General features: G+C 40.8%; 1 protein-coding gene and 1 long non-coding RNA gene across 15 annotated transcripts; one reads left to right on the top strand and one right to left on the bottom strand.

Annotated features, from left to right (window-relative positions):
* Positions 1-79,043: 79,043 nt before the first annotated feature.
* Positions 79,044-257,859, top strand: ercc6l2 (excision repair cross-complementation group 6-like 2). 10 transcript variants are annotated; one of them, XR_011354661.1, is made up of 25 exons: positions 79,044-79,159; positions 82,638-82,726; positions 82,852-83,273; positions 85,549-85,668; positions 93,127-93,320; positions 96,952-97,113; positions 97,919-98,126; positions 100,533-100,673; positions 103,452-103,568; positions 109,711-109,830; positions 120,626-120,697; positions 134,982-135,127; positions 135,249-135,344; positions 136,771-136,870; positions 142,841-142,993; positions 154,740-154,820; positions 181,810-182,965; positions 184,928-185,082; positions 186,721-186,791; positions 206,083-206,145; positions 219,104-219,332; positions 249,241-249,336; positions 251,588-251,670; positions 253,736-253,916; positions 257,763-257,859. XR_011354661.1 is itself a non-coding variant. In XM_069929317.1 (21 exons), exons 2-20 carry the CDS (start codon positions 82,678-82,680, stop codon positions 206,108-206,110), a joined length of 3,591 nt encoding a protein of 1,196 aa, XP_069785418.1. In that variant the 5' UTR covers positions 79,044-79,159; positions 82,638-82,677; the 3' UTR covers positions 206,111-206,145; positions 230,765-230,844. The 10 variants fall into 10 exon arrangements, 4 of the variants coding, with proteins under 4 accessions (XP_069785418.1, XP_069785390.1, XP_069785380.1 ...); XR_011354660.1 differs by lacking the exon at positions 219,104-219,332; XR_011354668.1 differs by lacking the exons at positions 206,083-206,145; positions 219,104-219,332.
* On the bottom strand, positions 190,108-199,666 carry LOC138759235 (uncharacterized). Of its 5 annotated transcripts, none has more exons than XR_011354673.1 (3): positions 199,597-199,666; positions 191,291-195,178; positions 190,108-190,776 (listed from the first exon to the last, which is right to left on the bottom strand). It is a non-coding gene; the product is annotated as an uncharacterized lncRNA (long non-coding RNA). The 5 variants fall into 5 exon arrangements; XR_011354669.1 differs by lacking the exon at positions 199,597-199,666 and adding an exon at positions 199,114-199,590; XR_011354672.1 differs by lacking the exon at positions 199,597-199,666 and adding an exon at positions 199,025-199,104.
* Positions 257,860-288,358: the final 30,499 nt, after the last annotated feature.

Here is a 288,358-nt window from a genome sequence, read left to right as displayed (position 1 = left end):
GACAGGTCCTTCATGGCTTTCTCAGACTAGAAGCCCCTGACTTTCGCCTTGGCAACGGTATCTTCCTAGTTTCATCCCAGTTTCTGGAAGTGATATTATTCAAATGAGCCTGTGTGCCACCTCTTTCCAGGCTTATTGGATTGTAACTTATAAGATACTCCTGTGGGTTTTGGGACCAGCTTCTCTTTCTCATTTTGAACTCTTTCGATGGGACATCAGGAAAGGCAATGTGAATATGTGGGCCAGATCTGGATCTTATCACAGGCTTCAGAATAAGGTGAGTCACAGGATAGATATTAAGAGATATATTTCTCTTTTAAGTAGCTGCCAGATAGCCTGCTGAATATTACATTGTCCAAGTGACAGGGATGCACATGTCCCAGCATCACAGGAAGGGTAATTTATCATTGAAAATAAAGTTAATTCAAATAATGTTCGTCCTGTTAATATGAACATTTGCTGCATTCCTCATTTCCCAGAACCCTCTGCCAGAATGATATGTGGCTTAGGTTCAAATCAACTTCAAGCTTACAAAATATTATTTGGATTGCAATTAATTGCAAATAGTTTCCAGTTGGTTTGAGGCAATCACTTATATTCAAGATCCTGTAAACATTCTTAAAACAGTTCAAATTTTGCTCAAATTGTTTAAGATGTCATCAAGACCATTTAAATGAGATAAAAGCCTATATTTTATTGCCAGACATTTCTTGTCTTATATTTATAACTCGTCAGTCAAAATTAAACAAAACTTATTTCCACTGGTATGACAAAAATGCCTTCACTTGGGCAATTTCTTCTAATGTTCTTGGGCGAGCCAAATTGTGGTCTTTCTACATTCACTTTTCTATTCATTGTTATGAATTTAAGTAGTACGACCAGCAAAAGTAGAAAGACCAATCGTCTCGATGTTGAACTCAACTCAGCTATGAATTTGTCATTCATGAATTATCTAATTGACTTCCACTTGCTTTGAACTGCAGATAAATGGTGTGGTGTTCAATTTGTTTATCTACCATAGGTCATAGGATATCACAAGGTCAAATTTTAATGGACTCCACACTTTAGTTCTTCTTCAAACATGGTAAAAGGTCATTATTATTTATAAATACCATGTTATAAATTTCTTTTCCCAACTCTCTTAAGAATGATATTAAATTCATTTAGTTAAAAATGGAATGTGGTACAGCAATTGAAGTTGCTTAACAATTTATTTAATGAATTCCTTAAGAGCTTTGCACAATCCTTTTATACATTTGCAAATGATAATTGTAATAGCTTTTGATTTATTTTTTAAAGATGGTTTATAGATAACACCTCCTTTGTTAATTCACATCCATGTCATAATAGAACCTTGCAGTAAATTGGCCTTTGACTATATCTGGCTTTGAAGCCCAACAAATTTTGCATTTTTATCTCAAGTGGATGAATACCCTATGAATTGAATAAATACAAACGAAAGGGTGATTCAGTAAAACCACATTCATTGTTAGTCATGTTTTGGCTTGCAGCTAATTGTCCTCTATTCTTGTCTGACTTTTGCAGTGGTGAGCTCAGTTAAGACCATAAGATGTTGGAGCAGAATTAGGCTATTCAGCCCATCGAGTGCTCTGCCATTCAAATTATGGCTGTTCGACCTGCTGAGTTTCTCCAGCATTGTGTTTTAGATAACTACTTCACACTGTGCAATGAGAAAGGAAGAGCATTGTAATGAAATTCAAACCAGGAGTAAACATCTCTAGTGACTTGTCCTGATTTACCTTTATCACCATAGAGGTCAAGAAAGCACATCTCTACTTCTTCAACGGCCAGAAGAAATTTGACATGTCACCTGCAGCCCTGGACAACTTCTACAGATGCACCACGTCAGGTCAGGTACTGCTTCATTCAAGACTGTGAGAAAATGCATGGGCTGTGAATTCAGCTCAGATGATCACACAAAACCTACCTCCCCTCTATTGACTACATTTATAGCTTTCACTGCCTTAGAAAAGTTGCCAATATATCATCCTACTCTGGCCACACTCTCTTCACCCTCTTCATCAGGAGTGTGAGATCACGCATCACTAGAGCTACAAATTCAGTTCATATGTTAAAGAATTATGTTCTGGAACTTAATAGCACAATGGGTTAAATACTTCATCAATCAGTTTGTGAATTACTTTAAAGTAAAAGGACTGCAGGGAAATTGAACCACTTGTTATTTCAGCTCCAGAATTAAAACTCACAAGATCCCAAATTGATATGATCAATGTCTTGTTCCTGCTGGATATAATAACTTCAGTGAACATGCAAGTTATGGTATTTTCTAAAAGTTTAATTTGAAAACTCAGACTTCTAACACAACCAACATTTGTTGACCCATACACACTCAACCAATCATCAGTCTATGTCACAAGGTCAGGAACAAGGAGTCTGCAGATGCTGGAGAACTACAGCAATGCATAAAAATGCTGGAGGGGCTCAGTGTCCATTGGAAGCAATAGGCAACTGACATTTCAGACCTGAGCCCTTAGCACAGAAAAACAGACCATTCGACTCATCTGGTCTGTGCCGACCAATAAAACTAGCTAGTCCCACTGACCTACTCTCCTCCCATAACCCTCCAGACCTCTCCTATCCATGTATTTATCCAATTTATTTTTAAAACTCAAGATTGAATTTGCATTCACTACCTCAGATGGCAGCTCATTCCACACTCCTTCCACTCTCTGAGTGAAAAACTTCCCCTAATATTCCCTTTATACCTCTCCCCTTTCAGTCTAAAGCTATAACCTCTCATATTTATCTTCCCAAATCTAAGTGGAAACATCCTACTCACATCTACTCTGTCCATACCCTTCATAATCTTATAAACCTCTATCAAGTCTCCCCTCATATAGTCCTAACCTGTTTAATCTTTCCTGCTAAGTGAACTCCTGAAGACCAGGCAACATCTTAGTAAATCTTCTCTGCTCTCTTTCAATCTTATTGATATCTTTCCTGCTGCTGGGTGACCAGAACTGCACACAATATTCTAAGTGTGATCTCACCAATGACTTGAATAACTTCAACATAACATCCCAACTTCTATACTCAATTCTTTCATTTATAAAGGTTAAGATGCCATAAAGTTTTCTCTACAATCCATTCACATGCGACGACACCTTCAGGAAACAATGTATACGTATTCCCAGATCCCTTTTCTCCTCCACGTTCCTCAATGGCCTACCATTTACTGTGTACGTCCTACCCTGATTCGCTCTTCCAAAGTGCAACGTCATATAACTACTTAGAGTGTGGAAACAGGCCATGTCGGCCCTTCGAGTCCACGCCGGTTCACTTGAACAACTTCACTAGCTCCCCCCTTCCACTCTCTGCCCATAACCCTCCAACCCCCACACACCCGTGTACACATCCAACCTTTTCTTAAATGACAGAAAGGACCCTGCCGCAGCTATCTCATTTGGAAGATCATTCCATCTGCCGCCGCTCGCTGAGTGAAAAAGCATCCTCTAATATTTCTCCTAAAGTTTTTCCCCCTTACCCTTAACATGCCCTCTTGTTCCAACCTCCCCTGACCTCAGGGGAAAGAGTCTACTCATGTCTATCTATTCCTCTCATAATTTTAAATACCTCTATCAAATCCCCTCTCATCCGTCTATGTTCCAATGAATAAAGTCCCAGTCTCCTTAATCTTTCTCTAGGCAACATTCTTGTAAATCTTCTCTGCACCCTTTCCACCTTATCTATAATTTGGAGACCAGAAATGAACACAATACTCCAAACCTGGCCTCACCAATGTCTTAAACAGACGCAGCATCACTTCCCAGCTCCTATACTCTATACTATGATTTATGAAGGCCAACATACCATATGTCTTCTTAACCACCCTGTCTACATGGGAATCCACCTTCTACTCTGTACCATAACCCCCAGGTCCCTGTGTTCCTCTGCGTACCTCAATGCCCTCTCCTTAACTGCATATGTCCTATTTTGGTTATTTTTTTCTGAAATGCAGCACCTCGCACATGTCTACATTAAATTCCATCTGCCATCTTTCAGCCCACTCTTCCAAACAAAACAAATCCTTCTGTAATCCAAGAAAACTTTCCTCACTATCCACCATTCCCCCTATTTTTGTATCGTCTGCATACTTGCTTACTCAGTTAACTACACCTTCCTCCAAATCATTAATATAAATGATAAACAACAAGGAACCCAGCACTGATCCCTGAGGCACCCTGCTTGTCACAGGCTTCCAACCTGACAGACAGTTGCCCACCATGACTCTCTGCTGTCTATCTTCCAGCCATCGCTGAACCCATGTTACTATTTGTCTATTAATCCCTAGTGACTGAACCTTCCTTATTAACCTTACTAAAATCCAAATAAATCACATCAACCACCCTACCTTCACCCACATTTTTTGTCATCTCCTCAAAAAACTCAACAAGGTTCATCAAACATGGCTTTCCATTTACAAACCCCTGCTAGGTGCCCCTAATCAATCCCTACCTATCCAGATATGTGTATATACTATCTCAAAGAATACCCTCCATAACTTTCTCCACCACCGAAGTTAAACTTACTGGCCAATAATTACTTGACCTGCACTTTTTGCCTTTTTTAAACAACACCTCACACTTGTCTGCATTAAATTCCATCACCCATTTACTGGCCCAATTTCCCAGCTGGTCCAGATCCCTCTGCAAGTTTTGAAACTCTTCCTCACAGTCACGATGCCTCCTATCTTTGTGTCATCAGTAAACTTGCTGATCCAATTCACCATGTTATCATCTGTCATTTATATAGATAACAAACAATAATGATCCCAACACAGATCCCTGAGGCAAACCACTCGACATGGACCTCCAGTCTGAGAAGCAACCATCCACCACCACTACCTGTTTTCTTCCACCAAGCCAAATTTCAAATCCAGTTTGCAACCTCTCTATGTATATCTAGTGTCCTAACCTTCTGAACCAATGTCTCATGTGGAACTTTGTCAAAGACCTTATTAAACTGCATATAAACAACATCCATGGCCTTTCCCTCATCAACCTTCCTGGTAACTTCCTCAAAAAACTCTACCAGATTTGTTAAACATGACCTACCATGCATAAGTCCATGCTGACTGACCTTAATCATCTTATGATGGTCCAAATAACCATATATCCTGTCTCTCAGAAGTCCTTCAAATAATTTACATACTACTGATGTCAGGCTCACTGGCCTATAATTGCCTGGTTTACTCTTGAAGCCCTTTTTAAACAATGGGACAATGTGAGCCACCCTCCAATCCTCCAGCACCTCCCCTGTGTCTAAGGACATTTCGAATATATCCTGCAGGGGCCCTGAAATTTCAGCACTTGTCTCCCTCAAGGTGCAGGGAATATCATATCCAGCCCAGGGGATTTGTCTACCTTTATTCATTGCAAGGCACCAAGCACCTGCTTCTCCTTAAACTCCAAATGTTCCATGTCACTTCTATTTGTTTCCCTTCCATCCTTATTCACTATGCCAGTTTTCTGTCCAAATACCAATGCAAAAAAAAATGTTTTAAGATCTCCCCCATTTCGTGAGGCTCCTCACATTGTTGACCACTCTAATTTTCTAGAGGTCCAATTTTGTCCCTTATTATCCTTTTGCTTGAATATATTTGTTAAAACCCTTTGGATTTTCCTTCACATTATCTGCCAAAGCACCGCCATGTCTTCCTAATTTCCTTCTTAAGCATTCTCTTACATTTTCTATACTCTGCAAGTAGCTCATTCCTTTCCTTGTTGCCTATACCACATATATAGCCCCCTCCTTTTATTAACCAGCTCTCCAATATCCCTTGAAAACCAAGGTTCCCTATGTCTGCTATCTTTGCCCTTATTCCTGGTAGGAACATGCAATCTCTGTACTCTCAAAATTTCATCCTTGAAGGCTTACACCTGCTGGATGCATCCTTTCCAGAAAATAACTTATTCTAAGAGACTCTACCGATATCCTTCCTCATTTCTTCAAAATTGGCATTTTTCCAATTCAGAACCTCAACTCAAGAACCAGACCTATCCTTCTCCATAATTAGCTTGAAACTAATGATATTATTGTCACTGGACCCAAAATGCTCACCTACACATACTTTTGCCACATTACCTGCCTGGCTCCCTAAAAGAAGATCAAGTATTGCATCTTCTCTTGTTGATACCTCTACATTGATGTAGAAAATTTTCCTGTACACATTTAACAAACTCCATTCCATCCAGTCCTTTTACCGCATATTGCGCTATATCACAATGGAACCCCCAAATTCCATGCATTTCCATTAAAAAAATAATAATTCTTGTTTAGAGCCTCATTAAATAACTTATGGGAGTCAATACAGACATATTGTTTGATATTCTCATATCCAAATGCTGGTGACTTCTGAAGGTTTATCTTGATTAGTGAGCATGGCCAAACCTTCACAAGCTTATTGGTGACCATCTGTCAGTCATTTTATCTCTTATAATAGATTTTAACAACTTCCATATAACTCATATTATAAAAAATAAGGCACAGGTTGACATTATTTTGCCAGTGTTGCTTTGCTGACTCTTTGAAAGACATATTGAATTAATATTGTTCACCCTGCATCTGTAAGTAACATCCTCCTGCGGAGGGTGTAAGTTAATGGGGTGTAAATTGGGCAGCACAGATTCATGCCTGATACCATGCTGAATGTCTAAATTTTAAAAAATATCTTGGTCTTGAAGATTCCTCGTGATTCTTCCAGGAAAGTCAAAGAATGGAGAATATCCAGTTGATAACTTTAACACTAAACAATGAGAAACAGCTCAGTGAACTCTTATATAGTTATGTTTTTAAATTGCCAATTTAATCTTAATCTATTACATTCAGGTATTATGGATTTTTTTTAAGCATTAAGCTTTTATACTAAGAGAAGGCACACAGAAGGAAGCTATCTATAATCCTCAAATATAAGCCAAGTTTAGTTATATATGGACAGATACTGGCTCTTCATCTGACAGAAACACAGCAGGAAGACTCTGTAAGTTATGGGGACACACATTTCGGAATAGTCCCATCTATTGTTATTTTCCCAATGGTCTCTGATTGAGCCAGGGATGAGGGTACATTTATGGAAATCAGAATCCTAATGCTTTTTCTGGCCCAAGAAGTTCCTGGCAACTCTGTCTCTGCTCTATAGAGTTGCTTGATCTTCTAACCTCTCTGGCAAGCTGTTCTGTACTCATTGTTTGCTTCTTTGAATGTCCAGTTTTCAGAATGGGCCTGGGTCTCATGCCAGAGACATTGGGCAGATGGCGTTTGCATCTTGATTGCATGCAAAACCATTAACTGCCCCTAAAATACCCTATTTTCATCTTGAACATTTTCCTGAGGATACACAGGGTTCTGCCCTTCCCCTCAGGATATTCATCGATCTGCAGCCAAGGTTATGGTCACTAAGCAGGAAATCAACAGTGTTTAAATATATAGGTCAGAAGGGAATAATTATTAAGATTTCATTAAAGACTTCTAGTTGGATAAAATCATATTTTGTTTAATTTTTGCCCAATCATACTTTAATTCCTTGGCTGATGGAACATATATTCAAACTGTGCACATTAATCACACTGGACATTGTGTCATGTAACAGCAACTTAATTGTCATAGGACCTGAACTTTCTCTAAACTAAACAGTATTGTCAACAGGATTGTGCACACTAAATGCTAAAGTCAGGGTTTATAGATAACATGTTAATACTTTGAGAAAATAGAGATTTGATAAAATACCACTCATGAATAGAAATCTGTGTATGCTTTGGTTCAAAATCGAATAGTGTGTGTAAAATATCTATTACATAAAATGTCATTTTCTCAGATGTAGATCACTGAACCAGTGCAATTCATATTAATATTGAAACCACATTGAAATATGCTAAAAAGCAATTGATTCAACAAAGTTTACTTATTGCTTTTTCATAATACATACTTAAAATCACAGAGTCATGCAGTTGTAGAGCACAAAAACAACCTCATTATGCCTTTTCCAACCTTTATGAGCATCTTAACCCATTTGCCCATATTAGTTAGACCTGACCCTTGCATTAGCGTGAGTTTTCTTATTTCACAACAAAATGTGTAATATTCCTGAACATTAGTATGTTGCCCTCTAGTCAACATTTTCTCACATTCAGCTAATGTTAAGATGCTTAGTGATACCAGAAGTGTGGGCCCTTTTCCATCCCATAAAGCAATACAGGTACACAATCCTTTATCTGGACATCTAAAATACAAAAAGCTCCAAAAACTGGCATTTTTTTCCTGGTGCTGGTACAACGGAGGGAGAGAGAGAGAGAGAGAGAGAGAGAGAGATACAGCAGCGCAATTAGGTTGGGCAGTGGGAGGGGGGGGTGGGGAGAGATGGCAGCACGATTCGGGGTGGGCGAGGGGGAGAGATACGCCAGTTTGACTGGAAGGGGGTGGATACGGCAGCACAATTCAGGGGGGCTTAAATCTGGGGCAGCTGGCTTTTGTTCTGAAATCCGGGAAAATCCAAAATTCGGAACACACTGTCCTCCAAGGGTTCCGGATAAAGGATTGTGTACCTGTACTATTAATTTATATTCTACTCTTTCCAAGCAAAATTAGATAGACAAATAAATGATGTACAACAGTGTTGCTGAATATATGGCTCTCCAAATTCTATAATGCAGAAATGGTCTCCTTCCAATATCTATAATCTTCCCCACAACCTCTCCCTTCCAGTGATGTCATTCAGAGTCTGACTCTCTGATTCAGACTCAGCCCTATAACAAAGTAACATTTAAAACAAATGACTGTTTTTTATTTGCATGAAACCACAAGAAACACATTCCAACAAAATTTGATATAGCAAAGGTAAAAATACAAAACTGTCTCCTCAGACCTTCATAAAGTTATGGAAAAATGTGAAAAGGTATCCAAACAAAAGTGGGGGGGGGGGGGGAGGTGTGGTCGCAATGGCAGGAGGTGATATGTAGAGAAGGTAGGGAGGGGACAGCAGTGCTCAAGGGGAGGAGGGATGGCTAGTTGAATAGAGTTGGAAGGGGGAGGAGAAGTGGGGGAAGAGGATAGCAAGTTAGCAGAAACCGAAGAAGTCGATGTTCAGAAGATCAGGACTGGATGACAGAAATATCTGCCTTCTTTCACAAATGTGGCTTCCCCTCCACCATCATCAACTCAGCCCTCACCCACATCTCCTCCATTTCTGGCTCATCTTCCCTTATCCCCTCTGCCTCCAGATGTAACAAACGTGGAATCCCCCTTATCCTCACCTACCAACCCACCAGCCTCTGCATCCAACACATGATCCTCTGGAATTTCCGACACTTTCAACAGGATCCCACTACCAGACATATCTTCCCCTCTCCTCCCCTTTCTGCCTTCCGTAGGGACCGCTCCCTCTGTGACTCCTTCATGCACTCATCCCTTCCACCAATCAGCCCCCCGCCCCCAACTGTGGCTACAGGAGGTGCAACACTTATGCCCACACTTCCTCTCTCACCATGGTCCAGGGCCCCAAACAGACCTCTTAAGTGAAGCAACACTAAACTTGTGTATCCTCACGATTGATTTACTGCATTTAGTACTCCCTTTGTGGCCATCTCTACATCGAAGTAATGAGGTGCTGACTGGGAGATTGCTTCACTGAGCACCTTCGCTGCATCCACATCAGTGGCAGAGACCTTCCAGTAGCAAACATTTCAGTTCTGTGTCGCACTCTCACACTCATATGTCGGTCCATGGCCTCGTGTACTATCTTCCCAAGCCAACCTGATTTTTCGTCTGGGCACTCTCCAGCTAGATGGGATTAAAATAGACTTTTCTGGTTTCTGCTAACCTGCTCTCCTTTTCCCCCTCCTACCTTCCCCCCTTCCATTCCCCTTTCCAGTTCTCCTACCCCCTTCCCTCTCTATTCACCTAGCCATCCCTCCTCCCTTTTCTTGCTGCTGTCCTTTCCCTTCCTTCTCCACCTATCTCTTCCTGCCCTTGTGACTATCCCTCTCCCTTACTCTTGTTTGGACACCAGCCAACATTTTTCCATACTTTGATGAAGGGCTCAAGCCTGAAATGTCGGTTGTATGTATTTGCCTTTACTACATAAAGGACACTGTTTGGCCAGCTGAGTTTCTCCAGCATTTTATGTTTTTACTTCAACCATGGTGTCTACAGATTTTTGTGTTTTACTTCAAACAAAATTTGATCGTGAGCTAAGTTAGAAGATATTAAAACAGATAATCAAAGACTCATTCATAAAAATAGAAAATCAAAAATATTTTCATTGGCTGATCTCTGGATATTACTAATGTCCTCGACCTCAACTCCTACTACCTTCCCAACATGCCCATATCTCATGAACATGCTTTGCTTCCTCTGACTTTAACCTTTTAGACAACCCCTGCTTCTCTCCTAACACTTTTAGTAGCAGTACACTGCCCTCAGGCTTTGCACCCTGACATTCTCTCCATAAACTCAGGCCTCAGTATGGTTTTTCTCTTCTAAAATTTAATTTAAGCCCATTTCTTTGAACCCTCCAATGTTCAGTGTCACAATTCATGTTCTCTCTTTCAGAAGAGCTACATAGTCGACGCTGTTGAATGGAAATTGATACGGTGGATAATAAGCACCAAAAAGAACTGCACGTTGAACCTGGTTGCCAGAGGGAAAATGAGCAAAAACCATCCTGATTTCATTAGATGTCAGAAAAAATCTGACAAGCTGTGCAAACCAACAGGATGTCCTGAGACTCGCCATTGAGATTTATTAAATTTGATTAGTCACCAAGGAAGACTATGGTCAAGTTGGAGAGAAACTAAGCAGGAAGGGTACCGATATGGCTGGTAGGGCAAACTCTGATTAGTTTAAACTAATATCCTCAAAATGGGCTCATATTATTCATTTTAACTTCGAAATAAATCTATACGCTTTTCAGCTATCCATCTAAAAAAAATGTACCTTGTGAATTTCAGGAATGTGCAAACACAAATCAGCAAATTGGAGGAACAACACCTTGTATTCTAGGATAATGATCTCCAACCAGATGGCATCAATATCCACCACCAATTTCCATTAGCCTCCTCCTCCATTTTCTCTGTTTCCCTCATCCCCCTCAGGTCATTCCAAAGGACGGCACGGTCATAGGTTATATATACAGCATGTTTAAAAAATTTTTTAAAAAATAAATGCAATTGCAAAAACAACAAATGGACACTGTATATGATAATGTATGGCAATCTATGACCATGTTCTCCTTTGGAATGGCCACTCTATCCCTCTGTCTGCCTTCCTCCTGCTCCCCACTCCTTCCCTTCCTTCTCCTGTTGGAGCCTTCTCCCCCATCACTTCCCAGTACTTTCTCTTCTACCTTCCCACCTTTATATACCTTCTGTCTTACCTGTTAGTCTGTGTTTCTCCCCCTATCTGTCTCCCCCACCTTTTTTATTCACTGACTGCCTGATTTTCAACATTCCAGAAAAAGGGCTAAGCCCAGAACATTGATGGCCTGTTCATTTCTATGGATGCTGTATAGCCAAATGAGTTGCTCCAGCATTTTTGTGTACTGACCTCAGCATCTACAGATTTTCTTATTTATCTCACATCTGTTGGATTTACACTGTTGTTCTGAAAATAAATATTTCTCTGTCTGAATTCTATCTACAAAACAAGTGAAGTAATGTTGCATTAGCAGTCCTTTATGTTGGACCAACTATCAAAATTAATGTTATCTAAATTATCAAGGGCCCTCACCTTCCAATTAATGAACCCAGGAGCATTCCATAGGGTCACCCCACCAAAGGAAATATACCATTTGGAATTTGCAGCTTGATAATTTGAAAATATCTAACACCAAATCATCATGTAAAATGCACTGATTCTAATAGAAAATTTCTTCCAATTTTAACAAGAAAATAATTAGTAATTCAACAATTTGTACTTCATTAAAAAAACCCTAACATTGAAGCACAACATTCTTTCTGTAGCTTTCATCACAGAGACTGTGCCCTTTATGCAATTTCCACACTGAATGATGTTGTGACCACACAGAGTAACTGGTCATTTCCTAACATGGTACCACCAGATAGTATATATGCCATATCCATTACATGAACATCTTGAGTAAGGGTGAGTAATGGGAATAGGTGTAAAGTTTGCAATGTATAAAATTACACAAAGCCATCATTAAACCTGAAGTTTTTCCAGTATTTTTGATCATTAAGCTATCTCTGAATAGTAGTCTCATTAATTTCAGTACCAACAGAAAAGACAGATGTAGTGGTAACTGCTACCAGATGTTCTCATTTCACAATAGAATCATTCCAATGTAATTGTGTCTGTAGTTGGAAATTTATTTAATTTGGTAATGATAATATAAACATTTTTCCCCTTCTACATTTCCTTGCATTTGTATTAAGCAGTTACCAGTTGTGCTGTTGGCCATTTGCTGTCTTATAATGAATATTTATTTATTATGTACTCACAAACTCACAAGTCTGGAGGGCATTCTTTGCTTAAGAGTTGAGGAACTAATTATATTAGACAGTGACAGATAACTTTGGAATAGTAATTTTACAAAGTCGAGGAGTTGAATTTAATATTTGACAAACAGGATTCTATTGAACCTTCATGTTGAATTATCATAATAATCATTGCACTCACAATATAACACAAGAGGCTTATGAAATATTGGGAATGTATGTACCCCAATAAGAAAGAGCTGTGCTTTCCATGTCTTCATTGTTAGTGTTGAACAAGGTGTTGCTTGTCAAGTAATAGGCATCACATTCATTGACATTCATTGGACTTTCTTCCAGGGAAGGTAGGACCTGTACCGTGGGATGGTTTGCGTCTGAACTGGAGGGGGACTAACATATTTGCGGTAAGGTTTGACAGTGTTGCTCTGGGGGTTTAAACTAATTTGGAAGTGGGATAGGAACTAGAATTTGAAGGCAGAGAATAGAAAGGTTAATATAATGTGTAGTGAGTTTGTGAGGAAGGACAGGCAGTGGAGGAAGAATAAATATAGCCAGTTGGAGGGTTTGAAATGTGTTTATTTCAATCTAAGAAGTATTAGGAATAAGGGAGATGAACTTAGAGCGTGGATTAGTAGGTGAAATTACAATGTGACCATTGCAAAGATATGGCTGATGCAAGGATAAGATTGGTTGGTTCAAGTACTGGGATTCAGATGTTTTAAAAGGGATGTGATGGGAGGTAAAAGACGGGCGGGGGGAGTAACAATGCTAATCAGGAATGGTATCACAGCTGCAGAAAGGGAGGACATTGTGGAGGAATTGTCCATTGAGTCAGTGTAGAAGGAAATCAGAAACAGGAAGGGAGCGATCACTGTATTGGGAGTATTCAACAGGCTCCCAAATAGGTCTTGGGATACTGAGGAACAAATAAGTAGGCAAATTTTGGAATCGGGCAGAAATAACAAGGATGTTGTTATGGGAGACTTCAATTTCCCAAATATTGACTGGCACCTCTTTACTGCATATATCAGGCAGAATTTATCATATGTCCAAGAAGGATTCCTGACACAGTGTGTGAACAAGCTGACTACGGGAGAGGTCATGCTGGATCTAGTACTAGTAGGGGACCATTTCAGTGAGAGTGACCACCGCTCCCCGACTCAGAGTATTGCTATGGACAAGGATAGGAAAAGACAAAATGGTAAAGTGTTTAATTGGGAAGGGCTAATTACGGTAGGCAAGAACTGGGGATAGTAAATTGGTAACAAGTGTCAGGAAAAGCACCAAAGTAATGTGGAAAATGTTTAGGGTCCACTTGTTCAAGGTTCTGGATAGGTTTGTCCCAATGAGACAGGGAAAAGATGGTAGGATTAAGGGAACCGTGGTTGAAAATAAAGGTGAAATAGTTAAGAAGGAATAATATAGAACTGTTAGGAAGCAAAGGTGAGGAAAGGTTCATAAGTATTATATGGTAGCCTGAAAGAAACTTAAGAAAAGACTTATAGCTAGAAGGGGCTCGAGAAGGTTTTGGTCAGTAGGATTACGAAAACCCTAAGGCATTCTATGCATAAGTGAAGAATAGAAAGTTGTGATAGTACAGTTCTATCACCAATGTGTATATGTACAGATTGTAGTGTAGGATGACAAGAAAAGTGCAGAGAACAAAACAAAGGACTCTACATCACCTTTGTTGACCTCACCAAAGCCTTCGACACCGTGAGCAGGAAAGGGCTTTGGCAAATACTAGAGCGCATCGGATGTCCCCCAAAGTTCCTCAACATGATTATCCAACTGCACGAAAACCAACAAGGTCGGGTCAGATACAGCAATGAGCTCTCTGAACCCTTCTCCATTAACAATGGCGTGAAGCAAGGCTGTGTTCTCGCACCAACCCTCTTTTCAATCTTCTTCAGCATGATGCTGAACCAAGCCATGAAAGACCCCAACAATGAAGACGCTGTTTACATCCGGTACCGCACGGATGGCAGTCTCTTCAATCTGAGGCGCCTGCAAGCTCACACCAAGACACAAGAGAAACTTGTCCGTGAACTACTCTTTGCAGACGATGCCGCTTTAGTTGCCCATTCAGAGCCAGCTCTTCAGCGCTTGACGTCCTGCTTTGCGGAAACTGCCAAAATGTTTGGCCTGGAAGTCAGCCTGAAGAAAACTGAGGTCCTCCATCAACCAGCTCCCCACCATGACTACCAGCCCCCCCACATCTCCATCGGGCACACAAAACTCAAAACGGTCAACCAGTTTACCTATCTCGGCTGCACCATTTCATCAGATGCAAGGATCGACAATGAGATAGACAACAGACTCGCCAAGGCAAATAGCGCCTTTGGAAGACTACACAAAAGAGTCTGGAAAAACAACCAACTGAAAAACCTCACAAAGATAAGCGTATACAGATCCGTTGTCTTACCCACACTCCTGTTCGGCTCCGAATCATGGGTCCTCTACCGGCATCACCTACGGCTCCTAGAACGCGTCCACCAGCGTTGTCTCCGCTCCATCCTCAACATCCATTGGAGCGCTTTCATCCCTAACGTCGAAGTACTTGAGATGGCAGAGGTCGACAGCATCGAGTCCACGCTGCTGAAGATCCAGCTGCGCTGGATGGGTCACGTCTCCAGAATGGAGGACCATCGCCTTCCCAAGATCGTGTTATATGGCGAGCTCTCCACTGGCCACCGTGACAGAGGTGCACCAAAGAAAAGGTACAAGGACTGCCTAAAGAAATCTCTTGGTGCCTGCCACATTGACCACCACCAGTGGGCTGATATCGCCTCAAACCGTGCATCTTGGCGCCTCACAGTTTGGCGGGCAGCAACCTCCTTTGAAGAAGACCGCAGAGCCCACCTCACTGACAAAAGGCAAAGGAGGAAAAACCCAACACCCAACCCCAACCAACCAATTTTCCCCTGCAGCCGCTGCAACCGTGTCTGCCTGTCCCGCATCGGACTTGTCAGCCACAAACGAGCCTGCAGCTGACGTGGACTTTTACCCCCTCCATAAATCTTCGTCCGTGAAGCCAAGCCAAAGAAAGAAGTGTAGGATGACTGTGATTGGCTGAGAGTGTAGCCACACCTACTGGCAGGTCTTAAAGGATTCCTCCTAGCCAGACCAGGTCATTCTGGAATGGTCGACCTACTTGTGGTATGCTCCAGTCTTTTAGTTAATAAAAGCCTTGGTTTGGATCAACAAGTCTTTGGTTCTTTCGACGCGCACTACAATTTTATTAAGTAAAAAAATTTTGAAGGTATGGAGTGTATGCTACGGCTGGAATGTCTCGACATCGACCCACAGTCAGCTACAGCCTCGAATAACTTTAAGCACTGGGTGAGATGCTTTGAAACATACTTACAGCTCTTTGATCCTGCTGTGATAGAGGACAACCATCGACTACTAATATTGATGACTATATTGATGACTATGGTGTCCCCGAGAGTCTACCAGAGTGTCCAGGACGCGACCACTTACGCCACAGCCATGAAGGTGCTGAAAGGGCTCTATGAGCGACTAGTGAACAGGGTCTATGCTCGGTACAAACTTGCCACAAGGAGGCAACAGCCTGGTGAGTCCTGTAAAGCTTCTATTCAGGCACTAAGGGCAATGGGCAGGGACTGTGCCTGCAAAGGCAGAACTGCTGCGGGGACCACAGACGATCTAATTCGGGATGCTTATGTGGCTGGGGTTTGATCGAATGAGGTGAGGCAGCGCCTGCTAGAGCATGGGGGAGAAAACCTAGAGGACATGATCCGAATTGCAAAGACGATGGAGGCTGCGGTCTTAAGTATGGACATGTACTCTCGGGGCTGGACCCCACACTCTGATGTGAGTAGGATGCCCTCCATAGTTTCTCCACCCTCCGAATTGCTCCGCCAGCATTTTTCGCAAATCTCTCCACTGGCTGGAAGCCTGTGGCCACCAAAAGCCGGCAATATAGTTATGAAAACAGGAAATTTATCACAAGTGAAGTGTGCAGGCTGCTGAATGAGGGCACTATCGAACCTAGCTCGAGTTCATGGAGGGCCCAGGTAGTGGTTGTTAAAAATGGGGAGAACCCATGGATGGTGGTTGACTACAGCCAGACAATCAACTGCTTCACGCTCCTGGACGCGTACCCCCTTCTACGGATCACGGATGTGGTGAATCAGATTGCCGAATACCGTGTATTTTCCACCATTGACTTACGTTCGGCCTATCATCAGCTCCTGATCCACCGAGAAGACCGACCTTTCACGGCCTTCAAAGTGAACAGGCTGTTGTATTAATTCCTCAGGGTACCCTTTGGGGTCACAAATGGCATCGCGTTCTTCCAGCAGGAAATGGACCGGATGGTGGACCAGAATGGGCTGACTGCTACTTTCCCGTATCTGGACAATGTCACCATCTGCGGCCATGACACGGAGGATCATGATGCCAACCTTGAGAAATATTTTCAGACTGCAACTCGGCTGAACCTGACCTACAATTTCGACAAGTGTGTCTTCTGGACTACTCGGCTCACAATTTTGGGTTGTGTGGTGGAGAACGGGATGGTTATGCCAGACCCTGATCGCATGTGTCCCCTCATGGACTTGCCTCCCCCCCCCCCCACCCCACACACCCAGAAGGCACTCAAACGCTGCCTGGGCTTTTTCTCTTACTATGCCCAATGGGTTCCACACTATGCTGACAGGGCACGGCCACTCATCAAGATCACCTCCTTCCCCCTGTCAACCGAAGCCAGAGCGGCCTTCAACCGCATCAAATTGGACATCACTGCTGCAATGCTGCATGCCATCGATGAGTCCATTCGCTTCCAAGTCAAAAGCAATGCATCTGACTTTGCACTGGCAGCCACTTTGAACCAGGCCGTCCGGCCGGAAGCCTTCTTCTCCAGAAACCTCCAGGGTCCTGAGAGACGACACTCCGCTGTCAAGAGAGAGGCCCAGGCCATAGTCGAAGCAGTACATCGTTGGAGACACTACCTCACTGGCAGGCACTTTATGCTGCTGACCGACCAACGCGCGATCTCCTTCATGCTTAGCAATATCCAGCGAGGTAAGATCAAGAATGACAAAATCGCCAGGTGAAGAATTGACCTCTCCACCTTTAATTATGACATACTGTATCGGCCAGATAAACTCAACAACCCACCAGATGCGCTCACCAGGGGCACTTGTGCCAACATACAACTGGACAGGCTGCAGAAACTCCACGAGCAGCTCTGTCACCCAGGGGTCACTAGGTTCGCGCACTTTGTCAAAGCTCGCAACCTGCCCTATACTGTCGAGGAGATTCGCTCCATGACCCGAGCCTGCCCAGTGTGCGTTGAGAGCAAGCCCCACTTCTTCCGTCCGGAGAACACCCACGTCATCAAAGCCACCTGTCCCTTTAAGCATCTCAGCATAGACTTCAAAAGGCCCCTACCGTCGACCAATCGTAACACCTACATCCTTACGGCCATCGACGAGTACTCCCGCATCCTGTTCGCTGTGCCCTGCTCAGACATGACTGCTTCCTCAGTTATAGAGGCCCTGCACAGCATCTTCGCCATCTTCGGGTACTCAATTACATCCACAGTGACAGGGGTTCCTCGTTTATGAGTGCAGTGCTGCGGTCGTACCTTCTGGAGCATGGTATTGCTTCAAGCAGGACCACCAGCTATAACCCATGCAGTAATGGGCAAGTCAAAAGAGAGAATGCCACTGCCTGGAAAGTGGTTACGCCTGCCCTCCGGTCCAAAGGACTCCCCACCTCTCGCAGGCAGGATATGCTCACTAGTGCCCTACACTCCATCCGCTCTCCTCCTATGCACCATGACCAATGCCACCCCCATGAAAGGATGTTCTCTTTTCCGAGGAAATCCGAGTCAGGTACGACCACACTGGCATGGCTCATGGTTCCTGGTCCAGTCCTTTTATTATGCCATGTCCGGTACTCTAAGAATGACCCCTTGGTTGACCGAGTAACTCTGCTCCATGCGAACCCCCATTATGCCTATGTTGAATACCCAGATGGACGGGAGGACAATGTCTCGGTAAGGGACCTAGCCCAAGCCGGATCAGGTACAGCAATGTCTTTAACCCAACCTCCCCCTATTCCTTCTCCCTCAGGTCACATGCTTGAACAGAGGGACCAGCACCACCCCATCAGCTCAGGCCAGACTGTCAACAACGCCTCTGGGGAATTGAGCGAAGCAGTGGGCGCACCATACTGGCCTGCTGGCAACCCCAATCCCGGTGCCACAGCGGTCGTGCCGGATGGTCAGGCCCCCTGACTGGTACAGCCTCTAACTTTCATCCACCCTGGGGTCGGTTCTCAAAGAAGGGGTGAATGTGATAATACAGATTCTATCACCAATGTGTATATGTACATATGTACAGATGGTAGTGTAGGATGACTGTGATTGGCTGAGAGTGTAGCCACACCTACTGGCAGGTCTTAAAGGATTGCTCCTAGCCAGACCAGGTCATTCTGGACTGGTCGACTACTTGTGATATGCTCCAGTCTTTTAGTTAATAAAAGCCTTGGTTTGGATCAACAAGTCTTTGGTTCTTTCGACGCACACTACAAAGGTTGACTGGAATGAGGGGAGGCCCACTTAAGGATAAAAGAGGCAACATATGTCTGGAGGCTGAGGAGGGAGGGGAGGACCTAAATTAATACTTTGCTTCAGTGTTTACCACAGAGAGGTACCTTGGTCAATGTGAGGTCAGCATAGAACAAGCTTATGTGCTGGAGCTTGAGAAGAAGAGCTGGATCTTCTTAAAAACATTATAATTGATAAGTCCCCAGGTGGGATGAGATATAAAAGTGAAAACACAATGCTGGAGAAACTCAGCAGGTCAAACAGCGTACTTTATATAGCAAAGATAAAGATATATATCCAATGATTTAGGTCGCGATATACCCCAGATTACCACAGGAAGTAAGGGAAGAGATTGCTGGGGCTTTGTCAATTATCTTTGAGTCCTCTTTCACCACTGAAGAGGTACTAGAGGATTGGAGAATAACAAATGTGATCCCATATTTAAAAAAGGTAATCAGGGAAATTCTGGGAATTATACACCAGTGGCTATACATCAGTGGCAGAAAACTGTTGCTGAAGATTGTTAGGATTTACAAACATTTAGAGAAGTGTAGACTTCTCAGGAATAGTCAACATGGCTTTGTGAGGGTCAAGTCATGCCTCATGAGCCTAATTATGTTTTTTGAGGAAGGAATAAAATAAATTGATGAAGGTAGGGTGGTAGATGTGGTGTATATGGACTTTAGTAAGGCTCCATTGTAGACTATTCAGAAAATCATGAAGCATGGTTCATGCATAGCTCCTTGGATTCAGAATTAGCTTGCTTGCAGAAAGCAGTGGATAGCAGTAGATGGAATGTATTCTGCCTGGAAGTCAGAGACTAGAAAAGTACTATAAAGATCTATTCTGAGACCCCTGGTCTTCGTGATTTTTTTATGAATGGTCTGGACAAAGAAGTGGAAGGATGGATCTGTAAGTTTGCAAATGACACAAATGTTGGAGATCTTGTGGATAGTGTAGAAGGCTGGTATAGGTTACAACAGGATATACACAGGATTCAGAGTTGGGCAGAAAAGTGGCAGATGGAGTTCAATCTGGATAAGTGTGAAGAGATGCATTTTGGAATGTTAAACTTGAAGGAAGAGAACATGGTTAATGGCAGGATTTTTATCAGTGTGAAAGAACAGAGAGACATTAAGGTCCATATCCATTGATTCTCTGAAGCTTGCCACACAGGTTGATAGAGTAGTTAAAATGCCAAATGGTCTGCTGGCTTCGTTAGTCAGGGGATTGAGCTCAAGAGTCATGAGGTAATGTTGCATCTTTATAAAACTCTGGTTGGATTACACTTACAATATTGTGTTCAGTTCTGATTCCATCAATGCAAGAAGGATATGGAAGCTATGGAGAGGGTGCAGAGGAGATTTACCAGGATGTTGCCTGGATTGGAGGACAAGATTAACAGATTCAGGGCTTTTCTTTTTTGTGTGAAGAAGGATGAAAGGTGACTTGATAGAGGTCTACAAGATTATAAGAAGCATGGATAGAATGGACAGACAGCATTTTTATCTGGAGTGAAATAGCAAACACCAGAGGGCCTCTATACAAGGTGTGGGGATGAAAGTTCAGAGGAGACATCAGGGGTAAGTTTTTTTCACAGAGAGTAGTGGGTGCTTGGAATGCCTTGTTGGGCGTGGTGGTGAAGGCTAGCACAATAGGGATATTTTAAAAACTGTTAGACAGCCACATGGATACAAAAGAAATAGAGGATTATGCGTGTAAGGTAGAGAAGGTTTAGTTTGTTGAGTGGGTTTCTATTGGTCAGCATCATATTCTGAAGGGCCTGTACTGTTTTATAATGTTCTATTTTCTACCTCTACAAGTTCCTTTCAAAAAAGGTCTGTCTTTTACTGACTATCCTCCACTAGCTTACAAAGTGATAATGACTGAAATTTGCAAAAGAAATTAATGTTAAAAATAACTATGAAAGTTAGACTTCATGATTGAAATCAAAAATAATGTGACCAGCTCCACAATTCAATTGAGATACAGCACCATGGTATAAATTGGCACCCAAACTCTAGATGCAGATTTCAGAAGTTACATTTACTGTCAGAGTACATACATGACATCACATACAACCTTGAGATTCTATTTCCTGCGGCACGGCAGAATTACCTCTTATTGGTGGTGCAAAAAAAAATGGACTCAATGTACACATGTAAAGAAATAAAAAAATGTAATCAAACTGACTGTGCAATACAGAGAGAGAGAAAAAAATCAATAAAGTGCAAAGTGAGAGTCCTTAAATATATCTCCAATTGAGTTTGTTGTTGAGGAGTCTGATGTTGGAGGGATAGCAGCTGTTCCTGAACCTAGTGGTGTGAGTCTTGTCAAGTCAAGTTGATTGTTCAACTACAACCTAACACACAACCAGACATTAACACACATTCAGACAAACAATACATATGCAGGACAAGTATAAATAAATATTGTTTTGTACATTGGGGAATCTCAGATGGTTAATGTGAGCAATTCCTTTGTTTGTTCAGTATTCTTACTGTCTGTGGAAAGAAGCTGTTCCTCAGCCGTGTAGTGCTGGCCCTGATACCCAATGGAAGCAGCTAAAAGATGCTGAGAGCAGGGTGGAAGGAGTCCTCAATAATTTTGCACGCCCCCTTCAGACAACATTTCTGGTAGATGATGTCAATGGGAGGGAGGGAGACTCCAATGATCCTCTCTGCCACTCTTATAGTCCTGTGGATTTATCTCCGATCCATTTCTATGCAGCAACCATACCACACTGTGATGCAGCCAGACAGGATGTTCTTGATAGAGCTCCTATAGAAAGCTGACATAATCCCTGTTGGTAGCCTTGTCCATTTCTGTCTTCTTAGGAGGTGAAGTTGCTTTTGCACTTTCCTGACAAGTGAGGAAATGTTAAGTATCCTTGATAGGTCACTAGTTAAGTAGACTCCAAGGAACTTAGTGCTCTCTATTACAGAGTTGTTGATGTGTAGTGGAGGGTTGTCATTCCTGGTCCTCTTGAAGTCCACAATCATCTCCTTCATCTTGTTCACGTTGTGACTCAGGTTGTTACTCTGACACCATTTCATGAGATTTTCCACCTCTTCTCTGTAGTGTGACTCATCATTGTTGCTGATCAGACCAACTACTGTTATGCAGCTACTGAAACTACAGTGAGGACAGCTTCTCCACCAGCCTCTGGGGCACCTATACCTCTTTCCCGAAGGCAACAGCGAGAACATATGCTGGGTGGTGGGATCCTTGGTGATTGCCGCTGCTCTCTAACAGCAGCGTTCCCTGTAGATGTTCTCGATGGTGGGGAGAGTTTTGCTTGTGATGTCCTGAGCTGTATTCACTAGCTTTTGCAGGGCTATATGCTCAGGGGTATTGGTCCCCCAATATCAGACTGCGATGCAGTCAGTCAGCACACTTTCCACCCCAAATCTATAGAAATTTGCCAGGGTTTCCAATGTCATTATCAAACCTCCGCAAACTCTTGAGGAAGTATGGGTGCTGACGTGCTTTCTTCACAATGCCATTTGTGTGTTAGGAAAAGGAAAGATCCTCTGAAATTGTGACTCCCAAGAAGTTCAATTTGCTCTAAATTCTACTTCTGATCCCTCAATGATCCCTACTTTAAGTCAACAATCAGCCCCTTGGTTTTAGTGACATTAAGTGTGAGGTTGTTGTTGGTGTATTATTCAGACAAGCTTTTAATCTCCTTCCTGTATGCTGACTCATCACCCCTTTTTAAACAATTATCATGGTTTTGTCAGTGAATTTGTAGATTGTGTTCTTGTCGTATTGAGCCACACAGTCATAGGTGTATAGTAAGTCGGGCAGGGTCTAAGAAAGCTTCTCTATGGTGCTCCAGTGTTGATGGAGATTGTGGAGGTGATGTTCTTGCCAATCCTCAATGATTGTGGTCTGGAGGAGAGGAAATCCAGGATCCAATTACACAGTGGGGTGTTGATGCCCAGGATTTGGAGTTTGCTGACCAATTTTGAGTAGATGTTGAAATGTAATTGATAAAAAGCATCCTGATGTATATATCTTTGCTGATCAGGTGTTGCAGGGCTTTGTATAGAGCCAGTAAGATGGCATCCACCATAGGCAAATTGGACAGATCCATGTTGTCACTTACAGGAAAGATCCCTGGGAAAATAATCTCGCTAAACACAGGAGACAATGGAGTGAATACCTCAAGCCATATATAGAATTTTATGTGCAAAATAAATCAGAGGAAATTAAAATAATCTCTGAGACCCAAGGATCTGGAGCACTTTGTGTCAAAGTAGCTCAACATATGCACACAATTTAGGGTGTGGCATTGAATTTGTGCCTCTGTCTCAGAGGTGAAAGTGCTGCATAACTGATAATGGAACATAGCCAAGATATCAACATTTTCAGTGGACGAATGGTTATTGGTCTATGACTTCCCAATCTGTTATTGGAGCAGGTGAGATATAGTGTGGTCTAGGCTTCCAGGCACTGCCCTCTAACTGATGGCCTTGAACAGGAATGATGGAGGTTCCACTCCATAAGCAATTGCTCAATGATAATGGAGGATGCAGAAGTGGATTGAGTTTCAGCATTGTGGGGAAATTTGCAACACTTTCACCATAATCCTGTCAAAATGATCCAATAGCCTAAGGAAAAGATAAGAGGTTGTTTGGATCAATAGGCTATTAGGATCAATGTAATCTTCTTCAAACTGTGAAAATGTAGAAATGACTGATTCCACAACATTAGGCCTCCACAGTAATTGGCTGGATCATTTAATCAATTGACCACACATTTTGTAAAATCACTAGTCTTCACTCACCCATAATCTCTGAGCCCTTCAGATGCTTTTGAGATGCGCTGCCATGATATGTCCTGAGATGTACTGAAGAAAATACCACCATTAGTTGAAAATATATAAAATTTGTTCATAGTTCTATGCATCCTGCAAACAATTCAGATGCATTTTAATTTAATCTGCACTTACTTTAGATGGAGCGTAATATATCAATAATATCAGTAAATAAGTTGTTCAACAGAATTTTCATAACTGAAATGCTGACTGAGGTTTGATCTAGCTCAAAGTAGCATAAATACAGCTATTTAACGGTCTCTGTAAAATCATTTCTGGTATTTCTTTTAAGTAATTGGAGTTATTCCACTTCATTACTACAAAATCCCAGGAGGTAGCCAACAATCTGTGTTTAAATAGTCATTTTACTTGTTAGTTGCTCCCACCAGGTGATGTAATTTTAAAGAAAAGTAAGAATGAATGAAATATGAACCTCTCAGAAGCCCAAGGTGAAGCTGCTGAGGTAGAGTACATTTCAGTTTCATGCTTCCTGTTGAGTGAGAGGACAGCCAATATCTCCATTAATTATAGCATGAAACGAGTTTCTCTTGCATCTCACAAAATGAACTGGCAGTATAATGTTGCACTATTGTTTCAGATGTATTTAATATATATTTGCATACCTACCTTTTGGTGCAGTTCTGTGGGGTAAGGTAAAGCTAAAACAGATGCATTCATATTTTATGAAATCAGTGACATTCGTAAACCTGGAACCCACTTGAAAAGTCACCAATCAACATGGAATTGATGGAACTAAGACATATTTCTTTTATGGGAAAGAACTAATGATTTGTGAATTGAGTGTGAATGAAGATTTTGCATGTCCAGTTCAAAATGGGGTAGAAAAGTGAAAGGAAGAGCAAAGTTCTGAAGCTCATTCTTCTTGAATGAATATAGATAGAATCATGTATAAGCAGATTTCTTCATTGCAAGACTTTTAACTGTTTCTGATAAAACTGATGCAATTCTAACATTTCCAGAGAATGCTGAATAAAATGGGAAGAGGAAAGGTAGCCGAGTTTATTGATAGGCCAGGCATTTAGAAATAGGAAAGAAAAGAGATTGTGACTGAAGTAAATAAGAAGCTGTAACAAAGTAAAATCAACAAAGATGATCCAATAATGACAATAAGTTTATTGTCAAACATGTAAGAACAATGTACACCTGTACCAAAAGTCTTGCTGTATCCAAACAGGTTTTAAAAAAAAATAATGGCAATACTATATATATTAAATATCTGCAGCATGTTTACATCCGGTACCGCACGGATGGCAGTCTCTTCAATCTGAGGCGCCTGCAAGCTCACACCAAGACACAAGAGAAACTTGTCCGTGAACTACTCTTTGCAGACGATGCCGCTTTAGTTGCCCATTCAGAGCCAGCTCTTCAGCGCTTGACGTCCTGCTTTGCGGAAACTGCCAAAATGTTTGGCCTGGAAGTCAGCCTGAAGAAAACTGAGGTCCTCCATCAGCCAGCTCCCCACCATGACTACCAGCCCCCCCACATCTCCATCGGGCACACAAAACTCAAAACGGTCAACCAGTTTACCTATCTCGGCTGCACAATTTCATCAGATGCAAGGATCGACAATGAGATAGACAACAGACTCGCCAAGGCAAATAGCGCCTTTGGAAGACTACACAAAAGAGTCTGGAAAAACAACCAACTGAAAAACCTCACAAAGATAAGCGTATACAGAGCCGTTGTCATACCCACACTCCTGTTCGGCTCCGAATCATGGGTCCTCTACCGGCACCACCTACGGCTCCTAGAACGCTTCCACCAGCATTGTCTCCGCTCCATCCTCAACATCCATTGGAGCACTTTCATCCCTAACATCGAAGTACTCGAGATGGCAGAGGTCGACAGCATCGAGTCCACGCTGCTGAAGATCCAGCTGCGCTGGATGGGTCACGTCTCCAGAATGGAGGACCATCGCCTTCCCAAGATCGTGTTATATGGCGAGCTCTCCACTGGCCACCGTGACAGAGGTGCACCAAAGAAAAGGTACAAGGACTGCCTAAAGAAATCTCTTGGTGCCTGCCACATTGACCACCGCCAGTGGGCTGATAACGCCTCAAACCGTGCATCTTGGCGCCTCACAGTTTGGCGGGCAGCAACCTCCTTTGAAGAAGACCGCAGAGCCCACCTCACTGACAAAAGGCAAAGGAGGAAAAACCCAACACCCAACCCCAACCAACCAATTTTCCCCTGCAACCGCTGCAACCGTGTCTGCCTGTCCCGCATCGGACTTGTCAGCCACAAACGAGCCTGCAGCTGACGTGGACTTTTTACCCCCTCCATAAATCTTCGTCCGCGAAGCCAAGCCAAAGAAAAGAAAAAGAAATATCTGCAGCATGAAAAGAGATAATAAATATAAAAGATAGATGGATAACAAATATTCACAGTTGCAGGTAGTTTAAAGGGAAAAATATTCATGCTATGAAATTTTCATTGGAAAAGAACTGCAGAGAGAGTTTTTGAATACTTTTAAGGTAGAGCTTTATAGGTACTTGAATTTAGGAATCAAGAGATAAGAAAGGGCATGGTAGAGTGATATTGAGGCCAAGGGTTTATCAGACATGACCTTATTGAATGGTGGAGCAGATTCAGGGAACAACTGGCTGACTCTTGCAGTTTCTTATGTTCTTATATTTTTATGTTAATGGAACAGATGATTTACCCCAACTAAAAAGTCTAATGTACTAGGGTCTGAAGGAAATTACTTAAACCAAGCAACAGAAGCAAATTATTGAGGTCCCTGAACTCAGCTAACTAATTTATCAAGAGACCTCTTGATGCATTGTGTTAGGAATTCTGAAGACTGGGATTCAGTGTTAGCTTTTGGTCGACACTCTTAGGGATCAACAATAATCTACAGTCTCTTGTGTGTCTCCAACATATTTAGGGAACTGTGAATAAAACTGCTGGGAAAGGTGAAACACGTCGGAAAAAAGAACAAATTAAAATGTTGCAATATACAGTACAACTACGATTATCCAAAATCGGATTATCTGAAATCCTGTTGTCAAAAATTATTTTGGATCTGGAAATGACATCTGTTCGGCTCCAAAAATTTTTTTGGATAATTGAGGCAGAAATCCTCATTTATCTGAAAATATTTGAAGCTAAAAATGACATCATTTCACCTCCAAAAAAACTTGGATAAATGAGGAAATCTGAAACATTCAGAAATCCTCAGTTATCTGAACTTTTTTTCAGAGCTGAACTGATGAGACAGTTTTTTAAAAATTTGGAATTTTGGAAAAACCTCGAGTAGAATTTCAAGTTTTGGTGTTAGATTTATCTTATTTTGTTCACGTTAGTCTTGGTGAAAATTAAACATTATTTTATGCTTAAAAAGCCTTCCCTTGTTTGTTGTTGTTTAAACTCTGTTACAAGTGATTTGCTGTTGTTACTGGGCTGTTTTTAAAAAATGACCAGTTATCTGAAAATACCATTTATCCGAAATAGGCCCAGCCCTGACCATTTCGGATAATCGGAGTTGTACTGTACTAACATTTAAACACATTAAATACAGCAAGTAAACACTGCCTCATAATCTGAATATTATGAGGGCATTTCTCACAGCAAGAACCCAGCATAAGATTGTATTAGTTGTAATTTACAGAGTTGAATATGAACTTGTGTCTGTCCATTTCATGAAAAGTTTAATATCATTCCTTCAAACTGAAACCTAAAAGTGAATATTTTTTTTTATCATTGGTTTGATTCCCACTACCGATGAGTTTGCAATAACACTGATCCATTCATAACAAGAGATTTTTTTCTTTGTTAAAACAGGGGGCACAGGATTTTCATATACACATGCTAATTTTGCTAATATAAAAAAACAGTAATTTGTAATGATTAATTTGTTATTACAACTGATAACCTGCAGTGTGTGAGAATTATTTGCTTATGCAAACTTTTAACATTTATTTTTATGATTACACATGTGCTTTGAGCCAGGTTATTTCAGTTAGCCTTCATTCAGCCAAGCACATTCATCTAATTAACTCGAAGTAAAAATGCCTCCCATGAGTTATGGCTTCGTTTATTCTATCTAAACACCATCTGTCATCGACAGAGGAAAGCTGACATCTGTCCAGACAGATAACTTCTCATATATTGTTTTGATTGGAGATTTAAACTAAATTTCTACTTTGCCTCAATTTAGCATTATTTACGGTATCATAAAGTATAAACATGGCACATGTCTGCTGAATTCTATGATCAAAGTGCAACAGTACAGGCCTTAATTATTTCCCCTTGAAATCGCAAATGTGCTTGTCTTTAAAGATCAGGAAAGCAAGTTTCTATTGTTTAATTCCTGTATATCTGATGTAAAGGCCAAGATGAGGAGAGAGAGGACCAGAAAAGATGGAAGAGACAATAAAGGGAAGCGGTCAGTCAGGATAAGGGTTTGAAAAAGAGGATCTTGCATTTACATTGTCCTGGCTATGACTTTAAGCACGTCACAAAGTGCTTTACAGCTGATGAATTATATTTGAAACATTATTACTTTTAAAGTAGTGAAGCACAGGATCAAATTCATGGAATATTTCACAAACTCTAATGTGATAACTGTATTAAAGTCTTTTGTTTGCGATATGGAAGTTGGTCAAGATGACAGAGAAACAATCTTTTGGAGGGAAAATAAATCCTAGTTCAGGATTTATTTCAAAAGATAGCATTTCCAACAGGACAAGCACTCTCTCAATGTCACATTTGAATGTCAACGAAATTTACAAATACAATATTGCAATGGGCTTGGTCAATGGTCCTTGCAAGGGTGCAACCACTGAACCAGATTTTCCATTTAAAAGTCAGCAGGTTCTGCTCACATCTACTAAATTTACCCACAAAACAGGTAAAACACCCTGGACTCCTGATTGTAGATGCAAGTCATCCCTTCTACTCTGCTGTTTGACCATGCACCCATGGTGCACCCTGTGTTTGTGGGGATGCATCTATTTAAACAGTTGTTCGATTCTATTCATCCAAGTACATGCCAAAAAATGCCCTTTTAAATACAGCTTCCAGTCATATCAGTCAGTTTGTTAAGCAAATACCTTGTTAAGGTATACTCAGTTGTTGGGCTGACTTTATGGCCAGCCCAGTTGAAGGGACTCAATTGGCAAATAAATTCCATTTATTCAAGAGGAGCCTATCTATTTATAACAGGAGCATTTGTTTCTGATCTAGCTCTGGAATTAAATTTACAATTAGTAGGTTATTATTAGGTCAGACAAGATCTAAGTTAAAATGGTTACATCAACCCTGTATGTAATAAAGAGTTCAAAGGATTTAAAGGTTTTTGCATTAGTTACATACAAGTAGAAAAATTTCAAAAATTGTGATGGCCATTATGCAAGTATTAGATTAGGTTACACTTCCAAGCCGAGACCACCCATAAATTGGTGGAGCAACACCTAATATTCCATCTGGGCACTCTCCAACCAGATAGTATTGACATCGACTTCTCTGGTTTCCGATAGGCCACTCCCCTGTCTCCCTCTCTTCCACAACCTTCTGTGTCCTTTTCTCTAGCTCTCCACCCCTTCCCTCTCCATTCAGAGAGCAATCCTCTTCCCCATCATTTCTCAGCTTATTTCTTTTGTGCACGCAACCATGTCCACTTTTGATCTCTGGCCTGTGAGTCTGTCCTCTTCCCACTGCCCCTCCCCCCACCATTTTATTCAGGTGCCTGCCTGCCTTTTGCTCATACACTGATGAAGGTATGCTTTGCTTCACAACCAGGGTTGGATGGAGATGTCTGAGCCCTTCTCAAAGCATGATACTGCCTTCAGGACAGGGGAGAGGATGGCACTAAGATCAGCCAGGGCCAAACTCTCTCATGCAATACGGAAGGCAAAGCAGGGATACAAGCAGAAGATCTACAGACAGCTGTGCGACACCAACAACACAATGAGCATGTGGCAAAGGATCAAGACTATAACGGGTCACAAGTCAACCTTGCGAATTAAGGACAGACACCTCTCTTCTGGACAGACTTATCATCTTCTATACCCAGTTTGATGAGAAGAACAGGTTGATGCCAAAGAAAGCTCCATGTCCCCTTGATGAATGGGCCCCCTGCATAGTGACTGCCAAGGTGAGGAGAACTGTATCCAAGGTGAACCCACACAAGGTGGCAGGATTGGACAACATACTTGATCGGTTACTGAAGGACTGCGCAGACCAATTAATGGAGGTCTTCACAGATATCTTCAACACCTCACTACAGCAGTCCATTGTTCCTGTAGGGTTGAAAACAGCCACCATCATCAAGGTACCCAAGAGGGTGACAATAACAGGCCTAAATAACTACTGCCCCGTGGCATAGACCTCCACCATTATGAAATGCTTCGAGTGTCTGGTGATGGAACGCATCAAAGCACACCTCCCAGAAATGCTGGACCATTTCATCTAGCCTATAGAAGAAGCTGTTCCACAGACCATGCTATAGCTTTGTTGCTTCACTCTGTCCTGGCCCACCTGAAGAATGATGCCTCATATGCCAGGCTGCTTTTCATTGACTTCAGGTCAGTAATTAATATGATCACACCCCAGAGGCTGGTGGAAATGCTATCCTCACTGGGACTCAATATCCCTCTCTGTAACTGGATCCTGGACTTCCTCTCAAATTTAAATGTAAATTATAAATTTATAAATTTAAATTTAGACATACAGCACGGTAACAGGCCATTTCGGTCCATGAGTCTGTGCCACCCCATTTACACCCAATTAACCTATACCCCCGGTACGTTTTGAAACCCATGCAAACACAGAGAGAACGTACAAACTCCTTACAAACAGTGCGGGATTCAAACCCCAGTCCAAATTGCTGGCGCTGTAAAGGCATTGAACTAACTTCTACGCTAACCATACTGCCCCAGACAGAAAGACCACAATCCTCTGGGTCGTAAGATAAATATTGAGCACCATCACTTCAGAGCTATGTGCTCAGTCCACTCCTATTCACGGTACTGACCCACGACTGTATCGCCAGATCCAGCTCCAACAAGTTTGCATTTGACACGATGGTAGTTGGCCTCATCAGCAATGACGATGAGTCACACTACAGAGAAGAGGTGGAAAATCTCATGAAATGGTGCAAGAGTAACAAACAGAGTGTCAACATAGACAAGATGAAGGTGGACTTAAGGAGGACCAGGAATAACCATCCTCCACTACACATCAACAACCCTGTAGTAGAGAGAGTGGAGAGCACAAAGTTCTTTGGAGTTCACTTAATGGCGACCTATTGTGGACACTCAACATCTCTTCACTTGTCAGGAAGGTGCGCGACTGACTGCACTTCCTGAGAAGGCTGAAGCAGTTACGACTACCAGCCACCATTCTATAAGAATTCTATTGAGAGAGTCCGGGCCAGTTACATCACAGTGAGGTACGGTTTCTGCAAAGAAATGGATTGAAGGTCAATCCACAGGACCATAAGTGTGGCAGAGAGGATCATTGGAGTCTCCCCCCCCCCCCCCATTCCAATTGATGTGATCTACCGGTATCATTAGCTGAAGATCATTGAGGACCCCTTCCACCTGCACACGGAATCTACAGCTGCTCCCATTGGGGAAGAGATACAGGAGATTCAGAGCCAGCACCACCAGGCTGAGAAACAGCTACTTCTCATGGGCAGTGAGAATGCTGAACAACTAAAGGAACTGCTCACATTAACCATCTGAGACTCTGATATTCATGAAACGATATTAATTTATTTGTATAGATTAAATATTTGTCCTGCATATGTATTGTTGGTCTGTTTGTGTGTTATGTTTGGTTGCATGTCTACATGTTTTGCACTGAAACCGGAGAACACTGTTTGGTCGGGTTGTACAATCAGATGACAATAAACTTGACTTGAAGGGCTGAGGCCTGAAACATTTGTTATGTATATTTATCACTGTTACATAAAGTTACATAAATGTTTGGCCTGGAAGTCAGCCTGAAGAAAATTGAGGTCCTCTATCAGCCAGCTCCCTACCATGACTACCAGCCCCCCCCACATCTCCATCGGGCACACTGAACTCAAAAGGGTCAACCAGTTTACCTATCACGGCTGCACCATTTCATCGGATGCAAGGATCGACAACAAAATAGACAACAGAATCGCCGAGGCAAATAAAGCCTTTGGAAGACTACACAAAAGAGTCTGGAAAAACAACCAACTGAAAAACCTCACAAAGATTAGCATATACAGAGCCGTTGAAATACCCACACTCCTGTTCGGCTCCGAATCATGGGTCCTCTACCGGCATCACCTACGACTCCTAGAACGCTTCCACCAGCGTTGTCTCCTCTCCATCCTCAACATTCATTGGAGTAACTTCATCACCAACATCGAAGTACTCGAGATGGCAGAGGCTGACAGCATCGAATCCACGCTGCTGAAGATCCAACTGCGCTAGGTAGGTCACGTCTCCAGAATGGACGACCATTGCCTTCCCAAGATCATGTTATATGGCGAGCTCTCCACTGGCCACTGAGACAGAGGTGCACCAAAGAAGAGGTACAAGGACTGCCTAAAGAAATCTCTTGGTGCCTGCCACATTGACCACCGCCAGTGGGCTGATATCGCCTCAAACCGTGCATCTTGGCGTCTCACAGTTCGGCGGGCAGCAACCTCCTTTGAAGAAGACCGCAGAGCCCACCTCACTGACAAAAGACAAAGGAGGAAAAACCCAACACCCAACCCCAACCAACCAATTTTCCCTTGCAACCACTGCAACTGTGTCTGCCTGTCCCACATCGGACTTGTCAGCCACAAACGAGCCTGCAGCTGACATGGACATTTACCCCTCCATAAATTTTCGTCTGCGAAGCCAAGCCAAAGACATAAAGAACACTGAGTTTCTCCAGCATTTTTGTGTAAACTACAATTACATAATCTGCAGATTTTCTTGTTTAACTTTATTAGATTAGATTGTAGCCTGCTGTACCACAGTGGCATAGCATTCTGCAACTGATGTAGTATGACGCTCAAAGTCATGGTTAAAAGAGCATGCACGAGTTCACATCATCATTACTTATCAGATTCTTTGGAAAAACTTCTTTAAAAATCGACTTTGTAGTCCAAATCTCATTACGTTTTCAAATCATTTATGTAGCAGTAGCTGTAATTGAACATTCTGATAAGCTTTTATCCTCTAGGAATTAAAGTCTTCGGTACATCCTGTTTATGAACTGAGAATATGTGTGAAACAAAGTGAATAATTTTTATTCAATTACTTATCAGGAATCTGCCAATTTAAATTATGTGAAAGGAGTTAACGGGGAGAATATGTAGTAAGGAATTGATTCATTTTTATTTCATCAAATGTGTAATTAAGTCGTGGGTGGATGTTTTGTGCAGTGATAATAAATACCAATGATTTTTTTTTAAATTATATTGTTGCAAAAATAGAATTCAGAAATAAATTAACATCTAAAATGTGATAATGAGCTACTACACAAACACCTATTTTGTTTTAATTTCACATATTATGTTCTAAACCCCCAATTATAAAAATGGGATCACATATGTAACAACCATCACAGCTGTTGCCTCTTCAATTGCCACGCGAAAATCTACTGAATGCTCTTTATCAACATAAACATGACTGATATCAAAAATTGTTTTCTTTCAGTTGTTCCACAAAATGTTGAAGACAAATATTACACATTTTAACTGTCAAAAAAGATTACTGATGATTAAAAACACGAGGAAGATTTTAAAAAAAACAGCCTACAGGAATCCATTATAACAGGTGAGGGAGAAACCAACATTTAATAATAAATATTGGAAAGGAAATAGCCTCAGATGGTTAATGGAAGTGAAAGTTCATAAGTCATTACGCTCAATGCAGTAGACTATGCCAAAGGTCTGGATTGTGTGTTCATCGAAGAGAAAGGAATTAGTCAGGTAATTAAAGACCATCTAGCCAACATACTGTAAGTAATGGGAAGACGCTGAGAGAATATAATATTAGTGCTCACTTAGAAATATATGGGCTAATCAGGGAAAGTCAACACTGAATTGTAAAAACTAAGTCATGCTTGACGAACTTAATCAAATGTTTGTTAAAATGACTGAATGTATAGACAAAAAGAATGTGGTGGATCTAGAGTTTCAAAAAATGTGAGTAAGTGCCATGTAACAGATGTCACAAAGATTAACATTCACAGTATTGCTCATGAAATGGTAATGGTATAGAAGGAAGTATGGCTTTAGTTAAAAATAGCATCAGAAAAATTAATAATATCAGATGTGCAAAGAAGCCATAATGGGATCTGTCACAATCCCTGTTTACATGTATTGCTCTGACATTGACATGCAGCAGTGGTGCACTAAATCCAGCTCAGTGGATGGGTCAATTGTTGCACCACAGTTCTTGCAGCTTTATTGTGGTCTTACCTGGTGATTTGCCATATAATTACTGTAACCACAGGTTTGCCAACAATTCAAGGAAATCTCCGGATCCAACTACCTTAATGGCAGTCAATGGCCTATGATGTCATCAAAGGAAGTCCTTAGGGACCAGGTGAAATACTGGGACAGGCTTTAGCTGATGACCCAAGGAAAGACTGGACCTCTCCAGCTCTCTGTCTGGGACCATAGGGCCTACCCGATGACAAATATGGGCTGTCTGGCTGACCTGGCACAGTTTTTGGTCAGTGCCTGGCCCCAGACTAGAGACGGGAGTTCTGAGAATCATGAACCATGTTAAAATCATGGACTCACACATGAGAGAAACATACCCTTCAGCCAGCCCACTATGTCTGTGATGACATTAAAATCATATCTACACCAATCCCATTGATGAACCCATAGGTTCTGTGGCATGGTATTTCAGGAGGGCTTTGAAATACTATTATGAGAGTTCCTATCTTTAATACCTCCTCTGACAGTGTGTTCCAGACTTCTACAACCCTTTGAATGTAAAAGATCTTTTTCAAATATGCTCCAAATTTCCTTAAATCTATCTCCTCTGATTATGGACACCTCTTCTGCAGCAAAAAGCTCCTCACTATCCACAGTATATATATATGTTTATCATTTGTACACCTCACATTCCCCTTCAAACTTCTTTGCTGTAAAGAAAACAAACCCAGTCTATCTACACACTCTAATCTGAAAGACACCATCACTGCAATATTCTGGTGAATCTCCTGAGCACCCTCTCCAATTCAGCCACATCCTTCTAACACTGCCTAATTAAAGTTTTAGATACAGAAGAAGTCTAAAAATTGGGATGCCAGAAATCCAGACCACCCGAGAATCCGGACTTTTCAAAAACTATCAAACTTTTAAAACTTAGTGAGCTTTTGTGTGCATGAGGGCATGCGTGCATGGATAAGTGCCACAAGTGCACAGCAGCCACAAGAGACCACGCTTAATACAGGTAATCTTATCACAGATTAATGTATTTGTATACTGTACTTTTGTTTTACAATATTCATTTTTAACTACAATTTCAAGCATTTCATGCTCTTTTTTGTAGAGAAAAAAAGTATGTTTTTTTTTCTCTACAAAAAAGAGCATGAAATGCTTGAAATTGTAGTTAAAAATGAATATTGTAAAACAAAAGTCTATGTTGACTTTATTTTCCTTTAAAACTGCTCACTGCTCTACACATTATACACCCATGACTGTGTGGCCAGGCACGATTCCAATGCAGTGGCGGATTAATTATTAGGCTAACTAGATTGAAGCCTAAAGGCCCGGAGGGTAAGGGGCTTCAGCCTACTCAATAAACTTGTAAAAGCACAAATATGGCCCCTTGTAACTGTGCCAGCTTGTTAAAAGAATATGCATTAACCCCAGGCAGCACAGGACAGGGGTTTGAATCCCGTGCTGTCTGTAAGGAGTTTGTACATCCTCCCTATGTCTGCATGGTGCTCCACAAGGATTTCTCCGATATTTATTTGTTAAACCTGTCAGATTGCAAGATACCCCCAAACTGCACCTGCCACTGGCCCGTCTTTACCTGGATGCACTGGGTGTTTAGATTTTCAGAAACACATTTGCGGTACATTTCATTATAATAATACCAGTGTGTCTGTGAATCCATAGGCCCACGAACAACTGGCAACTTGTGCTCACTGCCTCCTGCCCCCATGACTGCTGGGTGAAACCATGCAAAATCCATAAGCTATGGCTCTGCTCGGGCCCAGACCGGGACCCTGCCACATTCCTCTTTCCCTGCAGCCTCATTGCATTTGAACCGGTGCCGGCCAGGCAGGGGCGTAACAATGGAGTGAGTGGGGAACGGCGAACGCTGCCTTTCCAGCCTGGCTGCGCCCTTGACCTCATGACCTATTCCTGCAGTTCAAAAACAGGTGCCATTGATCTGCCCTGCCATCTCCTTGTGTGTGCTCTTTGCTGATTGGCCTTGGAGAGCATGTTGTGCATGTGTGAATCACGTGAACATGGTGCGAAAAAAATTCGATGTTCGAACAGTAAATCGGAGAGGGAGGGGGAGCCCGGGAGGTGAGATCTGTAAGTAAAATGTTTGTTTTACTTAAAAACTGAATTAATTTGCAAATTGTGTCACACAGTTCAAGTATGTCAAGGGGAGAGTTCAGAGTGAGTGTCTGGAGCTCCTAAGTCTTGACTCTGAAGCCTTCCTTGTCCCTTCGACCTACTGATATGTTCCAGACGAGACCAAAGCAACCTGTGTAATATGAAGCATTGAGGATGCTTTTGCCTCCCCGGCATTAAATCGTACTTTTCAGGAATAAATTGTATTTTGCAGCTGTTTTCATGTATTGCAATTTTTCAAAAATGTATTAAGTGCAATGATAATGCTTGTGTGTTACATATCTGCTACAATTTGAAAGCACCTCCATAATAACTGTGAACGATGACCATATGGAAGAGTTTATGCATGTATTGAGGCTCCGGTGCCATCACAGCTGGACGTGGATTGCCACTCACACACCCCCTACCCCAACCCTGCTCAGCCTGCTCAGCGCCCCCTCCCCATCTCCCTGCTCAACCTGTCAGCACCCCCTACCCCTGCACTCAGCCCTGGCCTAGGGCGCAAAATATTCTGACGCCATCCTTGGCTGGAGCAGCTCCAAAGCAGCCTGATGAGATGCCAGAATGGCCCAGAGAGGTGCCAGAGCGGCACTCCACCCCTGATGGAGACATTAAATTTGAGACCGGAATCGAAAACGTAATAAAATGTGTAGTTGCTTCGGCAAAGCTAGTGCTGCGGGTGGGTGGGTGGCCATAGCCCGCGAATGCCCCCCATGATGCTGACCATGGGGTCCTTACTAAAGTTCAGCCTAGGGGCCGGTGGTAGTTAATCTGCCACTGTTCCAATGCTATCTACAAGTTTGCCAATGACACCACAGTTGTCAGCAGAATCACAAATAGCAATGAGGAAGTGGACAGGAGGGAGATAGATCAGCTCATGGAGTGGTATCACACCAATATCCTTGCGCTCAACATTAGCAAAACTAAGGAGATGATTGTGGATTTCAGGAGGAAGTCAGGAAAACATGAATCAGTCCTCATTGAGGGCTCAGCGGTGGAAAGGATCAAGAACTTCAAATTCCTGTGTCAACATCTCCGAGGATCTGTCCTGGAGCCTACATGTCGATGCAATCATGAAGAAGACTTATATTTTGTGAGGTGTTTGAGGAGATTTGGTATGTCACGAAAGACTCTCGAAAACTTCTACAGGTGTACCGTGGAGAGCATTCTGGCTGGTTGCATCATTGTCTGCTATGGAGGCACCAAATCTCAGAACAAGAAAAAACTCCAGAGGGTTGTTAGCTTGGCCTGCCACATCACAGGCACCAGACTTCACTCCATCGAGGACATCTTCATGAGACGGCGTCCTAAAAAAGCAGCCTCTATCCGCAAACCCCCCCACCTCCCAGGCCATTCCCTCTTCACTCTGCTACCTTTGGGGAAAAGTTACAGGAGCCTAAAGACGAGCACCCAGCAGCACAAGGGCAGCTTCTTCCCCTCTGCCAACAGATTCCTGAATAATCAAGAACCAAAAACACTGCCTTACTTTTTGTGCACTACCATTTTTATTTCTTTTTATATATTACTGTGTAAGATGGTTTGCATTTGATGCTGCCATAAAACACTGAACTTTATTGACTTGTTCATGACAATAAATTCTGATTTTGATAAATAAACATTCTGCATTTGCTAAAGAATAACCTATCAAAATTTACCTGTTAATTTCTTCTTCATTCCTCCTTATATTTGAATTTTAAAAGTACTGCCTAAGCATCCAGAAAATCCAAAAATCCAGACTTACCCAATCACCAAGCAGTCCAGATTTTAGGACTTCTACTGCAGTTGTACCATAATCTACTCTTAGATTCGAGGTCAAGGTTAATCCTGCTTAACCATTATCTACCTAGGCTGTTGTTTTTAGGAAATATATACACCAGGCTCCTCTGTTCTTCAACACTTTTGAGAGCCCTGCCATTCATGTGTATATCCTAGCCTCATTAGACTTCTCAAAAGGTAACACCTCACATTTTTTCAGGATGAAGTTCCTCGTTCCTCTCTGTGCATCTTACCAACAATATCATTCTGGGTCAAACAGTACTCTAAAACCCTATCAACAACACTGTCATTTCTTTTGTAGATTTATAGCATACTTTGACAACTTGTTATAAAGTGCTGCAAAAAGTAAATGTTAGTTGAATAGAGAAGCCAAACACAGGAGGGACACCTAAAGGGTGCAATAATATAAATCAGGTGAGGATAAATCAGGATTTGACAGCCTTTTTAAATCTCTCTTGATTTTTATTTCTATTGGAACGACTGTACCAATTGCTAGAGCAAACTGTAAAAATCCCTTGCAGTGTTATTTTACTCGTAGTTCTTGTATGAGATAAGTATGCTTGGCTCACAAGAAGAAAGGATTTTGGGTAAAGTAATCATGTATTTTAAGGGTATCCATTAATTTTTTTTTCACAGTGATAAAAAAAAATACATTTTTGTTGTTTTTAAAAACATTTTTTCCAAAAGTAATTCTGTGAGTATCTTCCAATCCATTAGCTTTCCCTGTGAGTTAGTAATTAAACTATGATCATTCATCTTTACGATTCAGGGAAAATAGATGAACTTCAAATCACTTTAGCTGCAGAATAAGACAGTTGTTATTCTCTGCTTCCTACAAAGTTATTAACTTGTTCTCATTCTATCATCAATTTTGAGAGGAGAGGAAGATAGGGTTCAATGAGAAATTTCTGTCAGTGCTCAATACTATTGGTTGAAGCCCCACTCTGAAGACATCAACAGAAATAAATTGAGGCTAAAACTCCAGTATAGGATGAAGAGAGCACTAAGCTGCCAGAAATGTTGTCTTTCAGGTTGGACCTTTAAGCAAAGGCTGCATCTCATCTTCAAGATGAGAAAAAATGCTAAGGCACTTTTTTTAAAGAAAGAGCACCCAAATTGTTCTCTATACACTGGCTATGTGTTAACCCTCAACCAATGTGACTTAAGTCGATTATTGTTTTACTGCTTTATGAGGGTCTTTTCTTTTTGTGTACATTGCAACAGGACTGTGGTGTATGTCCGCCAAGCTGCCTGTCTCCCCTCTGGCGAGCTTTGCTGTACTAACATTGGCTGTGCATTATCTCTACCGTTAAGGACACTCCCCTTGGATATAACTGTATATGTACCTATTGTCTTTCATTATTGTACCATGAGTTTCTGCTAATAAAAGCCATGATTAAATTTTTGACCACATCATCTTTGTCTACTTCATCAACAGGCACTTCAAAGACATTATAACTACTTGCTAATTGGTTGTAGATACATTTAGTGATATATTTGGGGTGGTACAGTTAGCAGGGCAGCATGGTTGGTGTAGCGGTTAGCGCAAAACCTTTACAGTATCAGTAACTGGGATTTGGGTTCAGGTTTTGCATTGGTTGTAAGGAGTTTTCACATTGACCCTGTGTCTGTGTGGGTTTTCCCCAGGGCTCCAGTTTCCTCCCACCCTCCAAAAGGCACCAGGGGTTGTCGGTCAATTAGGTGGCATGGACTCATGGGCCGAAAGGGCATGTTACTATTGTTGTATACCTAAATTTAAATTTAAAAATTTTAAATAAAATAAAAATGTAAGTACTTATGCTTAAGAAATGTAATATAGAAGTACAATCTGTTTCCTTTTGATATCCTTGGTAATTGAACATATCTTCATGCAATCTTAGGGCCATGATAAATCTTCATATGGATGTGACACATTACCATAGATACAGAAAAAAGGCAATCAGCGACGTTCTGTTGAGAATGAAAAACTGGCCAGCAACAGAAGAGTTGGAGGCACGGAGGGAGACCAGGTTGGGAAAGTGGGTTGTGGGGGCAGGAGAGAATCAAAAGGGGAGAAGGTGAGTGAACAGGTAAATAACTAACAAAGAAATGTGGCATTAAGAAGAGAGAGCGAACAGGAAGACTGAGGAGGTCAGTTAAAGGAGGGAGGATAGATGTAGGGAAACAGAGGGGGTCAGTTCAGGAATCAATGTGGGGAAGGGCAAGGATCATGGCAGGGGAAAAAGGTATGAGCAATATCATACGCGTTTTTGTGTGAGTCTGCACACAAGCGTATGGATCTACAGTTGAAGTCTGAAAATCTGGACTGCTCAGGAACTGGGTACATCTGGAATTCTGGATTTTCTAGATTCTTTGGACAGTAATTTTAAAATTCAGATTTAAGGAAGAATAAATAAGAGATGATCAGGTAAATTTTGGTCGTTTAATTCATTAGCAAATACATCATGTTTCATTTATCAGAATGAGTAGTTTTAAAGAAAAATAAAGTTAACAAGTGTGGTTATTTGTTGCCGCTGCGCATCTGTGGCACTTATGCATGCAATAAAAGCCCGCTAAATTTAAAAAAGTTTGAGAGTTTATGAAAAGTCCAGATTCTCATGTTGTCCAGATTTCTAGCATCGGAATTTTGGACTTCTGATGTTCCAATCATCTTAAGCCTCCATGCCATTGGATCAAGGTTTTACTCACCTTACTTGAAAAGATTTCACATGCAGGCATCATTCTTGATCCTGAGATACTGCCTGAGAAGAAAAATAAGAAACATCCACTCTAATATCTCGAGTTTCAGTAAAACAAAATTCCACAAACATTTCTGCTTATTACACAAGCTAGTTCAAATGCAGCCAAGAGATGCTCATCAAACCTTCACTAAAAAGAAATGAAAAGCATTGTTATAGAATATAGATTCTGGCTGACATGCTAATTTTGTCTTAGCAACTAAACAAAAGATCTCTGTAGAGAGAGAGTATATAATGAGCCACAGCTCATGTGTAAATATGTTTTTAATGTTTCCATTCCACTGCAGTACAAAAGGAAGCATCTGAATTCAGGTCAGCACAGCACATCATTTCAGTTCAATGAATAGAATCAATTTTTGTCAACGGTCGTTCTTTAAAAATTTATCTCCATGGGAAGTGGGTCCAGAAAAATTACTTATTTAATGTGATGTATATTCTTCATTCTTAAACTTATTTCATTTGATTTATTTGTTGTTTCAACCAATTACACTTTTCAGCAAAATTAAATATATAATTATATTAAATCTTAGACAGACAGACAGACATATATACCACACGGTAACAGGCCTTTTCAACCCATGAGCTTGTGCCGCCCAATTAAACCCAATTGACCTACGTCTTAACGTGGGTGGGAGGAAATCGGAGCACCTGGAGGAAATTCACGCAGACACGGGGAGAACATACAAACTCCTTACAAAGAGCGGGATTTGCACCCTGGTCTCCATTGCTGGCGCTGGAACAGTGTCATGCTAACAGCTACACTAACCATTCAGCCAAATATATAATATAATTAAATATGTGTGTGCAATTTTTAAAAAGACAGGCAAAGATTATACGATACAATTAGGTACATCAGTACATTCTTGGTAACAAAAAAATACTCTATGCTTTTTCTCCTAAAACACCACTTTCATGCATTCAGTGCAAAGGAGCTGAGGCAGATTTGGCACTGTAGAGAGATGTTCCCAAAAAGGTCAAATTATCTGTTGGCAACATGTCCCAGACATTAATAAATGCTTGATTTAATTTTTCTCAGAAAGCTACTGTAATTCAAGATTCATCTCATCATATTAAAGATAAAATATATTTTTGCATTACATATAACAAATCTAGAAAATGAATTCTTAGTTTATAAACAAGATGTTAACAATGTCAACCAAGGTATTAATTATGAAACAAACTGTAGTCTATTCAAATGAAAGCAACTGCAAACAAAATTTCTGATTAATATTATGCAATGAAAACTACTGCTGAATCACAAAATTATGTAGCTGCCCCTGTTGCCTTAAGACTTTTCAGTTGAAAATGAGTTATTTTCAATTAGAATGTGAATGATAATGTTTTGCAGGATGTTTTTGAACATTAATTTTTGTTGACCAATAAAGAAAAATGAACTTAATTGATGCTGGCATCTTCCTGCCCATCCTTCTCATTTTACCATTGACCATTGATTTCTATCCCATTCTGAGCTCCAAGTCACTGCCCTAATTCTCCGAACTACCAGACTACACCACACTTGTCAATATTGGCAATCATTCAAAATTGTCAAAACTCATAAATTCCTCCAGAATCACTGCTGATCCTTTCTGTCACGTGTACATGAAATGCACAATGAAGCACTACACCTCAGTCATTCTTCTAGCACTGAATTGGGATCACAAAATGTAATACTGAGATGTGGCTTTAACTAATTACATCTTGCTGAAGCTACTTTTAACAATTTTTTTAAACTATTGGAGTAAATCTTGATATCTGTTAAGGGACTTTTCCTTGGGAATGATTTAGAATGGCATTTGAGATAGGTTTGTAGCTGTAACCACAGAGAACTCCTCGCAAACTACAAATCTTATTTTAAGTCAAATGAGTTTTCTGCAAGTGAAAAGCTGTGGAAATTAACCAGTTACTTTTATTACACAGGTGCCGTCAAAGGGTAACCAATGCTGGTACAGATAAAACACGAACCAACATATATCTCTTAGGAAGTGGTACAGTATTAGTTAATTAATCTTAAAGCACTGCAGATACATTTTGCAAACAATACATTTTCTTCACTGGAGGTTAATGAGATATCTCACTTTTTAAGATTTTGTTTGAAAGTCACTAGGAATCCAGGAAGTGGAGAATATGGAGAAAAAAGCCTTAGCCATTTTGCATGTCGTTCAATTGGGAATGGTCAGCTACACAAGTACTAAAATATTGATAAGACGTAAGAAAATTATAGCAATAGAAATAATGATTTGGAAGCCTATTTGAATATTTTCATCAGAAGTGTAAATAGCCAGGAACCTGAGAAGAATACAGAGCATCCAAAATCCAATTATTAAAAAGCAGTCATCTAATTTAGAACTTCAAATATGAATTAAATGAAGCATTCAATGAGTCACCCATGTCCAGATGTGAGGAATATATAGAAAACCACCACTCTCCTTTTGAATAACTTGGCATGTGCAACTTTGAATCCATTTCATGACATAATTTAATTAATGTTTGTAGTGTGATTTCTTTATTTAAAGAAAGGGTAGCAAATTATATATATTCATTAGGTCTTTCTTCAATCTCATGTAAAGTACCAGAAAAATGATCACTGATGCAATGATTGTATTCCCCTTAAACTGAACTATTTGGTAAAATTCCAATCAGATCCCAGACTCATGTCTGGCTCAGAAATCTGCTTGAATATATAATAAGAAAGCTCTCTACATATGATTTCACCAGAACTTTCTTCCTGAATTTCAGTGGTAAATGTTATTGTGTACAATGAAAAAAAAAGCACTGGTCTAAATCTAAAGTTATTTTAAAAGCACACCCAATACTTTTAAAGGATTTAATTAAATACATGTATTTCCATGTTATTTAACTAATTCATGTCAAGCTTTGAGTCGACTTCATTATTTTATTTATGATCACATATACCAGTGGAAATAGTCAATATGTACTTTTATTTCATGTCCAGATTGAGAAATGAAGGGAAATTCTTGGGAAGGATATAATTATCTCAGCAATTATTTAACAGTGTTTAACTATAGTTCATCAATAATGCTAATTGTAATATAAAGCAGGTCCAAAATCTGGTACTACAGAACAAATAAATAATCCCATACTTTCCTTTCATTTATCATTTATTTAAGTATCACATATCATAGTAATGTATCCTTATTGATGCCTCGTAACAGTGAACTAAGGCAGTTTACCAATGGGCCTCCAGAAACTTTAGACCATGAAAAATCCACAAGTTACACATTCCAATACTTTGGTGCTATTGTTGAGCCACCGGGAGGATATTTTTGGATAGATTTTTTACAAAGTAGGGGAATTAAGGGATATGGGAAAAAGGCAGGTAGGTGGAGATGAGCCTATCATCAGATCACCCATGATCTCATTGAATGGCGGAGCAGGCTCGACGGGCTGGATGGCCTACTTCTGCTCCTATTTCTTATGTTCTTACATTACAAATATCTGTCCCATTTGGACCAAATTATTTTAAAAGGTCATGAAAATAGGTATTTGTGTCTCCTGTCATGAATAATCTTCAAAAAAATACTTTTCAAAGACATATGTAAAAATTTTCAAAAGCTCAATCATACAGTCGTTTCACAAAATTATGCTCCACTAAGTGATTCCTGAGATTCCTGATAGTAGGTTGGCTGTGCCAAAGAGAACTTCATGGCAGGTTGGAGCAGCATATAATGGCCTGGCTCTTCATCTTGATGCTAACACTAATAGCAACATGAGGTTGTGGCAGAGGATGGAGAGGTGATCTTAAGCAACCATGATCTTGATACAAGTTGTCATCAGGAGATTATAAAAATCACAGATGCTTCAGGCCATCATTTGTACTTGGATCACATTGATATATTGGAAGTCAGACCTGATGTTTAAAATGTAGCTGTCGAGATCTTCGAAGCCAATCTTCTTCACTATTTTCAAACTGTTCCCTAAGTTTGAGGCCAGGAAACCCTTGTTACAAGGCGTGGATCCAAATACTCACATCATCACTCTTCATCCCAAGCAGAGCTGATTGTTGAAGCAAAAATATGGAAATGATGGAAATTTGAATCAAAAACAGAACATCTGTAAATTTTTGGCAGATCAGGCAACATCCATGGAGAGAGAAACTCCGTTAATGCTCTAGATCAATTCTGTTATCATTCTGTCCTGGAATAGATTTAAGAAACATATACGGCTCCTGAGAACATTGATGCTGGGTCTTTCTCTGACTGTTTCAACTTTTTGTGTTCATTTTGGAACTGAATAGTGGTAAAGCTCTTGGAATTTGACATGGAAGCTCATGGAACAAACATCATAGGGATATAAAGAGGATGTGGCTCAGGCTAGACACTAAAAATGAAAATTTAAAAAATATAAATAACTCAAAATTGAAATTCATTCTAGGCCTTATAATCATATTTCAATAAACAACATTTCCTATTACTTCTTATTACTGTTTATGTGGGTACCGGTAATTAGAAGGCTAAAATTTGTCCTCACATATGCAGAATATTGTGTATTATCTAAATGGTGCACTGCAAGTTTAATTTTAATATTCTTTGGCTTGGCTTCGCGGACGAAGATTTATGGAGGGGGTAAAAAGTCCACGTCAGCTGCAGGCTCGTTTGTGGCTGACCAGTCCGATGCGGGACAGGCAGACACGATTGCAGCGGTTGCAAGGGAAAATTGGTTGGTTGGGGTTGGGTGTTGGGTTTTTCCTCCTTTGCCTTTTGTCAGTGAGGTGGGCTCTGCGGTCTTCTTCAAAGGAGGCTGCTGCCCGCCAAACTGTGAGGCGCCAAGATGCACGGTTTGAGGCGTTATCAGCCCACTGGCGGTGGTCAATGTGGCAGGCACCAAGAGATTTCTTTAGGCAGTCCTTGTACCTTTTCTTTGGTGCACCTCTGTCACGGTGGCCAGTGGAGAGCTCACCATATAATACGATCTTGGGAAGGCGATGGTCCTCCATTCTGGAGACGTGACCCATCCAGCGCAGCTGGATCTTCAGCAGCGTGGACTCGATGCTGTCGACCTCTGCCATCTCGAGTACCTCGACGTTAGGGGTGTGAGCGCTCCAATGGATGTTGAGGATGGAGCGGAGACAACGCTGGTGGAAGCGTTCTAGGAGCCGTAGGTGGTGCCGGTAGAGGACCCATGATTCGGAGCCGAACAGGAGTGTGGGTATGACAACGGCTCTGTATACGCTTATCTTTGTGAGGTTTTTCAGTTGGTTGTTTTTCCAGACTCTTTTGTGTAGTCTTCCAAAGGCGCTATTTGCCTTGGCGAGTCTGTTGTCTATCTCATTGTCGATCCTTGCATCTGATGAAATGGTGCAGCCGAGATAGGTAAACTGGTTGACCGTTTTGAGTTTTGTGTGCCCGATGGAGATGTGGGGGGGCTGGTAGTCATGGTGGGGAGCTGGCTGATGGAGGACCTCAGTTTTCTTCAGGCTGACTTCCAGGCCAAACATTTTGGCAGTTTCCGCAAAGCAGGACGTCAAGCGCTGAAGAGCTGGCTCTGAATGGGCAACTAAAATTTTAATATACTTCCATGCAAAAGACCTGTGGATAAAGTGTCACCATTGATCAGAAGTTCTTGTAAGAGCAGTGTTATAGCAACATGTCAGAAAGTGGGTATACTGCAAAGCTTTTCCATCATATACAAGGGCACAACAACACTCAAGAAGTTCATCTCCATCTGGGACAAAGTAGCTCAATGGAATTAGCACTGTTAATATTCATTTCATTCACTACTACATACAGTGACTCCAATACTATCATTTTTTATCTTTACGTTTAGATCTTTTTCCCACTTTTGTTTGGGTTTATAGCTTATTTCATCATTTTCTTTCTCTTGCAGCTTAATGTACATGTTTTTTATAAATCTTTTAATTATCATTGTGTCTGTAATCACATATTCAAAGCTGCTTCTTTCTGGTAATCTCAGTCTGCTTCCCAATTTGTCCTCTAAGTAGGTTTTCAGTTGGTGGTATGCAAACATTGTGCCGTGAGTTATTCCATATTTGTACTTCATTTGTTCAAATGATAATAAATTATTTCCCAAAAAACAATTTTCTATTCTTTTAATCCTTTTTCTCTCCCATTATCTAAAGGAAAGGTTATCTATTGTGAAAGGGATTAGTTGAATTTGCGTCAATAATAATTTTGGTAGTTGGTAATTTGTTTTTTTTCCTTTCTACACGAATCTTCTTCCAAATGTTGAGCAGATGGTGCGGTATTGGTGAACTTCTATATTGCACCAGTTTTTCATCCCACTTATAAAGTATATGTTCTAATACCTTCTCCCCTATTTTATCTAGCTCTATCCTCTGCCATCCTGTCCTGATGCAGGCCTGACCAGCACTGCTCGTCGACTATTGTGCCCAAGTCTGACTCCCACCTTTACTTTGCCTTATGTAAGCCCAGCTTCGGATCATCACTTTGGAATAGAAGAGTCATCATCCAAATAAACCTATGTGTATTCCACTTTCGAATTAGAATTTCCATGTCGCTACACACGGGTAGGGCCATAGATGGTCCAAAATTATCCCTTAAGAAAGATCTTACTGAAGAGAACAGATGCAAGTTTTATCCGACAAATCATACTTTTCCTCAGCTGTTCAAATTACATGATCTGCCCCCATTCATCCTCGATACACCTGATCCCCTTCTGGCACCAGATGTCCAGGATCTTATTTCCAGAGTCATAGGGTATTAATCTGTTCTGGGTCAAGAGCATTTTAGGAGATAACCCCTCCTTTAGTCCGATACATTGATTTTTTTTTGTCATGCTTGAATTGTATGTTTTAATATGGGGTTATCTGTTTCCCTTGATATCAATTTAATGTCACACTTAAATATCAACTCTCCTGCTATCTTTTCTCCTACCATGTGTAGTCCAATTTGTGCCCAGGAAGGGGTACCACCTCCCGCACAGAGAGAAGCAGTAAACCTCAACTGGGCCGCCCAATAATATTTTTTAAAGTCTGGTCATTTCAGACCTCCAAAATCGTAACCCCAAGTCAATTTTTCCATGGAAACCCTAGCCACCTTACCGTTCCACAAGAACTTCCTGATACATCAGTTGAGTGCCTTAAAGAAGCTTTGGGGCAGTAGGATGGTCAAGGACTGAAATAAATATTGTAGTCTTGGCATCATTTTTACTTTAACACAATTAACCCTGTCCACCAAAGTTATAGGCAGGGTTTTCCTTCTATCCAAATCCTCTTCAATCTTCCAAAGCAAAGGGAGATAATTGAGTTTATTTAAATTCTAATCCTTATCTACTTTTAACCCCAAATATTTAATGCCTTCTTGCAGCCACTTAAATTTGCTCTCTTGTTGGTATTGTTTGTAATCCCCCCTTTGTCAAGAGCATGAATTCACTTTTATCCAAATTTACCTTGTACCCAGAGATCTTGCCATAATCTTCCATAGTGGCCCTTAGCCGGGCCAACGATCCCATCAGGTTAGTCAAATATACTAGTACATCATTCGCAAATAAATTGATTTTGTGCAGATGGCTGCCCTCCAAATAAAGCTTAAACAAGCTAAAGGAACTAAAATCAACACATCAGACAAAAGAAAAACCAAGAAATACCCCTAGATACCTCTCTCACCTTCTCTTCTTCCTCCTAGCCTTCCCCTTCCCTTCTTGGCAACCATTCCCACACTTCCCCACTATTATGGAGTTTGCCTATTGCACCCATCTACCTCTTACTCTGTGTCTTCCCCTTCTCAGAGCTCCCCATATTAATTATTTATTTAACTTTAACATTAATATCTTTAACAATAAAACATTCCCTTCGATATTCTTATCATTTATAGTATATAAAACTCATTATTCCATTAATTTGTTCCCCACTTATATTTACATTTAATCCAGAAAGGATGCCAGGATTTTAACATATCTCAATGCCTTGCTATTGTCCATGAAAAATTTTTTCCCCCCTCCTGGCCTTAGTATTTTTAAAGTTGCAGGGTGAAGGAGGGTGAACTCTATCCCGTTTTATTAAAAAAATTTTTGACTAGGTCAAATTCCTTTCTTCGCCTTAATAGCACAGCACAAATATCCAGTGAAAAGAGGATGTTTTTCCCCTCATTTTCTGCTGTTTCCTCTTTCTGCCACCCATAAAATTCACTCCCTGTGCTGGTAGTGAAGGAGACTGACCAGGACAGAGAGGGGTCTTGAATCTGGGTCTAGATGGGGAGAGAAGGAGGAAGTGAGAGACTGGTGATCTCTTTCTATTAACAGATTACCCCAAATTTGGTCCATTCCCAGCACTTCTGGGATCCATTTTTTAAAGAATCCCACCAGGTCTCACCCCTCGGCACCCCCTTCACCCCCACTATATATTGCTTCTCCTGCTATAATTCTCTAAAGAGTCCATTTCTTCCCATATATTTTCTTTCTCTCACATACACATTCATCTCACTATCCCTCCTCTTCTGTCTCTCTTTCACTCTATTAATTCTCTCCTCTGTCACCATCACCCTTTTGGTTAAATTATCCAGCCTTTCCTTAATTACATTCTGGCCCACCACCAATGTTTTTAACATTTTAATGGTGTTTTTTTTGCATTTGTTGGAGCCCTAGTTGTAGGCTCCACTCCCTCTGTCTCCAAATCCCCATGCCTTTCTTTTCTCACAATCTTTCTTCTCTGTTCCTTTTCTTTCTCCTCTTCTTCTATTTCTTCCTCCTCCTCATCAGATGTTGTCAGGCTAGTGCTGTCCATGCCTCCTGACCTCTCCTCTCTCCACCAGGTTCCAACACCTCCCCAGTTGCATTTCTCCCACTGCCCACCAGGCCCAACACCTTGTCCATCTGAGGATGCTTCAGCTGTGGTCTCCTCCCAGCACTCGCGTGGATCCTCCTTACCCGGTAAGTGCCTATTCCCTCTGCTGGTCCTTGGCTTCCCTTTCATCGCCACCTCCACAGACCCTGATCATTCCTGTCATCTACGGACCTCCGCCAATATCATTCTTTGTGCCTGCTGGCGCTCCCACCACTTCAGTCATGGTCTTCCCCTGGCCCCATCATTATCCAATCCTTTCAGGGCCATCCTCACTCACCCTTCTGGGTGAACCTTCCTCCTGTGGGGTGTTCTATGGCTTGGATGTCGTTGCTGCTGCCGTCAACATTCTTGTAAGTCCAAGGTTGGCCTCTCCACCAGGCGGTGAGCCTTTTCCTCCTTCCAATCTTTCTTGGTTTGCAGTCTTCATTCTTTTTCCCATCTTTTTCTTTTCCTTCTCAATCTTTCTCATGTTCATATTTCCTCGTTATCTTCTGTCTTTTTGAGTTAGTTTTTTTCCCAAAGATCTTCCTCTATCTGTTCTTTATTATCTTTTCTTCAGGGAGCTCTCAGATCTCCTTACAACCTCTCCACTGCTATCTTGGAACTCCCCTTTTAATTGTTAATTTTTAATTTAGACGTACAGTGGGATAACAGGCCATTTCAGCCACTGGTCTATGCTGCCCAATTAACCTTACACCTCTGGTACGTACTCGTGGGTGAAATGCTGTCTAAATTAAAATTTAAAAGGTTGGCCCCCCCCTTTAACCTGGGACTAAAAGCAGTCCTTTAAATGTATTTACTGAACAATTAAAACGTGGGACTAATTTGTTGTTAAAATGTTATCTCACCTGAATTTGGGAGATGTATTTATTTTTATTTTATATTTATTTAGACATACAGCATGATAAAAAGCCCTTCCAGCCCATGACCCTGTACTCTCCAAATACCGCAATTAACCAACAACCCTTGTACATTTTGAAAGGTGGGAGGATACCGAAGCGCCCAGAGGAAACCCACGACGACACAGGAAGAATGTTCAAATTCCTGACAGACATACTGGGTTCAAACCTGGGTCACACGTGATGTAATAGCATTGCACTCTACTTAATATCACTTAAAAGTCCACATTTATCTGCATTGTGATAGTTTGGATTTACATTTACTAATTGTTGCGAATAACTACTTCATAAATATTTTTCTGATTTTAAAATAAATCCTCCAAACAGGTTTCAAGACCATATAAAAGTAGACGAGTGGTTTAGGTTTTGGTAATGAACCTGCATGAGCTTCTGCTCTTGTTAAACATTTTATTGTAACTCATTTCTTCATTTATCTTGCTTGTCAAATTAATACCTTAGCTACTGAAGTATTTGTAAAACATAATCCTTCATATACTCCTTTGAAATAAGCTCGTTTGAGACTTTAGAGAGGGTGCAACAGTCTGGAGGTCTTCCTTCTCTCTTGCCTGTTCATATTCATAAATGCAGTCACGGATCACCTACAAAGCTTCTTTCTATGATATACAAATTTCAATCTTCCTAAATTGCCGTACTGAAATATTTAATTTACCACAGAAGTTTGACATTGTCACAGTAAAATGTACACCTAGAATAATAGTTGGGCAATACTATGCTTTTGTGAATGCTGCAATGGTTCAAATATGAAATGTTCTTTTTTTTCTGAGATTCTCCTCTTTAATGACAAATTCTTTGGAGTTGTGTAAGAGTTCATCGTATTCCTTTTATTCGTATTTTACAATGACTGGTATTTGAATTCAATTCTGCAAAGAATTCTGCACAAGGTTTGTTAGAAGTTTTCTGAAAAAGGTTCATAGAAATATAAAAATATTGCCAAAAATAAAGAAGGCTACAATCAACTTTACTGTTTTGAATAAGGTTCTCTGCATTTAAAGCATATAAGTGTATCAATGTAGCGACTGCTACACATAGAAAACACCACTAGACTCGGTGGAGTTTCCAGTAGAACTGTTTATTTGAATTTCGCGCATACCCCTTTAAGGCCAACAGGAGTTCCGCCCGCGCAGCGGTGACGTCATCACGTGGCCCGGGGCGCAAGCAGTGGCCTAAGCCACGAGGCAGAGAGTAAGCCCTGACGGCGCCATCTTCTGCAGCTGCCCCACCAGTGTGGCGGTACAAACGGGCCCCCAGTTCGCTTACAGAGATGTGCGCCGCCACAATCAGTCCAATTCCTGCTTTGCATCTAATGAAGCATAAAGCAATCAGAAAATCAGCTCTTCTAGTACACATCCAACATTTAAATACAGTGAGAGTTTGTGACACTGCTACCATTTCAGGCCATCCTTAGCAACCCATTTTCTTCACTGGATCTCTTGTAATTTAAATTACTTTAAATATATGACTGCTGGCTTTTGACTCTTTTTCTAAGTGAAACAAGTCCTTACTATTTACCTTATCCATGCCCCTCATAATTTTATGCACACCGATTGACTCCCCTTACACTCCTTAGTTCCAAAGAAAACAAATAAAGCTTATCCAATCCTTCCTCATCATTACAATTTTCCAGAGCTGGCAACATCCTCGTGAATCTGCTCTGCACTTTTTCCAGTGGAATCACATCAATCTCGCAAACAGAATTGTTCGTTAGTACTCAAACCATGCCACATATTTTGCATACAGTTCTAGTATCAGCTCTTTTCAGTTTATTTTCAAAGCTGATGATAAACAGTAACATCCTCACTTATTCCTAGGAATTCCTGGGCCATAACTGGTCAAAGTAGAGAAGGAGCATTCCGATTCAAAGAGAACCACATATCTGAGTTTAGGGTGCACACATAAGTACAGTGGAAGGAGCATGTGCCACCCCTCAGTCCATCAAGTCACTTACATCCTTTACCATATGAGGAGGCTCTGCAAGTCCCAAATTAACTTTGAGACTCGTTGGTTAGGAGAGCAGATAGGAGGTTTTGTGAATCTTGAGGCTCCCAGATTATATGTTGCCTCCCTTGTGCCAGGGTCAGTGACATCTCTGATCAGGTCAACAGCATTCTGGAAGGGGAGGGTGAGTATCCAAATGTCGTGGTCCACATGAGGACCAATAACATAGATAGGAGTAGGGATGAGATGCTGAAGAGAGAGTATAGGGATTTAGGAAAGAAGTTAAAAAGCAGGACCCATTTTCTTCACTGGATCTCTTGTAATTTAAATTACTTTAAATATATGACTGCTGGCTTTTGACTTGGGATTGTTGCCTGTGCCATGTGCCAGAAAGGGTTGGAAAAGGAAGTTGAGGCAGATAAATGCATGACTGAAAAGTTTGTGCAGGGGGAAGAGATTCAGGTTTGTGGATTACTGGGATCTCTTTTGGGGAAGGTCTGACCTATACAAAAAGGATGGGCTGCATCTGAACTGGAGAGGGACCAATATCCTGCCAGACATGTTTGCTAAAGCTGTTGAGGAGAGTTTAAATTAGTTTGATGGGGGGTGGGAATCAGAATGTGAGAGCAAAGATTAGGGTAGAAGGTCAAAAGCATGAAGCCATGTGTTCCGAGTTTGTGAGGAAGGACAGGAGGGGGACAAAACAAAACATAAATGTAGCCAGTTAGAGGTGATGAAATGTTTCTATTTCAACACTAGGAGTATTAAGAATAAAGGGGATGAACCGAGAGCATGGAACTATGATGTTGTGGCCATTACAGAAACTTGGCTGGAGGAAGGGCAGGATTGGCTGATACAGGTACTAGGGTTTAGGTGTTTTAAAAAGAATAGGATGAGAGGTGGGGGGTGGAAGTAGCATTACTGGTCAGGGATGGTAACACAATATAGAAAAGGAGGACACTGCAGAGGATGTGGTAGAAGTCAGAAATAGGAAGGGAGCTATCATTCTGCTGGGAATAGTCCATAGGCCCCCAAATAGCCCTTGGGACACCAAGGAGAAGATAAGAAGGCAAATTTTAGAATAGTGCAGGAAATACAGGATGGTAGTTATGGGTGATTTCACTTTACCTAATATTGACTGGCACCTCCTGACTACAAGAGGGATGCAAGGGGATGAATTTGTCTGGTGTGTTCAAAAAGGATTCCTGACACAGTACACGGACCAGCCAATGAGGTAATGAACCTGGTCAGGTGGCAGATCTCTCAGTGGGGGAGCATTTTGGTGAGAGTGACCACAACTCCCTTAGCTTCACCATAAAAACAGACAAAATAGGCAAGTGCTAATTGGGGAAGGATTAATTACAAAGGGATGAGGGAGAAACTAGCAAGAGTAAATTGGAAACAATTGTTCAAAGATGAATGCACAGAAGTAATGTGGAGGAAGTTTAGGGATCACTTGTTGAGGATAGGTTTGTCCCATTGCGACAATTAAAAGATGGTAGGAAAAGGGAACCGTGGCTCACAAAGCAGGTGAGGCAACAAGTCAAAAGGAAGAAGGAAGTATATGTTAGAAATAGGAAGCAGGAAACAGGAAGGGCTCATGAGAAGTATATAGTGGCCAGGAAGGAGCTTAAGAAAGAAGAGCTCAAAGGGAGCATGAGAAGGCCTTGGCATGTATGATTAAGGAGAACCCCAAGGCACTCTATTGTGCATGTGAAGAACAGGTGGGGTCACTAAAGGATAAGGGGGCAGCATGTGCCTGGAGGCAGAGGCTGTTGGGGAGGTCCTAAATGACTACTTTGCTTAAGTATTCACAAGAGAAAAGGACCTTGATCAGGGTGTGATTGGAATAGAACAGGCTTATGTGCTGGACAATGTGGAGATTAAGGAAGTGGAAATGTTGGATCTTCTTAAAAACATCATGATTGATAAGTCCCCAGGGTCAGATGCCATATACCCCAGGCTGCTATGAGAAATGAGAGAAGAGATAGCTGGGGCAGTAGCTATGATCTTTGAATCCTCTTTGGCTGCAGCGGAGGTGCCAGAGGATTGGAGAATGGCAAATGCAGTCGCCTTGTATAAAAAAGGTAATAGGGAGAAATTTACAATGCCCACGAACTCCTGCAGGTCCTCCAGTGTTGTCGGTCTGGCGAAGCGTCGTGTAGCATCCACTTTGTCTGGTAAAGGGGTGACGCCATCTGTGGTAATTTTGTGGCCTAGAAATTCTATTTCTATGAGGCTGATTTGGCACTTGTCTGGGTTAATGGTGAGGCTGAACTGTGCAAAGCAAGTAAAAAGCTGGTGGAGATGCATCATGTGTTCCTCAGGCGAGTTGCGGGCTAGCAAAATCTCATCAAGGTAGATGAAGAGAAAGACAAATCTCTGCCGACTGTATCCATGAGGAAACAGAAACATTACCCCAGGAAATGTCTGCGCTGCATTTTTTAAACCAAATAGCATGTGTAAGAATTTGAACAGGCCGAAAGGGGTGACAATAGCCATTTTTTTGACATCATCCGGGTGCATGGGGATCTGGTGATATCTTCTGATTAGGTCGACTGGAGAAAAGCTTGGTACCATGGAGGTTCACTGCAAAACACTGGATATGGGGAATTGGATAGCGGTCTGGCGTCATTGCTTCATTGAGACATGTGTAATCACCACAGGGTCTCCAACTGCTGTTGGACTTGGCCACCAAGTGGAGGGGTGAGGCCAATAGGCTTCAGAATGATGGAAGATATCGAGCTTCTCCATGCGCCTAAAGTCTTTTTTGGCAAGGTTGAGTTGGTCTGAGGCCAGGCAGCGGGCCTGTAAATGCAATGATGGGCCAGTGGTGCCAATATGGTGTTGGACACCATGCTTAGGCATGGCTGCCGTGAACTGGGGGCGCAGAATGGAGGGAAATTCTGTGAGGAGGCGGTTGTACTAGGTGTGTTGGGTTTCCATGGAAGCAAGTTGGGAAGAGCGCTTGTTGTGCAGGTCGCTGAAGTCTCCGCCAGCCAGAAGGAGCTTGACCTCATGTCGTGAGAGGCTGTACGTATTAATGAGGAGGTTTTTCAGACCCATGTATTTACCTTGCTCTGGCAGTACCTGAATGAGGGGCACTGTGTGGAAAATCTCAACATGGACTAGTCATCTACCCTGGAGGAAAACAAGTAGGGAGTGAGCATGGGGGAAATCCGTGCCTAGCAGAGGTTTGTCCACTGAAGTGAGCATGAAGGACCATTGGAATGTGGTGTCACCAAAATGTACAGGAATTCACCTTTTCCCAAAGTTTCTGATGGCGGTGTTATTGGCAGCATGCAGGAAGGGCCATGGGGCACATGCGTGTCTCGAGTGGCGTAGGGGATATGGCACTTATCTCTGCCCCCATGTCCTGCAGCTTGAGATGCTGTCCCAGACATGGAGAAGGCTATTCAGTCAGCCAGCCACTGAAGCCATTAACGACAGCTGGCCCCACTGTTTCCCAGGAACCAACATGGCTGGCGGCACCAGCTTGCAGATGCCCCCCAACATTGGTGGTAAAATCACCATTTGGGATCGGACCTCTCTGTTTTCTGGCGGGGTGAGGCCTGCTCACATGGTGGACTGAATTTGGGCATTGTCCTTGGTGATGGCCGCATGACATGGTTGACTGGGTCTATGGCTTCACGCTTGGAACAGTAGAGAAACATCCGCTCATGCCGCAACCTTGTGCAGGTCGCTGAAGTCTCCGCCAGCCAGAAGGAGCTTGACCGCTCCCTCATGTCGTGAGAGGCTGTACGTATTAATGAGGAGGTTTTTCAGACCCATGTATTTACCTTGCTCTGGCAGTACCTGAATGAGGTCATTGACTCGTGAGGCAGCTTCCTGGTCGGGCCAGCTGACGACGTAGAGTATCTTGTCGAATCGGAGGTTATCTGTTTGATCTTGAACTGTGCCTCCACTTGGCCAAACCAAGGGCGGGGCCTGTTCGTCCAGAAAGTTGGCAGCTTCAACGCAATGGTGCCGACAGCTGCTTGTTCCATTGTGTCGAGTCTTTGGGATGTGGAGACTCTTTGGGGTCACCAATGTAGTGGGTTGTGAGTGAGCGCAGCGACGAGACTGAGACAATAGGCTCTGAGCTCTGGTATCACAACTGCTTTATTTTGAATTCCACGCTGCAGCCTTTAAGCCTGTCCTCAGTCCCGCCCCTAATGTCATGGTGCCTGCATCCCAATGATGCAAGCGTGTACATGACCTTCTGGTCTGGACCGGAAGAGATGGTCCCGCGACACAATCCTTGCCGCAGCTTCCCCACTGACCGTATGTGACAAGCAGGGCTGGTTCGCTGATGTAAACATGTGCGTTGCCTCAATATGCCATTAAAAATTAAAAATACTATTTTCCTAAAGAAATGGGGACCTTTTATGGATGATTATCATAATCTAAAGTTTTAGGGTTGTTAAAATCTGCGATGCTGTGCTATTTCCAGGTTGTTGCCACTTGATACCCACATGTTAGTTTTTTTTCCCAACCTTGTATAGTGGTAGGGGTTTTGAATTAATGGGGGAGGGGCTTTTTCTTGTAATTTGCATTTCAATATATAATTGTATTGTTTAATTTTTGTATTATTGTAAACTTAGAACTTAGAATTTAGAACATTAGTCCACACATTGCCATCTATGGGCTATCAGTAGATCCATTTTGGCAGCATTATGCATTCTAACTCCCATGCAATTTGTTCTCTTCTTACTGAATTGTTTATAAATCACTCCTTTTAAAAACAAAAAATTGTTGATATTTGTCCTTTCTAACCATAAGGACGTGGGAACTGACATAATTTGCTAAAGGAATGAAAGATATAAACTGAACCAGGGAATGAGATCAACAAAAGCTTCGCTGGATATGGAACAAATCTTTCCTACTGATTGATACGACATTATGCTTAATGATTATTTTTAAAATCACAAATGAACCTGGATAGATGAATATACTTGATTTTAAGCTGTAGCTTACTTATAGTTGTCAAGCAAGACAAATTTATTGTTGGGATTTATCACTATAAACCAACAATCCAAGAGCAACTTGCAAAAAAAATTGTACTAATTTTTTATGCTTTTTTCAAAGTTTTCATTTAAACTCAACTTCATGTTATCAAAGTTATCTGTCATGAACCAGCCAAACTAAATGGTTCATTTTGATATAACCTTTTCAAAACAGAACTCTTTGACAAAATGTTCCTTGGCAATGGTGCAATTTAATATAAATGAAATGGGTTTAATAATAAAAATAATGATAATTGAGTCCATGAGTTCTCAGTTTAAAATACTTTTAAATATTTTATATCAAATAATCAGTTTCCAAAGTTATATTCTAAAGATGTTAAAACATGCCCATTAATGCTCAGAAGAACAATTTAAAGAGGCTACTTAAATCCTTCCAAACTTGTGGAAACTAGGGATAACAATTAAGTCAGATTGTCCAATTTTATTGGTGGCATCAGCTTTCAGTCCAATATTTATTTTCAACAGTACAGAGGATTGTGAAAATCATTTTACAATGAATATCATTTGCTCCAGAAATTGCTCAATCTTTTGTGCGGTTTTAGCTAATTTTGGGGAAATGGTGCTGAAATTCTAGGCACAAAATTTCTCTCACAGAATCACTTACCCTATATGTCAATGACTGTAATGTGATGTGGTGTATAAGAGGACAATTTCTACCAGTAATTTTATTTTACTTTATTGAACCAGATATGGCGAGAACACTCCCCACTGAGGAGGAGAAGCAGAGAAAATGACCCTACAGGACAATGATCACGCAGGAGACCAGCGAGGGGCTCAGCAGCTGAAGGACCCACAAAGGCTGTAGGCAATTGCCAACTTGCAGTCAAAAGACACACACAGGGTAAGGATTGCTGGAGATTGTCTCATGGGAACCAGATATCAGAAATGAGATTCAAAATGGTGCTGAGGGCAAGAAGGGTCCCCAAAGGGTCTCGAGCACTGATCCTATTGGAGGTTTGAATCTGGACCTCGGATTGCTAATGGTTCAAATTGGTGTCTGTGCGGCTACAGGAGCACTAGAGGGGAACCCATGGACACTTAGTGTCTCTGAAGGGGCTATCTTTTGCTTCTCTTTCTCCTATTGTTAGAGGCACCAGGCAAAGCGCATGGTGATTCAATGTTTGCCTTATGGCAGACAAAAGTTGAAGTATATGATGTATATTACATTTTTTATGTATTATAACGAGAAAATAAAAAGAATCTTTGACCCTTTAAACCCATCAGGAACAAAGGCACCTATCAGACTCTAGACTCAGAATGCAGACAACTTATCCAACATCTGTTGTAGGAAGAATAAAAAATACATACAAGGATTTGTGCAAATCCATCTTGAGGAAATGAAACATCTCCACTCGAGTCTGGACTCTCTGGCCTAGGACTGCACAAAATGGAAAAGGGGCATATGGCAATGTGCTAAGAACATGGGTCTGCATCAGGAGCACACAGATACCTTGTGTCAGGGGCAGAAGGAGCATCCACATGCCTGCACTGTCTGGCATAATCTGCTCCATTTCTGGAAGAGTCTGTTCCCAGATCGGCCTCATTAGATATCACTGAAATCACAAAACTGGAATGGAAGCAGATTATCTTTGGTTCCAATGGACAATTTGAGAATAAGATGCGGAAGAGTCTCCTCCTTTTAGCAATAATCCAATAATTTTGTGTCCATGTTTACTGAAAGCCATTATATTTTAAAAATTAATTTCTCAATTTTTGTGCAACTTGAATTGATATTCTACAGCTCACTGATCCAGCTGTACTTAGTTCAGCAGATCAGGGTGTATGTCTGTGTCTAGAGGGAAAAGGTATGCACTTAGTATAATGCTAACAGTAAAATATTTGCTGATTTTAAAAAAAATATTTATTATTATAATATCAGGAGCACAGAGAGATTTTGTTCAATATGCATTTAAAATTTTTCTGTAGACAGCTGTGCAAAAGTGAAACTATTAATGCACCAACAGACCCAAAGAAAATGATCATTTTGCAAATAAGGCAATTTCCTTGTGTTAAAAGGGAAACAATGACTAGTGAATAAAAACAGCCTTTTTAAAGGGAAGCAGTTATATTAACATAGCCAACAAACCTCTTCTTGTATAGCCAGTAAATAATCAGAAAAGCAAAATATATTCAATAGATGGTCTGCATTGACAAGGTGCATCTTTTGTATTTGTGCAACACCTTTGTGGTAATCCTTTTTAATTCTTATATTTCTGAAATAACCCCATTGCGGTTAATTTTGATATAGACCCCCTCTAGTGTTGTTGTGACTGATAGCAGTCATTTACCACTTGTAACTTTTAATATTCAGAATACAGAAGTTACCACACAGCAATTCTTTTAAAAGAGATATCACAAACAAGTTAAGCAAGGAAGACTGCAGACAATGGATTGAGTGAAATACACAAACATGCTGGAGAAACTCAGCAGGTCAGGCAGCATCCCTAAGTAGTAAAAGCTTACCAACGTTTGGGGTTTGGGCCCTTTGTTAATTGCGATCAGGCGAGGTTTTCCTCGTATATTGTATAAACACAACATAGATGCTGGAAAATATGGAAATTTCATGTTGGGTTGATGATTGCAGGCTATGCAGTTATTGTATATTTTCTGCACTTCCTATATTATCACAGCCAAAAATGATTCCAAAGGGTACCTCCTAACTGTGAATCAGTACGTGTTTAACAAATAAATGAAAAAGGCAGCTGAGATAAACACCAAAAGAAATATCAAACGGGAACAGATCCAAACTTAATCATTCTCAAACACCTGAACATGTTGAACTTAGACACTGAACTCTAGCTGCCTTATCTTTATGAAATTAATGGAAAGCCATTTTCAGACATGTCAATCCCAGTTATTCCTCCTAACCCATTTAAAGGACAAGAATAAACTCCAGAGGGTTGTTAATTCGGCTTACGACATCACAGGCTTCACTCCATCAAGGACATTTACATATAACCATATAACCGTTTACAGCACGGAAACAGGCCATGTCGGCCCTTCAAGTCCGTACTGGTTCACTTGAACAACTCCACTAGCTCCTCCGCAAACTCCTGAGGAAGTAGAGGCGTCTTAAAAAAAGGCAGCCTTTCTCCTCAAAGACCCCACCACTCCCCTGGCCTTGGCCTCTTCACTCTGCTACCATTGGGAAAAAGGTACAGGAGCCTAAAGATGAGCACTCAACGACACAAGAATAGCTTCTTCCCCACTGCCATCTGATTCCTGAATAATCAATGACCAATGGACACTGCCTTACTTTTCATGCTCTATTATTTTTACTTTATTATAGTAATGTCATAAGGTTTGTTATAATATGAACGTTTGCACTATGAATGCTACTGAAAAACACCAAATTTCATGAAAATAAATTCTGATTCATGATAACTGTTGTTATGGTGGCCAATGAATGCTTTGTTGCCATTTCAAAGGAATGTACAGTCAGATGTTGAATAGGAGAACTAAAACAAATTAATTCCAGTTCAAGTACACAAAACAATAATGCTTGCATCTTCCTTTCGAAAAGTATTAGAAACAGAGAATTAGCAAACCTATTGTGTATATTTTAAATCAAATAATTTATTAAATTCTGTTTCACTCACTATACCCTAACTTGAGATTATTGCTTACTCCATGTGAACTTCTTCAGTTTGCGCTTTTCTTAATGCATGGTTAAAAAAATTTGAAATAACTAGATTTGGATATAATAGAGAAAGCAAGTAAAGATTTTTTTCCAAATGTAAAACATTTTACAATTTGTTATTTAAATACTGTGACGATTCTTACAAATCCTCTGGATGAAAACTAAGTTTAAGTCGCTGTTCTCTTGGGGATGTGTTCTATGAGTATATACCTTGCATTTTAAACTTTTCTCTAATTGTGTTCAATCTTGTGTTACCACCTAATTAGCTGAAGAGCCTTCAGTATTCGCATCACCTAGAAATGAATAGAATTCAATTTGATTTAAAGCCAAAAGGGATTTAGAAGAGAAAATGGCAAAACCTACAACAATTGGACAAAACAAACAACAGCTAAATTACTGATAACACAGGGTCCTGTGTCAAAGCTAGAAATACTTTTTCTTCATCCATACATCAATAATTTGCCTTTGGCTTGCTGTGTTTTAAGCTAAAAGCAACAATGTAATATTTAAGAATGTAATAGTCATTAAGACTTTCCTGTTGTTAATTGTCTCTACTTGAAAAGGTCTAGGAGAATAGAACTAATTTCAAAATATTTGTTCCTATAAAAGTAATCTCTTGCCTGACATGTCAATAGATTATGAAAAGAAATATATATGCATACACCACAGAGATCTTGTAAAGTTTAATATATTCAAGTGGAAAACCGACAACTTAATATTTAATGAGTTGTGTGATAATGTCCAAAGTTAAACTATCTAATTTTTATGTGGATGTATCTCCTTGTTGTGATAAGTGCAACAATGGAGATGCTTCATTAATTCATATCTTTTGGATATGCGAGAGTCTTTAAAAATATTGGAACAAAGTATTTCAAACTTTAACAGCATTTTTTAAAGTTAATTTTAAACCTAATCCCTTAACTGCTTTATTTGGTATTGTTGGAGAGAGCGACATAACATTAACAACATCTGAGCTACATGTACAGATATTAGCTTTTATTTTCTTATGACTAGGCAGACGGTGTTGATCAGATGGAAGGATGTTACCCCACCTAATCATGCTCAATGGCTATATGATGTCACGTCATGTTTAAATTTAGAGAAGATTAGATGCTCAATTTCTGATTTGAATGTTAATTTCTTTGAATTACTTTTATAATCTTTGATTTATTAGGAAGGTAGAAATGATGCCTAGTGAGGTAATTTATCACTCTAATAAGAGTTCTGTCTTTTTTCTTTGGCCAAACGGCTTCTTTCTTGGTAGTGGGTTTAAATTTTCCTTTTTTTAAATATAATAAAATAATAAAATATCAATTCAATATAATCTGTTTGCTTAATATGTGGAGTACCTTGGATGAAATTATATGATTTAAGTGTAATGCATTCTTTTGAATTTTAACATATACCCATAAGTACTCTGTATTTTTGGATGTAAAATTTCAATGTTAATAATTAATATTGAAAAAAATTGTGTGATACATAAAGTAAATCTTTAATATACTTTAACCTTAAGATATTTACCTCCAAAGCACTTAATGTTAATTTTATGAAGTACAAAGTAGAGAAATCACAGTGGTAGTGAATGGAATTAGTAATTCACTGCAGTAACTAATTAACAGAATTATTATTACAGTTACCCAGTAGAGATGAAAAGAAAAACTTCCGAGTACAAGAAACCTGACACCTTCAGCAAGCTGGAAAATATATACAGCACAATTCACTCAACAAGCCATTATTGCAATATTTGAAAGCCCTGAAGGGCAATATTTGGAATAAACTGTGACAGTCAAACAAAGCAGTTCCAATTCAAATGTGAAACATCAGGAAGTGAGTTTATGGTATGTACAAAGAGCAATCAATATACAGAGCAGACCACTAAGCATGCTTTTGGAGGGAAAAAAAGTGAAATGATTGAAAATAGCTAATTACAATAATGATGGGTTGGTTGGTTCTTTTTGAATGGATGGAATAGAATAGATAAACCTTATTTGCATCTATCAGAAAAAAATCACATTTCAACTAAATGTTTTTCAGAATCATGATGAAATTTATTGTTTTTTTGCTTACAAACTTATTTTTTTAAGTCAATTGATCTGAATGCCAAGGAATTGGAGCAAAATGGAATAAAAATGTTTTCTTAGGATCAAAGCAAATCAGACTTATCTAAGATCTTGTCATGACAATTCTGGTTCAAAATTTGTCCTGTCTAACCTCAAATTACATTAAACACTTTACATTGCTGATCAACTAGCTCTGTTTTCAGCAGGCACATTTTCTGTTCATTAACAGTTTTATTTGGGTTCGTCCAAGCACCCATTGTTAATTCACATTCACCCACCCTGAAATTGGCCTGAGCTGGGAAATGACCAATGTGAAGCCAAGATGTTTGACATATCTTGATCACTCACAGGGGTGCAGACTCTGGGTCTGTGGATGAGAGTGGAGGATAATTGTAGATACACAGACGTTATGTGCTCAAGGATTAGCAGCCAACATAATGCTGACATTATGAACTCAAGACTGTAACTGTACATTTCCAAGAGGGTACTCATTATGTAAATAAGATATATTGGAAACGTGGGAGTTTTACAGTATTCTGCAAGCATTTTAAAAAGTTATTTTTTTCTGTCATTGGTGGTCAGGTTTAATTCCAGCTTTATGCCAATGTGAATTACAAGAAACAGAAGCTGGATACTGATTTTTAAGAATGGCCCAGCGAGCCAAATTAGTATCATTTACCACACTTGGCAATGATGCCTCCAGTCAGTGTTCTGTTGGAGTGCACCTGTAGAAGTTTGATAGAATATTTGACAACGTGACAAATCTCCTTATATCTTCAATTTTAAGGATTTTTTTAGTATAAAGTAGAGGCATTGTTCATTCTTCATCTTTGGTCAGAAACACCAGGGCTGTCAACACCTAATAAAATTAGAATAATCAAATGTATCAATCTACAGATGACAAGATGATTGTAAAAGTGGGGCCAAAAGAATTTTGACCCCATTATGTAATATTATATTTGCACTCTCATCAGGTCAAATTTGGCTTCAGGCTGAGATGTAGCATGAGCAGCAATTTGCCTTAGTGATTAAGAAAAGGTTAAGTACATGAGAAACAGCAAAGTCCAAAGATATCAACACATCTAGCTGCAGTCCTGGAGAGTTCCTGCTTCTGGCCAGTTTCTTCTAGCATAATCACAATACCATCTACCAAAATGGAAATTGTTCAGGTATATTTTTTACTACATGAGTTCCAGTCTGGAACTTTATAACTATATCAGACCATTGTCATATGTCAACAAAGTTACAGAAGGAGTCATTACCAATGCCATCAACAGCACTGAGCCACCTATAAACTACATACTAATTCCCAGTTTGTCCTCTATCAGACCCAATTAGCTTTGGACTTTATTTCAGACAAAAGAGATTAATTATAGAGGTGAGCCAAGGGTGATTGGCCTTTGCACTAACACAGCATTTGACTGATTGATGTTAATGGGAATCATGTGAGAAACATTCCATTCATGCTTTGGATAAAGAAAGAGGATTATAGCATTAGAGGCAAATCTCTTCAGCCCAGAAACTTGAAGCAGTGACTCAGGCCCAACCACCTTCAAATGTGCAATGACAATTTTTCTCAAGCATAATATTTCAGTAACAATTGATTCTCAACCTTCCCTTCCCACTCACATACCACCTTAAGCAATCCCTTACTAATCACAGAGCACCGAAGGCACAGGAATTACTTAAAGTGATATGTGAGTGGGAAGAAAAAGGTTGAGAATCAATGGTCCAGATTATCATTGTCAAGAGACTTATATGGACAAACCGAATAAGTAATTACTTGATGTCCCATCAATAACTCCAAAAGACTAGAAGTTATGTAAAACTGATAAGCTTTTATTCACAATAGAATGGAGGTACATTCATGCTGGTCGACTGTCCTGAACTAGGGAGGGGTCTGTGGGACAGTCATCTTTATTCAAGAGTCTGTGGGAGAAGCCACAGGTACAGTTGGCCAAAGGGGTGTGTCCAGCTAAACTTACATATAGTGGTTTACCACATTCACCCCTTGTTTTAGAAAGAGTCCTGTGGGGTGAAGTGAATTACGTGTTATTACAAATTAAGTCTTTCAGGTGGTCTACTAATGTGGCCGCCATGTACTAGCTGTGGCTGTGGCACAGCTGTTGAGTCTTAGACAGTCTGGAATGCCTGTATGTAGTCGTTGGTGTCAGCTTGATGGTTGTGTGGTGACGAGTCTGTCATGCCATCCGCTAGGGCTGGGATAACACGCCATGGCCCTGGTGCATCATGGGTATCGATAGGTGAAGGGGGTGAGGGGTGATCGGTATTGGTCACTAGGTCCCTAACAAAGACTGTGCCCTCGTGCCCAATGGGGTATGGCACATAGGCATATTGGAGGTTGATGTGGAGGAGATGGACCCTTTCAACCAGTGGGTCAGACTTATGGCTCTTCACATGCTTTTGGAATAGGCTTGGCCTTTGGGATGTCAGCCATACTGGCAGCATGGTCCCTGAAGCAGACTTCCAAGGAAAGGAAAACATTCTTTCATGTGAAGTGACATTGGTGGCTGTACATAAGAGTGTACTGATTAAGTGGAGCACCTCTGGGAGGACATCTTGCCAGTAGGAGAATGGAAGGACTCTAGACCACAGGGCTAGGAGGGTGGCCTTCCAGATGGTGGTGCTTTCCCTTTCTACTTGCCCGTTCCCTCTGGGGCTGTAACTGGTGGTCCAGCTTGTGGTAATGCCTCTGGCCAGCAGGTATTGACACAGCTTGTCACTCATAAAAGAGGACCCCCGGTCACTATGGATATAACAGGGGTACTCAAACAGGGTGAAGAGATTGTGTAGGGCCTTGATGACAGTGGCTGTTGTTATATCCGAGCAGGGGATGGTGAATGGGAAATGTGAGAACTCATCAATGACATTGAGGAAGTACACGTTGCGGTCAGAGGAGGGTAGGGGTCCTTTGAATTCAATGCCCACGCATTCAAAGGGGTGGGTGGCCTTTATCAGGAGCGCTCTGTCTGGTTGATATGTGTGGTTTGCACTCCTCACAGACTTGGCAGTTTCTGGTCATAGTCCTGATCTCCTCAATGGAGAAAGGCAGATCGTAGGCTTTGATAAAGTGGAAGAACCTGATGACCCTGCAGTGGCAGATGTGGTAGTGAAGGGATTGTAATTGGTCAATTTGTGTACTGGCATATGTTCTGTGAGATAGAGCATCTGGGGGCTCATTGAGTTTCCCGGGCTGGTACAAGATATCATACTCGTAGATGGAGTTTGATTCTCCACCTCAATAGCTTATCATTTTTAATTTTACCTCTCTGTTGATTGTTGAACATGAAAGCAACTGCACGTTGGAAATTCACTACTGGTGTGATGTTCTAGGACTGGCTCCTCCCCTGACTCTGCCCCCACATATCCTGATGTAAACCCTGGATCCCCACCAAAACCTGAGTACAGTCCAAAGACCATGTGCGCTATTCTTTCTGAATAAAAACATGTTGTACTCTCTTTGGTATTGAGTGCTCTCAGTCACACTACAATTTTATTCAGTAAGATAAAGGATGGAAGCCCTGTTGAACCCCACGATGCTCTTCATCGGCCCTCCGTACCCAGAGGCCCCGGAACAATTCATGTACTGGCTGGAGTGCTTCCAAATGTACCTGTCGGCCACACAAAGGGTCTACTCAACAGATGAGCTCAAGAGGTCGTCACTCCTCTCCCAAGTCATGCCTAAAGGATTCCTGATCATCAGGGACTGTACAACTTGCACAGTGGCAGTCGAAAAGCTGAAGGCTTACTACATGAGGCCCTAGATTGTCGACCTAGCAAGGCAACAGCTCTCGTAACAGAAGCAGCGGCCTTGTGAGTCCATTGACTATTTTGTCCTTATCCTAATGAGTACTCGCAAGGAATTGCAGGTATGAGGACGGCACGGCCCAAGAACGGAAAGGTTAGCAGGTCCGGGGTACTCTTGACACTGGCGTGTGGTCCAAGTACAATAAGGCAGCGGTTGCTGGAGCAAGGCAGTGGGGCACTGTCTGACAACATAATGATGGCCAAGTGGTTTGAGATGGCCCAACTAGGATCTAATAATTTGGAAGGCATCGGGAGCACCCTCCAGGAGGATCTGGTCCCCGGAGCGGCTCCACACGCTATAGTTGCCCTGACAGCGGTGGCCTCCGGAACCAAGGGATGCTTCTTCTGTGGTCGGCAGCAGTACCCAAGAACTCGATGTCCTGTTAAAGACTCCACCTGCTCCTGTTGTGGTAAAAAGGGGCACTGGTTGAAGGTCTACAGGGTGAGAGGGAGCACTGAGAGGTCCAACGTGTGCGCGTCCCCCGACAGTCCAACTGAGGCGAGCCCGAAACCCAAACCCACAGTCTCCCAGTGCCAGTGTTGTATGCCATGGCCTTCCTGTGGGGCCACACAGGAAACCTCAGCGTTTCGAAACTGGCACCATCTTCATCAGAAGAGGGAGGGCGGCCATCTTGCTGCACCGCATGGTCCTTGCCATCTTACCTGCATGAGGATCCAAAAGGGGGAGCAACTCCAGCGAGGGGAACGATGGCATCTCCAGAGTCCTGGCTGCAGTGGTGTTGGATCAGGAGATACCATACTAACTGAACAATTCTACAGTGAAAATGGGGGTTAATGGGCACAAACTGGTGTTTATTTGACTCTGGTTTGACTGAGAGCTTCATAGATGCAGAGACAGTCCAAAGTCTCAAAGTGTATCCCGCTAATTATCGTATTTATTTAGAATTCCATATGCAGTCTGTAAATATGGTTCATTTATCGTTACAGGAGGGGGAATTCTTTAAGTTCAAACTGTATGTACTTAAGAATTTGTGTGCGCCGGTTCTGTTGGGTCTTGACTTCTTATGTCATATTAAAAATTTAACTCTGGAGTATTCTGGTCCTCTCCCTCACATTATGGTTCAGAAAAGAAGGTCCCAAAACTCTGATTCTCTTGTTGTCTCACCACACTGGATATAGATCCACCTCCTCTGTTCCCTAATCTAAGTACTGATTGCAGACCAATTGCTACAAAAAGCTTGGGCTACAGCACAGAGGACCGGGAATTCATCAAGGCTGAGACACAGCAACTGCTCGATGAGAACATTATCGTGCACAATACCAACCCATGGAGAGCGCAGGTGGTATTTGGGGAAGTTCAGGCTAGTAATTGACTATAGCCAAACTATTAATCATTTTACACTCCTGGATGCATACCCACTCCCTTGTATTTCGGACATGGTGAACGAAATTGTGCAGTATAAAGTTTATTTGACTATCGACCTTAAAGCTCCTTACCACCAGTTGCTAATCTGTTCCGAGGACCATCCCTACACCACTTTTGAGTCTAACGGAGACTCTATCAGTTCTGGAGGGTTCCTTTTGGTATCACAAATGAAGTCTCAATCTTCCAGAAACAGATGGAATAAATGGTGGTCAAATTTAAGTTGAAGGCCACCTTCCCCTACCTTGAAAACATTACCATTTGTGGCCACCCTCTGGAGGACCATGACGCCAACCTCCAGAATTTCTTCCACGCAGCTAAGGCCCAGAATCTCACTTATAACATCAGTAAGTGTGTGTTCAGGGCTAAACGCCTAGCCATCTTCAGCTATGTGGTGGAGAATGGTATCATCGGCTCCAACTGGATGCACCCCCTGTTAGAACTCCCAATCCCGAGGAGCATGAAAACTTTGAGGTGGTGCTTGGGCTTGTTCTCATATTATACCCAGAGGGTGCCCCAATACACAGACAAGGTTCATCCCCTCTTAAAAACTATTTCCTTCCCACTGTCAGCTGAAGCTCAAACGGCTTTCAACTACGTCAGAAGCCATATTGTGAAGGCCACCATGCATGTGGTGGACAAGAATGTACCTTTCCAGGTGGAAAGTGATGCTTCAGACGTAGCCCTAGCTGCCACTCTTAATCAGACGGGTAGGCCAATTGCATTTTTTTTCCAGGACCCTACAAGGTCACAAGCTTCGGAATCCATCAGTGGAGAAAGAGGCATTGTGGAAGTCATCAATCACTGGAGGCATGACCTGCTGGGCAGTAAATTCACACTCCTCACAGACCAGTGATTGGCGGCCTTTATGCTCAACAATACAAAATGTGGTAAAATTAAAAATGAGAAAAATTGTTCGGTGGAAGATCGAACTCTCCACCTACAACTACGACATAGTTACCAACCTGATTCCTTCAATGAGCCTCCAGATGCCCTGTCCAGAGGAAGCTGTGCCTCTGCACACATCAGCCAGTTATGGTCACTGGACAATGACCTCTGCCACCCAGGCATTACTCAAATGGCTCACTTTGTCAAGCCACCCAATTTACCCGACTTGATTGAGGATATCAGGGAAATGACCATGTTTTGCCAGGTCTGCGCTGAGTGCAAGCCGCACTTCTACCGCCCCAGCAAAGCAACCTGATAAAGGCAGCCTGGCCCTTTGAATGACTCAGTGTCTATCTCAAGGGACTCCTCCCCTCCATGAATGGGAATGTGTACACCATCGGCCTACTACAGGAGGCAACCTCTGTACCCGCAGAAGTGTAAGGGGACAGGACAACACCTGGCTGGCTGTCAATCAGTCGGCCTGAATGGATCAAGCCCCATCCGGTCGCGTGTCAATCACCCTCCGGGATATAAGCCTGCGCCAGCCTCCCGAGGCCTCACTCAGAGTTGTCTTTGTGGGATTAAAGCCTGTTGTACAGTCTTTACCTTGTGTGTGTCTGATTCTGTCTAACAGCGCACCAAATGTACTTTTTCACAGTCATTGACGAGTACTCTCGTTTCCTGTTTGTAATTCCCTGCCCAGACACGTCCACGCAGTCTGTCATAAAAGACCTAAACTCCATTTTCACCCTGTTCCATAGTGATCGGGGGTCATTTATGAGCGAGGAGCTATGTCAGTTCTTGCTGGTAAGTGGCACCGCATCCAGCAGGATGACCTGCCTCAATGCCCAGGGCAACGAACAGGATGAGAAAGAGAACGCTACGGTGGAAAGCCATAAAATTGGCTCTCCAATCCAAAAGACTTCCAGACTCATGCTGGAAGGATGTCCTACCCATGGCACTCCACTCCATTAGGTTGCTAGTCTGCACTGCGACCAATGCGACTCCTCATGAGCTGACGTTTTTGTTCAAGAGAAAGTCTACATCAGGGACCACCCTCCTGGCTTGGCTTACAGCACCAGGACCAGTGCTGCTTTGAAAGCATGTGAGGAGGAGCAAAACTGACCCCTGTTTGAGAAAGTGCACTTACTCCATGCCAACCCCACTTACGTCTACCCAGATGGCAGGGAGAACACTGACTCAATCAGGGACCTGGCACCTGCCAGAACTGAGGGTCCACCACCCCAAAGGAGTCAGGACCTACTCAGAGTTCCCTGAAGAACACCAAGGGGCTCAGGTGAGACATCTCAGGAAGTGGTTCCAGCCACCCCTCAACCAGAGCCGGACCACCCATGGCCCAAGGTCCTGGAACCACAGGAGGATTAGGAAGTCCAGAGCCCGCCTACACTATGGCGATCTGCCTGCACCTCCAGAACTTCTGACAAGTTGAATTTGTAAATATTGTAAATAATTTTTGATTATTCTATGTTTTCTGCTTCACCCGCAGGCTTCATTCTGAAGGAAAGGGTGAATGTAGTGAACTGGAAATTCACTACTGGTGTGATGTTCTAAGAACTGGCTCCTCCCCCATCTCCGCCCCTACACATCCTGATTATAATCCCTGGATCCCTGCCAAAACACTAGTTCAGTGCAAAGACCATGTGTGCTATTCTTACTGAATAAAAGCATGTTGTACTCTCTCTGGCCTTGAGTGTGCTCAGTTGCGCTACAGTTGATCAGTCAGCGAGATAGTGTCTCCAGTGCCATTCTGCCTCAACAATGGCTTAGGCCTCCTTCTTAATAGAGGAATGTCAAATTTCAGGGCCCTGGAGGGTGTGGGAAAAGAAGGCTACTGGTCTCCCCTCCTAGTTAAGGGTGGCAGCCAGAGTGAAGTCAGATGCATCGCTCTCCACCTGGAACGGGGTGGATTGATCCACATCGTGAATCGTGGCCTTGGCAATGTCTGCCTTGATGCGGCTGAAGGCTGCACAGGCCTCTGATATCAAGGGAAAGGAGGTAGATTTGTGGAGCAGGCCTTGTCCACAAAATTAGGGATCCACTAAGCATGATAGGAAAGAAACCCAAGCACCTTTTCAGGGCTTTGAGGCTGTGGGGTAAGGGGAGTTCCAAAAGCAGGCCTATGCAATCGGGGTTGGGGCCAATGACTCCATTCTCCACGACACAGCCAAGGGTGACAAGGCGGGTTGTGCAAAAGACACATTTAGCCTTATTATATGCACAATTAAGGAGTTTGGCTGTCTGCATGAATTTTTGGAGGTTGGCGTCATGGTCCTGAAGGTTGTGGTCGCAGATGGTGACATTATCCAGATACAGGAATGTGGCCTGTGAGAGATGAGAAAAACTGATATTGCAATATGAACATGAAGAAAATAAAATAGATACTAAGTAAATGAATGAAGCCAATACAACCAACATGAGACATGGATATTCTTCTTTGGCTTGGCTTCGCGGATGAAGATTTATGGAGGGGGTAAAAGCCCACGTCAGCTGCAGGCTCGATTGTGGCTGACAAGTCCGATGCGGGACAGGCAGACATGGTTGCAGCGGTTGCAGGGGAAAATTGGTTGGTTGGGAATGGGTGTTGGGTTTTTCCTCCTTTGTCTTTTGTCAGTGAGGTGGGCTCTGCGGTCTTCTTCAAAGGAGGTTGCTGCCCGCCGAACTGTGAGGTGCCAAGATGCACGGTTTGAGGCGATATCAGCCCACTGGCGGAGGTCAATGTGGCAGGCACCAAGAGATTTCTTTAGGCAGTCCTTGTACCTCTTCTTTGGTGCACCTCTGTCACGGTGGCCAGTGGAGAGCTCGCCATATAACACGATCTTGGGAAGACGATGGTCCTCCATTCTGGAGATGTGACCCACCCAGCGCAGCTGGATCTTCAGCAGCGTGGACTCGATGCTGTCGACCTCTGCCATCTCGAGTACTTCGATGTTAGGGATGAAGTCACTTCAATGAATTTTGAGGATGGAGCGGAGACAATGCTGGTGGAAGCGCTCTAGGAGCCATAGGTGATGCCGGTAGAGGACCCATGATTCGGAGCCGAACAGGAGTGAGGGTATGACAACGGCTCTGTATACGCTAATCTTTGTGAGGTTTTTCAGTTGGTTGTTTTTCCAGACTCTTTTGTGTAGTCTTCCAAAAGCGCTATTTGCCTTGGCGAGTCTGTTGTCTATCTCGTTGTCAATCCTTGCATCTGATGAAATGGTGCAGCCGAGATAGGTAAACTGGTTGACCGTTTTGAGTTTTGTGTGCCCGATGGAGATGTGGGGGGGCTGGTAGTCATGGTGGGGAGCTGGCTGATGGAGGACCTCCGTTTTCTTCAGGCTGACTTCCAGGCCAAACATTTTGGCAGTTTCCGCAAAACAGGACGTCAAGCGCTGAAGAGCTGGCTCTGAATGGGCAACTAAAGCGGCATCGTCTGCAAAGAGTAGTTCACGGACAAGTTTCTCTTGTGTCTTGGTGTGAGCTTGCAGGCGCCTCAGATTGAAGAGACTGCCATCCGTGCGGTACCGGATGTAAACAGCGTCTTCATTGTTGAGGTCTTTCATGGCTTGGTTCAGCATCATGCTGAAGAAGATTGAAAAGAGGGTTGGTGCGAGAACACAGCCTTGCTTCACGCCATTGTTAATGGAGAAGGGTTCAGAGAGCTCATTGCTGTATCTGACCCGACCTTGTTGGTTTTCGTGCAGTTGGATAATCATGTTGAGGAACTTTGGGGGGCATCCGATGCGCTCTAGTATTTGCCAAAGCCATTTCCTGCTCACGGTGTTGAAGGCTTTGGGGGGCATCCGATGCGCTCTAGTATTTGCCAAAGCCCTTTCCTGCTCACGGTGTCGAAGGCTTTGGTGAGGAAGCTGACACTGTCTGAGTAAGATAAGAATCTCCTAGAGCTGCAAGCTGAATGAAGGAGATAAGGACAGACAATTGAGAATAGAAGTAGAGTTAGTCTGAACGAGATAAGGGTCGCCAAGACCCAGATAGAATTATTAGCAAATTATACATATATAATTAGTAAGCCATACACAGATTTTTCAGGTATGCATATTTAACTAGTAAACCCTAGACAAGATTAACGAACCCTGCATATGAAGGGACTGTAGCCCTGAGAGTCGGGAAGGTGTGAATGGGGACAAGGGAAAGGTTGTGAATAAGGACAATGGGAATAATGGCATGAGAAGACACCGACACGATACCCCCTGGTCCTCCAAGTATACTGAAACTGCACGTAGGCAGGAAGGATTGCCTCTGCCAAACCCATCCAGGGGGCAGAAGAATGTCAGGGGGAGGGTATTCTGATACTGAAATTTACTGTATAAAAGTTGGGTGAGCCCCAGTGTATGTGTGTATTCCCAGGGTAAGGGGAAGCACCCAACTTTGCATTGTTGTTGTAATAAATGTTCTTTGTTCTCAATATTTGTCTCGAGCAATACCAAAGAAAAGGTACAAGGACTGCCTAAAGAAATCTCTTGGTGCCTGCCACATTGACCATCGCCAGTGGGCTGATATCGCCTCAAACCGTGCATCTTGGCGCCTCACAGTTTGGTGGGCAGCAACTTCCTTTGAAGAAGACCGCAGAGCCCACCTCACTGACAAAAGGCAAAGGAGGAAAAACCCAACACCCAACCCCAACCAACCAATTTTCCCCTGCAGCCGCTGCAACCGTGTCTGCCTGTCCCGCATCGGACTTGTCAGCCACAAACGAGCCTGCAGCTGACGTGGACTTTTACCCCCTCCATAAATCTTCGTCCGCGAAGCCAAGCCAAAGAAGACTTCTGTTTCTAACAGGCCTGAAGTTCATACTAGTGTACCATTTCATCCATCTCCTGCTGGAAGACTGAAACCCTATTGGTATCGCTGAAGGGAAACCTCAGTAAATGGTAGAGATTGCTATCTATCTCGAAACCTGTGTTTTGTCAGTCCTCTGGGTGAATAGGGAGCTCGTGGTATGCTGACTTTAGATCAATGGTAGAGAATACCTGATATTGAGCGATTTGGTTTATCATATTAATATGCGGGGAAGAGGGTAAGCGTCCAGCTGCGTAAACTGATAATGGTCTGACTGTAGTCAATGACCATTCTGTTTTTCTTCCCATTCTTTACTACCAGCACTTGGGCTCTCCATGGGCTGGTGCTGGCTTCAATGATCTCATCACTGAGTAGCCACTGCACCTCCGGCTTAATACAGGCCCTATCCCTGGCACTGTACCATCTACTTTGGCTGGCAATGGGATTACAGTCAGAGGTGAGATTGGTGAACAACGGTGGAGGGGTGATCTTGAGAGTTGAGAGCCCGCAGGTCGTGCTCAGTGGACAATCTTTGGGTTGCTGGCCGGAAACAGTGGGGGAAGAACCTGGGGAGTTTGTATAGGTGAAGCGCAGTGGTCACATTTTTAAGGTGGCATTGAAAGTCCAGTCCCAGTAGCAGAGCAGCTCAGAGCTGTGACATCACCAGGAGTTTAAAGCCTTTGTAGTCTGTGCCCCACATGGTCAGAGTCACTACTCAGTACCCAAGAACATCAGCAGTATGGGATTTTGAGGCCAAAGAGGCTTACTGGCCTTGCCACAAGGGAATAACACTGCACTTTGTCAGTGTGGATGATCCCACTATCAAACAGACAGCTTGTCACTTGGCCATTTACCTGGCTGTCCATCATTGATCTGGCGAGTTGGTGCAGGCTACCTTGATCCAGCGTGATGGGGGCCAGTACTGAATCACTGTCTGTAGATACGGTGGAGTGTTCAGGTGTGGGGTCCCAAGATGGCAGCGTCGAAGATGGCATCCAAGATGGTGAACCTAATGGCTTGCACGTGGTGCTGCAGGATTTTTAAAATGGCGGCGTCCAAGATAGAAGTCCACACAGCCTACATGCAGCATTGCTGGGTTGGGGTGACTTGGACTTACACACCTTTGCATAATGTCCTTTCTTCCCACAGTTAGAGCAAAATGCGTCTTTTGCTAGGTGATATTTCCTTGAGTGCTTGTTCAGGCAGCAGAAGTAACACTTCGGGTGCTCGTGGAGCACAGCAGCCATGGTCAGGTTGTTGGCGGGACATGGCAGTGGCGACATTCCACAGATTTGCGGCCTTCCCACATCCCAAGATGGAGGATCCCGGAACAACCACGAGACGGCCGAATTGTCAGGTGAGTAGGCTTCCATATTCTGGAGGGCTACCTCTAGTGTGCCTGCCAGTTCGACTGCCCTCTGCAAGTTTATCTCACCTTACTCCAACAGTCTCTACCAGATGCCATTGGATCTGATGCTGGTGACATAAGTGTCTCTGATCAGGTCCTCCGTGTTCACCGTGGCCATCAGGCCCTTGCAGTTGCAGGCCTGTCCGAGAGCTCGCAGGGGCCAGGGGTACTCAGCCCTCGATTTCCTGGATCAGTTTTCGGGTAGCCAGGAGGTGTTTTGCGTAGACCCCATTTACCTTCCTCAGGTACGACTCAGCATCCCTGATCATTGAATATACTAGGGGCCCGACCCAGAAATGTAGTACCTGCAGCTTATCATTCTCTGATTGAATGATGGCGGATGATGCCTGCAGGAATGCTTCAAAGTTGTTGGAGGCTTCAGGTGATTGCAGGTTGATTTCCAACTTCTCTGGTTTAGGATCTGCTCTATTATCAAAATCTATTGCTATAAAATTGATGCACCATCAATAATTCCAAAAGACTAGAAGTTATATAAAACTGACAGGGTTTTATTCACAATAGGATAGAGGCACATCCATGCTGGTCGACTCTCCTGAACTGGGATGGGGACTGTGGGACAATCACTGTGGAAGGGGCCACAGGTACAGTCGGACAAAGGGGGGGTGTCCAGACAGCTAGAGATACATAAAGTGGTTTACCACATGACCTAACTAGGTCATAGGATGGGTATTTATAATGAGTAACCATCTAAAACAATTCCATCAACTGACTATGTTAGGAGTCAGATAGAATTGCCTTAACTGTGACTTAACTTTAAAAATGAAGCCAATATGTTTAAAAATAAAGCCAATAGGGCAGCACGATTAGTGAAGCATTTAGTGCAATGCTGTTACCATACCAGTGATCGGGACTGGGGTTCAAATCCCGCACTGTCTCTAAGGAGTTGCTATGTTCTCCCATTGTCTGCGTGGATTTTCTCCGGGAGCTCTAGTTTCCTTCCACCATTCGAAGTGTACAGGGGGTTGTAGGTTAATTAGGTAATAATTGGGCAGCATGGGCTCGTGGGTCGAAATGGCCTGTTATTATACTGCATGTCTAAATTTTAAAAAACTAGATTAAACTAAATAAATTAAATTTCACACCAGTTGTTTTTCTGACCTTCAATTTGAGGTGACAAAACATTCATCATGTGTCATACACATCCACTAGAATACTTTAAATAATTTCTTAAAATTATAGTAAGGATGTGGAAGCTATGGAGAGGGTGCAGATGAGATTTGCCAGAATGTTACCTGGATTGGAAAATAAACCTTATGAGGTAAGGTTAGCAGAGCTGGGACTTTTCTCTCGAGAGAGAAGGATGAGAGGAGACTTAATAGAGGTTTACAAGATTCTAGGAGGCATAGATAGGGTGGATGGCCAGTGTCTTTTCCCTTGTGCAGGAATAGCAAGCACTAGAGGATGTTTTCTTTTCTTTGGCTTGGCTTCGCGGATGAAGATTTATGGAGGGGTAAATGTCCACGTCAGCTGCAGGCTCGTTTGTGGCTGACAAGTCCAATGCGGGACAGGCAGACACGGTTGCAGCGGTTGCAGGGGAAAATTGGTGGGTTGGGGTTGGGTGTTGGGTTTTTCCTCCTTTGTCTTTTGTCAGTGAGGTGGGCTCTGCGGTCTTCTTCAAAGGAGGTTGCTGCCCGCCGAACTGTGAGGCGCCAAGATGCACGGTTTGAGGCGAGATCAGCCCACTGGCGGTGGTCAATGTGACAGGCACCAAGAGATTTCTTTAGGCAGTCCTTGTACCTCTTCTTTGGTGCACCTCTGACACGATGGCCAGTGGAGAGCTTGCCATATAACACGATCTTGGGGATGTATGTACAAAGTGAAAGGAGGGAAGTTTAAGGGAGACATCAGGAGAATTATTTTTAATGAGACAGAGAATTGTGGGTGCTGGGAATGCCTTCCCAGGGGTGGTGGTGGAGGCTGAAACATTAGGGTCATTTAACAGACTCTTAGTCCAGTCAAACACTACTGGCAAGAGAGGGCCATTCTGAGTGTGCACAATGGACTATTCCTGCGTGGTATTAGATATGTTACTTAGAATAAGGTACTCGAGAAAATACATGAGGGCCACCGGGAGTTATAAAATGCTGAGCAAGTGACAAACAAACACTGTGGTGGCCAGGTCTGAGTAATCAAATAAGTGAGATTGTCTTGAGGTGCAGAGCGTGCATCCAGAAAGGACAAACATAAGAGAACCACTGAACTGAGTAAAAAAGGCAAAAACTTGGTGCAAACTTGTTCACTCTTGGAGAGAACACATACTTATTAGGTAGACTATTTCTTTAGATTCATAGAAATAGCACAACTCAGCCTGACACAAACTACTGATGTAATTGTTCATTTCAAATCGATTTTTGTACGTCATAACGTTCCAGAGATGTTAGTAAGTGACAATGGTCCACAATTCTCTGGACAAAACATGAAAGCCTTAGCAGTGGATTATGGGTTCAAGCATGTCACCAGTAGCCCTAAGCATCCACAAAGTAATGGCAAGGCAGAGTGAGCAGTACAAACAGAAAGCAAAAGACCCTTATCATGCAATATTGGCGTACAGAGCCACACCGCTGAGCAACGGCTACAGTCCAGCCCAATTGCTAATGGGATGTCACCTTCGCACGACTCTACCAACCATTGCAGAGAGGTTGCAGCTGGAATTCCTAGGCCTGCTACAATTCCAGAACAAGGAGATGGAGAAGAGGTGTAAGAATGCAAAGTTGTATAATGAGAGACACAGAATGAGCGATCTGGAAAAGCTGGTACCAGGAGATAAGGTGTGGATCTCCGATGCAAGACAGCAAGGTACAGTAACTTCCATGCACCACAGCCCATGGTCGTACGTGGTTAGCGGTCCACAAGGGACACCGAGACGGAATCGCCAGCATCTCGTTCCCATTTCAGAGTCTCCAAATGAAAAGCAACAAGAGCACAGGCCAGAAATGGACTCTCCTGCAAAGGCAGATCCAGAGACTCTGCCAACTGAAACACAGAGTTTGCCTGGCATAATAAGAACTAGGTCAGGACAAGAAGTAAGGAGACTGCACGGACTGAATCTGTAGATTCACTTTTAAAAACTAATTGATGTAAGTCACTGAGTGAATATGTGCAACAGATGTAATTTGTGCGACATTTGTCTTGGGTGTTTGATCTTTTTGTTCTAGGGTGATTATGATTAATTCTTCCAGCAGACCAAAGTCGGGGTAATTCAGATTCATACAAGCTCTTTTGAGTTCAGACTCGGTGCCTTGAACTGAAATCTGCAATATTTCGGCGGCTCCATTAAAACAGCCCGGGCCCGCTCAAGGGCCACGCGCCTTCTCGAACCCCAGACACATCCTCACGTCACGACGAGCCGCCGGTGCAACCAATGAGCGGCAACCCTGAGGTCACGTGCGCAACCCGGCCGACCCGATCACATGGAGGTGAGGATTTCAGAAACACTTCCAGGTCGAAGCCGGGAGGCATCTCATGGGGAGGGCTTGAATGATTTAAAGAGGGGACGATTACAACGTAACATACTGTCGGTGAGTGAACCGGCTGGCGTATTCCTTCACGTGGTAGGGCTGTAAACTCTTGACCTGTTCAGATTCATGGCTGTCGGCTCACGGGGGAAGTCAGACTGATCGGGGCTTGCTCATTTATATTGTGCCCTTGCATCATTGCTCCCTTCGTGGATGGGAGGGAGGTTTGCAGTGAATCCCACCTATATATGCATCTGTTCAAATTGGTTTTAATTGATTTTTTTATTAGTTAAGAACCTTTTATTCATTTGCTTTTATCTCCTTTTTTGTGGCAATGAGAACTTCTCTTTTCAATTTGCCTAAAACATCCTGCAATATTTAATCAACATTGATCACTTGGCAAGCACATAATGCCTATTATGTTATATCCATTTGTGTTATTAATTCATTGATCTTGTTTCAAATGCTGTTTTTAGCTTAAAAAGGCCTTCAGTTTTGCCTTTTAATAATTTTTCCATTCTGTGATCCTAATTGGAAGGGAGCGTGTTTAATGTGATTATCAGTACCCAGTTTACTTTTGCTTTGTCTCTAAATTTCCCTCACCAGAGTACTTTCCCATACCTTCCTCCATCCATCCTAAATGATTTGCACTGAGGAAAAAAAATTGTATCGATAAAGGAGTTTTTTTTAAAAAAAACATACTCACCAAAATCTTAATAACTGGTTGAAGAATTTATTTCTGTATTTTATTTTTGAGTGTTGCAATAAGTAGCAAAGGTGCTGAATCTGACAACCGGGTATTCTGTTTTTAGCCATACTATTGAAAGGGAAATTTTGGTTACTTCGCTTTTTTTTTAAAAAGAAACCTTTTGAGCTTTTATTGTGTCCTAAGAGAGAAGACGTGCCCTTTGGTTCAATGTCTCCTAATATTGAATAGTGATGAAACATTAGATAAATTGTATTTCAAAGCAAAGAAAAACTGAGAAAGCTGAAAATCTGAAATTAAAATAGAAATTGCTCGAAATATTCAGCATATCAAGCAGCATCTGTGGAAACAGAAATGTACAAAAGTGCTCCAAAAACTCAGCAACATAGCTATTTATCAAAATAGCTTTAGCAGTGGCAAGGAAGTCAAATGCACGTTTAGGTATGGAAAGATGGAATATAGAAATTCAAAATTGGATACCTTTGGAGAAAATTTTCATATGATTTGAGAAATAAATATTCAAATTTTGTACAAATTTGGAACCTTTATAAGTAAAATTTAGGGATAAATGTATTTCTGGCCTCATAAGACCAATCTTCTTCCCTAAAGATGCTTAATATAAATATTGTAGGATCCCAGAGTGTGAGCTGATTCTTTATGGAATCCAGATTAATATCTTATTTTCTTTATATTTTTTCTTTATATAATTATTTTATATAGCTATATATCATTTTTTATTATTATAACTTTTATAGTGGGAAGGGTGGGTGGGGAGGGGTTAATACCATGTAATCATTGCAATTTTAAATTTATATATTGGTCACTTGACTGTACAATATATAATTACATGAATGGAAAATTTTAAATAAAATAATCAAAAAAGTGCAGCATCATCAGAAGCATAGATACATAACCAATATTTCAGGCCTGAGTCCCTCATCGAGGTCTGAGCAGAAAACGGGTGGTCACCCTGAATGAAAAGGTAGGAGGGGGAAGAAAGTGCAGGGGGAGGTGCACAGGCCAACAGGCAAGAGGTCATAGGTGAATAAGGGTGGGAGGGCAGAAGAGAAAAAAAAGCTGAGAAGTGATGCGGGACGGTATAGGTTTTTGAATTAACAGGGTATGCGTTGGGCAACTGGAGGAAAAGAAACAGGGATATGGAAAAAGAGACAAGGGAGTGGCCTAACAGAAAACGGAGAAGTTGATGTTTATGTCATCTAGTTGGAGAGTGTCCAGACAGAATATTAGATGTTGTTCCTCCAATTTGCGGGTGGCCTCAGTTTGGTAGTGCATGAAGTGTCTTCTCCAACACTTTTGTGTATGCACTAGAATCACATTGTCTGCAAACTTTCCTCTTTAACTCGAGACAGAAATTTAGTTCATATTTCAGGTCAATGACCTTTCCCTGTTGCAAACTTTCCTTTCACTTCCTTCTGTAACTTGAGACATGCTTGATTTCTCACTTTCTTTTGCTGATGAAGGATCATTGAATTATTAGTTGCTTCTCTTTCCGTAAATGTTTCTGGACCTCCTTGGGAAGCTATCTACAGACATCTATAAACCCATAAATTCCCAGTTACCTCATCTATACTTCTTCTTACCCTGTCGGCTGTAAAGATTCTATTTCTTTCTCTCAATTTCTCAATTCCTCCATCTCTGCTGTATCTGGTTCTAGGATGAGGCCTTCCATTCCAGGACACTTGAGATGTGCTCCTCCTTCAGAAAACGTTTCCCCTAAACTCCCATTAACTCAGCCCTCACCCACATATCCTCTATTTCCCACATCTACCCTGGCCTCGTCCTCACCCCCACCCAGATGTAACAGGGCTCCCTACCAGTCTACCAGTCTCCAACATATTCTCTGCAATTTCCACCAGTTACAACAGGATCCCACCACCAGACACATCTTCGCCTCCCCTCTGGTTTCTGCAGGGATTACTCCCTCTGTGACTTCCTCATTTGCTCATCTATTCCGACCAATTGCTCCTGCCCCTATTTACACGGGTCCCAAACAGTTTTAAGAGAAGCAACACTTGTGAATCTAATGCTCCTGATATGGCCTCCTCCAAAATGGGGAGAATGGACGTAAACTGGGAGATTGCTTTGTTGAGTATCTTTGCTCTGTCCGCAGCAATAGCAAGGACTTCCCAGTGGACAACTATTTTAATTCTTACACCGTTGCCACACTGACATGTCTATACATGGTTTCATGTATTTCCAGAATGAGGCCACCTGTTGATTGGAAGAACAGCACCAAATATTCTATCTTGGCAGTTTCCGAACAGACCTCCAATTTCTATTAAACCCACTTCCCCATTTGTCTCTTTCTCTACCCCTCTGTCTTCTTTCCTTCAATTCTTCACGCCTTTCCCTTTTCCTATCAGTTATCTTTTTTAGCCCTCTGGCCTCTTCCCTTATCGCTTCTCAGCTCCTTTCTCTTCTACCCTCCCATCTATTGCCTCTTTCTTACCTGTTAACCTGTGTTCCTTCCCCTTCTTTACAACTCCCCTCATCTTTTTATTCAGGCATCTACCTGCTTTTCCTGAACCCTGACGAAGGGTTCAGGCTCGAAACGTGGATTGCCTTTTATTTCCTATGGATGTTGTATGACCTGCAGTGTTTCTCCAGCCATTTTGTGTTGCATTCAACTTCAGCATCTGCAGATTTTCTTCTTTAACTTCTGAGTACTTCCACAGTTTTCTGTTTTCATGATAATTTGTTGGAATTTGTATGTAATTGCTGAAAAGGTCATGGTAAAGAGAGCAAATAGGATCTTAAATTGCAAAGCCAAAGAATTACAGATTATTAAAATTTGTTTCCTAATTTATTTTTCAGAAGCTTTTGAGAATAATGCACTGAAAGGTTTTTCTCACAAATGGAGCAAAATGCTTCAGACTTGGATAATAACATCAATACCAGAACAGGTAAATATGTCCTTATTATGCAAATAATTTTGTTTTCATTCTGCATTTGACTTGTTCTAAGAGCCATTACCAAATAGTGGAATTTTTTTTCTTTTAGTCACTTGTGGATTATTTTTTGATTCCAGAAAACTGGTTTATTGGTGATCTTGTCCTTGCACCGGTTTCTGGAGATGGGAAATTGTTAGAAGCCACAATAAAGTCGATTTCTACAGATGAAAATGGAGAAACGGTAGCTGTTTTAAGATTTTCCAGTTACAATGAAGAGATTGTGCCAATAACCAGACTACAAAAGAAATGTAAAAGTGAACGTTGGAAGGGTTTTATATTTGATGATGAAGATTTGGAGAAGCCTTTCTTCAATGACCAAAAGACATCAGGGCCCAAGATCTCTTTGAAATTGTCTGAGGGAGGTGTGTGTGTTCCACATACAATTCACCGATATCTGCGAGACTACCAAAAAGATGGGATACAGTTCATCTGCAAACATTACTTTCATGGCAATGGATGTATCCTTGGTGATGACATGGGACTTGGAAAGACTGTGCAGGTACAGTATTGGCTCTAGAACCCACAGTAGATCAGGTTACCATTGGGTGGTTTGCTTGCTTTGGCTTTCTTTATTACATACCTGGGAGGGTATCTTTGCTCCAAAAGCAAACTGACAGCATTACAATTTCTGAAAAATGCATTTGGGGGAAAAAGAAATTTTCACCACAATGAAAGAAGACTATGCCATGATTCAATTGCTAAGCAGGTTAAATTACATTATTATGACTTGGATGATTGTATAGTATAAGAACTCACAGCATAGGACATGACTATTCAAAGTAATGTCTCCATCTGAAATCTCCCATCTGAGAGATCGCTGCACTTAGTCTGCCCGAGCAAAAAAAAATATATATATTTATATATATATTTTGTTAATGATTCTGCAAGGATTCCCAGAACAAATGCTGAATGCTGGCAATCTTTTTAAGGTGCTTGATAGTAAAATAGAACTCGCTTCCTGTTTCCCACCCACCAGTGTTGTACATACACTATCAATTTCACTCAAAAGTTGATATCATTAATGGAGGGAAGTTGCAGTACCATGATTGTATGTTGCTATGAACATAGTGAAAGCAGCATTGAAAAGATTTCTAAAGGGATTGATAGAAGAGGACATCGCACAGTTAATTGAAAATAAGACCTTTGGGGATAAGACAAAGCATAAAGGGGAAAGAACAAGAGTCCAAACAGTGCAGTTCTAGTCTACACAAGAAAGAAAAATACTGGAGTAAAACATGAAAGTTTGCAGACACATGGTTGAAGTAAAAACAGAATACTGGAGAAACTCAGCAGGTTAAATGGTGTGCTTTATGTAGCCCATCAACCTTGGTTATGCATCTTTATTTTTGCTAGTTAAAGTACACAAAGGTCAATACTGGATCTAATGTAACCAGGCAAGTGGAGAGAATGTCAGTTGTAGAGATTTTAGGATCCACAAAATTTTGATCATGAATTGAGGAAATGGCCATTTTAATATGATAAAACAAGGCCTGGCAAAGGAGGACTTGAAGGTACATGGGTGAGCAGTGGGATGCACCTAAATGACACATTGAGAATTCAGGATCAAGGGATGGGAATGGAAGCGGGGTGGGATGGGAATGGAAGCGGGGTGGGATGGGAATAGAGGCGGGGTGGGATGGGGATGGAGGCGGGGTGGGATGGGGATGGAGGCGGGGTGGGATGGGGATGGAGGCGGGGTGGGATGGGGATGGAGGCGGGGTGGGATGGGGATGGAGGCGGGGTGGGATGGGGATGGAGGCGGGGTGGGATGGGGATGGAGGCGGGGTGGGATGGGGATGGAGGCGGGGTGGGATGGGGATGGAGGCGGGGTGGGATGGGGATGGAGGCGGGGTGGGATGGGGGTGGAGGCGGGGTGGGATGGGGGTGGAGGCGGGGTGGGGTGGGAGTGGAGGCGGGGTGGGGTGGGGGTGGAGGCGGGGTGGGGTGGGGGTGGAGGCGGGGTGGGATGGGGATGGAGGCGGGGTGGGATGGGGATGGAGGCGGGGTGGGATGGGGGTGGAGGCGGGGTGGGATGGGGGTGGAGGCGGGGTGGGGTGGGAGTGGAGGCGGGGTGGGGTGGGGGTGGAGGCGGGGTGGGGTGGGGGTGGAGGCGGGGTGGGGTGGGGGTGGGGTGGGGGTGGAGGCGGGGTGGGGTGGGGGTGGGGTGGGGGTGGAGGCGGGGTGGGGGTGGAGGCGGGGTGGGGTCGGGGTGGGGGCGGGGTGGGGGTGGGGGCGGGGTGGGGGTGGGGGCGGGGTGGGGGTGGGGGCGGGGATGGGAATACTTAATATCCAAATCCTTCACAAAGTTTATGCTCTAAAATTGCCAATGGAGATTGATTTTTGAAGCTAATTAGTGCACATTTGCCTTCTTTTGCTTGCAGATTGTGAAAAATCAATGATGTGGTCTTTACTCTCTACATACAGATCTATTTAATTACATTAAAAGCTACTTGTCCAGACAGAATGGTATTGGATCTACTCCAGTGCCTGTAATTCTGAGATATTGACTGAATGACTATCTTTAATATACCACCAATAATATTTGTTTTCTGAAGCATTTTTATCTGAAATTTAAATAATTGAGAAGTGGTGGTTGTCACTAACATTAAACACAATCACCAATATTTAACTTTTGTGAAAACACGTTTAGTCTGTTTAAATTTTATTTTACCTGCTAAATTTTATTTTACCAGTTTAAATAATGATTTGAATTTAGATTTTTCTTTATTTAAAATGGAAAAAACCCTGTTCAATTTCTTGTTTTTATCTCATAGGTTATTTCCTTTCTAGCAGCTGTACTTCATAAAACTGGGACCCGAGAGGATATTGAAAATAACATGCCTGAGTTTGTACTGAAGACTATGAGGAAGGAATCTAAGGCTCTCAATGATAAAGTAATTCTTTATAACCTATTATCTTATTGCACTCTCACTTGTCAAGAAGTCATTGTGGAAAATGAAAGCTCCTGGTGTAGCAGATAACATATTGGCATGGATAGAAGATTGGCAGGAAACAGAAAAAAATGGGACATTTTCTGGTTGGCAAGCTTTAATGAGTGGCATGTCACAGTGATCAGTGCTGGGCTCAGCTTTTTACAATTTACGCACACAATTTTGATGAAGCCATCTAAGATATCCTTGCTAATTTTGCTGACAACACAAAAATGGATAGGAAATTGTAAAGAAGGCATAGAAAGGCTAGAAAGGGAGTGGGCAAAGATCTTACAAATGGAGTATAATGTGGGGGAATTTGACACTTTTTGGGAGGAAAATGAAAAAAGATATTCTGGTCAGAGATTGCAGAGCTTTGGGATACAGAGGGATCATGTCCTCAAGCATGATTCACAAAAGGGCTATTGTACAGGTATAATAAATAATTAGGAAAGCTAACAAATGTTATTACTTATTTCTAGGACTATTAAATGTAGAAGTAGGAAGTTTATGTTTCTGTTATATAGGGCATGAGGCCACATTTGGACTGTGCAGTATTAAACTCCCTATTGAAGAAAGGATGTTTAATGCATTGAAGGCTGTTCAGAGAAGGCATATTGGTCCAATACTTGGAATAGGCAGGTTGTCTTGTGAGGAAGAGATGCAGAGGCTAGGTTCAGATCTGCTGGAGTTTAGAAGAATGAGAGGAGACTTGAGTATCTTGAAGGGAATTGAAAAGATAAGATGTGGAGAAGATGTTTCCTATTGTAGGTGTATCTCAAACTAAGATTCATAAATCAGACAATTGTGAGTCTTTTGATTTCCCTCAAAGAGTAGTAGAAGTGGAGACTTCAAGTATTTTTAAGATGGGTTTATGATTTTCCAGAAGGTGAATGCAGATTTGGGCTTATTAAATGGTGTTGCAGGCTTGAAAGGACAGTTGTCCACCACCACCACCTCATTAATTTATTCATGTGTAATGTGTTTATGTTTGATACTGGAAAGTTCTTAATTAAACCTAAAAAGAAGTTGCCATTAATTGTAATTTTTTAAATATTTTCTTCTAAAAATTTTGCTGCACTATTTCCTTTACATTGTTTAAGCATTTTAAAGCAATTGACATTTAATTTTACTCATCTTGCTTATGCTCTGTGTGTATGTCTTCAATTATTGTCTTAAATATTAGTTTGTGTCCGCAATAATATTAAATCAATTCATGAAGTTTAGTTCAAGTCAAGTGTGATTTCTTCTTTTCAAATAAACTGAGTTGTTTGAAAAATAAAAGATGCAGGGACCGTTAAATTTGGAACTTTTAGCCATGGATCCTATATCCTGAAAGTAAAGGATGTAATTAATCCTAACAAAAAATTGTGATTAAATATATCATGTGGATAATTCACCTTATCAAACCTGAACCAGCTCTCTGAGGAGCTAAACAATTAATTCTATTTCCTAATTTTTTTATATAGTCATAAAATTTTTCTGTAAAATCCATTTATCTGCTTTTAATAGTTATTGGGGAAATCTGCTTCCATCACAGAACAGAACAGTACAACAAGTTCTATGCTGACCGTGATAACTATACATCTGCCTGTACTTCTTCAGTTCTTGCATTTTCAAGTGTCTAAGTGGCTCTTAAACAATGTTGTCATATCTGCTTCCATCAACTCCCCTGGCACATTGTAGGCAACTAATGCTCTGTGTTTTTAAAGAAAAACTTGACTTGGAAATCTTCATTAAGCTATCCCCCTCTCACCTTAAAGTTGTGTTCTGTGATATTTGACATTTCCAGCCTGGAAAAAAAGTCTCTATCTACCCTATCTATTCTTTTCATAATTTTAGATACTTCTGTTGGGTTGCCCCTCGGCCTTAAACACTCCAGAGAACACAGTCCAAGTTTTTCTAACCTTGTATAGCTTTTAATCTCTAATTCAGCAACATTATGGTGGACCTCTGCAGAAGTGTGACATTTGGCACCATTATTTTAGTTTAATTTAGACAAACAACCTGTGCTGCTACTGGTTCTGTATGTCTAAACATACAGAATGGTAGTGTGACCAATTGACCTATTAATCCTGTACTTCTTTGGAATATGAGAGGAAACCGAAGCACCCTCTTTCACATGCTGAAAAATTCTGGTCCCCTCTCTTTATCTCCTGACCAGATTCCTATCCATGTCACAAAGTTTCTGCCTTTATTTGGAAGTTAAATCTCTTGTGCAGATCATCGTCAATTTCTTCTGATAAGCCTGTGCACATTGTTCCTAGTCATGAACTCTGTGACTCTGTTAAATAACTTTTGTTTGAAAACCAAAACAAAAGACACATGCTAGAATCCTAAAATACAATCTCAGGATTGCTATCTATTCCACATGCTAGTAAGGTTAGAGGATAATGCAGGTTAACACATAGCTAAAGACTGGAACATTGGGTTCTCTTCCAGGGAAGGTGAGACTTGTTCCAACGGGACTGTTTGTATCTGAACTGGAAGATCCTTGTGGGAAGGTTTGCTAGTGCTGCTCCAGTGGCTTTAAACTAAATTTGCAGGGGGATGGGAACCAAAGTGCCAGAGCAGAAAGAGGAGGAGGGAAAAGATGTGAAAATTCCATGCATCATTAGAAGCCAATGGGTTGTACATGATGGAAATTGTCTCAGGTGCATCTATTTCAGTGCAAGAAGTATTGTAGAAAAGGCAGACAAGCTTAGAATGTGGATTGACACATGGAGTTATGACATCGTGGCCATAATGAAATTTGGTTGCAGGAGGGGCAAGACTGGCTTCTGTTGCTTAACACACGATAGAATGGAGTGGGGGGGGGGGGGAGGAATGGCATTGCTCGTCAGGGAAAATATCACAGCTGTGCTCAGGCAGGACAGACCAGAGGCTCATCTACTGAGGCTATATGGGTGGAGCTGATGAACGGGAAAGGTATGATCACACTCATGGGGTTGCATCATAGACTGCCCAATAGTCAATGAGAATTCGAGGAGCAAATCTGTAGAGAGATTGCAGGAAACAAGGTGGTGATAGTAGGAGTTTTAAATTTTCCACATATTGACTGGGACACTCTTACTGTAAAAGGGCTGGAAGGCTTGGAGTTTGTCAAATGTGTTCAGGAAAGTTTTCTAAATCAATATCTAGAGATAACAACTTGAGAGAATCCAATACTGGATCTCCTATTAGGGAACTAGGCAGGACAGGTGACAGAATTATGTGTACAAAAACATTTTGGGTCCAGTGATCATAATGACATTAGTTTTAAGTTAATTATAGAGAAGGATAGGTCTGGGCCTTGGGTTGAGATTTTAAATTGAAAAAGGCCAATTTTGAGGAAATGAGAAAGGATCTAGAATGCGTGGATTGGGATAAGTTGTTTTTGGGCAAGGATGTGAGAGGTAAGTGGAGAATGTTCAAAGGTGAAATTTTGAGAGTACAGACTTTATGTTCCTGTCAGGATTAAAGGCAAGGTTAGCAGGCATAGGGAACCTTGGTTTTTGAGGGATATTGAGGATCTGATTCAGAAGAACAGAGAGGTCTATAGACAACATGGAACAATTGAGGTACTTGAGGAGTATTTTAAAAAAAAAATGCAAGAAAAACCTCAAGAAAGAAATCATTAAGACAAAAAGAAGACATGAGGTTGCTTTGGCCGACAATGAGAAGGAAAATCCTAATAGTTTCTACAGGTATATTAAGAGCTAAAGGATAGTAAGGGACAAAATTGGTTCCCCTGAAGTTCAGAGTGGTCATCTTGGTATGAAGCCAAAAGAGATGGGAGAGATCATAAATATTTTTTTTTATTCAGTATTCACTCTGGAAATGGGAAGAAAGAAAAACAAGCAGTGAGGTCATGGAACCTATACAGATTAAAGAGGAGAATGTGCTTGCTGCTTTAAAGCAAACAAGGGTAGATAAACCTCCAGGGCATGACAAGATATTCCCTTGGACCTTGAGAGAGAATAGTGTAGAAATTGCATGGGCTCTGGCAGAAATATTTAAAATGTCCTTAGCCACAGGCATGGTGCCTCAGGATTGGAGGGTAGCTCGCGTTGTTTAAAAAAGCCCCCTATAACCATGGAAATTATAGGCTGGTAAGCCTGACATCAATAGTAGGTAAATTATTGGAGGTTTTTTTAAGAGATCGATTATACAATTAGTTGGATAGCTAGAAATTGAGTAGGGGTAGTCATTAATGTTTTGTGTGTGGTAGATCATGTTTAACCAAACTTGTAGAGTTTTGAGGAGGTTACCAGGAAAGATGATGAAGGAAAGACTGTGGATGTTGTCTACATGGACTTTAGAGAGGCCTTTGACAAGGTCCCACGTAGGAGATGAGTCGGGAAGGTTCAGACACTAGGTGAAATAATGAATTGGATTTGACTATGGCTGAACGGGAGAAACCAGAGAATAGTGGTGGATGATTGCTTCTCAGACTGGAGGCCTGTGACTAGTGGTGTGCCTCAGGGATTGGTGCCAGGACCATTGTTGTTTGTCGACTATATCAATGATATGGATGATAATGTGGTAAATTGGATCAGCAAATTTGCAGATGTCACTATGATTGGAGGAATTGTGGACAGTGAAGGTTTTCAAAGCTTGCAGAGGGATCTGGACCAGCAGGAAAAATGGGCTGAAAAATTGTGGATGGAATTTAATGCAGACAAATGTGAGGTGCTACATTTAGGAAGGACAAACCAAGAAAGGATATACATGAGGAGTGCAGTAGAACAAATGGATCTGGGAATACAGATACATAATTCCCTGAAAGTGGCATTACGGGTGGATAGGATTGTAAAGAGAACTTTTGGCATATCGGCATTCATAAATCAAAGTATTGAGTACAGGAGTTGGGATGTTATGGTAAAGTTGTATAAGACATTGGTGAGGCCAAATTTGGAGTATTGTGTGCAGTTTTGGTAACAATAAGGTAGAAAGAGTACAGAGAAGATTTACTAGGATGTTGCCTGGACTTCAGGAACTGATTACTGGGAAAGGTTAAACATGTTAGAACTTTATTCACTTTATTGAGGAGGGACTTGATAAAGGTATTTCAAGTTATGAGTGGATAGGCTGAGAGTAGGTGAGATATAAACCAGAGGATGTGAGTTAAAAGTGAAAGGTGAACATCACACAGAGTGTGGTGGGAGTGTGGAATGAGCTGCTAGTTAAGTGGTGAATGTGGGCTCATTTTTAACATTTAAGAAGTGTTTGGACAGGTACACGGATGGGAGAGGTATGGAGGGCTTTGGACTGGGTGTAAAGGGCCTATCTTATTGGCCTGGAGAGTAGGTGGAAACCTTGTAGCGACTTGAGTCTCCATGACGTCTCCTGGAGACTAGCTGGATCTCCGGGGAGTCGTGGGAAATTCAAACACGCTTTTTTTTTTGGAGACTTTTTCTAGTCTCTAGCAGGTCTCGGAGACTAATTTTGTCCGCGACTAGGGTGAAATCTCCGTGACGTCTCCGAGACCTGCTGGAGACCAAGGAGACTGAGGAGAAGTTGTGGTGACATCGCTGAGACGTCTCTCCAGTCGCGGACAAAATTAGTCTCGGCAATGTCGCCGCAACTGAGAAGACATCTCGGATGTCGCCTTGGTAAGAGCACAAGCCATTTTTTGGTCTTCCGAGTTGCCAAGAATCAGTCGTGGCAACGTCTCTGCCAATGAGATACCAGTGTAAGTCTGTTGGACTAGGCAAAAAAAAATGGTTTGTCACAGACTAGAAAGGCTGAAGAGGCCTGTTTCTGTGCTGTAATATTCTATGGTTCTAATAGAACATGCTGGAATCAAGTAGCAGATCAGGCAAAATCTCTGGAAAGAGAAACAAAGTTAAAATTTTGGGTTGAAACCCTTAATCTGAATGAAGTTTTAGGAAGGGGAAGGACAGGACAAGGAGAATATCTCTGACCAGGTTAAGCCAGGGATACCCTGGGGTAAAGTTGTAAACTGGGTCAAATGCCAAATGGAAGGGAGAACCTGGATCATTGTAAATACTATGAAATGAAAGCAAATAGAAAGTGAGAACATAGACAAAGCTTCATGGAAGTGGTGAAATGCAAGGCTATGTAAATGGAGGGAAAACAAGAAAGCCAACATCACAGATGTTGAATCTGATTTGCTCCCATAGAGATCAAGAAAAAGAGTTAGTTGAAGCTGTAAAATTTGATATTGAGATGCCTCTATTCATGATTACTTTGGGTTTCGTTATAACAGTGCAGGAGGCTGCAGACTGAGCAGTCAGAGTAGGGATGTGATCGCGAATAAAAATGGCAGGCAACAGTGATCTCAAGATTGCCTGTGTATGCAGAACACTGATGCTCTGTAAAATAACCATCCAATCTGGGTTGGTTTCTCCGTTGTAGAAGAGATTACATTGTAAACTCCAAATGCATTTCACTAGATTGGACGATGTGTGGTGAATCAGTGCTTCATCTGGAGGGATTATTCATGTACCTGGGTGATGGGAAGGAATTAAGAGAAAAGATTTGTTGCGTCTCCTTCAGTTGCACGAGAATGTACGAGGAAAGTTGGAAGAGTGGACAGGAAGTCATTAAAGACATTTAAGGGAGAGGAGAGAAAGATGTGTATGGCAGAATTTCAGGGTGGAAATTGAGAAGAATGATCCATGGATTACGTGGTCTAGTAGGTGAAAGGTGTGCTTTATCCTTTCTCTGTCCAGGAGGTGAAGGAGTGAGAGCAAAGGTGAAGGAAATAATTGAAATATGGTCATGAAAGATTGTTCAGGAAGAAGGAAGACATTTTTAGAAACACCCTTGTAGAAGATCTGATCATCAAATCAAGAGCAATGAAGATTGAGGAACTGGGAGAACAGAATGGAACTCCACAGATGACCAAATGGAGTGAAAAGTAGTCAAGATTGATGCAAGGTTTGGAATCTTGTAGTGGATGTTTGAGATGGAGACAGATGCGGACATAGATCAGCTTTCATCTGTGATATTGGTTTAATTCTCTTTCCAATATGTCCTGCTGGACATATTCTGCACACTTGCACTTCACAGATTTTGCATGCTTTTGTCAGTGTTTACACTTTTTAACAGCTCTCATTTCATAGCTTTTATGAACATAATTCTATTTTTTTTCTTTTTCTAACTGTGCCCCACTAATGCATAGACCTGATTAAATTCTTAAACAGCTTCTTCTCAGAAAACCCTGGTCTCAACCTCATAAAGATAGTCCCTTTATCCTCCATCCTTCCTCTAGCTTCATGCTAATTAGTTTTCACTCTTTTCCAGTTCTGACAAAGTGTCTTAGACCTGAAATATTGTTTCTTTTTTGACAGATGCAGTCTGATTTACTGAGTAATTTTGAATTCTTACGTATGTTAGATGTAATCAGCATAATTATCTAAGTGATTAATCCCTACAATGGACCTAAAGCTTGATTTTTTTTTCTCTCTCTCATAGGTGTTTCTAATAATTGCTCCTTTATCCGTGCTGTATAACTGGAAAAATGAACTGGACACTTGGGGTTATTTTAGAGTGTATATCTTGCATGGCAACAAGAAAGACCACGCATTCAGTTGTATTCGACGGAGCAAGTGTGAAATTGCCCTGTCTACTTATGAAACAGTCCGCCTCTGTCTCGATGAGATCAACAGGTAAATAGTTTGTCCATTGCAATTCATTTAACATAGGTTCTTTTGAGATACTACTTAATATTTATTTGTCATGATTATAAATTTGAAGAAAAGAGAACTGCAGACGAACAGGCCCTTCGGCCCACAATGTTGATGCCAACCATGATGCTAATTTGAACTGATCAATGCCTGGTTCATATCCCTCCATCCTTTGGCTGTTCATGTGCTCTAAATGCCTCTTAAATGTTTACTATCACACCTGCTTTCACCATCTCCTCTGGCACCATTCATCTCTGTTGAAATAAAACCTGCCTTGTGAATCTCTTGAAACTTTTCTCCCCTCACCTTAACTATTTGCCCTCTGGTATATGTAATTTCCACCCTCCAGGAAAAGACTCTGGCATTCTGCTCTATCAATGCTGCTTATAAATTTATAGAGTTCTATTGGGTTGCCTCTCAGCCTCTGACATTCCAGAGTAAACAATTCAAGTTTGTTCACCTTTCCTTGTAGCTAATACTCTTTAATTCAGGCAATAACCTGGTGAACCTTGTTTGCACCCTCTTGAAAGTCTACATGCTTCCTGTAATGCAGTTCCAGAACTGAACACCACATTCTAGATGTGCCCTAACCAAAATTTTACACAGCTGCATCATGACTCCCCAACCTTCCGACCAATAAAGGTTGTACACCATCTTGCATTACCACTTTTAGGGAGCTTTGGACTTGCGCCCCAAGATCCCTGCATACATCAGTGCTCCAGAGGGTCCTGCCATTTACTGTATATTTTCCTTTTTGCATTTGAGTTTCCAAAGTGTATCATGTTACCCTTCTGTAGATTAAACCATCTCATTTTTCTGCCCATATTTCCACATATTGAATGAATATAGAGCTTCAGCTTGTCTTAGGCTGCCAGAATTAGCTTTAGAATGCCATTTAGCTGCTCGGCAAACTAATGAATAAGTTCATCCATGTAAGATTCAATTTCCATATATGACCTATAGTTAGGCAATTGGAATTAAAACACTGATAAAGATGTATCTTAAATTCCAATCCAAAATCAGTGAAACCAGATTTACCTTTATGATGGATGGTGTATACATCGTAAAAATTCCTCCAGTGTGGTTTTATTTTCATCAGTAGGAGATTCTACTTTGAACTAAGATGGCATTCGTACTTGCCAGGACTTGACAGTGAGGTAGCGAGGAGGATGGGGTTGATTTCCCCCCCCCCTTGGAATAGTTGCACCGTTTCATAGTAAATTCATAGCTTATAAGAATGAGTGTTATGTGAACTTTTAGTATTTTTCCTTTCTGTCTTCTTGCCTCTGACCCTGCATTCTTCCAGAAATTCACAACTCTCTGCTAGAAAACTTGACTCAGGGTGAGATTTTCAAAGCCCATCAGCTATTGGGGATTGTAGATCAGGTGTGCATTACTCCACTAGTTGAACACAGGTGAATGATGCATAAAATGATGGAATTTATATTACTGGCAGTGTTGAAGCTCTAAAGGTGGACTTGTGGGAATTTTCAGTCCAAAGAGTGAATGAGGATAAAAGCAGAAGATGCTGGAAGCACTCCGCCTCTGCCGCCGATTTGGCATCATTTGTGATATGAGGAATAGAGATGTTACTTCAGCTGGAAACCCTTTAGGCAGAACTGGGAAAAAGAGACACTGTTAGTTCTAAATTGTACCAAAGATGGAGGAAATAATTGATAGGATAAATTGAATATATATGGTAGAGTAAGACTACTATTGCCATGAAGACAACTTTGTAGAGTTTATCTAATTGATAGATTAATGGAAGCATTTAGAGAACAAATTGAAATGTTTGGAGCAAATGTTCAGAGAAATTCAGAATTATTTTGAATATCATCTTTGACATTCATGGAGATAAACATATTTTAACAACTTGTTTAATTTGAGAGCTACAATATTGCCCAAGTTGGACATACTCTGAAGGCAGGCCATCTCTGGGGGAAAAGGAAATAAATAATGCTTCAAATTGGTTACTTTTTTCAGCCTCCAGTATCATGTGTTTGAAATATTAATTCTGTTTGACTTCCTGAGCATTTCCAATAGCCACTCTATTTTGCTTTTGTAAATTTTCAAAATTTATTTGCAATTGAGATAAAAATCTTAAAAAGGCGCTGATTACCCAAGTAACATTTTATGTGACTTGCAAGATGCTACTTCCCAATTAAACTCTGATCAACACCTGTAATAATCCTGGAATTTCAATTGGGTTGTCAATATAGATTTACTAATTTTAGTTGACAGAGTTGGCTCATTTAAATTCAAAGAATAAAACTGATTAAAAGCCCGTGCCTTTCCAGAATATTTATTCTATTGCAATTATTATTTTCAGTTTTGCTATTTCCTTCATCCCCATTCCTTTTAGTGCCTCTCCCCTTTCTGCTTTTGATTTTATTCCAAGCTTAATAATGCTGTGTTTTGCTCTGCTCTAGACCCTTGCTATCTGAAGTGGACATGTGCCTGCTCATGACTGATAGGTCTTGCATAGGATATCCCTATGATTTTATTCTAAACTCATTAGAATTTCTCAAGGCTTTCTAAGAGGCTATTGGATGCTTTCTGCATGCTGTGAAACAACGTCCCTTAGAATGTTTATCTGAAATGTACACCAAAAAAAGTGGAATAATTAATCCCAGTTTAAGCCTTGCAAATTTAAATGCTGAAGTTGTTGCTTAGTTTTCAGCAATCCATTTTTTAAGTAGGTTGGTGTGATCAATTGAAAATATGTCAATCACGTGTAGAGCTGGAGAAGAACGAGGGATACCACTGGTAGCAAGTTGCAATGTTATCAACAGAGATTGACCTAGCTTATTCAGAATTTGTTTCAAGTTTATATTTTCCAATAACAGCCTATTCTCTATTTCAGTGGTATCACTTGAAGAAAACAAAAGATTTTAATGTTTTTTAAAGTTCCTACTGCATCTGATGCTCCCGTTGTGGCTTCTCTACTTCAGAGACACTGGACGCAGATTAGGAGAGTGCTTAATTGATCAACTACGCTCTGGATGCAGCAATAGCGGGCATCTCCCAGTGACCAGCCTTTTCAATTCCATAACCCCACTCCTGTGTCGACATGTCTTTCCGTGGCCTTGTGCACTGCCAAACTGATGCCACCCGCCAAATTGAAGAGCAATACCCAATATTCCATCTGAGCACTCTCTACCCGGGTGACATTAACATCAACTTCTCTGTTAGGCTACACTCCTGTCCCCCTTGCTTCCGCATCCCCAGCCCTCCCCTTTATCAATTCTCAGCCTTTTTCTCATGCCCTCTCATCCACATCCAGCTATGACCTCTTGCTTGTAGGCCTATGGTCCTTCTCTTCACCCCCCCCCCCCCCCACCCCCCCCACCACCATTTAGGTGCCTGCCTGTTTTTTGCTTAAACCTTGATGAGGGGCTTAGACCCAAAATGTTGATTACATATCTTTATCTTTGTTATGTAAAGAATGCTGTATGATTTGCTGAGTTTCTCCAATATTTTTGTGTAAATTACTGATTTAGAAATTGTTTTCTGACAATTTATTGAACTGTAAATCAGTTATGTTGTGTGGTAAATATCCAGAGAAAATTACAATATTTTGTTAAAGATAGTTCATATTCTGCTTCTTGCACAGTATTGAATGGTCTGCAGTGTTTGTTGATGAAGCCCACAAGATAAAGAATCCTAAAGCTCAGATCACACAAGCTTTGAAAGCCCTGAAATGCAAGGTTAGAATTGGGCTAACTGGGACCATTTTGCAGAACAACATGGATGAGTTATGGTGTGTAATGGACTGGTAAGCACCCTTACGATGTTTATTTTACATTTTGCAATATATTTCAGGTTAAATTTCTGAAATGTTTGATTGCAAAGTAGGAACTAAAACAGGCCTAATAGGACATTGACAGGGCAGAAGTAACAGTACTTAACATTTGTATTTCTTCCCAAATGTTAACAAGTCTCAGCGGAAGACAACTGATGCAAGGATGAATGTTTCCATTATTTAACTCTGCTGGTTTCCATATGTACAGGAAGAAAATTCAATAGTTTAATCCTTTAGACTAATCTTCTATAGTAATAAGCTAAATACAGTTAATTAATAAATACATTTGTAGTAAATATTTTATGAACCTTGGTAATTGCCTTAGTAATTACCAATTCGTCATCCCAGTTGCTCAATCAAGGCTTGTTCATTTTAAAATTAAAAGTTAAGTTCTTGAAAGTAGTTTTTCAGTCAAAACTTTTCCCTAAAAGATTCAAAAAATTTTTTTGTAAGCTATATATTTTTGTAATTTGAGAGTTGAGTATGGGGGAAACAAACTCAAATGACTGGTATTTCAAGAATAAAGATATTATTATTCTGTCGAGATATTGAATATTGCATTTTCAGAAGTGTCCACAGCAGAGACATTCAAATCCTGCTGTACTGGATGTGTTGGCAATGAATGGATGCAGCCTCTGAGTTAAATTTTAATGAAGGTGACCTGGCCTCAAAATGCAGTTGAGGTTCTAATATATTGAATGTCTAAATTATTCATTACTTTGTTTACAATTTGACTGGCAGAGCTAATGAAATGTCTATCGAAATTCTTTCTTTGAAGGGCCATACCAGGCTGCCTAGGCAACAGAGCTCGTTTTAAGGAAGATTTTGGAAATCCAATTGAATTTGGTCAGAGACATGGGGCAACTAAAAGAGAACTAGCTGTTGGAAGAAAATGTGTTAGGCGGTTGGCAAAACTCATGTCCTTTTGGTTCCTGAGACGCACCAAATCTCTCATCAGTGATCAACTACCAACGAAAGAGGACCGGGTAAAGTAACCTTGCAGTGTAACTGTTTCAGAATAAATGTAGATAGCCAGTACCTGCATAAAGACCAAGAACGTATGATGAGGCCAAGTTTGGCTCTTGTGACTGATTGAGGTACTCCTGCTCAAGTTCTGTAGCACAATAATTATGGTAATGGCAGGTAAGGAAAAAAAATCATAATTTCTTTTTTAAATTTAAATTTCCTAATTTAATTTTTTTTAGACATGCAGCACAGTAACAGACCCTTTCAGCCAACAAGTCTGTGTTACCCAGTTCCACCCAATTGACCTACAATCCGAAGGGTGGGAGCACCCAGATGAAACCAATGAAGACATGGGGACGATGTCCAAATTCCTTACAACAGTGCCACTTTTCAACCCCAGTCGCTGGTGCTGTAACAGCATTATGTTAACTATGCCACCCAAACTCCCGATGGCTTTCTTATGCAACCTGCAGAAGTGACAAATCATATAATTATGTTTCGTGTGGTATTTGTGGTTCAGATGGAGAGATTAATCACCATGAAACTTGCAGAGATTTCCCAGAAGTTGTGCTGTAAATAAATTAATTGCAACTTGTTAAATTGCGGGCTGATTTGCTGCTGGGCAACAAGAGAAACAAGTCAAGGCCATGGTCAAACGGTGGAGAGGTGTAAGAATGGGATATGGATACATCAGGAGGGAAGCCTGGAGAAGAGGAAAAATTTGATTCTTATAGGTTGATGGGGGCTGGAGAATCTGTAGAAATTGAGTACTCTGGGAATATTGACATTTGTTTGGCGTTCTGATATTCTTTGCATATATGTACTGAAGAAAAACCTTTGAATACAGCTTTCAAATGCAGGTGGATGGCTTCTCTCTCCCTGACTGCGTCTGACTGTAAGAGGCATTTAAACAATTCCTGTTAGTAGCAAATCAGTCTGTCTTGCAGCAGGATCAAATAAAATGCAGGTTTCAAAACTGGCACACCAAACTTGCAGCAGAACATGCAGAACAGGACTTAATTTTCAGGCATGCACCTCATTAACATATTGGGTGTCCAAAATTTGTAGAGCAGGTTAGTCACCCAATCATTAGTCCCTTTCTGTATGAAACCTGCAGATGGGTTAATATTTTTGAAAAATGCTTACCCCTTGAGTGTGTTCTTAATCCTATTCCCTCTTACCCGTTGCCTGACAATCCTGCTTACTATCCTGTTATTACATGGGATAAAAGTTGAAATTAAATCAAACTTCTTACATTTTTATTCAAACTGAGATTGTTTTTTGTTCCAAACTTCTTCAACTTAAGTACACCCAAAGTGAAATTAAGTATTCAGATCTTTCAGCTTACAACTAAGTAGAGTTGAAATAAATTGTTTGAATTACAAGGTAAATATTTTTGAATATATATTTTGGTGTAAGTGTGTGGTTTTCGGATATTTGAAGTGAGATAAAATGTCTTAGACTCCTCCTGTCTAAGGAGAAAGACTGTTGCTTCCTATGATTCTAAGTGCGCACTTACCTTCTCAGTACTTACGTAACTTATAGAAAGATCAAAGACTTCAGGAAACTTGTCATTTTATTTTGACCTCACTTTTTTTATTTTTTTTGGAAGGTAATAAAATAATTGCACTCTTTAACTAACTTCTGGCTGTGAACTGCTAAACAGCAATAAACTATTAAAATCAGAAAATTCTGAAGATTGTCAACAGGTTAGGCTTGGTACTTGCTCTCCTCAGGGACTATATAAGTTGCTGAATATTTCTGAATTTTTTTTATTTCATATTTTGTATATTCATATAATTTTCTTCTTAAACTGAAATTGTAATTGATATGTAAACATTGTCAATGAAATAATGAAAATTAAGTTATTTCAGTTTCACAAATCTTCCTTGTGTCAAAATTTGTCTCAAAACTATTCACAAATTAAACCATGCGTAATACTTCCCTGTTGACCTTGATCAGCGTCTTTCTTGCTTTGTATAGGGCTGTTCATAATTAAATTAGATCATGTCAGTTTAATTATCATTTCTAGAATGAAGTTAGACAAATAAGATTAGATGTCACTGCCCTCGACCAATGTTATATCCACACATATCTGTACTCCTCAGACAGAGGCTTCTGAGAAACTTAAAGTAATTGATATAAAAACAGAACATTCTGCAGATCAGGCAGGCATTTGTGGAAATAAAAACAGGATTAATGTTTTCAGGTTTTTTTTAATTTCAGATTTATAATGTTTGCAGATTTTTGATTTTCATGCAAAGTAAATGTTCTTTGATTTCCATATTGTTATGATACAGTTAACAAAATAATAAATGCTCTCTTCCCACAAATTACAGGCATCCAGGATTAGATACCTGACAGGCTATCCATGGATGAGTTAAGAAGCCCTAAATTCCTGATTTTAATTATCTTGTTCTTCTCAGGTGGTTTACTGCTCTCTAACAGAGTTCCAGAAGTCTGTGTACAAGGCAGTGTTGGAGACCGAAGATATAAAATTTGTGATGCATGGCTGGGATCCATGTGATTGCAACAGTGGTCGAAAAAGGAAGAACTGCTGTTACAAGGTCAGCCCCAGGCAGTTGGTCGTCAAAGTTCTGATTGGTCAATCGTTCAGAATTAGATGCTATATTCAGTGAAATTAAATCACAATGGCATGATGAATATAATGCCTACTTGTGTGTTTTTTTATTTCAATTTCCAAACAGTTTCTGTTCCAGCTCAATCTGCATGTCCACGTTGCATTTAAATGGAAATGAGAAGCTGAGAGTTGAATTGTAACTCCAGAGAGGGAAATAAAGCTGTGGGCATGCTAGAGATTCAGCTAAAATTTTGGAACAAGAACTGAACTAGTTTCAAATGCAATCTTTTGCACTTTTAACAGAGACCGAATGAAGGATGACTGGCAAGCCCACTATGGGAATCTGGTTGCCTTAATTTTCTACCATTTTTAATAAAAATGAATCTCCCCTAACCCAGCCCTCCTCAAAACCGCTATTAGAATCCCTCGTGAAAAGGACCAGTTACTCATCAAAACAGAGATTGGTGTATTTTGCCATTTTGGAGTCACAGACTTTAACTTTGTAAAGTTGGGACTTTGCTCCCCGAGTTTTCAGTTATTTAGACCTAGCTCAAAATGGGTGAAAACTGTTAAAGATTAATTTTACTGGACATTAGATAAACCAGATTTCCCAAGCTTTTCTCAGCCGCCTGAATTCTCTCCATTCACCCAAGAAAACTCACCTCTAAGTTACCACCAAGGTATCAATATCTATAATCAATTCATATTAGCACAAGGTAATACATTGACTTATTATGCATGAAGGGGTATATTCTGACGAATATTCAAGCTTCTTTAAATTTTGAATCGCACTGTAACTTACCAGCACAAATTCTGGCTGTCCCCTTCCTGGTAATTTTTCAATGTTCTGCCTTTGCTTTATTTTTTTTTTAAGTAAATGCTACTGTTTTTATAATATATACTTCTAGCTGAGTTTTTCTACTCAAGTCAAGGGCTTCTGAATGGAACTCTTTTTTTTACTTTTGGCAGTCAGTGTGAGAATTAAATCTGGGTCTGGAGTTGCACAAATTAGATTCTGAGCAAAGCTCCCTTCTGTTCTGATATGTTTAACTCTTTGGGGCATTATAACATTTCCAGTTGCTGGTTTTACTGTTCGTTGCAGTTTTTGTACAGGAATGTGAGCAGTTTGAAGTTGCAGACCAAAAGATGGTGTTCTTCAACCTCATCTTATGGTGGAGCCTTTGTGCTGACAAAACAGTTTCTTTTTTTTTCCCTCCAATCACAATTCCACTGTACTTCATCTTGGCTCAGTTACACATACGCTGAATGAAAGGACACCCTTCAGGAATTGAACAAAACATCCATGTTACTGCTCCATTATTGTACTGAGGGAAGATTTCAAGGTTGGAATTAATATTGTGTTAAACAGAAAAAGGGATGGCACAGTTAATGTAGCGGTTAGTGCAACTCTGTTACAGCGCCAGGAATCGGGACCAAGGCTCGAACCCTGTACTGTTTATAAAGAATTTGTACGTTCTTCCCGAGTCTCCATGGGTTTTCTCCAGGTGCTCTGGTTTCCTCCCACCCTTCAAAACGTACTGGGTGGGGGGGGGGTGTTGTGGAACATTTGGGTGTAATTGGGTGGCACGTACTCGTATTTGAAATGGCCTGTGATTGTCTAAATTTAAAAATAATCAAAAGTTTGCAGCTACTGTGATTATAATGCAATGCATAAGAGTGCTGGAGAAACTTTGTAGGCCATGCGGTATCTATTAGAAGTCAAGCGTAACCAACCTTTTGGGCCTGAGCCCTTAATCAAGAGCAAAAAGCAGCAGGTGCCTAAATAAAAAGGTGGGGGGAGGAGAGAAGAAGGGGCAGGGGGAAGAGCATAGGCCAACAGGCAAGAGATCATAGATGAATATGGTTGGGATCTTTTGGCTGGGATGCTGAACCTCCCTGTTTTAGTCATTTAGGGTGCAATTTAAGGGCATCAACCTAAGGAGAGCAAGAGGTTCTAACATCCTGATCAAAATTTTTTTCCTTACCCAAGCACTGGCCTTTCCTGAATGAGCAGTTATTGAAAAATCTCTTTCATTGTCATCCTTTTATGTAAAATATTTTACATTGATCATCTTTGTTTATCATGGGGACATCTCTCATTCCCTGCTGATGGTGCATTACATTAAGTGAGGCAGTAAAAACAGCCCAAGCACAAAACTGTATTGATAATTAATGATCTGTCAGATTCAGAAATGCAATGAAAATGGTATCTCTCTAAAACAGTGGTTCTCAACCTTTTCTTTCCACTCACATACCACTCTTAAGTAATCCCTATGCCATCGGTGCTCTGTTATTAGTAAGGGATTGCTTAAGGTGGTATTTGAGTGGGAAGGAAAGATTGAGAATCACTGCTCTAGACCCAAATGTTACTGAAATATTTTGCTTGAGAAAAATTGTCATTGACCCATTTCCTTTGGAGTTATGAAACCGTGCACATAACGAGTCATTTAGGTAAGATTAAAACAGTGGGTTTTCAACCTTTTTTCTTTCCACCCACATACCACCTTAAACAATCCCTTACTAACAACAGAGCACCTATGGCTTAGGAATTACTTAAAGTGGTATGTGAGTGGAAAGAAAAAGGTTGAGAACCACTGCTCTAAAAGGTTGTCTGTCTTGCCAAACACTTCTTAATAAAAGAGACATGTTCTAAAGTTGTGTTGATCTAATGATGATTTTTTTTTCATTTCTGAATTCCTTCTGGTAATTTAGCATCAAAGCCATTTGATCAATTTGGTTTTAACAACAGCACTCCTTTTTTCAGCGCAATCAAGAAGGTTCCACAATACGACAAATCTATTTCAGTTACCTGGCTATGCTCCGTAAGATATCCAATCACATTGCACTCCTGCAGCCTAATGAGAACACCAGCAAGATGCAGGTAATGTATTGACTTCACTATTCAGTAACCTAAAAATATACTTGCACTTTAAAATCCCAAGATCGTGTTATATGGCGAGCTCTCCACTGGCCACCGTGACAGAGGTGCACCAAAGAAAAGGTACAAGGACTGCCTAAAGAAATCTCTTGGTGCCTGCCACATTGACCACCGCCAGTGGGCTGATCTCGCCTCAAACCGTGCATCTTGGCGCCTCACAGTTTGGCGGGCAGCAACCTCCTTTGAAGAAGACCGCAGAGCCCACCTCACTGACAAAAGGCAAAGGAGGAAAAACCCAACACCCAACCCCAACCCACCCATTTTCCCCTGGAACCGCTGCAACCGTGTCTGCCTGTCCCGCATCGGACTTGTCAGCCACCAACGAGCCTGCAGCTGACGTGGACATTTACCCCCTCCATAAATCTTTGTCCGCGAAGCCAAGCCAAAGAAGAAATAATATGATAAAGGGCCAGTACATGTATGAACTTTACAGAATACTAGAATACCTTGATTTTAATTTGTTAGTCTGTGCTTTCTGGCATCAAACCATACAGCAGGCAAAAGCAAATTTGTGTAATATGACACTTTTATTACATGACAATAAATTGAATCTTGAATATTAATCATCTGTTGCACACTTTTGTGAAGGGTGCAAGTGAAAATCTGGTGAGACCAGAGACTAATTTGCTAAGGGATGGTAGAGATATGACTGGCATGCAGCAACCTAATTAGGTTTTGATATTGAGTCTGGTCCCGGGGATTTAAAGAATGAAGCAAGTTTTAAAAACAAACTAAAGCATTAGAGTCTGAATGAGGTAATTTCTTTCAGTGCTCCAGAAAATCAAGTAAAGCAATAATATTTTGGCTCTTATGGCAATGAAATAACTAGAATCTTTTCTGAGAACAATGTGTGTGGTTCTTGACTGACCAGAAAAAGGGTGTTATTGGTACAAGGGTGATTTGCAATGAAGTGCCTATTTATTTTTAAACAGTGGCGCGATTTGATCCTGAAGTAATTTTAATCGTATCTCACTCTGGGAATGAACAAATATTTAGATGAATGGTAGTGAGATAAACAAGTCATATAATTGAATTTTAGGGCAAACATTTAAAGCTCAGACACTTTTTCCTCTTGAGTTTGAAATTGTGTCAATTGATTGGTCTACGCCAGGATAACTGAGATGACCACTTCAGTGAAATAATTGTTATTGCTATCGAGAGTTATACCTTTCAGAATTGACTAAGACCCCTTCTGCATTGTTAGGTGGATGTAAAAATTGCACAGCACTAAAAAAAAAGGGTGGGGGGGCAAGTGGGGGAGAAACATGTAAATAGATGTTCCATGTTTTTATTTCTGGGGATTTATGAGAGGATAATTTCACACAGATCAGGAAAGTTTTGTGGGATTACAAGTTTTAAAAGGGAAGTTTCATTTTAAGCAGGTCTGAAAGCTGCAAGATAATCAAAATAATGTGTTGAGATGAGCTGACTTGAAACAGAGGTGCCATTGAATTAATTTTAATTGGGGTTATACAATAAATGGGATTGAGTTGGGGGGGGGGGGGTGAAACGGTGGTGTAATGTAGACATTTGTAGAGAAAAATTATTTTTTTCCTGAGTAAAGGCTCCATGAGTGCCTGCGTCCCATACCTGAGCGGCAATGCTCTGAACATTTGCCACCAGATCATTGCTCCAAGCTGTCTTGCCGAGCTCCCAGTGGAGTTTAGAAATTAGCTTGAGTCTCAGTTGCAGTATGGCATTACATAATTAAGGAGAGAGTATGTGGGGATAGTTTTTACACAGCAGTAGGTACAGGTATCTGGAATCAGCTGCTGGAGATAGTGATGGAAGCAGACACTCTAGGAGTGTTTAAGAGGGTTCTTGAAAGATACATGAATATCCAAGAGAAAGTGGGATTTGGATCAAACACAGGCAGTAGAGATTTAGTTTAATTTGGCACCCCAAGCTCAGTGTACACATTTTGGGCTGAAAGGCCTGTTCTTGTACTTCCTGTTCTAATCTGTTTGGTTATTTCATTGCAAGCATTTTGAAACAATGAATCTAATTTTCTTCTGAAATGATTTTGTATAATACCTGCAAATCTGAATAGTAATGTTTTCTTTCCCACGATCTTGACTTAAACTGCATAGGAGAAAGGCGGGAAATTAATCTGTAAGGTCCCTCATTATACTAGTAAAACACAAAAATCTGCAGACTCCATGATTAAAGTAAAAACAATCCCAATCTCACCATCAAGCCTGCAGACAAGGGTGATGCTGGTGTGGTCTGGCACATTGACCTAACCTGCAGAGACCAGACTACAGCTCTCAGACACCTCGTCCTACTTGCCCCTTCTCAGGACCCCACCACAACACGTCTCCGCCTCATCTCCTCTGGTCATCTCCCTTCCATCGATCAATCTCATTGCTTTCTATCCCCGCACTCCCAGGTTCTACCTCTTACCCAAGATACATAAACTCAATTCTCCAGGTCGATCCATTGTTTCTGCTTGCTCTTATCGTACTGAACTAATATGGTCATCTTGTCGCTGAGGAGGACTTTGCCGTCTGAGCTGCGCAGCGGGCTTTGGACTTGGGGTGAGGGGCCGTACACAGCCTTTAGAGCCTCGTAGAAACCCCTGAAGTCGCCAATGTCCGCGCTGAGCTGGGTTCGTTTGGCGAGGCTAGTCCACCACTCATTTTGGATCTCCCGGAGTTTGCGCTGAAGATGGCTGCATGCACGACGGAAGGCTTGTTTCTTCTCTGGACAGGACGGCTTTGTAAGGTGAGCCTGGTGAGCAGCTCGCTTCTTTGCCAGCAGCTCCTGGATTTCCTGGCTGTTTTCGTCAAACCAGTCCTTGTTTTTCCTGGAGGAGAAGCCCAGTACCTCTTCAGTGGATTGCAGTATGGTAGTCTTCAACTGATCCCAGAGGGTTTCAGGGGACGGGTCCGTGAGGCGGGTTGCATCGTCGAGCTTTGCTTTGAGGTTTGCCTGGAAGTTTCCTCTCGCTTCGTCTGACTGCAGGTTTCCAACATTGAACCTCTTTCTGGGGGCTTTATTGTTCCTGGGCTTTGGCTTGAAGTGAAGGTTGAGCTTGCAGCGAACCAGCCGGTGGTCAGTGTGGCATTCCGCGCTAGGCATGACCCTGGTGTGGAGCACATCTCGTTTGTCACTTTCTCGCACCAGGATGTAGTCCAGGAGGTGCCAGTGTTTGGATCGGGGATGCATCCAGGTGGTCTTAAGGCTGTCCCTCTGCTGAAAAAGGGTGTTTGTAATGACAAGCCGCTGTTCTGCGCAGAGCTCCAACAGGAGGCGCCCATTGTCGTTGCACTTGCCGACGCCATGCTTGCCCAGGATTCCTGGCCAGGTTTCTGAGTCTTTGCCGACACGAGCGTTGAAGTCGCCCAGGATGACAACCTTGTCGGCTGTAGGGGTGCGTTGGATGAGGTTGCGCAGGTCGGTGTAGAACTTGTCCTTTTCTGCTGGTTCCGCCTGGAGGGTTGGATCATAGACACTGATGAGGGTGATGTGACGCTTGTTTTGAAGGGGGAGTCGCATGGACATGATTCGGTCCGAGAGGCCTGTCGGAAGGTTTTCGAGTTTGGAGGCAATGAAGCTCTTGACCATGAAGCCTACACCAGATAGGCGTCGTTCATCCTCAGCGACAAGATCTCCATCCTCAACCGATGGTCAGAACACTTCCAATCTCTTTTCAGTGCCAACCGCTCAGTCCAAGATTCCGCCCTGCTCCAGCTCCCTCAACAGCCCCTAAGGCTAGAGCTGGATGAGGTTCCCACCCTGGATGAGACATATAAGGCAATCGAACAACTGAAAAGTGGCAAAGCAGCAGGTATGGATGGAATCCCCCCAGAAGTCTGGAAGGCTGGCGGCAAAACTCTGCATGCCAAACTGCATGAGTTTTTCAAGCTTTGTTGGGACCAAGGTAAACTGCCTCAGGATCTTCGTGATGCCACCATCATCACCCTGTACAAAAACAAAGGCGAGAAATCAGACTGCTCAAACTACAGGGGAATCACGTTGCTCTCCATTGCAGGCAAAATCTTCGCTAGGATTCTACTAAATAAAATAATACCTAGTGTCGCCGAGAATATTCTCCCAGAATCACAGTGCGGCTTTCGCGCAAACAGAGGAACTACTGACATGGTCTTTGCCGTCAGACAGCTCCAAGAAAAGTGCAGAGAACAAAACAAAGGACTCTACATCACCTTTGTTGACCTCACCAAAGCCTTCGACACCGTGAGCAGGAAAGGGCTTTGGCAAATACTAGAGCGCATCGGATGCCCCCCAAAGTTCCTCAACATGGTTATCCAACTGCACGAAAACCAACAAGGTCGGGTCAGATACAGCAATGAGCTCTCTGAACCCTTCTCCAAGTCTGTCTTGGAGCAGGCAAAAATAAATTTCATGTAATATGACACTGTTTTATTACTATGATAATAAATTGAATCTTGAATCTCTTTAGTGACTCCCAATTTCCTGAACTCATTGGCCTCATTCTCACTGTGGACATCCAATCCCTTTAATACCTCCATCCCCTATACAGAAGGTCTCAAAGCCTTTTTCTTTCTTGACAAGAGTCCTAACCAGTCGCCTCCATGATCATCCTCCTCTGCCTGACAGAACTTGTCTTCACTCTTAAGGACTTCTCCTTTGACTCATCCTACTTTCTTCAATTCAAAGGAGTTGCCATGGCCTGCATGTTTGTGGGCTTTGTGGAGCAATCCATGCTGCAAGCCTACACAGGCAAGGCCCCTCAACTCTGCCTCCACTATATTGACGACTGCTTGGAGCTACCTCATGCACTTGGGATGAGCTCGTCAACTTCATTCACCTCACTGGTGACTTCCAGACCGATCTGAAATTCACCTGGTCCATCTCCAGCAGCACTCTCCCCTTTCTTGATCTGTCTGTTTTCATCTTGGGAGACAAGCTTTCTACAGACATATTTTAAAAATCCACTAACTCCCACAACTACCTCAACTACACTTCCTCACTCCCAGTCCCCTGCAAGGATTCTATTCCCTTCTCACAATTTCCCGATCTCCACCGCATCTCTTACTAAGATGAGATCTTCCAGTCCAGATCTTCCAAAATGTCTGCCTACTTCCATAAACATGGCTTCCCCTCAGCCCTCACCAGCATCTCCTCCATTTCCCACTCATCTGCCCTGACTCCCTCTGCCCCTATCCACACGAAACACAGGATTCTTCTTATCTTGACCTACCATCACACTAACCTCCACATCCAACACATTATCCTCCATAATTTCCGCTACCGACAAGAAGATCCCACTACTAGACACATCTTCCCCTGTCCATCTTCCGTAAGGACCACTCCCTCTGGGAATTCCTTGTCCACTCATTCCTCCCCACCAAAAGCACCCTCCTGTATCTTCCTCTGTAGCTGCAGGAAGTGCCACACTAGCACCCACACCTCTTCCTTCACCATCATTCAGGGTCCCAAACAGTCCTTTCAAGTGAAGCAACGCTTCACTTGTGTATCCGTGGGAGTGATCAACTGCATTCAGTGCTCTCTTTGTGTTCTTCTTTACATTGGAGAGAATGGGTGCAAACTGGGAGATCACTTTGCTGAGCACCTTTCTTCTGTCTGCATCAGGGATCGGAATTTCCAGTGGTCAACCACTTCAATTCTGAACCCCAATCCCATGTTTGCCCATGGCCTCATGTACTATCCCACCAAGCCATTGCCTCTCCCTGCTTGCTGAATTGTCCTCCCTCTCTTGTCCACCTATTACCTCCTTCCTTTGAGACCACATTCCTCCCCTGCTTCTCCCTCCACCATGTTGTTCGTGTACCTGCCAACTTTTTTTCATTTTTTGATGATGTCCTTAAGCCTAAAACTTTGTATCTTTGTCGTTGCTATATAAAATACACTGACCAGCTAAGTTTCTCCAGCATTGTGTTTTTATTTTATTGTACTAATAACAACTGGATGTCTCCAGCACTCAATTGTCATAAAAAGCTGGTACAAGTTTTAAAATCAACATCAAGGCATATCTTTGCAATGATACCTTCCCCTCACCACTTTTGAGAGTGGTTTGTGATGGGAAATAAATTAAATGTTGATCAAAATCATATGATTTTAATTTTTATATTGGTTTCAGAAATCCACTGTCAAAAGAGTCTATGAACATGTAGTTTGCAGTTTTCCAGAGTTTGCAAAGCTGAGTAAAGAAGCTGTTTTTGCAACCATTTCTGATCCCAAGTACAGTGGAAAAATGAAGGTAAGAATCAGGGTAAATGTTGAAGAAATAAACAAAATTATTATAATTTTGAAAATACAAATATTTGTAAGTTTCAATTTGTATATTTTGATGTAAAAATGCTTCATGGAAATTAAAACAACCTGAAATTAAAAAGTGGAATAAGGAAGATTTGAGATGGTAATCAGTGAAATACAGTGCCCTCCATAATGTTTGGGACAAAAACCCTTTTTTCTTTATTTGCTGCTGTGCTCCACAGTTTTAAATTTGTAATCAAACAATTCTCATGTAATTAAAGTGCAAATTCCTGATTTTTATTCAAGATTACTTTAATACATTTCAGTTTGCTGTTTTTATAGTACTTTTTATATATAGTCCTCTCATTTCAGGGCATCATAATGTTTTGAACATTTGGCTTCATAGGGGTTTGTGAATACTTGGGTATGTTTAATTGCTTAACCAGTGCAGGTATGAGAGAGCAAGACTTGCATCTAAGTTTTTGATCACCTTTGGAGTCTGTAGTTGTATTTTCCTATGAGGACCAGAGTTATGCCACTGAAAGTCAAAGAATTCAGTATGAGATTGAAAAACAAGAATAAAACAATAAGAGACATTGCCCAAACCTTAGTATTACCAAAATCAACAGTTTGGAACATCATTAAGAAGAAAGAATGTACTGATGAGCTCAGTAATCGCAAAGAAACAGGTATTCCAAGAAAGACCTCCACTGTTGATGACAAAAGAATTCTCAACATAATGAAGAAAGATCTCCAAACATAAGTCCGACAGATCAGAAACACTCTTTAGGAGGCAGACGTGGATATGTCAATGACTAATGTTACGAGCCCAGAGGACCCATAAACCCAGCAGCAATAGATATTCACCAAGACAAATGGTTACTTAAACAAAAGTTGTCTTTAATTAATTTTAAACATGAAAACAGAATCAAACTTTAACTTATCACTATTGACTTACTTAACCTAACTTAACCCCCTTCTAATTCTAAGCCCACATGTGTGTAATGTGTGTGTAAGTTCAGAAAAGTTCTTTGGTTCACAGTCCAATCTCACTTCTCATTCCTCCAAGTTCACTGGTTGCAGGCAACTCTTATACTGTGCACAGAATCTAACATTTATAAAGTTCAGTTCAGAAAAGTTATTTGGTTCACAGTCCAATCTCACTTCTCATTCCTCCAAGTTCACTGGTTGCAGGCAACTCTTATACTGTGCACAGAATCTAACATTTATAAAGTTCACCAGGTTTGGTGCTTGAAAGGTAAATGGTTACTGCTCAGGAAGGTTCTTGTTGGTTTTCAGAGAGAAATTTGTTGTTCCAGGACATCAACAACTGATGTACTTCCATCAGCCACTCCAGTGTCTTGCTGACAAAACTTGCCCCTTCATGGTTCTCCAGATGATAACCTCTTTCTTTCAGGTCACCACAGAGTTCCTGTTTGTTTTTCTTATTCCAAGTGAAACATTAGACAACCAGTCCTCTCCTCTTGCATGAACCACAAGGAGTTTGACCAGACCATCTTCTAAACAGGCTTGCCAGCTTGTTGTGTTCCAGTCCCAGCTACTTCTGCTGGCAAGTGATCTGTGTGTCTCCTGTGTGTCTCCTGTGTGTCTCCTGTGTGTCTCCTGTGTGTCTCCTGTGTGTCTCCTGTGTGTCTCCTGTGTGTCTCCTGTGTGTCTCCTGTGTGTCTCCTGTGTGTCTCCTGTGTGTCTCCTGTGTGTCTCCTGTGTGTCTCCTGTGTGTCTCCTGTGTGTCTCCTGTGTGTCTCCTGTGTGTCTCCTGTGTGTCTCCTGTCTGTCTCCTGTCTGTCTCCTGTCTGTCTCCTGTCTGTCTCCTGTCTGTCTCCTGTCTGTCTCCTGTCTGTCTCCTGTCTGTCTCCTGTCTGTCTCTCTCTCTCCCTCACAGAGAAAGTCTGTTTGACTCTCTCTGCCTGCAAAACCACATGACCCTCCTACAACAGTAAGCTTTCCTCCAGGCAGCAGTAGCTCCAGCATGCTCTTTCATCTGTTGCCTTTTGCAAACAATAATCTATTAGTGAAGTCTCTTGAGCACTCTTAAAAACTCTTGCAACAGCTGTGTAGCCAATACGTCTACCATGGGGCAGAGCTCCAGTATTTTAAATAAGATCTGTTTTAAAGTGTTTGTATGTGACCAACTCTAACAAACCTTTCCCAATTTATCTCCCAAAAACATTTTTATATATATCTATATACTCTATCACACTAATGTCTGCAGAAAACTTAATAAACTTTGATTTGACAATACGTGAGATCAATAACAGGGACCAACCATTTCAATTCTGCACCACACTCCCTTGCTGACATGTCTGTCCATGGTCTCGTATACTGTCAAACTAAGGCCACAGGAACAACTAATATTCCATATGAGCACTCTCCAAACAGATGGCATTAACATTGACTTCTCTTGTTTCTGCTAGCTTACTCCCTGTTCTTCTCTCTTCCCAATCCCTCTGTCTTCTTTCTTCAAGCTCACCACCCCTTTCCCTCTCCATTCATAGAGCCATCCCCCCTCCCCTTGTTTGCTGGTGTTCTTCCCTCTCTTATTCACCTATTACCTCCTGTTTGTAGGATTGTGCTCCTCCCCCGCCTCTTCACTGTGCACCATTTTCTTTGGGCAACTGTCTACGTTTTGCTCATACTTTGTCGAAGGACTCAAGCCCAAAATGTTGGTTACATATAATTATCTTTGCTGGAAAAGTTCACTGTTTGACCTGCTGAGTTTCTCCAGCATTGTGTTTTACTAGTATAAATGCATGCTGTACAAATAATATATCTTAAAATATTTCAAAAAATTGAGAATGATTTGTATAACACAGCTTAAAATGTCATACTATATCATTATCTTTGCATAACTTTAACATCAGTGAGTGCTTCTATCTGTCTCTCAACACACCACATTTCACTGATCAGTGAAAGAGGAAAAATCTTGTCAATTAAGAGAGCTGAATATATGATTTTGTGAAAATTTTAGAGAGTTGATGGAGGGGGTCCTATAGAGGTAATGCATTTAGATTTCCAAAAAGGCATCCCCAAGGTATCATAAGAAAGGCTAGTTTTGAGACCGGATGTACATAACTATTGTAGTCTCTTTACTTTTAAAATTTGCTTCCTACTCCAGGAGTTGGTTTTTGGCCCAAACCATTGCTTAGTACTTCTATTAATAACCTGACGGAGAATAACAAAATAAATGATTTTCAAGTTTGCCTCTGATTTTAAATAAAAAGGTTGAAAGGCCATGTGGTGAAGAGGACATTGTAATTCTACAACACAATATGGATAGTTTGGTGGAAGTATGTAAGATAATGCATTTCCATAGGTGGAATCAGAAGCCAGATTATTATCTAAATAGAGAGATAATGTGAGAGAGGAGGAATTTGGATGGTTTTTGCATGAATCACAAAAAGTTAACAGAAGTTAGGGTTAAATGTCTGTTCATCTCCACTTCCACAGCAAAATGAGTCAAGGTTGATGCATGAGTGATGATCTTTAGAACATTTTCAGACATTATATTTTAAAAGTTTTTAAAGTCTCATGACTTCTCATGGCAAACTGGTTTAGGAAGTGTGGTTATTTTATATTTTAAGAGCATAATTGCATTTTTAGGACAACATCTTGACCTTGATCTAAATATGCTCTTGCTGAAAGTTTAGCTACAGGATGAAAATACTCAAAGAAAGTAATGGCAATGGAAAGGCAAGACTAATGAAGTCTTAGTTTATCCCTGCCCTAGTTTAGAAAATTTTTTGAATTTTTTTTCAAACTTTATCAGTAATTTTGAGGGTCAAATTAGACCATGCTACTTAATTGCTTTTCTCAAGAAGGGGATATATTACTGACTTCACCTCAGAAGTGAATTTTAGCTTTTACTCATTGATAGCAAGAAGGGCCATTTTGATGAAAGGCACCTGCTAATAATATCCACATGACCATATATTTTGTGAAATTAATGTGTTGGCTAGCTCCCACTCAATTCCTTCTCTTCCATCCTAGGTATTATAACAAAATCAATTTTCTTCCAGTCTTCTTGGTTTCCAACTTCTGCATGTACTCCCAGTCAAAGCAAATCCACAGTCCATTACATATTTCTTTGGAATTCCACATTTCTTTCATAGTCCAATGTTGCTCATTTCTGCTACACTATCATGAATCTCAGTGCAGATTCTCCACTCACTGTTAGATATGAAGGAAAAATGAGAGGGAGAGAGACCAATTCTGAGGGGGAGGAAAGTGAAAAAGGAATAGCTGTTATCAAAAACAAATAGAATGGCATTCTTGGAGGAATAGATTGTGTTCAATTATAGGCACATCACCCCCCCCCCCCCCCCCCGGTTGCTTTGCACTTATTGTGTCCTGATACCACTAATCATGGGATTTGGTCTTCTAACAGAATTTAATCTTGCAAACAATGGCATGGTAGATGCCATTGAATTGCAAAAAGATTTAGCCATGGGCATAATGTTTTTTTAACAGTTCTTTCTCCTGGACACACAGTACCAAATGTGAAAAATTTCAAAGAGAAGCTTTCAGCTTTAACCCTGGGTATTTTGGCCAAAAAGTTCATAATGTCACAACTTTTGACGAGTTCTATCATAGTATAAATGCTTGGTTTTTCTCCTCTTGTATAAATCACAGAAGATTAGCACTCCTGTACCAAGCAATCAAGAAGAGAAATTGAATGTTGGCTTTAATTACAAGGGTGTGGGAATGGAGTACAAGAGTAAAAAGAAGTCTTCCTACAATTCCAAAGAGCTTTAGCAGGAGCATATATGAAGCAGTGCATATTTGCTCTTATCAAGGAAAGATGTGCTTGCCTTCAAGGTTCTGTAAACTGACAATTGGGTCTATACCTTCTAGATTTCAAAGGAATGAAAAGTGAGTTTTTTGAAGCATTTGAGATTCTGACAGGACTTGATGATGTAAATCCAGGGAGCATGTTTCCCCTGGCAGGCATGCATAGCCAAAGGGCATTGTCCCAGGACAAGGGATCAATCATTTAAAACTGAAATGAGGAAGAAATACTTCTCTGAGGATTGCAACTACCGGTATTTGGAATTTTCTGCCCCAGAGGACTATAGATGTTGAATTGTGAAGTATATTTCACACTGAAATCTTTTGACTAAAGTTATGGGGGTCAGTAAAGAAAACAACATTGATGCACTGATCACATGGGCTTTCTCATATCTTGGTTTTCTATTTTTATTCTTAAGTGTGCATGAATACCAATTATTGGCCTTTTAATATACCCTGCATTTTAGAATGTTTGGCATGTCATTTTTGAGTGTATTATTAGGTTATTTGTCTGAAGAGGGATGGTGGTTACAAGTAAGACAATTGATGTGGCTTTTAGTTTTGTTGTTCCCTGGTAATTGGATCCATTCTCTTTCCAGGTTTGATGCAAGGAACTGTAACACTATTTATCCCCACACCAGCCTAAGTGTGTGCTAAGCCAGTATACTGTTCACACTAAGACGTCTTTTACTCTGTGCTAGGAATGCTAAGAGTTATTGTTTGAAGTGTCCTCCCCTTTATTGGGATTTATTTTTACTCAGATTGCATCAATTATTGTCTTTACTCTTTGACCATCTGATGGACATCTTGAATTGAAGTTTAACTGGAAAAAGTAGCATTTTGCACTTTTTATCTCTAAGCCACCAAATGATCACCCGTGGATTTAATTGTCAGAGTAAGGATAAAGATACATCATGAAATAAATATTTTTTAAAAACTTTAAATCTTGTGCATTCCAAGTATAGCAGACTGGAAATTATTTATATGTTAGGTTAGTGATTACATTCATTTTTATTGCTGGTTCTGCTTGTCTAAATGCACGCAGCTTGTTGTTATATTTTCAAGCAGTAAATTTTAACCTGTAGCTAAGTTGATATTTATGGGCAGATTGCAGCTTAGCTGCAAACATTGAAATACACATCAGTAGTTGTAATATTTTATTACTGAATGAATGAAAGCACTGGCCATGATGCAGAAACTTCTTCATTTCCCCTTGGTGCATTTGGTCTTATGCGTAGTCCATTCAGTCTGGCATTGCCAGATGTGGATATGCTTCCTTTGAAAATAACAGTCCAGCCTTTGTATACAAGGCACCAGTTATTTGCTTCCCCAAGCCATGGAACATCTTGCAAATCAGATTATTGGCAGATCCACATCTGTACACATTCAGGGAAGCCAAGGCCTACTGTAAACAGAGCAACACAAGAGCACTCCCTGGGCAACTAACTGATTATTTAGAGAAGAGAGTTCCAAGAAGATATTGAACAAAATTCTTGCTAAATGAATATTCAGATAAGACCAGCTCTGTGCAGACCCATTCTAATGCATTTTTTGATTACTTTTTCAGTGAATGGTTTTATTGAACTCCTAATATATTCCTGAATTCTCTGTGGAAACTTGCAGTGTGGGCTTAAAGCAAAATGTGTGTTTATATTAAAAAAAAAGCTTTCAAAACCATTAGAAATAGGTGCAGAATTAAGACATTCAGTCCATCAAGTCTGCTCTGCCATTCACATCATGGCTGATTTCATACTTCCTTTCAGACCCATTCTCCTGTCTTCTCCCCATAACTTTGATGGAACTAATCAAGAACCTACCAACCCTTAGTTTAAATACACCCAATGTCATGGCCTCCTCAGCAATCTGCGGCAATGATTTCACCACCCTCTGGCTGAAGAAATTTCTCTTCATCTCTGTTTCAAAAGGATGTCTTTTTATTCTGAGGCTTTGTCCTCAGCTTCTCAACTCTCCCACTACTCCATCTTCTCCATGTACACTCTATTCAGCCCTTTCAATATTCAGTAGGGTTCAATGAGATGCCCCTCATTGATCTTAACTCCAGCGAGTACAGACCCAGAGCCATCAAATGCACCTCATATGTTAACCCTCTCACCCCAGGATCATTCTCATGAACCTCCTCTGGACCTGCTCCAATACCAGCACATCCTTGCTTCCTTATTGGGCCCAAAACAGCCCAAAATGTTTCAAATATGGTCTAATTGACACTTCAGCATTACATCTTTGCTTTTGTATTCAAATCCTCTTGAAATGAAAATGCTAACATTGCATTTGCCTTCCTTATTATCGATTCATCCTGCAAGGTAACTTTTAGGGAATCTTACACTTGGATTCCCAAGGTCCTGTGGACCTTAGCTTTCTGTCTTTATTCTTTCCGACAAAGTATACTTCCATATGCTGCATTTCATCTGTCACTTTTGTGCCTATTTTCCCAACTGTCTAAGACCCCCTGCAGACTCAGTTTTCTCAACACTGCCTGCCCCTCCACCCATCTACGTATCATCCGCAAGTTTGGCTGCAAAGCCATCATTTCCATCATCTCAATCATTTACCTACAATGTGAAAAGTCACGGACCAAACAAAAACCCCTGCAGAACACCACCAGTAATCGGCCAGCCTGAAGAGGCCCCCTTTATTTTCACTTTTTGCTTTCTGCAAGTCGACCAACATTCTAGCCATAACAGTACCTTTCATGTAGTACTCCTATCTTATTTAGCAGTCTTATACTTCATCAAGGCCTTCTTAAAAACTTTTATCGTTTCCAGAAGTGAGCATCCATCCCCTTGACATAAGTAGGCCGAATGTGTTTCAATTTACCTAAGCTGTCTGTTTCCTGCAGTTTTGTTTTGTCCTCTGCAATTTTACTGTACAGCTGACAGGATATGGACTTTATACTTATTGAGGCTTCACTGATCCATATGTTTTGGGCTTGCTCTAGTTTAGAAAATTTTTTGAATTTTTTTTCAAACTTTATCAGTAATTTTGAAGGTCAAATTAGACCATGCTCCTTAATTGCTTTTCTCAAGAAGGGGATGTATTACTGACTTCACCTCAGAAGCGAATTTTAGCTTTCACTCATTGATAGCAAGAAAGGCCATTTTGATGAAATGGAAAGACAGCTCTCCACCTAACAATGGTTATAGGATGTTATGTTCTTCCTAAGTTTAAAAAAAAATCAGATATAGTGTTAAAATGTTAAAGAAGTAAAGTGGAATTTTTACAAGTCGTGTGGCCCATTCATGGATGACGACCATAATTTAAAGAATGAAGGTGTTTGGATCCTCCTGAAAAGCATTGTCTGGTTTCAGAATATCATATTTCATTTCCTATGTATAATTAGATATGCAAGTTAACCTTGTTTTGAGGGAGGGGTTTTATTAAGGGGGGGGGGTGGTTTCCTTTTCTTTGTTTATTTTTCTTTTGAGATATTTTGACAAAAGGGGTTTGATTAAGAATGGTGTACCCAATTTATTCTATATATCATTAAGGCACTATTTGGGAAGCACATTATATCTGTTTGTAGTTCAGCCCATGTATTGGATCAATATGTGTGTATGTTTTTTTTTAATTAATAAAGATATTTTATAAAGAAAGGCAGGATATGGACTTTAATACATAATGTCAGTTCTGCAAAATGGTTTGATTAGCTTGAATGAAAACTGGGTGTAGTGGATTGTTCTACCCTTAGTTCTTTGGTAAATTGCAGCAGAGAAGGAATAATTCAGCCCAACCAGTCTGTATTGATGTTTATAGTTTTGATCCTAATGTCTTTTCTAATATCTTGTCGCTTTCCTTTCCATTTCTATTAAACTGTCTGTCTATTTTAGCTTTTTATTGTTGACCCAGCCTTGGGTCTTTTTGGTGGTCATATTCACTAAATATGATTTTTAATTTGCTTTGAACTGGAACCTGTAAGGCTCTTGAGTTCTCTTAGCACTAACACTCCATTCAGAGGTTAGTTACTACATTAAAAAAAAATTGTGCCAAACTCCCATGTTTTATATTTTATCTGCCACTTTTCTACCCATTCCACCTTCTTATCCTTGGTGGGCCTTAATTCTTGTGTGATATTTTTTTCTGTAGCTAGTTTTCAAATCTCTTTGCTACCCCTCCCCCAAGTTTCATGTCCATTAATCTTCTGTATAGCGTGAATTGTGATACCTTGTCAAAAGCTTTCTGAAAGTCCAAATTAAATACAGTTTCCTCATCCATCATTTCTGTCACCTTTTTAACAAAAGCCCTTGGATTAAAAAAATAGCCTGAAACTTGTGGCATAGTTCTAACCTGAGGGGAAGGACTTGTCTGAAAACTCCAGAAATTATATCAGACAAACTAAAATGAAGGTTGACAATTCTAATTCAAAAAGGTCAGATAATTATCTGTGGCTTGAATGAGCTTGAACAATTAAACTCGATGATCAAAAATGATAACTTAGAAAGGGAAATTTGGTTTTGATGTGAAATTACACATAACCAAAATAAAAGAAAAACTATGACTAAAAAGGGAGACTTTGTTTATTACAAGGCACCCAGCCCTGAACAAGCAAATCAACCAAAGAAAGTCCATGGTTTATCTGAATCCAGGACAAGAAGCCATTTCAATGGAAGCTGATACTAAGCCAGAGATCTAACTGGCTTATATTCTCACATATTTGTTGTTAGTGAGTATAAAACATTTCCTGTGACCTTTCCTTCAATGCTGATCAGCCCTGGCAAATACAGGTCAAGTATTTGCGATCAGAAGACTAGGATCCAAAATGAGCTGGAAAATCAAGAAAAATCTAAGTTAAAATATGAACAAGCGACCACAGTGAAGTGTATTATGTCCTTCTCCTCTGCTTAGAATAATTAAACCCTCCTTAAATTACAATCTAATATGCAAGGACATCAAGTTAGTCGTCCAAAATACATTTCAGAAACTAAAGTTGACTTTGGTTTTGAATGTAGATTCCAGCTTATAAATCTGCTTCAATTTCTCTGGAAAATTTAGTTATTTTTGTTGGAATTATAAGCAATTTTTTTTTTTGTAAAATTATCTTGGCAATCTCTCAAATTAAAATAAGCAAAGATTAATCTATAGGAATGAGAGCAAATACCAAAATGCTGTCTATCTAAATTCCTAGAGCAGCCAGACAGTAAACAAGTTACTGATCTGATTTTAGCAAAAAGGATCATTCGTACAGTGGCACACTGCAGTATAGAATGACTTTAAGAAATAAAATTTAATTGAGGAGTGAATTTTTTGTGGGGCTCACTCTCATTGCGTGTCACCCTAAAATTAAGGATTAGTCAAGGTTATGTAAAAGCACACTTCAATTTAACAATGATTTATCACAAGTTCTAATAATTTTTTTGCAGAAACCATAATTGGATCTATCAAAAGTAATATTTATATTAGAAACTTGGCAAGTAAGCATCTCACCTGTCACTGGTATTGTGTCAAACCAAATAGTGGATTTGTGGTACTTTTCCAATCACATCTCCAATATTCCTCTTAACTATTTTTGGCTGACCATTGGACACGATAATTGCTGCTAGAACTCAGTCTGCTGAGCTTCATCTCTTCTTCAGATGCTTAAGGCTAGATAGACGGGCTTTTTTTAAAAAAACCTTGGAGCATATGAATGTGTTAATCAAGGACTGACTTAGTTTGAGGAAAATAAAAATGAAGATGAAGCAAATGTTTTTTAAGCAAGATGCTTAAATAACTAGTAATGGAGGCTTTCACAGCCTTGCAACCATCATGGGTACTGATGTCATTGGCTTCCGAGCAGTGAAGAACATTTTAGTCACCCTTCACAAATGCTATTCTTTTTCCACTTCCTCTACCAGCATGTGCTGAACCTTGAATGGCACCATTTTATCAGGTGTCTGTTTTCAGTGTCTGTTCTGTAACTTCTTGATGATTTTTTTTTTTCATTCCATCATTCTAATTTCCCCACAACATAGAATGTTTAAGATGTTATCTGCTTTCAGGTTCTTCAACATCTTTTGGAGCACTGTAGAAGAAACAAGGACAAAATTCTACTCTTCTCCTTCTCCACCAAGGTTTGTAACCATGCTAAAATATGGTTTGCTAAAAAAATCAGTCAGAATATTTTTGAGTATGCAGGATGAAAAAGCCTGATTTGATTCATGTACAAATGTCCTATTTAGGAATTAATGTGCATTTTTGGCAAGAAAAGATTTTAAAATGATTACTTAGTGGGATCTCCCCTCCCACTGATTGAAAACTCTTTTCATTCCACAATTATGGGGAGTATCAACAACTGGGCTGGTGATTTATGAAAAATAAACTGTGGAGTGGATTCTGAGAGGTTAATTTGGCATGGTTTATTTTTTTCACTGACTGAATATTCTGCCAAATATGGCATAGCTACTAAAATTCCTTAAGAAAGCCTTTGGAGATTAATTACCATATTGGCAAGCCATTGAATGCAGCTTTGAGGAGTGATGTTGGGTGGATTAAAGAAATGGCTGTGTTCAAATTATTTTCTGAAATATAAATAATTGACAAAACTGCTTGCAATCCTCTATGCTACCCTTGGTGCCTGCCACTAAAAGGCTGGTAAATGTAACATTGAGTTGCATTATGCTTTTGATAGGTTAGATTTATTTGATCAAATTTGATTTTGTGATTAGAGGAAGAAAGGAAAATGTGGATTAGTTTAGAAAATTATATTCCTTTGGCACCTGTTGTCAATTGAAAATGTTCCACTTAACGGTGTAAAATATTCCATTTAATAGGTACCCACAAGTGCTAATTAAATAGAGGGGAGTCGGAAAGGCAAAAAATACGTAATGCTTGATCATGAGCCACCATCTTCAAATTCCCATTTAAGTGAAGGATGTCCGGATAAGCAGTAGTATAAATGAAGCATTTCTCTTTTGACCTTTAGGCCATATCACTTGGAATTTGAGTCTGCTTCTGAACTGCTGTTTACACTTAACATCAAATTTGGCATGTGGTGGCAGGAGTTCAATCTCTTTGGTTCCGGTGTTTGGTTTCCGACCTTTGCTCTTTGGGATTCTGAAGAGCAGACTTTTTCTGATGTTTGAGCTCATCACCTATGTGGAGCAGAGTGAGCTAAAGCTAGGCTTCGTGAGACAAACACTGGGTAAGGGCCAGATGAACAACTGTTCCTGATGTGAAGACTAGCATAAGATCTCCAGTTGCCAAGTCATCATATTTAACATCCAGTTTCTAAAAGTAGAATTCCACCCTGCTCTAAGAAGCATAATTGTAGACATGTTGAAAAGTTCAGTCATAGATTCTCTGCTTCTCACTCTTGCAGAGGTCTAATACCATCAGGTAAGCTTTGCAATTCTATGGATGACTATAAGGTACATCAAAACTTATTTAATTTAATTTACTATTTATTAGTAATTGTTGCAGTTCTATTCCTGAAGCCTCAATCTACTTGAAAGCTGCTCAGCAACAGCAAACAATAATGCTTTTCTTGAAGCTATAATTCACTTTCTTCAACATTAGCCTAATAGAGAAAGATTTTCAATTCTGAATCGGTCTGACTTTACCCTACATTTCTTTTGTGGACTGTGCACTCAACCCAGATTGTACATCTCAGTGACTTTGCCAAGTATTGTTGTCTTCACCTTCCATCAGATATTGATGTTGGACCATAGGTGGTTTTCACATATGCTTTGTATAGAGTAACAGGAACACTCCATTTCTATACTTCTGAACCAACCTCAAATACAGAAAACCTGGCTACAGTTCATATTCCCTGGTAGGAATTATGCATCTGGTATCCAGATTGAGACCTTGCGTGTTCCTTCCTACTCACCATTTGGTACCTACATTGCTGTGCTCCCAAGGAAATGAGGCTCTCAAATGTGGTGTGGTTTAAACACAGTTTTTCTATGTGTACACTTGATGCAATCTATATCCTTTAATTTATTAATGGAATGTGGGTTTTGCTGTCAATGCTATCATTTATCCTTGGGTGTCCTTAAGTAAAGGGTCACAAAAATGCTTTAAGCAGTTGGCAAATCGGAAGAGAAAATAAAGCAAATTACTTTTAGCATGCAGAGGGCTGGGGGATTGAAAGGAAAAAGGCACTACCTGTGTGAGGAGGCCAGGTCAAGTGGATTAATGGAATCCAATGATCACACTTTTTCTTTCTATAATGTTGCTAATCATGGAGCATGCAAAATAATAATAATAGGGTTCGATCAAGCTGTGGTAATGGAGAGGGAAATGTTGAGCCCATAATCAACGGATGGATGGATAGATAATTTGGATCAGTTCTCATCGCTGTTTCAAGGGTTTCCACATCATATTTTGGAGTTCCAGGTGATGCATTTGGCATGCTCTTCTACATTTGTGGATAGTTCCCTAGCTTGGCAGACAGTTTATTACACTTTTAAAATAAATGTATTTGTGCAGAAATTGATGGCCCACGCATGTCTAATTTTCAGACGCAAAATTTGAATCTATCCCATTTAATACTTGTTAATCCCAAATTTGTTAATCTCAAGCAAAATGACGAAGAGGACCTCCATATAAAGACAGGATATCAGCTCCAATGCTGTGACCATTCCACTGATGCTGTCGTGAACAGATATTTCTGAAAAAGATTGATGGATGAGATCAACAAGATTTCCCTTGTATTGGTTCTCTCATCTTCTGCCAAAGCTCAGTAAAACAGTTATGTCCCTCTGGACCTGTTATCATGGCCTGTGCTACTGGTTTTTCTTGGTGATCGACTTTGATTCACCCTTGGACCAATCTAATTGCTGCTTCTGCAAAATTTTCATGTGGAGGAATACTGATTCATCTGAAGGAGGGTGGTACAGAGAGAACAAAACAAAATCAATAAAATGCACAAGTAAGAATCACCTGGAACATCACAACTTTTACCACTCAGTCCTTGTGTCTCAGCTTCTGCTTGTAAGCAGAAGTTCTGTCTGGTGGTCTGATTTACCAAAGCCTGGATGTGGGATGGAGTAAGAAGTGATTTTGACCATTGTCGAGGGTACTGGGACTTCTGATGGAGTTTTGGTGGCATGCTCTTGAAGTAGGTTTGGAAAGTGTCTTGTCTTTTTAATCCATTGCGCTAAGATTCTTGATTTGGAATTGGGTGTTCTATTTAAACAGATTTGTGCTTTAATAGTTATTTTATTGCTGCTCCTGTTCACGCTACTGACCTTCGACAGCATCACCAGATCTAGCTCCAACAATGTCAGAAAGTTTGCAAATGATACAACAGCAGTCGGCCTCATCAGCATCAACAATGAGTTGCACTACAGAGAAGAGGTGGAAAATCTCATGAAATGGTGTGAGAATAACAACCTGAGTCTTAATATGGACAAGATAAAGGAGATGATTGTGGATTTCAGGAGGACCAGGAATGACCATTGTCCACTGCATATCAACAACTGTAGTAGGGAGAGAGAGAGAGTGGAGAGCACCAAGTTCCTTGCAGTTCACTTAACTAGTGACTTATCGTGGACACTCAACATTTCCTCACTCGTCAGAAAGGCACAGCAGCAACTACACTTCCTGAAAAGACTGAAGTGGGCAAGGCTATCAGCCACCAATATGTCAACCTTCTATAGGAGCTCTTTCGTGAGCATCCTGTCTGGCTGCATCACAGTGTGGTATGCTTGCTGCAGAGAAATGGAACAGAGGTTAATCCACAGGACCATAAGAGTAGCAGAGAGGATCACTGGAGTCTCCCTCCCCTCCTCCGCCCCTCCCCTCCTCCGCCCCTCCCCTCCTCCGCCCCTCCCCTCCTCCGCCCCTCCCCTCCTCCGCCCCTCCCCTCCTCCGCCCCTCCCCTCCTCCGCCCCTCCCCTCCTCCGCCCCTCCCCTCCTCCGCCCCTCCCCTCCTCCGCCCCTCCCCTCCTCCGCCCCTCCCCTCCTCCGCCCCTCCCCTCCTCCGCCCCTCCCCTCCTCCGCCCCTCCCCTCCTCCGCCCCTCCCCTCCTCCGCCCCTCCCCTCCTCCGCCCCTCCCCTCCTCCGCCCCTCCCCTCCTCCGCCCCTCCCCTCCTCCGCCCCTCCCCTCCTCCGCCCCTCCCCTCCTCCGCCCCTCCCCTCCTCCGCCCCTCCCCTCCTCCGCCCCTCCCCTCCTCCGCCCCTCCCCTCCTCCGCCCCTCCCCTCCTCCGCCCCTCCCCTCCTCCGCCCCTCCCCTCCTCCGCCCCTCCCCTCCTCCGCCCCTCCCCTCCTCCGCCCCTCCCCTCCTCCGCCCCTCCCCTCCTCCGCCCCTCCCCTCCTCCGCCCCTCCCCTCCTCCGCCCCTCCCCTCCTCCGCCCCTCCCCCCCTCCGCCCCTCCCCCCCTCCGCCCCTCCCCCCCTCCGCCCCTCCCCCCCTCCGCCCCTCCCCCCTCCGCCCCTCCCCCCCCCTCCCCCCCTCCCCCCCTCCCCCCTCCGCCCCTCCCCCCCTCCGCCCCTCCCCCCTCCGCCCCTCCCCCCTCCGCCCCTCCCCCCCTCCGCCCCTCCCCCCTCCGCCCCTCCCCTCCTCCGCCCCTCCCCTCCTCCGCCCCTCCCCTCCTCCGCCCCTCCCCTCCTCCGCCCCTCCCCTCCTCCGCCCCTCCCCTCCTCCGCCCCTCCCCTCCTCCGCCCCTCCCCTCCTCCGCCCCTCCCCTCCTCCGCCCCTCCCCTCCTCCGCCCCTCCCCTCCTCCGCCCCTCCCCTCCTCCGCCCCTCCCCTCCTCCGCCCCTCCCCTCCTCCGCCCCTCCCCTCCTCCGCCCCTCCCCTCCTCCGCCCCTCCCCTCCTCCGCCCCTCCCCTCCTCCGCCCCTCCCCTCCTCCGCCCCTCCCCTCCTCCGCCCCTCCCCTCCTCCGCCCCTCCCCTCCTCCGCCCCTCCCCTCCTCCGCCCCTCCCCTCCTCCGCCCCTCCCCTCCTCCGCCCCTCCCCCCCTCCAAATCAAAGTGATCTACCTGGATTGCTGTCTGAGGACGTACAAAATCATTGAGGCCACTTCCACCCTGCATTCAGCATCTTCAGCTGGTCCCATTAGAGAAGCAATACAGGAGTATCAGAGCCAGCACCACCTGGCTGAGGTACAACTTCTTCGCATGTGTATTATTTGTCTATATGTGTGTTCTCGGGTTGTGCGTCTGCATGTTTTGCACCGAGGACCATAGAATGCTGTTTTATCAGATGACAATAAAGTTGACTTGAAAATGATGAAAAGTTGTTTAACTTTTAATTGAAGATAGTTTAATATTACTTCCACTTAATCAATTTCCTTAGAAGTAAATATTTAACATGATGTCTGGACTGAAGTATTTCAGCCTAAATTTAATATAATATTTTTCTTGTTGGACTGGTTGGCCCTTTTTTTCCCCACAATGCTAGAATTAAGTATCAGTTTATATATTTTGTATATTTAAAGTTGTAAACATGTTTCATATTAAATTATTCCCTTTCTTGGTAATTATGTTGCATGGACTTCATTTAGTTCACAATTGATTTGGTTTTTAGAGAATACTGAAAGGATTTTCTTTCTTTTTTAAATAAAATACTATAGTCCTATCTGAAGTTCTGCCTGGGCTACCAGAGTAACACAGAAGATGGTTAACATTTTAGAACATATTTTGAAGCAGCAGGACTGGGTCTCGAGGCTCAGACCAAAACAAATGCATGCTCTGCAAATAATACAGCTGTTTCTTGGAAAGTCTAGTCATGAATCTTGAAAGTTGAAGAACATGACTATGTGGCTAGCCACAATTCAAATACCATCCACATTTGCTGATGACACCACATTTGTCGGCAGAATCACAGACGGCATGGAGAAAGTGTACAGGAATGAGATAGATCAGCTAGTTGAGTGATGTCACAATTTTGCCCTCAATATTGGCACATCTAAGGAACTGATTGTGGAGTTTAGGAAGGGGAAAACAGGAGAACATGAACTAGTCCTAATTGAGGTTTCAGCAGGGGAAAGGATAAAGAACTTCAAATTCCTTAGTGCTAACGTCTCTGAAGAGCTATCCTTGGCCTTCATTTTGATGCAATCATAAAGAAGACTCATCAGCAGCTATACTTCGTGAGGATTTTGAGGAGATTTGGTATGTTACCAAAGACTTGCAAATTTCTACTGGTGTACTGTGGAGAGCATTCTGACTGGTTGTATCACTGGTATGAAGCTGCTAATGCACAGGACAGGAAAAAAGTATAGAGGATTGTAAACTCTGTCAGGGCTATCGTGGGTATTAGCCTTCACTTCATTAAGGAGATATTTCAAAAACCGCCTCTATCATCAAGGACCCTCAGCTCCCAGCCCATGGCCTCTTCTCACTGCTACCATCAGGAAGCGAGCGGGTACAGGAGCCTGAAAACAAACACCCAACAATACAAAAACAGCTTCTTCACTGCCATCAGATTTCTGAATGGACAATAAACCTATCTCGCTTTTTTGTACTATTTATTTTTAAATAGTGTATTTAAGGAAATGTAATTTATAGCAATTTTTGCACCTGTAATGCCCAATAATGCTGGCGCAAAACAACAAATTTTGTGACACATATTCATAACAATAAACCTGATATCTGACATGTGAATCATGCTTATTTAATGTGAGTCCTTTGTGATTCTGATGTTTGGTTTCTCTTGTGGGACAGATCAATCAGGTCCATAGTTCACCTCCTTATTATAGACCAATCTGTAGATTTTCACCATGTACAAATGTATCTCTTAAAATAGAAATAAACCAGAGAATTCACAGCAAAAAATGTAAAAACAGAAATGTATGAAACATTCAGTAGGTCAGTAGCATCAATGCAAGCAAAACAGAATCAATGTTTTGGATCAGAGACCATTCATCAGAATTGGATAAAGGAGAAAACTAGTCAGATTTAAGTTTCCAAGAGGCTGGAGAGATGGATTGGAGAAAGGGAAAAGGTAAAGCCATAGTTTCCAAAATTACTGAGCTCTCTAATAAATAGAAGTTGCATGTTCTATTTAAACCTAAGATTTCTGGTTTATAGAGAATGTAAGATCATGTTATTTAAGTACTATGATTAACTCATTTAAGTAATTAAGTGAGGGCATTGGGGAGAGAGAACAAACAAGGACACATTTAAAAGTTGTGGAAATACAGGGCAGGGCGATTGCTGAGAAGTGAAAGGAAAATCGTGGAAATAAATCTTGACATAGTGAAATCCATCGAAAAACATTCTTCAAAAGAAACTTTTGGAAGTGTGAAATAAAAATAGAAAACACTCATATCAGGCATCATCTGTATATTTTTAAAAAATTGATATTTCAGATTGGAGATCCTTCATGAAAATAATGTTGTTTCCAGCATTTTCTGCTTTTATTTCACACATCTTTAAGAACATGTTGGTGCCTATCTAAGATTATGTCTGAATTCCATAGTTAAATTGTAATGTAACCTGCATTGACTGCACATTTGGAAATTATTGGTGGGAAATGGAATTGCTCTGGAGCGAGCAGACTTGTTGGGTGCAAATGGGTTCCTTGAATGTCTCCATGAAATGCGGCTTTCATTGAAATCCATTCAACCAAGTGGGATTCTTAAATATTAGGCAAAACAATATCAGGACTTGAGTCAACTACATCTTTCGGGAGAATCCATAAGTTAGCTGGGAGTATAAAGTCTTGTTAACTCAAAATAATAGGATTGCTGATGTTCTGTTTAAAATGTTGCTTCAGAGGAAATTCAGCGCTGACAAATAATTACCAGTTTTTCCTAATATTATGCTAGTTTTGTTGAGCTATTTGAGATTGGACTTAATGATGAATAATTGCTTTAGTGGCAGTACAATGAACATTTGATAAAAGTTCTTTCATGGAATTTATAGATTTTTTTCTTTGAAATTAATTTGTTTTGTGTTAATAGTGGGAACACTTAATAATTTTTTCTTTTGAAATTAATTTGTTTTGTATTAATGGTGGGAACACAAAATAATTTCTTCTCCATTTTGATCCCTTCCCCTTTTTCTACATCTTAAAATTAGCTTTTTTCTCTTGCTCTCAACCATTTCCAGTTTTGATGACGTGTTATTTACTGGAAAAAATACTCTTACTGCCACAACACTTCTTCCAGCCATTACCCAGCCTAATGAGTATTTCTAACATGCAGTTATTTGAAATGCCACATATTTTTACAAACTTCTCTTTTCCTTCTACTGTTTTGAGGATACAATTTTGCAAAGACTTTTTAACTTTCTAGAATGAATTAAAAATTGCTCCATGAAAGCTGATTGCTCACAACACTTGTACGTGCAAGGGAGTGCAAGTGGGAGTGGGATCTTTCTTACTAAATTGAAAATTATTCAGAGTAACTGGCTGTTTGCTTTTTTAAAATATGTTTATTTTAGCCATGTGGTCATCCAATCATTTATTTGTTGTTTTTAAGTAAAAATGATTGAAACTGTTAACTTCCCAAAAGCAATGTTACATTTTAAAGAAATATGCTGTTTGGGTATTTATTTTACCAATTTCAAACATTACATTGAAAGTCTGGCTTCCATATATCTATATTTTCATTACCTTTCATACCAGCAAAGAAACAATCTTTCCATCTGCAGGATCAAACTTGTACTATTTGTGAGTTTTAATTGATTTGTTTACTTGAAAACCTACAGCTCAGAAATAGGTCAATGTTTTTCATAACGTATTCATCATGCTAATAATCTCCTTCATCCAATCTTGTTCTTTTATTCTATTTACTCTTGTATCTGCGTCATTCTGCTTCTTACATCAAAGTTGAAAGACCATGTAACACTTTTATATTTTCACAGGATTTTACAAAATATGTTTCTCCAAAATGCTTATCCCTCCTTCGTAAGATTTGTCCTTCTCTTTATCTGTAAACTTGGTGCATGAGGCATAATTATCTATAATGCTATTTTTCATCTTTTGGGTGGCTCTGTGGAGGGGGAGGAACCTGCAGGTGCAGTGACGGTTAAATGTTTTAAAAGAATGTGACTGAAAATTAGATAAATTTGTTAAGGTCGTCAATGCAAGTGAATTTGTTCATGCAAGTGAATTTGTTCATGCAAGTGAATTTGTTCATGCAAGTGAATTTGTTCATGCAAGTGAATTTGTTCAATGTAACTACAGTATAGCATCTTAATAGAGGAGTATTAGGCATTCTCAGAGTAAATCTCAAGCAACTGGAAAATACACATACAGATTCTACCAACCCCCATAGGTGCCAGATATCAGGGGCTTTACTTTATATGAATTATGTAAAATCAAAACTTTGAAAAGCGAGTTGATTGATTGTGGCAACTTCAGAGTCTGTATTTCATGTTTTCTGATCTTGATTTTTATTTTCAAGAAAGATCACCATTTTGGCTCTTGCCACTGTTAATATCATAGAGTTATACAGCATACAGACAGGCTTGACATCTCGGCCGTTGACTCCAACCCAGGCCCTGGCCATCTACTTACCAGAGCTCCTGAAGCATGGGCCACTGACTTGAACTCTGGATCCAGCCACCTACCTACCCTGAGCTCCTGACGCCTTGGCCATTGACTCCAGCCCAGGCCCTAGCCGTCCGCTTACCAGAGCTCCTGACATCTCAGCCGGCAACCACCACCTGGGCCCTGACTGTCTGCTTATCAGAGTTCCTGATGCTTGGGCCACTGACTCGAATCTAGCACCCAGCTGCCTATCTACCAGAGCTCCTGATACGTGGGCTACTGACTCAAACCCAGCTGCCTAGCTGCCGGAGCTCCCAATGCCTCAGCTGCCGACTACCACCTAGGCTGCCCACTTAGCGGATCTCCCTGCTGCTCCCACACCAACTTTCACCTGGGCCCTAGCCTCCCTTTGTCCAAAGCTTCCAACACTGACTCTCATCACTTGGCTCCTGATAACATGGTAGACATCTACCATGGTTCTGACCTCGCTGCTAGATCCCACTGGCTCATCCTAACACCACCCTTCACCCTTTCCTTTCCCCCTACACCTCTCCCTACTCTACCTCCACCTTCCCTTCTGAGCTCCCCCTTCTTCCCAATCCCCAAAATATAGACCCTATCATCTCACCCCTTACTACCCCTGCTTCTCTCCTCTAACCTCCCCTACACCCCTCCTACCCCACCCCCCCAAACTCCCCCATCTTCCTCCCTTTGACCTCCCCATCCCTCCGACCTCCAACGCCCCACCTCTCCCCTTTTACCTCCCCTACCTTCCATCTCTACCCTTTGACTATGTAATCCTCCACCTTCCTCTAGCACCCTCCACACCGATTCCCACTTTGACCCCCACTTAGTCTTTATTATCACCTCTCCGAGACTGAATGCTCAGTCCTCAGTAGAGGCCTTACCTTCGTTCCTCTCTGCCTACACCTTAGTGAGTTCTGCACACACCATGATGTCCAACTGCCCCCGTCTCCAGGCCTACTTCCATGATTGTAACCCTCCACACCCCACCCAAGAGTCCTGCTTTAACCCTTCCTCCTCCTCAGACAGCTGCCAGCTCTGGATCTTTTTATTTCCAATTGCTGCCAAGCCATCCACCATTTCAACTTCACCACTCCCCTCTCTTATTCTAATCTGACCTCCTCTGAACATTCTGCCCTCCATTCTCTGCAACAATCCCAACCTCACCATCAAACCAGCAGGCAAGGATGGTGCTTTTGTGGTCTGGCACACTGCCCTCTCTTGAGGCCAGATGACAGCTCTCAGACACCTCTTCCTACTTACCCCTTCCACTGGACCTCAGCACAACATCTCAAACCATTGTTTCCCATCCCCGCACTGCCCAGTTTTATTTTTTACTCTATGCATAAACCCAACCATCTGGGTAGATCAATTGTTTCCGCGTGCTCTTGCCCCACTGAACTAGTTTCATCTTGTCTTAACTCTTATCTTTTCTCTGGTTCAGTCCCTAAACACCTATATCGGCAATAACTCGCATGCCTTCCATCTCTTCAATTACTTCAAATTTCCCTGAATTGGACTGCCTCATTTTTACTGTGGATCTCCAATCCCTTTATACCTTCAAACCTCTACTGCCACCCTCCTCTGCCTGGCAGAAATTGTGGCCACTTTAAACAATGTCCCTATGACTCATCTAACCCTTCAAATCAAAGGAGTAGCCATGGGTACCCACATGGGTCCCATCTGTGTCTGTATATGGGCTTTGTGGAACAAGCAAGGCACTGCAACTCTTCTTCCTCTATATTGATGACTACATTGGGGCTGCCTCGTGCCTGCAATGAGCTCGCCAATTTCATTCACTTCGCTGCCAACTTCCACCCTGATTTCAAACTCACCTGGTTTATCTCCAACAACATTCTCCCCTTTCTGCATCTTTCTCACTCCATCTTGGAAGAAAAACTTTCCACCAGCATACTTTATAAACCCACAAACTCTCACAACTCTCGACTGTACCTCCTCACATCCAGTTTCTTGCAAGGATTCTATTCCCTACTTGCAATTGCTCAGTCTCCACCACATCTGTTATCTGAGATGTCTGTCTTTCCCTCCACCACCATCAACTCAGCCCTCTGCCTTGGCCCCCTCTGCCCCTTGATGCAACAAACACTGGATTCCTCTTGTCCTTGCCTAACTCCCCACCAACACATTATCCTCCAAAATTTGCAGCATTTACAACAGGATCCCAGTACCAGACACATCTTCCCCTCTCCTCTCCTCACCACCTTCTAGAGGAACCGCTCCCTGTGTGACTTCTATGTGCATTCATCCTTCCCCTGTAGCCGCAGGAGGTGCCACACTTGCACCCACACCTTCTCCCTCACCACAGTTCGGGGCTCCAAGCAGACCTTTCAAGTGGAGCAATACTTCACCTGTGTATCCATAGGAGTGATATACTGCATTCAGTGCTCCCTCTGTGGCCTCTACATTGGAGAGATTGTGCAAACTGGGAGATTGCTTTGTTGAGCATCTTTGTTCTGACCGCATCAATGACAGGGACATTTCAGTGGCCAACCATTTCAGTTCTGTGTTCCACTCCCACATGTCTGTCCATGGCCTCATGTATTATTCCACCAAGACCACCCATAAATTGGAGAAACACCGCCTGATTTACTGTCTGGGCTCTCTCCAACTAGATGGCATTAACATTGACTTCTGTGGTTTCTGCTAGTATACTCTCCTTTCTCCCTGTCTTCCCTTCCCTGTCTTCCCTCAGTTTTCCACCCTCTTCCCTCTATTCACCTCACCATCCTTTCTCCCCCTGCTTGCTGCTCTCTCTCTCCCTTATCCACCTATTACCTCCTGCCTTTGGGACCATGCTTCAACAACCCCCGATTTTGTTGATGTTTGTGATTTGGTCAGCAAGTTTGCTGATGACACAAAGAGTGGTGGATATGAAGAAGTGGGGATGGTTGCCCAAAGATACAGAGGTCCATAGATCAATTTGAAAGCTGAGTAGGGCTGTGGCAGATATAATTTAATCCTGTTAAACAGGAAAGTCCGCAGATGCTGTGATTGCAGTGCAGCAAACAAGAAGTGCAATGGGACCTTGAGGCGCAAATTCATAGCTTCCTGAAAACAGTGATCAAAGTGGATAAGGAAAAGAAGAAGGTATTTTGCTTACTTGTCTTCATGTGCAAGGATATTGAGTTTGAGTTGGGACACACAAGACTTCAGATTCCATGGTTGAAGTAAAAACGCAATGATGGGGAAACTCAACAGGTCAGTGTCCTCTATATAGAAAAAGTTAAAGATACACAACTGACGTTTGGGCTTGAACCATTCATCAAGGAATGGAAAAATGGTAACAGACATCCAAACAAAAAGGTGGTGGGGGGGTTGTATGGTTATTTCATTGTGTCCACTGTGATTCCAGTGGCCATACTATTTTGTTATTTTCAATTGAGGGGATATTTGAGGGAAAAGTTAGGTTCAGCGATGCTGTTATCTACTTGTAGTGAGGTGGAAGCTCTTACAAGGAGGGGAAATACTAAGAAATTTACTTCTGCGATGTATCTTATATTATGAACTTGAACTCCTAAACATGGAGTTCATAAATCTAGACAGAGGTGGGAGCTGGATTTGAATATTACAATTGATGAGCAAAGATGGCAGATCTCTGTCAAGATTGGATGACAAATACTATTAATGTAAGATATAGATTAGTTCTTTATAATTTTTTTTATATCAACTATATTTGACACCACAAGTTTGAATAGAATGAAGTCAGATTTATCAGATCAATGTTTTAGATGTGGTGAGGAGATGGGAACTTGGTCACGTTCCAAGGTAAAGCCTTTTTGGGTGGAGTTAGGGAAATTTTTAGAACAAGTTAAAGGTGTTATATTTCCACAAAACCCAGATTTATTTCCATTGGGAAATATAGAAGGAACTAGACCCAAGTTGAAACTATCAATATACCAAATGAAATTTGTTAAAATAGTATTTGCGGTGGCAAAGAAATGTATTGCAATGACCTGGAAATCAGATTCACACTTAGGTTTTGGAAGATGGGATGCAGAAATTCAAAGTTGTACCCCCTTGGAGAAAATTACATACCATATTTATTTCTCCAATTGTATATTTTTGAAAATTTGGAGCCTGTAAATGCAAATTTTAGGTATAAATATGAAGTGGTGTTCTTCCAGCTTCTTGAGACCTGTGTTGATCTTCTTCCTTAAATTAATCATATAAATCTTGCTGGAATCCTATGTGTTGGAAAGTGATCCTCTGAGCAATCCAGAAAGCTATTTTTCTTTTTCCTTTATATTTTTACTCTTTATCTTTTATTTATATATATATATATAAATTTCTTTGGGGTGGAGGATTTAGGGAGGGAGGATATGGGAGGGAAGGGAAAGAGTAATGATTGAAATTCTCTTAAATTTAAATTCTTATTGTTTTATATAATTGTTTATTAATTAAATGTTTGGAAAATTTTTAAATAATTTTTTTTAAAAACCAAAATAATTTGTATATAAACGACAAGCAACAAGCGTCCAAGCACTGATCCCTGCAGAACACCATAAGTTGCAGACTTCTAGTCTGGATGTATCATGTGGAATGCAATCTTAAAAAAAAACACTTTCAACTCTTCCCCTGCTTTTGCTAAAAACATTTTTTCTTACGGATTTACCAAAATATTCTCTTCAACAAGAAACTAATAACCATAGTTCAAAGATTGATCACTGACTAGATTGAGTGGCATCATCTTGTGCTGTTATGATGTTTTGATTTTTCAATTCCATATCTGAAACAGTATAATATATGTTAACAATCAGTTAATTTGTCTCACACAGCAGCATTTTTAAAAGTTTATAAAATATTTTTATATATAGTGTAAATGAATTTATGACTATTATTTTCATGAGTTTCCTTCTATGTCGAAGGAAATATCGAAACAATAATTGAATAATGTTCAAGTTTGTATTATGTTTATACGCTATTCAGCTTTTGGATCTGCTGGAGCGATACTGTATGGCTACTGGGCTGGATTATCGGCGACTTGATGGGAAAACCAAGACAGAGGAGAGGGTCAAGGTAGTGAAGGACTTTAACAGCTTGCCAGAGATCAACATTTGCTTAGTCTCCACAATGTAAGATTTGTCATTTGCAATTGTGTTATGATCTATTAATGTTTAATATATATAAATGCTCAGTACTTTTGAAAATGTTGCTGTTGGTTGGCTGTCTATGCTTTTATTTGTTACTTCACAGGGCTGGCAGCCTAGGACTGAATTTTGTTGGAGCAAATGTTGTTGTGATGTTTGATCCAACATGGAATCCAGCAAATGATCTTCAAGCTATTGACAGGTACGTGAACATTGTATTTCTTAGTCTTTCGGCAGCCTGTATTTTCCTAAGCTACTGGCAAAAATGTAACTTTAATGCTAGGGGCATCTTCTTCTTTGCTTCTAAGTTTCCCCTCTTCGCAACCCCTCCTCACTCCAATTACTTCCCTCATTCAGCATTAGGAAAGAGAAAATTCTAATTGCAAGAACCAAATGGATTTTAAATTGCAGAGAAGGTAGGTTGGGGCTGAATATGGCAAAGGGAATATCCATGATAGAATGGCACTAGCTCAAATAGGTGTATGAGGACAGTTATATTGGTGATAATACCCTGACTGTATTGTTTATTGTTAATAGCATGTTTTTGGGACATACCCAGCCCATCAGACTGTTAGGAAAACTGAGCAAATGTCACAGAATGATAAACTACAGTAGAATAGCCAGTTCTATTACAAACTGAGAAAGCATGTCATCTAAAGTTAGCAAATTTGATATTGAAATGTAAATAGCCCCTAGGAGGTAAAAATGTATAGGCTGCTAATTGGTATTCTGCTGTTATATTCTTACAAATAAACACAAGATGTGAACCAGAAGGATGCTATGTCTCTTAAATGCTGGTTTAATTGCAATGCATTTACTGGATTTTGTCTATTTGGTTATATAAAGTCATAGAGTTAGACAACAAAGAAACAAAACATTTGACTCACCACATGGTAACGCACCAATTGAAGAATTTGACTAGCTGTTTCTTAAATGTTATGAGCATACTTGCCTCCAGAACCACCTCAATCTGAGCGTTCCAGATAACACCCAACCTCTCTAGGAATAAATTGTGTGATACCTCATGTATAATCCTTTTCTTTTCCCCCATTTAAGCTGTTTTTCAAGGCTGTTTCTATGCATTTCTAATACTGATCAATTGTATGCGTAAAGTCCGACTGACTCGAATTAAAAAAAAAAGATATAAACTCAATTTACAAAGATGATATGTTCTGGGGAAGCACTTTAGAACATAAAACAGTACAACACAGGAGCAGGACTTTGGTGCACGATTCTGCACTGAACATGTTGCCAAATTAAACACTTCATTGTCTAACATTTTATTGGAGAAGACAATTATATCACAGATAATTATATTTTCTGTGTTGAATTATTCTTTGTTCTACAAGAGTTTTTGTTTATTTTGGCATTGTGTTCAGTACAGACATTGTAGGCCAAAGGATCTGATCCTGTTCTGCACTGTTCTATGTAATTCATAACATAAGGATTAGTTGTGGCATTAACTATCAGAAAAGAGGCTCCAGGATCAAGTATGAAGGGTGTATATGTGTACTTAATTTGAGGTATTGCTGTGCTGCCATTGTTAACATTTAGCTGAATATTTCCTGCTTGATTACCAATGAATTTGTGCCTGATTTGACAAATACAGTTCACTCATCTTATTATAGAGCTTATCGCATTGGGCAATGCAGAGACGTTAAAGTGTTTAGACTCATCTCCTTGGGCACGGTAGAGGAAATCATGTACCTGCGCCAACTTTATAAACAGGTGAGCAAATAATAGTATTGCTCAATGTTACTTTTACAATACAATTCAAAACAATTCATTTTTGTTCCTACTTTTCTGAGCAATTAATAATTTAGATTATTTATTAGGTGGATAGATTTATCATCTTGATCCTATAAAGATATAATTGTACCAAAATGGGTCCTGATTACATGAATACTCTGTTGGATATAATCTGTTGGTGGCACAGTTGGCATAGCAGTTACACAACATCCTTAAAGCATCAGCAATCAGGACCAAATCAAGGTTCGAGTCCCACGCTGTCTGTGAGGAGTTTGTACTTTCTCCACATGACTGCATGGGTTTTATCCAGGGACTCCGGTTTTCTCCCAACATTCAAAATGTACCAGGGGTGTAGGTTAATGGGGTGTAAATTGTGTGGCACAGACTTGTGGGCTGAAATGGCCTGTGTTACCATGCTGTATATCTAAATTTTAAAAATTTAAATAAATTAGTAAAGGTTTGTCAATAATTTGGATCTTTTCACACATTTCACACAATCTCTGATTTTTTTTTCCCCCCCCCCCCCCTTTCAATAGGTCTGGTATTAAAAGGAAATATAATGTAGATCATTATCATAAACTGACAAAGAAAGTTTGTAAAAAGGTGTTAAAGTGCTAGATATCTTGTAGTGTTCTTAATGTCATTGCTTCTATTAACTTTTGAAAGGATAATAAAACATCCATCAGATGATGCATATACAGCACAGCTGATGTAAACACTGTGCTCTTTAGTAAAGAGGATGGCACTAATCGCTTTGAAGATTCCATGACCCACTGTGAATGCTTTGATCTCAGTAGCAGAGACTGGGGGCTTTTTGGATCCTCCAAGTTAAGTGATTTGGGTTGGATCCTGTGGAAATTATCAAAGGAGCTGAGGCCCCTTCATTGTTGTCCAATAATTTCTACAAAGAATAGATGGGCTTGAGTGAAAACGAATTTGGGCAGTGTGATGACCCTGTGCTGACTGCCATCCTTTACAATACCTGTAAAGAAGCTGAAAGCTACTAGTGCTCATTGACTGCATCCAGACTTGAGTCTGGGCATGCAGGAAGAAAGCAGGAAAGATTTTGGTAGAGTTGATATGAAAAAAAAAAGCAAAATATATTTGAATGTTGATGTCGTGTTGGAACTACAGTTTTTGTTACATTGCCAGATGTGTCTGTAAGGAACCAACACAAGCATGAAGTATAAATAATTAGATTCAAAACAGGCTGAGATTTTTCGATACGGAAATAATGAAGGTGTTTGTGTCTAGGAATTCAGTGGCATTTTTTTTACTGGCAATATGCAATTAAGAATCAATATGTTATATGTTATTTTCTATTGAAGTGCATTGACTCCTTCCAGCTCATTTTGCAACATTCCAAAGTTTGCTGCACACCACCCCCAAGCAAGAATTATCCTTGTACTCCATTATGATTTCCTTGCGAGTATGCATAGGACAATAATGTTCCCTTTGAGCTGTAATGGCGGGGATCTCCCATTAGCCAACTATTTAAAATATGTGTCTCACTCCCACACCAACATGTTAGTCCACGACCTCAAGCACTGCCAAACCGAGGGCACCTGCTAATTAGAAGAACAATATTAATATTCCTTCCTCCAAGGTGATGGCAGGAAATTGGATTTGCCCTGTTTCCGTCAACAAACCACCCCCCTACATATCCTTCATTATCTCTCTCTCTCTTCCCCCCCCCCTGCCCCCGCCATTTCAGATAGCCCAAAAATTGACTTGTAAAGGTAGAGAAACTGCCAAAATGCATAAGATATCGTATACCTTTCTGAATGTGTGGAGGTGGTCTCCGAGCTGCATATTCCAACCCCTCTCCAAAAGGGATAATCTCTGCAGCGTGGCGCTCTGCCAGTCAATCTGAACATATACCCGCGCTAAGCGGTTGTTTAGGGGTGGACTGATGATGCAGTCAGCCCACGAACCATCTCCAAAAAAAGTTAATATTCTGATAAAATGATCCCACTCACCCCTCTCCCTCCAAGTCAGGGGCGGCGGGGAGGCGGGAGCCGTCGGGATGGCTGGTGCGGGCTAGGACAGCCAAAACGGGCACTTCGGCTTTCAGGCCCACTCTCTGCGGGTCAAAATGTGGCAGAGCAATGACCATCTTCCCTACCCATGATACTCCACGCAGATGGAACTGTTCTTGGAACCATAGAGCGGTTTCAGCTGTGTGGGGGATTATGGGCAGGGAAGATGGCCATTGCTTGCTGAATATTTATGACAGGTGGCGCAGCGGCAGCAGTTGCCCCCAAACTCCGTCTGATCTGGAAGTGCTAAGAAGCACCTCTAGATATGAATAGGACGCTGACAAAAAAGTAATTTTCCATTTTACCATCTACTCCATAGCCGGTCTCAAGGTGGAGTCCCGACATGAAATGGCCTTCTGTCTCCTTTCTCTGTCCCTCCTTCCATCTCCCTCCCATCCTCTTGCCCACTCTCTGCCACCTCCTTGCTCTCGCCCTCCGGCCCGCCCAATGGTCACTCTTTTCCCTGCACACCCCTCCCCGATCTCCGCCCCCTCCCCCTCGATCTCCGCCCCCCTCCCCCTCGATCTCCGCCCCCCTCCCCCTCGATCTCCGCCCCCCTCCCCCTCGATCTCCGCCCCCCTCCCCCTCGATCTCCGCCCCCCCTCCCCCTCGATCTCCGCCCCCCTCCCCCTCGATCTCCGCCCCCCTCCCCCTCGATCTCCGCCCCCCTCCCCCTCGATCTCCGCCCCCCTCCCCCTCGATCTCCGCCCCCCTCCCCCTCGATCTCCGCCCCCCTCCCCCTCGATCTCCGCCCCCCTCCCCCTCGATCTCCGCCCCCCTCCCCCTCGATCTCCGCCCCCCTCCCCCTCGATCTCCGCCCCTCTCCCCTCGATCTCCGCCCCCCTCCCCCTCGATCTCCGCCCCCCTCCCCCTCGATCTCCGCCCCCCTCCCCCTCGATCTCCGCCCCCTCCCCCTCGATCTCCGCCCCCTCCCCCTCGATCTCCGCCCCCTCCCCCTCGATCTACGCCCCCCCTCCACCTCCTGGGCCGTTTCCCCCCCCCACCTCCTGGGCCGTTGCCCCCCCACCTCCTGGGCCGTTGCCCCCCCACCTCCTGGGCCGTTGCCCCCCCACCTCCTGGGCCGTTGCCCCCCAACCTCCTGGGCCGTTGCCCCCCCACCACCTGGGCCGTTGCCCCCCCACCTCCTGGGCCGTTGCCCCCCCACCTCCTGGGCCGTTGCCCCCCCACCTCCTGGGCCGTTGCCCCCCCACCTCCTGGGCCGTTGCCCCCCCACCTCCTGGGCCGTTGCCCCCCCACCTCCTGGGCCGTTGCCCCCCCACCTCCTGGGCCGTTGCCCCCCCACCTCCTGGGCCGTTGCCCCCCCACCTCCTGGGCCGTTGCCCCCCCACCTCCTGGGCCGTTGCCCCCCCAACTCCTGGGCCGTTGCCCCCCCCAACTCCTGGGCCGTTGCCCCCCCAACTCCTGGGCCGTTGCCCCCCCAACTCCTGGGCCGTTGCCCCCCCAACTCCTGGGCCGTTGCCCCCCCAACTCCTGGGCCGTTGCCCCCCCAACTCCTGGGCCGTTGCCCCCCCACCTCCTGGGCCGTTGCCACCCCCACCTGGGCCGTTGCCCCCCCCCACCTCCTGGGCCGTTGCCCCCCACCTCCTGGGCCGTTGCCCCCCCACCTCCTGGGCCGTTGCCCCCCCACCTCCTGGGCCGTTGCCCCCCCACCTTCTGGGCCGTTGCCCCCCCACCTTCTGGGCCGTTGCCCCCCCACCTCCTGGGCCGTTGCCCCCCCACCTCCTGGGCCGTTGCCCCCCCACCTCCTGGGCCGTTGCTCCCCCACCTCCTGGGCCGTTGCCCCCCCACCTCCTGGGCCGTTGCCCCCCCACCTCCTGGGCCGTTGCCCCCCCACCTCCTGGGCCGTTGCCCCCCCACCTCCTGGGCCGTTGCCCCCCCTCCTCCTGGGCCGTTGCCCCCCCACCTCCTGGGCCGTTGCCCCCCCACCTCCTGGGCCGTTGCCCCCCCACCTCCTGGGCCGTTGCCCCCCCACCTCCTGGGCCGTTGCCCCCCCACCTCCTGGGCCGTTGCCCCCCCACCTCCTGGGCCGTTGCCCCCCCACCTCCTGGGCCGTTGCCCCCCCACCTCCTGGGCCGTTGCCCCCCCACCTCCTGGGCCGTTGCCCCCCCACCTCCTGGGCCGTTGCCCCCCCACCTCCTGGGCCGTTGCCCCCCCACCAACTGGGCCGTTGCCCCCCCACCTCCTGGGCCGTTGCCCCCCCACCTCCTGGGCCGTTGCCCCCCCACCTCCTGGGCCGTTGCCCCCCCACCTCCTGGGCCGTTGCCCCCCCACCTCCTGGGCCGTTGCCCCCCCACCTCCTGGGCCGTTGCCCCCCCACCTCCTGGGCCGTTGCCCCCCCACCTCCTGGGCCGTTGCCCCCCCACCTCCTGGGCCGTTGCCCCCCCACCTCCTGGGCCGTTGCCCCCCCACCTCCTGGGCCGTTGCCCCCCCACCTCCTGGGCCGTTGCCCCCCCACCTCCTGGGCCGTTGCCCCCCCACCTCCTGGGCCGTTGCCCCCCCACCTCCTGGGCCGTTGCCCCCCCACCTCCTGGGCCGTTGCCCCCCCACCTCCTGGGCCGTTGCCCCCCCACCTCCTGGGCCGTTGCCCCCCCACCTCCTGGGCCGTTGCCCCCCCACCTCCTGGGCCGTTGCCCCCCCACCTCCTGGGCCGTTGCCCCCCCACCTCCTGGGCCGTTGCCCCCCCACCTCCTGGGCCGTTGCCCCCCCACCTCCTGGGCCGTTGCCCCCCCACCTCCTGGGCCGTTGCCCCCCCACCTCCTGGGCCGTTGCCCCCCCACCTCCTGGGCCGTTGCCCCCCCACCTCCTGGGCCGTTGCCCCCCCACCTCCTGGGCCGTTGCCCCCCTCCACCTCCTGGGCCGTTGCCTCCCCCCCACCTCCTGGGCCGTTGCCCCCCCCACCTCCTGGGCCGTTGCCCCCCCCACCTCCTGGGCCGTTGCCCCCCCCACCTCCTGGGCCGTTGCCCCCCCCACCTCCTGGGCCTTTGCCCCCCCCACCTCCTGGGCCGTTGCCCCCCCCACCTCCTGGGCCGTTGCCCCCCCCACCTCCTGGGCCGTTGCCCCCCCACCTCCTGGGCCGTTGCCCCCCCACCTCCTGGGCCGTTGCCCCCCCACCTCCTGGGCCGTTGCCCCCCCACCTCCTGGGCCGTTGCCCCCCCACCTCCTGGGCCGTTGCCCCCCCACCTCCTGGGCCGTTGCCCCCCCACCTCCTGGGCCGTTGCCCCCCCACCTCCTGGGGTGTTTCCCCCCCGTCTCCCACCTCCTGTGGTGAATCCCCCCTGTCCCCCACCGCTCTCCACCTATAATCTCCCACCCTCACCTTCCCCCTCCCCCATTCCCCCTTTTGTCCGGACATCTGTAATGGTCCCCCACACCTTGATGAAGGGCTCAAGCTTGAAACGTTTGCTACATAAAGGCACTGTTTGACTTCCTGAGTTTCTCCAGCATTTGTGTGTTTTTTTTACTTAACCACAATGTCAACAGAACCTTGTGTTTTACACCTAATCTGCTCCTATTATTAATGTTTTTATTTAATATGGCAAATAAACTTAAACAACACAGCCTATGTCCAGGACAAAAACAAAAATGTAGAGCGTTTTCTGAATTCAATCTGCGAACTTTGAATGTTGGTGTAGTATTGAAATGAAAGTTAAGTCCACACAAACAGTGGTTAGTGTTCTACTGCAACTTAGTTCATGTGAATGTAAAGGCATCTCAGTATTCAAAGCATTTAGCCAGAGCCATGTTTTACCACAATGATAACATCTACTTGAGTAAGTTTGGCAAATTAGCCTTCGAAATTAATGCTCTCTCAAATTAAAGCCTCGTGTCTGCTTTCTGAATATAACATTGGGTTGTGTTTGTAACGTATTTATTTTCTCAATTGCAATAGCAACTGCATTGTGCTGCTGTGGGAAGTGAAAATGCAAGGCGCTATTTTAATGCAGTGCAAGGATCAAAGGAGCATCATGGCGAAATATTTGGTGTTCAGAATCTTTTCAACCTACGAATAGGGGGATCCTGCTTGACTTGGGACATCATTCAGGTGAGAGTACAGCATCAAGTCTTGATACAATAACAGTGCCTGCAGACTTTTGTGTTTGTTAACTCTATCAAGCCCATTAGAAGCATATTTGGACAGAAATATCTCACTTTTGATGTTTTCTTCTACCAGTCATTATTGCACTCTCTCCATTTCTCTGCCTGTCTCAGCTTCATTAGCTCTCTCCATTCTATCTCTTGCCAGCATTACCCACCTTTCTCAAATGCACCCCCCAGCCCCAATTATTGTTGTTCTGATGTTATGATATGAATGTGAAGGAACTCCTTGCTGTGTACTTTTGGTATAGATGGAAGACATCATAAAGAAAAAGTGACACTGTAGCGTTCACGCTACGCAAACACGGAGAAGAACGACACGCACAGCAAAGCCTTGGAAAATGAGACTGGTTTATTGCTCTGGCCATCGTGCTTATGTGGGCCTCAGGCACTGACGTAAGGGTCCCACGTCATTGGATCACCAGCCTAAGATTAGCTGGCGTTCCCGCCAGATTTCCCCATTTTCCCACCATGTGGGAGGTCAGCTGAGACGCAGGCTGGTGTCACCCCTCATATCTGCCATTTCTCCATGCGTGGGCCACTACAACACTAAATATTCTTTTGTTTATGGATATGATCATAACTTTCCAAATCCTATTAAGTTCTACCTGTCTGAAATGTTTTCATATACTCATTTGATGGAGTAAAATTTTCCTTGGTGATTTAGAAGGGTGTCTCTTGAAACAAAATCTGGCTTCAAGTTACATGAACAGTTTTATTTGCGAGCTGTAAACAAGGTTGCTTGTGGCAGAAAAATTAAAATTAGGAATTCCTCAGAAGTAAAATTTAGAAGACCGTTCAAAAAGCAAAAAAAATGCAGATGCTGGAAATCTGATCCTATCTCCGGACATCTAAAATCTGGAAAGCTCCAAAATCTGGCAAGTGGGGACCGGGTGGCAGGGGGAGGCGGCCCGGTGACTGGTGGCCGGGGGACTGGAAGGGGGTGGGGGTGGATACTGCAGCACAATTCGGGTGGGCTTTCCGAAATCCGGAAAAATCAGAAATTCGGAACACACTGTCCCCCACGGGTTCCGGATAAAGGATCGTGTACCTGTATACAAACAAGAAATACTTAGCAAGTCAGACAGCATCCATAGGGTGAGGTAAAAAGTTAACATTTTAGGCCCAGAGCCTACTGAATATTTCTGGTAAATTTTATTTGAGGATGATTGTGGGCATGGATCAGGAATTCAAAGAGGAATGATGGGATGGTCTCTGGAAATAATTGCAAACAAGAACAATTTAACATTAAGGTATTTAAATGTATATAATAATGATGCTGTATTGGGCAGCAGAATTTTGGATGACCTCAAGTCCACAGAAGGGCAGACTGGGAGATTAGGAATTTGTTGGAACAGTCAACAGTAGAATGAGCATTTGCTCATGGATGACAGTTTAGCAGTGGTTCTCCTGAGGCAGGAGCAGCAATGGGTAATGTTGCGGAGATTAAAATAGGCTATATTAATGATGCAGCAAATTTGTAACCTAATGCTCATTCCAAGATTAGATACTAGGGTGTCATTGAGAGGAAGAAATAACATTAGAACCATAGAACAGTACAGAAAACAGGCCTTTCTAGTCTGTTCCAAAATATTATTCCGCTAGTCCCATTGACCTGCACCCAGTCCATAACCCTCCAGACCTTTCCCATCCATTTATTGATCCAATTTATTCTTAAAACTTATGAGTGAGCCCACATTTACCATGTTAGATGGCAGCTTGTTCCACACACCCACCATTCTCTGAGTGAAGAAGTTCCTCCTAATGTTCTCCTAAACCTTTCCCCATTCATCCTAAAGCCATGTCCTCTCATAATTGGAAAGAGCCTACTTGCATTTACTCTGTTTATACACCTCATAATTTTGTAAACATCTATCAAATTTCCCTTCATTCTTCCATGCTCAAAGGAATAAAATCCTAACCTGTTTAATCTTTCCCTGTAATTCAACTCCTGAAGACCCAGCAACATCCTAGTAAATACTAGTTCTCTCCTCTCTTTCAATCCATCCTGTAGTTGGGCGACCAGAACTGCACACAATATTCCAAATTTGGCCTCACCAATGTCTTAACCAACTTAACATCCCAACTCCTATACTCAATATGTTGATTTATGATGGGGAAGTTGCCAAAAGCTTTCTTTACAACCCTGACCACCTGTGATGTTACTTTCAGGAAATTATGTATCTATATTCCCAGATCCCTTTGTCCCTCTGCCCTCCTCAGTGCCCTACCATTTACTGTGTATCTTCTACCTTGGTTTGTCCTTCCAAAATGCAACACCTCACACTTCTCTGCATGAAATTTCATCTACCATTTTCTGACCCATCTTTCCAGTTGGTCCAGATCCCTCTGAAAGCTTTCCTCACTGTCCACAATGCCTCCAATGTTAGTGTCATCAGCAAATTTGATAATCTAATTTACCAGATTATTGATGCAGACATCTGATCCTTTAGACAAACCATGATCACAGGCCTCCAGTCTAAAAAGCAGTCATCCACTTCTCCCATTTAGCCCATTTCAAATCCAGTTTACAATTTCTCATTGCATACCTAGTGTCTGAATCTTCTAAACTAACCTCTCGCATGGACCTTGTCGAAGGCCTTACTAAAGTCCATGTAGACAACATTCAAAGCCTTTCCTTCATGTACTTTCTTGGTAGAAAAACTCTAAAATTCATTAAACGCTACCTATCACACACAATGCTGTGCTGAATATCCTTAATCAGCCCTTGGCTGTCCAAATACCTGTAAATCCGATCTCTCAGAACACCCTCCAATAATTTACCACCTACTGATATCAGGCTCACTCGCCTGTAATTTCCTGGTTTACTTTTGGAGCCTTTTTTAAACAATGGAACAACATGAGCTACCCTCTAATCCGCTGGCACCTCACACGAGGCTAAAGACATTTTAAATATCCCTGCAATTTCTACACTAGTCTCCCTCAAGGTCCAAGGGAATATCATGTCAGGTCCGGGGGATTTATTTACCTTTATTCACTGTAAGGCAGCAAGCATGTGCACCTCTTAAATATCAATATGTTCCATGACATTACTGCTTGTTTCCCTTCCTTCCTTATACACTATGCCAGTTTGCTGAGTAAATATTGATGCAAAAAAACTTTTTAAGATCTCCATACATTGATGACAACTCTGATCTTTTAGGGGACAAATTTTGTTTCTTGCTATTCTTTTACTCTTAATATACTTGTAGAAACCCTCTGGGTTTACTTTCCCATTATCTGCGAAAGCAACCCCGTGTCTACTTTTTGCCTTCCTGATTTCCTCCTTAAGCATTTTCTATATTCTTCTAGTACCTAATTTGTTCCTTGTTGCCTATACCTGCAATACACCTCCTCTTCTTCTTAACCAGATCGCCAATATCCCTTGAAAATCAAGGTTCCCTATGCCTGTTAACTTTGCCTTTAATCCTGGCAGGAAGATGCAAACTTTCCACTCTCAAATTTTCCCCTTTAAAGGCCTTCCACTTACTGAATACAGCCTTGCCAGAAAACAACTTATCCCAATCCATTGGCCTTTCTCCAATTTAGAATCTCAACTCAAGGACCAAACATATCCTTATCCATAATTAACTTGAAACTAATGACATTATAGTCACTGGATCCAAACTGTTCACCTAAACCTACTTCTGCCACCTGACCTGTCTGTTTCCCTAATAGGAGACCAATATTGCATCCTATCTCATTGGTACCTCTATATATTGATTTAGAAAACTTTCCTGAACATATTTGACAAAATCTAAGCCAACTAGCCCTTTTACAGTATTGGAGTCCCAGTCAATATGTGAAAAGTTAAAATCTACTATCACAACTTTCTGTTTCTTACATTGGCCTGCTATCTCTCTACAAATTTGCTCCTCCAATTCTCTGACTGTTGAGCAGCCTATAATACAACCCTATCAGTGTGGTCACACCTTTCCCGTTCCTCAGCTTCACCCATATGGCCTCTATGGACGAGCCCTCTGGGCTGTCCTATCTAAACACAACTGTGATATTTTCCCTGACTAGCAATGCGACTCTTCTCCCTTTCATCCTTCCCTCTCTATCACGTCAGGGTCAGCACCAGAACTAATATTAGTTTAGGGTAACCAGGGGTCCAGGGAGGAGGCACAGTCCGACAGTTGTAGATTTGCTCAACGGGGCATGGGGATGCTGGTAGTGGCCTACCTGCCAAATGAATGTAAACCTCCTTCATCCCTCTGATGTAGCAGCTGAAAGCACTGCTTTTATTGCATGGAGAGTCACTAGCGTGCATCAAGCTAGACAACTAGTGGCACTTGATGCACGCTAGTGACGTGGGCAGGAGTGGGTCTGATGGTGAGCGATGGCTGCAAGCATATGGGGGCACAGCACCTCGCAAGTGGTGGCCATGCCCGCAAATGTCCCCCATGACGCCGACCCTCAAACAACGGAACCCCGGAACATTGAGCTGCCAGTCCTGCCCCTCCTGCAACCAAGTCTCACTAATAGCAATAATGTCATAATTTCACATGCCCCAAGATTGTCTGTCTTTCTAACAATACTCCTTGCACTGAAATAAATACACTTGAAAACATTTATGTCACGTACAAACCTTAGATTTCTATCTATTTATTCAGTCCTCGCATGATCTTTATCCTCCTCCACCTCGCTCTCTGCTCTAACATTCTGGTTTCCATCCATTAATTTGCTTTTCCTTACAGGTATAGGTAAAGAAGAGACCAAAAAAAAGTAGATCCATTACGGGTTGTGGGGTTACCTAAAGTTGGAGAAGTCACTGTTCATGCTGCTAATTTTAAGGCTGTCCAAGAGGAATATGCTGCCCTGTTCCTGAAGTTCCTGGGTGAACTAGGCTATTAGATACAAAATTGGCTTAGTGAAAGGAGTCTGAGTGTGGTACTGGTTTCAAATTTGATGCCTGTGATCAGTGATATGCCATAGGGATAGATGCTGAGTCCACTGTCATTGATCACTTATATTTATGATTTGGAAACAATATAGTTTACGTGGCTGGTAAGTTTACAAATGGAACCAAATTTGGTGGCATATTGGATGGTGACGAAGATTACCTGAGATTACAGCAGGATCCAGATCAACTGAGTAAATGGTCCAAGAAATGGCAGATGGAATTTAAGTCAGATAAGTGTGAGGTTATGCATTCTAGTCCTGGTACATTGTTCCTTTAAAGTAGACAGGGTGGTGAAAATACATTTGGCATGCTCCTCTTCATCAGTGAGAGCAGTGAATACAAGAACTGGGATGCCATGTTCCAACAGTACAAGATGTTGGTAAGACTACATTTGGGATACTGTGTGCAGTTCTATTTGTCCAATTTTAGGAATGATGTCATTAAGCTGGAAAGGATGCAGTAAAGAATTGTGAGGATGTGGAGACTTGGAGGCTGGATATACTAAGACTTTTCTACCTGAAGTGTATGAACCAGTGGGGTAACATTTGTAGAGGTGTATAAATTCATGAGACATGTAAATAGTCATAGTCTTTATCCCAGGGTAGAGGAGTCTAAAATGAGAGGGCATAAATTTAAGGTGAATGCAGAAAAAAAATTAAAAGGAACCTGAAGGGCACCTTTTTAAACAGACGAGAAAGGTCAGACTCGGGGTCGGAGGAGACAGTGAGTCAGTGCCTGTGTCGGGTGAGAGGAGGAGGAGCCAAGAGACAGCATCAGAGGGTGAGTATAATGAATAGCTGGACTTACCGGGGCTTGGGCTCAGAAAGGTCAGACTCGGGGTTGGAGGAGACAGTGAGTCAGTGCCTGGTGTCGGGTGAGAGGAGGAGGAGCCATGAGACAGCATCAGAGGGTGAGTATAATAAATAGCTGGACTTACCGGGGCTTGGGCTCAGAAAGGTCAGACTCGGGGTTGGAGGAGACAGTGAGTCAGTGCCTGGTGTCGGGTGAGAGGAGGAGGAGCCGGGAGTTAATTGGGGTTAATTGGTAAGGGCTAATAAAAGGAGTAGAAAGGGAGGGAGCGGCCAGCGAGGAGCGGCGCAGTGAGTGAGCGGCCCAGTTAAGGAGTGGGGTCTTAGGACTTTGGCTCAAGGGACTTGGCCCATTGAAGGAGTGGGGCCTTAGGACTTTGGCTCGAGGGACTTGGCCCAGTGAAGGAGTGGGGCCTTAGGACTTTGGCTCGAGGGACTTGGCCCAGTGAAGGAGTGGGGTCTTAGGACTTTGGCTCGAGGGACTTCGGCGAGAAGGAGCTACTTGTGTGGGAAGTGTATTTATATTAAGAAAGGAGGAAATGGAGTCAGTTGGGGCAGTTAAGTGCTCCAATTGTAGGATGTGGGAAGTCAGATACAACACAGCTGTTTCTGATGACTACACCTGCAAAAGGTGCATCCAATTGCATATAATGAGTGACCGTGTTAGGGAGCTTGAGCTGAGTTGGATGAACTGAGGATCATAAGGGAAGCAGAGGCAGTGATAGAGAAGAGTTACAGAGAAACAGTCACCCCTAGAAGGCAGGAGTCAGGGAATTGGGTGACTGTGAGGAAAGGAGGGAGAGTGCCAGTGCAGAGTATCCCTGTGGAAGTGCCACTCAGCAATATGTATTCTGCATTGGATACTGCTGGGGGGAACAGTTGTAGGGGTCAGGTCTCTGGCATGGGGGCTGCCCCTGAGGTTCAGAAGGGAAAGAGGGATAAGAACAGGATACTTGTAGTTGGGGACTCGTTAGTCAGAGGGACAGATAGAAGGTTTGTGGGACGAGATCGGGGATCCAGGTTGGTATGTTGCCTCCCTGGTGCCAGGGTCAGGGATATCTCTAATCGAGTTCATAGCATTCTGCAAGGAGAAGAAGAACAGCCAGAAGTCGTGGTCCATGTGGGGACAATTACTTAGCTAGAAGTGGGGATGAGGTCCTGAAACAGGATTATGTGGAATTAGGTAGGAAGTTAAAAAACAAGACCTCCAAGGTAGTAATCTCTGGATTGCTGCTGGTGCCACGCGCTAGTGAGGGTAGAAATAGGAGAATGTGGAGGATGAATGCGTGGCTAAAGAGATGGTGCGGGGGCAAGGGATAAGATTGCTGGATCATTGGGATCTCTTCTGGGGAAGGTCAGACCTGTACAAAAGGGACGGACTCCACTTGAACTGGAGGGGGACCAATGTGCTGGCAAGCAGATTTGCTAGAGCTGTGGGGGAAGGTTTAAACTAGTTTGGCAGGGGGGTGGGGAACAGAGTGTGAGAGCAGTATCAAGGGAGCATGGCCACCTAGATAAGAATAAAAACGATAACAAAGGTAGGATGGAGATTAGGGTAGAAGGTAGAAAAGAGAATGTATGTGAGGGTCATTCTCTGAAATGCATATATTTTAATGCAAGAAGCATAGTGAACAAGGTAGATGAGCTTAGGGCATGGACAGATACTTGGGGTCACATTATTGTGGCAATTAGTGAGACCTGGCTACAAAAGGGGCAGGACTGGCAACTTAACGTTCCAGGATACATTTGTTTTAGATGTGATAGATCAGGGGGTAAAAAAGGGGGAGGAGTTGCTATGCTTGTTAAGGAGGACATTACTGCCGTGAGGTGGCAAGATGGTCTGGAGGGATCGTCCAGTGAGGCTGTTTGGGTGGAATTGAGGGGTGAAGGAGACATGAGGGTGCTAATAGGAGTGTATTACAGACCACCAAATGGGTCAAGAAAACTAGAGGAACAAATAACGTATATGTGTGAGAATTATAAGGTAGAGATCATGGGAGATTTTAACTTCCCTCACATTGATTGGGACACCCATACAGTTAGAGGGCTGGATGGGCTAGAGTTCGTTCAATGGTTCAAGATTGTTTTCTGAATCAATTAGTAGAAGAACCGACTCGGGACAGTGTAATACTGGATCTCCTGTTAGGGAACGAGCTAGGTCAGGTATCAGACATTAATGTTGGAGATCCAATTGGGTCTAGTGATCATAATTCTGTTAGTTTTAAGGTAGTTTTAGGGAAGAGCAAGGAAGGGCCTAAAGTTGAGGTTCTGGATTGGAGAAGAGCAAATTTCGAAGGAATAAGAAGGGATTTGGGGAGTATTGAGTGGGACACGATATTTTCAGGTGAGGGTGTAAATGAAAAATGGAGGATATTCAAAAGAGAAATTTTGAAGGTACAGAGTAGTTATGTCCCAGTGAGGATCAAAGGAAAGGCTGGAAGTCATAGGGAGGCTTGGTTTTCAAGGAATATTGGAAATTTGGTTAGGAGAAAAAGGGAGGTATACAAGAGGTATAAAGAACAGGGAGCTGACAGTTTGAAGGAGGACTACAAGGAGTGTAGAAGGAATCTTAAGAAAGAAATTAGAAAGGCCAAAAAAAGGCACAAAGAGGCTTTGGCAGACAGAGTAAAAATAAATCCAAAGGGTTTCTATAAGTACATTAAAAGTAAAAGATTAGTGAGGGATAAAATTGGACCCCTTGTAGATAGCGAAGGTAGGCTGAGTGAGAAGTCCGAGGAAATGGGGGAAATTTTGAATGATTTCTTTGCCTCGGTATTCACTAGGGAAAAAAATATTGAACCAGTTGAAGTAAAGAAAAATAGTGGGAAGGTCATGAACCATATAAGGATAACCGAGGAGGTAGTGATGGCTGTGTTGAAAAAGATAAAGGTGGATAAATCTCCGGGACCGGAAAAAATATTCCCAAGGACACTCAGGGAGGCTTGTGGACAGATAGTGGGACCATTAACAGAGATATTTAGGATGTCACTGGTCACGGGGGTAGTGCTAAAGTATTGGAGGGTGACGCATGTGGTTCCGCTGTTTAAGAAAGGGTCCAAATGTAAACCTGGGAATTATAGGCCCGTGAGTCTGACATCTGTGGTGGGTAAGTTGATGGAAAGTGTTCTGAGGGATGGTATTTACAAATATTTGGAGGTACAGGGATTGATAGGGAGTAATCAGCATGGTTTTGTCAGGGGTAGATCATGCTTGACAAACCTGATTGAGTTTTTCGAAGGGGTTACAAAAAAGGTTGATGAAGGGAAAGCTGTGGATGTTGTCTATTTAGACTTTAGTAAAGCTTTTGACAAAGTTCCCCACAGGAGGTTAGGAAAAAAGGTGGAGGCATTAGGTATAAATAAGGAGGTAGTGAAATGGATTCAGCAATGGTTGGATGGGAGGTGTCAGAGAGTAGTGGTAGAAAATTGTTTGTCCAATTGGAGGCCGATGACTAGTGGAGTTCCTCAGGGATCGGTCCTGGGTCCACTATTGTTTGTTAGATATATATTAACGATCTGGAAGTAGGGGTGGAGAATTGGATAAGCAAGTTTGCGGATGTTACAAAGATTGGTGGTGTTGTGGACAGTGAGGAAGATTACCGTAGAAGGAAGGCTGGAGGTGTGGGCTGAGAAATGGCTGATGGAATTTAATACAGATAAGTGTGAGGTGTTGCATTTTGGAAAGGCAAATCTAAATCGGTCATATGCATTAAATGGTAGGCTATTGAGATATGCAGAGCAATAAAGGGATTTAGGAGTTGTGGTAACCTGATACTCAGGTAGATGGTGTGGTGAAGAAGGCATTTGGAATGTTGGCCTTCATAAATCGGAGTATTGAATTCAAGAGTAGGGAGGTTATGATGAAATTGTACAAGGCATTGGTGAGGCCAAATTTGGAGTACTGTGTACAGTTTTGGTCACCAAATTATAGGAAAGATGTAAACAAAATAGAGAGAGTGCAGAGAAGGTTCACGAGAATGTTGACAAGATTTCAAGGTTTGAGTTACAGGGAAAAGTTGTGCAGACTGGGGCTTTTTTCTCTGGAGCGTAGAAGATTGAGAGGGTACTTGATAGAGGTGTTTAAGATTTTAAAAGGGACAGACAGAGTAAACGTGGATAGGCTTTTTCAATTAAGAGTGGGGGAGATTCAAACTAGAGGGCATGGTTTAAGATTGAAGGGGGAAAATTATAAGGGGAACATGAGGGGAAATTTATTTTTGCAAAGGGTGGTAGGGATGTGGAATGAGCTTCCGACAGACGTGGTCGAGGCGGGATCATTGGTTACATTTAAGGAAAGACTGGATAGTTACATGGATAGGAGGGGACTAGAGGGGTATGGACCGGATGCTGGTCAGTGGGACTAGGAGGGTGGGGATTTGCTACGGCATGGACTAGTAGGGCCGAACTGGCCTGTTCTGTGCTGTAAGTGGTTATATGGTTATATGTGGAATGAGCTTACAGAAGAAGTGATAGAGGTGGGCACAAACAGACACCTCATCAGGGGCATATTCAATATTTACATGGATGTAAAAAATTTTGAGGGATACGGGTCAAATGCAGGAATAAGGGACTACCCTAGTTAAACAGTTTGGTCAGCATAGTTGGGCCAAAGGGCCTGTTTCTGTGCTGTATGACTCTATGATATCTGTGGGAAGAGAATTGATGTTTCAGGCTGAAAAGCCTTTATTAGAACTGGGAAAGAGACAAAAGAAACTTGTTAAGGTGCAAGTGGGGTGGGGGACAGGTGATGCCCCTGATGAGGTGAAACCAGGATGATCTTGGGGATAAACTAAAGTTTTTCTGGTCAATGAGTGACAACTAAGGATCTGGACAAAAGAATGTGAAATGCAGAGTAGGAGGACAAACCCAGCATGTCAGGCTGGGTTTGACCTCTACTCACTCCCAGAGAGAAAAATAAACCTGAGCTAATTTCACAGATGGATGCCTGATACAGACAAATTAATCAAGTTACCAGATGTTGTAAAATTCAATATCAAGTCCAGAAGGCTCAAAGTACCCAGATAGAAAATGAGGTGGTTCCTCAAACTTGTGTGGACCTCACTGTGACCGTGCAGGAGGCCACAAGTGGGAGTGAGATGAGGAATTAGTTTCAGGCCATGGGAAGCTCAGTATTCTGAAAATCTTGTTTATAGCTTATCCCTGTGGCCACACCCATTTGCCCCAGCAGAGACATTCTCCTTCCTGCAGCTCTACAAGTTTCTTTGCTGTTCTTGTGTAGGATCTCTGAGCTGAAGTGTTTACCCAGTTTCTCCTCCTAAGGATGAGTCCAATTCTGCTAAGTACTTTCAGCATTTTCTGATTATTGTTTTATTCATCCTTGGTTTGCTAGTGTTAAAAATGCATTTGGGGAACTAGAAATGCATTTTATTATGCTTCCAGAATTTAATTTGGTCAATGGAACAGAATTCTGGAAACAAATAGAAATCTAAAACCATTACAAAATTGTGCATTGAGTGCTGGTGACCAAAGATCAATTTTAACCTCATTTGTGTGGTTATTTATTATGTGGCTGTTTCTCGATCAGGTTAACTGTGTGCAAATTAAGTGCTACATTTTTTGTACTACACGATGACAACATTTAATGGGCTTCATAGAGTGCGAGTGTAATTTAAATGTCTACTCTTTAAACCATTTTTTTTAAATACCTCAGAATTTTTGTACCAGTTTAAATCCTTCTCTGAGAAGAAAATGTGGGTTGTAACCGCTGGGTATAAATACAATTCACTTCCTGAAATTACATACTAGGTTGTCACAGTTCACTACATGCAGGAAAATAAGATGTTTAGAGAGCAATTGTAAACTCAATCAAGTGGAATAGGTTTACTTTTCTGTGGCTTCTAGTTTAGACTTTTTTAAAGAGCATCACCAAAATTTCTCAGTATGCAATTATTCATTACACACATATCCTCTGTTTTTAATACAACTAAAGCATGAGATTTCTTCTACATTTCTTTGTAGAGGGAGGGCCAAGTGGAAGCAGGAGTGATGACAGCCACGACACAGTTGAGAGAAGAACCTCCTGTGGAAAGACAGGAAACGGTGAGTTTTTGTCATCTCATGCAGGCATGCAATGCTTCACCTGAAAACCATTGTCCTCGGGTGACTCCTCACCTCTCGTATGCTTCCCAATGTGGCACCTGGGTTAATAGTTCACTTTCCCATAGGTTAATGCTATTCAAGCTCTGGATGCGTGACTCATCTGGAAATCAGGATAGATTTTGATTACACCTTTTAACTACACTTTTTACAAGATAATTGTTACTGTGTGCAATGTTCTTTGGTGTATTTGTATATTCCATGGACATTAGATATCTTAAAATATCTGTTTTTAGTTGACATTTGCCACGTGTGCTTGAAATGGATGAATAGATGTTTCCAAACTTTGTGCATTTGAATGACTAAATATCATGAGAAACTCTGAACTATTCTTTCCATTTGCATTTGAGAACATTAGGTAGGAATATGAACAACTCACTTGATCATTCAGCTTCATGGATAGTACTTGCTCAAGACATTTGCCCTTCCATCTAACAGAACTTACTTTTAGAGTAAGTGGTTGAGATCTGACTTATTTTTAATGATCTGGCCAATTCAATTCAAAATTGGCTTGTGTGAAAGAGTCAGAGGATGGTGGTGGAGTTGTATTATAGATTGAAGGCCTGTGACCAAGTGTTATGCTGCAGAGTTCATTACTGGGCCGACTATCATCCAAATTGTAAATATAGATGAGGAACAACAATGTATGTTAGCAAGTTTGTGGAGGACATCAAAATTGGTGGTGTAATGGATAGTGAAGAAGGTTGACCAGGATTAATACAGAATCTAGATCAAATGAGAAAAGGAGCCAAGAATGGAAGATGGAACTTAATTCAGACAATGATAAGGTGTTGTAATTTTGTAAGTCAAACTAGGGCAGCACATGCAAGAAATAACTGGACCCTGGAGAGTGTTATAGAGCATGGAGGCTCGGGAACAGGTACGTCATTCCTTTAAAGTGATGGAACTAATAGATGGTGGTGAAAAAGGAATTTGGCGCACTTGGCTTCAGTGATCAGATCACTGAGTGCAAGAAGTGGGACGCCATGTTACAGTTATGAACACAAAAGTCTGCAGACACTGTGACTGAAGTAAAAACACAGAAATGCTGGAGAACTCAGCAGGTCTCATGTATAGGTACATACAGAGTCCTCCATAATGTTTGGAGGAAAGACACTTTTTTTCTTTGCACCTATGCTCCACAGTTTTAAATTTGTGATTAAACAATTAATGCTATTAAGATGCACATTCCAGATTTTATTTAAGGTTATTTGTATACATTTTGGTTTGACAATGTAGAAATTACAAAATTTTATACATAGTACCCTCATTTTAGGGCATCATAATGTTTGGCACATTTGGCTTCACAGATGATTGTGAATACTCAGATATGTTTAAGTGCTTCATTAATGCATGTATAGGAAAGCTAGGCTTAGTTCTAAGCTTTGATCATCTTTGGAGTCTGTAGTTGCCATTTTTCAACACAAGGTCCAGAGTTGTGCCACTGAAAGTTAAATAAGCCATTGAGTCTGAAAAACAAGAATAAAACAGTAAGAGACATCATACAAACTTTAGGATTACCAAAATCAACAGTATGGAACATCATTAAGAAAAATCCCCAAATGTATGTCCGACATATTTAAAACTATGGACCACAGTGACAAATAAAGGAAAAAAGTGTTCCAAACATTGTGGAGGGCACTGTAACTAAAGTCCTGGTCCTGAGCCCTTCTTTAAGGTATTGAAGCTACCTTGAATAAGGGCTCAGGCCTGAAACGGTTATCTATCTTTACCTCTTATGGATGCAAAACCTGCTGAGTTCCACCAGCATTTCTGTTTTTATCATGCTACAGGTGTACAAATTGTTGTGCAAGTTGGAGTATCATATGCATATAATCATATAACAATTACAGCACAGAAACCAGCCAGTTCATCCCTTCTAGTCCATGCCGAACATCTTCTCCCACCTGGTCCCATTGACCCGCTCCTGCCCCATAACCTTCCACACCTCTCTCATCCATATACCTATCCAACTTTTCCTTAAATATTAAAACCCAACCCACATCTTCCACCGGCCGGAAGCTCATTCTGCACCACCCTCTAAATGAAGAAATTCCCCTTGAAGTTTCCCCTAAACTTCTTCTTTGTCTCAATCCATATCCTCTTGTTTGAATCTCCCCCACTCTCAATGGGAAAAGCCTGTCCACATTGACTCTATCTGTGCCCCTCATAATTTTAAATACCTCTATCAAGTCACCCCTCGATCTTCTATGCTCCAGGAAATTAAGTCCCAGCCTGCTCAACCTTTCCCTGTAACTCAAACCCTGAAATTCAGGCAACATTCTTGTAAATTTCCTCTGCACTCTCCCTATTCTGTTTATATCCTTCCTATAACTTAGTAACCGAAACTCCACACAATATTCTAAATTTGATCTCATCAATGCCTTATACAACTTTTAAAAAAATTATTTCTAAATTTAGAACTACATAAAAGTATACACATGATTAAAAATAATACAAATCAATACAAATACATGTGACATTTCTCAAGTGGTATACAACTCCGAATTTCAGCATCCCATCTTTCGATACCTAGATCCATATTAGACTTCAAGTTATGGAAATACATTTTCTTGCTATTGCTAAAGAAATTTGAACAAACTTCTTTTAATACATACTCAATTTCAATTTGGGATTAACATCCTTAACATTATTCAATAAAAATAATATTGGATCCTGTGGGAACTTAACCCCCATTATTCATTCCAATAAATTGCATATTTCTAACCAAAAATGTTTAACTTTCGGACACTTCCAAGAAGAATGCAAAAATGTACCAATTTCTGTCCACATCTAAAACATAGATACAATAAAGTCTGATTCAATTTTTTAAAACTTGTTTGGTGTTAAATATAACTGACGAATAAAATTATATTAAACCATTCCATATCTCATTTATTGCGCTTTTCATATTTTCTCTATATATCCCAATGCTACTTCCCATCTTTGTCTAGATTTATTAAATCCTAATTTTCTGGCTTTCTTTTGTATTGGCCTATACATCATTGAGATAAATCTCTTTACATTACATAACATTACATTCTAACAACAATTCTAATTTGATCTCTACTGGTAATAACTGTTCTTGACTAAAATTTTCACGTAGATATTTCATAATGTGATAATACAAAAATCTTGTATTTTCAGGTACCTTTAACTTCTTCATTCTTTTAAAAGAAATATATTTCCCTGGTTCAAAATATCTTTGATCTTCTTAATTCCTCGACACTAGAAAATCTTAAAAAATTTATTTCCCATGGAAAACGCAATCAATCTATAATAATGGTGTTTTTCCAGACAATAAACCTTCCCCCAATTTCTTCATCAGCCTAATTCCAAAGCTCAATGAAATGCTTCAATATGAGAGTTTCTCTATTCATTGTTACAACCTTGAATTGCATTTATAAATAAAATCTTGTGGGCTTGAATCCTCCATTTTACTAAGTTCAACTGGAATTTTATTTATTTAATACATTAGCAAAATTCAACTGGGCTGCTTTATTGTAACTCATTGTGATACAACCACTACACTGACCACACTCCTACCAGCCTACTGCAGGGGGCAGCCACTGTACCTGCAGGTAGGTACCTACAAGTTATATACAAGTTACTGTACTTGCTGTCAATCACTGGCCCGTATAAAGACTTGAGCCAATCCCTTTGGGGACAGTCAGACATATGCAGCCAGGAGTACACTGAAACCTGGTGTGTATAAGTTTAAACTAATTAAAGCCTGCTGTACAGTCTGTGTGGTCTTTGCGTCAGGATTATTCGCGCAGCAGCACTCACACTCAAAATTAGGGAGATGCAAACCTGAACTGTAATTCCACCAAACCATAATTTATCCAAATAAACTCTTCCCATCCTTCCTTTCCATAAGAATTACTTAACACATGCATTTAATTCTTTAAGGATTTTTTTAGGAATTTCTATAGAAGTTCATTGAAAAAGATATTGTATTCTAGGAAAAACATTAATCTTAACACAATTGACTCTGCCTATTAAAGTAATAGGTAATGTATTCCATCTTTCCAAATCTTTTTATTCTTTTTAATAATGGAGAATAATTTAAATACATTTTTTAATTCCGCTTCCACACGAATACCTAAATATTTTATTCCCACATCTGGCCATTTAAAATCAATTAATTTCTTACATTTTAGATAATCCCCCTCTACTAAAGGCATAATTTCACTTTTTTCCAAATTAATTTTATAACTGGATACTTCTCCATATTCTTTTAATCTAAATTTAAGTTGTCGCAACAAATTTAAAAAATCTGTTAAATAAATCAAAACTTCATCTGCAAACAAACTTATTTTGTGTTCTTCTTGATTAACTTTAATACCTTTTATCTTTAAATCCTATCTTATAAATTCAGCAAAGGGTTCAATTGCTAAAACAAATAAAGCCTGCGACAGTGAAAAACCTTGTCTACTTGATCTAGTCATTCAAAAAGTTTTTAATAGTTGACAATTCATAACTACTTTCGCAGTAGGGTTCTTGTATATTATTTTAATCCAATCAATAAATATTGACCCTAACCCAAATTTTTCCAAAATTTTAAAAAGAAATTCCTATTCTAGTCTATCAAATGGTTTTTCTGCATCTGAAGCAATTGCAACAATTATATCACCCATTTTTTTTAAACTAAGTGTACTAAACTGATCAATGTTCCCACATTATCTGCAGATTTCCTATTTTTAACAAAGCTAGATTGATTCATATGTATTAACTTCAGTAAATATTTTATCAATCTGTTTGCTAACACTTTAGCTAATATCTTATAGTCAGCATTTAATAATGAAATCAATCCATATGAAGCTGGTTTCAATGGATCTCAGGTATTATAGTAATAACTGCTGTTGAAAAAGAATCTGGCAGAGAATGTGTTTTCAATGTTTGATTTAATTCCTCTATAAATGGAGGTATCAAAAGATCCTTAAATTTTCTATAAAACTCTACAGGAAATCATCTTCCCCTGGTGACATACTACTTTGTAATGAACTCATTACCTCAATTACCTCCTTCGCTGTAAAAGGAGAATTCATAGTGCTTTTCTCCTGAACATTCAAATTAGGTAAATCTATTTGAGATAAAAAAAATTATTAATCTTATTTTCATTTTGAATTGATTCTGATTGAATAAAATTTCTTAAAAGAATCATTTATTTCTTGTGATTTATATGTAATAGTCCCAGAATGTTGTTTTTAACTTTTAATTGTTCAAGATACCTGTTATGCTTTCAATTACCAAGCTAAAATTTTGAGGTTTCTACCAATTCATGATATTTCTGCTTTGTTTTTTGAATTAATTTTTCAGTTCTGTATGTCTGAATAGTATTAAAATGTTTTTTTATTAATTAATTCTCTTCTTTTCTGATTTCTTTTGCAACTCTTTTTCCAACTGATTTCTCTTTCCTCTAATCTTTCTTATTTTTAACTGAATAACATTATTTTCCCCCTTAAATAAGCTTTGAGTGCTTCCCGTATAATAAATTTATTATCTACTGAATTAGAATTTATATGCAAAAAATACTGAATTTGTTTTCTTATAAGATTTTTTTTACACTCCTTATATTCTTCAAGCACCTCATCTATTCCCTGCTGTCAATGCATGTTGTACACATCCCTCTTCCTCCAAATCAAATTCCCAATATCCCTATATTTTTCTAACCTTTCCATTAATCTTCACAGGTACATACTGACTCTGCTCCCAAAGTTTCCCCTTTGAATATCCTCCATTTATGTGTTAAATCCTTCCCTGAAAATAAATTATCCCAGGCCACATCCTCTAAATCTTTTTGCATCTCCTCGAAATTTGGCTTATTCCAATCAAGAATCTCAACCTTAGCCCCAGCCTTATCCTTCTCCATTATTAACCTAAAACTAATTGTATTATGATCACTAAACCCAAAGTGTTCCCCAACACAAACCTCTGTCACCTGACCTATCTCTTTCCCTAATAGGAGATCCAATACCCTCTCTAGTCAGTTCTTCTATGTATTGATGTAAAAAAAAAATCCCAAACACATTTGACCAACTCCAACCCATCCAGCCCTTTTTACACTATGGGCGTCCTAGACATTAGCCCCTTTCACACTTACATCCCACTAATTTGGCCGTTAAGTGTCTCGGGATAGGAATGAGGGTTTGGTTTTTCACACTTGACCACTCCTAACTGGGACACTGAACGCTTTCACACTTGCAAGGAGCTATCCCCAGAGTTAGGACTGTTCTACCTTTTACTGGTGATGTCATGACACATTGAGCAATGGTGAACCTGCCCTAAATTTTGATCAATGAATTATGATCTTCTATTTGAACAAAATTAATCTTGCCTAATTATAACATAATTAAGCTTTATGTACATCACAGTATGAGCCCTTCAACCTCTTGTTGTTGTGCCGACCTATATAAACCTTTATAAGGGAGTGTGGGAAAATGCAAGCAATAAATGTTAATAGCGAACAATTTATATAGCGTGGGAAAGTCGGTAGCACTATTGTGTACAATTTATAAATGCCGTGGGAAAAAGCGATGGCGGACCTGCCCTCCCAGAATTTCATGCAGCAGAGAAAGGGGAGCAATGGAGCATTTATGGAAGGGTTTCTCTGCCTCAAGGCATTTCCCACAGTCTTTATAAATTGCGCACTATAGCACTACCAACTTTCCCATGCTGTTTAAATATTGTCCACTATTGCTGTTTATTGCTTTTTATTTCCTCTCTTCCACTCTCTTCCCACGGCGAAGTTTATACTTTCATTTTAATCTTCCTTCATGTTCCTGCACTCAGGCAAAAACTTAGGTCATTTCAATCTTATAATGCAATTACCCATTTCATACTTCCCTGATTGCAACGCCGACATCTGCAGATGCCAGGGACTGTATTAGGGGTCGAAGCCGTTGATCTCCGGCATGAGATGACGTCATCTGATGCCGACGTTGAGCTGATTTTGCTTTAAAGGCCAATTAGCGGTTCATTCCTGGGATCACTTGCAAGTGTGAAAGGGGCTTGAGCATAGATTCTCAAGGTGGGGTGTACGCCTCACCGGTGGGGCGTGAGAATACTTTGGTGAGGCATGGGGCTTAAGAATATTTTAGTGGGGCATAGGAATATTTTTGGAAATAATTAAAAAGTTGGTTTGAAAAAATAAACTTGTTATGTTGGTGAGAAAAATGTGAATTGGCACCACTGTCAGTTCAACACAATTGTGGTAACTTCCAAGTAACATCTCTGTTCTTTTTATTTTCTTAACATGTTTTTACTCTTCCAATGTTTCTCTGTTGTTTTTCTTTAACTGTTGTTATCCTTGGTAAACATCATTTTTTCTGACCGGTCTTATTATTATCCTTTCCAAATTATCTCAACAATCATGTTTCCATCCATACCCCTTTACTTTTTCAGTTCAGTAGTGAGTGAGACCTGTATCTGTGTGTATCTTTGTGAACTGGCGTATTAATGGGGGCGGGTTCCTGAGGGGGAGGTGGCAAAATCAGGAAAAAAATGGGGACCCCAAAAAGTAAAGCACATAGCTAGCGCAGTTTTGATGCACTCTCAGTAAGGAAAAATGTCAGAAACTGCGCTGGTGTTTTTTTTCATGTTTTTTTGGGTCATTACTTTTATTACATTTTTCAATTCTAAGACATCATAAAAATATTGATTAATCTGTTTAGGAAACTCGCGCTGTTGTATTAATCTGTTTCAGGGAGCTTGTGCTGTTGTATATTCAAAATGAGCAGACCAAGCAAGCAAAAGGTTCATCAATTTTCAGTGGAGTTCTTGAAGTTTGAGTTTATACCTGCTATACACAATGAACGTGCACCTTTCTGCCTATTATGCCAACAGACTTTGACAAATTAATCAATGAAAGCAGGTCGTCATGAAGCACATTTAGGTGTATAACATCCCAACCATGTCAATTCAAAATTGGAATATTTTAAATCACTGAAAGAGAAGTTTTAAAATAGATCAAAAATCTCTTCATTATTTTCTGTGCAAACTACAGCCTTGAATCGTCTCCTTGAAGCGAGCTATGAAATTTCTCTGCTGATAGCAAAACATGGGAAGAATCATACGATTGGGGAGGAACTGATTAAATCCGCAATATTATTGTTTCTCAAAACAGTTCTGCAAAAGGATGACAAAGATGTCCGAGCAATGCCATTGAGTAATAGGACCGTCAGCATCAGAATAGATGACATAGGTCAAGATGTTGAAAAACAGCTTATGGAGAAGTTGAAATCATGAAAATTCTCAATACAACTGGATGAATCTACCATACGGGACAGTGAGGCTCTGTTATTGGCAAACATGAGATATATTGATTAGGAAATGTTTCAAGAAGAGATGTTGTTTTGTGGATCATTAGAAACAAGCACAACTGCAGTTGATATCTACAGCAAGCTCAAAAATTATTTGGATGAAAATGAAATACCAAAAGGAAACAGTGTATCTTGTGCTGCAGATGGTGAACCTGCTATGATGGGTAAAAACCAGGATGTTTAAAATTAATGAAGAATGAAAATCCAAACATGTTGGTTGTATATTGTGTTAGCCACTGAGAAAGCTTAGCTGCCAAGAAAGTTTCCCTGTTCTACATGAGATACTGCATTCTGTGATCAAGTGTATCAATGCCATCAAAGCTAATGCCAAATGTGAATGTCTGTTTAAACAGTTTTATGTCGATAAAAATGCAGAACCTGTGAGATTATTGCTTCATACTGAAGTAAAATGGTTGTCAAAAGAAAACTGCTTCAAAAGGTTTAAGAAACTGTTTGATCTCCTCAGTTAGCTTTGAAAGACAAACCTGAAATGAAACTCTTGCTAACAACAGATGGCAAAGCTTATGTGAGTTACTTGATGGACATTTTTGAGAAACTAAGTAAATTGAACAAGCAACTTCAAGTAACAAATATGATGCTCGCTATTTAATAAAATTTTATTTATCAAATAAAGCATACAATAAAAAGCAAAATACAATTGTACATAATATTTTGCCCCTATAACCCCCCCCTCCCCATCCCCCACTAGACTACCCCAAAGAAAAAAAATAGAAAGAGAAGAGATCAAATCACATAACAATCATCCAGTATCACTATGGTTGGTGCAACCCCAACAGCAGGAGCTTAAAAAAAAAACTACTACAAATTTAAACCCATATATTTCATATACGGGCACCACACCTTAACAAAAAGTGATAATTATTACGTAAATTATACATGATCTTTTCCAATGGAATACAAGACCTCATTTCCGAATGCTACCGTTGGATGCTTAAATCAGTCTCATTTTTTCCAGGTAATAGTCAAACATTTTCATGCCACAGCTAATGCCAGTCTCAAAAATGCAATTTCAAACTTATTTGGTTTTAATTCCAAAGTCAAGTTTTAATATAACCCAATAAAAATACCAAAGGGTCAAGCAAAATTTTGAATTTTAATAAACCCTCTAAAAATTCCATAATTCTATTCCAAAAAGGTTTCACTGTTTCACACAACCAAGTAGAATGTTAAAAAGAACCAATGTTTATTATATCTAAAACATAAGTCAGAAGAAATAAACTTATTTCTTTAACTTCTCAGGAGTTCAATAAAGTTGATGTATAAAATTATAATGAACCAATCTATATCTTACATTCACTAACTTAGTCATACTATCTTCACATATAGTCCTGAGACATAGAAATAGACAAATCTTTTTTCCCACCTAAGCCTAGATTTATAAACATTGGGCTTTTTAATTTTATGTTGTAATAAAACATACATCTCAGATATAAATCCCTTCTTACCTCCTTCAGTAAGTAAACTTTCAAATCTAGATTGTAAGGGTAATCTTGACATACGTCCAAAATTATCTAAAAGTAGGGCTCGAACCTGATAATTAGTAAACAAGGTATTCGAAGAAATTCCATATTTTTTCCTTCATTCTCTGAAAAGAAATAAAATACCCAGCTTTGTAACAACTTAATATATTTTTGTTCCCATATTTTCAAAAGATGATTGTTCACTGAAAAAGAAAAAAGTTTATTCTGATACAAAGGAGATTTAGCTGAAATTTTACCTTCAATACCTATAACACATCTAATTACTCCATAACTCCATTAAATGCTTCAACACTAATAAATTGTAATTCTGTAGAAGCTGAGGATTCCATTTATAAATAAAATGATCTGTTCTTTGTTCACTAATCTGGGACAATTCAATCTTAGCCCAAAGCAAAGGTTTATCCACTTCAAACATTCTATTAATAAATTTCAATTGTGCCAATTCATAATAATGCTGAAAATGAAGAAATTGCAATCCCCCTAAAGCATATTTCCAAGATAATTTTTGCAACGACACTCTTGCCATTTTACCTTTCAATAAAAAAGATCCACACCAAAGCATTCAAGTATCTAAAAATAAATTTGGGGGGATTCTACATGGAATAGACTGAAAAAGATATCGTATACAGGGAAAGATATTAATTTTTACACAGTTTACTTGCCCTATCAAGGTTATAGGTAAATCTTTCCACTGATTTAAATCACTTAATTTTAAGACAATAAAGGCAAACCATTCAATTCAAATAAATGATAATTATCAACTATTATAATTCCCAAATACTTGATTCGATCAGACCACTTAAATTTTGCAAGATGCTTGCAAGATGAATAATCTACAGCCCCTAAAGGCATTATTTCACTCTTATCCCAATTAACGTTATAAACTGACAATTCACCATACTGTTCCAGTCTCGCATGTAGATTCCCCAAAGATTGCATAGGCTGTGTTAAATATATCAAAACATCATCTGCAAATAAATTTATTTTATACTCCTCTTCGTTCACCTTAATACCCTTTAATATTACCATCTTGTCTAATCAATTGAACCAAAGTTTCTATTGTGGAGGCCCTGCAATTGCGGAGATCGGGCTGGCAATAGGCGACTTCCAGGACAAAGAACCGGCAGGGGTAGAAGCTGGGGCAGCATCAGACCAACAACCCTAATGGCATTGGTCATTGCTGCCCAGCTAACAGCAGAAACAGGGTGGGGAAGAAGGGCATTCAAATGCATGGATGTTCCTGCCCGTTATTGTTATTCATATGGCTGACTCGGTCAATCAGCAAAAATGGCGGGAACTTGAACAGTATAAAAGCAGCCTTTCCAGTCCTAACAAAATAGTGAGTTTAACCTGCCACACCTGTGTGTGTGTATAGTGTTTGGCTACAATTGGTGAACCTGACAGTTTAGAAGGAATCTAAACCTAGCGATGGAGAATGAAGCAGTAGTTAGCACAGTCGGCCTGAAGCTTCTGACCTTCTGGACAGTTTGACCAGGCTGAGTCTTCGTTCCAGATCCGGGGCATCACCATGTGGTCAGTGCCCTCGATCCACAGACTGCAGACAGAGTGGACAACTTTATCCACAGGCCACCATCGGAAGGCACTTACACTGCCTTCAAAGAGCTATTAACCGAGACATTCGGACTTTCATGGTGAGAGCAAGGAGCACGTTTGCTCCACCTGGATGGACTTGGAGACAGATCCCCCATCAGCACTCATCAACGAAATGCTGGCCCTCCTGGGAGATGAACATGGCATCATGTTCGAGCAGGCATTCCTGGAACAGATGCCTGAAGACATCCAACTGCTCCTGGCAGATGCAGATTTCACCAACCCCCCAGAAAGTTGCAGCACGGGCTGAAGTTCTGTGGAAACAGAAACAGAAGTGCTCGGCTACCATGGGGCTTGTAAAGAAGTCCCACAATCAGACCGGAGCAGGAACAGCAGACGAGAGGCAGGAACGAGTCCAGCGACAGTTGGTGCTTCTACCACTGGACATGGGGCACCGAGGCCTGCCGATGCCAGTTCCCCTCTGGGTTCCAGGGAGGTGACAAGGCCAGCCGTTGCTGATGGCCATGATGACTGGCCACCAAGAGAGCCTCCTGTATGTCTGGGATCGCATGTCCGGCAAATGCTTCCTGGTGGATACAGGAACAGAGGTCAGCGTGATACCCCAGATAGGGTTGGACTCTAGGCGTAGACTAGCTTAACCCACGTTGAGGACTGCCCACAACAGCAGTATACAGACCTATGGCACTCATAGGGCCGAGCTGCTGTTCGGGGCAGTCACTTCTTGTGGGAGTTCACACTGGCCGCAGTGGAACAACCACTCCTTGGAGCGGATTTCCTGCGAACCCACAGGCTCCTAGTGGACCTTAAGGGTAAGCGACTCGTCCACACCAAGACCATCGCACTGAGGGGCGCTAGGTTTCTGGCAATGCACCTGGACTCCGTCCACCGCTTGGAGGATGAGTTCACAGCGAAGATGCCTCAACACGGCGTCAGACATCATATCCTGACCAAGGGCCCACCTCTCCACGCAAGGGCAAGATGACTTCCCCGGGAGAAGTTCAGATTGGCTAAGGAGGAGTTCTGCAAGCTCACGGAGTTGGGTGTTGTTCGACGGTCAGACAGCCCATGGGCCTCACCCCTGCACATGGTGCCTAAAGCAACTGAGGGCTGGAGACCATGTGGCGATTATCGCCGGCTCAATGAAGCCACTACCCTGGACCATTACGCTGTACCACTCATCCAGGATTTTGCGGCAAACCTGCACAGGGCAACAATATTCTCAAAAGTGGACCTCGTGCGAGGATATCACCAGATCATGGAGCACCCTGTTGACATCCCTAAGTTGGTCATCATCACTCCATTTGGGCTGTTCAAGTTCCTGAGGATGCCTTTCGGGCTCAAAAATGTGGCACAGACATTCCAGTGACTGATGAACGCAGTAGGCTGAGACCTGGATGGCACTTTCGTCTACCTCGACAATATCCTCGTGGCAAGTAGAACGCGATAGGTACACCTTCAGCACCTTCGAAATCTCTGTAGTTGTCTGTAGGAGTTCGGCCTCACCATCAACCTGGCCAAATTCCAGTTTGGCCTGAATACCATCGACTTCCTGGGCCACAGGATTACAAAGGACAGGGCCACAACACTACCCAACAAGGTAGAGGCTATTCGCAGCTTCCCGAAGCCCAGTACAACCAAAGGTCTCCAGGAGTTCGTGGGGAAGATAAACTTTTATAGCAAGTTTGTCCCAGCAGCTGCTCGAGTGATGCGCCCTCTGTTCATCATGATGTCTGGCAAGGAGAAGGAACTGACCTGGAACGACGAATCCACATGTGTGTTTGTGGAAACTAAAGAAGCCCCGGCCAAAGCTGCACTCCTGACCCACCCCAGACCAGATGTACCCACAGCCCTCACAGTCGATGCCTCGGGAACAGTGATTGGTGGTGTCTTGGAGCAACAGATAGAAGGAAGTTGGTACCCACTAGCCTTCTTCAGCAAACACCTCTGGCCCCCTGAACTAAAGAGAGCTGCTGGCACTGTACTTAGCCATCCGCCACTTCCGATACTTTCTCGAGGGAAGGGCTTTCACGGACCACAAACAACTGACTTTTGCCCTGGCTAAAATCTCCAATCCTTGGTCAGCCCGCCAACAGAGACACTAGCCTTACATCTCGGGGTACACCACCAACGTCAAGCACATCTCGGGCAAAGAATGTGGTCACAGACGCCTTGTCAAGACACAGTATCCACTCCCTGTTCAACGGTCTGGACTTCACAGCACTGGCAGAGGCACAGCAGCAGGATGACGAGATCCCGCAGTACAGGACCACTGTCACAGGCCTTCGACTTCAGGATGTTCCAGTCGGCACAGGTACTACTACCTTCCTGTGCGACATGGGCACTGGGCAGGTTCGATCTATTGTCCCAACGGCATGGAGGCGATGAGTGTTTGACTCCATCCACGGGCTGGGACACCCATCCATCAGGACTACGGTCCGGCTGTTGGCCAGCAAATACATTTGGCATGGATTGCAGAAACAAGTTTGGGGGTGGGCCAAGGCGTGTATGCAGTGCCAAACAGCCAAAGTGCAGCGACACACCAAGGTCCCCCCACAGCCTTTCGAGCCAATGGAACACAAGTTTGACCACATTCACGTGGACATAGTGGGACCCTTGCCAGTCTCTCAGGGTTTCCGCTACCTGTTCACATTTGTCGACCGCTTCACCAGAAGCAATCCCCCTGGCTGACACATCCACCAGGTCTTGTGCCAAAGCACTCCTCTCATCCTGGATTGCAAGATTTGGACTTCCACAGCACATAATTTCTGACCAAGGCGCACAGTTCACCTCCAGCTGTTGACCGACATTGCCAACCTGTGGGGCACTCAGCTACACCATACGACGCCATACCACCCGCAAGCCAACAGCATGGTGGAGCATTTCCACAGGCACCTCAAGACCGCCCTCCTGAACATACTCAAGGGCCCCAACTGGATGGATGAGTTACCATGGGCACTACTGGGCATCCGAACAGCACCGAAAGAAGACCTCCACACATCCTCCGCTGAACTCGTTTACAGAGCCCCACTCACAGTTCCTGGGGATTTCATTCCACAGGCCAGAGGACAGCAGGAGGAGACCACCACCTTCCTGGAGAGGCTGCGCTTGAAGGTCGGTAAACTGGCTCCGATCCCACCCTCCAGACATGGACAAGCCAAGCCAAACATCCCCAAACAACTCAAGGACTGTGAGTACGTCTTTGTATGCAGAGGACTCCACCGTTCACTGCAGAAGCCATACAAAGGTCCCTTTCAAGTCATCTGGAACAACAGAGCCACCTTTGGGCTGGACATTGGTGGTAAACCAAAGGTCTTCACTAAAGATAAACTCAAACCTGCCCACAGAACCCGTGGAGACACCAACACCTTGATGCAGAGGCAGACCACAAAAGGCTTTGGGGACTATACCTACGGACACTATAGACTGTAACGCTGGTTCTGGAGGGGGATCGTGGCGGCCCTCAATTGCGGAGATCGGGCCGCCACATCGCGCAGCAGCAGACGTGGACAGATATCACTAAAGTGACTCCCAGGACAACGAACCGGCGGTAGAAGCTGGGGCAACATCAGACCAACAGCCCTAAAATGGTGTTGGCCAAGCTGCCCAGCTAACTCAGTAGAAACAGGCTAGGAAAGAATAGCATTCATATGCATGGTTATTCCCGCCCACTATTGTTATTCATATGGATGACTCAGTCAATCAGCAAAAAACGGTAGGAACTTGAACAGTATAAAAGCAGCCTTTCCAGCCCTAATAAAACAGTGAGCTTAACCTGCCACACTGTGTTTGTGTGCTTCTTTGTAGTGGTTGGCTACACTTTCACCAATGCAGAGAGCTGACGACAGAGGACAACCCTGTCTAGTCGATGTAGATAATACAAACAAAGGAGATACTTGTCCATTTGTCACCACTCTAGCCGATGGATTTTTATATAAAGTCTTTACCTAGCCAATAAAAAGTGGCCCTAATTTAAATTTCTCCAACACTTTAAACAAAAAAAATACCCATTCCGCTCTATCTAAGGCCTTCTCAGCATCGAAAGCAATTACCATAGGTTGGCCGGATTGCCCCTGAGAAACATTAATTAAAGAAATCAATTTTACAATATTATATGCAGAATATTGATTTTTAATAAAACCAGCTTGATCCACATGAATCAAATCCAGTAAATATTTAGCTAATCTATTAGCCAGAACCTTGGCAACAACTTTATAATCTATATTTAATAAAGAAATCAGTCTATAGTATCCCACTTTCAGCAGATCCCTATCCTTCTTAGGAATAACTGTAATCAATGCTCTAAAAAAGGAATCTGGAAAAGAACCACTCTCTGTAGCCTGTTTCAAAACCTCCATCAACGAAGGAAGTAACAAATCTTGAAATTCTGAAGTAAAACCATCTTTTCCTGGGGATTTCCCACTGGGCATTGCCTTTAGTGCTTCTTTAACCTCCACAACAATAAAAAAAAATGCATCTAAATCCCTAACCTCTGCATCTTTTAAAGATGGTAAAGCTAAATCAGTCAAAAAGGTGTCAATTTTGGCATTTTCCAATACTTAAGAAGCATACAACTTCTCACAAAATGAACGAAATTCATCATTAATTTCTTGGGGTTTATAAGTAATCAACATATCCCGTCTAATAGCATTTATTATCCTGGAATCCTGTTCAGTCTTCATTTGCCACATCAACTCTTTATGAGCACGCTCACCTAATTCATAATAGCGTTGTTTAGTTCTCTGCAATAATTTCTCAAACTTAAGTTTGTAAAGAATTATACCTTAATTTTAACTTAGTTAAATAAACTTTTTTTAATTTCCGTCGCATCTTGCTGAACGTCTTTCTCCAAAATCTCTTATCTCCTTCTCTAAATCATTCACCTGAGCCAAATGTTTTTTTATTTCTAGCTGTATAACAAATAATCTGTCCCCTCAAATAAGATTTCAATTCATTCCACAAAACAAATTTATTATCAACCGAACCCACAGTTATTTTCAAAAATTACTGTATATGATCTCTCAAAAACTTAATAAAGTCAGGATTTTTCAACAGCATCGGGTTAAATCTTCATCGATTCACATTCTCTACATCCTCAGGACCAGTACAAGAAATTAATAACAATGAATGATCAGACAAAATCCTACATTTATATTCAACCTTGAAATTTCTTCCTTGCAATTGCGCTGACACTAAAAATATATCTATTCTCGAATAAGAATTATGCCTGGATGAATAAAAAGAGAAATCCTTCTCGGTCAGGTTTAACTTTCTCCAAATCTGTACCAAATTCAAATCCTTCATTACTGTCATTAATTGCTTAGTCATCTTCGCTTTACCTACCTATTTTGGAGATTTATCCAACAATGGTTCCAGACAACAATTAAAGCCACCTCCAACCAATACCTTATCTTAAGCCTGATTTAAATTTAAAAAAAGCATCCACCATAAATCATTCATCATCCACACTGGGAGCATAAATATTCATTAACGTCCAAGCTTCTGAAAAAATTCTACAATTAACAATCAACAGCTTCAGAAACTGAATACAATGTAAAAGATAACTTTTTATGAATTAAAATAGGAACACCCCTTGCCTTGGAATTAAAGGAAGAAGCTAATAACATGCCCAACCCAATCTCTTTTCAACTTTTGATGTTCTTTTTCAGTTAGATGAGTCTCTTGCAAAAATGCAATGTCAACTTTCATTTTTTTAATATACGCTAATACCCTCTTTCTCTTGATCAGATTATTGAGCCCATTAACATTAAAAGTAGCAAAATTTAAGTTGGCTATAACAAGCTATTTTCACACCCCACAGTGGCAAAGCACCTTCCATGGCTCATAACAAAGAACTCCTCAAAGAAAGAAAGAACAGTCAGACCCCTATAAAAAAATGAAAAAGAAAAAAAGCTCCCCCCCCCAAAAAAGAAACTACAACAATATAAGTGTAGTACCCCCATCAATTACACGGGAATGACAAATGCCACAAAGTGGCCGACGACTTCGGAAGAAATTGCAGTTGGACCACCTCCCTCCATACTCCCCCCCCCCCCCCCCCCGAACAGAATAAACAGCAAAAAATAATATAATCAAGTCAAGTACGATTAAGCTGCTTCCAAATCATGGTTAACCTGATCAGCATCAAGACCAATATCAATCAACTGATGAATTTCCATCTCTCATTTTCCATTCTTTCCTTTCAGGACCGACACAAGTTGTTGAGTAAACTGATCTTGACACTGCTTATTAACAGGCAAGGAATTATCAAAAGTAAGAGCTTCATGATCATTATCAAAAAATTGAGATTGATAATTCCCATAAAAAACTTTTAACACAGCAGGGTAATGAAAGGCAAACTTATAACCCTTCTTCCACAAAACAGCTTTAGCCAAATTAAATTCTTTAAGACTTAATAACAGCTTGGCTCAAATCTGCATCAAAGAATACTCTATTATTCTTAACAATCAAAGGGCCCTGATTACGTCTGGCATTCTGCACGTCAAGTCTCAAAATCATCTCTCGATCCTGATAATGCAAGCATCGAATCAGAACTGATTATGGCGCTTGACCTGGAAGTGGTTTCCTTCTAATCGCTCGTTGAGGCCTGTCCAGTTCCAAGTCTTCTGGAAAATAAGTTATTTCTAGAACCTCGGGAATCCACTTGCAAAAAAATTGAACTGGATCCGAACCTTCAAAATCTTCCAGAAGACCCACAATCTTAGCATTATTTCTCCGACTCTGATTCTCCAATACGTCAATCTTCTTCAGTAAATCACTCCTTTGAAGTTCCTAAACTGTGAACGAATCTTCCATCTGCTCCATTTTTTCTTTACATTGCTCCACATCATCTTTTCAATCAAGAAATGCCTCTTCTATCTTTTTTAAAATTATCTTGAACCTTATCCACAACTCAAGCACTTATTAACATCCATTTTAATAGTAATATTTTGCCTTTCATGTCAGACATTGCACCTTTCATCTCATTAAATTGCTCCTTGACCACTGAGAATCCCTGGCTCATCTGCACAGCCAGATACTCCATTTGTTTGATATATCAGATAAAGCAGGATTAGAATACACTGGGTTTGATTTAAGCTTAAAAGTTTTTCTCAGTTCAGGCCTTCTTCTACTTCCAAAAGTTGTTCCTCCTCTTTTTCTAATCCAGCAATGTCCTCCTCTTCCTCCTCCATCACCACGGAGATTGGGCTGCCCGACTGTGGGTGCGGACTCCCCCCCCGCCCAGAGTCACTGGGCTGAGTTAAGTCATGTCCCCCCGCAGACTGGGCCAGTTTGGGTGTAGCGTGCATACGCGGTTGATCTTCTTGTTCAGGAGAGGATCGTTGTTTGTCACCACCACCATCTTGCATGGCGGTACGCAAGATCGGCACCGGTGTGCTATATGACCTACCCATAGACGATCATTGTGGCCTGGGCTGAGGTGGAGGTTCCATTTGTATGGTAGGCTGAGTTTCTTCCACAGTTCCAAGCTGTTTAATTGCTGTTTTTTTCACCATTTGAGCCTTGATTTTCCTCATAGCTGCAGATTAGGACTCTTCAACAATAATATCAACGGATTAAAAAATTTTATAAAAAGTTGTAAAATGGGTTTTGAGTAGTTCTGCTGGGGAAGGTGTTTCTCCACCTCTTTTCCCTACGCCATCATGCCATGCCCCTAATATGACGCTCGTTGATGCAAAAACAAAGATATTTGGATTCATGGGACTTCTAGAATTATGCTAAAGGAATATTTCTGCAAGAAATTTCAGTCAATTCTATTGGGTAAATAAGTGTGAGGTAACTAATGCTGCTACAAACGTCATTGTTAACTATTTGAAAATGTTAGTTACTGACTTCAATGATAGATTTTGTGATTTAAAGGCAATGGATTTTCCCTCTTGGTTAACTCAGCCATTGCTGGTGGAATTATCTGAAGTTCCAGTGCAATACCAAGAGGAGTTAATTGAGTTGCAACATGATGAATCTGTGAAACTCTGTTCAAAGTGAAAGGAATCATAATGTGCCTGTGTAACGAGATCGAAAAGAAATACCCAAACTGAACTACTTTAGCAAGGCAACTATTGATACATTTTCCATCATCTTATTTAGTAGAATGTGGCTTCAGTGCTATTAGTGATTTGCTACAAGCTAAGAGAAACTGACTGGAAATTACAAAACGTGGAGATTTAAGGTTGAAACTAACAAAATTAGTCCCTCGAATCAAAAAATATCTGCAGCCAGCGGCAAGGGCAAGGTTCCCACTGAAGTGACAACAATTGTTGAATGTGTGTTTGAGATGGTTGACATTGAAATAGTAGTTGAATATCAAATATATGTTCCAGTGTATTCCCGACTTCAGTTGCATTGAAATACAGTTGCAGTAAATGATTTAATTAAAACTTCTTTTGAATATATGTTTTGGCGTACATTTTTTTGAAAAATTAAAGTGGGGCCTAGAACTACTGGGCAAGAGTGTGGAAAGTTTAAAATCTATAATCTCCACCTTGTGTTTATTACGCATATATGCTACCTCCTTATAAATTTGCTCCTCTAATTTCCTCAGCCCTTTAGGTGGTCTATAAATACATTCCCATTAGTGTTTTCATGCCTTCCCTATTCCTCAATTCCACCCAAATAGCCTCACTGGATGAGACCTCCAATCTATCCTGCCATAGCACTGCTGTAATGTTTTCTCCAACAAGCAATGCAACTCCTCCACCTTTTAACCCCCCAGTTCTATAAAGCCAAAAACAATGGAATCCTGTAATATTGAGCTGCCAATCATGCCCCTCCTACAACCAAGTTTTTTTTGTTTTGTTTTGAATGGACATACAGATTGTGTGTACTCACTTATTAATAAGGGAGCAAATGTAGATGCCAAAGACAAATGGGATCCAACAGCATTGCACAGAGGGGCAGTTACTGGTCATGAAGAGTGCGTCGAAAATTCAACACAATGCCAACTCTTTAATTCGGGACTGCAAGGGCAGCACATCTCTGCATTTGGCAGCAGCCTGTGGACATGTAGGAGTGCTTGGAGCCCTTCTTCAAGCTGCATACTCGATGGATATTGCTTCCACAGTTTCAGACAATCATGGTTACACCCCTCTGCACTGGGCATTTTATAATGGTTATGATACCTGTGTAGAATTTCTGCTAGAACAGGAGGTTTTTCAGACACTGGAAGGCAATTCTTTTAGTCCATTGTACTGTGCTATGATAAATGACAATGAAAGCTCAGCAGAAACGTTATAGATTTTCTGGGTGCTAACATTGTTAACTCCGTAGATGGAAAAGTAAGGTTGCCGCTTCGTGCTGCATGCTGTTGCTTTCACAGATCACATTGAATTCTTACAACCATTATGCCAAGTAAATACTGCAGATATTAAGCTGGAATTGGTGGAGACAAGATTCAAATTAGCAGGGCTTGGGTTAAGAGATGCTGGAGAGGCTGGAAGTGCAGAAGGCCAAGGGATGACCTTAGAGAGATTTAAAATAACGAGAGGGATGAAGAATGGGATTGGTCACAAACCTTTTCCTCAAGAGAGGGAATCTGAAACCAGGAGGCACAAATTTAAAATGAGAGGGGAAAGATTTAAAATGGACCTGAGAGGCACCTTTTCACACAGAAGGTGATAGGTATGTGAAACGAGCTGCCAAAGGAATCTGTCATGGCAGGTACACTTGTGATATACAAAAGACATTTAGAGAGGTACTTGGATAGGAAAATAGACCAAATGCAAACAAATAAGTTGAGCTGAGATGGACAATCTGGTTGGCATGGATGAGGTGGACTGAAGGGCCTGATTCCATACTGCTCAATTCTGACTTTAGGACCCTATTTTTTATTACTACAGTAATGTTTAAAGTCAGTTAACTTCCTGGTCAAATGTCCACGCAGTTCAAACATCAACAATTATTTCAGCAAGTTGTGCCACATTTCCAAAAACAAACCACAATCTTGGAAATAAGCCTGATACATCTCGGGAATTGTAGTATTTTATAGTTTTCCTGTGTTGAATGAATCTGCGCCAATGTGAAAAAGCCCTTTCTCACCATATTTTTATATCATCAGTGCGAATGTTGCCTGTCTCACAAACTTAAAACTTGGATAAATGATTTTTAGCAAGTTCCTTTAAGAGTCAGTAGCCACCCGCTAGTTGTGAACATAACCTCCTATGATTTATGGTTCAGTTGTTGGCACTCCAAGTCAAAAGATTACAAGTTTCAAAAAAACCTTGCGTGGCATTCACTGGAATGTTGAAGTTTCGATGCACTGTCGATGTCTTCTTCGAGGTGTGACATTAAACTGAGACCTGCCCACTCTCTTGCGTGGATGTAATTGGTCTTGTGCCACTTGTTCAAAAACAGAGTTAATCATTAACATCCTGGTCTTTATTTACCCTTCTTGCAGATTAGAGTTAAAATATGAAAGCCTGCATACACCATGATTAAAGTAAAAACACCAAAACTGGAAAAAATCAGCAAGTGTGCTTTCATGTAGCAACATTTTGGGCTTGAGCTCTTCATCAAGGTATGAAAAAAATGTCGGCAGGTGTCCGAACAAGATGGTGGTGGGAAGGGGCAGGGGGGGGAAGCACAGACCCACATGCAGGAGGTAATGTGGATGGAGGGTACAACAGCAATTTCCAGACAGGGCTCTCTCCAACCTGATGACATTAATAACAACCTCTCTGGTTTCTGCTAGCCTACTCCCCATTTTCCCTCTCTTCCCTCTAGCTTTCCTCTAGCTCTTCATCCCCTTCTCTCTCCATTCACAGGGCCATTCCACTTCCCTTGTTTGCTGGTGTGCCTGCTCTTCTTTATCCACCTATCAGCTCTTGCCTTTGGGACTCTGCCGCTCCCCCCCCCCCCCAACCCCACTATTTTGTTCATGCCCTGATGAAGGACTCAAGCCTGAAACATTGGCTATGTATATTTATCTTTGCTACATAAAGTATACTGTTTGACCTGCTGAGGTTCTCCAGCATTGTGTTTTAACTAAAACAGATTATTTGCTCTTGATCTTTTTGCTTTTTTTGAGAATTAACTGCTAAATGCCACGTTTTCTATAAGTGTTTACACTTTAAACCCACTTCTTTGACTGTAAATTACTTTGGGATGCTTGAGGTAGAGAAAAATGCATCCCTACAAACTTAACTTTCCTTCTCCTTAATTGGTAATCTCTGGTTAAAATGCTGTCATTTTTATCCAGCTGTGTTTTCACTGTCCTCAGTCAAACTGTTTGAGGGAATAGGCTTGATGGAAGAAATGGTGAGGAATGGAATGGGAGGAAGAGAGATAGAGCCAACATGATGATGGACTGTATGGTTGTATCAAGGCTACACCTTGTTAGGAGTCACTGTTCAGAAGTGGAAGATTCAATCCGAGTGATGTATGGTGATTTTTATTTTGCAGTGACCTTGAGACATAGGAAACTTGTTAAAGAAATAAAATTAATCTACAAGTGTTCAATTTGGAATGTAGAGTGTTTTTGAATTTTAAGAAAGTGGTGGCTTCAGTCCACAACATCCCCTAAAATTCAAAATAATTTTCACTTTGTGTGCAAATGAAAATTTGTACCACCTTTATCCATCTGCACTATGACTGTATTGCTTTACTGGAAATTAGTGTTCTAAATACTATGTGTGTGTGTGTGTGTGTGTGTGTGTGTGTGTGTGTATGTATATATATATATATATATATACCCAACCCCAACCAACCAATTTTCCCCTGCAACCGCTGCAACCGTGTCTGCCTGTCCCGCATCAGACTTGTCAGCCACAAATGAGCCTGCAGCTGACGTGGACATTACCCCTCCATAAATCTTCGTCCGCAAAGCCAAGCCAAAGAAGAAGAAATATATATATATATATATAAATAAAAAACACATTAAGACTTTCACCTTTTTATTTAAATAGCCCTAATTCAACATCATCAACTTTTTATATCTCCTACCCAACCCAATTGCTTGGCCCCTTTAATTCTCCATATCCACTCCCACTCATTTAAGTTGGAAGGGGTGCAGAAAAGATTCATTAAGATGCTGCCAGGACTGCCCAGGAAAGGATTGCAGAAGTATGAGAATAATAAGTCAGAATCGAAATTTTTTTTCTCATGAGCAAGTTACGAACTTTGTTGTCTTGCAGGAGCATATCACAGTCCAAACATTCATATAAACCACCTTACAAAAAAAAAATAAAAATAGTGCTTGAAAAGTCAAAGTAAGGCAGTGTCTTAGGTTCATTGATCATTCGGGAATCTGATGGCAGAGGGGAAGAAGCTGTCCTTGTGCCACTAAGTTGGCTTTAGGCTCCTGTACCTTTTCCACTGATGGGTAGCAGAGTGAAGAGGGCAAGGCCTGGTTGGTGGGAGTCTTTGAGGATAGACACTGCCTCTTGTACATGTCCTTGATGCAGTGAAGTCTGGTGCCCTTGATATCACAGGCTGAGTTAACATCCCTTTCTTGTCCTCAGCATTTTCCATACCAGACTGTGATGCAACCAGCCAGAATGCTTTCCATGGTACACCTCTAGATGTTTTCAAATGTCTTTGGTGGCATCCTGAAACTCCTTAAACACCTCGCAAAGTATTGATGCTGGCAAGGCTTCTTCGTGATTGCATTGACATGAAGGCTCCAAGATGGATCCTAGGAGATGTTGACACCCAGGAATTTGAAGTTCTTGACCCTCTCTACTACTGAGCCCTCAATGAGGACTGGTCTGTGTTCTAACTTCCTCCTGAAGTCCACAATGATCTCCTTGGTTTTGCTACTGTTGAGTGCAAGGTTGTTGGTGTGACACCACTCAACTAGCTGATCTATCTCCTTCCTGTACGCTATTGCTGTTTATGATTTGACTGACAACAGTGGTGTCATCAGTAAATTTGTAGATAGCATAGTGAATAGAACAGTGAGGTAAGCATGCATCCTTGGGGTGTGCCTCTACTGATTGTCAGTGGGGATGAGATATTGTTTCCAATTCATATTGACTGGTCTTCTGATGAGGAAGTCAAAGATCCAGTTGCAGAATGGGTGCACATGCCCAGGCCCAGGGTTTGGAGAATCTTGACCAGCACTGAGGGAATAATGGTGTTGAAGGCTGAGCTGTAGTAAATGAAGAGGAACTGTATGTATGAGTTGCTGTTTTCAAGGTGATCCAGAGCTATGGAGAACCAGTGATATTACATCTTTGGAGTGAAAAGGGCTACTTCCTGATGTTGGTAGTCAAAAATATTTGTAATGTCCTTCAAGATCAACTCTTCCCTGCCAAACTTGGTGGCCTCCCATTAGTTACCTCTGACAAAGTCGCCACCACCCTCAACTTCTTTGTTCTGTCTCCTTCCTTTGGACTACCAATGATACCTAAAGGATCACTCAGATGGGTAGGCACAACTGAATTGTTTCACAGGCTAACCAGTTCTGTCGCTTGACGCTATGACCAGGATAGCTGCAATGAATGGGCATTTTATTTCCTCTTCTGGCAGGTTTTCCATGTGCACAGAGTGCTTTAATTGCATATAAATGCCAATCCTAGCTCCACTACAACTGCCAGGAGTATTCATCAACCACAAAGAGCACCACTGTTCAGTGAGTTGACTACCACATGCAAGCCTCTGCCAGAATCCCTGGGCAGTTGTGGTGCTATATTGTCACAAAAATCCAACTTTTCAAAACTTTTTGTTCCAGATTTGAGTGCTAACTCTTGAGAAACATAGGAACCCTCTTTAAAACTTGACTGAAAATTCTGAGGAATCGCATCATAAGGCACAGGACCTCTGCAGGGCAAGTTATTTGTGTATCAGAAGTCACTGAGTATGCCATCAGATTGTTGAACATATGCCCTTTTATGTGTGCAAGTGAAGACCTCCATATTCATGTTAATATGTTGCTTGTGCATAATATTGTACAGGAAAGAAGAGAATAATTTGTGGATTTTCTGAAGAGAAAAGAGATGAAGATATCCTTTAGCTTGTTCAATGCATGGATTACTGTTATTTGTGCCTTCAAAGCACAAAGCTTCAATTATTAATGTTGACTGCAAGAAGTAACATATTAAAGCCATCACCCCAAATCCATCCACTTATTTAACTGAAGATCTTCACTTCTTGACTACCTTATAGGTTCTGTAATTGATATATAGGAATGGTACCAATAGATGCTTTTATTTTGTTGAGAATTTATTTTAAAAACTTTCATGTTTTATCAAGCTCCTACCATTTGGTGCTCTTTCCACATGGTGCAACTCTTCTTGCTTTAGCAGTGGCGAAAGTAGACTATGCAAATCTTCAGTTGGTTGATATTCTCTGGATATCCAAGCCCCAAAACCATTGCCAGAGGATCTCAGGCCAGAGTGGAGGTGGGGGACCTTGTTCATCAGGAAGTGGCATGTTGTGTGATTGCCAAGGAGGAATTGGGTAAAGATGGTAATGAGTGGGAAATAGTGCATTAATTCAAGTATCAACTTCCATCTGCCATTTAGCTGTCATCCATCAAGAAGGTAATCACCATCTTGCTCCTAACTCTGCTGTAGAACAAAAGATCACTGGTGGATTATGAAGACAAATATAAAATATTTCACAGGCAAATGCTTGAATCATGAGCAGATAAATTGCTGGAGAAACTCAGCAGGTCAGAGAACATTCATGGATGGAAATGGTCAGTGAAGGTTTCGTGTCTGGACACTTTATCAAGACTAGAGAGAAGGTGATGATATTATGTTTGTAAAAGAAGCTGGAGAGAGGGCCAAAGGTGATTGGACTGAAGATGTGAAAGGTGGAGAGACAAGTTGAAGGAGAAACTATTAGGAAGAGAGGGGGGATTTTATTTATTGGTGTAGGTAAAGAAGAGATTGAAACAGTGGAGTCAGGTGAGGGATTACCTAATTTTTTTTAAAAATCCATGCTCATGCTATTAGATTTAAGGGTATCAAGGAGGAAAATGATGTGTTGTTCTTCAAGTTTACTTTTGGCCTCATCCCAACAATGGATGAAGTCAAGAGCAGACATGTCATTGTAGGAAATGTTGGGTGAGTTCCAGTGGTTGGCTACAGGAAGTTCAGGTTTAGAGCCACAAACTTTCAGATATTTAGCGAAGTGGTCACTCAGTCTGTGTTTGTGTCACCAATGTAGATGAGGTGACAGTGTTCATTGAATGCAGGAACTTAGGTTGGATAATACGCGTATAATGCTTTGCCTCACCTGGAAGTTAATTTTATAAACCTGGTGGATGAAGGAGAAGGAAGAGATGTGGGACAAGCTTCACACTTTCTGCAGTTACAGCAGGAAGTGTTTAAGGGGGTGAAAGGATGGGTGGAGAGGGAAGAGTGGATGAGAAAGTCTTAGAGAGACTATTCTCTGTGAAAAACCTACGGAGTTTATTTATAAACTTCATCTATGCATTTCTGAGCTGCTTTTCCATTAATATTGAACTATTAACATTGTTTCTCTTTGCACAGATATTGCCAGATCTGCTGAGTGTTCTGATATACATATTATTTGGTGCATCTGTAAATGTTTGTTTCTCTCTTTAATGTTCAGACCACAGACACAGCAAATATGGAAGAGGAGAACCTAGACTTGTTGATGCAACTTAACAAAGGAAAAAGGTCAACCTTAAGAAATCTACAACAATCTTTTGACTTCAGTAGTGACAGTGAAACGGAGCCTTCAAGCATGACAAAACAGAATAGTGAAGCAGATCCAGTGGAAATCAATCACCATCTGGATACTGGTGGACAGCTCACTTTAGTCCAATGTGGGCTTTCCAAATTTTTTGACAGAAAAGCAAGCAGTGGTGAGTTATCCAGTGAAAGTGACTGCAGTTCTGATGGTGAATTATTAGAGAAGCAGAGCACAGGAGTAAGCACAAGCTTGGGTTTTGCTGTGGACGTGTCTGGTCATCTGGTCCCAGATATCCATTCAGATGTTCAACCAATAAAAAGGGATTATGGACATGCTAATCAGTCAAAGTACAGTCGGAACTGTAGCTCATTCATTGAATCCAAGGGAAAAGCCAAATTAGCACTTGACAAGGAAGCCACTAACAGTAATGAGAGAAACATGATCAGTACTTCATATGTATTGGGACAAAAGAAAAATTCGTTTCTTAGGAAGAAATCTAATGTCAGCTTCCTATCGACAGATTCAGAGGATTCAAATGATGAAAACTTTGCACATGTGTGCAGTAAAGAAAAATCTTTTTTATCTTCTAAAACTTCACGATGTATTGGTGCAGTTCCATGCATTGTTGGTGATTCTTCCAAGATAACAAAAGAAAAACCCTTGATCGTAGTTGCCAAACTGAAAGCACAGCCGAAATGGACAGACAGCATCAGTGATGAGTCAGATGATGTTGAAATGTTTGCAGAGTCACCAGACATAACATCGAATCAATTTGATCATAGAGCCGAAACGGGCAGAGGAAACAGTAATGCTCAAGCTATACTTCAAAAAAGGACGGCGCAATACAACATGGAGGAATTTTCATCTTCTGAAGATGACATTGCCACTAAGCAGTCCCGACTAAATGTAAACAATGGGATCAGTAGAAATAACAGCAAGCAAAAGTGCAAGAAAATTCCGTTTAGATCTCACAAGAGGTGGAGTGGAATTGCCAAAGATGGAGCTGTACCTGGGTACAGGAATTGGAGGCAAACTAACAGTAAACAGTTGGCATCAATGGACAACATGTTGGGTAACTACAGATCTTTCAATTAAAGAGTGAAGGGTCAGGATGTGTCTGTGTATTCCAAAAGTTTTGTGTCTGAGGGATGTGAGTACATAGCAGATCAATGTTACACTCATATTTCACAAGAACAACTTTAGGATGAAGCTGATGCTACTTGGCACTGGCACTAGACTAGAGGGAATTAAATGTGAAGACCCAAGAAATAGGCAAGTACTTCCAACTGTTGATGTTAGAATAATAGCATGTTTTGCGGGTAGATATTGGTGTACTGCCAGCCTGATTTTTGGTTGTAAATGGAATGTAAGCTCAGACAAGCATAGCACAGGTAAGCAAGCACAGACATTGGTCCTGGTGCTACATTTATGAGGCCCTCTTCCTATGAGTGTCAAATTAAGGGGCTAAAGAACACTTGGCACATACTGTACATTGCATGCCACAAATGTATATCATGTCTTCCTTGTTTTTTTTGTTTGTTTTGACCGATGCAACAATCAGTCAAATCAAAGTTGTATTTCACATTTGATTTTTTTATAAAGGAAACTACTGTGGAGCAACAAACAGCAAAAATGCCCCCAACATCTCGATAAACCCCAGGTCATAAACTTAGAAAATGACAAGGCACACCCGAATAGGGTACTGATTTTGTTGGGACATATTCCAGGACATGACCCCTGCTGGCCTCAATCCATTCTGTCCAGTCAAGAAGCCATTTTTACCATCTGTTTGCAGAGTTGTCTCGAAGTAAATCTTCAATTCTTGGAGGCATCCTGACAATCTTTGAGATTGAAAACTCGTTCCAAATGTGTAGATACTGCTAAATCAAAATTATTCATTATTCTTGTGATGCCCACTTCAGGGATATGCAGCCTTTAAAGCATCAAGCATAGAACCAAAATCTTTTCCTCCAGTATCAAGCTTGTTCCAGTTGTGTTGTGAATGCACCAAGAGATTTATTGTAGTGAATTTGATTGAAGCTTCATCTTTTCCTTTTCAATTTTTTACTTCAAAATTTAAAGTTGTGCCTTAATTAGAATTGTTGAGAACTTCGAATTATAACCGGTTTAGGTGATTAGTCAGGCCAGGTCTAAATCAAAATAGGATAATTTACAAGGATTTTTAAAATAATTTTTCCAAAGAGACGGATTTTGCACAATTCGTGCCCCCTGCCCAAAATAACAGTGTATCTTGATGAGAAAAGCCACAAACACAAGAAGTCTGCATTGATCAAAGATGGTAGGTTATAGGTTCAGATGTTAAGTCAAGTCATGTTTATTTGTTGTTCATACCATAACCACTACAATGTACAGTGAAAATGAAATAGCATTTCTCCGGTCCGTGGAGCTGGTTATTTACATGGCTAAATTTCATCAGAAACTTTTTATAAATAACATATGACATAAATATTATGTTACATATGCTGTGTCCCTGGTGTTCAGAAGCCTCACGACTTGTGCAGAAAATATCTTTCGCCATCTGGTCATGAAGGCCTGAACACTTTGGTACCTCTTCCTGGATGGCAGGAGGGAGAATGGATTGAGAGGGGGAGGGGAGGGGTGTGGAGTCCTTCACAAGATTTATGGCTTTCCGCAAACAACAGCCATTATAAATGTCTATCGTGGCAGGGAGAGAGACCCCAGTAATCTCCTTATAGCAGTCTTTACTATCTACTGCAGGGACTTGCGTTCTAGGACAGTTATCCAGGGAATCGAGAGATACCTTGTTGCCGAAAGTTCTTCTGCTCAAGTTTAATCAACTGTGGAGAACTTTGGTGCATTTTAAACCTTTAAAACCTTTATCAGTGGTAAAATTATTTTGAATTTCGCCCAACTTGTTGAAAGCAAGAGGAGCAAATCAGAATTAGATATGTGGAAAATAAGATAAATCACATAATTTGCTGAAGGACACTTCAACAAATTATTTTAAAGCAGCAGGGATTGTTGATGATATATTTAATACTTCATTTACTAGGTAATGTACAAGAAGTGGGTTTCATTCATTCAAATCAGCGTGTGGTTGGATCCAGCAAAGCTGAAAACCAACTGACCCATACTGCAATTCGTGATGTATTTGAACTAAAACAGTATTCCCAGATACCTGCAAACATTGCCTTCCATGCAAGTCAGGTAAGTTATCCTGGAGAAGGAATTGAAAATATTAATTAATATAAAACTGAAGCCCTCAAAAAATACTTTTTATTTAGAGCGCATATCTGTGTATCATTTATTTCTGATCTGTAATCCAGATAATAGATGAGTACTTCAGGTTCCTCAAATTATATTTATTGTTCTGGTTTATTTCCGTGTGTCCTTGACATTAAATAATACCGCCTTCAGATATTACACTATCTTGGCAAATCTCTTTCTGACAATCAACATGTCAATCACAAATTTGTAGTGTTAATAAAATTAACTAACTAAATTCAGTAAGGAATTCATTCGATTTCTGAAATAATGTGGCCAAATTTTCACATGTATTTCTTACTTTGAATTTCTATTTCCTGCTCCAAAATTTAGTGAACGGACACTTTAATCCCTAATTACCATTAGTAATATTACATTTTTATTGCATTGTTGAGGCAACAGATGAGGGCAATGATGCTCATGCCCAGTATTTGTACAAGGTGCATTCAAGCAGAGCAGGCAAAGGGCTGCATTTCTGTCACCATTTTGTGATCAATCTATGACACATCCATTAACTCTGGATTTGGATGCTTAAATATAATGGCTATCGGTACCTAGTGTGGTCTCTGCCTTTGGACCTGGATTCATGGTTCACACGCAGTGATAGATCACCATCTTAAAGGGGTTATTAATCAGCTCATTCCCTGCAGATTTTAATGTGCTGACCTATATTCTGTATTATTATAGAACCATAGAATACCACAGCACAGAAACGTCCTTGAACCCATCTACTCTGTGCCTAGTTTCATATGCTGAACAATGTAGAAGTCTTTAATATTTCATGATCCTGAAAGGTTTTTCTTTGGTTCTTGAATGTCATATGCCCTCGTCTCTAAAATGAACAATTCCAGCTTTTCCATTCTATCTATATAACTGTACTCTCTCATCTTTACAAAAAAAAGTTCTCATACCAAGATTTCAATTGGCTAAAGCTGGATTAACTTGTATATTTTGAAAGTGTATGTCTAAATGTATCAGATCAGAACTTGCTGGTGGTAAGAACCTTCCAGAATCACCACAGAGTTATGTGGTAAATTCAGGTTTGCCTCTCTAGACTAATTGGTATTGACTGGCTGCCCTGACCCAAAATGGCAAGGCTCAAAAGGTATAATGTGCAGACCAGATAATGCTTCAACAATCATTAAAAAAAATAAATGCAACAGTTATTTAAAAACTAAAATTTTACATTAATTTTTTTAATTATTTGAAGTTTTTTTTAGAAGTGCTGTATGTTAGGTCCAAACTAATGCAACAGTGTTTGATTTGAAGTACTTTAAATAAAATTAAATAAAAGTATGTTATTTCAGATTTTCCAATTTACCTGAGCTGAGTGATGTGAATGAGGTGCTTGGAATTTTTTTTTGTTTGACACAGCTTCTTCTGTATCTGAAGTTAGCAGCAGGGTCAATTCTATGCAATATTTTAAGATCATATCCTTGAAACTATTTTAATTTTTTTTGTTTTGAGTATTTTATGAAGCTGGTCATGTACTTAGTTCCCCTCAAAAATGCTTAAAGCAACTCCAAACAAATGAGGGTCAGAAGTTTAACCCACCTGTCACTTGTGCATCCTTCTCCACAGATAGAGGGGAAGGGCCAACAAGCAGCTGGCACCAGCACCTTTATAAAGGAAGCACCCAAAGGAATCTGTAGGTGAGTAAACTAGAAGACTGAGGTCAAAGGTCAAAAGGCCCTGCTTTCATTCTGTAAAGGCAGCTGAACTCATTTTCCCTTAGCATGGTCATATGATACTTCTACCTAAAGATGACACCATAGCTGCTCTTTTGTACTTGCAACAGTCCAGAAAGAAATTGAGCACTAGTAATGTGATCTTGTTAGTCCAGACCATTCTCGATAGGTATGCTGACCTAAAGTATTTGCCAAACGGTAGGACAGCAGGAGAATACGTGTACTGGAAATACTTAGTCTATTCTTCCACTGACCATTTTGTTTCTATTCAGGTTGTTAAAGCATTTCATAGTGGTAAAGATGTCAGAGTGCAGGACCTGTCAAAGGCAGTCACAGCTGCAGAGCCAGGCTAGGAATGTAGACTGAGCAGCAAAGCTTCATTTTGAGTGGCAGGCCAGTACTTCTCTAAAAACCATTGTATTTCCTGTCATTTCTGATTACATTGTCGTGTCACATCCTCTGTGAATCTGGTCTTTGTAAGGAAATTTGTACAGAATTTCAGGCTCCCTTTTTCATCATCTCGCTCTCTGGATCACTAATTCAAGAAGTCTTGTTTTGACAGGCTTCGCCATCACATGATAATTGAGCACTGATGAATGTGAAGGCAAAGCATGAATTGATTATGTGGAACATGACAATTAAGCCTTTATTTGTAATCATGTGTGGACCTAAAGGCCGCATATGTGTTATGGTCAGTTTTTTTTGTTTGTGTTCAGCTGTTCATTGGTGTTGTGCTGAATAATGCAATGCACACAGCCCACACAGGTTCTGAAGGCTAGGTTGCAGATACTGGCGGTCTCTGCTCAAGACCTGGTGATGCAGCTGTATAAGCATTCCAAAGAAGCACTTTTTTTTGCCCACTATCAAAGAAGGAGTTTGCAAATAGGATTAGTGATGGATCTGAAAATAATGCCTTCATGTAGAACTGGAAATAGCAACGGAAAACATACTGTTTTATTGCAGCGATTTTGTTGCCAGAGCAAAGGGATACATTAGGAAAGTATTGAATATCTGGTGGAAATTTTACACTCTGCACATTGCTCATTGAATAAAATGTACTGAATCCCATGTCTGAATGATAATGAAAGGATGGGAGGAAGTTTAAGATCAAAAGAGAGGAAGTATTAGTAGTGGTCTAATGTTTTGTTATGAAACTATGCTAATTAGCAATAGAGCTATCTGCTACATCCTGGTTAGATAAACATAAATGTAGGCAGAGACAAGTTCTGCTGCACATTGCTGAAGATTTTCCATTTAAATTAGTAGGAGACTACTTTTTTGGGTTATCTATGATTGCAATATGTTGGATTTTCATTCCAACTGGAATTATTAACCACGTGAATGTTTGAATGGCTTGTTGATTGTGAAAGCTAAGCTTTTCATTACGTTCTCATTGTTCATGTGTATTGTGATCAAGAATAATAGACATTTAAAAGCTGCAGTGAAGTTTAAGCTAAGATGAGTGATTCGGCCTCCAGGTTGGGGACTCTAGAAAACCCAACATTATTGGCAAGATGTAAATGTGTTTTTTTATTTTATATTGGGAAGAACATGATTAGTATAGGATCACATATTATAGAATAACAGAAAGGATGGAGAAAATGAGACATTGAAGAAATACCACAAACTCATTAATGTGTACTGTGTAACTTTCCTTCCCCATCCAATCAACTCTCTCTTCCCTGTAAATTCCACACCTGTCCCCAAACCATGTCTCTAACAAAAAAACTTTTGTGGACCTCTGACCTGTTGGGATAACTAACCTGCAATGACTCCAGCATGTCGGGTTAGTAAAGCATTGAATTGCCTTTCAGCTAACCATTTAAACTGGCAGCAGTGACAGAAAACATTCTATCAACAAGTACTTTGAGCAGTTCAGAAAGGATCAAGATAGTCTTCATTACCATACGCTAACCCAAAGCAATTGATCATTTTTTAGTTGGTACCAGTCAAATACTCAGCAACACTTGGCTAGCACTTGAGCAGTAAGAGACTAATCAACATTCGTAATAGAAGGAATGGTGCTGCTGATCATCCCATTGCCTGGTGTCAGCTTAGTGCTTCAGAGCTTTAACTGGTTTGTTGGGGACTGTGGGAGATGAAGGGGAAGAAGGCAAAAGATAGGCTCAGCGATTGTAGGCAGTTTCCTTCTGCTTAGCAAAATGTTCTTTACTGTACTTCCACTCTACTGGTTTTCTTCATACTGGTTTTCTTCAGATATTGAAATACTTATTTTATGATGTTCCATTTTAAGAAAGAGCTCCTATATCTCTGCGGAAGGCTTAGCTGAGCAGGCTCTAAGCAGCACCTGGAGCACCAGCTGGAAGTGCTGACCGACTCCCACCTGACTCAGCATCTGGAGCTGAATTAGCCTTTCCAAGTCTGAAATTGAGGATGGTGTCATTGTACACAGTTCAAAGGGCTTTGCGGCCACAAGTAGTTCTGACAGAAGGGCTGAAAAAACGTCAGTTATTTTATTTGTGGAGAACCAGCTGGCAGAATAAATAGTTTAAGCAAAAAGAACCTGATGGAAATAGATCTGTGTTTTTGAAACACATCATTTAGTTCACAAAAATACAATTATAAGTCAGGACAGCTCATTAAAAAATTATAATATGATGCCTGACAAATATGTTCATAATGTTGGAGAAGGTGTTGATGATCATATGTGTTGTTCAAGTCCTTCAGAGACTTCACTCTCAAAGAGTAAACTGGACAGCAGTGGGGCAAACTCCAGAGGTGCTGTGAATCTGCAACAACAACGCGAAGAGATAGGTCCACCAGTGGAAGGGCCAAAGTGCATGTCAGATAACAACCAAGAAATAACGCAACTCAAAACCGACTTAATTACAGAGCTGCTTGGTGATACCTCCATACTGGATCCATTGTTTGGCAGGAAGAGAAACCTTACCGTACAGCCAAAAAAAACTTCTGGGCATGTGCCAAAAAGAAAAACTAAGCCTAGAGATTTTTGGGATTTTTTGAATAAAAGTAATGAAGAGTTTGTCAGTGCACTAACAGATTTTTCAGTGACAGAAAGGTTTAGTGAAACTGCACCTTTGAAACGTAAAGGGAGGGAAAAAGAATGGGATAGCTCTCTTTGGAAAAAGAATGAAAAGTTTTTGTGGAAAAAAAGTGATCCAGAGATTGACATTGCTGCCTCAACATCTGGCACATCTTTGGCAAATTGCCTGTTGTGGAATCAGAACATCAATATTTTAGATGGAGAAGAAGAAGGAAAACAGAAATCTACAAATGAATATTTGTTTAATTGATCTAACTACAGGCATACCGTGTATAATACAGTTTTGAACAGTGCAGGTTTTGATATAACACAGTCAGTCCCCATTCCAAGGTCGGTCCATGCACTTTCATTCTATCTTTAATCTGATAAAAATTTAATTTCTGCATTTCTTCTCCAGGATGAAGGTACAATTAGAGATTTTTATTTCTCCTTGCATCTTGTAAAATTAGTGGCATAGTTGATTGACCTTGTGCCTATTTTGGTATGATTTCAGGTGATTAGCCATTCTTTCAGCATATAATTTACAGCCAATTCAAAATGACACATGGTCAATGATTTATTTATTTTCAAGGCAAATGTGTATATCTTCATCCCAAGCGGTTGGTCTTCGTCTCGAGCAGGTGGTCACGGTCTCAAGCAGACGGTCACTATCCCGGATGATCAGACCCGGCCCAAGCAGGCATTCATAGTCCCAGGCAGTTGGTCACTTTCCCAGGCAGTTTCCATTCCGAGCGGTTGGTCCCCATCTTGATGGACTGTCACGGCCGTGAGTGGGCAGTTATAGTCCCAGGCAGGCAAACACCATCCTGGGTGGACACTGTCACCATCCCAAGTGGGCACTTACTACCCCGAGTGGGCACTTACCATCACCGTCTTGAGCAGTCAGTCACCGTCCCGAGCGGGCAGTCATTGAGGGGGCTGGAACTAAAGAATTGCAAACTACATCAGACAAATATTTTCTTAAATAAACAATGTTCCCTTATTGCCAATAAAGATATTTGTCATTTTTCAGTTTAGATATCCCTTTTAAATATTTTATCCACATGTTTGCTTAAGAGTTCTAGGTAAAATAATAAATAATTATAGGGTTAGAATGTATTACAGTAAAGTACATTGTAATAATGCTTCAAACAGTGCACTTTTTCATAACACTGAACTTGTTTGGAATGTATTAACCATGTCATACAAGGTATCCCTAAAAAATGTACAACAATGAATTTTTGCTTGTTTTTTCAAAGTTTATACATTTATATTTCACAGGATGGAAGAAGAATGGTAATGTAGCAATATGCTCTTGAAAGTTGGTCATTTGGGATGTTGCATGGTTTCCTAGAATAATGTTAATCAGACATTCAGTATTATCAGTGTTCAGAAGAATAGACAATTTTATACAGTCCACCTTCCTCTTAATGTATTACCAATTGAACATTCAACTCACCTCTGATGGAATGTTCTTGTATGTTATAAGTGTGTGAGGAAGAATGATCTTGGTTATATTTTTCTTCTTTGATGACTTCTAAAGGTTTCTAGTGTAGAACGTGGGTTCTTAGCCCCTACTAGCAGACTGAGAACACATCTGAAATCGAGCACAACTTTATTTATCCATCTTAGCTCATTATCATGAAAATTATGCTGTGTCAGCATTGTTAACATCTGGGGAGACCATTATACATTTTCAATTTGCCACCTGATGATCTTTCATGTCTTGATCCAATGTTTAAGATTATGTTGGCTTGTTCTGAATTTACTTACCAGAGGCACTTGGATTGGATGGCATCTTTCTCCTCAGCACTCTACAATCCAAAGTTGGGATACATTTTACTAGAGAGCATTGTAATCTGAGGTTGATATGCTTTGCAGTAAAGAAGTGTAGGGGCTGTGTGTCTTCTTGCAGAGGGACAAGTTCACATGTACAATTCTTGGGCAAGGATGTGCTCTTTCTGCCTCCCCTCTGCTAATGTAGGAGAGCAAATCATGTGTCACAGGCAGGTGTTAATGTGTAATCATTTCTTTGCTCCTCAAGAACTGAAACATGCTTGTGAATACTATCTTTATTGAGCAACAGTCATGAGGTGAGCAGTCTGCTCACAAGAGGCATCTCGGGTGTTTGAGGACATCAGGCTCTTTCCCGGAGGCATTTTGTTTTTTCTTTAAAATTAGGCAGAGTGCAGCAAGACTATCACAAAGAAAAATTGCAACATACTGTTGTGCAGAGAGACCTGGGAGTGCTTGTTCATGAATCTAAAAGGTTAGTTTGCAAGTGCAGCAGGTAATCAAGAATGCAAATGGAATGTTAAACTTCATTGCCAGAGGGATTTAGTGTAAGAGCAGGGACGTTCTGCTACAGCTGCACAGGATACTGAAAAGGCTACAGCTGGAGTACTGTGCACAATTCTGGAGTCCTTGCATGAGGAATGTTGTAGCTTTGAGAGTGATGCAGAGGCGGTTCACCAGTTGATTCCAGTAATGAGGTTAGTTTAAGAGGAAAAGATTGAATAGCCTTGGACAATATTTATTGGAATTTTAAAAGATGAGTGTGTATCTCATAAAAAACAAATAAAATTATGAAAGGAATAAATAAGATAGCAGGGAGGCTCTTTCCAATGGAAGGTGAGACCCGAACTAGATGATTTAGCCTCAAGATTTTAGGGAGTAAATTTAAGATAATGAAGATGAACTGCTTCTCCAGATAGTAGAGAATCTATGGAATTTTCTGCCAAAGAAAGCAGTGAAGGCAGCCTTATATTTAAGACGGAGTTCAGTTTTTGAATATTAGAGGGATCAAGGGCAATGAGAAACAGGTGGGTGTGAATTGTTTGATTGCAAATTTAATACTGTGGAACACAGGACAAATAAAAGAAAAAAATGTCTGTCTCAAACATTATGGAGGGCACTGTGCATGCGGGTTTAAACTATATTCATTCATACTGATTAATCATCAGTCTTGTCATAACGTGGTAACGTGGGAGAGGCACTGACAACATGAAATCAAGAAATTCATCCATTTATCTTTGATGTTCTCAATATGTACCAAAAGTGAAGCAGCAGTTCAGTTCATAATTGGGAGGAGGACTTTGGGATGTCGTCTTAACAATGAGTGGTGTATTTGTATGTAACAATAAATGAAAATTATGTGACAGTGATGTAACATGTTACATGATATTAACATTAACACATTTCTTTGAAGGCTAAACATGTTCTGAAGGATTATGTGTCTTGACAGATTAACATAAAGACCTATTCCACTTTTACTAATCTAGTAATCCTACGGAAGGGCAAATATTTCATTCGCAGAAACAAATCTGGTAATCCTACGGAAGGGCAAATATTTCATTCACAGAAACAATGTTGAAATTGAATGAATGTCTCACAGAGAGGAAATTGTTCACAGGAGTGTACAGAACTGGAGTCTGCACAGCATGAAATCAGACTACAATCGAGCATATCTAGATTTGCATTTATGCTACTAGATGAAATGGTGAGAAGCAGCAAAATGCACAGTGGTATCATCTGTATTCATTCATTCTGTCCTTACATGAGAGAGACACCTAAAAGAAATAAAAGTCATCCATCAACCTTTGAGATTCTCAAGACATACCAAAGATACCAGATCAAATAAAATGCATCTAACACTTATAATGGCAAATGATTAGAATTGCTAATATGCCTAGCAAGAGTGACCAATTTTACCAGGCAAGAATTAGTTGAAAACTAAGGTCGATTGGACAGATGTTTATTTTTCATGTGGATGCTTCAGTCACATAACTGAAAATCCTGTTATCAGAAAGGAAAGCATAATCACTGTGTGAGTTCAAAATTCTGTATAAATTTAAATTCATGATTCCTTGTCTACCTAACTTCCTATTAAAATATCAGACAGTGCCACATTCTGCCACAGAATTCGCTCTAGAATTCAGTGTTGCAGATTTCAAGAGGGGTTTGAAAGGCAAATGTAAAGAATATGGTGCGTCTGAACACTGGTGCCTGTATTAACATGTGTTTTTCCAGATTTCTCATTCCTGGAGGACCCTCCAGCAATCTCTTGCAAGGATTTTTCTGGTCCTTCAACAAAAAAATGAAAAATATAAATATATTAAGGACAAAAGAATAACCAGAGAAATGTGCATGGAGACAGATGTAGGTGTAAATTAATATTATTTTATCAGTACTGTATTTAAAAAGGAAACAGACCAGTTTGAGAATTCATTGAAGGGGAAGATGAAATTCTAGTGCAAGTCTCGATAAAGCGGAGGTATGTAATGCCGTCACAGTCTTAAAACCCCTAAAACTCGATGAGGTTTATGCCAGGCTACCATGGGAGGCAAGTGAAGAAATTGCTGTGGCTCTAGCTGAGATTTTTAAATGTTTGATGATTCAGACCTTTTTAGCAAGGGCAGCAGGGAAAAGCGTGCTAATTACAGACCAATTAATCAATCATTGGTCATAGAGGAAATTATTGGAAAAAATTCTGAGGGAGAGGATAATTAATCACTCAGAAAAACGGACTGGCCGGAGATAGTCGGGATGGCTTTGTCAAGAACATACCTTGTCTGACCAACTTGACTGAATTTTTTGAGTATGTAATAAAGTGTACTGTTAATGCCATAGATGATGATTGCATGAATTTCAGTAAGGATTTTGACATGGTCTCACTTCATATTTATCAAGTTCATTATCCGATTGTTCAAGTACAACTCAATGAAACAGCGTTCACCCGTCTTTGATGCAACAAGCTGCAAACACACATACAGATATAACACGCCTACAGATTAATGATACATCTGCAAAGTATGTATATGCTAAATTTAAATAAATAAATATTATTGTTAAACAAGCACTCAATTATGGATGATTTTTAAGAACAGATCATCAGTCATTCAGCAGTCTCACTGCCCATGGAAAGAAGCAGGTTTTAAGTCTGATGATTTTGGCTTTGATACTCCTGTATCTCTTTCCTAACGGGAATAGTTGGAAAAGCTGCTGAGTGTGAGATGGTAGGGGTTCTCACTGTTTTTGCAAGCCCTCTTTAGAAAACAACCTTGGTAAATCCCATCGACGGAAAGGAGAGAAATCCCATCGATAGAAGGGAGAGAAACCCCAGTGACATTGCTGCTCTTAATGTCTTGTGGATTGACCTCTGATCCAATGCTCTACAGCAACCATCCCACTTTGTGATACAGCCAGCCAAGGTGGTCTCAATAGATCTCCAGTAGAAAGTTAACAGGATGGTAGCCAGTACCCTTGCCTTCCTCAGACATCTCAAGAAGTTCAGTCGCTGTTGGATCTTCCTGACAAATGAGATGTGTGTCCAGGTTAGCTTGGAAATCTGATCCAAAGGAAAGGATCCAGTAAAAACACAATGCTGAAGAAACTCATTAGGTAAAACATGAACTTTATATAGCAAAGATAAAGATACAAAACCAACATGTAGGCCTTGAACCCTTCATCAAAGTATGAACAAAATTCAGACAGTTGCCTGAACAAAAACTCAGAAATGAATTGCCAAATTGGATACAAATTGGTTTGGCAATAAGAAACGAAAGGTAATAGTAGAAGGCTATTTTCGTGACTGGATGCCTCTGACTAGTGGTATTGCTCAAGGATCAGTGCTGGGACCTTTTTCATTTATCATGTATGTGGATTGGATGCAGGTCTCATGATAAGTAAGCTGGCAGATGACGTGAAGATTGGAGGAGTTGTGGAAAATGTGGAGTTGTAGATAGAGTGGAGGGTAGTCTTCGGTACATGATGATATCAATGTATTTCTGAAATGGCAGATGGAGTGAATTCCTGATACATGTGATGTATTTTGGGAGCACCAATGAGGGCGGGCCATTCCCAAAGAATGAATAGAACCAAGGGATTACTGAGGAACCTTGCATAATCCAATGATCCATGAAAGTGATAGCATTGGTACATAATGTAGTTATGGAACACTGGCCTTCATTAGTTGGACCAAAGAAAGGAGGTATATTCCAACTTTATAAAACCACAGATGGACTACTGTGTACAGTTCTGGTAGTACATTACTAGAAGAAAGATGCAATCTTGATGGACAGGGTGTGGGGAGGTCAGTTCTGAAGAGAGACTGGTGAGGCTAGATCTGCTCTAGAGAGGAGGAGGAGGATTGCAGTGCATAAAATTAGGAGGGACATACGGAGGTTTGTCGACTGCAGGAAATATTTCCCCTTATCAGTGGTGAATAAAACTAGGCCGTAAATTTTGGGTAAGGGATAAGAGATTCAGAGGTGATCACCCTGAGGGTGGTAAGAAGCTGTAATGCATTGCTAGAGATTCGTGGAAGCAGAGTTGCTACAGCATTTATTAAAGGCTGTTAGGTAGGTGGTGGAAGATGTGGTTAATATGGATGAGCATGAATGGCCTGTTTCCATGCTGTATCATTGTATTTCTCTGTTGATGAGCATATTCAGATGGGTCAATGAGAGCCTCTATGTTATAATTAGTGACATGACACCCAATGCCCTCCATTTAGTAAAATGACAGGCACAACTCCCTTCTTAATATTCTGAAAGAAATTTGCTCTGACTCCTCGACTCTCTCATCATTCCCACCAACAACAACTCTTCCCAAGGCACATTTCAATGCAAATTCTACCACTTCATCCCTTCCCTTCCCACTTTTCAATCCCCACACAATCCTTCTAGGTGCAGAAAATCACTTGCATTTCCAGTTTAATGTATTGCATTTGGTGTTCACAATGGTGTTGCATTGAAGAAACTGAATGCAGGTGGAGTGACAAATTTGAGGAACACTGTTGAGTTTGTAAAGTGACCTGTTTGTCCACTTGTCCTTCACTTGACCTCAAATAATAAAAACCGAAAATGCTAGAAATGTTCACGTCGCACTGCATCTGTGTATAGAGAAAGGGTCAATATAATTTTGCCCACTCTCTTTTTAAATACCTCTTAAATCCCTTGTACTTCAAACATCTTGTTTCTATGGCTCCATCTCTGAAACTTGAGAAATTTCTCCATGCTTCCATTGTGACTCCTTATTCAGGCACACGGTTTCTTAGTTTTACATACTGTGCTCTCGTTCGAGAACCTATCATCTCAACATCCACCTGATGAATCTGTTTTACAATCTCAGTAAGGTAATCTCTCATTCTTCTGAGGTCCAGTGTAGTTAAGTATAGAGGCCACAACTGTGCTCAACATTCAAGGTAAAAATGCTGGAAAATTCAGCAGGGCTTCAAGGCTCAGGCCTGAAATGTTGGTTATTAATCTTTACCTCCTATGGTCTCTACAAGACCTGCTGAGTTCCTCCAGCATTTTTTTTACTTCAAGGACAGTATCTGCAGATTTTCATATTTCACTTCGACACTGATGGTGCAACCTTGTAAAGTTGCATCAAAATCACCTTACTTTTATATTGAAATGAATTTTGGCCTCCATTAGAATTATCCCATATTTACAATTCCAGTCAGATCAACTATGATTAACAAACCTTCGGCATAGTCTGAGGTGGCAACAACACCACGTATTATTAGGAAAAGTCAAAAAGCAGGGCCTCTAGGGTGGTAATCTCAGGATTTCTGCCTGTGTCACACAGAGAGGGTAGGAACAGAAAGTTGTGGCAGATGAATCTGTGGCTGAAGAGTTAGTGCAGGTGGCAGGGATTGAGATTTCTGGATGAGGAGGAGTTGTCGCAGTGTTGAGCATCAGGGGAAGTTGCAGCAGTGCTGGACATTGTGGATGGTTGCTGGACGTCAGATGCACTGGACTCTTTTTTTTCCCAGTGGCACATAAAGTGAGCATTCCCTCATGTTTCACTAATTAATGATATGGACTGACATGGGGTTTTCAAGCATGAATTGAGTATGGGTTGTGTCGGATCATGTTTGGTGAGCACATGGTAAAAAAAATGTTCGGTTTTTGAAATTATGGACAAAGGGGTTAAAAACCTATGTTTGGAATAAAGGGGATGAACTTAGAGCATGGATCAATGTGTGGAACTACTGTATTGTGGCTATTACTGAAACGTGGCTGGAGCAAGGGCAGGATTGGCTGATGCAGGTAGAAAAGTGGGGGGAGTAGCATTACTGGTCATGAACAGTATCGTGGCAATAGAAAGGACGACACTGCAGAGGGAGTGTCCACTGAGTCGGTGTGGGTAGAAGTCAGAAATAGGAAGGGAGTTATTGTACTGGGAGTAGTTTATAGGCCCCCAAATAGCCCTCAGGACAACGAAGAACCGATAAACAGGTAGATTTTGGAATGGTGTGGGAAATACAGGGTTGTAGTTATGGGTGTTTTCAACTTCATTAATATTAACTGGCACCTCCTGACTGCAAGAGCAATGGATGAGGCTGAGTTTGTCAGGTGTGTTCAAGAAGGATTGACACAGTATGTGGACTGGCTGACGAGAGGAGAGGTCATACTGAATCTGGTTCTGGGGAATGATAGTGGTCAGGTGACAGACCTCAAGGTGGAGGAGCATTTTAATGAGAGTGACCACAACTCCCTCACCTTCAGCAAAGGTATGGAAAAGGATAAAAACAGACAAAATGGCAAAGTGCTTAACTGGGGAACAGCTAATTATGAAGGGATGAGGCAGGAACTAGCAGGAGTAAATTGGAAACCAAAGTTCGTGGTAAAAGCACAGAAGTGATTTGGATGAAGTTTAGGGACCAAGATTGTTGGGTTCAGGATAGGTTTGTCCCACTGGGACAAGGAAAAGATTGTAGGAAAAGGGAACCATGGCTGATGAAACAGATAGGGCAACTAGTCAAGAGGAAGAAGGAAACATATGTTAGAAATAGGAAACAGGAAGGGCACATGAGAAATATATGGTTTAATAAAGTACTTAGGAGAGCTAGAAGATGGCATAAGAAGTTTTTGGCAAGTGGGATTAAGAAGAACCCCAAGGCATTTTATGCATGTGTGAAGAGGAGGGTGACAAGAATGAAGGTGGGGCCACTAAAGGATAAAGGAGGCAACATGTGCCTGGAGGCAGAGGAGGTTGGGGAGGTCCTACCAGGACCATTGTGATGTCAGCCCAGTGCAAGCCTCCACATTGTTACCTGATTCGCTTGTCGATCAGTGCAGCTCACTACATGGCATGGTCCCCCCTCCCCCACATCACCCAGAACCGGTGTTTGGAGGTGCTGAGTCCACAGTTTGCAAACAGTTTGTTCATTTGGGAGGCTGACCTCTCTGCCGTGGAGCTGGAACAGTTACTGATTGTCGAGGTTAAGGTGTGCCAGTTTGAGGAGGTCAGCCGTAAACATTTCCTGCCTACCTCAAATGTTCAAAAGGCCTTTATCCAATTGTGTTGTAACACCTGTGGACCCTCATACAGATGCTGAAAGAGCACCTGGTGCGCACCTCTCCTTATGAAGACAGACTTCTTGCCATGCTGGAGCATGGCAAGAAGTTGGTATAGGGGCCAAACTCTCCCAAGACTGTCAGCGGGGACCTATAGACAAGTTCAGTGGAGGATGTGGCCAAATCCTCCTTTGGCGCTGTGCAGATGCCAAGGAGCACCCAAGGCAGCTTTCTCGCACAATCTGTGTCTCGGAACTGTGCCATGAGGGCTGTCCTCAAATGCTGATGGAATCTTTCCACCAGGATGTTAGACTGTGGGTGGTAGGCCACGGTGTGATGTAACTGGGTCCCTAGGAACTGTGTCAACACTGCCCATAGGCTGTGGTCACCACTGTGGTCGGTGCGCTGTGCAGCAACCAAAAAAAAACAGAAGCTGTGAGTGAGTTGAACCAACCACCTGACTTTCCTGGAACTCTCTGAGAGCTTATTAGCACCACTCCCATGATCCTTTTAGGCCCCTCCCACTGGGACCATTGTGATGTCAGCCCAGTGCGAGCCTGCATCTCTGTGATATGGGTCAGTCCAGGTCGATACACTACCTACATTTTCCGACGACTGTCTTTTTTTTACAAAACCTATTTGATCCATATTTATTGAGGCAGCAATTTAATCAGCCTATTTGTCAAAAGTTTCACAACAATTTTATAATCTACATTTAATAATGAAATAGGTCTATAAGATGAAGGTTTTAAAGAATCCCTATCCTTTTTAGGAATCACTGTAATTATTGCCATCGAAAATTATTCTGGAAGAATATGGGTTTCCAAAGCCTGATCTTGAAGCAAAGTATTCTATACTAAGCTACTATAGATGTTGGTGTACACGTTGTGGAATCGCTGTGCACATTGTAGAGTTGATGTATACGCTGAGATGTCAATTTACATGCTGTGGAGTCTAGTTCAAGAATGTCACCTCCAGGCTTGCATGTTGGTTTATATGCATCACTGCTTCTGTCACATGGACAGGAAATGATGCCATCAGTGACATTATCAGCCCAGATAAAAACCTGTGTTGGATGGAGGTCAATTTCCTGCATTCTCCACAGCACATCTGCCATTTTGGGAGTTGGTTCACTTGCTGGTAAGTGGGTTGCTACAGGGGCCCCTCTTCCCCCACCCCCCCCCCCCCCCCCACCACAGAACTGGAAATTCTGCTGCGGTCTCCAAAAGTACGTGTATTTTTTTCTTTTGGACGGCCTTCCTCCGCCAAGGCACCTGAACCACAACTGGTCCATCTAGATCTAGATAGGCAGTTTTGAGGCAGTCAATTGCAAAAGCTTCCTCTTTACCTCCTATGTCCAAAATGTACATCAAACCATTGCATCTTAAAAGGGACCATCATACGGATGCTGGAATGGTGCTAGGTGTGCTCCTTTATGTACGAAAATATACTTGCAATCCTGCAAGTTCTGGGGTATATAGGACCTGGCCTGACCGTGTTGAGATTTTAGTATAGGCGCTGAAGAACCAAGCTTCTGTGGAACTTGCTTAGGACTGCTGCGGGCATCCTTGTGAGTCTGATACAAATTCTCCTGGGAACCATCAGGGGTGCGTCGTAGACCATGTCTGCCAATGAGACACCTAAATCATCCTTGGGTGCCGTTTGTATGCCCAAGAGTACCCAATGGCAATTCATCAACCCAGTTAGGTCCCTGCAGATGTTTTTATAAGGGCCAATTTCAGTTGTGTGGTACAACTTTGTTCGAATCAGAATGGCCATTGCTGATTTGAATTGAGAACCACTGTTTGACGTGATGTGTGCTGGCAAACCATGCAATCCAGGTGGAAATGAAAGCCCTGGCGCAGATGTTGGTAGTCATGTCTGCCAGTGGAACCGTCTCTGGCCACCACATGGCCCGATCCATTATAGTGAGAAGAAAACGGAAACAATGTGACACCGGCAGGGGGCCTACAATATCTAGATGTACATGGTCAAACCTCCGATACGACGGCTCAAAATATTGTAGTGAGGCTCTCATGTGTTGCTGGTCTTGGGATGTCTGGCAATGAGTGCATGTCTTCACCCAATTGATGACCTGTTTTCAAAGGCCATTCACACTGATCTTTTGGCTATCATCTGGACAGATCGATGGATATGCCACCCTGTGTACCACGTCAAATACCTGCCACCTCCAGGCCACTGGATCGATTGGGTGAGAATAACCTGTAGATATGTCACTCAGGTGTTTGAGCTCCCCCGGGCCTAATGGAATTTCTTCCAGCTGTAAGTTCTCATCTCCTGCTCCGTAATGCAGAATTTCTTCATCTGCCTGTTGCGCTTTCACGAGAGCAACATAGTCCACCCCTTGGGCTAAGGTCTGCATGGATTGTATAGCTGGGTGAGATAGCGCATCTGCCACTACGTTGAACTTTCCTAAGATGTGTTCGATGGCTGTCGTACAATCAGAAATATATGATAAATGTCTCCATTGTTGAGCTGACCATGGATCTGATACCTTAGTGAAGGCAAATGTAAACGGCTTGTGGTCAGTAAAAGCAGTGAATTGCCTTCCTTCTAGAAAGTACCTGAAATGTCTGATAGCTAGGTAGAATGCCAACAATTCTCCATCAAAAGCACCGTACTTGAGTTCTAGTAGTCTTAGGTCCTTGTGAAAGAAAGCTAATGGTTTCCAATGTCCTTCGATGTACTTTTCAAGCACCACTCCTACTGCCGTACTGGACGCATCTACTATCAGGGCTGTCAGTACATCCGTTCTTGGGTGGACCAACAATGTAGCATTAGCCAGTGATTCCTTGGAGTTCTCAAATACTGCTGATGATTCTTCATCCCAAGTGATGTCCTTTACTTTGCCTGACATAAGGGCAAAGAGAGGGTGCATGATGTGAGCTGCTCATGGTAGAAGCCAGTAATAAAAGTTCACAATTCCAATGAAATCCTGGAGCCCTTTAACTGTGCTGGACTTAGGGAATGCCCAGATCACCTTGCCCTTTGCCAGTAGTGGCTTTGCTTCATGTTTGTCGATTCTATGGCCCCGAAAGTCAATGGTTGCTAACCTGAATTGACACTTGGCTGGGTTGGTGGTCACCTCATTCAAACGAGTGAAAAGCTTGCCCAGATGGGACAGATGTTCCTGATGACTGAAGCTAGTAATAAGTATGTTGTCTAGGTATATGAAGGTAAAGTTGAGATTGCATCCCAGTCTGTCCATTAAACATTGGAAAGTCTATGTAGCATTCTTGAGCCCAAAAGACATCCTTCTGAATTCAAAAAAGCCAAAGAGTGTAATAATAGCCATTTCTGGAATGTCATCCGGGTGGACCAGGATCTGATTCTACCCCCAGACCAGGTCCACCTTGGAAAAGATGCAGGCTTCCTGCAGGTTGGAATCGAAATCCTGTAGCAATCCGGTGCAGTAACTTCGTTCAACCTGCGATATCACTGCAAGGTCTTCATCCACCTGTGGCCTTGTGAAGCAGGGAGGCCCAGGAGCTACAGGCCATTGTGCAATACCCATCTTCTCCATCCTTTCAAACAACTCTTTAGCCAGATGGTTTATCTGGAGGGAGCCTGTAAGCTTTGGCATGCAGTGGTGAGCCTTTGGTTGGTATGTGGCACTGCACCCCATGTTTCGGCATCGCCAAGGTGAATTGCAACATAATTATTGCGTGGAATTCTGCAAACAACCTGGCAAATTCATTTTCTGAAAGAGTAAGGAGTCTAAATGCGGGGCTGGCAGCTTAGGGTGAAGGTCTGGAAAGTGTTGATATGAACTAGCCTTTTTCTAGATCGACCAGCAGATCACGCGCTCTGAGAAAATCTGTTCCTAGTAGCGGTTGTGTGTCTGCAGCTAATGTGAATGTCCACATGAACTTAGTATCACCTATTAAGTAAAAGCCTTGTATGTGTTGAGAGATGTAAATGGATGGCACACCGTATAACAGCCTGTTATAACTTGATGTTATTATGTTTTTTTTAAATAAGCTCCAAAGTGGGGAGGGGAAGGAGGGCGGGGGGTAGTGGGGGGTAGTTTTAGATTATACTTCGTACTTTCTTTGGTTTTGTAAAATTCTTAAATAAAATTTTCAAAAAAAACCTGAGTATCGCCGAAATGAAGTATAATTTTATACTTGCCAGTGTGTGGATAGTTCTGCAGTTTGTGGCTTTCAGTGATGGCCCAGGTTTTCTGTTACATGCCATACCCTGAAGACTGAAGCATGCTGATCTCAGCCATGTATCCACCAAGAAACGCCAGCTGGAATGTCTATCCCAGACGTAAAAATGGCTGTCTCGATGGCCAGCCACCACACCCATTAGTGACGGCTGGCCATAGAGTTTCCCTAAAATGCACAGGGAGGTCAGCAGCAATGAGCTTCTGAGCCCCATCGTCAATGGTAGAAACATCAATGGGTGCTATTTTCTTTCCCTTATCTCCTGGCCAAATGGTTTGACCTTGCTGTTGGTCTAATGTTGGATTTGCACAGTCCTGCTGCTGTGAACAGGATCTGTTGACCTGTCCTACAGATGTCACATTTTCTTGCTTAGCCCGCAATAGAATGTCAACATGGGTTGCAACTCTCTGTGGGTCACTGAAATCCTCATCGGCCAGCAGCATGTAGATATCTTCTGGCAACTGCCCCAGGAAAGCTTGCTCGAACATGAGGCAGGGCCTATACCCTTCTGCTAGTGCCAGCATTTTGAGCATGGAAGGGGTCCTGTCTCCCAAGCCATCCAAGTGAAGTAAACAGGCCACTTGCTCACGTCATGAGAGGCCAAAGGTAAGGATGAGCAGACTTTGGAGCGCCATCTACTTGTCCTCCTCTGCAGGATGCTGCAGAAAAATTGGAAACTCTGCATGGTGTCTCTTGATCCAGGGCACTTACTGCATAGTAGTACCACGTGGAATCAGATGTTATCTGCCTCAACTGGAATTGGACTTCTGGTTGGTCAAACCATACATATGGTTGTGAAGTCCAAAACATTAGCAGCTTTAGAGCCATGGCATGCATCAAAGAAAAATTTTCCATATTGGGGTCAAAATATTGTTCAGACCGTTGGGGTCACCAATGTAGTGAAGTATTCTGTACTGAGCTACTATAAACATTGGTGTGCACATTGTGGAATCACTGTACATATTGTCAAGTCATTGTATATGTTGGGAAGTTGATGTACACGCTGTGGAGTTTAGTGCAAGACTGACATCTCCAGGCTTGTGTGCTGGCCTCTGTCACATGAACAGGAAGTGCCATCATCAGTGTTGACATCAGCCCAGATAAAAACCTGTGTTGGATGCAGGTCAATTTTCCGCATTTTCCACAGCATATCCTCCATTTTGGGAGATGGTTCGCTTGCTGGTAAGTGGGATGCTACAATCTAATACTTGCATAAATATAGGAATTAATAAATCTTGACAGGCACATGGATGAAAGAAAAATAGAAGGTTATGGGGTAGGGTGGGTTTAGTACTTTTTTAAGGAATATATGGATCAGCAGAACATTGAGGGCTGAAGGGCCTGTACTGTGCTGTAATGTTCTATGTTCTATATTACTGTTATGGTCTTGATTCCATCACTGACAGTCTTTGTCCTCATGAATCTTCACTTGCTTTTGCCACCACTCAGCCATTCCTTGCTAAGAAGACAATAATCCCATGAATGCTGGGAATAATGATAGCCAATGGTATGTTTATTTTTATTTTCTCCATCTTAATGTAGTTTTGTGGAAGCATCATCTGGTTTTTATCGCTGTTGTTTTTTCTTCCTCTTGTGCCATGATTTTATTATAATTAGATGTTCTTTTTATGTCTGATCCTCCTAATCGCCAATTTCAATTTCTCTACTTTGGTAGCTGGGTCTTAGTCTTTAAAATTAACTCTCTTCCAAAGTATTTCTTTTTCTCTTCCTTTCTTGGAAACAATTCCTTTAAACTATTTCCCTCCATGTTGTTGAGTTATTTGTATTTAAAATCCAAGAATCATCTCAGGCAATTTAAAGTTACTAGAACAAAAGGTTACTGACAAAACTATTTTAGGATTATTCTCAATCTGTATCATGTGCATTTCTTTTGGAGAGAGTTTTAGGAGGTTTTGTATGCCCCTTACTAATAGTTTGTAATTATTGTTGACGTACCCGGTAGTTCCTACCTTATCCAGTTACATGTTACTTTGCACAACTATTGGATAGATCTGATCCATAAGCAGCTATAGAAAAACTGCATAAGACAAAGTTTGATATTTGCTGAAACAATTTGTTAAGATTTTCAATTTTTTAAGATCAAAGGTAGAATTTCTAGTGAGGGTTTTTGAGGCTGGGCAAATGTTATGTGATGCTTGGCAGAATGTTTTGTATTTGTAGGAATATTAAAGGGCAGCTGCAACATCTCATGTTTCTTGTATAGGCATTAGGAACCCTTCACCTACAATTTTATGGAGCATTAACAGTTGGGCTGTATTTCTGCTGACCACTGGAATTAATGTTGCTAACATTCACAGGATGTCCAGGAGCCCCTTGCACACTGGTGAAGCAGGTTTGAAAAAAAATGGAAAAACAATTAACTTTCAAGAAGTTTACTTTTAATTTCATTTGAGGAGTTTTATTTATTAATGGGAAAAGTGAATGGGCCAAGTGGCCAGTAATGGCAAGTGATGCTGAGAAACCTATCAAAAATATATTCCTGCTTTAAATCAGTTAGCTAATTTTCATTGTACTGAGCTCAGTTATTTTTTTTAAAAAGTGAGACATAAGTAAAGAACATTAATAGGAATTTATTGAGAAAACAATAGCTGAATAAAAGATGGAACAAACAGGACCAAAGTGGAAAAGAATCAATTAATAGCTGAAATGCATCTCGTCGCACACTGGCTTAAGCTACTTTCTGCATTTGTAACTAGCTTAGAATTTCTTATTGAAATTTGATTCATCTGCAGGCTTTCTGGGGTGTTCTATGACTATTGATGAGGGATGCACTTAGAGCCCATAAGCAATAAAAGGTAAGAAAGAAAAAACACACTGCAACTTTTTTTTGGTCTTTTTACGTGAATCACTATTTTTGATGTACAATTATATCTCTGTCTAGAGGTAGTTGGATAATCAGTTTCATGATCCATTTTTTGCATCTGACAATGCAATCCTTAATAAATAGCATATGCCCATTTAAATTATTTCCTGCTGAATGAAGTTTGGTATCACTACCTTCTGACTCAAGGTGAGAGCACAAATCCATCAGGAGATCTTGGTAATTTTCCTTGTTCTAGCCTGGAAGGAACCTGAGGCAGTGACTGAAATTATGTATTTCATTAGAGTCCTGTGACCCTCTCTAGTAGGAGGCTCAGATGTAATGTTGGTTTTAAACCCAGCATATTTTTATTTTCATGTAATGCATCCTAAGTGCAGCATTGAGCGGATGCTAAGGTGATCCCATAGGAGTCCAATGACTTCTCAACAACTCTTGCACTTGAGATATAAATCACTAGAAATGGCAAAAATATATTAATTAGCCAATTGTGGTTAATAACTGAATATAATTATCCATGTAACATGGAGTTGAAAATGAAGTGGGCTTAGTTCACTATTTGTGACAATGGAGGGTGGTACAGTCAGTGTAGTGGTTAACACAGTGCTGTTACAGTGGCAGCGACACTGTTTGAATCCTGCGCTATCTAAAGATTTTGTATGTTCTGTGTGGGTTTCCTCCAGGTACTCTGGTTTCCTCTCACCTTTCAAAAATGTAGGGGGATTATAGGTTACTTGGTGTATTTGGGGTGGGGGGGGCATGGAAAGGGCCTGTTACTGTGCTATACATCAGTATTTAAAGGGGGACGGGGAGAGAGCTAGCTTTTGTGTTTTACTTACACTTATCCCCTCTGTCCTTCACAATTTCTCACTCTTGACAATATTAAGTATTAAATGCTAGGAAGAAATTCTGACTGATGGAGTTTAAGTCTAGATGAGTGCATCATGCTTTACACAACATGACATGAGTGAAGCTATTGATGCAGAGAGTGGAATTTGATGATGTATCACTGACGAGCCACACATATGAGGTCATTAAACCTTTGGTAGCGTGACCTCCAAGACCTTGGGGCTTTGCTTCTGATTTTGACCTCCTTCCCTCTAATGTTTGGCCTCTTAGGTGTAAGGTTTCTTCGGGTCCCTGTGGGTGCAGAACCTCTTTTTTTTCTCACCACTTTGTCAATTAAGGCATTGGAGCACTATCTCCCTGCTGCCATGAATTTTTCTTAACCTTTTTTAGGCTGAGTGGCTTATTCATTGCTTTAGATTGGCCATCAAACAAGAACCAAATGTCTATGAACACTATTAATAGAGCAAGCAGACTGAATATTGGATTTCGAATGAGGTAATCATATATAACCATATAACAATTACAGCATGGATACAGGCCATTTCACCTTTCTAGTCTGCACCAAACTAGTCCCACCTACCTGCACCCTGCCCATAACCCTCCCTTCCCCTCTCATCCATATATCTATCCAATTTTTCTTTAAATGACAAAATTGACCCTGCCGCCACTACTTCTCCCGGAAGCTCATTCCACACAGCCACCACTCTCTGAATAAAGAATGTCCCCGTCATGCTACTTTTAAACTTTTGCCCCTTAACTCTTAACTCATAACCTCTTGTTTCAATCTCTCTTACTCTCAATGGTAAAAGCCTATCCACATCAACTCTATCTACCCTCTCATAATCTTAAATAGCTCTATCAAATCTCCTCTCAACCTTCTACACTCCAAAGAATAAAGTCCTAATTTGCTCAATCTTGCTTTGTAATCTAGATTCTGAAATCCAGGTAACATTTTCATAAATCTCCTCTGCACTCTCTCTACCTTCCTATAATTTGGTGACCAGAACTGCACATAGTACTCTAAATTTGGTCTCACCAATGCCTTGAACAGTTTTAATATCACTTCCCAACTCCTGTATTCCATGCTTTGATTTATAAAGGCCAGCATACTAAAAGCCTTCTTCACTACCCTATCCATATGAGATTCTACCTTCATGGAATGATGCACTGTTATTCCTAGATCTTTCTGCTCCACTGCATTCCTTAATGCCCTCCTGTTTACTATGTATGTCCTGTTTTGATTATTCCTCCCAAATGAAGCACCTCACACTTAACAGCATTAAACTCCATCTGCCATCTTTCAGCCCACTCTTCTAAGCAGTCCAAATCCCTCTGCAATCTTTGAAAACCTTCTTCTTTATCTACAATTCCACCTATTTTAGTATCATCTGCATATTTATTTATCCAATTTACCATCCCATCATCCAGATCATTAATGTATATGACAAACAGCAAAGGATCAATACAAATCCCTGAGGCACACTGCTTGTCACCGGCCTCCAGCCTGACAAACAGTTATCCACTACGACTCTCTGACATCTCCCTTCTAGCCACTGTTGAATCCATTTGATTATTTCAAAATTATTATCTAATGACTGAACCTTCCTATCTAAACTTCCATGCTTAAACTTAGCGAAGGCCTTACTGAAGTCCATATGGACAACATCCACTACTCTACGCTCATCAACATTCTTAATCACCTCTTTAAAAAATTCAACGATTGGTCAAACATGACCTTCCACGCACAAATCCGTATTGCGTGTTCCTGATCAGACTCAGTCTCTCCAGAAACATATATATATGATCTCTAAGAATGCTTTCCATTAATTTACCTACCACAGACATCAAACTTACAGGCTGATAACTGCTAGGCTTGCTCCTTGAACCCTTTTTAAACAAAGAAACCACATGCACAACACGCCTATCCTCCAGCACTATACCCGTCTCTAATGACATTTGAAAAATCACTGTCAGAGCCTCTGATATTTCCTCACTAAGTTCTCTCAAGGTCCTGGGGAAAATCCCATCAGGACCTGGAGACTTATCCACCTTAATATGCTTCAAAAGCTCCGTACTTCCTCTTCCTTAATCACTATAGTTTCCATAATTACCCTCTTTGCTTTCTTTACCCCGCACAATTCAATATTCTTCTCCTTAGTGAATACCGAAGAAAAGAAATTGTATACAGGGGATGAGCATCATATCCAAAACTGAAAGAACATTCTGAACAAGACTGAGTAAATGGACATTTTACCTCCTAAACAAAAACATAAAAGTCGGGCAGGTGTTCTACAGTTCAAACTGTTAAGGTTTGAATAATTCTCTTGCTACTTGATAGGTTTCAGCGTGATAATTTGCTAAACAAGTAAATCCTGAAAATATTAAAACCATCTACTGTGTGATTTATGGTTCGCTATTGAGCTGACAATATAAAAGAACAAAAGCGAGTTCTGTGCACTGGTCTGTACAGCCTTTTTTTTCAACTAAAAATGCTCCTTGTGGTGGGTCTGAATTTCACTGAAAATTATGCAATGTTATTCCACACATTGGACAATAATGTAGGCAGCTGATTTTGGCTTTTTGATAAGAACTGTTCGGGTACTGAGTGCCAGAAAAAACAGTGGGTTATAGATCTGATTTTTTGGGTTGTTTGCACGGGCTGCTGCGCCTCAAGGTGGAAATAACGTGAACTGGCATCATTGCTTATCTTCATCCAATTAAGAAAATGTCAAAGTTAATTACAATTATTTGAGAAGTTTTAAGTGGTGTAAGTTAAGATTGGGAAAGCTGTGGTGAGGAAAGCACATGGAGAGTCTTGGGTTCTAGGATTTACTGCATTCCATCGGTGCTTCCACAAGAAGTGACAATTGAGTGATGAATTCTGTTTCGTGTTGGCAACCTGTCGATGTTTCACAGAAGCTTTCAATTTCTTATTTCATTGCTGAATTTGCACATTCATAACTTGAAGCCTCAAAAGGAAAATCAAATTACCATAGCCTTACAATGCAAGCCTGGTAACGTCATGGAGATTCAACAGATCGGCCTTCACAACGAATGTTTGCTTTGGGTGCTATCTCCAAGACAATTAAAGTTTGTTTTTTTTCCCCCCATCACATGCTTCCTTTCAATTAAAAATGACATTTTGTTTACTTTCAGTAGTTTTATTAACATTTTCTGGAGCTATTATTTGCACAGCATTATTCTGCTTTAGGTTGATGAAGTTACCCACTGTAAAAAAAAAAGAACTTTTTGTCCTGTTGTGCAGGAGGCCTATAACAAAAAAAATTAAACTCTTCCTACTTCATAACCCTCTATTTTTCTTTCATCCATGTGTAGTGGAGTGTTCTTATCAGAACTTATTGTCACGAAATTAGTCGCTTTGTGATGGCATCACAGTGCAAACATTTATATAAAAACCACCTTACAAAGTGAATGAAAATAGTGCCAGAAAAATACAAAGTAAGGTTGGTTTATTGAGAAATCTGATGGCAGAGTGGAAGAAGCTGTCTTTGTGCCGCTGAGGCACCAATATATTTTTTTGATGGTAACAGAGTGAAGAGGGCATTGTCTGCATGGTGAGGGTTCTTGAGGATAGAAGCTGCTTTGTAAGACACAGTCTCTCTTAGATGTTCTTGATGGACTGTTGCCCATAATGTTGCAGGCTAAGTTAATGACCCTCTGGAGTTTTTTCTTGTCCTGAGCGTAAGCACCTCCATTCCAGGCATTGATGAAACCATCCAGAAAACTCTCACGGTTTTCAAGAGTCTTTGGTAACATACTGAATCTCTTCAAACTACTCGCAAAGTATAGCTGCTGTTCAGCCTTCTTCATGATCTTCATGAGGCTCCAAGATGGATCCTCAGAGATCTTGACACCCAGGAATTTGAAGTTCTTGCTTTTAAACTTTTTATTGAGTTTAACTATTAAGCTTATACAATCTCTTTCTTTGGCTTGGCTTCGCGGACGAAGATTTATGGAGGGGGTAAAAAGTCCACGTCAGCTGCAGGCTCGTTTGTGGCTGACAAGTCCGATGCGGGACAGGCAGACACGGTTGCAGCGCTTGCAGGGGAAAATTGGTTGGTTGGGGTTGGGTGTTGGGTTTTTCCTCCTTTGCCTTTTGTCAGTGAGGTGGGCTCTGCGGTCTTCTTCAAAGGAGGTTGCTGCCTGCCAAACTGTGAGGCGCCAAGATGCATGGTTTGAGGCGTTATCAGCCCACTGGCGGTGGTCAATGTGGCAGGCACCAAGAGATTTCTTTAGGCAGTCCTTGTACCTTTTCTTTGGTGCACCTCTGTCACGGTGGCCAGTGGAGAGCTCGCCATATAACACGATCTTGGGAAGGCGATGGTCCTCCATAAGAAAAACACATATCATCTCATACAGATACAAGTGCACAAAAAAAGGGTGGAACTACATTTTTTGAGGGGTTAATATTAGCCTGGGAAAGAAAGGAAAATTCCCCTTCTTCTCTTCTTAAGAGTACCAGTGGGTTATATTTGACAATAGACAAAGCCTAGGTTTAACCTCTTCTGATTCCAATTTAGGAGCACTTCCATCGCCAGGAAGTAGGGACAATTGGCCTCAGTTGTCCAGTGGTCACATCACAAAGCAGCATGTATTTGTTGATCCAAACTTCACATCCTCTATTTTTAGGCCAGAGATAGCAGTGTGATATGTGACCATCTCATCATCTTCTTGCTGAACCGCTGCCAAAGCCATATAGTCTATTTCTTGAACCAAAGAATGGACAGACATGATGGTTGTGTGAGATAACATGTCAGCGACCAGATTGTCTCTCCCTGCAATGTGCCACATAGTAGTTGTGAACTCTGAGATGTATGAGAAATGCTGTCGCTGTCGGACTGATCATGGATCTGTGACAGATTATAGATATGTTTTTGGGAGATAAATTGGGGCAGGTTTTTTTAATGTAGATCACATACAAACACTTTAAAACAGATCTTATTTAAAATACTGGAGCTCTGCTCATGCTAGACAGGTCGGCCCCAAGAACCTTGCCAAAATTTTGGAGAGTGCCAAAGAGACTTCACTATGGATTGTTGTTTACAGTGAACACATTTCTTCTTCAAGGGCTCAGACCCAAAACGTTGGCTGTATATCTTTACCTCCTTTGGATGCTGCAAGACCTGCTTAGTTCCTCCAGCATTCTTGTGTTTTTATTACAATCACAGCCTCTGCAGACTTGTTGTATTTTGGATGGACAAACCAAGGAAGGACATACATGGTAAATGATAGGGGACTGAGTAGTGTACTAGAACAGAAGGATCTGGGAATACAGATACATATTTCTATGAAAGTGGCATCACAGATAGGGTTGTCAAGAGAGCTTTGTGTACATTGGCTTTCATAAATCAAACTATTGAGTATAAGAGTTGAGATGTTATGGGAAAGTTGTGAGGCCAAATTTTGAGTATAACAGTTTTGGCCACCTAACTACAGGAAAGATATCTATAAGTTTGAAAAAGTGCAGAGATTTACCAAGACTTCAGGAACTGAGTTACAAGGGAAAGGATAAACAAGTTAGGACTTTATTTCCTGGAGCATAGAAGAATGAGGGGAGATTTGATAGAGGTATTTTAAATTATGAGGGGTATGGAAAGAGTAAATGCAAGTAAGCTTTTTCCACTGACGTTAGGTGAGATACAAACGAGATGACATAGACTAGTTTAGAGGGAACATTAAGGGGAACTTCTTCACAAAGAGATTAGCTGGAGTGTGGATGAGAGGGGAATAGGGGGCCATGGACTGGGTGCAGGTCAGTGGAACTAGGCAGGTTATCAGTTCAGCATAGATTAGAAGGGTCAAAGGGATACTTTTCTGTGCTGTGGTGTTCTATGAATTTTCACATTAATCTTACTTCAGAGACTTACAACCATTTAGATTATGCAGCAGTGACCTGTAACTTGTCCATTGGTTTGAGGTCCATGATGCAAAGTCATCTCCCCTTCAGTCTGAGCAAACTGTTGTGGGAATAAATTGCTCTTAGATAAAAACTAGTATTGAAAGATTCCATGTACTTGATTTAAGGACAGAAAAAGTGATTTTACATTTTCTCCAATCATGAAAACTGCCAATTAAAAAAAAACGATTATTTTGCTTTGCCCACATTTCCTGGTCAGCAATTAAATAAAATTACCATATTTTCATAAACATATTTTTTCACTCTCTAATTCCCTCATTAATCTGTTAACCAGATGTGTAGCCAATGGAATCACTCCAGCAAATCTGGCCTCACCCCGTCAGAGATAGAACCAAAGAACATTACAACACAGAAACAGACCTCTTCGGCTCTTCAAGTCTGTGCGGAACCATTTTTCAGCTTAGTCTCACTGATCTGCACCCAATCGTTAGCCCTCCATAACTCTCCCATCCACGTAACTGTCCAAATTCCTCTTAAATGTTAAAATTGAGCCCACATTCACCATTTCAGCTGGAAGCTCTTTCCAGACTCCCCACCACTCTATGTGAAGAATTTCCCCCTCATGTTCCCCCTAAACTTTTCCCCTTTCACTCTTAACCCAATCTTCTAGTTTATATCTCACCTACCCTCAGTGGAAAAAGTCTATCTAAATTTACATTGTATATCCCCCTTCCTCTATCAAATCTTCCTACACTCCAGGGAATAAAGCCTTAACCTGTTTAATCTTTCTGTGACAGATTATATTTTATATTGAATATAGATATATTTTTAAGGAGATAAGTTGTGGGGTTTTTATTTAGGTCACAAACAGTTGCAAACACTTCAAAACAGATGTCATTTAACAGGCTGGAGCTCTGCTCAAGCCAGATAGTCCTGGCCCCGAATGCCTTTGCAAAAACTTTGAAGAATACCTATAGAGACTTTCTTTGCAAGTAGGTGTTGCCCTTGGACATGCTGTAGAGCAATGGATTATTATTTTGGAAAGCAACAGATGAACAGACTCAAAGATTAGGTCCCGTGCCGCAGTCTATCTGAATGCAGTTTGTGGTTCTAGGAAGGTCATGTGGTTTTGCAAGCAGAGAGAGTCAAACAGGCTTTTCCCAGAGAGAGAGAGAATTCAGTTCTACAGTTCACCAGCAACAGCTGGGACTGGAACATGACAAGCTGGCAAGCTTGTGGAAAACCCCATTTTGAAGATGGGTTGTGAGTTCTTAATTCAGCCTGGTCAAAGCCCTTGTGGTCCATACAAGAGGAGATGGCTGGTTGCATAATGTTTTACATGAAATAAGGGAAACAAAAAGGAACTCTGTGGTGACCTGAAAGAAAGGTTAACATCTGATGGGGCAAGTTTCTTCGGCAAGACACTAAAGTGGCTGATTGTAAGGAATTAGTTTGTGTCCAACAAGTAACAAATCTCTCTGAAAATCCACAAAATCCTTCCTGAGCGGTAACCATTTACCTTTCAAGCACCAAAGCCTGGTGAAGATTCATAATTGTTAAATTTTGTGTGCAGTATAAGAATTGCATGATACCAGTGAACTTGGAGTAGTGAGAAGTGAGAGTGGACTGTGAATAAAATAACTTTTCTGAACTTATACGCACATTATGTACACATGAGCTTAGAATTATACGCACATTATGTACACATGAGCTTAGAATTAATAGTAATAAGTTAAAAGTTTGATCCTGCTTTTATGTTTAAAGATAATTAAAAGCAACTTTTGTTTAAGTAACCACTTGTCTTGGTGAATTTCTATTGCTGCTGAGTTTTGTGATCTTCTGGGCCCAAAACATTTATCTGTACCTCAGTTCCTGAAGTCCAGGCAACATCCTAGTAAATCTTCTATGCACTCTTTCTATCTTATAGATATCTTTCCTGTAGTTAGATCAAAACTGTATACTATACTCCAAATTTGGCCTCACACAACATCCCAGCTCCTATCCTCGATACTTTGATTTATCAAAATCAATACCAGAAGTTCTCTTTACAACCCTATCCACCTGTGATGCCACTTTCGGGGAATTATGTATCTGTATTCCCAGATCCCTCTGTTCTACCTCACTCGTCACTGCCCTACCATCCTAGTAAATCTTCTATGCACTCTTTCTATCTTATAGATATCTTTCCTGTAGTTAGATGACCAAAACTGTACACTATACTCCATGCTTTCTTAGTTTCTCCTTCCAAAATGCAACTCCTCACACTTGTCTGCATTAAATTCTATCTGCCATATTTCAGTCCATTTTTCCAGCTGGTCCAGTTCCCTCAGCATGCTTTGAAAACCTTCTTTGCTGTCCACATCACCTCCAATCTTAGTGTCATTACAAACTTACTGACCTAGTTTTCTACATTATCATCCAGATCATTGATATAGATGACAAACAACAATGATCTCAGCACTGATTCCCTAAGGCACACCACTAGTCACAGGCCTCCAGTCTGAGAAGCAATTATCCACCACTACTCTCTGGCTTCTTCCATTCAGCCATTATTGAATCTAGTTCACTACTTCACCATGAATACTTAGCATCTGAACTTTCCTGACTAACCTCCCATGTTGGACCTTGTCAAATGCCTTTCTAAAGACCATGTAGACAATATCCACAGCCTTTCCTTCATCAACTTTCCTGGTAACATTCTTGTAAAACTCTATAAGATTGGTTAAACATGACCTACCACGCACAAAGCTATGTTCATTATCCCTAATTACATTCTGGCTATCCAACTAATTGTATATCCAATCTCTTAGAACACCTTCAAATAATTTACCTTCTACTGACATCAGACTCACTGGCCTATAATTTCCAGGTTTACTTTTGGAGCCTTTTTTAAACAACGGAACAACGTGAGTTAACCTCCAATCATCGAGCACCACACCCATGGGTAAGGGCATTTCAAACATTTCTGCCAGAGTCCCTTCAATTTCTATCCCAGCCTTCCTCAAGATCCAGGGGAATATCTTATTAGGCCTAAGTGATTTATCTACCCTTATTTGCTTAAAGACAGCAAGCACTTCTTCTGCTTTAATCTGTCTAGGTTCCTTGACCTTAAGGATGAAAAAAAAATTAAGATGTCCCCATTTCTTTTGGCTCCATATAAAGCTGACCACTCCAATCTTCAATAGGACAAATTTTGTCCCTTGCTATCTTTTTGTTTTTAATATATCTGTAGAAACCCCAAGGATTTTCCTTCACATTGTCTGCCAAAGCAACCTCATGTTTTCATTTTAGCCTTCCTGATTTCTTTCTTGAGGTTTATCTTGCATTTTTAAAATTCTATAATTTGCTCCATGTTGCCTATACCTGTTATACACCTTTCTCTTCTTCAAAACCAGAGCTCCAATATCCATCAAAAACCAAAGTTCCCTATGCCTTCTAACCTTGCCTTTGATCCTGTCAGGAGCATATAAACTCTATGCCACATAGAACAATACAGCACAGTACAGGCCATTCAGCCCTCATTGTGCTGACCCATATATTCCTTCCTAAAGAAAAGTTCTAAACCCTCACTACACTGTAACCCTTTATATTTATTTTATTCATGTATCCGTCTAAGAGCCTCTTAATTGTCCCTAAATGTTTCAGCCTCCACCACCATCTCTGGCAGGGCATTCCAGGCACCAACAACTCTTTGTGTGTAAAAAAAAACACTTACCCCTGATGTCTCCCTTAAACTTCCCTCCCTTCACTTTGTACACATGTCCTCTGGTGTTTTCTGATTCTGCCCTGGGAAACAGGTGCTAGTTGTCTTCCCTATCTATGCCCCTCATAATCTTGTGGACCTCTATCAAGTCTCCTCTCATCCTGCTACACTCCAAAGAGAAAAATCCCAACTCTGCTAACCTTGCCTCATAAAATTTGTTTTCCATGCCAGGAAACCTCCCAGTAAATCTCCTCTGCACCCTCCATGGCTTCTACATCTTTCCTATAATGAGGTGACCAGAACTGAACACAATATTCTAAGTGTGGTGTTGCCAAAGATTTGTAAAGTTGCAACATGGCCTCTGTACTACTGAACTCAATACCCCTAGTAATGAGACCCAGCATCCCATAGGCCTTCTTAACTATCCTATCAACCTGTGTGGCTGCCTTGAGGGATGTATGGATTTGCACCCCAAGGTCCCTCTGTTCATCCACAGTCTTAAATAAACGACCATTAACCTCAAAATTTCACCTTTGCACGTCCTCCACATTCCTCAAATATACTTTCCCGAAAACAATTTGTCCCAATCCATGCATTCTAGATCTTTTCTCATTTCCTCAAAAATGGCCTTTCTCCAATTTACAATCTCAACCCAAGGATCCTTCTCCATAATGACACTAATGGCATTATGATCTCTCGACCCAAAATGTTCCCCTAAACATACTTCTGTCACCTGTCTATCTCAGTCCCTAATAGAAGATCCGGTATTGCACTCTCTCTTGTTGGCCCTCTATATATTGATGTAGAAAACTTTCCTGAACACATTTGACAATCTTCAAGCATTCTGCCCTTTTACAGTCCCAGTCAATATGTAGAAAGTTAAAATCTCCTATTATCACAACCTTATGTTTTCTGCAACTGTCTGCTATCTCTCTACAGATTTGCTCTTCCAATTCTCGCTGACTATTGGATCATACCTTTCCCATTCCTCAGCTCCACCCATATAGCCTCAGTAGAGGAGCCCTCTGATCTGTCCTTCCTGAGCACTGCTGTGACATTTTCCCTTACGAGCAATGCCACTCTTCCCCTTTTTATTACCCCCCCCCACCACAACCCCATTCTATCATGTCTAAAACAATGGAAGCCTGGAACATGAGTCCTGCCCCTCCTGCAACCATGTTTCACTAATGGTCACAATGTCATAATTCCACAAGCTAATCATTTCTATTCTATCCCCACATCCCTCAACCTGTCTGCAATTCAAAACTAACTACTTTCTCACATTTCCTGCACAAATGAAGGGTCTTCAGTTTGAAGTATTAATTGAATTTCCCTTTCAACAGATGCAGATTTCAGATTTTCAATTTTTTTTATATTCAGTTTAACATTATTATAAAAAATGGCACCTCTAACAATGTAACTCTCCCTCAGCCCTACACTGAATTACCAGCCGAGTTTATGTAATCACAGTCACCAAGGTTATGAGATCATAGTTACTCTGAGATTTGATCCAGTGGCCTTGTGACTTGGGCAAGGTTACAGTCAAAGATTAAGATTGACTAGCGAAATCTAAATGGAAAATTCTTGTAAATTTATTTGAGATATACAAAACAAATTTGTTTTGTTTATTATTACCATGGCTGCTGTTTTGCCTCGGAGTCAAAGGGAGGTAGGTACAAGAACAAGCTCAGGAATTTGAACACTTATTCAGGCTAATCATTCCTATATCCATGCATCACAATTGGGATATGCTGGCTCCCAGAAAGTATTGCTTTTCAGATGATATCATCTAAAACCTCTCCATGAGCCTGTTAAAGTGAAAGGTAAAAATCTATGGAACTATTCAATGAATAGCAGGGAACTCTACTATTGACATTCTTCTCTCAACCAATGTGACCAATAATAAAATAACCAGTCACTCATTTCATTTTTGTTGTGGGATCTCTAATGTGTGTAAAATAGCTGTTGTATTGGTCCATGGAAAAGGAAACTGCACCAAAACTTATTTATGTACATGTATAAATGTAACCATGCTTTATAATTTTTTGTACACAATATAAACCTTTCATAGTTGCCAATGTTCTCACAATTATATTAACTTCTAAAATAGATCAAAAAGGTTTGAGTTTTTTATTAATATTTTCATGAAGTACTTTGGATATAAGCTTGTAAATTACAGAAATCAAAATGAATATTTTCTTGTTCATCAGTGTTACTTTCTTCCACTTGTTAAGGTAGATCATATTCCTTCATTAGATCAAGTCAAACTAGATTTAATACATTGTATCGGCCCAGTTTACTGCACCAAAATAGTTCAGAATGATCTTTTATTAATAATAAAGGAAATTATTGAAAGATCTGTTATTGCACTGAGCCTGATGCACGATTTATTTTCTTGATTGAAAATTCTTTTTCCTCAAATTTAGTCACAGTTATAAATATTTTGTCTCTGCCTCTTAGTTGTCCCAATGGTATGGATAATTTTTCAACTGATCTGTTCCCCAGGTGCCACCAGCACAATTCCTGAATAGGCAAGTATGTAGAGAAAGTGCAGACTCTGGACTTTGAATTCTGTAAAGCTCAGCGTCACCTCTGGGTCTTTACATATAGAGAAAAAGGCAGTCACAATTCTACACCAATACGCCAACGAGCTGGAGAAGCTCAGCAGGTCACACAGCGTCCATAGGAAGTATAATCAATGTTTCAGGCTTGGGTCCTTCATCAGGTATGACAGGTCAGTGACTTTTTTGTTTAACACAATTGTACATCATTGCCTATCTCGGCTGCACCATTTCATCGGATGCAAGGATCGGCAACGAGATAGACAACAGATTCGCCTTTGGAAGACTACACAAAATAGTCTGGAAAAACAACCAACTGAAAAACCTCACAAAGATTAGCGTGTACAGAGCCATTGTCATACCCACACTCCTGTTCGGCTCCGAATCATGGGTCCTCTACCGGCATCACCTACGGCTTCCACCAGCATTGTCTCCGCTCCATGCTCAACATTCATTGGAGCAACTTCATCTCCAACATCGAAGTACTCGAGATGGCAGAGGCCGACAGCATCGAATCCACGCTGCTGAAGATCAAACTGCGCTGGGTAGGTCACGTCTCCAGAATGGAGGACCATCACCTTCCCAAGATCGTGTTATATGGCGAGCTCTCCACTGGCCACCGTGACAGAGGTGCACCAAAGAAGAGGTACAAGGACTGCCTAAAGAAATCTCTTGGTGCCTGCCACATTGACCACCGCCAGTGGGCTGATATCACCTCAAACCGTGCATCTTGGTGCCTCACAGTTCGACAGGCAGCAATCTCCTTTGAAGAAGACCGCAGAGCCCACCTCACTGACAAAAGACAAAGGAGGAAAAACCCAACACCCAACCCCAACCAACCAATTTTCCCTTGCAACCGCTGCAACCGTGTCTGCCTGTCCCGCATCGGACTTGTCAGCCACAAACGAGCCTGCAGCTGATGTGGACATTACCCCTCCATAAATCTTCATCCGCGAAGCCAAGCCAAAGAAGAACATCATTGCTACTGGACCCAACTCAAAAAATGGTACAGCACTGCAGTTTGCACACCAACCTGTTCTTGGTATCTGCCTAGAACAGTAGTTTTCAAACTCTTTCTTTCTACTTACATACCACCTTAAGTAATCTCTATGCCATTGGTGCTCTGTGATTAGTGAGGGATTACTAATCACGAAGTATTGATCTAGACCCAATTGTTACTGAAATAAATTGGCCCATTGAGAAAAATTGTCATTGGCCCATTTCCTTTGGAATTAAGAAACCGTGCACATAACGAGTCAATTAGGTACAATTAAAACTGGTTTTCAAACTTTTTCTTTCCATCCACATACCATCTTAAGCAATCCCTATGCCATAGGTGCAGGGTGACTAGTAAGGGATTGCTTAAGGTAGTATGTGAGTGGAAAGAAAAAATTTGAAAACCACTGCTCTAGGAAAGTTGCTTCATTTTTTTCTTGGTAAGATGATCACTTTTTCTCTTCTCTATTTTATAAGCTTGAGATGAGAAAGTTGGAAACAGAAGTAAGCTTTTGTAAATTACATGTTATTCTGCATTTTTCATTTCATTTTCTGCATTTGGTCTTCCTTAATTTATCACTACTTCCTCTTGAATAACTGCAAGCTATTTGTTGAAGATATTCTTAAAGCACTGTAAAATAGAAGTTCCAAATTTTTGACCAAGCAATGATTCAGGAACCATGATGCACATCTTAGTTGGGATGGTGTGTAAGGAAAATGTGCAAGTGAATTTGGAGAGGAACATACTTGAAGGTGGTGGTATTACCATATACTTGCTCCCCTTGCTTATGAATTTAAAATGTTCCATTAAAAAAGGCAAGTTATTGCATTGCATCGTGTGGATCAAACTTACTACAGCATCTGTGCTCTAATGGTGAAGGCAATGGATGTTTAGGATAAAGAAATAGAATTGCCAGTTGAGGAGAATGTTGCAGTATCATCAACTCCATTCACCATTTTCATCAGTTAATCTTTAAATGTGCCAATATGGTATCAAAGTACTTTTGTCTTAATATTTCATGCCAAATAATGAAAGCCACCTTAATTTTAATGATCTGATATTATTTATAATTTTGGAATTTACCAAAATAGTTCAAATAGATGCTATGAGTTTCATAAACAGAAAAGGATCAAAAGCACACAATTAACAGATGGAACAGAATTCATCTTTAGAGACATAGAGTTGTTAAGTACAGAAACGGGTCCTTAAACCCAACACTTCAATGTTAATTCATTTGCCCATATACATTAATCCCATTTGCCCACATTAGATCTATGACTTACCTATTCAAATGTCTCTTAAATTTAGTTCTTGTATATAATTCCACCATCTCCTGGGCAACTAGTTCCAGATATCAACCATTATTTGTGTACAAAAGAACCATTTCCCTCAAATCTCCTTTAAAAATCCTTTTATTGTTATGATCATTCTCTGGATTTCATTATTATGATATTATTGTATGATGTTTTCATTTTTTTCTTTCTCGAATCTTGTAGCACTGTACAATCGTAAAACATCAATAAAAATATTTTAAAAGGATAAAGGAAAGTTTTTTAAAAATCCTTCCTCTCTCTTTAATGCTCTGCTTTTCGTAAACCTTTCATGGGAAAAAGATTATGACTGTCAATCCTATCTATGTTCTTGTAATTTTATACCTTTATCATGTCCTCTCTCAACGTCCTTTGCTCCAGGGAAGACACGCCCAGCCATTTCAATCTTACCCCATAACTTTCGTGATGTTCGCCCTAATCAGTCGTGCAATCACCACTCCTTCATCTTTTGCATCCCTCTCTTTTGTAGAATGAAAGTCCACAAAAATATAGCTACACTTTAAAACCAAAATAAATGTGATTCCCTTTAATTATGTAAGACTTGACAGATTTTCACTTGTACTTAATCTGATCTTCCAGCAACCTGGGTGGTCTAAAGTGTTGGCTCAGAGACCAGAAGAGTAAGGAAGCAGACAAATCTTCATGGTAATTTAAATCAGTACAAATAATATGACTTTAGCATTTAAATGAAGCCCCAGTCATCCTGAAAGCCTGTTTTGCTTGCGTCTGTGAAAAGGAAGCCAAATACTTTCTTTACCCTGCATTTCTTTATTTAGTTTGTCTTGTAACTCATTCAGAACCAGTCTATCTGTTCCATAGTACATGAAAACCTCAAGGCTGAACAAAATCTTTTCCAAGCCTCTAATTTCAAGCTTTGCTGCCACTTGGGCAGCTACAAACAAAGAGATGGCCTGGGAAAACAATCAAATAAACAAAAAAAACCTGCCAATGCTGGAAGTCAGAAATAAAAAAAAACAAAATGCTGAAACGACTTAGCAGCTCTGAGAAAGTCTACCACTACACGATGCCAAATTGATTGATCCCCTGATGAAATGGTGTCAGCTCTCATCGGTGGAGTGGAGTCCGAATCACAAGTTGCTGAGGGAAATTCTATTTTAGAGTGTGCCTTTGAGTAGACACTGAATGGGAATGGAATGAGGGAGGAATGCTTGGAAGAAATTTATTTTAATCATTTGCTCCTAAGGTTGTAGGCTTTACCAATGATGTATTTGATTTGTGAAGCACCAATTAAATGTGGCCTTCCTCCAGATTTGTGGCAACGTAGTTACACATCTCTGTGCTGTTCAGTGAATTTTGGCCATCTCATTTTGGACAAAAACTACCTGTCACATCCCAGGTTATGTAAAGGAAATTACAACATTCAGTTTCTGTTTCGTGCACTGAGTGAACTTGGCTTTGAAGAAGCTTGACTTTCATATTTGTCTTCACTTTTAAAGCTGACCGCAATCTGCATGTCTGCAACTTTCCCAATTCTCCCTCAGCTGCCGATAAATAAGAAATGTTGCTTCTGCTAATGTTTCAGAAAATCAAAGAAACAAATTATTGTACAGTACTTAAAAAGTTTTAGCCTGTCATTCATTCCTACTTCCATTTTAACAAAATAACATCAATCAATTAACAACAAAAAAACAGTGTGTGTGGTCTTCATTCTTTTTTTTATGAAATGCACCCACCTGAGCACTGTCCAAACTAGATCTGTGCTTGGATTAAGGGGAACAGAAGCTGTTATGCAAACAGACACAGGCATAATGTTTAATGGATTTTAAGTGTTCTGTAGTCATCCTTTATGCTCTATTATTTGCAAACTAAATAAGCTAAGTCCGTTCAACCAGCCAGACCTCCAAGACCAAAGTACATCTTGAAAAGAAAATAGCAGTACCAGGAAACAAACTGCGCACAGTAAAATATGCATTACCATTCAGCACTGGGGGTATGGAAATGTTTAAGCATTCTTTCATTGCAACAGTGCAGGATTGTCAGGTTCTTGGCTCTCTACTGGCCTCCAGAGGAATCGCAGTAGAAATATCAGTCACTCGTGGAGTGATGGAGACATAAGGGACTGAAGATGCCAGAATCTGGAGCAAAAAAATTCAAAATGAGGTGGCATCTGTGGAGGCAAAGAGATGGTTGAAGTTTTAGATTTTTACCCTTTGCAGCATCTCGACCAATTCCTTTGTCTGCAGGGAAATTCTGGTAAATCCATGTGCAACAACTGGCAATTCAGAATCAGAAATCATTGCCATAAATGTCATGAAATTTGTTATTTTGCGGCATTATTACAGGTACAAGTGGAAATATTAAAGCTGTAAATTACATTTAAAAATAAATTAGTGCAAAAAGAACAGAAAGTGAGATAGTGTCTGTGGGCAGAAGGGAAGAAGTTGTTTTTGTGCCACTTGGTATTTGTCCAGCCTCCTGTACTTTCTTCCCAATGGTAGTAATGTGAAGAGGGTATGGCCTGGGTGGTGAGGGTCCTTGAGTATAGATGCTGTTTTCTTAAGATACTGCATCTTGTAGATGTCCTCAACGGGTGAAGTCTGATGCCCACGATGAATTTCCTGCACAAGTGCAATTGGGATTTCCGTATAACTGGGTGTGAATGACTAGGTCTAAATTTGCTGGCAAGGTCTTTATCGAGTGCAGCAGCTCAGTGTGAAGTTGTGATGATTCCCCATCTCCAATGGTATAAAATCCACTGAGACGACCTCTGGCAGATCAGGCCTGCCATGGAAACAGTGACCCCGACCCCCGCCCCCACCGAATAAGGCTGAACAGTTGAGTGATCAAGATAAGGTTTAGTTATCTTTCATTCTTTGAGTTGTTTAATTCATTTAAATCTTTTTTAAAAACTTCAAAGTGTAGTTGTGATTTGTTTATACTGTACTTTAATATTTTGATAGTCTTCTGTTGGTTTGAACATATTTTAATAATGTCTATACATTTTTACATGCTTTCATACATCAGAAACATTTGTAGATTTTGACAGCCAGCCAAGGCGTAGCTTAGCTGACAGTCAAACATTTTTTTTTAACAGTTTCATGGAAAGAGTTTCACCTACCAACTTCCACCCCCATAACTGCTCACCCAGAGGATAGGATTTACAAATAGGACAGGCCTTCCTTTTTTTTTAGAATATGTCTATCTTTTTTTATCTAACAAGATGATATTAGGAGAACAGCAGAGTCATGGATCACTATCAACTGTAGGTGGCTCACCGCTGACATCAAGTTCAGGGACAAGAAGTTTGTTACCAGTGTTGATATGAGCCCCTATAACATGTGGAGAAATGTTATTACACATAACATTTTGAGAAACTTGAATGATTTTTAAAAATGAAATACTGTACCCTATTCAAACTGACTCACACATTGCTTATTTGCTTTATTTCCAAGCAACAGATTAATTGGGGGTTGTATTGTGAGTAGGGTGAACCAACTACAGGTGATTGAGATTTGGGGCTCTGATATCTGCTTTTACACAAAAAACATTCAGCGGAAAATAAGAGGTAAAATAACTTAATAGTTATGTGCAGGAGTATAAATCCTGTTGGTGATTTTTTTTTTTAAAAAGGGCAAATTTGAATGGCAGCCATTTTGATAAACTAGTAGGTATTTAATTTATTTTGGTGGTTTTAATTTGATTTGTCATCACTTTTATAGTAATGAATTGCATGGAATTTGCATCAAAGAAATAGCCCAATCAAATAACTGGTTTATAATTCTGTTTATACTCTGCAAAAGAATTTCCAAACTTCCAAACTGTAACCCAGTTAAATATCTTTCTATTCTACTGTGTCAATACATATTTAGGTTTTCCTTGCATACATCTATGATAATCAAATCAATCTTCAGAAGCAATAACAAATTTAACTATATATTTTCTTTGCATAAATAAATAAAATGATAATGAGTTTATTGTCATGTACATTCTACAATGGAGATATGCTCCAACATTCTTATAAATAATTTTTTAATAAAAAACAATACAATAATTAATAACATAAAAGAACTGTAATGGTATATTTAATTTGTTAGGAGTCAAAATACAAAAAAAAGTTTTAAAAAAAGAACGTCTGCAGACACCATGGTTAAAGTAAAAACAATGCTGGAGAAACTCAGCAGGACATACAGTGTCCTTTATAGAGCAAAGATTGAGTCCTTCATCATGGTATGGACAAATGTCGGTCGGTGTCTGAACAAAAAGGTAAAGCGGGAGGTGTGGGGAGAGGAGCATGGTCTCAAAGACAGGAGGTAATAGGTGGAGAAGGGAGGGAGGGCACAGGAGCAAGCTGGGGAGGAGGGATGAAAGGAGGTGGAAAGCTGTGGGAAAAAAGACGGGTAGGGAGATCGCCATCAGATCCACAATTTCCCTTTTTTTAATATAAGGTAACCTTGATTAGAGGGAGGGGGTAGATTAGATTTAGTTTTTTTAAATATTTTATTTATAGAATTTACAAGTCAAACAAGTGAAATAAATGCATCAATACAATTGACCATTGTATTTAAGAACAATCCTTGTTGACTATAATTGTAAATAACCCCACTCCCTCTATCCTTTGGAAAAAGATTAAAAAAAAACACAAAAGAAAGAATAGGTATAAGAGTAGGATAGAACAGAAATAAGAACAAGAAGAGAAAGATCTGCCAGGCACCTTCACCAAACTCTCAGGCCTAAAAATTATCTAACTTTTCTGGATCAGAGGTTGAGGGGCAGGGGGCAGGGCAAGGAGGGAAACAGTAAAAGATTAATTCCTACATGTCGTGGGTATGGCTGTCAAATATCCATAAATATGTCGTACTTATTCCTCTACGTGATTTTCTCCAGGGGGACAAATTTTTGCATTTCCACATTCCAATATGTCAATTCTAAATGGGAATCAGACTTCCAGGTAACCGCTATACATTTCCTGGCCACTGCCAATGCGATCTTAACAAATTGTAATTGATGATTTGACAGCTTCATTACAAGTCTTACATCTTTAACATTTCCTAACAAAAATAATTCTGGGATTGTGGAAATTGTTTCCCAGTAACTTGTTCTAGAAGATCACCTAGATCTACCCAGAAAGTTCTGACTTTGGGACATGACCAGGATGAATGTAGAATGTACCTCACTGCCGCATTTAAACATTGATCTGAAATATCAGGTTTAAATTTGTTCAACTTTTCTGGCAAGAAATTATATTGCACCAGTCTATCTTTTATATTAATAGTATTTATGATGGTGTCTCGACACAAATCAGACCAATTTTGTTCTCCAATTATTACATTTAAATCTTATTCCCATCTTCGTCTTGACCTCTTTGATATTTAATTTGTTAAATTAAATAGAAGGTAGATAGCTGATATAAATTGTTTAGTGTTCCCCTTTCCAACAAGTGTTTTCAAGTCGCTGCATCTTGAGAAGTTCATTGTGAGACCTAATTTGTCCCTTAAAAAAGATCTTAATTGAAGATAGCTGAGGAATGTATTATTCAATAAACCATATTTTTAACTTTCCCCTGGCCAAAACAGTCCTCGATACACTTGATCCCATGAGACCAGGTGTCCAGGATCCTATTATCTAATGTCAATGGTGTTAATTTGTTATTAAATAAGGGAGTTTTAGGTGACCACTCCACCTTAATAGCAATTTGCATTTTTTTGTTTTATGCCAGACATTGATTATATGTCCTAATAGTGGGGCATCTCTAATTCCAGATAATAATTTTATATTCCTTTTATAAATAAAGTCATCTGCTATCTTTTCACCTACTTTATGTAGATCAATTTATGACGAGGAAGGCCTATCTCTCCCCTCAAAGAGAGAGGCGATAAACCTAGACTGTAAAGCTCAGTAATATTTGTTTTTAAATCTGGTCCAAGTCCTCCTATATCATAATCCAATGTTAATTTTTCCATGGAAAATCTTGCTATTCGGGGGGGGGAGGGGCATGGCAAGATGGCATAGAGGACAGACGTGCGATCCCACCCTTCCTCAGCTAGTTTTTAAAGTACCCATTTTTAACGTTTATAAAAGCGATTAAAAATTGTATTTTTATTTTTTGGAACATTAGTGGGTTACAATGACTACTAATGTAAAAAAAACCAAAAACTCAATTGCAGAAGAAACTACCTTTTAAGTGTGCTGAAGAATTGAGGCCTACCTGCTTAACTGAAGCCACGGAGTTGATTTTAGGAGTTCCTAAGGCACAGAGGACCCCTGCCCGGCTGAGTATGATGCCGGCGCCGATCCTGCCTTCGCAAGATGGCGCCGGCTCGATGATGAGCTCAGTTGGTGCTGAACTGCACACCCAGCATCACGGGTGCGTGGGCGACTCGGCCAAGAGAGGAGCCCATGAGCCCGTGCTGCTGTTGGGTGGGCCGGGGACACACAGAGTGGTGTTGGAAGCCGCACCTGCACAGTCCCAGTCCCTGGCCTTTCCGGGCATGCGCGGTGCCTCTAGGGTTCGGGAGTTGTTGGATCAGGTGTAGGCCATGGGGGGGCCCGAGCGGCACCATCCCGATGTGGTCGGGATGCCGTCGTCGGGTGTTCAGACCCGCAGCCGCACCGGAAAGGGACCGACGACATTTGAAGAGGAAGAAGATTTACCTTTACTGGGCAGCATGCAGGAGCAACTGGAAGTGGAAACTAGAGAAGGTAGGCCTCAAAAAGAGCCACTGGAATCTTGAATGGAGTCTATGTGTGCTGTTTTGGAAGGGATTGCTTATCAAATGGATAATATGTTTAAACAAATGACTCGAGGATTTTTGGAAGTGACAACTAAAAGGAATACTATGTCTGAATATATGACTGCAGTTAAGAGTGATGTTAATAAGTGTATCAAATCAAATCAATGGATACAGTGCAAGAAAATTTTTTAAAAATTGAAACTGCTTTTTTTGAATGCAAAAATCAAGTTGAACATAAAAAGGAAAAAGTGGAAAAAGTGGAAGATTCTTTTGTGGATTGGGGAATTCAGAAGAAGGAATTATTTAAAAATATTGATTCACTGGAAAATCAAAGTTGAAGAAATAATGTGAAGATTGTGGGTCTTCCAGAAGATATTGAAGGTTCCAATCCAATAAAAAAATATTAAGAAATGAATTCCCAAGATGTTGGGCAAGGAGTTTTTTTGGAAGGCCTAGAGTTGGATCAGGCACATAGAGCGTTGCAGAGGAAACCGCTTCTGGGACAACCGCCAAGGGCGGTTTTAATCTGTTGTCTGAAATATCAGGATAGAGAAATGATATTACGGTTGGCGGCGCAGAAGGGACGACAAGGTCAATCTCCAATGATGACTCAAAATAACAGATTATATTTTTACGCAGATCTGAGTCAGGAGATTATTAGTCAACGTTGGGAATTCAATTCGGATAAGTGTTGTGGCGGAAGGGTTACAAATTTGCTTTTCATTACCCTACAGTGTTAAAAATCTTTTATGGTAATTTTCATTCTCAATTTTTTGAAAATGACCATGATGCATTAATCTTTGCTAATTCACTACCAGAGTTGTGAGGAAATGGTTGATTTTAGCCGCCCTCGCCTAAAAGGAAGACATATGGAAATGGCAATGGGAATGGGAGAAATGGGAAGAATAGAAAGAAAGAAGTGTTAACTCAAAGTCTTATTGACATTGAAGACCCGGAACAATCATTGGGATTGGAGTCAATGGGTTGAATATTATATTTGATTATGTTGATGTGAATAATCTATTCTAGCTGGGGGGGTGGATGGCACTGAAACCTTTAATAGTTATCTGCCACTAATGGGGTTTACCACATCCAGTTTTTTTTAGGGCTTTACTACCTTTGGGTAGTTTTTATTTGGTTAGTAAAAAATTTGTTTTGGAATTAAAAAAAAAATATTTAGGGGAGGGATAGTGATTTTAAGATATTATAAGGGGAGTGATTTGTAGTGAGTGATTACATTGTTAATTCGTAGGGATGGCTAATCTGAAATTTGCAACTTTTAATGTTCAGGGTTTAAATAACCCAATTAAGTGAAATTGAGTTTTGGCTTATATTAAGAAAATGAAAATTGATATTGCTTTTTTGCAAGAAACACATTTGACTGAAAAAGAACATCTCAAATTGAAGAGAAATTGGGTTGATCATGTGTTTTTTTCTTCATTTAATTCCAAGACAAGAGGTGTAGTGATTTTAATTCATAAGAATTTGCCTTTTGAATTACAATCTATGGAAGGAAATTCTGGGAGGGTTTTAAGGGTGAATTGTAATATTTTTGCTGAATCTTGGACTTTGCTTAATGTTTATGCACCTAACATAGATGGACTTTGCTTAATGTTTATGCACCTAACGTAGATGATGAGCATTTTATTTCTGATGTCTTTTTTGTTGTTAAATCAGGCTAATTAAAATATTTTAGTTGGGGGAGATTTCAATTATGTTCTGGATCCTTTATTAGTAGATCTCCAAAAAGTATAAAGAAATCAAAGATGGTGATACAAATTGTGGCCTTGATGAAAGACTTAAATTTGGTGGATATTTGGAGAAGGGTCAATCCTACGGAAAAGGATTTTTCCTTTTATTCGTCTTGACATGATTCATTTTCCAGAATAGATTTTTTTTGTATCAGCACATTTACAAGGAAGAGTATTACAGGCGGAATATAAAAGTAGGGTTATAATGGACCATTCTTTATTATTTTTTTCTTGTGTAGGTTCAGAAGTGGTACACTCATCTTATAGATGGACATTTAACACAGTGTTGTTGAAAAAAAAAGAGGTTTTTTTTAACCTTTATTAAAGAACAGATCACTTTGTTCTTGACTGAGAATGATAATTCTGTAGATAGTCATTTTGTGTTATGGGATGCACTGAAAGTTTATTTAAGAGGGCAGATTATTAGTTATACTACTACAGTTAAGAAACAGTTTAGAACTGGAGAAGCAAATTGCTGAATTGGAGAAGGAATTTCAGAAAGATGTGACAGAAGATTAAAAAAAAGTTGCTTTGGCTAATTTAAAACTAAGTTATAACACATTGCAAACTTATCAATTTGAGCGTTTAATTAATTGATATAAGCAGCATTATTACGAGTTGGGTTAGAGAGCACATAAGGTACTTGCATAGCAGTTAAAGACGGAACAGGTTTCACGAATTATTAATGATGTTACAAAGAATTCATTAGTTACTTATAAGCCTCAAGAAATTAATGACCAAAATAATGATCAAAAATTATATACTTCTGAGGGGAAACAGGATAGTAGTGTTATTGAATCTTATTTATCTAAATTAACGTTACCTGCATTAAAGGAGGAAGATGTTGTGGAATTGGAAGCTCCGTTTACAGAATTTGAGATTAAGGAAGCTGTACAGGAGATGCCAAATGGAAAGTCACCAGGGGACAACGGATTTTCTGTGGAATTTTACAAAGTTTTTAATGATGATTTATCCTCTGTGTTTGAGGATGTATTACAACAAGTAACTGAAGAGCATGAGTTACTGGAATCTTGCTCCAGTGCTTTAATTACTGTAATTCCGAAAAAAAGATCAAGATCCGTTGTGTATTCATATAGACCTATTTCTCTACTGAATGTAAACTATAAAATTATAGCAAAAGTGTTACCAAATCGACTTGCTAAGTATTTACCTAAAAATTTTTTTATTTTTAATTTTTTTATTTTTTCACACTATAAACCATATTGACCAAGATACATACAGACATTTTTTCTCTTGAATATATACAGTGTCATTTTCTCCCCATTTTCCCCCTTCCCTTCCCTCCCTCCCTCACCCCCTTTCCCACTTATTTGAAGTTCAATCTATAAGATACATTAAACCCGCTAAACAATGTTGTCACTTAATAAAAAAAAACAAGAAATTTTACTGAGTCAGTTCTTTTCATTGTCTTCTCCTTCTGTCGATACATATTGAACAAACAGGTTTTATTAAAAATAGAAATGCATCAAATAATATCCTTCGTTTGATTACTTTGGTCAATGCATATCAACAGCAGCCCAACCATCCTATGGTGGTTTCGCCTGATATGGAAAAAGCCTATTACAGGGTTGAATGGGAATTTTTATTTAAGATGTTGAAGAAGTTTAAATTTGGCCCTTTTTTTATTTGTTGGGTTAAAGCTTTATATACAAACCCGATTGTGCCAGGGTGGTGAAAAATGGTCAAGTTTCATTACCGTTCAAATTGACGTGTTCGACTCGACATGGGTGTCCATTGTCACCAGCCTTGTTTGCATTTGCTATTGAACCATAGCTCAAACAATAAGACAGAATGAACAGATAAGAGGGATGAGAGTTATGGATGAAGAATATAAGATTAACTTATTTGCAGATGATGTTTTGATATATTTGACAGACCCAGAACGATCATTGCAATATGGAACATTATCTGGATATAAGGTTAATTGGGATAAGAGTGAAATGGTCTAATAAAATTAAATATTTAGGAATAATTATAAATCCTGATCATCAATCTTTATATAAGTTAAATTATGTTCCTTTACTTAAAAAGATTAAAGCAGATTTAATTAAATGGAAAGATCTCCCGTTAACTTTAATTGGTCGAGTTAATTGTATTAATATGAATATTTTTCCTCGAATTCAATATTTATTTCAATCAATACCATGCCCTCTTTCAAAGGGATATTTCAGGATTTAACTAAAGCCATGAGATAATTTTTATGGAAAGGTAAATTATCGCGGATAGCATTATATAAACTTACTTGGAAGTATGCATTAGGTGGGCTTCAATTATCTCATTTTCAAAATTATTATGAAGCAGGCCAGTTGAAATTTATTAGTAGATTGATGGATTTGGACCAACCCCCAAGTTGGGCGAAAGTTGAGATGGCTTGTATTTCTGAAATTGAGGTGCATCGATTTATATATCGATGGAATATAAATTTGTTGGTGGAATATAATATGCCGATATTAAAGCATTTATAAAAGGTGTGGACTAAAAGAAATATGATTTTAGGATCAAAAGGTAAATTGTCAATTTTAACCCCATTATATAATAATCAGCTTATTCCTTTTTCAATATTTAATAATTATTTAAAGAGTTGGGATTTTAAGGGTATAAAGACATTGCAGTATTGTTTTGTAGAAGGACAGTTTCTTTCCTTTAATCAATTGATGGAACATTTTGATATTGCTGAAAATTCTTTGTTTGTTTATTATCAACTTCGAGCTTTGGTGAAAGACATGTATGGTAGAGAGATGACTTTACCTGTATTGACGGAATTCGAATCTTTGATTTCTTCTATACTAAAAAAGGCATATATTTCTGTTATATATCAAGTGTTACAAGACAATATGGATAAACCAGAATGGGAGAAGTCTAAGCTTAAGTGGGAAAATGATTTAGCTTTTGTTTTTTCTGAAGATTATTGGGCAGATATGTGCTACGATAGTGTAACTAAATTGATGAATGTACAGTATGGAATGGTTAATTATAATTTTTTACATCAGTTATATTTAACTCCAGAGAAATTGAAAAAAAATGATTTTAGTAACTCGGATTCTTGTTTTTGATGTGGTGTATATACTGATACTTTTTTACATGCTGTTTGGTCTTGTGTTTATGTACAACCATTTTGGCAAGAAATTAGGTTAATTTTGGAAAAATTATGTAACATTAAGTTACCATTAGATTAATCTATTTTTTTAATGGGTTACATGGTTCCTTTAAAGGGATTAGGGCTGGATAAATTTCAAATTGCATTTGTATGTTTAGTACTGTCTGTACCTCAAAAATGTATAGCAAGTACATGGAAAGATAACACAGTGATTATTATAATGTGATGGCATAATGAATTGAAAGTTTGTATTATATAAAAAATTACATATAATTTGCATGATAATTATTCTTTTTTCATTAATAAGTAGTTACCGTATTTGGAATATATGCATTTAGATGTACTTTGATGTTTTATATTTTTTTCCTTTTTTTTAGCTCTCCTTAAGAGAGCTGGCTGATGGGGTGGGAGGGGTATATTTTTTTTCTTTGTGTTTATGTTTTTAAATTTTTTATAGATATATAATTATATAAAATTACTTATATTGGATTGTATATTTGTTTTTCTATTAACAAATTTCTTAAATAAATAGTATTTTTTTAAAGGAAATCTTGCTACTTTATCATTCCAAAGGAATTTCAAAATGTATTTATTTATATCTTGAAAAAATCTTTGTGTTAATGATATGGATAATAATTGAAAATGATAGTGGAGTCTTGGCAACACATTTGTTTTAATACAGTTAACACTTCCTAGCAAAGTTATTGGGAGGATTTTCCATCTGACTAAGTCTTCTATTTTTTTCAGCAAGGTAGTATAATTTAATTTATATAAATTTTCCAAATTGTTAGCAATCCTAACTCTTAAATATTTTATCCCATTTACCAGCCACTAAAATTGACTATTTCTTTTAAATTGATTATGAATACCTCCCATAACTGCCCATAACTTGCTTTTTTTCCCCAATTTATCTTACACCCTGAAATGTTCCCATAATTTTCCAATATAGAGTACAATTTCTTTAATGAATTTTCTGGTTCTGTCAGATATATTAAGATATCATCAGCAAAAAAGTTAATCTTGTGTTCTTCTTGATTATCCCTGAACCCTTTAATGTCTGGATCTTGATGAATGGCTTCAGCCAATGGATCAATAGCCAAAATGAATAGAGCTGGAGATAATGGACATCCTTGCCTACTAAATCTGGTTAACGGGAATGCTGAAGAAATTTGGCCTTTGGTCACAACTTTAGCCCTGAGCTCATGAAGTAAACCCCTTATCCAATATATAAATTGTGCTCCAGTCCAAATCTTTCTAATACTTTAAATAACTAATCCCATTCCAGTCTATCAAAGGATTTTTCTGCATCCAAGGCTGCAGCCACACTTAATTCAGCCCTCACTTGAGCCAGATGTATAATACTAAGCAGTCTGGTTATATTATCTGCAAACTGACTCTTTTGCACAAAGCCTTTTTGATCTTTATTTGTTCATTTCGACAGAAACTTAACCAATCTATTTGCCAAGGTTTTGGGAATGATCTTATAGTCTGTATTTAATTATGAAATCGGCCTATTAGATGATGGTTTCAATGGGTCTCTGCCTTCTTTTAGAAATCATCATTATTATTGCTATTGAAAAAGATTAAGTATGGATTTCAGCCACCTGGTCTAATACCCTCATAAAAAGGGGTATCAAAGTATCTTTAAATTCTTTATAAAACTAAGGTGGGAAGCCATTTTCTCCTGGAGACTTGTTAACTTGTATTAAACCTAGTGTTTCCTTTATTTCAATGTCTAAAGGGAGTGTTTAATTTCCTCCCCCCCCCCCCCCCCACCCCGGTTCTTCAAGATCTAAATTTAGAAGCTCTAATCTCAGCAAGAAGTCTTCTATTTTATTAAGATCCCCTTCAAATTCTGATTTATATCGTCTTGAATAACATTGCTTAAAAGCCTCATTAAAATCTTGTAGTTTTTAAGAAATCCTGTCAGTATCCATTTTAACCACATTAATTCTCTTTTCAACTGTCAGGAGAGGACCTTATGGGCTTTTTCCTCTATCTTTGTTTTGTTCTAATTATTGCTCTTTCTGTTTTTTTTGTAAGGTATTATACTTAAGTTTTTTATAAACTAATGTCTGATATTTTTCCTCCGAACCCAACTTTTGAAGGTCCTTTTCTAATTAGTTTATCTCTTGTTCCAATTTTTCTACCTACCTTGTATACTATTTATTAATCCTTGAAGTATAACCAATTGTCTAGCCTCCTAAATAGGCCTTAAGAAGTAGTGGAATCACAGTTGGTCTCACAGAACCTTGCAATATCTGTTTTAATGAAGTTACAAAACTCGGGGTTTTTTTTCAACAGTAATGGATTAAGGTGTCATCTACATACCGTCTTTTGTTTATCTGGCATTGCAATTGTTAATCTGAGAGGAGAATGATCTGATAAAAGTCTAGCCATATATTTAAATTTGATTTTACCCTCCAGTTGGGCTGATGCCAAAAATAAATCTATTCTAAAGCAAGAGTCGTGTTGTCTTGAATTAAAGGAATAATCCCTTTCCCTTGGATGCAGTCTTCTCCAAATGCCCATTAAATTCAACTCCCTCATCAATGATAAAACAGCTTTAGCTGCTTTTGTCTTAGTTATTTTTCTCACTTCTTTATCCAAGACCACATCCAGACAAAAATTTAAATACCCACTTATTAAAATATTTTCCTATTTGTCAATTTAAAAAAATATATTTTGAATAAATTTCTCACCATCCAAATTCAGTGCATAGGCATTAATCAAGGTTCAGGGTTCTGAATATATTATTGTACCATTATATACCTACCTGAGGTATCTGGTACCACACTCTGTACTCTGACTGGAACATATTTACCTATCAAAATTGCTACATCCTTCGCTTTAGAATCAAACGAGGATACTAAGATTTGGCTCACCCATCCTCTTTTTAATTTCTGATGTTCTAGTCAAATGAGTTTCCTGAAGGAAGGTCAAGTCCGCTTCCATCTTTTTAATGTGTGCCAAGACTCTTTCTTTTCACTTTTCCATTTAAACCATTCAAATTAAAACTAATGTATTTCAGTATATTACTCATCCCCCCTGCTCTCGGTTCCCCATCCACCCCACCCCCCACCGAGTCCATCATCCCAGCCTTTGAAGACCAGCTAACAAGTGCCCGACAAGATGAAAAGTAAAGTAAGAAATTATAGTAGCAAGAAAAAAATTAGAGTTCTCTCTACAAGATTAGTGTCCATAGTGTGGTAAAGGATACCTGCCCCCTCATTGTACCAGGAAGTGCTAAATGCACATCTTGTGACTCAACATCACACACTTATCCTTTAGTCCACCTGTCATATTCTTATTTATTTGCATATAAGAGAAAGCAAAGCAGTCATTTTCCATACATTAGTCTGATATTTTAAAAAATTATATACAAAGAAAGATAAAAAACTTCCAGAAGAATATTTACATAATCGGTTGCTTACTTCACATCCAAGAAAAATATTTCTTCTCCCCTTTGGGAGCATTATTTTTAAAGTTTCTGGATACCTCAACACAAAGGTGTAACCTTTTAGTTTCAGCGATCTTTTAAGCGGATCAAATTATTTCCTCCACTAAGTAAAGCAACACTTACATCCAGATAGAAAAGGCCATCCCCCCCTTCTATCTCCAGTGGGCCACCTTTAGTTTTAGCTCATATCACCACTGCTGCTAATATTTTTTCTCTATCTTGGTATCTTAATAATTTCACCAAAATAGTACAAGGTTTGGGGTCTAACCTGGGGCGGTGTATTAAAGACCTATGGGCCCTTTCTATTTCTACAATTTGACCTATTTTGTCTTGTCCTAAGACCCTAGGTATCCATTCTTGGAAAAAAGCAACCAAATCATTCGTTTCCACCCCTTCTTTTAAAATGACAATTTTAATATTATTTCTCCTACTAAAGCTCTCTAATGTATCTATTTTATCCCACATCTTGGTTTTATCTTGTGTCCATATATCCATATTATTATCGATTCTATCCATTCTGTCGGAGACTTCTTTCACTCTTTCTTCAATTTCACCCACTCTTATCAGCCAGATTGTGGAGCTTAATCTTTTATTTACATAAATAGCTTTAATAATGTCTTGTTTTGTAAGTCCAGATGTCTTCTTACCTTTCCCTTCTTTCTTCTTGTATAGTAAGCCCCTCCCATTTCAAAAACTCAGGGTTACTGATATCTTCTTTCGATTCGCTATATGCATTAATTTCACTATCAGTTTCGGACTCAAACTGAGCTAGAAATCCTGCTTCGTCAGCATCCTTCCGTGAGCGTATCTTTTTACGGGAGTGTTCTTCTGGTAAGTTTCCCATTTATGCGAGGGTCCCTCACATTTTCTAAGTTTAGCAGGTGAGCCCTCAGTACTGTGGTGGGTCAGGCCTCTTCTTGAGGTCAGGCCTTTTGTCGGGTCTGCCATTTTTCACAATATGTAAGGGGCTGCGGGCCTCAGATCTTCATGGTTTAGCAGCACCTGTTGTCTGATTTTTTTTTCTTCTAGTTGTCATCTTTTGTAGTCAAATAAATTTTAAAGTATTAAGCACTGGTACTTACATTTGTCATCAGTTACTCTTTAGTCTTTTTTTCTTTCCCTTGGGAGCTTTGGAATCTCCTCCACACCTTATCACATCACATCACACCCCTTAGATTTAATTTTTATGTTTTTTTTTGTTTGTTTTATTTTTTTCTTTTTATTAATTTTTATTTGGCTTAACTTGGCAAATATGGGTTTAACGTGGTTATTATAGATTAATTACTTGTTTCTATGTAGATCAAGGGTCTATCTAATGTAGTTCTAACAATTTGTATTTTTTATACTTGTATGTATAAGAGATGACTTGTTCTGTCTTTTCCCAAAAATGTTATATGAAAGTTTATATGTTAAACTCAATAAAAATATTTTAAAAAGAAAAAGAAGGAAGGGAGAAGGGAGAACAGGTTACCAGAAACAGGAGAAATCAATGTTAATGACATCCAGCTGCGGAGCGCCCAGATGGAAAATCAGGTTTTGCTGCTCCAATTTATGGGTGGTCTTGGTGGGTTAGTACATAAAGCCATGGACAGACATGGGAGTGGGGCACAGAACTGAAATGGTTGGCCACTGGGAGGTCCCTATCACTGCTGCGTACAGAGTGAAGGTATTCAGCGAAGTGATCTCCCAGTCTGCGCCCAGTCTCTCAATGTAGAGAAGGCCAAAAAAACTATAAAAATTAAATATTCATAGTTATCCTAGTGAAAAAAAAACTTTGAAGGAGTTCAGATCAGGTCCAAACAAGGAGAAGTTCAAGAGCCTGATAACTGTTCATGAAACCTTGAGGGGGTGGTTTTCAGGATTCTGTATCTTCTGCCCAAAGGTAGCAGTGAGGAGAGGTTGTGACCAAGATAAAGGGAGTCCTTAATGATGTTGGTCGCCTTTTTGAGGCAGCGCCTCACATAGATGCATTCACTGGGTAGGAGGTTGGAGCCTGTGATGGGCCTGGCTATGCTTGTTATCTTCTGGAGCCTTCTGCATTCCATGGAACTATAAACATTATACCACAGAAAACAGGCTATTTGGCCATTTAGTCATGCCAAACTAATATTCTCCCTAGTCCCACAGACCTGCACCCATTCCATATCCCTTCATACCTCTCTACCCTACATGTAACTGGCCAAATTTTTCTTAATAATTAAAATTGAACCTTTATTCACCACTTCAGTTCGCAGCTCATTCCATACTCCCATCACTCTCTGTGTGAAGAAATTACCCAAAATTTTCACTCTAAATTCCTCCCTTTTCACCCTTAACCTATTTCCTCGTTTGAATCCCACCTAACCAGTGGAAAAAGCCTAGTGGCATCTACTCTATGGATACTCGTCATAGTTTTGAATACCTCTGTCAAATCTACCTTCATTTTTCTGCACTCTAGGGGATAAAATTCTAGCCTGTTTAACTTTTCCTTGTAACTCAGTTCCCCAACAACAACATCCGAGTAAATCATTTTTGCACTCTTTCAATTTTATTGATATCTTTCCCATAGTTCGGTGACCAGAACTGCACACAATACTCTAAATTTGACCTCGCCAATGTCTTATACAACTTCACCATAACATCACACGTTTATGCTCAATACTTTGATTTATGAAGATCAATGTGCCAAAAGCTATCTACCTGTGACACCACCTTCAGGGAATTATGTGCAATACAACCCCCAGTTTCTGGCACCTCTGGTGATTGATAGATGCCAGATAAGTGAATTTGCAAATTGCTTGCGATTGCGTGTTATGTGAACTGACCGTTATGATATGCCACTTTTGAACTTAAGTATTTTTTACCTATTTATTTTCTGCAATTTTTTTGTCGGTTGCTTGAGATTGACAGTTACTTGAATTCCGGATAACGGGGATTTTACGGTATCTGTTTTCCCAGATCCCTCTGTTTTACCACTCTCCTCAATGTTCTACCATTTACTATGTATGTCCTACCTTGGTTTGTCCTTCCAAAATGTAACACCTCACACTTGTCTGCATTAAATTCCATCAGGCTTCTTCATTGTCCACCTCACCTCCAATCTTTATATCATCTGTAAACTTGCTGATCCAAATTACCACATTATCATCTGATTATTGAACTGGTTGACAAAAAACAAAGGTTCCAACACTGATCCTTGAGGCACACCATCAGTCACAGGCCTCCAGCCAGAGAGGCAACATCCTCTACCACTATCTGGCTTCTCCCACAAAGCGAATGTCAAATTCAGTTTACTACCTCACAATGAATACCAAGTAACTGAACCTTTCTGATTAACCTCCCATTTTGGATCTTGTCATAGGCCTTGCTGAAGTCCATGTAAACAACATCCACGGCCTTTCCTTCATCACTTTCCTGCTAACCTCCTCAAAAAAATTCTGTAAGATTTATTAAACTTGACCTGGTATGCACAAAGCTACATTGTCAATCCCTAATCAGTGCCTGACTATCCAAATACTTGGTTAACTGATCTCTTGGAACACCTTCCAATAACTTATTTACTACTAATGCCAGACTAACCGGCTGATAATTTCCTGCATTACTTTTTGAGCCTTTTTTAAACAACAGAACAATCTTCCAGCACCTCACCTGTAGCTAAGAACACTTAAAATATTTATTTCTGGGTCCCTGCAATTTCTACAGTAGCCCCCATCAAGGTCCGAGGGAATACCTTGTCAGGTCCTTGGGATTTATCCACCTTTATTTGCTTTATTTGGACTCAGTTTCCTAAGTAAATACAGATGCAAAAAACCAATTTAAGCATCCTCATGTTTTCTTTTAGCCTTCCTGATTTCCCTCTTGTTATTCCTGCATTTTTTATACTCCACAAGTACCTCATTTGGTCTTTGTTGCCTATACCTGCTATACACCTCGCTTCATCTTAACCAGATCCCCAGTATCCCTTGAAATGAAAGGTTCCTTACACCTGTTAACTTTGCCTATAATCCTAACAGGAACATACAAACTCTTTTCTCTCCAAATTTCACCTTTAAAGGCATTTCACTTACCAAGCACACCCTTGGCAGAAAACGACCTAGCTCAATCCATGCTCTCTAGATCTTTTCTCATTTTCTCAAAATTGGCCTTTCTCCAATTTAGAATCTCAACCTAAGGACCAGACCAATCTTGATCCATAGTTATTTTGAAACTAATGGTATTATGATTACTGGACCCAAAGTGTTCCCATACCATACTTCTGTTACCTGTCCTGCTTCATTTCCTCATAGGAGATCCAGTATTGCAGTTTTTCTAATTGGTACCACAATATATCCAGAGGCTTGTTAATTTGACCTGCAACATCACAGGCACCAGACTTCACTCCCTCGAGGCGATCTATATGAGGCAGTGCCTTAAAAAACCAATCTCTATCCTCAAAGACCCCTACCACCTAGGCTATGCCTCTTCTCTCTGCTACCATCAGGGAAAAGGTACAGGAGCCTAAACATGAGCACTCAGCACAAGGACAGCTTCTTCCCCACTGCCATCAGATTCCTGAATATTATTGTTATTATTTTTTTAATAGTAATGTTGTAAGATGGTTATAATATGAACATTTGCACTATGACGCTGCCACAAAACACCAAATTTCATGGCTTGTTCATGGCAATAAATAAATCCTGATTCTGAATATAATGATTTAGAAAATTTTCCTGAACACATTTGACAAACTTTAAGCCATCCAGCCCTTTTACATGATGGGAGTCCCAGTCAATATATTGAAAGTTAAAATCACCGACTATCCCAACTGTGTTTCCCACAGCTGGCTACTACCTCACCGCAGATTTGCTCCTTAATCTTCACTGATTATTGAGTGGTCTGTAATACAACCTCATAATGTGATCATATCTTTCCAATTCCAATAATAAGGCATTTAATCTATCCTATCTGAACATAGTTGTGATATTTTTCCTTACAAGCAATGCCGCTCCTCCCCCTTTATCCCTCCCGCTCTATCAGGTCTGAAACAACAGAAGCCTGGAACATTGAGCTGCCAGTTCTCCCTCTCCTGCAACCAAGTTTCACTAATGGCCACAATGCCATAATTCCATGTGCCAAACCACATTTTCAGCTCATCTGCTTTTTCTCCAATTATTCTTGCATTGAAATAGATGCACTTGAGAACATTATTTCTATCACAACCCTTTGATTTCTGCTTTTATATGCAGATTTAACATAATCTTCTTGCTCCCCCAATCCACTCTTTCTCTGGTACTCTGGTTCCCATTCCCCTGAAAATCTAGTTTAAACCTGCCAGAGCAGTACTAGCAAACCTTCCCACAAGGATATTAGTCCCCCTCTAGTTCCTGGGCAGTTGAATTCCAAAGCCAGTCTGAGATTTAACCACTTGGTATACTTTCCACAGTGCACCTGTATAATTGGACAAGAGTATTTGACGACGTGCCAAATTTTCTCAGCATCTTTCGAAAGAGGAGGCAATTATCTCTCGGTATATGAAAAGTATCAAACATAAATGGGCAAAAAAATCCTCAGTTCGACCAGGGGTGGCTAAACTATGGGCCCTGGGCCAACTGCTTATTTTTAAGTGGCCCAAGGTGAATTTTAAAAATAAGATGGAATATAGCCTGTTGCAACGTAGTTTCTCACAATAAATTACACTGCGTGTACATTGCATTTCTTGATTTCAACACTAGATGTCACTTCGATTTTGAACAACTACTAGACCGATCATTGAAATGTTACTCATCAATGAAAACATATACTTCAGTTGTTTTTTTTTAAATTATCTCAGTTGATTAAACATAGCAGGACCAAAAATTTGGAAAATAACAAGGGAGTACTGAAAATTTCAGACACAGGTGGAAAAAAATCAATAGTTTTTCACAGAAGTCAAGGGGAAATCTCTTTCTTTGATTTGCAAAGAATCAGTTAACTTTAATACCCTATCTACAGGTTTATAATCATTAAGGTGGACACTTTGGCCATGAACAAAATTCACTGAGAGTTGGAGACTACCTTATCCCTTTCTTGATATTTTCTCCTCTTCTTATTTTGCAATCAGTTTTTTTTTAAATTTTGCACTGCTTTTTGAATGAGAGTTTTAAAGAGTTGTACTCATTTAAATGAAAGAGCAGCAGACACAGAAATGCCAACAGTAATATGTGAGCACGTCAATAAACTACTGTAATGTCAACTGTTAGATTGTTCAGTGGTGTCATAGTTATTTTAATGAAAAATGAATTTTCGATGGCACGGGGTATCTGGTCTAAAAACACCATTTTTCTTGCAGTGTATCTGATTGAAAATTGCCAGGCTTAATATTGTTTGGTGCGTGTCTCCTTATATTTTTCTGTATATGGCCCACAACCAAAAACAAGTTTGGTCACCCTTGCTTAGACTATAGGGTTGATCTTTGATTTAGCTCCAATTTGTCAAATTAATGCTGAACAGCAATATACAAAGTAAATTAAATGGTGAAATAACTTGCTGGATATTACAAAGATAAAATATATCACAGTAAACTGCAGCATTCTGCTTGGATTGAATTTTCAGTATTATGTTCAGTTTTATCAGGTAATAGAAACATAGAAGATAGGAGCAGGAGTAGGTCATTCGGCCCTTTGAGCTTGCTCCGCCATTCAATGAGATCATGGCTGATCTTAAAGTTCAGTACCCCATCCCCGCCTTCTCTCCGTAACCCATAATTCCCTTATACTGAAGAAATATATCTAATTCCCTCTTAAATATATTCAATGAACCTGCCTCTACTGCTCTCTGTGGCAATGAATTCCACAGATTCACCACCCTCTGGGTAAAGAAATTCCTCCTCATCTCGGTTCTAAATGGTTTGCCTATTATCCTCGAACCATGGCCCTGGGTTCTGGACTCCCCCACCATTGGAAACATCCCTTCCACATCCATTCTGTCCAGTCCTGCCAGAATTTTATATGTCTCTATGAGATCCCCTCTCAATTTTCTAAACTCCAGCGAGTACAATCCCAATTTGCACAATCTTTCCTCATAAGTCATTCCTACCATTCCAGGTATCAGCCTGGTGAATCGCCTTTGCACTCCCTCCATTGCAAGAACATACTTCCTCAGATAAGGTGACCAAAACTGCAAACAGTACTCCAGGTGTGGTCTCACCAAGGCTCTGTACAGCTGCAGTAAGGTATCCTTATTCCTATACTGAAACCCTCTTGAAATGAAGGCCAACATACCATTTGCCTTTTTAACCGCCTGCTGTACCTGCATGCTCGCCTTCAGTGACTGGTGCACAAGAACCCCTAGGGCTCTCTGCACTTCCCCATCTCCCAATCTATTGCCATTCAAATAGTAATCTGCCCTCCGGTTTGTATTACCAAAGTGGATAACCTCATATTTATCCACATTGTAGTGCATTTGCCATGTATCTGCCCAGTCCCCCAATTTATCCAAATCACACTGGAGCTTCCTGAACCCCTCTTCCGTGCACACAACCCCTCCTAGCTTAATGTCGTCTGCAAATTTGGAGATATTACATCCAATCCCCTTATCTAGATCATTAATGTAAATTGTGAACAGCTGGGTTCCCAGTACAGATCCCTGTGGCACCCCACTGGTCACCGCCTTCCACTCAGAAAATGAGCCGTTTATCCCAACTCTCTGTTTTCTATCTGCCAGCCAGTTCTCAATCCACCTTGCCCCCAGTCCCATGAGCCTTGATTTTGCATGCCAGTCGTTTATGCGGGACCTTATCGAAGGCCTTTTGGAAATCCAGGTACACCACATCCAATGGCTCTCCCCCATCTATTTTACCTGTCACCATCTCAAAGAATTCCAATAGATTTGTCAAGCACGATTTACCTTTTGTAAATCCAATCCCTTCTCTGCTAGTCATATGCTCCGCTATTACATCCTTAATAATGGATTCCATCATCTTGCCCACTACTGATGTAAGGCTCACTGGCCGATAATTCCCCGCTTTTTCTCTACCCCCCTTTTTAAATAGTGGGGTAACATTAGCTACCCTCCAATCCATGGGTACTGATCATGAGTCTATCGAGTTCTGGAAAATAATTCTTAAAGCATCTGCTATTTGAATGGCCACTTCCTTAAGTACCCTAGGATGTAGATTATCAGGCCCTTGGGATTTATCTGCCTTCAATCCCATCAATTTCTTCCAAGGAAAGAAATGAAGTCATAAATGAGTGCAGAAAATAGCTGTGACACCATAAAATAATGTTCAATTATCATTTGAGCCAAAAAGTAATAGATTGATTTAGAAGTTGGATGATCTGTAGAAGAGCATTTAAAATTGAATCTATTTAAAAGAAATTAAAATGCCATTTCTGGAGCTGATGATCAGTTAGAGTATTGATTGAAACAATCTTTGAAAATTTTTCAGGGCCATGATATTTGCAAACGATGTGATTTCTTTTGAAACAAGTGTTGCAAATGATTCATTTGAGTCTCAACTTAAGATGTTGGGAGAAGCCTCCAGTTTTCTTTCTAGCATCTATGGACCTGTTTCACAATTAAGTTTTTTTTAAAAAACTGGTTCCCGCTTCCATCAGATTCCTTAAAGAGCAGCTTTTTTCTTTGATCATAAATTAATTTACATCTTCACTAATTCACAAATCAAAAAATATTTAGATTCCCATCTCTTTAGTAAGGTTTGAAGTTGAGAGGGAAATTACTAATTACTGTCTCTATCTCTCTCTCTCTTTCGCTTGGCTTCGCGGACGAAGATTTATGGAGGGTTAATGTCCACGTCAGCTGCAGGCTCGTTTGTGGCTGACAAGACCGATGTGGGACAGGCAGACACGGTTGCAGCGGTTGCAAGGGAAAATTGGTTGGTTGGGGTTGGGTGTTGGGTTTTTCCTCCTTTGTCTTTTGTCAGTGAGGTGGGCTCTGCGGTCTTCTTCAAAGGAGGTTGCTGCCCGCCGAACTGTGAGGCGCCAAGATGCACGATTTGAGGTGATATCAGCCCACTGGCGGTGGTCAATGTGGCAGGCACCAAGAGATTTCTTTAGGCAGTCCTTGTACCTCTTCTTTGGTGCACCTCTGTCACGGTGGCCAGTGGAGAGCTCGCCATATAACACGATCTTGGGAAGGCGATGGCCCTCCATTCTGGAGACGTGACCTACCCAGCGCAGTTGGATCTTCAGCAGCATGGATTCGATGCTGTCGGCCTCTGCTATCTCGAGTACTTCGATGTTAGGGATGAAGTCGCTCCAATGAATGTTGAGGATGGAGCGGAGACAACGCTGGTGGAAGCGTTCTAGGAACCGTAGGTGATGCCGGTAGAGGACCCATGAATCGGAGCCAAACAGGAGTGTGGGTATGACAACGGCTCTGTATACGCTAATCTTTGTGAGGTTTTTCAGTTGGTTGTTTTTCCATACTCTTTTGTGTAGTCTTCCAAAGGCGCTATTTGCCTTGGCGAGTCTGTTGTCTATCTCTTTGTCGATCCTTGCATCCGATGAAATGGTACAGCCGAAATAGGTAAACTGGTTGACCGTTTTGAGTTTTGTGTGCCCGATGGAGATGTGGGGGGGCTGGTAGTCATGGTGGGGAGCTGGCTGATGGAGGACCTCAGTTTTCTTCAGGCTGACTTCGAGGCGAAACATTTTGGCAGTTTCCGCAAAACAGGACGTCTAGTGCTGAAGAGCTGGCTCTGAATGGGCAACTAAAGCGGCATCATCTGCAAAGAGTAGTTCACGGACAAGTTGCTCTTGTGTCTTGGTGTGAGCTTGCAGGCGCCTCAGATTGAAGAGACTACCATCCGTGCGGTACCGGATGTAAACAGCGTCTTCATTATTGAGGATTTTCATGGCTTGGTTCAGCATCATTCTGAAGAAGATTGAAAAGAGGGTTGGTGCGAGAACGCAGCCTTGCTTCACACCATTGTTGATGGAGAAGGGTTCAGAGAGCTCATTGCTGTATCTGACCCGACCTTGTTGGTTTTCGTGCAGTTGGATAACCATGTTGAGGAACTTGGGGGGGCATCCGAGGCGCTCTAGTGTTTGCCAAAGCCCTTTCCTGCTCACGGTGTCGAAGGCTTTGGTGAGGTTAACAAAGGTGATGTAGAGTCCTTTGTTTTGTTCTCTGCACTTTTTTTGGAGCTGTCTGAGGGCAAAGACCATGTCAGCAGTTCCTCTGTTTGTGCGAAAGCCGCACTGTGATTCTGGGAGAACATTCTTGGCGACACTAGGTATTATTCTATTTAGGAGAATCCTAAAATACTGTATTTGCATAAAATACATACAGTTTGCTAACTTAATGGAGGAAAGAAACTTTTTTAACTGTTGATGGAAAGTTAAAACCACAGCTATTGAGTTAGTGCAATGCCTTTTCAATGCTAATGACTGGAACCATGGATCAAATCCTGCGCTGTCTGTAAGGAGTTGGTATGTTCTCCCTTTGTCTGCGTGGCTTTTCTCCAGAGGCTCCGATTTCCTCCCACTGTTTAAAACATATTGGTGATGTAGGTTAATGGGGTGTAAATTGGGTGGCACGGACTCCTGGGCTGATATGGCCTATTAACATGCTGTATGTCTAAGTTTAAAAATATAAAAATTAACATTAAAAGTGTGTTTTGAGGAGGGGTTGGGTGATGGTGTACGTGGGGAGGAGTATTAAAAGGTAAAAGATTGGTATAATGAGGGAATTCCAGACATTGTATTAGTAATAGCAAATGGAATAATGGACTGCTGTCTAATTTCACAATTAGCACATTATGTTTAGTAGAGATTATATGACTATTAAAATATCATTAATAAACTATTAAGCTTGACTTTTGGATGGAATTCTGTTATCCTTTATTGCTATGACATTATATTTGTGTTGTCAAGCCTTTTCACTTCTAAACATCAGAAGAATTCCATGATCCAATGCACCCAGCAGGGAAATACACACATAGGGTGAACTCACTAGACATTATGGCTGCATCTCCATAGCTCTAACTCCAGTCCATATTCCCTTCAAATGTACCTCTCCTGCTGGGAGTATGATATCATGAAATTGACTCTTAACATGTAATGTTAAGTTTTCCAACAGCGGTGAGGTGTTCCTCTAACCCAAATCATTAATCACTCATTAATGGCTCAGACACCTGACAGCTGAAGCTAGGGCGCCTGTTCTTAAAAGCTGAGAATTCATTAATAACAATTACATGTTTAGTCTACTTTCCCAAGTTTGAAAACTAATAATGGCCAATTTGCAAGTTTGTTCTCCTTGGAAATAAATAGCTCTTTTCGATATGACAACTGAAAGTTCTCACTCAAAAGTTTATTCTACTTACTAACTTTGTACCATTGCTGGGTGGCCAATGTCTGTGGCATCTGTTTTATTTCAAATGATTGGTGTTCACCTCTTAGAAGGAGGCCATTCAACCTATCACGACAGTGTTAAACTAATCTAAAACCAACCTGGTTCCATTGCTGCCTTTTCTGTCTTCAGCTCTGGATGTTTTATGACTTTAAATATCCAATCAATTTTCCTTTGTGGTGGCAATAGGGTTCCTTTCAAACTCTTGTAGTAGTAGAGCAATCCATAGTTTAACACCTTTCTGTGTAAAGGAACTTCATTCCTTTCCATGAGTGGAAGTGTGATAATGATGAGATCTTTCTCAGTGAATCCTAAATCCTAATCAGGATTTTTCAGTTCACTCATTTAATAGTTAATATAGTTCTTAAACTCTTTGCTTCAATAGAAATATTTCCAGTATCTCAAAATTGTTTGTGTTAATACAATTTCTCATCACTGGTATCATCCTGAGGAATATTTGCCATCAAATCTTTATGATTTTGACATTAGTTCTACAATGGTGTGCCCAAATTATAGGTGGAGCTGCAAGTATACATTTACATTCTTCTGCCTTAACATTATTCCTTTTATCAACTTCAGAGTCATGCCATTCACCGACAGAATCTGTATTTATTGCCCAGTTCTGATTGGTAATATGTTTCAACATTTGCCTACCTTGTGATATTTTAAGATTCATGATTCAAGATTCAATTTATTGTCTTGAAATACAAACAGTGTAATATTGCATGAAATTGCCTTTTTTCTACGATAACGCAGACAGATTCACCATCGGCAGAAATTTCCTGAAGCACCTCTTACAGTCAGAGAAGGAGAAGCAAAAAGAGAGTCCCCCAGAATCACTGAGTGTCCATGGATTCGCCTCCAGCACTTCCGCAGCCTCTGCAGCCACAGACCATCGGCAGCCCGAGCTCCAGATCCGAACCTTGGACATGATCAGGAATCCTTCAGCCCCCTTGGCACCCTCTCGCATCCCATTTCTGATACCTGGTGCCCTTTCAGCCAGTTTTGAGCTGGTTTCCAGCAATCTGCCACCTGGTGTGAGTCCCTCAACCACAGTTGCCTGCAGTCTGTGTGGGTTCCTCACCTTGAGTCTCCAACAGCCCTTTGCTTGTGTATTTCTTCAATCACAGAACCCCTTATTGGTCTGCTGCTATGGTCATTGACCCGTGGATTGTCTCTGGTGCTTCTCCTTCTCAAACGGGGGTGGGGGGGGGTCGGGTCATTGACCCGTGGGTTGGCTCCACTTCTCAAATGGGGGGGGGGTTCTCCCCATTTTCTGGTGCCCTGCGTCAGTTGACAGCTCCCCTAGACTCTGCAATCCTTCGTAGTTGCTTCCAATCCATAGGCCTTGCCATTTTAAATGCAGACCTCGCAGTTGAGGGATTTTTAAATAAAATCGCCATTGTTTCCATTTATAACCTATAGGAGCTGATGCCAGTTGGACTGGGCGGATGGACCATGCGGGAGTGCTGTGTCCCCGCTCCCCACTCTCCACGGGTCCACAGCACTGCTTTGCAGCAGGTTTGACAGTTCTCTCATATTATTTACTCTTGCATTCTGTGTACATACACTTCTAAAACCTTGCATATTGTCAACATTTATTAAAGCCTTTACCCACATTCTCAGAAAATATTTGAACTCATTGGGGAGGTTTGGATTGGAGGGGATGAATAGAAGGCAATTTTTTATTGTAATTTAGGTTTAGTTTGGTACACTGTATATCAAATCTGTTCTCAGGAAGGAAGTCAGTCAGTAAGACCTATTAAGGAGGCCCCAAGTACTGAACCCTACCAATGAACTCTGATCTCATCACCCTTTATGATGTTCAACTGCTCTGCATTCTCCACAGGAAGCCTGTTGAGAGAATTTAAAAGGCATCTTGTGCTTAATTTCAGTAAAGCATCTGGGACACTCATTTTCCAAACTTCCCAATCTGAATTGCAATCCCTGTTCCCTTTATAAACCAAAGTAAATTTTGGGTCACTAGCTTACCGTTGAGGCCACTCTTCTACCTTCTTTCTCCCCCAAAAATAACATTTAACACGATAAATTTGGGAATTTTTTGTTATTTGCATACTTACCAACCCATTTCCTCTTTTACTGTCCTTACTATTTGTCAAACTTTCCACCTACTTGCTATCAGCATTATTGGATATTATACCATGTTCAAATGATCCATAGTGATATTAATCACTAGATTCAACATCTCCATCTCAGTTACACCTATTACCTAACTTTTTAATTTCTATTCACTTGATAATCCCAAATTAACATATAGGTTAACATATGAAAGGGTTTGGTATTTTAGAGAGTGTTAGTAGCTTTAAAATCCTGAGTGTCCACACATAGGAGGGCCTCTCCTGGGGCCTGCACATTGAGGCAGTTATGAAGAAGACACACCAATGCCTTAACACATCATCACTTAAAGAAAGCAAATATCTCTTGATGTCTAGAATTATCTAAGAAAGGAGTAAAACCCTTTAATGAGTTAATGAGTTGTAGAGGAAACAGACCCTTTGACCCAAATTATCCATTCTGACCAAGCAGGTTGTATTTGGCCCATATCCTTCTGAACATTTCCAATCCAGTTCCTGAATTTGGACTGGATAAAATTAAATTTCAGAAATGCTGGAAGAACTCACCAAGTCTCGCAGCATCCATAGGAGGTAAAAAGATACCTCCCTTCCACTTTCAAGCTTATGGACATTTGACCTCCTACAGACGTTGCGGGACCTGGTGAGTTCCTCCAGCATTTCTGTGTTTTTACTACAATCATAGCATCGCCAGTTTTCATGTTTCCTTTGGACTGGATAGAACAGACTCCCAACAGCTGAAACACTGGACAGATAGCCTGATCCTATAGCATTGGTGGGATCTTTTAACTCCATAGAACTAACCCCATAAATGACACAGTTGTCAGCAGATGTCCCCTTTCCATCAGGTGCTGAGTTTCAGATCATGATTGTAACTGTTCCCAGACTACATTTGGTACTCTGACCAGCTCAGCACCTGGATGAGAATTACAAGATGTTTTGAAGAACATGTCAATGGTTCAGGTCAGTGGCTTTATATTAAAACAAATTAAGGAAAGTAAATGACCTGAATTGTCACAGATGCAGTCTATATTTCCAGCATTTTCTATTTTAATTATCATTATTATTAGGCTCATATTCCTGCAGTTGAATAGTGTGGCAACTGTTAGTAACTAGGTTTGCTTATGAAGATCAGTCACTTGTTTGAAGACTGGAAGGCATTCACCATTAAGTGAATACATCCCCACATGTCAATGCACACCGAAGGGAGGAGAAAAACTTAGTGGAGGGTAAATACCATAACTATTGAATCATGTAACATGTTTTAAATCAATCAACAATGGAAGTTAATTAAAATTTAAAAGAAAGCATAGGAGATTGTGTTTTATTGTGCAGGGTAAAATTGCTCATTAGAGGATTTTACTGGACATATGACTCCTTCTTAAGAAGGCACCTGCTAATGAAGTGATGGCTTTCCCCTGTCCTTCCATTCGTTTTGTACAATGTGCTTTTTCAAATTCCAGGCCTTAGTTACCTCTCATTCTCTATAATCCCCCTTCTCAACTGGAATTAGCATTTGATCAAAACTACATAAAAAGTAAAACCCTTCCCCCTCTCTTTCCGAAGAGGGGGATTTGCGAACGCTCATCTACCCTTTTCCCACAGCTCACCGAACGGGTCTGACCACTTCTGCTTCAAGCCACTGTTCTTTAACTACTACCAATTAACGTTGGCTTTAGCCTTTCAGCAGATTGAAAGAAAGTCGAGAGCCAAAGGAATCATTGAACAACTGGAAAGAAGCTTCATTCTGTTGCAGACCAAGGTAAAACTACAAGAGCTGGAAAACCTAATTAATCTGCACTCAGCTCTGGCATGTAGTACCACGGGCCTTCAGTAAACATCAACTTCAAATGCTAGTGCTTGGGTTCAGAATGGAAATCCGGAATTCACATAAATAAATAAATAATGAGATCTTAAACCTTTCTTGGGTCACTCGATGTCATGACGTACATTGATGCTGCATGTCTTTGCACAGTCCAGATCCCAGTGGAGAGTGAATGTCAGTATGAGGCATTCAATTAAACTCTGCTTAGTCCCTTAATTAAACGAAAACAAACATTTGATATGTCTTGTACAATAAGAGGCCAGAGGTATGCAGCATAGAGCAGTCATGCCACTGGCAATCTCTTTGATCTTCACAGAAGTAGTCTGCAGCTTTTACAATGCCTCAGGCTTAAAGCAGAGTGACCTGTAGGTGGACGAGGGATTGGAAGTCAGGTCAAGAACAACGTTTGATTTGTAATAACTGACTTTCTTCTAACTTTCAAAGGAACAATTTCATGTTCTTGTGGCCTAAGGTATATTGCAGCTGAATTTCATGGAGAATATCTCTGCAAGTCTTTAATTGCTTTGATATGTAACATTCAGACAAAAGAGGCAATTATTTCCCCTGTGAATTCTAGTGAACTAGAGAAGTGTTTTGTTTCAAAACAACATACCTAGAAAAATACCCCTCATAGTGTGAGGCAGTATCATTTCTTCCTAAACACTCCCTGGAGGTCGAAGGTGACTTATTTCCACTCCAGTTCTTGGAGGAGAAGGGCGATGTTGTGGCTAAAGAGTCCTCTGGAGAATATGCACTCTCTGCCACAGGAAGAACAGGTAAAGTATGATGGTGCAGGTAGGTGGATTGTTGGACACTCCTGTCACTGTTTATCTTGGCCTTGACCCCCACATTCACTCAGCAGAGAAACTAAATGCTCAGTGCCTTTATAAGAGCTTCATCATAGCTTAAAGTCACTTTAGGCCCAGAATTCCCTTATGACAGCGAGGAAATTGTATTTTTTTTAAGGTGTTTAGAGAATGTTGTGAAAGTTTTTTCTCTGTCTTCATGAAAATCACATCATACATAAGTTCAAAGAAGAATGCTTGTTTTGGGAATCAGGTGTCATATATGTGGATGATGTTCCACCCATTGAGCTTATTTGTCTGAATTAACTCTCAATTTTGGGGTGGAAGAGGACAATGTTATTGGTTCACTTTTCCTGCAGTGGATATCGGAGGATTTTGTAAAGGAAGCATTGGTGGCACCTTTCCAGTCCTTTCACATGCCTGCTTCAGATAGTTCATACCTCTATTGTTTAGGAGAGCACAGGGATCACAGTCGACCACAAGCTTGGTGCTAGCTTTGATGGTTTGGGGAGTGAACAATCTTCTTAGTTGACTAAAGACTTTACTGGCCCATTAGAGGTGGTGGTGGTGGTGAACTGATGGCTCCTAAATTATGAGAAATTACTCATGTTGGCCAGGGACCGTGTCATGCATTGGGAGCAGTTTAGCAAAGTATTTTTTTCTTCCAGATGCTTGGTACAAATCCTCTCACATACTTTGTTGGAGGAACAAGTATTGTTTTGGAGCTCAGCATCAATGTGTGCAAACACAAGTGGCATCTGTATTCTGTAGGTCAGTGACTGACCTTGGTCCTGGAGTATAGGCAACAAAATTACTTGTTCACCTTTTAGATGAACTCCATTCTCATGGGAAGCTTGAAGTGTTACAGGAAGGAAGATTGAAAAATGATTGTTGGGAAGACACAACTTTGCTTTACCTCCACTGAGAGTAAGCTTTACCCAAACCTGGACTGGGATTGGTCTATGGTGGACCCATTCATGAAAATTATGGCTTGAATGTTCTTGATCAGATGGTGAATTTTCAGGGACAGCCAAATGGAGAAGGATCATCCATAATCTCTCTCTCTCGATAGCATTAAAGGTTTTTGTGAGTTTAAGGAAGGTCCCGTACAGTTCATGCAGCTCCCTAAATACTGTTATGTTAACCAGGTGGATTTATCACATATTAAAGATGATGCCCACTGTATCTCTTTACAGATGCAATATGCATTCAGAGTCCAAGATGGCTTCTTTGCCTACAAGGGGGAAAATTATTCCAATGATCATTTGAGCTCACGTAGTGAATGAGTGTGCTGAAGTATTGAAGCACTGAATGGTTTAGACCAGAAAAGGCTAGTGTTCACTTTCCTCCAAGTTAGTGAATCACAGATCTGGATTGGTAAGTGAACATTATCAATACTCTCTATGAGTGGGCTAAGAAGGGGAACAATGACCCTCACCACTGACAAACTTGCCAACCTGACATGCTCCAGCAAGTGAAAAGTGATTGCCAATGCAAGGTATTGAATGATATTTGTTCCCAGTATCTCTGAGTGAAACTGCACTCAGGAAAGGAAAAAGGGAGAAAATGGGTGGAAAGGAAAGAGCCAACAAATTTACATCATGACTTGAAAAAAAAAGCAAAGGAAGGGAAAAATTGTAAGAAATAGATGGAAAACATAAAGGTTCACTTTTTAATTCTTTTAAAAAAACACTAAATCAATAGACAGATTGCCAAAAAAATTATAATTCTCACGGCAAACACCAGGTTGTATATGAAGCCGTTTATGAATTGTAAAGGCTTCCCCTTTTAATAATATCTTTAAAAGTAGTACTTATATTAAATTACCAGACTCAAAGGAATCCTTTTCCATGGATTGAAACAGAAGAACACACAAGTCACCAAAATGCATGCAAAATGTAAATACTATTCATACACTTATTTTTTTATTGTTCATAACATACAAACATTTATTTGATATCTTGTTCACATCTCTTTTATGACATGTTCCAATTTCAATAAACATTAAGTAAAAGTATTTTTAACAGTTGATTATGAATTGCTTTACTCCCCAGTGAGCTGTGGAATTTTGCTTTCACAGAATATCAAAGACTGTTGAAAGAAGCCACACCTCACATTTTTTGGCATTAATATTGCTTCCAAAAGGAGTGTTATGTCGTCTTGCATTTTAGTTTCCATATCACTTCAAACATTGCTTCAATAGTATGACTAAAAAAAGCTGTAATAGAAATATGGAAATATCATTATAATACTGTTTACATTTTCCATAAGTGCAAATCCATCATAAGCTACATCCATCTAGGCATTAGCAAAGGAGCATAAGAAATTAACTCTTTATTTGTCTTACTGTTTTCAAGTTCCCATGTACACAGCATGCATGCACGCACGCACATACATAGCCAGTTAATGGATATACACACACACACACAGACATAGGCGCACCGACTCAATTACATGCATTGATGCGCATGCAGAGAAACGTACACATACATGGACAATCTTTCCAACTTACTACCTTCTTCTCTTCTAAATACAGATCTACCCTGCTTTATGAATATGCGCTTTATGTAAATTCACTTTTTACGAAGAAACCTGTGTTCGCTATCTGAAATAAATTTGAATGGGTTTTCGCATTTACGAAAATGGCCTTCAGTAGTAGTGAATGGGTCTTCGCTTTACACCATTTCAGCTTACCAAAGGTTTGATAGGAACGCACTACTTTTGTACTGTGACTTCTGCAGGGTTACAGTTCCAAAACGCCTTTACTTTATCCAGTTTTTCATTCTTTATCTGACTCAGAGCTGATCCCCAGTTGAGGGAACTGTTGATTCCATTTTCTGTAGATTTCTCATTCTCGTTTGGCTGGTGACATGATTCCCTTGGATTGACAGATGTAAATGACTATATAAATGTTTTATAAAGCACTTAACAATTTAATAGGTATGCCCCACACTTTCTGTGGATCATATGTACATATGCAGCTGTTCATTGTGAGTTCTGCCTTCTATTTGTTTTTCACACATACGGACCAAAATACACATAAACATTTCCCTCTTGAATATACACAGTTCTGCCTTCTTCATACAAGCACATCCTACATGCTTGGAATTGTGCAATCAAAAGTTGCTTTAAGCACTATCGGGGCCATGGAATCCCAATTGGATTTAACGATAGATTACTTTTACAATTTAATCCCATGGTGTATAAAATAAACTGCAATGCCATTAACCCCTTAATATAAATTGGGATATGGTTAACTTGAGTGAAAATAAGTTTATCATCAGAAATAAAAGTTTATGATCCAGACCATTCCATCATCCATGAGTAAGTCCATTTTTAATAGCTCTGTTATTTTAAGACAAAACCATCTGCTCACGACCATATTGACTTTGTTAGTTTCTTGGTAAATTAAAGCAGTCAAAATTTATCAAACCATACCTGCTGGTAGCTCTACAACCAAAAGCACCCTCTTAATTTACAGAATTTCTCATATTGCCAATTATTGCATGAATGGAACACTGCAGTCCAGCTAAAACTCAGGGTATAGCAGTTCTGAGTACAGTTAACATCAGCAATAGCAAAAGACAATTTTACAGCCCAGTGTTCATGCAACACTGTACAACATCTGAACTAGACCTATCATTCTGCAAGGTAGAAGCAAACCAAAACTGAAGCTAACTAAGACTGAATAAAGTTTAAAAGAAAATGGAGAACAAGCAAATATTCTCCATCATTTGGGAGATGTCAATGTCTGAACATTGAGCTGCTCTTAAAAAGAATACAAGCTGGACAATTATTTTTTAATTGAACAAAACTGAGCACAGAGACTCTTTGATTACAATGAAGGAGTATCTGATCAGGTCATCAGCTCTGTATTTTCGCATGTTTCATTCTTTGTCTCCTTACGTGGCAGTTATTTTGCTCTCAATTTTGAAAACAGGTTTATTTTTTTCAGAGTTTGATTTTATTTGTAGCCCATTAAAGTGAAGGACATTCGTTTTTTGCATTTCAGTCAATTGGTATTAGAAATAACCAGTACCAGACAAAATACAACATGTTAAATTTGTATTTAAAATCCACTCCATAGATCTCTCAAGGTTGATAGGATAGTTAAGAAGTCCTTCGGTATGATGGGTTTCATTAGTTGGGGGATTGAGTTCAGGAGTTGTGAGGTGATGTTGCAGCTCTATAAGACTCTGTTGAGACCACACTAAGAATATTGAGTTCAGTTCTGGTCACCACATTACAGGAAGGATGTGGAAGCTATAGAGGGGGTGCAGAAGAGATTTACCAGGATGTTGCTTGGATTGGAAAATAAGTCTTATGAGGGTGTAACAAATGCCAGAGAACATCTGTACAAAGTGATGGAAAGGTTTAGGGGAGACATCAGGGGCAAGTTTTCACACAGATAGTTGTGGGTGCCTGGAATGCATTGCCATGGATAGTGGTGGAGGCTAGAATAATAGGGGCATTTCAGAGATTCCTAGACAGGCACATAGATGAAAGAAAAATAGTGGGAAGTAGGGAAGGTTTCAATTTTTTAGGTATATATAAGTCGGCACAACATCATGGGCTGAAGGACCTGTACTGCGATGTTATGTTCTAACGTGCCTCAGTCCAAACTGCAAACAGTATCCCCTCTCAAAACATCATTTGGTATCAGGTTCACACTTAAATCTTACAGGTGGAGAAATAATGAGCTAATTTTTTCTGCTGCTGTTCTATAATCTTTCCTGGAGGTACGGAGTTAGTTTTCTTTTCATTACGATAAAGTGCCACATTGGGACTTTTTAAGTATGGATTATGAACCAGAAAAGAATTACAACATGGGTACAGTGCATGCTAATAATAAAGTACTGGATATAGCATTTATACTGTGACTGAAGCACTAGTTGTTACATTTCAAAAGCTATTTTCAGATTCTCACAAAACTGCAGAGTGTGAAAATTGATTATCTAGCTGTAGAATATTATTAAACAATGAGAAAAAGGGGTATGAGCTGCAAAGGTAAACTTTGCACTGGTTATTTGGCAAACTAGTATTAAGAGTAATAGATGTGAGAGACTCCAAGCTGTAATAAAAAATTAGAAGTTATGAATAAAATTCTCAAGCTTCATTGACCAGGTCGTTACATCATAAGGCACTCTTAGCTATGTTGCTGGCTTGAGTTTACTCTGTTAGTTATCCATTATTGTGAATGTAGTTTACATCTGTTTTCAACAGAAATGTCTAAACAGCTGCCAGTAAAACTCCACCAGTCAAGGTTAAAGTGAATGAAGAATGGAAACTGAAGCCTTTAGTCTGGGTGTGGGGTGCAATAAAGAAGCTAAAAACCTGGCAATAAAGCTTATCTCAGTCATACTCTACTGCTCGCCCCTGTGAATCTGCTTTATATTTCAACAAGAACATTAATACAAGGCTGAATAAAAATTAGAAAAAAGACTAATCCAAATACAGCAACAAATCTCAAATTGATATTAATTACTAGCCAACATAAAAGTAACAGACAACTTTAAGACTTATAAATTGTAGTTTTTGGAACAGTCGCGATACTTATCCAAGTTCAGTCATTTTACACACGACATTCCTCAGATTTTGCCAGGAACTGTGTTAACTTCAAAAGTTGAGTTTGATTATTTTGGCCATTTTGTTTTTAATTGAATAGTCGCTCAGAGTATAGCCTGCAAACGGCAGCACTCTTGAGTATGAGATACTCAGTGGGGAATTTAAAATAAATCTCACTTAGTGGACATTCAATCTTCAGTACAGTCTGGACTTTCTGTCAATTTTGGCAGGGAAATTAAATTAATCAGTAATGCCAGGAAAGTCTAATGGTGGGGAAAAGATCCCTTCCTATTACACTCAAGAATATTTTCTGGTGTTAACCAAGAAGGAATGTAGGAGAAGGTCCTGAGAATAGACAAATATACTCTTTCTTCACTCTGGGAATTACATTTTTAAATTATATTTTATTTAATTATTAAGAAAAGAACATATACTGATATAAAATACAATATATATCACACACTAGGTTAGTCAACCAAAGATTGGTTTATTGAAGCCTTTTATTCCCTGCCTGTCCCGAGCTCCACGAGACAAGGTGGGACCTTGTTAAGAGACAGCCGCTGGTCCACGGGACCAACAGGTTTAAATTGAGACTTGTTAATGTGCCGTACCTTTCAGTAGGGGACCCAGCTGATCAACATGCCGTCCCTCAGCACTCAGTACTGTTAGCATGCCAGCCCTTTGGTAAGTCCATGCACTGCACTGACGGTGGCAGTTTGCATTACCGTGCTAAGCACCCGCTCGGCCCGCTACACAACCACTACATCACCCCCCCCCCCCCCAAATCGTCACCATAAATTAAAATGCCAGACACGCACGTCTTAGGCGGATGCCCACATCGTCTGGGCTGAGGGCACTGAATGGGTGTAGTAGGGTCTGTATGGGCAGGCTTAAGTTTGTCTATGCTGAATAGTTGTGAATGTCCCCCAATGTCCAAGGTATACACAACTCCATCTCTCTTAATGATGTGGAATGGTCCTTCATATGGATTTTGTAACAGTGCCCCTGGGACCTGCCTACGAACGAATACAAAGTCAGCATTCAGGAGTGATGGGGACACTTGTTGTTTAGGGTTGCCATGCCAGTTGGTAGAAGTCGGCTTGCTGTTAGCAATACCACTGCAGAGTTGTTGAAGGACATCCAGGTCAGAGTTGGCTGCGAAATGAACATCTCCCGGAACTGTAAGGGCCGCCCCATACACCAACTCTACAGATGATGCAGACAAGTCTTCTTTTGGAGCCGTGCGTACCCCTAGCAGAACTCATGGTAGCTCATCGACCCAGTTGGGGCCGGTGAGTCAGGCTTTAAGTTCAGATTTAAGCTGTCGCTGGAAACACTCCACCAGGCCATTGGACTGCAGATGGTATGCCATGGTGTGTTGTAGTTGTGTACCACAAAAATGTGCAAAGGTAGACCATAATGCTGAAGTAAACTGTGCTGAAGTTATGTGCGTAGGCACACCGAATGTAGCGATCCAATTCAGGATGAATGCTCTAGCTCATGTTTCAGTATCACTGGCTGGTAATGGGATGGCCTCTGGCCAGCTCATGAAGTGGTCTACCATTGTTAGAATATACTTCATGCCCTGTGACACTGGTAATGGTCCAACTAGGTCCACGTGTATGTGCTCGAACCTCCTGCGTACTGTCGGGAAAGGCTGAAGGGGTGTCTTGGTGTGGCACTGAGTCTTTGCAGACTGTCAGGAGATGCATGTTCATGCCCATTGAGCGACGTCTTTCTTCAGTCCATACCATATGTACTTATTTGACATGATCTTGACTGATGTCCTGATGGATGGATGTGACAAACTGTGAATGCCGTCAAAAAGACATCGCCTCCATGACAATTGGACCAATGGTCTAGGATAGCCTAATGATATGTCACAAAGGAGTTCTGGTACACTGTGCTGCAGTACCACCTGCTGAATGTCTAGTTCAGTAATGGCTATACTGTATGCCTGTATATCAGGATCCATGGCCTGCACCGCAGCCAGTTCAGGAATGTTGATTCCACCTTGAATATGGTACACACTTGGTCTAGACAGCATATCCGCGACTAGATTGTCTTTTCCTGAAATGTGGCATATGTCCATAGTGAATTCTGAAATGTAGGACAAATGGTGTTGCTGTCTTGCCGATCATGGATCTGTCATTTTGCTAAAGGCAAAAATGAGTGGTTTATGATCTGTAAATGCAGTGAAATGTCGACCTTCCAAGAAAAAATGGAAGTGCCGTGTGGCTAGATATAATATCAACAGTTCCCGATCAAAGGTGCTATATTTTACTTCTGCTGGTTTAAATGGCGACTGAAGAAGGCAAGGGATTGATAGTGGCCATTGATGCACTGTTCAAGAACTGCACCCACAGCTGTACCTAAGGCGTCAGTGCTAAGTGTCAAAGTAGCTTCAGGGTTGGGATGTGTAAGCATTGCTGCTTTGGCCAATGCTTCTTTGCGGACATAAACGCGACCTCCGCCTCTGAGGTCCAGATAATGTTCTTGTGTTAGGTGGAGACAATGTTAAACAGTGGTTGCAGGATGTCAGCAGCTCTGGGAATAAACCTGTGATAAAAGTTTATCATTCCCAAAAACTTCTGTTGAACTTTGACGGTGGTAGGTTTGGAAAAGGTACGCACGGGATCTACCTTGTTTGATAATGGGAATATGCCGTCTGCTGTGATATTGTGCCCTAAGAACTCCATGGTTGATCTGCCAAATTGACATTTGTTGGGGTTGATTGTTAGACCAAAGTTGGAAAAGGCGGCGCAAATGCAGGTGATGATCTTGTTCATTTCGACTTGCGACAAGGATGTCGTCCAAGTAAATGTATGCAAAGTCCAAATCCCTGCCTAGAGTGTCCATAAGCCGCTGGAAAGTTTGCACGGTGTTCTTTAATCCAAACGGCATTCTAAGAAATTCAAAAAGTCTGATCGGGGTAATAATTGTCGTTTTTGGAATGTCGTCCTCATGAATCGGTATCTGATTATATCCCTTTACCAGATCAACCTTGGAGAATATGCAGCAATGATGTAGATGGGCGATAAATCTTGTCTATGAGGAAATGGGTATCTGTTGGATGTAGTGACATCATTAAGCCTATAGTAATCACTGCAGGGTCTCCATACACTTGGGTACCATGTGTAATGGCGATGCCCAAGGACTGTTGGAGTATCGAATGATACCCAACTCCTCCATTGCCATAAATTCTGCTTTTGCCTATATCAGTTTATTTGGGGGAAGACGATGAGCCTTGGCCTGAATAGGTGGTCCTGAGGTGTCTATGTAATGAGACACACCATGGGCTGTTTTGGAGGCATTGAAATTGAGTGAGAATGTGAGGAAACTCATTGAGCAGGGCAGTATAGGTATTCTTGTCCAGCGTATGCACTCCAAGCTGGGAAATTCTCCCTTTGCTGCATACCAATGGGTATGTTTGAAAGGTGGTGGTATGAACCAATTTGCTCCATTTCACATCCACTAGCAAGTCATGGGACCGGAGAAAGTCAGCACCCAGTATGGGCTGAGCGACAGAAGCCAAGACACAATTCCAATGGAATGTGGTTCCTCCTACACGAATGGTGATTCGTCGCATTCCATTTGCCGCTCAAAGGGCCAAGTGTTGCTGCTAATGTGTCCTTTCAAAATAGGTTGGTGGGAGTAAACTGACCTCAGCACCAGTATCCACAAGAAACTTGCGTTTATCTTTGTCATCTTGAAGGAATAAAAGGCCTATATTTGCACCAGTTGCCGAGGCCACTACAGGCAGCTGGCTCTTGGTGTTTTCCACCTTTTTCTTGTGATAGGTTAATGGTTGGACACATTTACGGGCATTTTTTTCCCCAACACGGATGATAAAAGCACAATTCTGGACGCACATCGACAAGTTCCTCCTTTTTTGACTGCACCATGGAGTCAGGAGGCTCGTAGGGTGTGGGAGGTGTACCTACTGCCAAAACAGGCTGTATTTGAGCAGATTCCTGGGTAGGAGTACAATACAGCCAGTGAGCCTCTCATGCTATGTCATGAGGATGGCTGAAATCCTTGTTAGCAATGGGTAGGGCAACACAGGCTGGCAGCTTCGATAGGAATATGGTTTCAAAAAATGAGAATGACCATCTGCCAATGCTAGCATTTCATTCATTAGATCCAATGGATTCCTATCACCTAGACCTTCCATATTCAAAAGTCTCATGCCACGTTCATGTCAACTCCAGTTTCTCCCGGAGAAACTGGCGGAACCTGGTGTACTGGTTCTCTGCTGGAGGATTGGCAATGAATTTGTTTACCTGAGCTGCAGTGGTGGCATCTAAGGTGCCCACGACATGCCAGAATTTTGAGTCCTCCTCTGTTACACCCCAATAGCCGAAACTTGGTTTCAGCCTGAAGAAGGCAAACCCAAGGTTGTTGGGTACAAAAAGGAGGCAAGTGAAGTCCCACTGCGTTAATTGCTGCCATGGTGGCAGCTGCTGCTGTGGCTGTAGCTGCATCAATTATGACTGGAGATTCAAGTTTCAGTTGAATTTTGCAGTCGGGGTCACCAATTGTAGCGGCTACTATGATAGAGCTACTGAGAAAAAAACAATCACACACTAGGTTAGTCAACCAAAGACTGGTATATTGAAGCTTTACGTGGCTTTTATTCCCTGCCTGTCCCGGGCTCCACGAGACAAGGTGGGACCTTGTTAAGGGACAGCTGCTGCTCCACAGGACCAGCAGGTGTCTCTCTCTCTCTCTCTCTCTCTCTCTCTCTCCCCGAGAGAAAGCCTGTTTGACTCTCTCTGCTTGCAAAATCACATGACCCTCTTAGAACATCTCCAAACAATCTGCAGCTCCAACAAGATCTTTCATCTGTGCCTTTTGTAAACAACAATCCATTAGTGAAATCTCTTGAGCACTCTCCAAAGCTCTTCCAAAAGATGTGGGGCCAATATGACTAGCATTAGCAGAGCTCCAGTATTTCAAATAAGATCTGTTTTAAAGTGTTTGTATGTAACCTACTCTAACAAACCTTTCCTAATTTATCTCCCGAAAATATATATATTCTGTCACAATAGATCTCGGGAGAGATGTGAATCGAATTTGGGCATTCTAATTGATCAACAAGGCTTATCAAATTTATGCTTAGACAGTATGATTTAAAATGACACATTTCAGTTTTTTGCATCATCTGTTAATTCACCAGGAGATGATGGTTTCCCCCTGAATTTTATAAAGAATTTAAAAATAAGTTATTTTTATGAGGATACTGATTCAGGCTGAGGAGACCCATACCATCCCAGATTCTTTCTCAATGGCAATTATAACATTGATACTTAAAAAGAATAAAGACCCACTTGAACCAGTATTTTATAGACCAATAGCATTATTAAATGTGGATTACAAAGTAATTGCTACGGCATTGGCTAATAAATATCTCAATATTTACCAAAATTGAGTAATTGCAAACAAACTGGATTTATCAAAAATAGACCATCTTCGGACCATATTTGCAGATTGTTAACCACATTATATTTAGCTAAGACAAACGCAGACCCAAGCATGGCGGTAGCTTTAGACACTGAAAAAGCTTTTGATCGACTTGAACAGGATTTCCCATTCAAGACAATGGAGAAATTTGGATTAGGTCAAACATTCATAAATTGGATCAGAGCTCTTTATCATCAAACTAAAGGCAAAATAACAGCTAATAGACAGATTTCATCTTTTTTATTACATGGATCCACCAGACAAGGTTGCCTGCTATCTCCAGCTCTATTTGTATTGGCAAATTGGCTGATCTTATCAAATTGGATCCAGACATGAAGGGGATTAATTGATAATGATGGTTCAAAACCTTGAGCAGTTTGAGACTGGGCACGTTGCTATGAGCAACATCATGGCACAACACCAGGAGTCCTCCGGAACAGACAGGTCCAGTGTGGGAATGGTGCCATTTGCAGAGTTAGAAGTGACTGAGTGGCAGAGCTGATGTAAATAACCTGGACAAATACCCCTGCTCCACAAATATAAAAAAGCCTATAGTTTTGATCTTCATTGGCTGAAAAAAACTGGGCAACAGCCAGGACCTACAATCTGCCAAAGAACATTGATCTGTATACAGGTGGCCATCCACAGTATGGCCAATCAGATTAATGAAATGGTAAAGGGAAAATTCATGAGCTCCTGTGGATGAGATCCTACAAGCTGAATTTACCGATCTAGGAGATAAATTAAAATGTAGGATATAATTGCATGGAGTTGGTCTTAATGTATTAACATGGATAAAGGATTGGTTAACTAATAGAATGGAGTTGGGCTTAATGAATTAGCATGGATAAAGGATTGGTTAACTAATAGAAGGCAGAGATTTGGAATAAATTTGAGTTCCTCTGTTGGCAATCAGTGGTGAGCAGTTTCCTACAGGGGTCAGTGCAACTGTTTATGTTATGAACAATTTGCAAGGGGAGACCAAGTGTAGCATTTCTAATTTTGTTGATGACACTAAATTGATGGGAAAAGAAAATTGTGTAGAGGATGCAGAAAATCTGCAGAGAGATTTTGATGAGTTAAGTGAGTGGGCAGTGGTCTGGCAGATAGAGTATAATGTTGGTGTGAAGTCATCCACTCAGGAAAATATATGGAAGACCAGTGTATTATTTAAATGATGAAAGATTGCAGTGTGCTGTTGTGTGGAGAGACTTTGGACTGGTCGTGCATGAATCACAAAAGATTGGTTTACAGACGTAACAGGTAATGAAGAAGGCAAATGGAATGTTGACCTTCATTTTTAAAGGGATTAAATTTAAAAGCAGTGAGGTTCAGCTGTAACTGTATAGAACACTGGTGAGACTGCATTTGGAATGCTGTATGCAGTTCTAGTCTCCTTACTTGAAGGATATACTGGGTTTTAAGGTGGTACAGAGGAGGTTCATTAGGTTAATTCCAGAGGGGTTAGGCTATGAGGATGGATTGCTTTAGCTGGGAATACACTCACTAGAATAAAGTGATCTTACACAAACATAAAAAATTCTGAAAGGGATGGACAATTATTATGGTTGATGAGACAAGAATAGGGCATATAGTCTCAAGATTTGGGGGTGGGGGGCAGCTTTAGGATGGAGAAGAGGAGGAATAATTTTTCCCAGAAAGTGATTCTGTGAAATTATCTCCCCAAGGAAGTAATAGTGGCTGCCTAATTTATATATTTTTAAGACACAGTTGGATAATATTTTGTTTAGTAGAGAAATTAAGAACAATGGAGTAATGGAAGGTAGGCAGAACCGTAATCTTATTGAATAATGGAACAGGCTCAATGGGCTAGGTGGCTAATATGTTTTTGATACGTTATGGAAAACAGCAATAGTGTTTTCTAGGTCTGAAACTCTGTCCCTTGTAACGAAGGGTTACTTGTACTAAAGGGGCTTGAAACTGAAGCAAATATGAGCACTATCTGCCCAGTCATTGCCTGCATTCAGACTGACATCTGCCAAATTAGAGGCATAGAGTTATTCAGCATGGAAACAGGTCATTTGGTCCACTTATCTATGCTAATCAAGCTACTTCCCAAGACTATTTCCCAAATACTTGCATTTGGTGCATATCCCTCTCAACCTTTCCTATTCACATACCTGTCCAAATATTTATTAAATGTTGTAATTGTACCTAACTCTACCACTTCCTCTGGCAGCTAGTTCCAAATACCCGTCATCCTTTGTATGAAAAACCTGCCCCTTTACATCGTTTTGCTCTCACTTTCTATTTCCAGTTTTAAACAACCCTATCTTGAGAAAAGCCTGTGACCATCCATGTTATACATGCCTCTCATAGTTTAAAAACCTCTCTAAGGTCTCTGCTCAACCTCCTTCACTCCAGGGAAAGAGTCCCAGCCTATCCAGTCTCTCTTTAATTTTTAATGATCTCCAGTCCCAGCAATATCCTTATGAAGCTTTCCTGCACCTCCTCTTGTTTATCACATCCTGACCAAAACTGCACACAGTCTTCCAATTGCAATCTCAGCAACGTCCTCTATAGATGTAACATTGCATTCAAACTCTTGCGCTCAGTGCCGTGTCCAATGAAAGCAAATGTGCTGATATGCCTTCTTCACTACCTTGTCTACCTGTGTCAAAATATTCAAGGAGCTATGTACTTGTACCCCACGGTCTCTCCATTCTACAGTGTTCCCTAGGCACCTGTCATTTACAATGCAAGTCTTACTCTGTTTTAACTTTCCAAAAAAACCATCACTTTGGAATTACTGAGGTTAAATTCACTCTGCCATTCCTTTTCCCACTTTATCAATTGATCTATATCCTATTGTAATCTTAGATAACCTTCTTAACTGCCCACACACCACCAATGATGGTGTCATTTGCAAGCCTACTAATCATGCCACCTGCATTCTCATTAAGATCATTATATGACAAACAACACAGGATGCAACACTGATCCTTGCTGTGCATAGTTCTCCAATCTGAAAAGCAGCCCTACACAAACAGCCATAACTCCTTCAACCAAGCCAATTTATATTCTGTTGCCTAACTCAGCCTTGATTTCATATGATGACTTCCAGGTAAGTCTACCATGTGGGACCTAGTCAAAAGCCTTGCTAAAGTCCATATAGTCAACACCTACCACCTTGACCTTGACTGTGGGAGCTCTGGAGGCAAATCCACGGACACTCAGTGACTCTGGGGGATCTCTTTTACTTCTCTTTCTCTGACTGTAAAAGGCGCCTGGCAATTTCTGTTGATGGTGATTCTGTCTGCATACGGCAGACTAAAGACGATTTTGTGTAATATTACACTGTTTTTATTACATAACAATAAAGGAATCTTGAATCTTCTTGAAATTCCAATGGCAGGGTGAGACATTCATGATGCACTGGGTACATTTCCCTATCAAAATGACATTGCAATAAACTCATGACTTTTATTTTCACTTTGTCTCTTTGTGATGCAGTAAGCAGCAGAAACACACAAATGCTGGAGAAACTCAGCAGGTCAAACAGTGCCTTTATGTAGCAAAGGTAAAGATACATCAATCCCGAAACATTGGTAATGTATCTTTACTTTTGCTACATAAAGGCACTATTTGACCTGTTGAGTTTCTCCAGCTTTTGTGTATTTTTTTCACTTAACCATGGTTTCAACAGAATCCTGTTTTACCAGAAAGCAGCAGAAGTCTCTGCAGTTGCTATGCTTCAAGACCTGTATTTTTTCCTTTCTTTCTCTTAACTTACAATTCGTGATTGGAATCATAATTCTTTTACTTGTCAACAAGGGAACTAATCGTTTTGGAGAAAGAATGCTGAGAAATTTAAATGGGCTTAGATTTGAATATTTAACTTCTCAAGCTCTTAAAAGTAGAGGACCTTAGTGGGTGGTCAATAGATAACTAACCTATTCAGTTCTAACATTGTGGAACTTGCAGTCATTATCAGAAAATAACATGAATGCACTGTGATGCTTAAAGATACAAACATGAGTGGAGAATAGAACTCAATGTAATTAATCTCTCTTGCTGATTTGCTTATCAAATTGTGAATTGCAAAATAAATCACTATTTTAAAAAAAGTCATCTGTCAAAGTTTGCCAAGCCATAAAAGGAAAAAAAAATATAAAAGGATACGAAGTGGTTTGGGGGTGGGGTTGGTGTGTGAAAGAATTGATCAGATGGATCCTCTGAACAGACATTCAGAAAAGGAAGAGATGTAAAAGATACTAAATTGCTCCAGTTTTATGGGACATTTTTATTGATGTAGTCTATGCTTTGCAAAGGAGGTTATATTAAAGGTAAAGGTTATTTTATTTTCACGTAATACAGCATTTAGAATGTAACATACATGAAATTCTTAAACATTGTCTACTGTAAGGAATACAGAGAGTCGCCACTTTGACAAGCGCCCCTCACAGAGATGAGTCACCAGCGAGGAACAAACTCACAACCCCTGGTTTACCAACCCAGTGCTTTAACCACTGACCTATCGGAGTCTTTATTACCAGTAAACCACTCATAAAATCAAAGCAGATGTAGCATGAGATTCACCATTGTACTGCATCTTTCTTCACCATATGATTTACATGGACTGACATGAAATAAAACATGTGAAGGTTGAATCAGAACTAGAGAATTGGACAGCATAGAAATGAGCCTCTTGACCCACCTCATCTATGCCAGCCATAATGTCAATCCACACTAATCCAATTTGCCTCCATTGGGCCTGGAAAGGTTTTCCTCTCCAAGAATCTGTACAAATGTCTTTTAAATTTGTGATGGTATCTGCCACTACCATGTTCACTGGCAATTCATTCCATCTACTGTTTGAAAAAGTTACTCCTCAGATCTCCTTTCAATTTCTCCTATCTCACCTTTTACCCATGCCCTCTAATTCTACATTTCACTGCCCTGGAAAAAACGTCATCATGTCGCAGCTCTTATGTTTAGCCTAATGTTGTAATGCCTTGTCTTGTGAAGGGAAGTGTGCCTTCATAACTATCCTCCAACCAAAACCTCTTTGCATGAAACAATAGCATCCTGTTAACCTTCTTAATGTACATTAGCTTTTGCTGGACACCAATGTCTCTTGGCACCTCAGAGTTCTTCCATCTCTCACCTTTAGATAATATGCTGTTTTTTTTGCATACCGAAAATAGACAATTTCACATTTTCTGATTATAATCCATTTGCCACATCTTTGCCCTGCAAAGGGAAACAAAGATTCACCCACTAATCCACCATAATTATTTATACAAGCAAGAGAAGCAAAACAGAATCCCTTCATGGATCTCACCAGCTTCTCTGATGTCACTGTCCCCAGTGGCCCTGTAAACTCCATTGTTCAGCAGTGAACTTGACTTTGAGTTATGCAGATCGCACCTCTGAATCCTTGGTTCTGCATCCCCGGAGCATTAGGAAGCTGTTGGCATTCGAGGCCTGCTGGCTAGCGCACTATCAAGAATCCTGGACCTGAGTCCTGGTTCCAGGATGCTAGTCACCAGCAGCCTGTGGCTTGGTATGAGGCCTTCAACCTTTGAGCATGATCTAGAGCCCGCCATACCAGCCACATTAGCTGCTTGCACTTCATACAATGACCCAGCTGGTCCAACAAAGTCTTGTACTATTACTTTTCTTTTTCAATCTTTTTATTATTATTATAATTTATAAACACATACAGTTCAAAGAGATATAAAAAAAATACATAGTAAGTAATGAATTAATACAGAGATATTAAACAATAATATTACAGAATAAAAATATATCATAAAAAATTTTGATCAGTTTAGGGTGTGAACTATCTCTAAAAAAAAAGATATAATTAATAACAATATATGAAAAAAGAGAAAAAAAAACCCCAAAAAAGAAGAAAAAACAAATCTGAATTTTAAAAAAACTTAAAAAAAAACCTACAGATATAGCTAAACCACGCCGATCACTCCGATCTCATCTTACAGCCCAATTATCATACATAATCATAGAAAGAAAACAGAGCCAGATCAACTCACCACAAATGAAAATATTGAATAAATGGTCGCCAGGTTAACTCAAACTTAGAAGGGGATTCATAGACAGAGTTTCTAATTTTCTCTAAATTTAAACATAGTATAGTTTGGGTAAACCATTGGAAAACAGTGGGAGGATTTACCTCTTTCCAATTTAATAGTATAGATCTTCTAGCCATTAGTGTAAGAAAAGCAATCATACGATCCGCAGGAAGAGATAAATAAGTCAAATCTATCATAGGTAATCCAAAAATTGCAGTAATGGGATGTGGTTGTAAATCAATATTCAAAACAGTAGATATAATGGAAAAAATTTCCTTCCAATAATTCTGTAAAGAGGGACAGGACCAAAACATATGTGTAAGGGAAGCTATTTCCAATTGACATTTATCACATATAGGATCGATATGAGAATAAAAGCGATGGAGTTTATCTTTAGACATATGAGCTCTATGAACAACTTTAAACTGTATTAGTGAATGTTTTGCACATAGAGAAGAAGAGTTTACCAGTCGCAGAATTTTATTCCAATTTTCATTAGAAATATGAAGGTTGAGTTCTCTTTCCCAATCATTTTTAAACTTTTCAAAAGTCCTAGAATTTATTTTTGTAATTATATTATATAATTTAGATATCACACCTTTTGGAGGGAATTTTGAATATAGTATATCCTCTAAAATAGTCGTAGTCTCCCGATTGGGAAAAGAGGGTAAAGTCGAAACTAAGAAACTCCTAATCTGCAAATATCGAAAGAAATGAGATCGAGGTAAATCATATTTCATGGATAATTGTTCAAATGACATGAAAGAGTTATCCAAGAATAAATCCGAAAAGCATGTTATACCTTTAACTTTCCAGAGTAAATAAGCTTGATCAATTAGAGAGGGATGAAAAAGGAAATTTAGTACAATAGGAGTTTCCAAGATAAAATGAGTTAGGCCAAAAAATCTCCAGAATTGAAACCATATACGTAGTGTATGTTTAGCCATTGGATTATCAATTTGTTTATATAATTTAGTAAGAGTAAAAGGGAGAGCAGCTCCCAAAATAGAGCTAATTGAAAAATTTTGTATCGGTTTAATTTCTAAATTTACCCAATGGGGATTTAGAGATAATTCTGAATAATTCAACCAATATCTTAAGTAACTGATATTAATTGCCCAGTAATAAATTCTAAAGTTGGGTAATGCCAACCCTCCCTCTAGTTTAGATTTCTGTAAATATTTTTTCCCCAATCTAGGATTGCCAGATATACGAGGACAATTTAGAATCGACCTTATCAAAAAAAGATTTAGGAACAAAAATAGGTATAGCTTGGAATATATATAAAAATTTAGGTAAGATCATCATCTTAATAGCATTAATTCGGCCTTTCATGGATAGGGATAACGGTGACCAATTGGTAAGTAAACTGCCGATCAGGTCCAATAGAGGGAAAAAATTAGTCCTAAACAAATCTTTATGTTTTTTAGTAATCTTAATCCCTAAATATATAAAATGGTCTCTAGCTATTTTAAAAGGTAAACTATCATAAATAGGGACCCATCCATTAAAAGGGAATAATTCACTTTTATTTAAATTCAGTTTATATCCCGAAAAATTACTAAATTGGGCTAATAAAGATAAAACTGCAGGAATAGAATTTTCAGGATTAGAATTTGTACTATTACTGACTGTCACTCACATAGATGTACTTGTATATTGGCTACTGCTGTAGGAGTGTCTGCCTAGCTGGTATAACAGATGGTGCTCAGTGTCCCACTGGCCAGACTAAGGTAGCATTGATTCTGTTAATAAAAGCCAAGTATTATTCCATACAATTGTCTGAACTCTGATTGATGGCATATCAATTTTATTAACAGACTCAACTATGAATACTTCCTTGAAACCTGGAAGACTGGAGATAGATCAAGATGCTCTGAGAGCCGGCAGAATATTTCGTCATTGGCTCTAGTGCTTTGAAGCTTACATACGAGTGAACAATGTGGTTCAAGACCCCTTGAAGATGGTTCATCTAGTCACTCTCCTAGGAGAGGTTACCTTCTCAGTGATCAGGGAAGCAGTCATATATCAGAATGCGCTGGATCTTCTCAGAACCTACTATGATATGCCACAGAACACATTGTTTGCGAGGCACCAACTTCACACCTGAAAATAACATCCCGATGAAAGCGACGATGCTTTTGCTCTCACGCTGAAGGGGCCGTCAAGAGCCTGTACCTTCGCCGCTGTTACAGATGAAGCTCATCAAGGTGCTCTAATGTTGAACGCCTTCATAAGTGGACTGGACTCGAGGTACATTAGACAGCGCCTATTGGAGACCCCTGACCTGACTTTTAATGCCACCCTATTGCAGATAAAGATCCTCAGGGTAGCGCTGCAGAGTGCTAAACCCCTAGGGGATGAGGCGAGTTGAAGTGCTGAAGCTACTCCTTCAAAGTCTGTTTCCCACGATGATGACCTACTGCTGAGCGTAACCAAGCAGCCGCAAAGGAACCGCTTCAGGAAGTACTACTTCTGTGGGCAGATGCTGCACTCATGCACATTGTGCCCTGCTCGACAAGCTGACTGTGGCAGATGTGGAAAAAGGGGGCATTTTGCGAAAGCCTGCCGAGCTCGGGAGTTATCGCTCAGCCCATGCTGAGAGGCTAGAAAAGGAAAGGCAAAGAAGACAGGCACCAAGAACAAGATGAGACACCACACCAAGACAACAGTGATGACTACCTGGAGAACTGACAACTCGTTTGACACTTCTTCCTCGGAGACTGCAAGCGGAATGATCAGTGATGAGGTGAGCTCCTGCGGGACGTCACAGCTGCGTGGTCCTGTCCTGGCGTCTATCACCCACGATCAAGACAAAGCCCGCAGGTTGAAACATTTCATGGTGAAGATTAAGGTAAATGGGAAACCTGTTGGCTGTGCATTTGATTCTGGGAGTACTGACAGTTATATCCACCCTGAGACAGTGAACTCTTTGGAGCTTAAACTGTACCCTTTAAGGCTCTGATCTGCAGGTTCTGAACCCTCGACATCTGGCTGCCAAACATGGGTGCCACCAACTTGGATCCAGATGTACAAGCATCTTCAATATAAAAACTGCCACCAGTCCCTTATTTATAGATAATCATAGCAGCAAGGACTATCAGGCTATATTGCCAGGCAGTATACCCTGCAGAGAAGCACTAAAAGGCTGTGACTCTGCTCCTCCTGGGCTGCCAATACAGCAGCAGCACCACCATCTTGTCCTTGGTATGTTTTCCTCACAACCTACTTCCTCTATCTATGCATCAATTGAAAGTATAGCAACTGTACCTTCAGTATGTTTCTTCATGTCATTCATATAAATTGTAAAAGGTTGAGGCCAGCACTTGTAAACCATAAAAGATCCAATTACACCTACTCTGTTTCCTATTAGTCAATCTTCTCTTAGTGCCAATATGTTATCTTCACTTCAATGAGCTTTTATTTTCAACAGTCTTCAAAGATCCACCTTAAATATTTTCTAGAAATTCTTGCATATTCATTGGTTTCCCATTATCAACAGCATATGTTGCTTATTCAAAAAACTGCAATAAAATGGTCAAACATGATTCCCTGTAAAAACACAATGAAATGCTAGAGGAACTCAGCCAGTCTTTTCAGATATATTACTGACTTTTCGGACTGACTGAGTTCCTCTGGTGTGTTTTCACTACAATCACAATGTCTGCAGACTTTGATGTTTCAAACATGATTCCCTTTCCAATGTTGATTATGTGAGATTATTTTGCATTTTTTCAAGTGACTTCCTGTTATATCTATTAATAGCTTCCAATATTATCTCCATGACAAATGTTGAGCCTACTGACTTTTTCCTGCTTTCCATCTCTCCCTTTTTGAACAATTTTTAAAAAACTTTATTTATTCATTCAAAATGCAGATAATAAGTAACATATATAACAATAAACTAAACATGAACGATATATTTCATATATATAAAAGAAAAAAGAAAGAAAAAAAGAAAAAAAAGAAAAAAGAAAAAAAAAGAGAACCCCTCCCCCCCTTTCAGCCAAATCTCCCAAGGAGAGCCATAAAGAGAGAAAAAAAATAAAGAAAAATTAAGCATACATATTAAGATCTAATCAATGTAAATCAAAATGTAAATATTCTGAATATAACCAACCACTTATTAATAAAAAAACTATAATTATCACGCAAAACATATGTGATTTTTTCCATTATTAAACAATATTTCATCTCATTATGCCATCTATCAATATCAATCATAATTGTATCTTTCCATGTACTAGCAATACATTCTTTTGCTAAATATACAAAAGCAAGTTGAAATTTATCTAATCCCAGACCTTTCAGAGGTTGCAAACTACCCAATAAAAATACTGTCGGATCTAAAGGTATTTTAATCTTATACAGGTATTCCAGAAACAATTGTACTTTCTTCCAAAAAGATTGTATATGACCAAACCGCGTGAAAAAAAAGTTCCAACAGCGTTACCACATCTAAAACACAAATCTGATTCATGAAAACCATATTTTTTTAGCTTTCAGGTGTTGTATAATTGATGTAAAAAATTATAATTAATCATTGCATAACGTGCATTTATCAGTCTAGTTACACTATCATAACAAATATCTGACCAATCATCCTCGGAAAAAATAAAACCAATTTCCGCTTTCCATTTACCTTTAGATTTATCCCAACCCTTTTTATCCATACCATCCTGTAATATTTGATACATAACTGAAATATAACCCTTCTCTGGTACCTTCATAAGAAAAGTCTCAAATTTAGTCATTTTAGGTAAAATCATATCTCTACCAAACACATGCTTTACCAAGGATCGAATTTGATAATAAAGAAACAAAGAATTCTTATCAATACCATAACTGTCGCTCATCTGATCAAAAGATAAAAATTTACCTTCTTTAAAGCAATCTCGCAAATTTTCCACACCTTTAAATCTCCAATATAATAAACTTCGATAAGGTATTGAGAAAGAAATAGTTGATTATTAGACAACGGAGTCAAGACCGACAATTCACCACTAGATCCTATCATTTTCTTTTTCTTTGTCCATATCTTCATTAAATGTTTTAATATAGGCACATTATGTTGCTGTAACAAATTTACATTCCATCTAAACAAAAATTGATGTATTTCAAATTCAAAAATATTTGCCATCTCAATTTTGGCCCAACTAGAGGGCCGTTCCAAATCCATCAATAAACTAATAAATTTGAGTTGGGCTTCTTCATAATGATTTTGAAAATGTGGTAAAAGTCATATTTCCAAGTTAATTTATTCAAGACTACTCTTGAAAATTTACCGCTCCATAAAAACTCCCTAACCATTTTATTCAAATCTCGAAAAAATATATTATCAAGTAAATATGGAATAGATTGAAATAAATATTGTATAAGTGGAAAAATATTCATCTTAATTGTATTTATTCTACCCAATAAATTAATAGGCAAAAGCGAGGGGGAGGCGGCTGGATGAGGTACTCAACAGGGAAGAGACATATAAGGCAACTGAACACTGAAAAGTGGCAAAGCAGCAGGTATGGATGGAATCCCACCCAGAGGTCTGGAAGGATAGTGGCAAAACTCTGCATGCCAAACTGCATGAGTTTTTCAAGCTCAGCTGGGACCAAGGAAAACTGCCTCAGGAGCCATCATCATCACCCTGAACAAAAACAAAGGCGAGAAATCAGACTCCTCAAACTCCAGGGGAATCACGCTGCTCTCCATTGCAGGCAAAATCTTCGCTCGGATTCTCCTAAATAGAATAATACCTAGTGTCGCCGAAAATGTTCTCCCAGAATCACAGTCCAGTTTTCGCGCAAACAGAGGAACAACTGACATGGTCTTTGCCCTCAGACAGCTCCAAGAAAAGTGCAGAGAACAAAACAAAGGACTCTACATCACCTTTGTTGACCTCACCAAAGCCTTCGACACCGTGAGCAGGAAAGGGCTTTGGCAAATACTACAGCGCTTCGGATGCCCCCCAAAGTTCCTCAACATGGTTATCCAACTGCACGAAAACCAACAAGGTCGGGTCAGATACAGCAATGAGCTCTCTGAACCCTTCTCCATCAACAATGGCGTGAAGCAAGGCTGCGTTCTCGCACCAACCCTCTTTTCAATCTTCTTCAGCATGATGCTGAACCAAGCCATGAAAGACCTCAACAATGAAGACGCTGTTTACATCCGGTACCGCACGGATGGCAGTCTCTTCAATCTGAGGCGCCTGCAAGCTCACACCAAGACACAAGAGCAACTTGTCCGTGAACTACTCTTTGCAGATGATGCCGCTTTAGTTGCCCATTCAGAGCCAGCTCTTCAGCGCTTGACGTCCTGTTTTGTGGAAACTGCCAAAATGTTTGGCCTGGAAGTCAGCCTGAAGAAAACTGATGTCCTCCATCAGCCAGCTCCCCACCATGACTACCAGCCCCCCTACATCTCCATCGGGCACACAAAACTCAAAACGGTCAACCAGTTTACCTATTTCAGCTGCACCATTTCATCGGATGCAAGGATCGACAACGAGATAGACAACATACTCTCCAAGGCAAATAGCGCCTTTGGAATTCTACACAAAAGAGTCTGGAAAAACAACCAACTGAAAAACCTCACAAAGATTAGCATATACAGAGCCGTTGTCATACCCACACTCCTGTTCGGTTCCGAATCATGGGTCCTCTACCGGCATCACCTACGGCTCCTAGAACGCTTCCACTAGCGTTGTCTCCACTCCATCCTCAACATTCATTGAGCGACTTCATCCCTAACATCGAAGTACTCGAGATGGCAGAAGCCGACAGCATCGAATCCACGCTGCTGAAGATCAAACTGTGCTGGGTAAGTCATGTCTCCAGAATGGAGGACCATCGCCTTCCCAAGATCGTGTTATATGGTGAGCTCTCCACTGGCCACCGTGACAGAGGTGCACCAAAGAAGAGGTACAAGGACTGCCTAAAGAAATCTCTTGGTGCCTGCCACATTGACCACCGCCAGTGGGCTGATATCGCCTCAAACCGTGCATCTTTGCACCTCACAGTTCGGCGGGCAGCAACCTCCTTTGAAGAAGACCGTAGAGCCCAGCTCACTGACAAAAGACAAAGGAAGAAAAACCCAACACCCAACCAACCAATTTTCCCTTGCAACCGCTGCAACCGTGTCTGCCTGTCCCGCATCGGACTTGTCAGCCACAAACGAGCCTGCAGCTGACATGGACATTACCCCTCCATAAATCTTCATTCGCAAAGCCAAGCCAAAGGAGAAGAATAGACAGATCTTTCCATTTAATCAAATCAGTTTTAATTTTTTTTATTAACGGAACATAATTTAATGTATATAAAGATTGATAATTGACATCCATGATTATACCCAAATACTTAATTTGTTCCGTCCATTTCAAATTAAGAATGTTTTTATAAGCTGAATAATCTCCTTCACTTACCGGTAATATTTCGCTTTTTTTCCCAATTAACTTTATATCCAGAAAGACGTTCATATTGCATCAAACACTTCTTCAAATGCAAAAGTGATTGAGCTGGATTTGTTAGGTACACCAATACATCATCAGCAAATAAATTAATTTTATATTCCTCATCTAAAACTTTCATACCCTGTATCTCTGTATTCTGTCTTATCAACTGTGCCAAAGGTTCGATCACTAATGCAAACAAAGCTGGTGATAAAGGACAACCTTGACGAGTAGATCGGGTCAATTTAAACGGTTCCAAAATCAAACCATTTGTCAATACTCTAGCTACTGGTTTACTATATAAAGCCTTAATCCAACCAATAAAAAAGGACCAAACTTAAATTTCTCCAAAACTTTAAACAGAAAATTCCACTCAACTCTATCAAACGCTTTTTCGGCATCTAAAGATATCACCATCGGATAGTCTGAAGATTGTCGAAATCTATTAATCAAACTAATCACATGTAAAATATTATCCGAGGCATATCTATTCTTTATGAAACCTGTTTGATCCATATGAATCATCTTCGGTAAAAACTTAGCCAATCTATTCGCTAAAATTTTAGCTATAATTTTATAATCTACATTCAACAACGAAATCGGTCAATATGAAGATACTTTCAAAGGATCTCTCTCTTTCTTTGGAATTACTGTAATTAAAGCACTAGAACAAGACTCAGGCAATTCATAATGTTCTCCAACCTGACGTAGTACATCTCCAAACACTGTAGAGAGGTCATTGTAAAAAATTTTATAAAATTCAACTGAAAATCCATCATCACCAGGCGATTTACCTTTCGGCATTTCCATCGTAGCTATTTTAATTTCGGAGTCAGTAAATGGTGCTTCCAACTCCTGTATACCTACATCCTCTAATGTCGGTAAGTTCAACTGTGATAAAAAAAAGATCAATCGATCCATTTTCTTGTTTTCCATTTTTGAACAATTATATTTGCTATTTTTCCAATTTTGAACAATTATATTTGCTATCTTTCCAATTTAATGAAGCCTCTGACTCCATGGAAAATTAAATCTAATGCAGCAACCCATCTGATAAGGAATTTGTTTCAGTATCCTGAGATGAAGATCATTAAGATTTGGAAGTATCCAAGGCAATGGTAGCTGAATTAACAGTTTAAGAATATGGAAGATAAATTTCCAGGTCTTTAATCCTTCCATTGCTCCAATGGAACTTCCTTGGGTCAAAGTTTCTTTCACTTTTATGTTTCTGTGCCAGTAGAGGAGAAGCTCCCTGAAATGTATTACTATATAACCCCTTTAACCCACCAATTTACAAAATATTTGGGTTTACAGCTCAGAAATCAACATGTGTCCCTGCATAATCCTTGTGTCCTGTAATATTGGCCAAAATGCTTCTTTATCCTAAGCTAAAAAAGAAGAAACTCACTGTTGACACTATGGTTTTGAACAGCATTAGTTTCCACCTCAAACAAGACCATGCAGCAGGTCCACCCAACTAGGAGTGAGCTTGAATTACCTGATTTCCAGAGATGGCCATGTGTAGTAGATGGATAGAGACTTAAACCAAAGGTCATTCCTCACTCACCAGTTATTTGTGAAAGTCACAGTATAAGACCCATAGGCATATAAGATCCCCCCCCCCCCCTACACATTTCAGCAGGGAATATTAAGAAAACATTTTTAGTGTATTTATGGTAAACGGATTCCTCCTGGACCTCTTGAGTTGTTGGCGGGGGGGGGGGGGGGGGGGGCGCCATGGTCAGCTTTCTCTTTTTTCTGTAATAATTTATTTATCATTTTAAATATATTTAACAATCAACAATCATACCAAATACAAAACATCATGAGAAGCCCTCCCTCCACCCCTTCCCCTCTATATAAGTTCTATTAAACAGAGAAGGAACAAAGAAAAAGAAACACAAAAAAAATCATCTCATTGACAGTGCATACAGTAAAACATGTGGAGGCATGATAATACCACAGGGTTAAAACCTTTACAGAGGTCTACTAGCTAGCCAGTAGCAATCGTAACTCTATATTGGCATCAGTGAAGTACCTATATGCTGTAAATAAGGCTGACAGATTTTTAGGAAGGTGTTATATCCTTTCCTGAGATTGTATGTTACCTTTTCAAGTGCTCAAGTGGGATGCAGCTATTCATCGCAAAAGACCACCTATCCATGGGTAAATGGGAATCAGACTTCCACATTACTGTGATGCACTTCCTGGCCACATTTAAGGCAATTTCTGTAAATTTAATTTGAATATTAATTAGTAATCTACCAACTGTGGTAAAGTTCCTCAGAAGACAAAGCTCTGGGTCTACTGGGAAGGTGGATTCCATGATCTTAATTAGGGTATCACAGAGGTCATACCAGAAGGGCTTCGCCGTCGTGCTAAGCCAGGTAGAATGCAAAAAGCAACCAACCTCTACACAACCCATAAAACACATCTCTGATAATTCAGGTTTATATTGATGTAATTTCTGTGGGGTGAGGTACAGTTAATGGAGAAAATGATAATGGACCAATCTGTACCTGGCATTGATAGTAACCAACAAACTTTCCTGACACAGATCTGACCAGTGTTGTTTGCCAATTGTTGTGTCTAGGTCTGACTCCCATCTCACCCTATATTTGTGCAAACCTGGCTTTGGGCTCTCACTCATCAATAAAAAGTACATTCTAGAAATAAACTTGTATACATTTCCTTCATGGAGTAGTTTCTACTTTTCAGTGAGTCCTGATAGAGTCATTTCAGGGCCCAAATTGGCCCTAAGAAAGGATTGTAACTGAAGGTAACAAAAAAAGGTTTTATTGAACAAGTCATATTTCTTCTTCAGCTGTTCAAATGACATGAAAAGTCATTTTTCATAATAATCCCCTTATGATACCAGTCTTTTACAATTTTATTGTTCAAATTCATGGGTACGTTCATTCTGTTTTAGAGGTGTCCTTGGTGACAATCCACTTTTCAGTCCAGAGCCTCCACAGGTCTCACACCATATTTTAACCAAGGGTTTTCAAATAGGGTTGTATGGGCTGCTGGCTATAATTCTGGAATTTTGGTTTGTCTACCCACCAGGGGAAGTGAGTGACAGCGGCAGCTCCAGACAGTCTTGCGCTGCTGGCGGGGGCCGCCATGGTCAGCCTTCTCACTGGGAGAATGTGGCCTGCAAAGCTGTGAGCCCACTTCCCGGAGTGCCACAGCACCTCTGCGAGCTTCTTTAAGCTGGGCAAGAAGCTGGAGAATTGAATGCAAGACCTGTGGGTATTTTTGAACCAAATATGGGGGGGAAAATAGTGGGTCATATGCCGTCAAATACAGTAAGTGTCTTGTCTAAAGGTAGGTATACCTCATAAAAACATGATTTCTTTAAAGTTCTTATGATCGGTTACCATCTTGAGTTTTATTTCCAACAGGATCAGTGATCTCCATCAAGGAGCTGCTGGTGGATTTTATGTAGATCTCTTCAACAAAATATTTAATAGTCACATTTGCTTTTTTCAACATTTTTGGGTGTTATTTTGTCCAAAGTAGTTCTTTATGATCCAGTCATTCTACTCCTCACCCCATATCTTTGATGCATTCACCCACACTGGCTTTTGACTTTTTTCTTTTCAGAATGCTCCAATATAAATCTACTGTTGGTAGATTTATGATACGGTTTCATAACTCCAAAGGAAATGGGCCAATGACCATTTTTCTCAAGCAAAATATTTCAGTAACAATTGGGTCTAGAGCAGTGATTCTCAACTTCTCTTCCCATTCACCTACCACCTTAAGCAATCCCTTACTAATCACAGAGCAATGATGGCATAGGGATTACTTAAAGTGGTACATGAGTGGAAAGAAAAAGGTTGAGAACCACTGACTTAGAGAGAATATTCCTTTGAGATCATCCAGTGAAGCTATATGGGTGGAACTTAGAAATGAGAAGGATGAGATCAACCTGATGGGGTTGTATTATGTACCCCCAATACTCAAATTGCCTTTTCTGCAATTTATCAGAACAAACTGGATCCATTTAACAATCATGAGCAGGAGAGTGGGAGAGAATTCTTCTTGGGCCAAAGTATAGTCAACAGTTGTAGATACTGCAATGATCAGCTGGTACATACCGATAGTTACAATGTTGTAAAATATTATCACTGTGTCATTTAATTGGGTCACATATTTATTCAACATTTTATTCTGTTAAAATGTTTATTCATCTTGCTGTCCAAATCACTGAACTATCAGAAATTCAGCTGATGAACCATTATTTCATTGTATTGACTCATGCTGCAGCAAATAATCTGTTCAGAAAATGATTGAATTGTGATTTTTTTGGTAGATTTTTTTTGTTGTTGATGCTTTCAAGATTTTTAGATGATGAGTAGAAAAGAATTCAGGAAACTTTTCACCATGTGGAGTAAGGGGCAGGGTTTCAAGTTTCTGGATCACTGGGACCTTTTTTGGGGAAGATGTGACCTGTACTATAAGGACGGGTTACACTTAAATCCCAGGGGGACCAGAATCCTGGCAGGGGTATTTGCTAGGGCTACTCAGGATCCTTTAAACTAGAATGTTTGGGGGGAGGGAGCAAAATAGTACAGAGCAGTAAGGAGAAGGTTAGAATGCAAACAAAGAAAGTTTGTAGTAAGTATTTGAATATGGATGGGCAGGTGATAGAGAAAGGAAATGCTCTGGAAGAAGATGAAGGGCAATTGGCAGGAAAAGGAAATAATGTTGTTATTAAAGATGAGGGAAAACAGGGATTAAGAATTGGGAAATCTCTGAAATTCATATATTTTAATGCCAGGAGTATTGTAAAAAAGGTGGATGAGCTGAAGGTGTGGATTGATACTTGGAAGTATGATGTGGTAGCGATTAGTGAGACATGGTTGCAGGAGGGATGTGATTGGCAGCTGAATATCCCTGGGTTTCGTTGCTTTAGGTGTGATAGAGTCGGAGGGGCAAGAGGAGGTGGTGTTGCATTGCTTGTCAGGGAGAATATTACAGCGGTGCTTAGGCAGGATATATTAGAGGGCTCGTCCACGGAGGCTATTTGGGTGGAACCGAGGAGTGGAAAAGGAGAGGTTACACTTGTAGGGGTGTATTATAGACCACCTGGAGGGGACCGAGACCTAGAGGAGCAAATCTGTAGGGAGATAGTGGATATTTGTGATAAGCAAAGGGTTGTAATTATGGGAGATTTTAATTTTCCACATATAGATTGGGAAACACATTCTGTGAAAGGGCTGGATGGGTTAGAGTTTGTGAAATGTGTGCAAAATAGTTTTTTACAACAATATGTAGAGGTGCCGACCAGAGAAGGAGCAGTGTTAGATCTACTGTTGGCAAATGGGATGGGTCAAGTGATGGAGGTTAGTGTTGGCGAGCACTTCGGGTCCAGTGATCATAATGCCATCAGCTTCAATGTCATTATGGAAAGAGATAAGTCAGGGCCAAGGGTTGAGGTTTTTGATTGGGGAAAAGCTAGATTTGAGGAGATGCGAAAGGACTTACAGGGTGTGATTTGTGTGCGGAAGGTCCTGTTTGACCAATCTGATTGAATTTTTTGAAGAGGTGATTAGGAATGTGGATGAGGGTAGTAGCGCGGTGGATGTTATCTATATGGACTTCAGTAAGGCCTTCGATAAGGTACCACATGGAAGGTTAGTTAGGAAGGTGCAGTCTTTAGGTATAAATTTTGAGATAGTCAAATGGATTGAACATTGGCTGAAAGGGAGAGGCCAGAGAGTGGTAGTGGATAATTGTCTGTCAGGTTGGAGGCCGGTGACCAGTGGTGTGCCTCAGGGATCTGTATTGGGCCCATTGTTGTTCGTTATATACATTAATGATCTAGATGATGGGGTGGTGAATTGGATTAGTAAATATGCAGACGATACCAAGATAGGTGGAATAGTGGATAATGAAGAAGGTTTTCAAGGATTACAGAGGGATTTGGGCTGCTTAGAAAAGTGGGCTGAAAAATGGCAGATGGAATTTAATGCTGGTAAGTGTGAGGTGCTTCATTTTGGTAAGAAGAATCAGAACAGGACATACGTAGTAAATGGGAGAGCATTGATGAATACAGAAGAGCAGAAGGATTTAGGAGTAACGGTACATCGTTCCCTGAAGGTAGAAACTCATGTGAATAGGGTGGTGAAGAAGGCTTTTAGTATGCTGGCCTTTATCAATCATTGCATGGAATATAGGAGTTGGGAAGTGATGTTGAGATTGTATAAGGCGTTGGTGCGGCCTAATTTGGAGTTCTGTGTGCAGTTCTGGTCGCCTAATTATAGGAAGGATATAAACAGAGTGGAGAGAGAGTGCAGAGAAGATTTACCAGAATGTTACCTGGGTTTAAGCAGCTAGAGTACAGGGAGAGATTGGGCAGATTAGGTCTTTATTCTTTGAGCGTAGAAGGTTGAGAGGGGATTTGATAGAGGTATTTAAGATTATGAAAGGGATAGACAGAGTGGATGTGGATAGACTATTTCCGTTAAGAGTAGGAGCGATTGAAACAAGAGGACATGAGTTCAGAGTTAAGGGGCAGAGGTTTAGAGGTAACATGAGGGGAGATTTGATAGATGTTTACAAAATTATGAGGGGTATAAACAGAGTAAATGTGAGTAGTCTCTTTCTCTTGCTGAAGATATTATCTAATTTTATTAGCTCTTAAAGTTAACAAATAACTAATATGACTACACCTCTAGCTTTTGAATTATATGATGCTGCCGCTATGTGTCCTGGATAAGAAGAGAGAATTGTATAGCAGGTATAGGCAACAAGGAGCAAATGAGGTACTGGAAGAGTATAGAAAATGTAAGAAATTACTTAAGATGGAAAAAGAAAAAATGAGGTTGCTTTGGCAGATAATGTGAAGGTAAACCTGACAGTTTCTACAGGTATGTTAAGAGTAAAAGGATAGTAAGGGACAAAATTGGTCCCCTAGAGTGGTCATCTATATGTGAACCCTCATGAGATGGGGGAGATCTTAAAAAGTTTTTTTTCCATCAGTATTTACTCAGGAAACTGGCATAGTGTATAAGGAAGGAAGGGAAACAAGCAGTAGTGTCATGTAACATATAGAAATTAAAGAGGAGGAGATGCTTGCTGCCTTACAGCAAATAAAGGTAGATAAATTCCCCAGACCTGATATGATATTCCCTTGGACCTTGAGGGAGGCTAGTGTAGAAATTGCAGAGGCCCTGGCAGATAAATTCAAAATGTCCTTGGGCAAGCATGTGGTGCCAGAGGATTGGAGGGTAGCTCATGTTCCATTGTTTAAAAAAGGCTCCAAATGTAAACAAGGAAATTGCAGGCCAGTGAGCCTGATATCAGTAGTAGGTAAATTATTGGAAGGTGTTCTGAGAGATGGATTTACAAGTATTTGGACAGCCAAGGGCTGATTAAGGATAGTCACCATGGGTTTGTGCGTGGTAGGTAGTGTTTAATGAATCTTATAGAGTTTTTCAAGGAGGATTCCAAGAAAGTAGAAGAAGAACAGGCTGTGGATGTGGCTACAAGAACGTTAGTAAGGTCTCATATGGGAGGTTAGTTCAGAAAGTTCAGACACTAGGCATCCATGGAGCGGTTGGAAACTGGATTCAAAATTGGCTGAATGAGAAAAGACAGAGCGTGGTAGTGGATGATTGCTTCTCAGACTGGAGACCTGTGATTAGTGGCGTGCCTCAGGGATTGGTGCTGGGACCATTGTTGTATCAATATATCAATGATCTGAATGATAATGTGGTCAATTGGATCAGCAAAGTTTGCTGATGGCAATAAGATTGGAGATGTTGTGGACAGCGAGGAAGGTTTTCAAAACTTGCAGAGGGATCTGGACCAAATGGAAAAATGGGACAGAAAATGGCAGATGGAATTTAAAGCAGACAGTGTGAGGCGCTGCATTTTGGAAGGACAAACCAAGGTAGAACATACACAGTAAATGGTAGGACTCTGAGGAGGGCAGAGGAACAAAGGAATCTGGGAATATAGATACATAATTTCCTGAAAATGACATCACAGGTGGTCAGGGTTGTAAAGAAAGCTTTTGGCATCTTGGCCTTCATAAATCAAAGTATTGAGCATAGGAGTTGAGATGTTATGGTCAAGTTGTATAAGGCATTGGTGAGGCCAAATTTGGAGTATTGTGTGCAGTTCTGGTCGCCAAACGAAAGGAAGGTTATCAGTAAGATTGAAAGTGTGCAGAGAAAATTTAGTGGGATGTTGCTGTGTCTTCAGGAGTTGAATTACAGGGAAAGATTACACAGGTTAGGACTTTATTCCTTGGAGCATAGAAAAATAAAGGGAGATTTGATAGATGTTTACAAAATTATGAGGGGTATAAACAGAGTAAATGTGAGTAGGCTCTTTCTCTTGCTGAAGACATTATCTAATTTTATTAGCTCTTAAAGTTAACAAATAACTAATATGACTACACCTCGAGCTTTTGAATTATATGATGCTGCCGCTATGTGTCCTACCCAATCTCTCTTCAATTTGCTATGTTCCACCTCGGTTAGATGCGTCTCCTGCACAAATGCTATATCTACTTTTTCCTTTTTCAGTAAATTTAGTAGCCTCTTCCATTTAATTTGGTTATGTATTCCATTAATGTTTATAGTCATATAGTTCAATGTGGCCATCTTATATCTTTGCTCTCACTTTTTTTCTGCCTGCTCGCCACCTCCATCCCCTTTTTTCCATTACTATTCTTTAAGTTTTCCTTTTTAATCTCAATATATGACCACGCACATAAAACATGAAATGCCCCCACAATCCCCACAACCAATAACTCTTTAACCCCAAATGAGCACCCCCCTTCTTGGGTTGCCCCTTGTCCCTTGTCAGACAACCACAACTCCCCTTTCCATTCAGTTTGTGAACTTACTCGCAAGCGTCAACTGATTTTGCAGTGACTGTTATCCTCCCATCCCCAGCCCCTCCCCCAGAGGACACTATTTTCCTATACATATAACAAAGCTCTCTCTTTTTCCCCCTTCTTCCTCTCCTTTCCCTTTTATTTTCCATCTTTAAATCTTTATATATACATTATCTTTATTTTATATTATTACATATTTTTGTATATTTTCTTGCCAGTCTTCCCTTTTGTCACTCCTCCTCCTCTCTTCTTCTGTCCTGCAAATGTTCAGCAAATTCTTGGGCTTTCTTTGGGTCCTCGAATAGCCTATTCTGTTCCCCAGGGATAAATACTTTGAGTACTGCTGGATGTCTTAATATAAAGTTATAACCTTTCTTCCATATGATTGTTTTTGCCGTATTGAATCCTTCCTCTTCTTTAAAAGTTCAAAACTTATGTCCGGGTAAAAAAAAAATTTTTGTCCCTTAAATTCTAATGGCTTATTGTCTTCTCTAACTTTATTCCTTGCCTGTTCCAGTATGTTCTCTCGTGTCATATATCTTAGAAGTTTTACCAATATGGATCTTGGTTTTTGATGTGGTGGCGGCTTCGATACTAGTGCTCTATTCACCCTTTCGATTTCTATTTCTTCATGTAAATCTGTCATTCCCAGCACCTTTGGGATCCATCCTTTTATAAATTCCTTCATATCTGACCCTTCTTCGCCCTCTTTCAGCCCCACTATTTTTATGTTGTTTCACCTACTGTAGTTTTCCAATACGTCAATTTTTTGTAACAATAAATCTTGTCTCCTTAATTTTTTTTCACTCTCTTCCAACTTCCCTCTTAAATCATTTATCTCCATTTCTACAGCAGCTTCTCGTTCCTCCACATTTTCTACTCTTTTCCCTATTTCAGTCATGACCAAATCTCAGCTTTGCATTTTGTTTTCAGCTCTTTTCATTTTTCTTTTGATTGAACTAAATTCTAATGATAGCCATTCTTTTAATGACCTAATTTGTTCTTCAAAAAGGGCTTTATCTAAATTTTGTCCTTCTATTTTACCTTCTTCTTTCCTGTGAAGATCTTGGTCTTCTTCCTCCTCTTGTTCTGTGTCGCTATCTATGTCTGTGTCTTCGTCTCTTCTCTGTATCTGTGTATCTTCATCTCTCTCTGATGAGCTGCTTCTGTGTCCTTGATGGGCCTCCAGCTGCTGGGTCTCCTGCTGCTGGGTCTCCTGCTGCAGGTCCACCCGTTGCTGTGCCTCCTGCTGCAGGGCGTCCCGCCGCAGGGCCCCCTGCTGCAGGCCAACCTGCTACTGGGCCTCCTGCTGCAGGTCATCCCATTGCCGTTCACCCTCTTCCGGCCCTTAATTCCCTTTCTCACTGTTTTTCTGTTCTTTTTTCTTGCATGCTTCCCCCAGCTGAATGCCCAATGCTGGGTGTCTCTCAGCTGGTCGCTCCGCAGCTGACCGCTCCTCAGCTGAGTTCCCCTCCCAACTTTTCTTTTGCTTGCGCAGTTGCGCACATTTGCTTGGCTCTGAGAGCCATTTTTTAAGTCCGCCAGCCAGGAGGACACCGCTCTTCCTGGGACTCACCAACTTCGGAGATTGGCCGCTCCTCTCCACGGTGGCTCCGTTCTCCGATGTGCAGGTAAGGCCTTCTTTTTTCTTCAGTGATTTTCCTTCTTCCCTTTTCTCTGTTATTCTTACTTGCTCTTTTTTGGGTGCCATCTCCTCGCTCTTCTTTGTAACTTTATCTTTCTTTTCCTGTATTTTATATTTATTGAGCTCTGTTTTTTCAAACATTTTTTTTCTTTTCTCTGGAGAGGGCTGGTTCTACTCAACCTTAAATTAATGATTCCTCCCCTTAAATTAAGATTTCTGAAGCAAAACATAAACCACAGCATCAAAGAGGATGTTAAATTGCATATTAGCATCCAAGTGTTCTGGTATAATATAACATCTTAACACAAAGAAATGTTTGGGCAAAGTATTGATGTGGTACTCCCTATGGTCAAGTAGTGTGCCTGGACTAACTGTCAAGACTGATGTGAAAAATGCTGGAGTGAAGAGAGTGCCATAGAGAAGCAAAATACAGTCACCAAGAATAGTATGTTATGAACCACACTACAGAAAGGGGAGTTTTACTGATTACAAATAATACAAAGATAGGTGAAGGGGCAGATACTGATGAGGAAATGGATACAGAGAGAGATTAGCAGAATGGACGAAGAAGTAGCAAATGAAATACAATATTAGAAAGTATGGACATGCACTTTGAGAGAAGGAGTTAAAAGGCAAACTAATATTTGGATGGGAATAAAATTCAAAATTCAGAGGTACAAAGGGACATGGGAATCCTCGTGTCGGATACCCTAAAGGTTGAGTCATTAGTGGAGAAGGCAAACGCAATGTTGGCATTCATATCTACAGGAATAGAATATAAGAGCA

This window comes from Narcine bancroftii, chromosome 1, assembly GCF_036971445.1.
Source record: "Narcine bancroftii isolate sNarBan1 chromosome 1, sNarBan1.hap1, whole genome shotgun sequence".
Lineage (NCBI taxonomy): Eukaryota > Metazoa > Chordata > Chondrichthyes > Torpediniformes > Narcinidae > Narcine > Narcine bancroftii.
This window is presented reverse-complemented; position numbering and strand designations above follow the sequence as displayed.

Excerpts from the sequence above, each read along its gene's own strand:
- ercc6l2 (XM_069929279.1), top strand. The coding sequence starts at position 82,678 with ATGGAGCAAAATGCTTCAGACTTGGATAATAACATCAATACCAGAACA. Across the intron at positions 83,274-85,548 it reads GACTTGGAAAGACTGTGCAG|GTTATTTCCTTTCTAGCAGC; the intron begins GTACAGTATTGG and ends TTTATCTCATAG. Across the intron at positions 120,698-134,981 it reads TCTTCTCCTTCTCCACCAAG|CTTTTGGATCTGCTGGAGCG; the intron begins GTTTGTAACCAT and ends TACGCTATTCAG.